Source organism: Esox lucius, chromosome 18 (assembly GCF_011004845.1).
Source record: "Esox lucius isolate fEsoLuc1 chromosome 18, fEsoLuc1.pri, whole genome shotgun sequence".
Taxonomy (NCBI): domain Eukaryota; kingdom Metazoa; phylum Chordata; class Actinopteri; order Esociformes; family Esocidae; genus Esox; species Esox lucius.
In genome coordinates, this window is record NC_047586.1 from 23,211,804 (window position 1) to 23,500,161 (window position 288,358).

The 288,358-nt window shown below is 42.9% G+C and overlaps 7 protein-coding genes across 15 annotated transcripts in view; 5 read left to right on the forward strand and 2 right to left on the reverse strand.

The window, feature by feature from the left end:
* The first annotated feature begins 16,598 nt into the window (after positions 1–16,598).
* On the forward strand, positions 16,599–37,206 carry nr2e1 (nuclear receptor subfamily 2, group E, member 1). Of its 2 annotated transcripts, none has more exons than XM_010882139.3 (9): positions 16,599–17,292; positions 19,907–20,052; positions 20,614–20,701; positions 20,932–21,167; positions 21,502–21,648; positions 22,962–23,058; positions 31,433–31,582; positions 33,559–33,664; positions 36,095–37,206. In XM_010882139.3, exons 1-9 carry the CDS (start codon positions 17,235–17,237, stop codon positions 36,255–36,257), a joined length of 1,191 nt encoding a protein of 396 aa, XP_010880441.1. In that variant the 5' UTR covers positions 16,599–17,234; the 3' UTR covers positions 36,258–37,206. The 2 variants fall into 2 exon arrangements, with proteins under 2 accessions (XP_010880441.1, XP_019911624.1); XM_020056065.2 differs by having other exon boundaries at positions 16,601–17,292; positions 33,556–33,664.
* A 442-nt stretch (positions 37,207–37,648) lies between these two features.
* On the reverse strand, positions 37,649–63,683 carry snx3 (sorting nexin 3). The gene is made up of 4 exons (XM_010882138.5): positions 63,423–63,683; positions 48,875–48,970; positions 43,867–43,991; positions 37,649–39,030 (listed from the first exon to the last, which is right to left on the reverse strand). The coding sequence occupies exons 1-4, from the start codon at positions 63,582–63,584 to the stop codon at positions 38,925–38,927; spliced, it is 489 nt and encodes a 162-aa protein (XP_010880440.1). The 5' UTR covers positions 63,585–63,683; the 3' UTR covers positions 37,649–38,924.
* Positions 63,684–64,082: 399 nt separating this feature from the next.
* On the forward strand, positions 64,083–96,992 carry afg1lb (AFG1 like ATPase b). 4 transcript variants are annotated; one of them, XM_020056400.3, is made up of 13 exons: positions 64,083–64,214; positions 64,977–65,278; positions 69,190–69,241; positions 74,235–74,336; positions 74,604–74,731; positions 78,429–78,528; positions 82,653–82,711; positions 87,296–87,378; positions 88,242–88,312; positions 93,141–93,238; positions 95,197–95,337; positions 95,967–96,074; positions 96,255–96,992. In XM_020056400.3, the coding sequence occupies exons 1-13, from the start codon at positions 64,112–64,114 to the stop codon at positions 96,405–96,407; spliced, it is 1,500 nt and encodes a 499-aa protein (XP_019911959.1). In that variant the 5' UTR covers positions 64,083–64,111; the 3' UTR covers positions 96,408–96,992. The 4 variants fall into 4 exon arrangements, with proteins under 4 accessions (XP_019911959.1, XP_010880436.1, XP_010880438.1 ...); XM_010882134.5 differs by having other exon boundaries at positions 64,084–64,214; positions 93,138–93,238; XM_010882136.4 differs by lacking the exon at positions 64,083–64,214 and having other exon boundaries at positions 65,191–65,278; positions 68,035–69,241; positions 93,138–93,238.
* A 2,910-nt stretch (positions 96,993–99,902) lies between these two features.
* foxo3b (forkhead box O3b) lies at positions 99,903–145,754 on the forward strand. Of its 2 annotated transcripts, none has more exons than XM_020056258.2 (3): positions 99,903–101,486; positions 140,731–142,195; positions 142,671–145,754. In XM_020056258.2, the coding sequence occupies exons 1-2, from the start codon at positions 100,941–100,943 to the stop codon at positions 142,186–142,188; spliced, it is 2,004 nt and encodes a 667-aa protein (XP_019911817.1). In that variant the 5' UTR covers positions 99,903–100,940; the 3' UTR covers positions 142,189–142,195; positions 142,671–145,754. The 2 variants fall into 2 exon arrangements, with proteins under 2 accessions (XP_019911817.1, XP_010880434.1); XM_010882132.4 differs by having other exon boundaries at positions 99,904–101,486; positions 140,731–142,220.
* Positions 145,755–176,040: 30,286 nt separating this feature from the next.
* armc2 (armadillo repeat containing 2) lies at positions 176,041–224,608 on the forward strand. 3 transcript variants are annotated; one of them, XM_010882159.3, is made up of 18 exons: positions 176,049–176,238; positions 176,778–177,061; positions 177,138–177,210; positions 177,410–177,581; positions 179,679–179,841; positions 200,218–200,291; positions 201,024–201,143; positions 202,159–202,343; positions 204,004–204,106; positions 204,608–204,831; positions 205,656–205,801; positions 206,123–206,222; positions 206,833–207,187; positions 214,951–215,073; positions 218,574–218,687; positions 218,942–219,074; positions 222,835–223,010; positions 223,209–224,608. In XM_010882159.3, the coding sequence occupies exons 2-18, from the start codon at positions 176,847–176,849 to the stop codon at positions 223,334–223,336; spliced, it is 2,604 nt and encodes an 867-aa protein (XP_010880461.2). In that variant the 5' UTR covers positions 176,049–176,238; positions 176,778–176,846; the 3' UTR covers positions 223,337–224,608. The 3 variants fall into 3 exon arrangements, 2 of the variants coding, with proteins under 2 accessions (XP_019911935.2, XP_010880461.2); XR_002198180.2 differs by lacking the exons at positions 222,835–223,010; positions 223,209–224,608 and having other exon boundaries at positions 176,041–176,238; positions 214,951–215,083; positions 218,942–219,049; XM_020056376.2 differs by lacking the exons at positions 218,942–219,074; positions 222,835–223,010; positions 223,209–224,608 and having other exon boundaries at positions 176,041–176,238; positions 214,951–215,083; positions 218,574–218,713.
* Positions 224,609–225,964: 1,356 nt separating this feature from the next.
* Positions 225,965–283,525, reverse strand: sesn1 (sestrin 1). Of its 2 annotated transcripts, XM_010882130.4 has the most exons (10): positions 283,471–283,525; positions 282,341–282,652; positions 230,108–230,173; positions 229,777–229,974; positions 229,474–229,656; positions 229,009–229,248; positions 228,628–228,879; positions 228,267–228,457; positions 227,974–228,118; positions 225,965–227,848 (listed from the first exon to the last, which is right to left on the reverse strand). In XM_010882130.4, the coding sequence occupies exons 2-10, from the start codon at positions 282,617–282,619 to the stop codon at positions 227,762–227,764; spliced, it is 1,641 nt and encodes a 546-aa protein (XP_010880432.2). In that variant the 5' UTR covers positions 282,620–282,652; positions 283,471–283,525; the 3' UTR covers positions 225,965–227,761. The 2 variants fall into 2 exon arrangements, with proteins under 2 accessions (XP_010880432.2, XP_010880433.2); XM_010882131.4 differs by lacking the exons at positions 282,341–282,652; positions 283,471–283,525 and adding an exon at positions 231,094–231,412.
* A 2,934-nt stretch (positions 283,526–286,459) lies between these two features.
* The window catches only part of cep57l1 (centrosomal protein 57, like 1), a 6,071-nt gene continuing 4,172 nt past the window's right edge, over positions 286,460–288,358 (forward strand). Inside the window, exons 1-5 of the mRNA XM_010882129.4 lie at positions 286,460–286,660; positions 287,049–287,223; positions 287,347–287,529; positions 287,617–287,738; positions 287,834–287,950. Of these exons, the coding sequence (XP_010880431.2) occupies positions 286,640–286,660; positions 287,049–287,223; positions 287,347–287,529; positions 287,617–287,738; positions 287,834–287,950 (618 nt within the window). The 5' untranslated portion in view covers positions 286,460–286,639. The remainder of the gene's footprint in view (positions 286,661–287,048; positions 287,224–287,346; positions 287,530–287,616; positions 287,739–287,833; positions 287,951–288,358) is intronic.

A 288,358-nucleotide genomic window follows, 5' to 3' on the forward strand; every position in this document is an offset into this window, starting at 1 on the left:
CATGTCCTTAAAAAGAATCTGGCCTAATCAAATACAAAAGTATTGTAAAAATTCAGTAATAACATGGCTGTCTTTCTATGTATATTTTCAAAATATTTTATTTTCTGGCTAGCAAAATAAAACACACAGTCATGTAATTATAGATTTTTTTTTTAAATCACTGCCTTTGCTAGTTTGTGCTGACGTTCCCAGATCATCTTTTGAGTTGTATATGTTTATAAGACAGCAGAAAATGGGTTTAATGTTTAATGGTAATGAAAATGTTTGTTTTGTGGGGATTCCATGAATAGGGCAGGTGTGACAAAAACACACAGCAATACTCAGAGCAAATAAAAGTTCCAACACTCTCCCCCAATTTTGACCAGCCCCCCACCCACCACCCCAAAGAAAATCTAAGCATCAATGCTATAAAGTACTGAACTCCCATTTTACTTGGGAAGGTTGTAACGTTTTTATTACAACTAACCTAATCCTTAGCAGCCTTCAGATTCATCCATATATTCATCCACATTTGAGCTTAAAATGCTACAAAAAACACCTAGCGTATACTTTATCTTAAAAGACAGGTTCTATACATCTGATGTAAGTTTGATCATTTTAAGTACAATGCAGACACTGCATCCATAATATACAGTATATTACATAATATATGTTCCACACACATTAACCCTCCTTGCTAGTGGGTTCCAGACAGATATTCCCAAGTGTGTCACGACACTATAGCTTTTTTGATTAAAATCACGTTGTGTTACAGCCATATTTGATTTCTCTCATGTATTTTCAAATCAGTTGTTTACAAACAATGTTGGGTGACTACTTTTAGGGCCAAACACTGTAATTAATGAGTTTCTTACTTTTGGCTAGTGGAACTTGGTATCCCTTAAAAAGAAAAAGAACTAATGTATACTACCTTGTTAGTAGCTAACTAAAAGTCTTTTTTCCTCTGTGAAGAGCAGTTGTGTGTGAGTGTTTTCTCTGTCCCTGAGAGCTGGTTTTTGTGGGTCGTCAACCCCGCCTTTCAGCGCTCAGTGCGTTACACCAATTAAAGCACGACGTGCTGTAAATGTAATGGCCCGACGAGTGATTGTTTTTGACAAGCAACAAAACACATAGATCCTCCCCTACGATTAGTGTGCAAGCAAAGGGTTGGGGTGAGGGGGTTGACGTCACTCCAACCCCTGCGAGGCAGTGGGAGTCAGTGGCATGAGAGAGTGAGGAGGAGCTATCCTGATCTTAACAAGATGACAGTATGGGTTTTAGTCACAGAAAAGGGTTATTAACTTTGCTCACGTGGTGTTCAGCTCAGTACCATGAGCCAATAAAATCCTTCACATATTGTAAATATTCTCCTCCACTTTAGGTCAGACTAAGCCGGGTGTATACGGTTCATTCACTCCTCCTTAAGGCATGCAAAGTTGTAATGACTCCACTGCTGGATGGGATAAGATGTAATGACTCCACTGCAGCGTGGGATAAGTTGTAATGACTCCACTGCAGCATGGGATACGTTTTAATGATTCCAATGCAGTGTGGGATAAGTTGTAATGACTCCACTGCAGTGTGGGATAAGTTGTAATGACTCCACTGCAGCGTGGGATGAGTTGTAATGACTCCACTGCAGCTTGGGATAAGTAGTAATGACTCCAAGGTGGTGTGGGATAAGTTGTAATGATTTCACTGCAGCGTGGGATAAGTTGTAATGACTCCACTGCAGCATAGGATAAGTTGTAATGACTCCACTGCAGCGTGAGATAAGTTGTAATGACTCCAATGGGGTGTGGGATAAGTTGTAATGACTCCAATGCAGTGTGGGATAAGCAGCTTGCAATCAGAACTGTTAATTATTAAAATGGAGTGTAAATGCTTTATATTCAGGATCAGTGTTTTGATAGATTTTCAAGACATAATAGCATGCTCTTGCACAAAAGCAAAGAGAAAGTGTCAGAATTATTTTTCTCATGTGTCATACAGTCATCAAAAATTGTCAAAACATTTTATTGTGCAAAATCAATACATACTGCTTGTTAATTCAATCATTCTTTGCTCCAGGAGGAATCTTTTTTGGGGGAATATGCTGGACAGTGATTGTTTCTAACCAAGTGATGGTATCATTCAAGAGAATTATAATAAGTTGGAAGCACACAGTCATTAGTTAATTTCTATGAGTATTTGGCTTGCCAGAACCCATGTACCCAGTCAAGTATAGTTAAATCAATGTTATCTGTAAAGTAGGTGCTCCTTTGATATGTTGTGTGTGTATGTGTGTATGGTGGGATGGGTGATAAGAACAGCCTCTCCCAACTCGGTAAAGTAAAAGAACTCGACCCAGATGCAGGCAGCAATGTTAACTTTGAGTGGTCCCTGTGGCTTGAGCGTGTTGTTTGCACCCCCCACCCCCCGCCCTTCACAGACCCCTGCCGCCCCCTTCTCCCTATTCCCAAGCCCCCAGGTTGCCTTTGCATGACATCATCCGTAAAGTATGCCCCCATACCCATGTGAATCTTAGATGTCACAATTGGCAGCTCCCCCATTAGACTGTACAGCAGTGGAAACCCATACGTTTCTTCTTTTTCTACTCCCTTTATTTCTTCTTTTTCTCCCCCTCTCTCTCTCTCTCTCTACTCCAGCCTTACCAATCTCCTCACTTTTTCTTCTTCTTTTTTAACCCCCAGAAAAGGCATTGTTTGAGGAAGGGCTTGATCAAAAAACTGTTGCCCGCCAACCGCGGGGCTTTCTGTAAATTCAATAAGGCCACCTTAAAGATTTTCCTAATTAATGGATGACATCTTTGGCTGGAGGAGAGGCGAGGCATTCTGCTCGGGCTCGCTCTTTGTTCACCTCCTAATTAACTTTCGTAGGTCACTCAGGTCCCGGCAACCTGTGAGTGAAGAGCCCCTATTGAGAAGGGAGTTGTAAACTTACTTTTTTTCCCCCCTCTCGGAACTTAAAAGGGTAAAGCAACTATAGGGAACAGAAAATATCCTATTTAAGTCCTTTGTGAGTGAACTGCCTGCACATGTTCCAATAAAGGAAGTCTTCTAAATAAGCTGCCGTGTTGCTCTCCTCTGCTACCCCTGGCCCTCCCTCCATCCCGCTCTCCATGTTTACTGCACCCCCTTCTCTCAGGCCTCCACATAAAGGTTATGAATGATAGTTCTGGGTTAAGCCAGGGGGGTAAGGGCTAAAGGATAGCATCTGTGTAAGGCTGGTTTGTTTTCATCTGAAACTTTGGTGGGTGAATTAAAGGATGGGAAATACACTGCAATGACTTGGGGGGGGGGGGGGGGTGGTATTATAGAGAAAAACCTAAAAAGAAAAAAACTCTTAGCCTGCATTATTATTTAGGATTTTTTTAAATCCCCAGCCCTCCATCCTTTGAAAAGATATGATATATTTGTAAAACAAATCATCATAGTTCCTAACGTGGAACACACCATAGTCCCAGACCATAGTCCCACATCATAGTCCCAGACCATAGTCCCACATCATAGTCCCATACCATGGTCCCACATCATAGTCCCAGACCATAGTCCCAGACCATAGTCCCAGACCATGTTCCCAATGTCTCAGTTCAATATGGTGGCTGTGTTGCCCTGACAACATGACAGTCAAAGAGAGGACAGCCATGAGTCTCAGCAACACTAACAGAGGTTTTTTCGATTTCACAAACCTTACTATCACACTATACAATCCCAACCTGCCTCCACCCAGTCAGACAAAATTAAGCTTCCATCACATATTAAACTGGGTTGAATCTTCCCATAGGGCACACATCATCAACAACACAGAGCCATGTAGGTATTATTCTAGAACATACCATTTTCATTCAAATGTATGCAGTGTATTATTATCTCGTACCTTACATACATAGTCTTGATTGACGTAACTGAGTGTTGAATGAAGAGATGAGGTTAAAGTGAAAACACAACAGGTGTGTAGTGACCAGCATTTTCCCAACAATGCAGAGTTAAAAAGAGAACAGAGAAAATGTACACATTAAACAACAATACATTGAAATAGCTTGGCTGTACACAGGGACTAGCAGTACTGAGTAAAGTTTCAAGAGTTCATGAATGTTGAGGTTCATGTAATGTACATATACATGGGGTTAAGGTGAGGCACCAAGGTACTTAATTAACAGTAACAGCACCTAATGTGATAAGGGTAAATGTATGTCTGTTCATGCCAGTTAGCATGAATGAGGCTGTGCGTGGATAGAGTCAAGTATGTGTACAAAATCAGTAGTAAAAGGCTTAGTGCAAAAAATGGACAGTGTGGATATTCTTGTTTACCAGTCTTATGTCTTAGGGGTAGAAGCTGAAGATGTTCCCATTAGTTCTAGACCTGATGCAGGTGTGACCGCTGGCGGCAAAGTAGTATAGAGAATAGTCTGTGACTTGGCTTGAGTATTTCACTGTGTTTAGTGCCATCCTCTGACACTGCCTGATGAAGAGGCCCTGGATAACAAGGAGCGCAGTACTGGTGATGAACTTTGCCATTCACACCACTTTTAAAAGCACCTTGCATTCTAATCAAGCGGCGATGGAGCTGGTCAACATGCTCTCAGTGTTGTAGCTATAAAATGTTTTGCAAATCTGAAGGCCAATGACAAAACTTTTAGCCTTCCAAGGAGGAAAACGTACTAACATGGCCTCTAAAAGCTGCACTAGGCAGGATTTTCATTTAAAAAAAAACAATTACAGCAATTTGCAATTGCTCACCGTTCAGAAAGTGGTTCCGCACCAATGCCCGATTGAGAATGAAATTCCAAATAATAATTTGAAAAATATAATTACCTGTTCCAAAAACAGCGCTCAGATTTCGATGTTATTCTTAGCCTTGCTAACGTTAGCTTAGGGTTCTTGGTTGCTAGCTATAGAGAGCTAGTCTTCCTTCGCTTCTTTGCATTTTTTGTAGTGTATGCTACGTTGCCAAGGGAGGAGTTGTCAGTTTGTCGTCCTGGTCTCTAACTGCCATTATAGTTTCTTACAGTAAGCAATCTTGGCTCCCTATGGCGTACTCATGCTATATATTGTCCAGGTAAAATGCACATTCACAAAGTAAGCAAAGGAGGAAGTCCCACCGCACAGAAGGCGATTGGCTGGAAGACCTGCCTCGTGATTGGCTGGAACAGGATTGCTGAAACTGAATTGGCTGGAAAGTAACGGCACGCTCCAAACATTTTAAATTAACATTCCACTGGCACTGAACTGCCTGTGTTGCTAGAGAAATCTTAGGGGCTTCTTTATCTTACATAATATGTTTTTAGGAGATAACATCCGAACTAGTGCAGCTTTAACAGTGTGTGGGTGTGTGTGCATATGTATACCATGTTAATTTCTCTGTGATATGTACACCAAGGACCTTAAAGCTCTGGACTCGCTTCACTATAGCCCCAGTGAATGTAAACAGAGGTGTGATCGTCCCTCCATTCCCTGTAATCCATGATTAGGTCCTTTGTCGTTCTGACGTTGACGGAGATATTGTTATTCTGGCATCACACTGCCTGGTCCCTGATCTCATCCATACAGACTGTCTTGTCACTGTTAGTGATCAGGCCTACCAGCGTCATGTTGTCTCAGACCTGACAATGGTCTTGGATTCCCTTGATCTCATATGCTTATGCTAATTGTATTTGAATGTGTGTCAACTAATTAGATATAGTATATTCTTACCACCAGCAGCAACGTTACACCAGAAACTTCTGGCAGTTTTTCTTCTGAGTACAGGAGGAGACTAAGAACACACTCCCGAGGCACCCCAGTGTTGATGGCTAGCATGACAGGTTCGTTGTCACTATAAGTGCAAATGTGTTTATGTTAAGTATGTAATATAAAAAAATGAATAGACTGGAATGAAACATTTGCAATGGATCATGTTTGTACGTTTTCAAAGATTTTCTTTTTTAGAATCTCTAACATCTCCAGACATCGAGCAACCATCCATCTGTTTCTTAGAGTCTAATAAGACTATGCTTACCACATAAATCACACTAACTAACTTGAACTATTCTGGAGTTTGACAATTTGTTCTCAGTTTGTTGCTGTAGTCTAACCACACATTTGAGCGGCTCAGCTGACAGATAGTTTTCAGCCAAACCAACAGTCTTCCTCTACACACATCTACATACTTTCTCTTTTTACTACACACTTGTCTCTTTCTACTACACACTTGTCTCTTTCTACATACCTGTCTCTATCAATACACCTGTCTTTATCTACACACCTGTCTCTATCAACACATCTGTGTCCATAGACTCTGCTACCTATTATCATTCCATGAAAATAACTAAATACCAAAAAGGATATACAGTGTAGTGTGTAATTATTGGGACAGTAAAGCATTTGATACTTTTTGGGGCACAAGTGTTTGTAGTCAGATCAGTTCTGTCACCTCATTTGTCCAGGCATAAGAGAGCTGTCAATGTTTAGTCTTGATTCTAGGTTTTGTATTTGCAGTTGTTAGTGCTGTCTATCAACATGAGGACCATAGAAGCATTTATGAGAATCTGATAAAGAAACAAGACAAGCAACCAGACAAGCCTAGTTCTGCCGGCCTGCCAAATATGAGGGGGTGAATGTTGTCGCCCATGCTGGATTAGATTTGTGGTTTACTATGTGACAGACCACTACACTGTTTAAACAGCGGATGGGGGTGCACGAGATACCGATGTAGAGATGTGGTGTCTATTTTCTTGCATTGTCAAACCTATTATTCACCTACATTAATTAACCAACAACAAACCAACAACAGGTATAACAGGATCGCTACACTACATTTAACATGTTAAATTAGAAAGAGATTACTGTAGATGGCTAGCTAATAGCTATAAAGTCCCTACAATAAAACAATGACTTGAATCACTCCATGGCTGATTTGCTTCTTTAGAAAACAAATAAACAGTTGAAGAGCTAATCACTATGCCAAGTAAACTACACTATGTAAATTAAAAATGAGAGCAATACAAACAAATCCTAACGTCTAATTTGTTTGGTCCATTGGCGAGGATCGAATCCCGGTTACCAATGTGACAGCCCATGTCTCTAACCACTACGCCATGTTGGGGGTGGCTAGCTAATAGCTATACAGTACCTATAATGAAAATAATGACTCGAATCACTCCATGGCTGGTTCATTTCTTTAGAAAACAAACAGTTTGAATAGCTAACCACTACGCAATTTGAACTACGCTATGTAAATCAAAAACAAGAGCAACATATTCGTCGCCGGTGCAGTTCATCCATCGCTATATAACGCAAAGTTCTAGTCTATCCCGAACAAAATCTAATGCCTGATTTATTTGGGCCATGGCAAGGATTGAACCCCGATCACATGCGTGGGAGGCCAAGTCTCTAACCACTATGCAATTTAACAACAGTCAGTCAGTCATCATTAAAAATAAGAAAATAATTAGTGAATTCAGAAATTAAAAACAGCCTAAGGATTCTCACACTACTGAAGAATTTTTTTTTCATTATCGGGAAATGTGTGTACTCTATAACCCAAAAATGTTTGTGGAAATTAAAGGGGTGTGAATACTTTCTGCACTCGCTGTATATTTGTGTAGATTTGGGTATTCTCTCCCAAATGTTCTCCACCACTAGCAACAGCATCAAACCAATTTAAATCCTAAGTAAATGTATTCTTTACAGTTTTTCTCAGTCGCTTTGGTGCATTTCTTAGATCAAAAGTGTAATTCTTGATAATACTTCTAGTCACTTGTGCACATCATTAAAGCAATTTCTTATTCCTTTGAACAAATTGCAATTGCTTTTGTACATATTGCAATTGATAATGTGCAAATGTCAGCTTTTTTCCACATTTTCAATTGCTCATGTCATGTTGATCAAAATATAGTAGAGGGTTCTCTGTTGAATAGTCTTACCCCTCAAAACAACTAGGCATTAGTTCCTTGCATAAGTCATTACATGCAAAATTGTTGAACTATTTGTCATAAACTGTCAAGCATAGTTTTACACATTTCTATTAGATCTTTTGCTACAGTGCCAGTATGTCCTGGTAAAACATATATCAATGTAACTACTTTACAGCAACATGTTATAGTGATACATAGTACAGTAAGCATAAACTGCACACATTTCCATTGCTGTGGAAGGAACATGCAATAAATGTACATTTTATGTCACTTTTACTTACCAAAACAAATTCAACTGTGTGTTCTGGGATATAGCGTATATTGGAGTTGGAATCAAGTGAACCCTCTCACAACTTTGTATACGTGAATGAGGCTGGCTTCAACCTGATCAAATGCAGAAGGCGGGGTCGGAATATCATCGGTCACAGAGCTACTGTGGATTTGCCAGGCAGGAAGGAAATATCACCATGTGTGCTGCTATTTCGGAGCATGGTGTCCTTACCCCTATTCCCCTTATAGGGCCATACAACACCCAGCATCTACTCAACTTTTTAGAGACTCTCTACAGAGCTCTCATCCCTGATGATGAGAGGGGTCTGTTTAGAGAGGATTTGCCAAAGTATGTGGTCATTTGTGATAATGTGAGTTTCCATCAATCTAACATCATAAGGCAATGGTTTGTGACCCACCCGAGGATGCGTATAGAATTCCTCCCACTTTATTCACCATTCCTTAACCCAATTGGGGAGTTCTTTTCAGCATGGAGGTGGAAGGTGTACGATCGTCAGCCACACACACAGATGACCCTGTTGGCTGCAAGGTATGCAGCATGTGAGGACATCACAGTAGACCCCTGCAGAGGATGGATGAGGCATTCCAAAAGATTCTTTCCACGTTGCATTGCAAGGGAAAATATGAGAATATGTGGGCCGACAGACAGGAACGTCTGGATGTGTAGAGACATCACTAGAAGAGTGCTGCGGGCAAAGTTGTGCCTTAGGGGTGTTTCCTGTGTTTCTTTCAACAAAAAACGAAAAATAATTTGTGCCCCTTTTCTTTTTCTTACTGTAAATTCTTTTGTTTTTTTCTTTCATAAAGTAGCACTAGTAAAAGCTGTGAAAAACAAAATCCTGTCCAGTCTCTTTCAATCAATAACCCACATACAGTAATATGTAAATAATACTGTTGAAATGTATATATGCCATGGAAGTGCAGCCTTGTGCATTTTCAATACAGTAACTGTCATCCAAACTGTAGCCTAAGTTTACATCAGGTAATACCGTCAAAGTACACAGTTACATTGACAACATGCCTAAACATTTTGACAACCTTGTTTGTGAACAATGACTCAATGACTTATCATTCTGATGACACTGACATGATCATTGGCATGAATATTTACTTTTGAGAGATGTACTAAGGATTTTTTAGTGACTGACTAGCTTTAGAAACATATCTATTGTATATTGCAGTTTGTACAAATTGTTCTGAGAAATGTACTTATTATTTATGTAAGGGATGATGTGAAAAACGCACCAAAGTGACTGAGAAAAACTGTAACAGATTATGACATCTGGTTCAACCATTTTGCAATTAATGACTTATGCAATGAGCTAATTCCTAAATGTTTTGAGAGGGAAGACTATTCAACAGAATTTAATATATTTTGATCAACATGACAGAAGCAACTGATAATGTAGAAAAAAGCAGACAATTGTACATTATCGATTGCGTGAATGTACCAAAGCATTGGAATTTATTTTCAAAAGAATGAGAGATTGCATTTATGATGTGCACAAGTAACAAGATGACATGGAGGTTGAACAAGTGGTTTTGAGAATTTCAGTTGTGATCTGAGAAATGTACAAAAGTAACTGAGAAAAACTGTAATCCCAAGTCAAGTGATGGCTGTACCCGAGGATTGTCTGTGAAATGACCATGACCACTGACTTTTGAACTGGTTGATTGAGGACTGGTTTAACTATAATGCCTCTCATTCTACCATGATGACCACAGCTGAACCCAGAGATGAGCGCAACCGTCATTGTGGTCACACCTAATGACAGTCACACATAATGACAGCCGTTGTTTAACTAATCCATCTGACAGCCACGACCAATCATTAACCACAGATAGTTTGACTGACATTTGTGTTCATAGACATGATAGAACAGCAGTGCAGGAATTTAGACTGTGTTTGTGTGTTTTTTTAACGTTGGGTCATTCTTAAGATCTGTACGCATCATTTAGGAACAAATGTACTAAATAGATATTGTATTGATTTGAATATACATAGGTGCGTTTTCCTAAATAAACTATATTCTACACAATCAAATTTAAGATTTATTAAGATCTACCCTGCCAAAGGAGCCATTTACTTCTCCTTGGTCCACATTATGATATCTTAACGGCATTTTATAATATGTACCTTTATGAATACATAGGGCCACCAGTAGGAGTATAAAACGTGGGCCAAACGCTCAAATCTGAAGTGGTCAAACCTGTTAAAAACGTATTTAGTGAAGTTATATCATTAATCATTTCAGTGTTATTGGCCTTTATTTCATGACATATCAGTGTAATCTTTAAATTATGAAAAATTAACTGTGAGATTCATTAATAACCGTACTTAATTTAAACCACTCCAATGAAAACAGTTTGCCATCGAAGATCGTTCTTAAGGTCCTTATACAGTGCTGCTTGAAAGTATGTCAATCCCTCATGAAATTATAATTTTTTTGTGTTTGCCACGTCTTTTTTATCTGATATAACAGATATATAGTTATCAATTCCATGTGTTGGATTAGAGGTGTGTATTAGATAAACAAAATTAAAGAGGAATTGGTTCAGGTGCAAAATTATGTAAATCCCAAGTATTAATTTGTTATATAATTTGTTAAATCAAGTAGGTTTAAAAAGGTGAGTAAATAATTTGGTTCCAAATGAACCAATCAAAGTTGGCATTATTAGTAAAAGGTTTTGCCCGGGCTCTGATGAATAGAAAAGAAACCTGGTCCATTTTATGTTACCCATACAGGTGAATGCAAAATACACCATGTAGACATAAAAGGAGGTTTTAGAGGACATCAGGAAGAGTGAGAATACATCAGTCTGGGGAAGGTTGTACAACCATCTCAAAAAGATGGACAAACCTGAAGGTTTCTGTAAGTCTATTCTTTGTACAGATGAGTCCAAAATTGACCTTTCTGGTCAAAACCGCTATATTTGGCGAAAACACAATACTGTCTACCTTATATCAACAGCATGGTGGTGGGAATGTCCTCTTCTATACCTGGTCAAATGCACATCATTAAGGGAATCATGAATTCTGAGGAGTACAATGAGATTCTTGAACAGAATGTCATGCTATCAGTCAAGGAGCTAAAGCTTGCCAAAAAATGGGTCTTCCAGCAAGACAAGAAACCCAAAGCACTTACGTAAATCTACCCAAGAATGGCTCAGGAGAAAGATTTGCGCATTGAATTGGCCTAGTCAAAGTCCTGACCATAATCAAAGAGATGCTGTGGCAGGACCTGAAGTGGGCAGAACATGCCAGACAACCGTCAAACCCTACTCAAATTGCTGAGACCAGCTACTGGTTATTGAAGGTGTTTACTCCAAGATATCTCTGCAAATAGAGGTGTTACAAGCTATTGAATGAAGGGGTTCACATATTTTTGCACATATAAAATTTGATTATTTGTTAAATAAACCCCTTTTGTTACATAAACAATGACAATATAGCATATGTTTTTTTGTGTCTTTAGACATTTAGAATGTCTTTATTTCTAATTGGGGTTTAGATAAGGATTTTATTTCATTTTAAATATTTTATACAAAAATAATGACCATCCCTGTAGGGATTACATACATTCAAACAGCACTGTACATTTTGCGATCAGTGATTTTAAAACTGCTACACCGATGTGGTAAAACTGAGCAATACACATTATACTTGAAAAAATAAGTATTTTAAGAGTCGTTGTTGCTTTTTAAATCTATAAAAATAGGACAAACATATTTTTGTTCACTGTCTAGATTGATACCTCTACATCACCAAAACATGTCAGTATGCCTTTTCACCGAACCAGTGGGACAAGTCAGTCCATTAGGCCACAGTAGTTTCTACAACACATGCAAATAAATGTTTTCAAGTATAAAATAATTAAATAACAGTATTTGTTGCATTTTAAAACATTTTTTATGGTGCCAATGTCAAGGATTTATCACTGCAATTAAGTAATTTCCCTGTGCATCTGTCTTAAACCTAAAACGCCATGTGAAACACTATTCAATCATACAGAAAGTTCATAGACTTTTGCACAGTTTCATTTTGCTTTTATTACGTGTTGAACTCTAAACATTATATCCATTATACGGAACCAAAATTGAGTGACATAAGGTCCTGACTTAGAGACTGCAAATTGTGGTTGGCCTAATCCTAAACAAACCATTATTTGTGGAGTTCTTGGCAGGCTCTATAACTATTTACAGTAGACAGATGAATCTGTACATAGTAAATGCATTAATGGATGCATGCTGATAGCTCAAGGAAGGATGCAGCCGGCTATGTGATGCCAGCCCCACAGTCCCCACAACTGCAGCATCTCCGCCTGCTCAACTACCTCCTGGGCTCCAACGTGTTGGTCTTTGCAGTGTGAACGGCCTAAGCCTCTCTACTCAGCTGTCATAATTTGTTAACGAGCCTTTTCAGAGAAAAAAAAGAAAATGCGAAGACGGGAAAAAGGAAAGAAAAGAAGGGGCTCTTCACCAGTGACTGAAAGCAGAGGTCTGTCCAGAGGGAACCCGGGGGCGACATCAGACCGATTTCAGAGCGGCCCGTGATGGCATCTCTGTATATATTAATATTAATGGACCGTGGCCCGCAAAGCTGCAGGCTGTAGGCATAAGCCTCTAACTGGTGCATTACCACTCCACTCTGAAGACCCCAGCAGAGAGTGCTTCAGATCAGGGAGGGGCCACAGAAATGTCCCCATACCCAGCCTGGTCTCCCGGATTGACACGTTGAAGGCAGAGAGTGAGAGCAATAGATAATCTGGAATAAGTCAAAGAAGTTAGCAGAGCTAGTCATAAAGTTTTAAGTCACTTTCTCGAGCGTAGCCGAGAGTGGCTAACGCGGCTGGGTCGATATCCCCCCCCCCAACACCCCCCCCCCCCTTGAGAAAGAGATTGACTTTTGTTTGGAGTTTGTGAGAAGTGGGAATCAGGAGGTGCACAATAGGACTCCCCACGGTGAGGGCCCGAGAGGAGCCATCTCAAATCAGTCAGCGAGGGGACGGACTAATCCGCCCATTGTCCCTCCCCAGCCACCGGCCGCACATCAACACATTCAACCCCATTGTCCCCACCCTCATGCAGCGGGATTTGCTCTCCCCAACAGCCAGTTTTGTCCAAAGCAGTTCGAGCGGAAGTTTCTCACTGACAATTTGCCCCAAATAGATTTGTCAGAGCATCCGACCGCACCGTACGGCACTGACTTGCGCTGGGTTCGGGTTCTGGCACGAAGAGCTTTTTAAAGCGTCCTTTTTAGGCGTATTTGTATGAGTGTTACCAGACAGGTGTGCTCTGCAGGTGGAAGGGTGCAGGCAACTCTGGGGCAGTGGAGATGTGCCTGTTAACAAGGGCTTGCGTGTTTAACCAGGGAGTCTCAAGAGGCTGGGTATTTCATGCTCATTGTACCAATCCCAAAAACCCAGACAGAGAGAGGGATGCCCTGGGTTGAACCCCCTGGCGAGGTTGGGTTTGGTGGAGGGAGGTGGGACAGGGATGGTTGGGTGGAGGGAGATGATTGTTGGGGGGGTTGAGTCTGGCCACCCATCATTCAACAGGTCAAAGGGGTGTACCATGCCACTGGCTGTCTGGGAAAAGTTGTGGTCGGGAAAGGGGACGCTGGCACGGGTGTGATAGGAATGAAAGCAGAGCCAGTTGTAAGCCCACACCAAAGCCCTGAGGGCCACTCAAATTTTATGTTGGCACCCATCCAAAGGGCCATGTCAGTGTGTGGTCCAAAATAATAACCTGTGGGCTAAAAATATGAGGCCACAGAATATGAATTGGTGTAAAATATATATATTTTACATCAATTTATATACATATATATAATTAAGTTGTTTACTTGAGGAAGACTTTACTTCAATAAACGGAAATTGTGAACTGAACACAACTCAAGTTATGATGGATTTCCCAGCCATCACCCTAACGTCCAGTCCGTCCTCAACGCCAGATATGTTTTTAGTGTATTGTCGACTCTTCACCGGAGCTGTCCCTGGTGCTGAAACGTGACCTGTGGCTACTGCGTACCCTAGGTTGTCAGCAATCCGTTATTGACTCTAATTTGTTAGGCAGATTATCTTGTGCAAGCCCGCAAGTGCAGACTTTCACATGTATGCTATAAAGTTAGAACCTATTCAGCTGTAATTATATTCAGATGTTCGAAACATTTAGAGATATTTCCTGTTTATGATTTCGTTACTCATTTTTACCTATTAGATCCGTTAAGACGTCAACTGTTCGTCCTCTGCCATGCGCGTTAGGATTAGGATCTGTGAAGCCTGTTTTAAGGGATGATTGGGTCTTTGGTGGGCTTGGCTTCTGCCTATTATGTTTGTCCTCTATAGGGCTTACTGACTTTTCTCCATAGGTTTGCGCAAAGCTTACTATAGTGCAATTTCATTCGATGTATTTAATATGGAATACCACGTTTCCTTTTGATAGCCGTGGTCTAGTTTTCATGGTGGTATCCGCATTCCACAGCATGCAGGGTTGTAATGACTTCTTTCAATAACTGTTGGGACACTTTCGCTTCTCAAAATGTTCAAGACTATTTAGATAGTTGCATACTGACGCCGTCATACCAAAAACAAGATACACAATCTACAAATCCTTTGTTCACGATATTTCATTGACTGTTGGAGAAGACGGCAGTCCCTAATACAAATAGTTAAAGCAAGCAACCCGGGCAACCATGATGTTGGTTATATTTGTGTAAAGGCTATCAGTGAATGACGAGGATTAGGAAGAGTTAAGGAGATTAACTCGCACATTCACCCCCCCCCCCCCACACACACACACACACGCACGCACTTTCTCTAACACACTCACATGATGATGGCTAACAATTCAAAATCAACCCCAGATATAAGTATCAACCTAACACGTAAAATCAAGTAACTGCAATTAAGATCATTGTGCTAAATGTAATTATAATTTTGCGAAAGCCTTTGATTGTTAAACACGTGTTATATACTCTATGGTGTGGTATATACTCAATAGATTTTATGTAAGAAACGTAACAAATTATGTGCATTTCTTTTTGGTGGGAGATCTGAAAAACTGTTGATCAACCTGCATAGTTAGCTCTTTATAGATAAAAACTACAATAAAAATTTGTTACATCCATTCTTTAGCTAATATATTTATAAAATAACCAGTCATTGTGGAGGAATATTTTTTTTTTTTATAAATGCCGATGACCTAAACTGTCAAACCCTATTAGACCCCAAATAAAAACATGTTTTACAATACCACTGCGTGGATATTCAGTTGATAATCAGTCATGGCAACAATTAAAAATGTATGAAGTAGACTGGCTGCATTTCTTCTGGCTTGTCTTTTTCCCTGAAAACAGTGGCAGGCTGTGGGCTTTGTTATTGTTTGAATTAAATATTGTAGCTTTAACACGTTCATTTTATTTATCTCTAACAGACTTATGAGGAGTTGTATTTGTACCAGCTCGAGCATACTCAAAGCTTACTAAGCCAAGTCTGCTGAGGGGATTTTTTAAGAGGGAAAGACATGACAACTACTAATTGCAATTAACTACGCCATTGTACCGCGCCCTTGTCCGTTTAAATCGACACTTTCAATGTCCATATGGCCTCTCGCGTACCGTGGGAATGTTCATAATTAAAAACAAAATTATGGATTTCTGGAGTTACCGGGCGAAAGCGCTGCAAGCTGTCAAGGTCAGGGTGTCAGTGATGGGGGTACGGGTGCGGTGCCCTCGCCCCGGCTCACAGGCACACCCTGCGCCACAGGCGGAGAGGAGAGACTGCATCTTTCTGCCCCGGCGAGCGGGCACGGGGGGGGGGGGGGGCGTTTCCCCGACCCAGAACCCCTACTTTGGTGCAGACTACAAAAGGGCGATGGGAACTGTTGTCTATGTCTGTTAAATATCCTAGCTCTGGAATATGAGGCGGGATCCCAAACTGTCTACCGTTGACAAAATCTATAACCCTCTCTCTCGATGACATTCGTTTAAGGCACATAGTGACTCTCATGCAAATTATTTCCATTCATAGTAAACTGGGACTAAGTTTTGTTAACAAGTCATTTTCAAGTTAATTCAGCATGCGCACATGATCAACAGGTGCACGTACACATTTAATTGAGCTCAAATCAAATAATGCTATGTGGAGTTGCTTAAAAGCAGCTCAATTCAACAAAACCATGAAACGCTTCACACAATATGTTAACTAGCCTTTGAAGAGAAAGCTGCACATATTGAAACATTTGGACTAAAACATCAGATCAAAGACGCAGCAGTCAGACAGAATGGAAAGAGATCGAGAGATTTGTCCATGCACAACATCCCTAATTAATTCACCGAATGCCGCATCTAAACAGACTCCGAGTTACGACCTCTGCGCAAGCCTTTGGGGCTACTTCACTTGCCTCCAAGCAAGCCCCCTGAGCTGGGTGACGTCATTCTGGCACACAGGAGTTGGGAGTAGAAAGCATGGAAAAGCTAAGTGGGTGAAGGAAGTGGAGTTCTCCACTCTCCGCCTTCTCTGACACTTCTCATAAATAGGTATTACTAAGCTTTCATCTAAAGACTCGCAGCAGAAAGTCACCTCGGCTTCGGTGTAGAACAACTATTATTTTACCAGCCGTTGTTTATCACTAATAATATACAGATTTTTCATTGGTTTTGACTTTATATTCCTCTGGTTCAGCTAGGTAGTCGATCTGTTCTAGTGCGTGGATCCGGCAGTTTCCTATCCAACTTTGAGCGCCGTGTTGCGCTCAGAGCAGCGGAGTAGTAGCCACTCGCTCGGTGTTGACGGCTTCTTAAACAGCTTTTGCGTTGCTTTCCACACCGTCAGGACTTTATGTGACTCAACCTCAAAGACATGCAAATACTCCAAAATCCATATTAATACCTGACATTTTGTAATCCTGGGAAAATATCCAGCTGGGCGATTCAGGACACAACAGAAATCGAATTGTTTCAGGGAAGAGAAACGATATATTTCATATTTGTTATTCTTCAGCTGATACTTTTGCGTAGACAGTGGATTTTGATTCTGAAAAGAGAAAATAAACGACAGTGTCCACGATGAGCAAACCGGCAGGTTCAACAAGTGGGTGTCTGGATATTCTAAATGTTAAATCAAGTAAGTAGGCGACAGTCTTTATTTCTGCTTAAGCTTTCATGTGGTATTCATGTATATTCTAATTGCTTAATTCACACATAGGCTTATATTAATCGAAAAGTGAAAGGAGGTTAATGTGAAAAGTCTTGAGACATTTCGAAATGAAGCCTGCGACGATGTGTTTATCTTGAAGCGGCATGCAACATATTGTACCTCGTGTTTTATGTTTTCTTGAATTATTCAATAATGTTTTTTGCTAAATTATTTAGAACGTTCTTAAAAATATCTGTTTTTATTTTCCTATGTATTTTATATGAATGGTAATCAAGGCCCGGTCCCTGCAAATATGACACATACAGTAGCCTACTTAAAAACGTCATGCACTAGGCCTACGACTATACTTTTTATTCAGTTGAATTTGTTATTTGTTGTTAAAAAGTAAAGCATTATTCTCTCAAGGAAAACTGCATCTTTTTGCTTTGGATGTGATGTTTATTTAAAAAAAAAAAGTTATGATATTAAGGAGGTGAGAGAAATGGTATCTAAATATTTAGGCCTAACAACTTAAATATCGAAACTGAAAAATCTGAATAACTGAAAGATAATACAGCTAAAACATATTAGCTTATATTTTCTGGAAATTTCTGTGTGATAAAGACACAAACTATCTAATTTAGTTTATATTTCTTCCTTTTTCTAATTAAAAGTATTGTCCTTCTCTTAGACTAACGTTGAAGTGATGGTTATCGAGATGTTTCTCAATGTTTCAGCAATGCATGATAGCTCAGTCGGCTAATTAATTGATAAACAACTTAGTCTTGATTGTGTTTGGCAGGGAAAGGATGCCTTGAAATTTTTTTAAATGGCATAGCCAAAACAAATGATAAACCTTTTAATTTGTTAAGTTCTACGGTTCTGAAAGTTGCGGAAATCTCATGGTCTGGATTTTAGGAAACTGTAGCCTACTGACATAATTAGTGTGCAAGAATTAATTAACAACCACTATGTTTTTAGTATTCTGTACACATTTAGTAAACTGCATACATATTCAAACAAAATACGCCATACACGGTTACTTTCACCACCTTATAGTTATTATTTTTGCATATTCGCAGAGGCGTTATCTAATCTTAGACAGGTATCTTAATGCAGTAGCCTAAGTATTGCACTTTCACAGGCTATATTTTAAATTAGAATAATTTACATTAACATCAGAATCATGACTTAGACTCATATTGCTTTCCTCCAAGTTCATTGCACATTGTGGGTGGTCACTAAAACATTTTCGTCAGTCAGTAAAACTCCGTCTAACTTCTTTTAGCAGGTTTGGAGGTTGATGGTAATTACGGTAATGGAATATGCCATATATCTTTAAGCAATTACGGCAGACAATGGAGACGACTGGGACCCCCATAGTGAGAAGTTAAAGAAGTGTTCCCCCACACTCCAAAATGAACCTTAATTTATTTGTATTTAATTTTCATTCGAACTGCTTTATATTAATTCTGCCTGTTGTTAGTAGGTAATTGTAATTGTTAATTGAAACAACTTTCTGACAGGCTATTGGATTCATTCGTTACGTTCGGGCCAGGCCTAGGCAACTTTTACGTTTAAGACGCGTAATTAACTCTAAGGTCAGATTATAGGCTTGAGTCACTCTTTTCTAATTAATATTTTTACGTACCTTTGTTAGTGCCTGTTTGTTTTTGTTGTTTCTATGGCATTTACTATTTTCTCCAGAATGTTTTGATGAAGTTTTTTCAATTATTTATGCTGGTAAACCCTTTGATATAGAAAACGAACAGGCTACATAAACACTCAGTGGGTACCTCTGCATAAATAGTGTCTTTATATGCCAACTTCTTGCAGAACATGTCTATTGTTTTTCCTGCTTTGTGGTTACGGTGTCGTATCCGAATTCCCATGCTACCCTTTTTGACGGGTCACTGGTGAATCAATGAGCAGGTGGCAAAACGTCAGTGTAATTACATACCCGGCTTTTACCTCGATAAAAAGACAACCTCATATGCATACAAATATATTTCTTTTAAATAGTTTTGAATACAAATCTTTACAGAAATCACATTTTTTTCATTTACTCCGGGGTCGATTTACATACACTTCATTTGAGTTGGTGAAATGAGTTGGTGCGCATTATTCTCGTTGCAGTGTCACTCCCTAATCCGCGGGGCTATAGACCTGCGGGATAAAGCAGCTGTCGATTTCCATTATGAGGGGGAGTTGGCAGCTTGTCGAGATCGGGGCAGTCAGACGAGGTTCAATAGGGAAAATCATTAAGTTAACACTTTCCCTAATGTCTCCATTGTGTGCCCCCGGGCATTGTCTTTAGAGACCTCAGATATGACGCTTCCCACCGAACTCTCAAGCAACCCACGCGGGTACATTCCCATGGTCGATTGTCACGTTACTGTGTGTTTTGTTTTGTTATTCCTCATTAAAAGGGAGGGCGAAGTTATGGGGAGGTGCAGGAGTTTGGATGCAGAATGTTTTATGACGGGTGCTCTTTCAAAGTTATTTGGTGAAGCTTAAAATTTGAATTATTTTTAGCACTTGATGCACGACGTTCTAACTAACGTTAATTAAAGATGAGCTAATTATTTTGTGTTTTTTAAAGGTCGTATCCTGGATATCCCGTGTAAAGTATGTGGTGACCGGAGCTCTGGGAAACACTACGGTGTGTACGCGTGTGATGGCTGCTCAGGTTTTTTCAAGAGGAGCATCCGCAGAAACAGAACATATGTCTGCAAATCAGGCTCTCAGGTACTACTTGTCTCATGCAATTGTATACATTTTGGTGGCGACTTAATTTATCCACTATGTAGTTATGACGCATACTTTGCGCCTTTACGCATGGGAATATCACTCGTTTCTTTTCTGACCAGCCTTGAGTATGCAGGGTTAAATCTCTTCAGAGATTTGCTGAGAGGGCCCAGCATCCCAGGGCACCGTAAGGCCTAATTGCATCGCCTCCCAGGGCCATTGACTGGCGGCGCTAAGCAAAGTCCTCCTTTAATGTATCAGGTGTAATCCAATCTAATGTAATGACACTAACCCGAGGATTTAGCCAACAGTGGGCGGGATAGTCCTACTTATCCTCTGGAACGAGACCGCTGCTGAGCCGCGGGGGATCAAGTCAATGACAATGATAATAACACATCCTTCACCTGTAGATTGCGGTGCCTGGAAGATAACAGTTTAACAACCGTTTTCTTCCCCCCAAACAACGTGTTCATTTTTGTGGTTTACCCACTATGCCTGCGCAATTGAACTGAACTGCGATTATCTGTCTATTTCTCTCTCAACCTGTTGTTTCCATCATAGGGAGGATGCCCCGTGGACAAAACGCACAGAAACCAATGCCGAGCGTGCCGCTTGAAAAAGTGTCTCGAAGTGAACATGAATAAAGACGGTAACTTGGCGACACTAGGAGTTACATTTTAGTTTTAGGGGGCCTCAATTTTAATGAAAAGTGTATTTAACAGAATCAGTTGATAGCAGGGTAGACAGATAATGTATTCACAAAGTTCCCATAGCTTTTTACTTCACGTAGCTTAAAGCAAAAAATAAATATTTATAAACCAGGCATTCACAGTCGAGTAGTTTACTAAAGCGTCTTGTTCCTGCTTTCCAATTTGATAGCCGTCCAGCATGAGAGGGGTCCAAGGACGTCCACCATCCGCAAGCAGGTTGCCCTATATTTCCGGGGGCACAAAGAGGTGAACGGTTCATCTACCCACTTCCCAGGCTCGAGCCTACCAGGGCCGCCGTTTTTCACTACCGTCACGCAACTGGAGCCACATAACTTGGAGATAAGCACCGTAGCCAGTACGCCGGAGAGACAGGGCATCGTGGGACTTGCCCAGCCCACCCCGAAGGTAACGCGCTTGGCTCACTCATTATGAACAGAGCCAAGGAGTCATTGAGGCCAATCACGTTGCAACGTTTTTTTTTCTTCACTTTTAAGAGGTTTAGAAGTTGACATTCCGGACCCGATTCAGCAGCTTCGAGTCAAACAATCTGTCGTTCATATTTTAACCTAATTCCAACGCAGGCAACATTATCTTATAAATAACACTAAATATGTTATTCTGGTGTTGTTCATAAGTTTTGAGATATACAAATAGCCTAAAACCATTTGTCACCAACGTTGCTGTGTCATACGTTATTGTTTTAATGATACCTACTGTTTATTGACCTCCTGCATTGCAGTACCCTCACGAGGTCAGCGGCACGCCTATGTACCTCTATGAGGTGGCTACTGAGTCCGTGTGTGAGTCAGCCGCGCGCCTGCTGTTCATGAGCATCAAGTGGGCCAAGAGCGTGCCCGCTTTTTCCACGCTCCCCCTACCTGACCAGGTAAGCCAGAATATGCACAATGTATAGCCTTTTATAAGAATTGTTAGCCAATAAATTAAATTATTCAAATATTTATATAAGTAATTTAGCTGACTCTACAGTAATGTGCCCACATTTTTATTATATATGCCATTGGGGTAAAAACATCTATTGTCACACATACTCATTGAGTGCATGCAATTATAGCAAATCCAATGCAAGTCAAAAGAGAGGGTAAATAAAGTAGTTTTACCGTTTTTTCTCACAGATCTTAAACATTCTAGTAATTGTTGGTATTTTGACTGGAAGTGCAAGGCAAACAAAATATAGTTCCCACACTGTATGAAAAAAACTATGCACATTGGACAGTGGCTCATTTTAGAGTGTTTTCTCTTCTCTAAGTGTTAAAATCTTTATAATGGTTCCGACCAGTAAACACCATATCCAAAGAAAATCCACAAGTAGATATTTAGTTTTTCTATCCTTGAAAACCAGAATACCTGTTACCTACTCTCTAAACCAACCATAACTTCAATAACCTAACATTTATGACTAAACGTAACCTAGCCCTAATACCTAACCTTAACCTCTAATCCCGAAACCTAAAAGTTACTTGAATTCTAACAATAACCTAATTGTATATTTTACCCTAACAAAGCTAGAAATATACATTTTCTTAGTGAGACCCGACAAAAAAAAACAGCGGCAGCCAATCCTTGTATTGCTATCGTTTTGTGGACCAGAAAAATTAAACCCTAAACTTACCCTAACCCTAATCCCAAACCTTTACCCAAAACCTTAAAGGCTAATCCTATAAGTAATTCAAATTCTAACACAAATCCTAGTTGTAAGTTTGACCCTAACACCTAAGTCGGAAATAGAGTTGTCCTCGTGGAGACCAGCAATCTGTCCTAATAACGGCCACATTTTTCTTGTTTTACTATTCATGTAAGGATTTATGGTCCTAATTGTTTTACTATTTGTGTAAGGATTTATGTTCCTAATTGGACCGGTGAAACGAAATGCATGCACATGTACACACTCGGCATGTACACATTACAGCACTAGGCAATCCAATGGTGAATATGGCCTGGTACATCTTTCTCCCTCTTTATGACCCTCTCCCACAAGCACACAAGTACACATACCACAGACAATAAACACCTGTGTGTATGTGTGTGGTTCTGTCTGTGGAAGTTGCTATTCCATAGGCCTAAATACAGGAATCAAAAAACATGACCAGTGTGTGGAAAGCACTGATCTATATTTTCTTGAAAGTACAATAGCAATGCTCAATATGGAGCGCAGACTGAGGTTTGTAATCCGTTTTGCAGCTGATCCTGCTAGAGGATGCCTGGAGGGAATTATTTGTTCTGGGCATTGCACAGTGGGCCATTCCAGTGGACTCCAACACCCTACTTGCTGTTTCCGGTAAGTAATACATATGATAAACAGGTTTTGTTAGAATTTGTCAAAATGTAAGTACGAAATTAGAAAATGGGTCCAGCTTTTCTTTTCTTCCTTATCCTTATCCCCTCTGTCTGTCTCTCTCTCCCCCTCACTCTCATATATATGTACAGGTGCTGGGCATAAAATTAGAATATCCTCAAAAAGTTGATTTATTTCAGTAATTCCATCCAAAAAGGGAAACTTGTATAATGTATACATTAATTCCACACAGACTGATATATTTCAAGTGTATATTTCTTTTAATTTTGATGATTATAACTGATAACTAATGAAAACCCCAAATTCAGTATCTCAGAAAATGTAATATTGTGAAAAGGTTCAATACTGAAGACACCTGGTGCCACACTCTAATCAGCTAATTAACTCAAAACATCTGCAAAGGTGTTAAATGGTCTCTCAGTCTAGTTCTGTAGGCTACACAATCATGGGGAAGACTGCTGACTTAACAGCTGTCCAAAAGATGACCATTGACACCTTGCACAAGGAGGGCAAGACACAAAAGGTCATAGCTAAAGAGGCTGGCTGTTCACAGAGCTCTGTGTCCAAGCACATTAATAGAGAAGCGAAGGGAAGGAAAAGATGTGGTAGAAAAAAGTGTACAAGCAATAGGGATAACCGCAACCTGGAGAGGATTGTGAAACAAAACCCATTAAAAAATGTGGGGGAGATTCACAAAGAGTGGACTGCAGCTGGAGTCAGTGCTTCAAGAACCACCACGCACAGACATATGCAAGACATGGGTTTCAGCTGTCGCATTCCTTGTGTCAAGCCACTCTTGAACAAGACACAGCGTCAGAAGCGTCTCGCCTGGGCTAAGGACAAAAAGGACTGGACTACTGCTGAATTATGTTCTCTGATGAAAGTACATTTTGCATTTCCTTTGGAAGAGGAAGATGCGATACGCCAGACCCAACAATGCAGAAGAGCTGAAAGCCACTATCAGAGCAACCTGGGCTCTCATAATACCTGAGCAGTGCCACTGACTGATCGACTCCATTCCACGCCGCATTACTGCAGTAATTCAGGCAAAAGGAGACCCAACTAAGTATTGAGTGCTGTACATGCTCATACTTTTCATGTTCATACTTTTCAGTTGGCCAACATTTATAAAATATTTTTTTTGTATTGGTCTTAAGTAATATTCAAATTTTCTGAGATACTGAATTTGGGATTTTCATTAGTTGTCAGTAATAATCATCACAATTAAAATAAATAAACATTTGAAATATATCAGTCTGTGTGTAATGAATTAATATAATATAAAAGTTTCACTTTTTGAATGGAATTACTGAAATAAATCAACTTTTTGATGATATTCAAATTTTATGACCAGCACCTGTATATGTGTACACAGCTCCAGAAAAATGTATGAGACCACCGCACCTTTTTCTTTCCTTTCCAAAAAAGGTGCAAAGGAAAGTTTTGAGTGAGGAACAGAAGCATTCAATTTGCAGTGGTCTCTTAATTTGAACCCTTCTGTTCCTCACTCAAAACCTTTCCTTTCAACTTTTTTGGAAAGTAAAGGAAAAGGTGTATTGGTCTCTTGTATGTATTGTGTACACCAGTACTGTGTATATGTATGTATATACAATTGTGCTCAAAAGTTTGCATACCCTTGGAGAATTGATAATATATGTACCATTTGTAAAGAATACATGAGTAGGCAAAACGTTTTTTATTTCTTATGGGATTCATATTCTACTGTAGGTCATAACAGAATGGCACAATCACAAAACAAAACATGGCAACAAAGAAAAAAATTAACTGACCCCTGTTCAAAAGTCTGCGTACCCTTTGTTCTTAATCCTGTGTATTGCCCCTTTTAGAATCAAGGACAGGGTGCAGTCTTTTGTAATAGTTGTCTATGAGGCCCTGAATTTTTGCAGGTGGTAGAGCAGCCCATTCGTCTTGGCAAAATGCCTCCAGGTCATGCAAAGTCTTTGGTCGTTTTGCATGAACCGCACGTTTGATATCTCCCCAGAGTAACTCGATGATATTAAGGTCAGAAGACTGTGATGGCCACTCTAGAACATTCACCTTTGTCTGCAGTGAACCACAGGATGGTTAACTTAGCCTTGTGCTTAGGGTCATTGTCGTGCTGGAAAGTCCAAGAACGTCCCATGCACAGCTTTCTTGCAGAAAAATGTGAATTGTCTGCCAGTATTTTTCTGATGACATGCTGCATTCATCTTGCCATCAATTTTCACAAGATTCCCTGTGCCTTTAGAGCTCACACCCCCCCAAAACATCAGTGAGCCACCACCATGCTTCACAGTGGGGATGGTATTCTGTTCACTATAGGCCTTGTTGACCCCTCTCCAAACATAACGCTTATGGTTGTGACCATAAAGCTCTATTTTGGTCTCATCACTCCAAATTACAGTGTGCCAGAAACTGTGAGGCATTTCAAGGTGTTGCCGGGCATGTTGTAACCAGGGTTTTTTGTGGCATTGGCACAGTAAAGTCTTCTTTCTGGCAACTCGACCATGCAGCTGATTTTTGTTCATGTATCGTCGCATTGTGCCTCTTTGAAACAACCACACTGTCTTTTTCCAGAGCAGCCTGTATTTCTCCTCAGGTCATCTATGGGTTTTTCTTTGTATCCCAAACAATTCTTCAGGCAGTTTTGGCTGAAATCTTTGTTGGTCTATCTGACCTTGGCTTGTAAGCAAGAAATCCCAGAATGTTCCACTTCTTAATAAGTGATTGAACAGTACTGACTGGCATTTACAAGGCTTTGGATATATAAGTTCCTTTACCTTGTTACGCAGGTCTTTTGACAGTTCTTTTCTGCTCCCCATGGCTCAGTATCTAGCCACTCAGTGGCTCCACATGAGAGCTAACAAACTCATTGAATATTTATACACAGACACTAATTGCAATTTAAAAAGCCACAGAAAATTCACCTTTAATTGCCATTTTCACCTGTGTGTGTAACCTTGTGTGTCTGTAACAAGGCCAAACATTAAAGGGTATGTAAACTTTTGATCAGGCCCATTTTGGTGATTTCTTTAATCATTATGATTTAAAAAAGAGCCAAACAACAATGTGTTAATAAATGGCTTGATATGATCCCACTATCCTTAAATAAAAGACAGTTCTTTGCATGATCAGTCATATTTTCTAAATCAATGCCAAATTTTAATATGCAAACTTATAAGCACAACTAATATATATACAGTAAGGAAAGAAATGATCAGTCTATAATTTTAATGGTAGTTTTATTTGAACAGTGAGAGATAGAACAACAACAAAAAAATCCAGAAAAACACATGTCAAAAATGTTATAAATTGATTTGCATTTTAATGAGTTAAAGAATTATTTGATTCCCTCTCAATCACAAAGATTTCTGGCTCCCAGGTGTCTTTCATACAGGTAACGAGCTGAGGGAGTGCTCCTAATCTCAGTTTGTTACCTGTATAAAACACACCTGTCCACAGAAGCAGTCAATCAATCAGATTCCAAGCTTTCCACCTTGGCCAAGACCAAAGAACTGTCCAAGGATGTCAGGGACAAGATTATAGACCTACACAAGACTGGAGTGGGCTGCAAGACCACCTCCAAGCAACTTGGTGAGAAGGTGACAACAGTTGGTGCGATTATTCACAAATGGAAGAAACACAAAAGAACTGTCAGTCTCCCTCGGTCTGGGGCTCCATACAAGATCTCAACTCGTGGAGTTGCAGTGATCATGAGAACGGTGAGGAATCAGCCCAGAACTACACGGGAGAATCTTGTCAGTGATCTCAAGGCAGCTGGGACCATAGTCACCAAGAAAACAATTGGTAACACACTACGCCGTGAAGGACTGAAATCCTGTAGCGCCCGTAAGGTCCCCCTGCTCAAGAAAGCACATGTACAGGCCCGTCTGAAGTTTGCCAATGAACATCTGAATGATTCAGAAAAGAACTGTGTGAAAGTGTTGTGGTCAGATGAGACCAAAATCAAGCTTTTTGGCATCAACTCAACTCACCGTGTTTGGAGAAGGAGGAATGCTGCCTATGACCCTAAGAACACCACCCCCACCGTCAAACATGGAGGTGGAAACATTATGCTTTGGGGGTGTTTTTCTGCTAAGGGGTTAGGACAATTTCACTGCATCAAAGGGATGATGGACGGGGCCATGTTCCGTCAAATCTTGGGTGAGAACCTCCTTCCCTCAGCCAGGGCATTGAAAATGGGTTGTGGAGCGGTATTCCAGCATGACAATGACCCAAAACACATGGCCAAGGCAACAAAGGAGTGGCTCAAGAAGAAGCACATTAAGGTCCTGGAGTGGCCTAGCAAGTCTCCAGACCTTAATTCCATAGAAAATCTTTGGAGGGAGCTGAAGGTTCGAGTTGCCAAACGTCAGCCCTGAAACCTTAATAACTTGGAGAAGATCTGCGAAGAGGAGTGGGACAAAATCCCTCCTGAGATGTGTGCAAACCTGGTGGCCAACTACAAAACATTTCTAACCTCTGTGACTGCCAACAAGGGTTTTGCCACCAAATTAAAGTCATGTTTTGCAGAGGGGTTGAATACTTACAGTATCTCACAAAAGTGAGTACACCCCTCACATTTTTGCTAATATTTGATGATATCTTTTCATGTGACAACATTGAGGAAATGACACTTTGCTACAATGTAAAGTAATGAGTGTACATCTTGTATAACAGTGAACATTTGCTGTCCCCTCAAAATAACAACACACAGCCATTAATGTCTAAACCGCTGGCAACAAAAGTAAGTACACCACAAAGTGAAAATGTCCAAATTGGGCCCAATTAGCTATTTTCCCGCCCCCGTGTCTTGTGACTCGTTAGTGTTACAAGGTCTCAAGTGTGAATGGGGAGCAGGGTTGTTAAATTTGGCAACAAAAGTAAGTTTTTGTGAGATACTGTATTTCACTCATTAAAATGTAAATCAATTTATACAATTTTTGACATGCATTTGTCTGGATTTGTTTTTTAAATTCTGACTCTCAACGTACAAAATCAGCAGGGGATCAAATAATCTTTCTCAGAGACCACTGCACCTTTTTCTTTCCTTTCCAAAAAAGTTGAAAAGGAATGTTTTGAATGAGGAACAGAAGCGTTCAATTTGCAGTGGTCTCTTAATTTTAACCCTTCTGTTCCTCACTCAAAATCTTTATTTTTGACTCACAACCTTTCTGGATAAAGTTAAGAGACCACTGCAAAATTATCAGTTTCTCTGATTGTACTATTCATAGGTGTTTAAGTAAAATGAACAGTTTTGTTTTATTCTATTAACTTCTGACAAAATTACTCCCAAATTCCAAATATAAATATGGTCATTTAGAGTATTTATTTGTAGAAAATGTTCAACTGTTCAAAATACCAAAAAAAGATGCATGGTTTTCAGACCTCAAATAATGCAAAGAAAACAAATTCATATTAATCTTTGAACAAAACAAAATGCTAATTTTTAAACTTGAGTATTTGGGGGAATAACCCTGATATTTTATCACAGCTTTCATGTGTCTTGGCATGCTCTCCACCAGTCTGTCACATTGCTGTTGGGTGACTTTATGCCACTCCTGGCACAAAAATTCAAGGAGCTCAGCTTTGTTTGATGGCTTGTTATCAACCATCTTCCTCTTGATAAAATTCCAGAGGTTTTCAATGGGGTTCAGGTTTGGAGATTGGGCTGGGCATGACAGGGTCTTGATCTGGTGGTCCTCCATCCACTCCTTGATTGCCCTGGCTGTGTGGCATGGAGCATTGTCTTGTTCTCAGAGTTGGGAACATTGTCCGAGCAGAAGGAAGCAGGTGTTCTTCCAGGATAACCTTGTACTTCTCTTGATTCGTGCGTCCTTCACAAAGACAAATCTGCCCGATTCCAGCCTTGCTGAAGCCTCCCCAGATCATCACAGTTTTCACAGTGGGTGCGAGACACTGTGGCTTGTAGGCCTTTCCAGGTCTCCGTTTAACCATTAGACGACCAGGTGTTGGGCAAAGCTTAAAATCTGACTCGTCAGAGAAGATGACCTTACTCCATTCCTGTACGGTCCAATCCTTATGGTCTTTTGCAAACTTCAGCCTGACTCTTCTTTGCTTCTGATTGATGAGGGGCTTTTTTTGAGTTTTGCACAACTTCAGTCCTGCCCCTAGGAGCCTGTTTCGAACAGTCCTCGCCATGCCCTTCACTCCCAGCTGCTGTTTGCCATTCTTTTTGTAGGTCACTAGATGTCATCCTACGGTTGTTGAGTGACATTCGAATGAGTTGACGGTCAGTTGACCATCGTTTTCGCCTTCTGCCAGTCTGTAGCTTTGTTGTCCCCAATGTCTGTTGCTTGACCTTGTTCTTATGAACCACCGTCTTTGAAATTTTCAGGATGGAAGCAACTTGATGCTCACTGTATCCCTCTGCCAGTAAAGCCAGAATTGAACCCTTCTTTTCCTCACTCAAAGCATTTCTTTTTAACTCTTTTGTCATGCTGCATAGTTATTTTCTAATCAAATTACCTTTGAGGTACTACTTGCAGTGTTTTTGCCATCCAGCTGGTCCTATTGCAAGAGGACAGTAATGACCACAGCAGTGGTTTTGATACTTTTCCTTGTTAAATTAGATTTGGTTCAGGTAATCACCTAATCAGTACCTCAATAAGTAAAATGAGATGTGTTCCTGTGTTGGAATTTAACAGACAATGGAATGGAATGGCTGCCATACATGTAGAGATGCTGATTTAAGAAAAATTATGACTGGTCTCTTAATTTTTTCCAGAGCTATATATATATACACACACATACATGCATGCACATACACAGTACCGGTCAGATGTTGGGACACACCTATTCATATATTTTTCACTATTTTCCATATTGTAGAATAATAGAGAATTTATCAAACCTATGAAATAACATGTATGGAATCATGTAGTAACCAAAAAGTGTTAAAAATACATTTCATATTGTTGATTCCTTTGCATACTTTTTGCATTCTCTCAATGAGCTTCATGAGGTGTTCACCTGGAATGCATTTCAATTAACAGCTGTGCCTTCTTGAAAGATAATTTATAATAATAATGCAGTTTTGTTTTGACAGGGTAGGGTTGGTATACAGAAGACCATTATGTCCATACTGTAGCAGTATCACCTCTCTTTCTAAAGCAAGAGCAGCTTAAATAAGCAGAGACACAACAGTCCATCATTACATTAAGACATGATGGTCATGAAGGTCAGTCAATCGGAATTTGCACCTTAGATTGCAGCCCAAATGCTTCATAGAGTTCAAGTAACAAATCTCACCACAACAATTCAGAGGAGACTCTGTGAATTAGGCCTTTACGGTCAAATTGCTGCAAAGTAACCACTAATGAAGGAGAAGAAACTTGCTTGGGGCAAGACACATGAGAAATAGACATGAATCTGTCTTTAGCTCTGATGAGTCCAAATTAGATATATTTGCTTCTAATGTTTGTGTCTGTGTGGTTCCCACCATGAAGGAGGAGGTGCGATGGTGTGGGGGTGCTTTACTGGAGAAACTGTCTGGGATTTATTTAGAATGCAAGGCACAATCAACCAGCACGACTACTACAGCATTCTGCAGTGATAAGCCATTCCATCTGTTTTATGCTTTGTGGGATCATTTGTTTTTCAAGAGGACAATGATCCAAAACACACAGTCGCCCAACTTCAACCCAATTGAGATGGTTTGGGATGAGTTGGACCGCAGAGTGAAGGAAAATAAGCCAACAAGTGTTAAGCATATGTGGGAACTCCCTCAAGACTATTGGAAAATCATTCTGATGAGAGAATTGTGTGATTTAAAAAATAAATAAAGCAATACCCTTGAATGTGTAGGTGTGTCCAAACCTTTGACTGGTACAGTGTATTTAAAGTTAGGTCTGGAAATAATTGGACACTGACACAAGTTTCGTTATTTTGACTGTTCACCAAAATATATTCTGGTTACAGTCAAATAATGAATATGGGCTTACAGTTCAGTCACTCAGCTTTAATTTGAAGGTATTCACATCCAAATGGGAGGAAGGGTTTAGGAATTACACCTCTTTAATATGTAGCCCCCTCTTTTTCAAGGGACCAAAAGTAATTGGACAACTGATTAAAAAGCTGTTTCATGGGCAGGTGTGGGCTATTGCTTTGTTATTTCTTCATCAATTAAGCAGGTAAAAGGTCTGGAGTTGATTCCAGATGTGACATTTACATTTGGAAGCAGTTGCTGTTAACCCACAACATGCGGTCAAAGGAGCTCTCAATGCAAGTGAAATTGTGTCAATGTCCAAAAATGTCCAGACCTAACTGTATATACTTCATAATATTTTTGTGTATATTTCATAACATTTCTATTGGTCCCAACCTATATTTGAAGGTATGAACACAGACAACACGGAAGCACAGAGGTTGAATAAGATAATATCAGAAATACAAGCCCTGCAAGAGGTCGTTACCCGCTTCAGACAGCTGCGTCTGGACGCAACCGAGTTTGCCTGTTTGAAGTGCATCGTGACATTCAAAGCTGGTGAGCCAAAGAAGGGGGACTAAATAATAGTATGAAGTCAGAAGAAGGCTGGGTTGTGGTCCATTTCATTTGTAATCCATTAATTTCAGGAAGTAGACCAACAGTACAATGATAATCCAGTTCTCTTCAATGCTTCTCGTTGTTGAAATTCTGGAATTGGAACTTTGTTTACGTTTTTGAATTCACTGGAATTGAAATGATATCGATTCCCACATTTACATAGGAAAATACTTTGCTTTAAAAAATATATATATATACAGTGGATATAAAAACTCTGCACATCCCTGTTAAAATGCCAGGATCTTGAGATGTAAAAGAATGAGACAAAGATAAAACATATCAGAACTTTTTCCACCTTTAATGTGACCTATAACGTGAACAATTCAATTTAAAAACAAACTGAAATCTTTGAGGGGGAAAAATTCAAAACTCAATAACCTGGTGACATAAGTGTGCACACCCTTAAACAAGTACTTTGTTGAAGCACCTTTTGATTTTATTACAGCATTCAGTCTTTTTGGGTAGGAGTCTATTAGCATGGCACATCTTGACATGGCAATATTTGCCCCACTCTTCTTTGCAAAAGCGCTGCAAATCTGTCAGATTGCGAGGACATCTCCTGTGCACAGCCCTCTTCAGATATCCCCACAGATGTTCAATTGGATTCAGGTCTGGGCTCTGGCTGGTCCATTCCAAAACGTTAATCTTCTTCTGGTGAAGCCATGCTTTTGTGGATTTGGGCTTTGGGTCGTTGTCATGCTGAAAGGTGAACTTCCTCTTCATCTTCATCTTTCGGACGCCTGAAGGTTTTGTGCCAAAATTGCCTGGTATTTGGAACTGTTCATAATTCCCTCCTCCCTGACTAAGGCCCTGGTTCCAGCTGAAGAAAAACAGCCCAAAAGCATGATGCTGCCACCACCATGCTTCACTGTGGGTATGGTGTTCTTTGGGTGATGTGTAATGTTGTTTTTGTGCCAAACATACCTATTTGGAATTATGTCCAGAAAGTTCAACCTTGGTTTAATCAGACCATAACACATTTTTCCACGTGCTTTTGGGAGACTTGCTGTTTGTTTTTTTTAGCTTGGATGTTTTTCTTTGTAAGAAAATACTTCCATCTTCCCACCCTACCCCATAGCCCATTCATATGAAGAATACAGATGATTGTTGTCACATGTAGCACACAGCCAGTACTTGGCAGAAATTCCTACAGTTCTGTTAATGTTGTTATAGGCCTCTTGGAAGCCTCCCTGACCGGTTTTCTTCTCGTCTTTTCATACATTTTGGAGGGACGTCCAGTTCTCTGTTGTGGCATATTTTTACTGTTTTCCATGGTATATCTAATGCTTTGGAAATTATTTTGTACCCTTCTCCTGACTGATATCTTTCAACAATGAGATCCCTCTGATGCTTTGGAAGCTCTCTGCGGACCATGGCTTATGCTCTGAGATGCAACTAAGAAAATGTCAGGAAAATCCTACAAGAACAGCTGAACTTTATTTGTGATTAATCAGTCACTTTAAATGATGGCAGGTGTGTAATAACTTCTGTTTACCATGAGTTTGAATGTGATTGGTTAATTCTGAACACAGCCACATACCCTACTTGAAGAGGGTGGGCACTCTTATGCTACCAGGTTATTGTAATTTTTCCCCCTCGAAGATTTCCATGTTTTTCAATTGAATTGTTCACCTTATAGGTCACATTAAAAAAAAATCTGACATGATTTATCTTTGTCTCATTCTTTTTACAATCTGGCATTTTACCAGGGGTGTGTACACTTTTTATATCCACTGTATATTGTAGCCAAGGACATCAAAATCAAATAATATATTTTCTTTTCATCTACACTGGAAATCGGTGAAGTAGCCATTACATATGAACATTCCATTTGAAAGCTATGTATTTGTCAACCGTATCTGAACATAATGTTAGTCAGTAACACCTTACTCTCTGCGCCTTTTTCATTCAAGCAGTGCCAACACATGGAGGATCAGAACTGAGGAGTTTCCGCAACGCCAGTGCTATTGCCGCACTACAGGATGAGGCACAGCTCACCCTTAACAGTTACATACACACCAGGTGAGACATTTAACTGTTTTAATATATGAATTTGTCTTACAAGATAAGCAAAGCTATTAGTTCCATTTATCTAAATACTTGGCAAAAAGATGGCAAGAATGAGCATATTTTTGTACTGGCTGAAAGACACAGAAAGTGAGGTGATCCTGCAAAAAAAAAAAGAGTTTTTAGGACAGGGCTATTCAACTCTGGCCCTGGAGGATCAAAACACTTTTCATCTACTCTTTCTAAATTAGGGATTGATTCAGACCAGGGAAACCAGGTGAGGGCAGTGAACTACTTTGTAAAAGCAGAAATCTTCCAGGACCAGAGTTGAATAGCCCTATATTAGGAGGTCCCCAGAACACCACAAAATCTTACCTAAATCCTCCGACATGAACAGGTTTTGTTTAGTGTCCTGTTAGCACCCACAAGGTTCCCAGGACGTCATGTCACTGCTAATTCATTAGACTAACATAGGGTCTTAATCATGCACTTTACAAAAACTCTTTAGTCCCTACTGCTGACAAGAATATCAATAACATGATGCTGCCACCACAATACCTGAAATTACAAAGGGATCAGTAACATTGCAATCACTCCACATCACTAGAATAGATGAAGCAATAAGGACCTGAGTTAAGAAATCTACTCAACACAATTTGTTGATTGCAACAATGCCATTTAGTAAAACTGCAAGACCACACAGAAAATACGAACTTTTTTGTCAGACTTGTATTTGGTTTACAAAAATCTCAGACACAGTACAAATATCAATGATTCCTATACATATAATAAGGCAATTTTATCAAAGACACATGTACATTCAGTGCCCTCAAGAATTATTGTCCCCCTTGGTAAAGATGAGCAAAAAGTACTGTGGCAAAAAAGTAACCGTTGTCTATTAACTTGGGTTTACACTCAATATGAGAGAAATCTAACCTCATTTTTTGATATAATCAAGAAATGTTATTCTCCACAACTTTTGACAATTATTGCACCCCCTGCATTTTGTTGTTATTTAACTTTCCCCATGCCAGGTTAACAGCACTGGTTATGACCCTTTAATGTTTTATGAGGTGAGAGAACACATAATTGTTTCTGCATTCATCCATGCATTAACTCTCCTGATACTTCTTTGATTATTGCCTGTGCACACCTCTTTAGCATACTCCTCAATTTTTCAATGGGGTTTAGGTTAGGGAACTTGAATGACATAAGTATAATAGTATAATAAGTATTATAATATTATAAATGTGTAATAAGTATTTTTGTAAATAATATTGTGTTCTTGATATGGAATTTAATTTCTTTAAACACTTTTACTGTAATCATATTTTCCTTGTTTGATAAAGCTAATAAAAAATAAAAACTTTTTAAAGCCTTTGTTCCCAAGGGTGCAAATAATTCTGGAGGGCCCTGTATAAAATGTCTCTGATCTGATATGACTGACACAATTGTTAGAGAGAAGGGTGAAATTGCAGAGTGGGACAATACAGCTGTGTCAACGCAGAGGCCGAACATTACATCTGTGTCAATGCAGAGACATAACATTACATCTGTGTCAATGCAGAGACATAACATTACATCTGTGTCAATGCAGAGGCCAAACAGATCACATCTGTGTCAACGCAGAGGCCTAACATTACATCTGTTACAATGCAGAGACATAACATTACACCTGTGACAATGCAGAGACAATACATTACAGCTGTGTCATTGCAGGGACATAACAGTACAGCTGTGTCATTGCAGAGACATAACATTACATCTGTGACGATGCAGAGACATAACATTACAGCTGTGTCATTGCAGGGACATAACAGTACAGCTGTGTCATTGCAGAGCCCTAACAGTACAGCTGTGTCATTGCAGAGACATAACATTACAGCTGTGTCATTGCAGGGACATAACAGTACAGCTGTGTCATTGCAGAGCCCTAACAGTACAGCTGTGTCATTGCAGAGACATAACATTACAGCTGTGTCATTGCAGCCAAGTGTTTGAATCCTGGTCGCAGTATATTGAGAATGCCCAGGAATCATCAAAGGGCAGTCAAAATTGGTTCAGAGCTGCCAGGGGTGGAAGGATGGATGTGTTTACCTCCAGTGTGTGCACTGTGAAAAACATAATTGTTGAGTAAGCAGTGTGATAAGAAACAGTATGGCTTGACGTACATCAGAGGAATTGTTTTTCCCACTGGACATCAAAATATCTTATTATAATGTTATACTCCAACCAAATGGGACTGTCCTTTTACAGTCATGAGACTAAGGTCATGCTTTAAAGTTCCTAGAATGGTCCAAAAACATCAGTGAGTTATTAATGTCTTGCCTAAATATTTAATTCATATAAACAGTTATAGTTTACAATACTTGAGTCACTGTGCTCTTGCCAGTCAAACAAAGTGTAAGGGTGATTAAATACTTGCATCTTTTCTCGCTTTTGCAGATATCCAACTCAGCCCTGCCGCTTTGGGAAGCTGCTCCTACTGCTACCAGCTCTGCGGTCAGTCAGTCCATCCACCATAGAAGAAGTCTTTTTTAAAAAGACAATTGGGAACGTGCCCATCACAAGGCTCCTCTCTGACATGTACAAATCAAGCGATATATGAGTTTATTTCCACCAAAATCAACATGACGCATATAAGCCTCCAGTGTCTGCAAAAGCTCACAGGCACAAACGTTGTAGAGAGCGTGTGGGAAGTTGAACAAGCAGAACATTTAAAAAAGATTCACACCGAAGTAATTTAAAAAATAACTGACATTGAAAACACTGTACAACAGCTTGATTTTATCAGGTAGAAAAATAATCTTTGGGGTAGGCTTATGTTTTATGGATGTCATTTTCCCAATAGAATCTCCTAGCCAATCTAAGTAGGATATGATTTCACAAAAAACTGAAATCTTTGTTTTACATATAAGGAAAATCTGCTGTTGGAAAGAGCCATTTGTGTGAAATAGATTTCTGAGCATCTCTAAGACCAATGAGCTTTACGACCAATGCCCATCGAATCTTTTATTGCATTGTTCAATCCGAGGGAATGGATGAAACCAAAAAAAAAAAAAGAAGAAAGGATGCACAACGTAATCCACAATCAGATTTGATATGGGTTGCTGTCCCCTTGACCCAGTGCTGAAACCAAAAGGCTGTGGAGCATCACAGCTGCCTGCGTGAAGAGGATGGCAGGCTACATCACCTCAGAGTGGGGCAAGCCGAAAGTCCTAAATGAGCTCGTGACAATCCATGCACTCAGAAAGAAATGAAGGGCACGAGCACATTAAAGGACTTGACAAAGGCTCTTGAATTGAGAAATAAAATGACTAATTGAAATGCGCCAGTTTTGGTCTTCAAGAACGAAATGTCGCCTGTTTGCATTTATGTCGGTGTGCAGAGAAGCATTAAAGTTATTACTTTAGACACTAACTTGGGGGGGGGAATTTCAGCACTTGGATTTGTGAATTATGTTGTTGGCTGTAAATACATTCTCTGTTGTAAAAAGTGGGAGATTCTGTGAGAGTTGTACTGAAATATATTAGAAAATTAAATGATATTGAAATTTGGTTGTCCCACATTTTCATTGGCTGACCCTGTTATCACATGTACAGTAGCAGTCATGTTTGACATTTGACTGATACTGTATGTACAAATGATGTACATTTGTTTGACCAAATGCACTCTCAGGTATTGAGTCGTTTCAGAATCCAAAAGAATCCAGAGAATGACATTGGGAACTTAAAGCTAGGCTACAGTTGAGGGACATTAAGCCATTGCTGATATTATTCCAAAGTCATTTTCAAAGGCTTCAAATGTTGTCTGAGCTTTACGTTTATAACGACTGGAAAACAAAGCACAATATAATGCAAATATGATCAGTGGTGACCAATGTAGTTCTGTCTTATTAAAGTGGAGCAACCCAGATTTCAGAGTGTTGGGGTGAACATTTCCCATGTTCAGAGGAGGGGTTTGGATAGCGACAAGACAAGACATCACCTCATGCATGAGTGCGTTTGACCGGTTTTATTGGAAATTTTTCTAAACAAACAAAATGGCACAGCAGTATAGAAATTTCATAAACGCACGGTCGGTTGTAGAAATGTGGCGGGGTCCTCTCTGTTGTGCATTATTTCCAATTAGAAAATCCTTTTCAGGTCCAACTAATGTGGGTAGTGCTGGCTGGTGGCACACATGGTCATGCATCAGTTTGTGGTTGCGATAGAACGTTTACGATGTGCGATTTTCAGAGTCAGAGACCGTCCACAGTGTGAGTTTCAGAGTCGGGGATCGTCCACAAGGTGTACATTTCAGAGTCGGGGATCGTCCACAAGGTGTACATTTCAGAGTCGGGGATTGTCCACAAGGTGTACATTTCAGAGTCGGGGATCGTCCACAAGGTGTACATTTCAGAGTCGGGGATCGTCCACAAGGTGTACATTTCAGAGTCGGGGATCGTCCACAAGGTGTACATTTCAGAGTCGGGGATCGTCCACAAGGTGTACATTTCAGAGTCGGGGATCGTCCACAAGGTGTACATTTCAGAGTTGGGGACTGTCAAGGTGTACATTTCAGAGTCAGGGACTGTCAAGGTGTACATTTCAGAGTCAGGGACTGTCAAGGTGTACATTTCAGAGTCAGGGTGTACATTTCAGAGTAGGGGACTGTCCACAAAGTGTACATTTCAGAGTCGGGGAACGTCCACAAATTGTGCAAAGTCATTGTTATGTTGGTGAGGACAATCATTCCAATTGGACAATGAGTAGAAACAACAGTGCGTAATGTAAGGGGAATAAACATAAGGTTTGCATACAAGGATTTATTTAGCTATGTCTATACATATATATATATATATATATATATAGAGAGAGAGATATATAGATATATAGACACACACACACACACATATATATATTTCTTTAAAATGAAAACATCAAAGACATAGCTCACTGATAAATACAGATGACATACTGTAAAATACCAAAGTTAGTGGCATTTCAAACAAAATAACAATATATTATTTTCAACCATAGTTATTACATGTAGACCATTTCTTAATTTGATCCAATGGAGAGTTGAAAATGAGCACTATGTGAGACTACTAATCAAAAACAGGTAAAAGACAAAGAAAGATGGCAAACCAAAGGAGAACGAATAAGATCATGTAAGTGTTTGTGTTCTTTGACAGCAGAGCTGTTAGCAGTAGAGAGCTTTGGGAAGTGGACCGGGGCTAGTCCGGGCCTGGCTGAGAGGTGCCCATGGCCTGGGCCGTTGGGTGGCTTTACTCTTAAGCTTGCCGTATTTTGGACGGGGTATAGGTCTTGTCAACAGACTCGTCCTGTAGAAACATGTGTAGGCAGCGCTCGTTCTGGGCCAAGGGATGACCAGCCACTCTGAAAGAAGGGGAAACAGGGGTTTGCTGGGTGTAAATACATGTTATTGATACAGTCGTTCAGCCACAGCCACAAAGCAGATGTTAACAAAGAACATTTTGTACAATTCAAAATGTTCTTGATGATATTTACTTAATCCTCTTCTTTCCCATGTGAAACATAAGGCTTCCATGACAGCGAGACAGATTTACAATGCAGTATAAATTGTTACCAAAATGTTCGCCCGACTGTGATGTTATTTGTTGGGCTCAGTGACATCCTCTTTCATGCAAACCTTCTAAAGAGCTTGTTGACATGGACGTCTAACAGTTGATTTTGAGAGTTGATAAGCCCAAGATTCCACTAAACTGTGCAGTTCTAAAACTGTCATCTTTCTTATTAATTCACCTCCCTCACCATCTTCCTCACTGTACGTGGGGGCAATATGTCCTTCTCTTGTCAAATTTGCAATTGTTCCGGTCTCCTGAAATTTTTTGATTATTGCCCTGACTGTGCTTAGTAGTATATTTAACGGTTTATGCATATTTGTATATCTTTTACTCAATCTGTGTGGGTCAACAACCATCTGTCTCCTTTGATTTGAAAGCTCTTCGGATTTACCCATGGACAACAAAGGGATTTTGTGTTTCATTAATTTCCCAGGGAAACAAGAAAAGGTCAAAGGCATAAATAAAGTTCCTGACAACTGAGCAAAACTAAAAAGCATAGCATTTCTCACCAATACTTTTGAAACCTGTTTTGCAGAAAAAATAAGTAAAATAGTGTGTTTGAGAAATGATTGTATTGTAATGAAAGTACATGACTCCCACTTATGTTTGAGTCCAAAACATGAATAATTGTTTGTTGTTTTAGCATAAGGGTGAAAAAAATACTTTGAATTGACTGTATACACTAAATGAACTGAAATGCTAATTAGGGCTGCAGTAATTGATTATGAATAATATAAGAAACACTGAATAATCTAACCAATACAAAATGGGTCAGTCTATGTAGAGTTGCTTAAAATCTTGGTCCCATGCTTCATGAGCTGAAATAAAATATTGCACAAATATTCACGCACTGTGTCTTTCATTCAGTTTTGGGCCACACTATGTAGGCTTGCTGCCGCCTGCAGGCTCAGAAATGTGCATGAAATTGTTTTACTCAGATTAAAATTAAGAGACCACTGCAAATTGAACGCTTCTGTTCCTCACTCAAAACTTTCCTTTGCACCTTTTTTGGAAAGGAAAGAAAAAGGTGCGGTGGTCTCTTAAATCTTTCCAGAGCTGTATGTAGGCCAATAGTATATAAATATAAATAATAGTATATCAATATATAAAATATATAAAGAGACAGAATGACAGTCAAAATGGAAGTCAATGGGTTTAACAAGACAAATAACTTGGCAAAGCTAAATTTACACTTCCACTTGAAAAAGTTGGTGCATGGTCATGACCATGCATTGATTGCGTAAATTTGACATTTTTGGGGAGGGTGGAGTGGGGACTTGAGATTTCGGCAGTCATTATTTTCTAGCTTTCATTCATTTTAATTCAAGTTTGTATACAGTGATCAGAAGTTAACGACCTCTTCCCACTTTTTCCAAAGCAAAAAAGAACAAATGCGCGAGCACACCACTTGGGAGTGTAGCTGTAACATTTGGTCAAATCATCATTGCAGCCCTAATGCAACTGTCAAAAATTTAAATGACAGAACCAAAGGAAAAGCAGAGCTACTTTCGAGCAGCTTTCTCTATTCAACTTTAACAAGTTATAGTTATTACAAGCTACTGAAGGCGGATCAATTTCTAGAGAGAAATTACCACCTACTTTATTCAACGGTTTCCTGTGCTAACCCAATAACTCTATCACAGACTGGGTAAATGTGATTGAACAAAGAAATTGATATTAGTATTAGTGAACTAGCCTATACAGGCTTATTTACCTTTTAATGCAGTCATCTAGATTTTGATTTAAAACATTTTGTTCTATCCTGTAGTTGTTTGTAACAACTGCAAATACTTTGGCCAATTTTTAGTTGTAGTCAAAATTTAGGAGAGCAGACATGCACACTCCTTACGTCATTTCTATTGTTTTAGTTTACCCCAAAGTTTTAATTGACAGTTGGAATCAAAGGTAGACCGATGAAGTGGAGAGAAAGAAGTGAAGGGTGGAGACGGGTATTGAACCCTGGCCTCCTGTGGGGAGCCACAGACACAAATATTCCTCAGAGATTTTGGCCCATATTGACATTATAGCATCTTCAGTTGCTGCAGATTTGTCGGCTGCAGATCCATGATGTGAATCTCCCGTTCCACCACATCCCAAAGGTGCTCTATTGGATTGAGATCTGTTGATGGTGGAGACCATTTGATTACAGCGAACTCACTGTCATGTTCAAGAAACCAGTTTGAGATGTGACATGGCGCATTATCCATTAGCCATTAGAAGATGGGTATACTGTGGTCATAATGGGATGCTGTTTAAACAATGCTCAATTGGTACTATGTGGCCCAAAGTGTGCCAAGAAAATATCCCCCAGACCATTACACCACCTCCACCAGCCTGAACCATTGATACAAGGCAGGATGGATCCATGCTTTCATGTTGTTTATGCCAAATTCTGGCCCTAGCATCTGAATGTCGCAGCAGAAATCGAGACTCATGAGACCAGGCAACGTTTTTCCCAGTCTTCTATTGTCCATTTTGGTGGGCCCGTGCAAATTGTAGCCTCAGTTTCCTGTTCTTAGGTGACAGGATTGGCATCCAGTGTGGTCTTCTGCTGCTGTAGCCCATCTGCTTCAAGGCTCGACATGTTGTGCATTCAGAGATGCTCTTCTGCATACCTTGGTTGTAACGAGTGGTTATATTTGAGTTACTTTTGCCTTTCTATCAGCTCAAACCAATCTGGCCATTCTCCTCTGACCTCTGCCATCAACGAGGTATATTTGGCCAGAGAACCGCCGCTCTCTGGATACGGTCTCTTTTTCGACCCATTCTCTGTAAACCCTAGAGATGACTGTGAGGGAAATTTCTAGCAGATCTGCACTTTCTGAAATACTCTAAACAGCCTGTCTGGCACCAACAACATGCCTCGTTCAAAGTCACTTAAATCAACTTTCTTCCCCATTCTGATGCTTGGTTTGAACTTCAGCAGATCGTCTTGACCATGTCTACACGCCTAAATGCATTGAGTTGCTGCCACCTTATTGGCTGATTAGATAATTGCGTTAACGGGCAGCTGAAGAGGTGTACCTAATGAAGTGGCCGGTGAGTGTCTATACATGGAGCCAGGAGCGATACCACGGCACCACGATTTGAATGATGGCCTAAGATGCTTTCAGGAAGCTGTGTCCAGGTCAGCTACAGCTTAGAACATCACTGACCTATGACCTACGGATGTTGAGAAGGAACAACCTCTTTGCTAAATATTAGATTAAATTGACATATCATAAAATCCCAATGTCACATCTGGAGCAAGAGGCATACCATTTGATTAAGAGCAAAGGACTCAGGGAACCTGCTCATAATTAACATCGAGGTCATGGAGAGGTGAGGGATGATGACAGAGAGCCCATGTACAGCAATAGAAGGAAATAAGGAAGAAGGAAAGAAAGGATGTGTCTGAAAGACAAAATCAACTAGCAAAAAGCGAAAGTTAGTGTGAAATGCACGCCAAAGTGGGTAACACACAGGAAAAAAAACAGGAAAAGAGTAAGAGGGCACCTGAGACCGAGCAAACATCCTTCATCGTAGCTGACCAATTTTCCATGACGGATGCACTCTCAACCTGTGTACGGTCTGTAACATTCATAAATGGGAAATATTTCTGAAGAGCAAGCATGACCCCGAAGGTTCACATACCGGCCAAACAACATGAATGAATTTGAAAAGGGCCCCCCGGACAATCCAGGTTTTAATCAAAACAGACATTTCGATTTTTTCAATTAGACTGTACCTCACCTGGTCCCTGATCGCACCCAACACTGTCCCCACTCCTCCAACCTAACATTGATTGCATTCTCGCCTTTTTCTTTTTAAGGATTATTTTTTTTAGGCCAACTACCTTCTCTCTAAATGTCAGTGTTGTTCTCTTCATTGCAGTGTTGGTTTACCTCCAGGTAAACGGTTCTTCTTTCCACAATATACTCAATCACATTTTGTAACTGATGTATGAAATAGCTCAGCTCTGTCGTGAGACTATTAAGTCTGAACAATGCTTTGATCAACAGAAGCGTTTAATTTGAGTTGGGGGGTATCTTAATTACCAACGCATTCTTAGCTCCCTGTACAAACAAATTCATGGATTTGTTTCCCTCGCTGCAGTTTTTTTTTTGCATACTTAATATTCGAACATGTAGCATTTGCACATGAAACAAAGATAATAGCCAAGTCTGCAATCAAAGCAAATAATTACAGTCCCAATGTAACTTTTATTGTTCTGTACGTGGGTATGAGAACACCTCGGGCTAAAAAATAAGCAAGAGTGCACACACCATCCTTCAAGGGAACGCTCACTGTAATTTGAGATGCAATTATAATAAATTACACATCTAAAATAAAACAAATGCTACAACAGCCGCTATGACTGTTCTTGTTCATTTGCTGGGTAATTATGAAGGACAATTCAGAGATGGTTGTTAACGACACAGAAAAAGAGGAGGAAAGAGAAAATCAAGTTTGTCAACTGATTTGTGGGAAGGGTCTTGAAGGTTCCTATGGTTGCAACTGAGCGGAGATTGGCTGCACTGAAATGTTCGACAAACAACCGCCTGCATGCACACACACTAAAGTAGTTACATCAAAAAACAACATTGTGCTTCTAAGAAGCAAAAGGACTTTGTCAGTTTGGACTCACTTGTTGAGGAACTGCTCCAGTCCAGCTCTCCGCTCCTCAATGAAGGCATCATCAAATATCCCATCGTCTCCACGGAATGGCAGTTGTCTGAACAAAGCCTTCCCTGGAAGAGGGGGGACCACCACCTGAGGGACACAGTAGTTAGCAAATTTCTGGAGTAAATTCTAGAAATTGGATTTGAACAACAAATATATAATTGGGGCCCCGACATCCCACAGCCTGACAGAGAGCCTTAGCTAGTGGTAAATAATATTTAAGACAATAAATGTCAGAATGCTTTCTTTCCTTTTACTCCAGGATTTGAGTGCAGCATTTGTTACTGCTCAATATTTTTCTGGGCTTCCTCATGCCAGTTCGTAATTGGTTTAAGAACCATATTTCTTGTAACCCACTGACCACAATGTAGAGAAAACAGATATAATGTGGGGTCCCACAAGGTGACATCTTGGGTCTGATACTTTTCAGTGTTGCTACCCCTTGACAGCATTATCAGAAAGCATGGCGTTCATTCTCACTGCTAAAGGTAACGAGAAATAACTTCACACTTCTGTGCCACCAGAGGATTTTCTGTTACAGCCAAGGCCCAGACAGAAACTCTGGTAGCACATTTGAATGGACAGAATGCAGAGCATAAGTATTAAACAAGACCAGAGAGTTTTATAGCCTCTGTATTGGTTGCCATTGAGTTTTAGAATTCATAAAAATTTTACTTGAATTTGATTGAACTTTGTCACTTGACTGTTGTGCAACACAATACATAACAGACATGCTTCTATCTCTAGTTTTGAGTAAACCACAACCATGTATGAAATGTGCCACACAGGGCTGGGTTAAAATAATTGATTCTCCGATTAAAATCAATCTTTGTTTGAGTGATCTGATATCGACACCGAAATCGATCTTTTAATATATGCCTTTTCAAGTGGATGTGTGAAGCTTTAACCCCATTAATGAGATCTCGTTAAACACGCTAGTCTAGGCTGAGAATAGCCAACATAGCTAAAGTTGCGCCACTGAAGGCACCGCCAGGATTCATTTCGGATTTAAACTATGAAGACAGGGAAGAACTGGACAAAAGCAAAGCCATATGTAGAGTCCTATAATTTCCAATCGCGGAATTCAGACAAACACGGAACTGAAATAATTATTTTATATAGATGTCATGCGTTTTAAATTTTGATGCTAGATTGTAATGCGCCACCATAAAAAACTAATAATAAATGGAACAAATCTGAGCACAGTTTACATTCACGCAGTTAAATATCACCCGAGCGTCAGGGCAGAGCAACATCCTACACGAGGTTCGGAGTATCAAACTACTGAGTGAGATCAGAGTAACGTAACTGGCTGTGTCTGAGCATGCACACGTCTGTCACATTGATATAAAGAATGTAGCCTACCCAGGATGCACGATATTGGAAATAACTGACATTGCAATATTTTGTTTTTCTGCGATATGAAAAAACAGAGGATGTCTTCAGAAAGAGCTTTGGCCATCAACCAGATAGTCTATGTATTTCATTCTTCCCCAGCCCCATCCTCTAAAATTAAAATGTATGAAACTTATGAAAATTGTTATATTTCAAAACAAGTTGCTAGGTAATAATATGTAACAGTAATAATATAGCAATAGCAACAGTAGTAAAATAGAATGCGCAATTGGGCATAATTTACCAACTGCAAGATGCAGTCTGTGGCCAAAGCACTGCAATTTGGTCCACTTGTTCAGGTGGAGCCTTCACCATGTTCGCAGCATTGTCTGTTGTTATACAGAATAGACGATTCTCATCTAGGCCCCAATCAGCTAAAGTTTCTCTCATCCCTGTTGCGATGTTCTCACTTGTATGATCCTCTGGGGAAAATGTAGTTTGAAAACAGCGACTTTTCAGGTGGAAGTCCCCATTAATAAAGTGTACGGTCAGACTTATGTAGGGCTCCGTTGTCCGGCTGGACCACAATTGTTGCGGTATAATATTCCACTTGTAACAGCTCTGTTTGAACTTGTGTCTTGCATTTCTCGTACAGCTCTGGGATGGCAACATGAGAAAAATTGCTGCGTGATGGCATTATGATCATGTTTATAAAACCCTCTTTGTTAACTGTGTTAATTGGTACCATGTCTTTGGCGACGTGAAATGTTACTGAATCTGTGATTTTTCTCTGCCTTTCTTGTATGGTGTTTTTGATTGGGCGGCATTGAGATGCTTTGCACTGGTTATACGAAGATGTGCGGTGCCGCCTTAAATGATCAATCAAATTTGGTCCTCTCATGCTGTGGTAACAATTCCAAGGCACTCTCGACAAAGTACTTTCCAACATAATCCTATCTGTATTCCATATAATTGACGATGCTTTTCCTTTTGCAACCAAAATCTCAATTTCGGCCTTTTTTGCCTATTCCTCGCAAGCAGAGCCTGCATGTCAACCACGTGCAGCAACGAACTCTGTTTAAAATAATAATTATAATTAACGGTGTATCCAATAATCCATAAATCGGAGCCAATTACGTTATATCAGACAGATATAATGCTAGTTTTCCAATTGAAAAAAATATATATTGTAGACTGATATATGTTTACCTTACTAAATTGCATGTTCTGCGATGTGACTATTGCGGACGCGTACATCGTAATTTCGATGCTAAAACGATATATTGTGCATCCCTAGTATCCATCGTCTGAGCGACAATTAAACAAAGGCAGCTAGCAAACTGTCACAACTCGATAGCTACAATCGGGTACCATTGATTAGCGTCATGCAGGCAACATTAGAGATTTTGCAGCAACAATAAGACCTGCCGGTGTTCGTATTTTGCCTTCAGAATAAAAAAGTCTGTGCTTAAACGTTATACATTCAGCAGCAACAATAGGAATTCAAGTTATCTTATTGTGCCTTTGAAATAAAAGTCTGCGGTGTATACAGTGTGTATTCAGTACATTTTAAAAGGAAAAACTTTGTGTAAAAAATAAACGAAACGAGTGTACTTTTAATTTTACATCAGTTAAAGAAAATACACTCACCTAAAGGATTATTAGGAACACCATACTAATACTGCGTTTGACCCCCTTTCGCCTTCAGAACTGCCATAATTCTATGTGGCATTGATTCAACAAGGTGCTGAAAGCATTCTTTAGAAATGTTGGCCAATATTGATAGGATAGCATCTTGCAGTTGATGGAGATTTGTGGGATGCACATCCAGGGCACGAAGCTCCTGTTCCACCACATCCCAAAGATGCTCTATTGGGTTGAGATCTGGTGACTGTGGGGGCCATTTCAGTACAGTGAACTCATTGTCATGTTCAAGAAACCAATTTGAAATGATTCAAGCTTTGTGACATGGTGCATTATCCTGCTGGAAGTAGCCATCAGAGGATGGGTACATGGTGGTCATAAAGGGATGGACATGGTCAGAAACAATGCTCAGGTAGGCTGTGGCATTTAAACGATGCCCAATTGGCACTAAGGGGCCTAAAGTGTGCCAAGAAAACATCCCCCACACCATTACACCACCACCACCAGCCTAACACCAGTGGTAACAAGGCATGAGGGATCCATGTTCTCATTCTGTTTACGACAAATTCTGACTCTACCATCTGAATATCTCAACAGAAATCGAGACTCATCAGACCAGGCAACATTCTTCCAGTCTTCAACTGTCCAATTTTGGTGAGCTCGTGCAAATTGTAGCCTCTTTTTCCTATTTGTAGTGGAGATGAGTGGTACCCGGTGGGGTCTTCTGCTGTTGTAGCCCATCCGCCTCAAGGTTGTGCGTGTTGTGGCTTCACAAATGCTTTGCTGCATACCTTGGTTGTAATGAGTGGTTATTTCAGTAAAAGTTGCTCTTCTATCAGCTTGAATCAGTCGGCCCATTCTCGTCTGACCTCTAGGATCAACAAGGCATGGACTGCCGCATACTGGATGTTTTTCCCTTTTCACACCATTCTTTGTAAACCCTAGAAATGGTTGTGCGTGAAAATCCCAGTAACTGAGCAGATTGTGAAATACTCAGACCGGCCCGTCTGGCACCAACAACCATGCCATGCTCAAAATTGCTTAAATCACCTTTCTTTCCCATTCTGACATTCAGTTTGGAGTTCAGGAGATTGTCTTGACCAGGACCACACCCCTAAATGCATTGAAGCAACTGCCATGTGATTGGTTGATTAAATAATTGCATTAATGAGAAATTGAACAGGTGATCCTAATATTCCTTTAGGGGAGTGTAAGGTGGAGCACATTGAGAAATGGTCAGTAAGTTAATGTAGAGGACATTACCAATGTAAAATAAATCCTATTTTTATGTTATTACTGTTGTTAATCTGCTTGTGCGCATTACCTTTGGTGAGGGATTGTGTTATTAATTTAACCCCATTATAATGTCTCTCGCCACTGTAATGTAAAAGTGATTATTTTGTAACGGAAAAACTATTCAGTGCCGCAGTGAATAAATTGTACGAAATACTCAGGAAAGTTGGAAAAGTTTGAAAACATGAGCTTGTTCTGCCAGCTCCTCCTCTTAAAATGAAATGTAAATAAAGTTTACTAGTTGCACTGTATTGTACTAGTACCTTTTCTGAAAGCACTTACTAAAATAAACTTCAGAATTACTTTATTTTTTGTTGTGTATAAAAAGGAATCACAGAAAAATTAAATGGAACTGGCCAAAATATTTAATGGATTATATAGGGCCCCACATATGGAAGATAACCAAAATGGGGGTGAAATATTGTGGAAACCACAAATCTCTGAAACCATTTCACAAGAACGCTGTGTGCAAAAATGTCAGATCCGAAGTAATTTGTCAATGACTGTCATGTTAGTCATGTTAAGTAAAAAGTACTTTAATGTAAACATTTTTGGATCAATTCTTATCGTAAACATATTTAAGAGTTGCTTCTTGCTTGTACCATTTACAGCATAGGTTCTCTCATAATCTCTTTTATATCCAGGCAAAATTGGTATTATAACTGAAATATCCCAGTAAAGCAAAGCCCCTGAGGACTCACCTTGCTGTCTCTCTCCAGCTCCCCTCTGAGCCACTCAAAGTCACTGTACCGTCTCCGCACACGCGACTCTTTTAGCTTGAAGATGGGTAGGTTGGTCTGAAAAATACAAGTAATTGTAAATAATACGTAAAAAATACTATAATGAACTCTAGGAATCAATACACGAGAATGAGCTAAAGCATAATATTAGAACAAAAAAAAACAATATCCCCCAGCAGGCCCCACAGCAGACTAAGGTCCTGTCAATCACACAACCAACAGGTTTTAAATATTTGGGGTGACAAGCGACAGCCATTTTGACCTGGGGATCCTGGCCGCACACGAGAGAATTACAACCCTGTTTCCAAAAAAGTTGGGATGCTGCATAAAATGTAAATAAAAACAGAATGCAATGATATGCAAGTATCCCAATATTCAATAGAAAATAGTACAAAGACAACATATCAAATGTTGAAACTGAGACATTTTATTGATTCTTGAAAAATACATGCCCACTTTGACTTTGATGCCAGCAACACGTTTCAAAAAAGTTGGGACAGAGGGAACAAAAGAACGGAAACATTGTGTAATGCTAAAAAAACCTGGTGGAATATCATTCAACTAATTAGGTCAAATGGCAACAGGTCAGTAACATGATTGGGTAGTAAAGGATTCCAGAGAGGATGAGTCTGTCTGAAGTGAGGATGGGGAGGGGTTCACCACTCTGTAGAAGATAGTGTGGGCAAATGGTGCAACAATTGAAGAATAACATTTTTCAATGTAAAATTGCAAAGAGTTTGATGATCATCATCATCATCATCTATGATACATAATATAATTAGATTCAGAGAATCCGGAGAAATCTCTGTATGCAAGGGGACATTGTTTTTTTCTCCCAAAACAAACCAAACATAATATCTCAGTTCCAACATTTGATATGTTGTCTTTACCATTTTCAATTAAATCTAGGAATAGATGATTTGCACATCATTGCATTCTGTTTTTATTTGCATTTTAAGCAGTGTCCCAACTTTTTTGGAAACAGGGTTGTAGTATATGTGCATTGAAAAACTGAGGCTTGCCATTGTGGCATTTGAGGCCTAGCCTTGTGTTAAGCACTTGGTGGCAAATTACTTTGTTAAGAGCCCTACAAATAGAAAATTCAATTAGAAATTGAAATACTGTATTGAGGACTGAAGAATAAAAAGTTCTCTCTTATAATGCTCACCAAGGTCTGATGCACTTTGGATGAGCAGAGAGAGCCAGAGAGGCAGACATTGAGCAAGTCAAAGGCAGAGTCAGAGAGAGGGAGAGGCAGAGAGAGTCAGAGAGAGCGCGAGATGGAGCAATCGAGAGAGCAGTGCGTGAGCTCTCACATGAATGCAAGTTGCTGTTTAATGAGCACTGTGCATTTCATGAAATGGTTTCGACATTGACAGGCAACACTGGAAGCGAAGTGTAGCACATTAGAACACAATGCCAAAGCTCTCCACCGGTCAAAACAGCAACATCAGCGGCCATCCAAGCCACAATGCGCGGCCCAAAGAAAATGAGAAAAACATTTCACCATAGAGAGACCACAATCAGAGAAGGTCGGAAGAGCCACAAGAGCAGAACCACTGAGTAGTTGGCTGGATGGACGCAGGGCGATATGTGTGAACAGTGGCAGACTGATCGATGAGGAGGAGAATGGAAGTGTGTGGGAGTGCATGATAAAAAGATGGATTGATAGCTGGCAGGCTGAGTAAATGGATGAATAAATGGGTGCATGTGGGGGGGGGGGTACAGACTGTAACAGACTAATTGAGAAATGTGAGCAGAAGTGTCCTTTTGGTTCTCATGGTCTTCGCTTTCTCCCTGTCCTTTTTTCTTCCCTCTTCATATATTCCCTGTCTCTCCTATTATAAGTCAGCGTTTCGCCCTTGAGACCCTTCTTGAGTCATTTCACTGGGTAAAACAGAGGCCCTTCTCTTCTGTCCTCCAAGCTTGTTCCTCCGCCTCTACATTCTGCTTTTCCTCCCCTCTCTTCAAAATTATGGATTTTCCTACTCTATGGCAATGAAAGGTAGAGAAAAAAAAGACAGAAAGAACAAGAATGTTCTTTTTGCAGGATTTTCAAAATGCAAGTTCAAGTTATTTGATTTAAAATATTAGAAACTATTCCACAAAAACGACAATGAAGTCAATTGGTATCAGACAATGAATGGAAAGTTAGAAAGAAAAAAACAACACATCACACAAGGCTTCTGGTTCTTTGTCTTCCATTATTAACTATGACGAACAAAGTTGAAGGGAAAATTCTAGAATCTAACCAGGGGTTCTAGAAAAAAAATAAAAAACTGAATGAACCCGCTCCCCCTCCAAATCCTGTTCCTCCCAACTTAGCCCCATTCTCCCTCACCTTCATACATTAATTCTCTTTCTGTAGTGGGCATCCCCAAGCGCTCTTTTAGCCAGTTGTACTCTTCTTTTGCTCTTCATATCACCCCCCACTGCCCTCCCTCTCCAGGTGTGGGTGTCAACGGTTCTCCCTCACCTCCTCCCCTCCTCCCTCTCAGGTCACAGGAGAAGGGGATTAGCCTAGCTTTAGCGCCCCTCAGCTCTTTGCTTTAACAGCTCTCTACCTTCTCGGTGGGCTGTCCTCAGTTTTCTAGTACCTCACAGCACTGAGCGCTGCATGGAACGCTGGGAAGTTAATCCCCACGACAACAGATCATAGTTACAGGTAATCTGCCACCGCCAAGATGCTAATCCCATCAGGCCCAGCCCCAATGCTCTCACACACGCAGGCACACAATGTTTGGTTGAGTCAAACTGAGCTTTTACAAAATGTTCTTTCTTCGGCACGCCGATAACGCGCCCCTGCCTTAATAATACTGAAATATTTTGTTTTTTCCATAGTTTTCCCCATAGTTGTAGTTGTTCAGGTGCCATCAAATTGAAGGGTGGTGTGTGAACCATACTCATCTATGATTGGCTGCTCTTTAACCAGAGAATCAAAGCCAGTGCATTTACAGAATGTAACTTGACCCACATGGATTTTGGCTCTTGGCCGACCCATCAGTATCTGGGACCAATCAGAAAATGTGGTAGTCCTTTCCTCTGGAAGGTGTTCAGATCCAAAAGTGTTGTGGAAATCCGACTTGGGGCATGGTGTAGTGTTCGACTGAGGCGTGAATTTTGCCTTGACGAAAGTGAGAAAAAGAGAGCTTTCAGTAACTACCCCCAACACAACCTATGATTATTGGTTTGGTGTTACTGACAGGAGAAAAGAGAGGGGGGTGGGGGAAACGTCTAGAGGTGCAAAGCACACACACACACCGTGGGAGCGCTATAAGTCAAAGATCACGTTCTTGGACATGGATCAAGTCGGGGCGAAGGAGGCGTGGTGTGACTGACTCCTGTTACGGACGAAGGCATTGACTGGGACACTCAGTGCCTCCTAGAACACATAATGGCCTACCTTCATTTCTTGAGTCATTCAAAAAGCACCCTGGTTCTCTCACCTTCGGAGAAGAGCGGCGGGATGAGGGTGGGGCATGGGAGGAGTCAAAAGCCTTTGATAGGACTATTTTCATGTAAAAGGACCTTTCGTAGAAACACAACATTTGGTGTTAAATGAAATCTAAGACTCTTTGGTTCAGAAATTCAGGCATTTTACTTTTTCAACCATGGAACACCCTGAAACTATGAGAAAGCAAAGGGTAATACAATAGTAGATTCCAGTCTAAAATGGCAGGTGCATTGTTACGTCATGCATATTTTCAAGATATGTCAATTGCATTTCACCAATACATCAGGTAGTATAAACTTAAAGTTTCTTACAAAACAAGAATGTGAAGGTGAAAATGTTATTTAAATGTCAGCCCTCTGCTGGTGATTTGCAGGATTCCCAAAGCCACCAGTTAATGTGTAAAATGTGCCATAGAGTGAATATAGCAGATATCCAACTCTGGAACAGTAAATAGCTTTCAACAAAATATGGAATAATGTTCCATAAACTATGTTTTTTTTAAATATTAATAATTGAATGTAAAATTTCCTAATGAAAGAAAAAAAAAACAGATTTAAAAAAAAGTACTACGTTTTAATTTTAAGTAATGTGTTAACTGAAAATAACAGCTGCACTATAACCAGTAGTACTCCTAAAAAGTGTCTGCCCATCTCCCTTCACCAAGATAGATGTGGATATTATCTAGACTGACTGTGTCAGTGTGCACATATCTGTAAACTAATGTGTAGTATACATTCTCAGCACTCCTAGTTCTTCACTCCACATGCAGACAACATAGCATACTGCACAGAAATATTAACTCAAGTAGATTTAGTAGTCTGTCCCTATTGTGTATGTCTTCTACCACCAGAGGCAACTTCTGACCAGGTAACATTTGGCATTCGCTGTAATGTTTTTATAATTTCTTTACTCCAAACGGTTTTTATAACTGGTTTTGGTAAAAGAATCACAACTGAAGCTAAACATTAATTAATCAATTGTGAAAAACAGTGTGGACGACAACTTCACGTCAGTACATGTTGTAACAGTGCTGTAAAGATTGGTAGAGTGCTTTGGGAAAGTATTTCCAGCCTTTTGCTTTCAGTGTCTTGGCTGTGTGTTTGTCCACCCCAGACAGAGGTCCTGTGTGCTCTGGATCAGGTTTTCTTCAAGGAACTGTATTTGTCACTGTTCATCCGTCCCTCAATCCTGGCAAGTCTCCCGGTCCCTGCTGATGAGAAGCACCCTACAGCATGATGCTTCCACCATCACGGGTCACCATAGGGATGTGTTAGCCAGGTGATGAGCAGTAACTTGTTTTCTCCAGACGTAGCTCTTGACTTTCAGGTCTAATAGATATATTTAGGGCTCATCAGAACAGAGAATATTTTTCCTCATGTTCTCAGTCCTTCAGTTGGAACATTATATGCCTTTTAGTCAGGAGTGTCTTCCGTCCAGCCACTAGCATGAAGGCCTGAGAGAGTTCCTCTGACTTAACGGTTTGGTTTTTGACTTGTCATGCACTGTGAAGTGTGGCACCATATATAGACACTTTCCCTTCTAAACCACGTCAGTTGAATTGGTCATGTGGACTCTGATCATCCTCCATGTCTATAGAACTTGAAGACAGGATGCATCAGAGCTCAATTTGGGGTGTCATGGCAAAGGGTCTAGATACTTATTTAAATGAGCTTTCAGGATAAAAAAAATAAAAATGTAATGACATTTCTAGAAACGTGTGTTTTACGCTTTGTTATTATGGTGTTTGTGTGTAGATTGATGGCAAAAACAAATAAAATAAACAATTATAAATTAAGTCTATAACACAGCACAAGGTCTGAATACTTTCTGAAGGGACCATATGTTCATACAGTTCTAAAGAGATTGTTCTAGAATTGTGTTGGTACTGTACAGGACAACGTACTGTTCCCTAAGGTACTGTCCAAACATGTGAAACAGACATCTATGATTTATCATCAGGATAGCAACCAATGAGTATGAAACAAACCAAACATGCAAAGGAGGACAATACATTTTCTATGTATTCCAATTCACAATCAATACATCACATTCATCGTTATGCATCTCTGTAAAGTACAAACCAGGGGGCCATAATGAAATCATGTTACCATCATTCCATTAACCATGCAATGTTAGTTCACTTTAATAACTGTAGTTGCATAACCAAAATAGACTTCAGACAATCAACGTGTCAAATCATAGCGGACAGTATTTTTTCTGCAGACGTCTTTGAATCTTAATTCCAGGTGGATAATTACAAGCGATTTTGAAAAACATTCACCCCAAAGCCTGTGGGAGGTTATACTGCCATTGTTATAGAAATGTCCCATCTGCACTGTTCTAAACAGGCTTTTGAAAATGATCAGTCCAAATAGTTCTTACGAATATCACTAACCTGTGGCATTTCACGGTAACCACTGAAACTAACTCTGCATTGTCACAAAATCTATTCACAATGAATATGCTTTCAGAAACAATCCCCAGGCTGTACTGAGCCGTTAGACAATAACCATATACAACAAATATAATGTAAAAACAACTTTAGAATTTGTCATGTAGCACTAGCCTTATACATGATGCAGAACTCAACGCTCCATCGAGTAACATGAGCACTATGGATCTAACGCCGACTTACTGCTAGAACAAAAGTCTCTCCAAGTCCCCCCTCCACCCAGCTACGCAGGAAAATTTATTTATTTTAAAATACTTCCATTTAATACCTAGGTTACTATATTACACAATCTGATACAAATACACATTAATCATGGGAATTTCCTAAACCTAAATGGTTTAAACTCGATCGCTGGTGATTGTATTTTGAACCAGAAACTAATACTCTTAATTTTCTTTAAGAAATATTGTGAGAGGCAAAAAGTTCCTTAGGTTAGGCCAAACATAGAAAGCGACTAAGCGAAATAAGGGACTAAGAAATCAGGCAAGAGAAACGTAAGCCTGAGCAAGCAAGAGCACAGGGCCCATTTGCTAAACAACCCAGAAATATCCAACTTCCAACTACACTTCAGCCGAGCCACTGGCCTACTAAAAGCTTTCACATGGCCGTTACAGAACCCATGAGTAACCCGCCGCTGCATTAGAAATGCACGTGAAGCATTGTGTGGAGGAAAAGAGACAATACCATAGCTCATTAAAACTGGGGGTGAGAAAAGAAACCAAAGCCCTCAAGAGAAAGGTCACCCCTCTCCTATGAGAATGGTTCGAGCCCGCCTATGCATTAGCTTTTAGCAGGATGGATTAAGTCAAGTTCGAGAGTGCCGCATCCCAACCCCCCCCACCACCACCTTCTTACCCCTCCCCAAGCTCACCCTTTCAAAAACGAAAAGTATGAAAAATGGCAGTACAACACCATCTCATCGCATCATATTCCAAAAGGGAAAGAGAGGAAGAGAACAATGGCTTTGGGGCTGTGGCTCCATCTCTCTGTCGTTGTCTCTGTGCACTCTCCCTTTCTCTCGCTCGCCCCTGCAGCCGTCCCTCTCTCGCCGGCTCGCCTAGCTGCCAGAAAGCTGCTTTGTTGCCATAGTATCAACTCCCACTTTTGATACTGTCATTTCAAGTAGGATATGGTAGCCTTGATACAATATGTTCCCCATTTCCATTAAAATAGTTGTCAGAGAGGATGCTGTAGAGTTTGGATTACACTTGACTGTGCCTGACAAGCCCCCCCCTCACCATTTTATTAATGACCAAAAAGGTTTTCTCCCCCGAATGAAAGAGAGAAAGAAAGAGGGAGGCTATGGGAGTGGAGAGGTGGAGGAGGAGGGGTGGATGAGGGAGAGGGGGAGCGCTTATAAGAGGCCTATTTTTAAATGCTCCTGTCTGTCCATAAACAAAGTGCGATCCCAAAGTCCACTCTGCTGTGTGCTCTCTGAAGGGGGAGAAGGCAAAGTCTAATGCTGGGGTGGAATCTACCAGAAATAATTAATAAATGCTGTTGCTCTCAATAGCCACTGGCTGTTTTAACAGCTTATTAGCCAGTAATAGGCTTACTAGTATATACTTACTTCATAAGAATTAAGCAATGTCTAGCGGGACTGAAGATGAGCTATTCCATGCCAGAAACAATCAGAATATAACCGTATACAGTTTCAGTAAAGGCATACTATAATGTAACTAAGCCAACAGATGTGTTTGTCTATCCTGACCCAAAACGCATGCACAGATGCATACTTCGAAAATCCACCAGAAACAGTCGCAATATAACCGTACACTTATATTTCAGGCTTACTATAATATCGATACTAACGGTTTTAGCCAGCTAAGTTTTTGTCTATACGGAATAATTCATAATGTGTACTTCGCTTCGACTGCGAGGAGATAAGAACTCGGGACCTTTAGTTCACAAGTCTGCTTCTCTAACCACTACGCTATTTACAAGGGGTAGTCAGTCAGTCAGTCAGAGACATTCGCTCTTCTTGGCTGGCTCCGCTTATGCGGTCCGGCAAAAACAATACAACTAAGCTTATGGATAAACTACAGATTTGTGATCTAACCTGTTGAGGAACAAATGGTAAAGGGATAAGCATTTGTCTATTCTCGCAGGGCTTATTTTAAGTGGATTTTAAGGCAGAGGGCTCACTTTATTCTTATTTTTTATTTAACCAGGCAAGTCATTAAGAACAAATTCTTAATTACAGTGGCATGGCTAGTGGCAAATGTCTCTGGAGGGAAAAAGGGAAAGAGTCAGTAAAATGAAAACAGCAATGATATTAGAAAGGCATAAGGAGGCAACATGCAGACAAACAGGCTAAGTATCTAGAGACAGTCACAGGGAGGACAAATACACAGGAGAGAATCACAGCGAACAAAAAATTATGGCTGAAGAGAGTTTGTGAGTATGAGTGGGTTGGAAAACAATTGCGTTAGAGAAAATGTGCATTATGGAATTCTTGAAACCCGAATGACAGTGGCCGGTTTCTTAGATTTTTGCAATACATTCCAGTCATTGGCTGAAGCAGATTTAAATAGAGAGAGTTCAAAGGATATTACACATTTAGGGACTTAACTGAATGTGGAGGGAAGAGTGAATATTGCAGGTAGGAGACAGTACCGTGCACAGACCTGACCGAGGGGCATATGCTGAATCTGAAGAAGTGGGTGGAGTTTTTGACTCACATGGTGAACGATGCGTTTGAGCGAGTGCGGAAAAAGACGGAAGACGCATGCCCATTGGTATGAGCGACGCACGTCACCAAAACAGACGGGCACATGTCAACTAGAAAGGGCACTAGATGGCAGAGGGCCATGCGCTCTGCGCCGGTTGGGCCTTACCTGTGCCCGTGCCTGGTAGATGTTTAGTGTAACAACTGACATAGGTAGGAGGGACAGACCAAGTGTACAAGTTTGTCCAAAATTGAACTGCCATTTATTCTGGATACAGTTACAGATAGTCAAAGCAGCCCTGAAGCTGCAGAAGTGGTTATGCTTTTTCATCAGAGCAGTTTGTTAAAAAGGCATAGACAAAAAAAAAAAAAAAAATAAAAAAAAAAATATATATATATATATATAAAATTTAAATTTCAAAGGGGAAGCACATCCATTTTTACATGTCCTTATTGTTAACCCTCCAAACCAAAAATGTCACTTCCACTATAATGATTTTATTTTAGTTGACTTAAAAACAATTCCACTTTTAGTTTGTATTTTACTTTTAATCCTGAATTGTGGCTTGGGATTAACTGCAGGATTTCATTGACACACACAGACACACAGAGACAGGCGCACACAGAGACAGTAGCATGTTAGACCTGACTTTCCACTTTGTTTGGGTAACATTTCTGAGATTTGTCGGTCTTTGTATCCAGGTGCACGAGCCATATACTCCAGTCAGCGAACCCAGCAAGATAAATCCTTCAAAAGTACACATTTCATGTCTGCTTTGCCCTTATATCATACTAATGTCTTAATCTGCACAATACAAGTCTCTCGCGTAGCCACATCCCCTATCTGTATATTCAGTCTATTCAGATTGGTTAGAAGGAAAAATGTTCACCATGCATTCAGTTCATTGATCAGAAAAAGCTATGGCCTGCCAATCAGAGTCCTGATAGCAAACGTAGTAAAGGGTACCACTACAGATTGTGATTTACAAATTCAAATTGTACTTTTTACATTTTAGTGCCAAATTTGTGCACGCAGATTTTACATTGGCAAGTGTAATTAATGAGTTGCATGATTCCAAATATCAAGTTAATTACAAGTATGCAAAACCTTTCTACAACTATAAAATTAATTACAGGTTTCAAAAAAATAAATAATGTACCACTAAAAAAAAACTTGTTTGCAATTCTTTTTCACAATTTTGCTAATATTCTTTAGGCCTACAAAACTTGTCATTGGTTTACCTTCATATATATGGTGTGCCAAGAAATGTATACATACATACCTTTCTGCCAAGAAAGGTATGAAAAAGACTATCACTAGATAACGCTAGCAAAACTGGATGTGAGATTTGCCAAACAAGGAAGTACACGTGAAGAATGATAAAATACTGAATACACGTGTAGCTTGGTATTTTACAGCACTGGACGTGGGGCTCCCTGCTGCTTCTTGTAGTGCCTTACCAGGGGGCCGAATGGGGGTGGGGGACCTCAGGACGAATCTAAGGGCCCGTGACTGACGGCCCTAAAGAATTATTAGAACAGTAGGTTAAATGAAAATTCAAGTATTAAAACATTAAATTATTAATTAAAACATTGATTAACCTATCCACCTATCCTATTTTCTTGTTTTAGGCAAAAAGTAAACACCCAGAGAGCCTCTTTATTGTGCATTGCACCCCCCCACCCCCACCAACGTTAACGGTATTCTACTTTTACACCCCTAACGTCAGTTACTTAATATCTTCAAAGAACATTCTGAGTGTTAATATTTAATTCCTCTTTTAGCCAACATTTAATCAATGCAGGCAAACTTAAAAAAAAAAGCTACTGATACTAAGTCAGTTGTTCCTACCCCTACCTGGTGTCAGACCCAACAGACGCAGCTTCAGGCTCAGCAGCCCTTTCTGCCCGTCCCCATAAGACTGAACCAGCCCTACTCCCCGTCCCCATAAGACTGAACCAGCCCTACTCCCCGTCTGACCGTCCCCATAAGACTGAACCAGCCCTACTCCCCGTCTGACCGTCCCCATAAGACTGAACCAGCCCTACTCCCCGTCTGACCGTCCCCATAAGACTGAACCAGCCCTACTCCCCGTCTGCTCGTCCCCATAAGACTGAACCAGCCCTATTCCCTGTCTGACCGTCCCCATAATACTGAACCAGCCCTACTCCCCGTCTGCTCGTCCCCATAATACTGAACCAGCCCTACTCCCCGTCTGCTCATCCCCATAAGACTGAACCAGCCCTACTCCCTGTCTGCCCTTCCCCATAATACTGAACCAGCTCAACTCCCCATTTGACCGTCCCCATAAGCCTGAACCAGTCCTAATCCCAGTCTGCCCATCCCCATAGCCCGGGAACCAGCCCCACAACTGAAAGAGATGAGCAGCATTGTGTTGAATGACATGTTGGTTGGCATAATTGCAGGGGGTCCATGGGATTTAAAAAATATATATTATGAAAAGAAAATGATTAAATACTTGTCAATAAGAATTCAAACATTCTATATAATTCTATAGATGATAATGTTAATTTAATTGAAGAGGTTAATGTATATTTAAGTTATATATTTTTTAAGCAATTCGTTAATGTTTACATTTCTCCAGTCAGGACTTACAAACCATTACAAACATTAAGACTGTAAAAGATGGCCTTTAGCACATTCCTTACGGAGGGTATCAGTCTTCTACCAAATAATGAATTCCACTTATAAGAGCTCTTCGTCTTTGGTGGTAGCTTGCGAACAACAGCTCCTTGACTCATGTGCCTTGCTAAAATAAAGAAAAGACTTCCACAGGACTCCACATAGTTACGAATAGTAAAATATATGGTGTTTATTCCATGTGCTCAGTTCATCGAGAATGTTAAAGAAATCTTAAACAAATTAAAGTAATTCCTACATATAATTCATGCAACTACAGTATGTACATCAATCAGTCTCCTACCATTGTAGGAAAATGTCAGAAATGACAATAAAAATTATTGGACAACAATTTATACCCAGAATTTAGTATATACGGTAGTGATACTATTCCCTCACACCCAATATTAAACAATCACACACCTCTAAAGGTGCTTTGGCCCCCACACCACTGTATGCATTGTACCCGCACCCCCCCCTTTACAGAGGCAGAGAAACATTCACACTGTGGCACACATTTTCTGATATTCAAATTAATAGGCACCACGCAGCTCTTGTAAGCATGCCTGCTAAACCATTTAAATGTATTACTGATCCATTCAAATGGTTTACCACAAAAACAACACATGACTAAGCCCAGAATGAAGAATGACCATGACTTTTGCCACATGACCATAATGACTTTCACCACGAAGTTGATTGCATCATTGAGCAATAAAAAAAAAAACATATCAGCAAATATTAAATAGATACCACAAGACCAAGACAATGTAACAATGATTCTTGCTACTACATGTCCAAAATAGTTAAGCCACAAATAGTGATGTCAATGCAGAGACCTTGAAAAAGTAGTAGTACCCAGGAAACAGGAACTGAGATTTGGCATCCTAGCCCATAGGGGGCATCGCAGTAAGGAGGTGACTACTGAGACCCTGACCCTGCTGCACATGTTTTTACTGGTTAAGGTCAGGTCCCATGAGACTCAACTTCTTAAAGTCACTTAGAGTCTATGTGACCATTCTCTTAACTAGTCTGCCACTGCACACAGCTGGGCAGGCGAAGGACGTTGAAGGATGAATGTAATAAGGGCTGAAGAGTGAGCGTGTGTGTTTGTGGCCTCTCCGGGGGGGTGAGAGTAGGTGGAGTGGATGAAGTCTTCCCCTCCCCATCCACCAGCCTGGTTCATTCTTCTCCCCTCTCAATGAAGGGATTAAGAAGACTCTCAGTGTAGCTGTATGGGCTCTTACTACCGTGGGAGGGGGGATTGATTTGGGATGGATCACGGGGGTTAGATCTATAATTTCATAGCATTAAAGGACAAAATCTAAACCAAATATTATAGCTAATAATACTATAAGGGGCAAGAAAATCTGTGAACACTGAAAAACTCTAGCTATGTATTCCAGGCTGGCCAAGGTGCCTGGGCAGGTCTTTTGCTGTAGCTGAAATGCCTTTGGAAACAGGACTAAAAACACTTCTAAAGAAAGTGAGAAGAAAGGAAAGAGTAGAGAAGCAAAGCAAAGTTGACACCATGTTTGTGGAGAAGTGAGGGATGCTCCTCTTCCTGGCTCGTATGCAAAGCAGGGTCACGGAGGGCTACGTGCCGCACAATAATGCTGATTACACGCATATGCTAATTATTACACGCTAATCAAGTACAGTAGCCATATATTCAGTTCTAATGCCTGCAGACAGGCTTCTCTCACTCTGGCTTCTTTAGGTAGTGGGAAGCAATAAATACTATAGGAGATCTATGCGCTGAACCACCACGCACTGGTAACCCCAGGGGACTTCAGTTAAGGCTTCAGACAGGCTTGTTGAGGCAAACAACAACAGAAAGGCAGCCCAGACAATCAGAAAGGGTTGGTGGCAGTGTGGTGATAACATGCTTAGCTCTTGATGTATGGCTTCAAATGCAATAAATAGGCTCATTTCAAACATTTTCTATTCTGCGTGTCGGCTGAAAACAAAACATGACAGCAGAGGGCAAAAAACAGAACTTGTTCTAAAAAAAATCTTCAATTGTACTAATTTGGTTATTTTATGGTTCCCGTTTGTAGTATCCTTACAAGCATTCAAGGGCAACTTTAGCTGATTTTAGTTTCAATACAGTTTATGAAACACTGATGAAACCACAGTTTAATCTAGAAAACCAACAACATTGTCTTCAACCCACAAGAAAGTAGCAACAAGGAGAGCATTGGAGGAGCCCAGGCTTTGTGAGGACATGCGTTTGTCCTGTTCAGCCCCACCCATCAGTGCCTTCCTCTCCTTAGCAGAGCAGGAAGGAAATGCATGGGGTGAGTAGTCTGTGGGGCTTGCTGACCCTGAGCCTTCTCTACATCCTGTATGCCTTTCAGAGATGCTGACCTGTACAGTTTCAAAACACAAACATCCTAGAATTTTACACAAGACCCTTCACTGTAATATAACTAACACTTACAGTCAGGGAGAGAAAAACCAAAGAAAGGATCTGTATTGCTCAATATCTGAGTAGGGGCATAAAGTGAAGATGGTTTTTCAAACTTTAGTTCTGTTAAAGAGAAGACATTTGAATGAAAGGCCAATTTTCTAATTTTAAAAGATGCCCTTGTTGAATTATTTGCTTGAGTGAAACAGAAATACCATTATCATTACTATAATCTTTACACCAGATGACGGGTGTGGCTGGAACACAAGCATTTTGTTAACGGTTTGTAGGTCAGTTTCTTCGGCAAATACAAGCTAATAGGTAGAGAATTCAAACTAGCTAACTACATGGATCCCACACATAAAGAAATCAGCTATTGTAAACAATCCACAAACCATGTCCCGCACTGTCAACAACATACTTTTACGCTCACTCGCAATTAGCTTCACATTCCTTAAGTCAGATAATGTATAACTATATAGCTAGCCAATAATCAGCAACCAACTTGTCCATCCAATAACTGGAGGCCCATGCAATGATACAAAGCCTCAATGATTTGATAAAATCGACAGGTTTGGGATCATGCACAGTAGAGTAGTTAAAAGGCCAGTATAACATTTGTTTACTTCAACGACGACCAATTTCTTAGATATTATGCCAGTGACAGCTAGTGACTCCACTAAAAGTGGGCTAAGCTATTTTAGCTTTGTAGTTTGACAGCGTTTGAATATACTCAACATCTGACTGGTACACACCGTGTGAGCCCTAACTAAACTCAATCCCCGCCGAGAAGATTACCAGGTTCAATGCCCTGAAGAACAAGTTAATTGATTGGCTATGCTAGCTAGCTAATAGCTAGGTAGCTCGCTAAATGGAATGCTCACCTTCAGTCTGATTTCATACGTGGTGAACCTATTCCTGCCGACACCGACCGTCTCAGGGTTGCTCACGTCAATCTCTAAAAAGTTACTTGGGGGTCCATATGCATCGTTCAAGTTCTGAGGCTTGGAGAAAAGCCTCCTTGTATCAGCTATGGTATCAGCCATTTCTCCCCCACTAGCTAGCTAGGTTTTAGCCTCAAACGCCGTGTGGTTTGGGGTTGCGCGCTCCACGGATCAGCTGAGGTGCAGCTGACGCTTGGCGACTTCCGTGTGTTTTGTTTACAACCGATGTGTCAGCGCATTTCAACATGATTGGTTGATGATTAGCTTTCTAAAACAGTGACTAATCACAGTTAAATTCGCTGTGTAAACGGTTGCATTTAATTCCACACAAATTCAACAAAATAGCAGCATAACAAGAAACTATAAACTTACATCTGACATTATATAAATGAAATTTAAGCCGTTTTGAATGAGGTGAGAACTCCCGCTTTGCATAATTTATAACATAAAAAAGGAAAGTGTAATAAATATATGAATTACTGCCAGATGCCTACATACTTTGTAAATACACATTTTGTTTTAATGATTTTGAGACTCTTAGCAAAAAAACGCGTTATATAAATAAACATATATAACTGTACAGGTGACCATAGCTGTTTATGAATAAAGTTTGACACTATTGAATCAAGATGGCGACGCCTTTAGCAGCAAGATGTAATGTTGTATTTACATATTTACTGAAAGTCACGTTTCAAAACAAAATTTGGCATCCCACGAGAAGCACTGCTAAAGGTTAGTTCTTCGACATTTGGTGAAAACTTTCCTTTCGATATCATTCAGACAAATGACATGGTTTTGTAAGCAAGCTTACCTGTTAGATAACATGCATAGCCATTAGCACACCTCAATCTGTCCTTTACACTGTACTTGTAAATAGCCTTTTATCAGATGGGCACACATTACAATTACCAAATTATTAAAAAAATAATGTATTCCAATAATAATTTTTTTAGCAAAGTATTGTCTTCGATAAATATACAGGAATTGTGTATTTGTAACTTGTAAATTCGTCTGAGTGATGTTGTCCGTGTAAAATGTTTTCAATATATATTTGACTAGTTTAAATACTTCAAAGACATTTAAACTTCTCCTTTGCGTGTGACTGAACGGATAGCTTCTTGTTTAAACCTGTTTTGACGTGTAGCGTTTGACCGCAGCAAGAGTTGGACTAGCTGGGCAATGCAAAAAGTCCACTCAATTGTCATTTAGCGGAGGGACAATAGCAATCGGGTTTACTGTCCTGCTCAAAGACAGAGTGATGTTTACCTTGCAGGCTAGGTTTCTTTCCAGCAACTTTGAGTTACTGATCAGATGGTGTTTGCTCTACGCTATTTTCTGGTAATGACTATGATAATACTAAGATACTTATATAGTAATAACCTAGCAAGCCAGTAACCTAAGCACACAGTACTAATGTTATATATTTTTTTCTATGTACACTATATTTATTGATTGCCTTGTACACTGTATTATGTTAACATCTTTCTATTTCAGGATACGCGACCAGCACAGGTAGTCCATCCACGTTGTCAACACCCTTGAACCCAGACGTTCCAGTCTGTACCAGAACTATTGAGCAGCACTATGACAGCCTCATACAATGCGGCTCTCTAAAGGAGGATCCTCAGCAAAGACATGCCATTCGTCAATTGGGGCAACTGCAGAAAACCTTACAAAGTTATACCAACAGCATCTACTTGGCCCCACCCAAGCCAAAAGTGAAGGAGGGAAAAGACAGTAACTCAAATAATCTGAAACTGAGCCAACCAGAGGAAGATGGTTCTCCCACAGAAGAGGTAGGGATCATTTGAGGCATTCCCAAATCTCTTCTCAGCCCCTATGACTTTTTTAAACATTTACTTTAACCCTTAACTGGTGCAACAGAATCATCCACTGAAAGATTTTGGTGATTAATTGACTAACTGAATCAGGTGTGGCAGTTTAGGGTTAAAGCTGTAGATGTCAAATTTCGGGGGGAGCTTATGGCAAGGAAAATTTACCTTAGAATCTTGCACTCCAGTCACATGATCACCCCATTGAAATTGCTAAGCTCCTCCAAAAATACTGTTCTAATAAGGTGATCTCACATTGTCTCAGACATATCACCACCAATCACAATCCCATTCTCACTTTTATTTTGTCTCCTAAACCAATGATTGGTTTGCAAGGTGGGATGTTGCAGCTAGAAAGAGGTTGTAGATAGAGGATCATGTGACCAGAGTGGCTCTAAGGAATTTAGCAGGGGCTCTTTGTCAGAGCAACTCATAGTAGTGAGTGCATACGCACGGACCCCTCTGCGAACCCACAACCCTGGCATTGCAAGCGCCATACTCTACCAAATGAGCTACACTGAGCACTAGATGTGCTAATGCAACAAATTGATGCAAGCTTTTTGAGCTGTAAAGACGCTTGGGGAAGGTGTTTGTGATGTGAGGTCCCGAGTGGCACTTGCTAAAGCAGCAGTGCAGCATCCCCCTTTATATAGGTGCCGTGACCCGTGTCCACTACTGTGCTCAGGTTTGAAGGTCAATCCTGGGCTTCCTGTTAAGTCAATATAAGTGCGGAGATGCAACACATGGATGATTCAACCTTAAATGTCCACACCCGTGCCAGGGAATTGTTTTCCTTTTTTGAGGAGCACCATTGGTGCTGATGCTTCAGGGAGGACACTGGTTTGTGAAATAGAGGTCCTAATTTTGAGCCAGGTGTGTGCCAAACCGGGGTGGGGGGTTGGAATATAGCAATGTGACGTTCTTTAAACATGCTGAAAGGTTTTTCCACTGGGTAGCAACCATGGCCAGTAAATGTTTGATGGAAGTTCCTTCCTCCATTACTTTAAATATAATGGCCGATGCTGAGTTGTCAGTGAGTAACTCGTCGTCACTCCACTCATTTCTATCACTAGCCTAAGTCGAGTATTCTCCAGTGCTGGCAAGAGCCTTGTTTTCTCCCCCTACTGTGTCCTAGTTAGCAAACAGAAGCAATTAGTCACTTGATTATAATGTTCCTGACATTTGGCTCGCTGTCAGAACATAATGGCTCTATGTGAATCGGTGAGAATGTTGATGAAACACTTTCAAGACCCAATTCAGTGTGAAGGGATTGACTGCTGTACAACTGAACGATAGTCAGTATGTACAAAACAAGCAAGCAATATGCTCTGTGTACAAATCCCTTTTGCCAGTCATAAGGCAGTGGTTGAAATCAACACGTCTGTTGACAGAGACAAACTCCCAACAGACATTTTTTTTTTTTTTTAAACCCATTGTTCCATTATTTTAAAGTAGTCTAGCTGATCCATAACGCCTTCAGCTGAACCCACAACATTAAAGTCTATTACTAGACCCAGTCATATCTAGTTGAAGGTCACCATTGTGCGTTCATTCAATAACTTGATTGTGCTGGGCAATGTTTATTAAGTGAATATTGCCTGGACTCTTAGCCAATAGAGAGATGTTCAGTGGACATTATAATGGAACAGTGCACTAACATTATGTGTGATATGCCTGCTTCAGTCTCTCTCTGTACACCAATTATCCTAATGCTGAGAGCTGGTACGATAAACCCAAAATCAACACTGATCATAATGACCACTTATTGCAAGAATTTCGCTGTCATAAGATAAGTAGCATTTTCCACGGAAATGTTTTAAATATGTTTGATGATCTGAGTAATTGTTAATTGGGCAATTGATGGGCCTAATTGTTAATAAAAGTCTAATAGCCTGCGTAAAGGGAAAAAACATTTTTTATTATTTTGTCGTGTAAGTCCTGGCAGTTTTTGAAATGTGGAATTTGGACCACATGTCTCAGCTTTGCTGTGTGTTAGTTTTGTAGGTCAGGTATACTATGGGATAGGATTGTGAGGGTCTGGCTGGCACACAGACAGAAGGGGGTAGGAGTTGTTTTGGATGGCAGGATGGAGAGACCTCCTGCTGGGGTGGCCCTGGTTCCCTCTCCATCTCTCATCGTCCCTGAGCAGTAATGAGGGGGTCCCTATTGTTTTGTACAACCCCCCCTGCTTTTTGCTTTTGATTCTGCACTGAAAATACTAGGGTGCTATTCCCCCAATACCCTGTCTCCTTTTCATCCTTGTTCCTCAGTCTGACACACACACTATGACTAGAGTTATGCAATTACATTGGTTTTAACCAGGTCATGCTGGTGTCTGCTCTTTCTGTCTGCATTCATTGCCCATTGTCCTCTGACTGGCTATGAAGAGCCTACACTTGACTTAAAATTGACCCGATTTGGCGTGTTTTTGTAGTGGCTAACAATAGCGTAGTGTTTAGAAATGAGCCACCCCCTTTCAAGTCAGACTGGGTCTCATGAATTGATCATCCCATGTACTAGGACTGGTTGATTGTACATGATGTTCTTAAGATATCTGACCGTCACAACAAATCCTCATTGAGCCCATCTCTTTTCTAATGATTGTAACGGGCGCTGGAATAATAGAATGTAAAAACAGAGTTGGTACCAAAGATTCATGACCTCTGACACTGACGTGTTGACATGTGAACCTTTTGGCCGCGGGGTTTTCTCTGCTCCAGGGCTGGCGCAGGATGAGAACAGGCCTGGTGAAAATGGGCAACTGAGCTCCGAGCGGAGGGCCATGAAGATGGTGCCAACAGACCACGGAAAGGCCTTCCTTGTACTTCTCCACTCTGCCGTAGCATCACAACATGGTCGCTGGCCACCGCCGACAATTATGTCCTGCCCGCGGTGCCAGAGAGCAGCTTGGGAAGTCAGCTAGAAGTCACACACAGTCTTTCAGCATTTCACCCCAGTGGAGGACAGGGAGGGAGAGAAGGAGGGAGGGAGAGCTAGAGGAGAGGACAAGATGAGGAGAGGAGGAACGGGACAGCGGGATGGGAGGAAAGGGAGGGGGGGGTGTTTTTATTTTCCCCTGCTAGTGAATCAGCCATTGTCCTGTGATATGAGAGTCTGGCTCTTCATGAAGGGCAGTGGACACTGACTAATGTTGCTGCTAAACTGCAGACAAACTGAAATCGTCTCCAAAAATCATTCACGGCTCATGAACAACTTTATTTATCCGAAGTAGTCTGAGAAGAACACTTCTCATTTTCCATAACAACCTAGTCAACAAGTAGCAAACTGGGACACTGTGAAGAATCAGGTTGACCTATGACTGTGAGTTTTAAATGAAATCAGGGCAATTCAGTAACGACTAAACGCCCCCGCCACACTAATGCCTCAGTGTCAGAATTAGCCAGTCCAGCCCGATGAGTTTGTAGACCTCCGCAAGACCTTAGGTGAACCTCTGCAGTTCTCCCTGTTTTTTTTCCGGACAAATCCCCCCATTGTTCAGTTGACGATGTGTTTCTTCGTGGGAACCCTGTTGTCTCGTGTTGATTAGAAGTCCTTTGTTTTGCTGTTAGGCAGTAGGCTTGCTGTCCAAGCCTTACTGTACTAGTCAGTGGCTTGGCTAACCCTGGCTGTTATTATGGATTCAAACAATAATATTGTAATGAATAGCTCAGTTAATTTATGTTACATAGGCATATACTTACAGTACAATTAGATTCTTTAAGTCATTCACTTAGTGATTTCCTGCCCTTTTTTAGATATGACCCTTCTCATAAAAATGCTCGTAGCTGTATTGTCAAGATCGTAACAAGAATACATGGAATATTTGAAATATGTTTATTGCTGACCGTTGACTGATTTTTATTTTTAATTCGTAGGAGGAGCCCCTGCTGCCCGCACCCAGAGGCTTCTATATCCATGGGGATGTAGGTAAAGATCTGTTGTTACACAAACCTCAACACATTATCTGCAGGTTCTAACACATAATCACTAACGTATAACACATCTGCAAGTTAAAACAAATATCTTAAAGTTGGAACACTGCAACTTAATACATTATCCATGTTTAAACACATATGTAGGTTAAAACACATTACCCCCATGTTTAAGATGATTAGGATTCAGTTGCGCAGTTTGACAATAAATTATGGGGTTTGGTGAAGTATTGGTGAAGTAAAATGACTTGATTTTATGCCATTGGACAGTGGGCAAGTGGACATTGTCAAAATCAAAACCTGACCCTTATATCCTGATCACAAGTCCCCCAAAACTCTGTTTTAGATGAGTCCTACCTCATGATGATTATTATACTATGTGACTCTGACTCACATTGATGCCATTTTGAAATGGATTAGTTGATTCTTTGGGCCATCGCTGTAAAACACATCCGCACATTACCTGCCAGTTAAAACACATTCACAAGTTAGAACACATCTGCCAGTTAATCAGATGTTTAGTTTGTTAGGATCCCCATTCAATATTGGACATGCAACAGTTTGTCTTCCTGGAATCCTTATAAAACACCAAACATATGACAGTTATAGACATGACAGTATACTATTGATTATATTCTATTCAATTTAAATACATAAAAAAATATAGAAATACAAGTCTGTTATTGCAAGATATGATGAAACAACTAAAATGTATTTACACACTATCCATATACAATCATATTATTACAGTTAAAATAAGTAATGCGTTATGTAGGGGTTAGGCACTGTGATACAATGTGTTTTTGCCGGACCGCGTAAGCGGAGCCAGCTAAGAAGAGCGAATGTCTCTTACTGAGTGACTGACTGACTGACTGACCTTGTAAAATAGCATAGTGGTTAGAGAAGCGGACTTGTGAACTATAGGTTCGTATCTCCTCGCAGGCGAAGCGAAGTATGCGTTATGTATTATTCCCTATAGACGAAAACTTTGCTGGCTAAAACCGTTAGTATCTATATTATAGTAAGCCTGAAATTTAACAGTGTATGGTTATATTTCTGTTTCTGGTGGATTTTCGAAGTATGCATCCTTGCATGTGTTTTGGGTCAGGATAGACAAACACATTTGCTGGCTTAACAACATAGTTACGATATCTTAAGCCTTAACTGAAACTGTATACGGTTATATTGCAACTATTTCTGGCATGGAATAGTTCATCTTCAGTCTCGCTAGTCATTGCTCAATTCTTATGATTATTCCTATGAAGTTAGTAGATACTAGTAAGCCTATTTAACACAATCCTCAATGGAGTCTGGCGACTGCTGGAACCTGTAATGGCGTGGCGTAGTGGTTAACAACAGTGTCTCTCATATGGAAGACCTACATTCAAATCTATTGAGAGCAACAACATATATTATTTCTGGTAGATTCCACGATTCTTTTGTTTTTTCACTTGATGAAAAAGTTAATCATCGCCTTTATTGATAGTTATTCTATAAATGTAATTCACGAATGAAAGAAAAAAGTATGTTGTTTTGCCATGAACAAAAAAAATACGTTCCTATGCCATGAAATTGCTTTGTCAGACTTGCTAGCAATTGCTCAATTCTTATGAATATTCCAGTAAGTTAGTAGATACTGGTAAAGGTTATTACTGGCTAATGCACTGTTAAAATGGCCAGTGGTGCTGTGTGATGGAACTACACATTTTAGAGTGGCCTTTTATTGTGGCCAGCCTAAGGCACACCTGTGCAATAATCATGCAGTCTAATCAGCATCTGTGAGGTGGATGGATTATCTCGACAAAGGAGAAGTGCTCACTAACACAGATTTACACAAATTTGTGAATAATATTGGAGAGGATTAGGCCTTTTGTGTACATAGATAGAGTCTTAGATCTTTGAGTTCAGCTCATGATAAATAGGGACAAAAACAAAAGTGTTGAGTTTATAAATTTGTTCAGTGTACATACAGCACCCGACACACCATACATTGTCACTGTACTCAGACCATTAACATTGAATATGATAGTCAGTATGATAGTCATGATAGTAGTAGTCAGTTATGCATAATGTCAGAGGAATGATCTGCCATGAGAGATTACTCAGGCAGAAAGTAAGTTTGACTGAACTAATTTAAACAATATACCAAGAAACAATAGAAAAATGATGCCCTCTCGAGATTCGAACCCAGGTCACACATCTGAAAGACTGTGTCATTAACCATTACACCACAGAGCTGTCGTTTTGTCTAATGTCAGTATAGCCTCTTGTCTCTATCCTGAAAATCCTCTTTTGCCACTGGCTGTTTTAATAGTTAATTGGGCATTCATGAATGAAATTGATACATTTAAACTGACTAACATTTCTTACTTGTACGCAGTTCTGTCAGATTTGCTTCCAGACTATGGAACCATTGGCGAACATGTCTGTATGTCAGAGACTGAACATTGTGGAGACATTGTCTGTCTCAGAGAACACGTACCGCTGTAGGAGGGGCTGTCTCCGGGAACGCGTACCGCTGTAGGAGGGTCTGTCTCTGGGAACGCGTACCGCTGTAGGAGGGTCTGTCTCCGGGAACGCGTACCGCTGTAGGAGGGTCTGTCTCCGGGAACGCGTACCGCTGTAGGAGGGTCTGTCTCAGAGAACACGTAACGCTGTAGGAGGGTCTGTCTCCGGGAACGCGTACCGCTGTAGGAGGGTCTGTCTCCGGGAACGCGTACCGCTGTAGGAGGGTCTGTCTCTGGGAACGGGTACCACTGTAGGAGGGTCTGTCTCCGGGAACGCGTACCGCTGTAGGAGGGTCTGTCTCTGGGAACGCGTACCGCTGTAGGAGGGTCTGTCTCTGGGAACGCGTACCGCTGTAGGAGGGTCTGTCTCCGGGAACGCGTACCACTGTAAGATGGTCGGCTTTCACCCAAATACAGCTTTTTTTCTATGTTGGTCGTTGCTCCACCTGACCTTGTTACTAGACCGTAATCATGACGGGACCAGAACATAAAACACTAGTACAGTTGCTCTTTGCATTAAAAACAAAGAACATCTTCTATAACAGACATACCTCCCTCCATGTTCATAGCTTTGTCAATATGACAAAATATACATTTTACCCTGTAGGAGGTCATATTTTTCAAGTTGCTCACAAACTTTATGCAGAACTCCAGTTTATGATAAGTTCTTAGGCCATATTTTGAACCAAATACAATATTTCCATTTTAGATGTGCCCAGGACCGGTTTATGGTTAATAGCCCATTATGTCACTGAGCGTAACTCCTTGTTGAGTCTCAGATAATTCCTTGGTAGCTGACATGTATAATGTGGAACCATCAGCATAAATGGTCATCTTAGCTTCATGCAAGACCCCATTTCCAAAAACGTTGGAACACTGCGTAAAATGTAAATAGAAACATAATGCAATGATGTGCAAATCATTTATACCCTATGTCCAATAGAAAATTGTACAAAGATAACATATCAAATTTAAATTTGATGCCAGCAACACGTTTCAAAAAGATGCTAAACCTGGTGGAATATCACACAACTAATTAGGTCAATTGGCAACATGTCAGTAACATGATTGGGTATTAAAAGATCATTCCAGAGAGGATGAGTCGTTCAGAAGAGAGGATGGGGTGGGGTTCGCCACTCTTTGAAAGACAGTGTGGGCTAATGGTGCAACAATTTAAGAATGACATGTAAAATTGCAAAGAATTTCAGGATCTTATCATCTACGTTACATAATAGCATTAAAATACAAATTTGGAGAAGTCTCTGTATGCAAGGCACAAGGTTAAAAACCAATATTGGATGGCTGCAATTTTCAGGAAATCACTCAGGGCTCAGGAACACTTCCAAAAACCATTGCCTTTAAACACAGTACGTCATTGCATCCACAAATGCAAGTTAAATCTCTACCATGCAAGGAAGAAACCATATAATAAGAAGATCCAGAAACATTGACATCCTCTCTGGGCCTGAGCTCATTTAAGATGGACTGAGGCAAATTGGAAAATCGTCTTGTGGTCTGACAAATCAAAATGTGAAATTATTTTTGGAAATCATGGACACCGCATCCTCTGGACTAAAGAAGAGTGGGATTATCCTACTTGTTATCAGCGCACAGTTCAAAAGCCAGCATCCGTGATGGTATGGGGGTGCATTAGAGCACATGGCATGGGTCACATTTGCGAAGGCACCATTAATGCTGAACAATATATACAGATTTAGGAGCAACATATGCTGCCATCTAGACAACGTCTTTTTCAGGGAAGGCCTTGCTTATGTCAGCAAGATGATGCCAAACTACATTCTCCATGTAATACAACAGCATGTCTCCATAGTAAGAATCTGGGTGATAAACTGGCCTGCCTGCAGTCCAGACCTGTCACCCATTGAAAACATTTGGTGCATTATGAAATACAAATATGACAAAGGAGACCCTGAACTGTTGAGCAGCTAAAATCCTATATCAAGCAAAAATGAGAATACATTTCACTTTCAAAACTACAGCAATTGGTCTCACCAGTTCCCATAAACTTACAGAATATTGTTAAAAGAGGTGATGCAACACAGTGGTAAACATGCCCCTGTCCCAACTTTTACAAAAACAATAAAATGTCTCTGTTACAACATTTGAAATGTTGTCTTTTGTACAATTTTCTAGTAAATACAGGAATAAATGATTTGCACATCATTGCATTCTGTTTTTATTTCCATTTTATGCCGTGTCACAACTTTTTTGGTAATGAAGTTGTAAGTGACCAGTGGCAAATTATTTGTGAAAACAGAAGGCTACAGATAATTACGCATTACATTTAGGTCAGTTGGTTCATACAGTATGTGAAAGCTAACACTTGGCAGCATTCACTTTAATGCTGAGTTGGCGAGCTAACTGCACGTTATCGCCATGTGTTTCAGGGCCTTTATCTAACAGTGGTAGCTACTTTATATGATCTATGTATCTCTTTCTTATCTTTTTGGGGACTTCCAGGCACAGGGAAGACCATGCTTATGGATATGTTCTTCTCTAATGTGGATAACATTCGCAAGAAAAGGGTCCATTTCAACAGCTTCACGTTGGATGTCCATCAAAGTTAGTATTGTCCTGCATGCGTTTTCAGATAATAAAATTTCCCTACGCAGCTGTTAGAAGTTTGTTTGTTTGACTTTGAGCTAGTCTTAACACCTCCCTACATTCTCTATGCTATCTTTACCTCAGTGTCTACTTGTCCTGATGCCATTCTGTAATTGTTTACCATTGTGCACATATGAAATTACTGCTGCCACTACCAAAAATACAGGTGTGCTTTTAGATGTTTGTGGGTAATGTTTGTGTAATGTGTTTTTTTTTTATATACAGGGATTCACCAGAGGAAACAAAGCACGCCTCAACGGAGGCTAGGGAAAATGTTCACCTATGACCCTATCTTGCTGGTTGCCATGGAGATCAGCAATGAAACCTGCCTCTTGTGTTTCGACGAGTTTCAGGTGTGTGTATGTGTGTGGAGGAGGAGGAGGAGGACTTGAGGTGACTCAAGCAGATGTTTTTGGACACAGAATGTACTGACAAACAGCACAACAAAAGGCGCAATACAACGAGCGGCGCTCTCTTCAACCATTGACTGCACAGACGAATAAAACCGACGGGCAAATTAGTCATCAGGGTTTTCTGTGCCTAAGAAGCATTGGGAATTCTTTCAAAAACATGAACATTGCTCTTCTAGTAATCTCTTCTAGGAGGCTACATCACCCTCAGAATGGCTCTGAGGCACATTCGTTTTCCCGTTCCTTTTTGGACTTACGGTCATGAGGGATTGACTCTCTTAAACAGGTCTGGAGCCACCTAGTGGTTTGTTTAAATGTAGCAGCACTGTACAGCCATACTTGGGCACAATCAGGCACCGAAACAGAGTTACAGTATACCATTCCACCTGGCTCTGTGTCTTCAGAACATGGTGGAACCTTCATCTCCACACATTTTCCTGGATCATATGCGCCTCCTATTATTAGCATCCAACGATTGTAAAATACTTTTATTTCCCAAACATACTAACAGTTGTGATGTTCCCTGGACGCGAATTAGACCACCACCTGCCAAAATGCAAAAACCTTGGAGTGTGAAACTTAACCGTTAACAAACTCAGCATACTGACATAATCAACCAACCAGTTGTCTCCCACATCAGTTTAGCTTCTAATGTTTCCCCTCAGGTGTTTTCCATACTTCTACATCAGGAGCCCTGCCTTGTGGTCAAATGACTAATACTTCAGTAAGACCTCAGTAATGTCTCCTAAATAGAATGCCTGGTTCACTACACTGAATCCGGCTTGAAATCGACAATGTCCCAAGATTATAAGCACTCACATTGGGTCTCTGTCGTGCAACCTAGGTGTAATTTACACTGAGAAGCGTACAACCTTGGTTCTGGGTTAGCAACAATAAGACGTGGAGATATGATTATAATTTGTCGGTACGGGGGGTCAAAGGTCACAGCAGGCAGCGGTGTCTACCACGGTTCGCTCCCAGGGTTCATCTGGCTGGGAGAAGAGCGGCTCGTTTCATCCTGCCTTTTCAGAATGTGAACTCTCTTCTCCCGCAGACCCATTGATTTGTTTTGTTTACGGTCGCCTGGCTTTGCTCGTCGACTGTTGCTACCGGCGAACTGAGACAACACACGTGTGTCGTTGTTTGTAATGCATAAACAACAGGACGGCGGGGAGGGAGGGAAGGAGCATAGAATGGAGGTGGTGGGGGGGGTTTAAGGGTCCATACCAATCAGCATCCTCCTCCACTCAGCCATGCAAATGAGGCTATGTGGGTATCAGTCGCACTCTCCTGCTTCCTTAAGTGAGTGGCGCTGGAAAGCGACTGGCGGCGGCAGCGGGTCAGATGGATCTTATCCTCTTAAATGCTAATGACATTTCTCCATTCTCTTCATTAGCACCGCGCCATTATCAGTAATTTGTAGCCCCCCCCCCCCTTTTGTCCCCCCTCCGAGTCTTTCTCTAATGAATACCCGGCATTGAGAAGGAAGCCCGAGGGCAAGCAAGGGATGGAGAGACGGGGAGGGAAAGACAGAGAGTGAGGAGAGGTGAGAGAGCGGGGAGAAAGCGCTCAAGGCTCCCATTGTCTCAGACCGTCTGTCAGTGGGATGGCCTATCTGTGAAATCCCTGGTAGGTTGAGTTGTGCTGCACTTAAAGAGGTGTAAGATCAAAAGAGGCTTAATTTGGCACTGAGTGCAACGCGGCGATAAAATGACTCCCCGCTGGAGTAATTGGATGCTCATTTGAATATCGACGGCGATTGCCCCGTTTTTTTTTTGTGTCACACAAGTGCCGTGTATTAGCCCTCTCCTTTCCTTCTCCCCTGGGAAACCTTCCTCTCTCTAGCACTCTCTCTCAGCAATCAATATCGTCCCTTGGAGTGTGCGGCGTGTTTAGGGCCCATGAATAAACAAGTACAGGTTGGATAGAAGGTCATAATTAAATGATTCTTTTGTAATGAAAATAAAAAAACAGAGGCTAGCGGAAATGAGGCCTATTCAGTGAGACGGCGAGACGGAGGCTCCTTGGCTTCATGAGGATGTGACAAACACACGCACACACACACACACTCTCACGCAAGCACGAGTGCCTTCTCTTCGCTGTGAGTAGAGTGCCTCTTGCTGCCTTGTGGCTAAACGTAGGCTTTAGCTCGGATGCTAATGGAGCTTCGGCGGAGGGCAAGAAGGGTTGATGCGCTAACGCTGAAGACCCTCCAGGCTAATAAAGCCGCCATACGTTCCGGGTCTGGCAGTCGTATGCCTTCCCCCTATCTTTGACGAGGTCCACAGCCTGACATGGCGTCGCGGAGTGGGGGACGGAAATGTGCCAACGTTTCACTGCAACGCCAAGCTAGTCAGTCAGTTGCTCGCAACGTTTGTCGACGTCCTCGTAGCGCAATCGTCGGGCGTGTTTACTGTACTGCCATGCGGTTGTCAGTTTCAGAGCTGGAAAAGGCAGCTGTTCGTCGGGCGTGTTTACTGTACTGCCATGCGGTTGTCAGTTTCAGAGCTGGAAAAGGCAGCTGTTCGTCGGGCGTGTTTACTGTACTGCCATGCGATTGTCAGTTTCAGAGCTGGAAAAGGCAGCTGTTCGTCGGGCGTGTTTACTGTACTGCCATGCGGTTGTCAGTTTCAGAGCTGGAAAAGGCAGCTGTTCGTCGGGCGTGTTTACTGTACTGCCATGCGGTTGTCAGTTTCAGAGCTGGAAAAGGCAGCTGTTCGTCGGGCGTGTTTACTGTACTGCCATGCGGTTGTCAGTTTCAGAGCTGGAAAAGGCAGCTGTTCGTCGGGCGTGTTTACTGTACTGCCATGCGGTTGTCAGTTTCAGAGCTGGAAAAGGCAGCTGTTCGTCGGGCGTGTTTACTGTACTGCCATGCGGTTGTCAGTGTCGGAGCCGGAAAAGGCAGCTGTTCCATTGTGCTTTTGGATAATGACAGTTGAGGCCTTGTGTGGGCCAGTGGACTCTCAGGGACAGTAGCCCTCTTCACAAAGTAATCTCTGTCTCTGTCTTTCACACACACACACACACAGACACACACGAATGCACGCACTTCATACACCTGTGTGCGGCCATCTGTGGAGTCGCTTTGTCTGCCATTGTGGCTCCCGTTCATATTCATTTTTTTTTTTTGTTATTCTTTCTCATTCTCTCGCTCTTGTCGGAGTTGATTAGCTCGTTGGCTTGGCTACTTGTCCTCGACAGAAAGCCGCTCTGACCATTCAAAACCAGGTGTAGGGGCGTGCATGCTTGGCCACGACCAGGGCCACAGAATTGTCATTAGCAGTTGTTAATCCTTTTTATTCCCCCTTTGTTTACGTATTCCTTGTGTTAGGATCTTTTTCTGATGTCCTTTTATCCTCTGATCTCTCTCAGTTTTTAACTTGGCGGCGTGAAGACGATTTCACATTTAGCTAATGCCTTTTGTTTATGAAGCATCATGAATAAAATTATTCGATTTGGATAAGAAATTGTGACGTGGACGAAGCCAATCTGCGCGGGAGATTATTTGCTCATTCTCAACTGACATGTGGTTACCTAAACGCACGCGCCAACGCACAATATGCTTGTTGGACACAACAAGGCACATTATATGTTTGCCTATTAAAGCAAAGTTTTTCTGGTTTTTTGTCTCTCCCCTCAGGTAACAGACGTGGCCGACGCGATGATACTGAAGCAGCTGTTCGAGACGTTGTTCAGGACCGGAGTGGTGGTGGTGGCTACGTCCAACAGGCCACCTGACGGTAAGGTCAATGTTCATCCACAGCCTGGGTCCTTGGAGACACTACAGATGCTGTGCGACTGGGGTTTCCGCTGCACCTTTTCGAGTTACATAATTCAGTCTTTACTTTTGGACAACGGTAGCGTCTCTACTTGTTTCCAGAGTTTACCTGCATTTTGGATGGCTGTCACTCGCAGACACACAATCCCACTCACACATTGTCGTCAGCTTGTGCGGCAACACAGCTCAATACACTAGGTGCCATTTTTTTATTAAGAAAAGGTCAAACCTACAGTAATTAACTCTGCATCATTGGAGACCTCCCTCTCTGATTCACGTCCTGTCCAACCTGTTTGCTTTGCGCAAAGCTCAACTTTCCTGCTGCGCCCACTCCATTGTGACGTTCGGTCACATTGTGAGGCTCTCAGTGTTCCTCTCGCATTCAGTTTCTACAAGTAAGCAGATGTGTCCAATATCAGGTGGATGGATATCATCCTCCCCACGCGGACACATTTTACAGCCTTTTAATGCAATTAAAGTCAATTGTCATGGACTGATACTGAAGAGCTGTATGGCTTTATGGTAGCCAGAGAAGGTCAAGGAGACTGTCAAAACCCGGGGTTTGTTCAGTGGTGGATCGTAGCAAAAAGGTGTGCAACTGAAATTTAAATGGCTGGGTTCCTGTGGAGGATGTTTCACCATGTTTCATTCTGTTGCAAATAGTTCTCTTCGTATTGGACGCAATTCTAATGAGGAAACTGTTGGAGATGCTTGCTCAGTGTCAATGGAGACCAGTGATCACCACACAGGGGTTTTGGGTTCCATTCCCACAGACAGACAATATCAAAATGTATCACTGGACGAGCATAGGAGCGTCTGCTAACGAAAATGTAGCTAAATGTAAATCCTCCCTTGAACTACAATATCTCTGTTACGAACTAGTCTGCTATATGCCCCTGATCAAAGAATAATGATCTGATACACTTGGCGTGAAACAAGCCATGTAAACTCTTTAATCCCTCCAGTCTTTTTGTCGGGGTTGTGATGTTCCATTTAGTGTTAAGTGAGCAAGGTGGTCTGAGAGAGCGAGAGAGCAAGAGTGGAGGGAAAGATAAAGACATGACATTGGCTCTCTTTCTCCTCGGCATCATCGATGTCTTTGCACTTGAGTGGGTTTTTGAGTTGAATGCAACCCGGGTATATCTCTCTCGCTCTCTCTAATAAACAAAGACAAGCTTGTCTGACATTTACCAGCCATTAAGAACAAAGCGTCACACCACACGCGCTTGATCGAGACGCTTGTTTTGTTTTTTAATTAGATGGCTAATGGAGCACTAAGCCTTCAGAGACAACATGAAAGAAAATCTGGATTCCTCCTGTATTGATCTTCACATAAGACGGCACTAGCTAGGCTATCATACGGAACTAAATAAGGTTATGTGTTCAATAGATGGCATATACAGCTGAAGTTTAACATCATCATACCAGATGTACTACCACACAAACTCTCCCAGCTAAGAGTGTCTATTCCCGTGTTTTATTAACATGTGAAGATTAGCACATTTTGAGACTTTCCATCATCACCAATGACTGTACCTCCCACAATGCATCTGTCAGACTATGGTTGGTCTCATCACTGACAGTGATGAATCACAATAACTTGAAAGTTAATATGATTAAAACTGTTAAAGTGGTTGTTCTTTGAGAAAATCACGTGTCCCAATCACAGAGTTTCGGTGTGACTGAAGGGACCTGCTCTGATGATACACTCCCCAGCTCTCCATCTGCTTTTTGTTTGTAATTGTGTAGCTACGAGTCCTGTTTAGGCAGAGATGGGCTGAATACATCACTCCAAGATTGAGGCACTAGATTGTGCCAGAGTCACCATGCCCACCCATTCTAGTTCAGGGAATACATTCAAACGGGATTGAATGTCTCACTCACCCAGGATCAGTGTATACAGGCTGTATGATTTCACTCACTTGTTTCAGATATTCATGTTGAACCCATAACGCCAACGGGAAATCATGCAGAAAGTTTTTTAAATGTAAACAAACAACCGAAAGTTAAAAGGGAACAGACATTGGTGACAAAGAATATAAAAAAATTAATGAAAACAGGAAAGAACCATCCCGTCAGTGATTTGCTGACACGAGACCATTTCTTTGGTCAGTCTGCCCAGAGCTTCCAAAACACCTAGAATAATCCGCAGTGTGTATCAGAAGTTCATGGAATATGTCATGGACGAAGTGGTGTGTCACAGCTGATGTCCCGGAACAGCTGGCAGCACTGAAGTAATCAAATGAGCTGAAGCTTGTTGATAAAAGAGGATACACGGGGAAGGTGCCCTAGCTCCCGCCTCTGTGTCACTGTCTCAAAATCCATTGTAGGGGGAAAATGTTACTCTATTTCAAATGATGTTGGACATTCTGTCAGCATTCCACAACTTAACCCCTCCCTGTTCTTGAAATGGTCAGAACAGCAGCATTTATTTCTTTACACATTATGCAAGGAAAGAAAAAACGGCTGAATGTTGCTCTGATTAAATGAGTTCAGTCAAAAATCGTTCAGTATGAAGATAAGCAAAACTTAGACAGATCCAGGAGAGAATGAGCCATTGATGGCTAATATGGTGAGGCGTGTGCAAAAAGCATTTGCCGTGTCTGGATATACAAAGAAAAAGGGCATGGTACTTGAGTGGGATGTCTCCATTCCTGGACTGTGTCTGGTTATATTGTCCTTTGAACATTAATTAAAAACTTCAGCAGACTTCCATTAGCTCAAAAATCTTAGTACTGGGGGCAGGTGAGCATTTGAAAATATAGTTATTGATTAGTGGCAACATTTCAACTAATCTGGGAGCAGGTCTTGCAGTGACCCAGCTAACTGTGGCCCTCATTCATGAGTCGTGCATACGATCAAATTTGATGACAAAAGCTGGTATTCATCAATATTATCATTATCCTTACGATCAAACTCACGTATGGTCGGAGACCATGTAAACCAACTTCAAAATATAAGATAATGCGTGATTGGCAATAAGACCATCATTATTACAAAAAACAACAATCGTAACCGCCTTAGTAACAACCATAATTATAATAATAGGTAAGCCTAATATAAAATAGGATGACGATAAGTGTAACACATACAATATTTAATATTGTGGTAAGTTTTTATCACTACCGTAGGCTATTATTGTATTATTTATTTCACTTTATTCTGCATTTTCTCTCTTATTTCTGTTGTTAATGCATTTGGAAGCTTTGAAAATGCCTTTGTGTGTGTAATGCGCTAGAAAAACTTGCTTTGCCTTGCTTTTCCTAATTCACTCAGGCCGTATCGACATACTTGTAGATCATAAATGTTTGTTATAATTTAAGAGCTCCAATGATGGCTAAATGAAGCTATAGTTTGTAATGGAAATTTAAAGAACAATAAACCCTAATTTATTTGTGAGGACCCAACTAACATCAAGTTAAAATTCCCTTTTCATCGTGTTGCAATTTTTTTACCATGACTTTCTACTTTAGGATTCCTTAAACATGTTTGTTTCAAATATTACTCCGCTGACAAGCCTCCCTGACAATACACAGTGTCATGCCTAGCATCGAACCAAGTCGTGTTCACTGCTAAAAACACACCTTGGCAACCTTTAAACAGGGCTAACCTCACTGTCACCTTTTAACTACTGTATTGAACCCAAACATTAACAGCAATACCTCCTTATTTTGCATCTGTGGCTCAAAATAGCTTAAGTGTGGGTGTGGTGTGCGTGTGGGTGTTTATGTCTGTGATTTTATTGGTCTATCAGTGATGCTACTTCAGATGTAATTTGTTCCAGCAGAGCTAATTGGAAAGTCTATTCACAAGAGTCTATGGACATTGTCCGAGCTGAAAAAGCGCGAGTCTTTTCTCTCGCCACCATTGTTTGGGAATGTAATGAATTTTATGCTGCTGCCGCTAGGTCCTGCTGCTGCTAGAGAAATCCATTTTTCTTCCACTGCCCCTGTCCCTTTTGTCCTGTCTCCCCACCCATCCTTCAGTTCATCAATAGCCACTTTATGTGCCAATCTGTGGCGGGAGAATGACATTATTAGGGGGGCTAAACAGCAGCGCTAACAGAGCACCTCCCTCCTCTTTCAGATCTGTACAAAAACGGACTTCAGAGGGACGCCTTCCTGCCTTTCATCGACGTGTTGAAGGTAAAGACAGTTTTCCCCTCTTCCATCGGTTTTAATTTATTCATTCGTTTATACCTCTCGCTACACCTAACATCACTCTCTCTCACACACATGCACACACACCTTTGTTGATGTGTCTGTCTTGTTCCAATTTTCTCTTTTTTTGATGTGTTTTTACCTGAGAACCACACACGGTGTCACAAAGCTGTCTTTGATCATACCTGGAGATGCTAAAAAACTCAAACAAACAAACACAGGGAGAGAGAGAGAGAGAGAGAAAGAGAGAGCGTGGGGGATCAGGGCGGGTAAGAAGGAGAGAGGGAGAGATCGTGGGGGATCAGGGCGGGTAGGGGAGAGAGACAGACAGACAGGACGAATGCGACGATGTGAATGGGAAGCGGGCAGCCGAGTGTGGAGGGAATGAACCAGCCTGCTTGCATTTCAAAGTGAGGAGAGAAAGGGTTGAGGGAGCGGGTGAGGAGGGGAACGGGGGTGGGGGCAGGACTGTGGATGGAAGCTAGCAATGCTCTGAAACTGCTTTGCAATTTAATAGCATTATTGTAAGCAGGTAGAGCCATTATCACAGCAGCACCGTGGATAATTACAAGGTGTTTGTAGGGACTATGACCATAAATAATTGCCGAATAATTTTATCATGAATTTTGCAGGAGAGGAAAACAGGAAGACATTCTTCCACTTTTCATAGGTATTCTAAACCTAAATAGTGGAAATGAAAGTGGGGACATTGACTCTCTTAATGGAAGTGTTGAGTGGCGACCGGGAACACACACACACACACACAGGCTGATGCCCAGAAACTGCTTGGGACATTTTAATGAAGACTTTGGGGTTCAGCTGAGCTCCAGTGTTTAACCTCCCCCCCAGACACACACACCTTTTGCACTTTGGATTTTCACCAGGGCCTTAAAGTCACCCTACTCCAAAAAATGAACCGCTTCCCATCTCTCGCCCTCCTAATCCAGCCCACCTCCCTAGAATGCTACTGGGCCCATTCTCTCCTCTCGCTCCCTTTCAGGCACCCATGTACCCCTTTGTAAGGCCATCTGGTTGTGGGGTGGGGGGGGCTCACTTCCACACAGTCCTGGACATCCTGCCATGTTAGCCGGGGGTGGTGGGATTGTGACGGGGCAGGCGGAAGGCTCCACCCCCCGAGCAACCCTTAATAGAGTGAATTAAAGCTGGAAGGGACCAATGATTCCATCTCTCTGGCTCTTTGCACCTACAGTCAGCATGTGTGTGGGGAGGGGGATGAGGTTAGAGGTCAGCGAGTGAGTCAGGGTGTGAAAACAGCCTCTGACCTCTCCACTCTCCTGACCTGAAGTATTGGGGGTTAATCCCTCCCTCTCCGGCGTTGATGAGTAAAAGCACCCCCCACCCCCTCAAACCGCAGTGCCAAACCCTCTGCTGCCTGTCCACTCACCTCCCACTCACCTCCTAGTCCTAGCGCTCACGCGGCTCTAGCACATCACTATGGTGCGCTAATGACAAAGACTGAGAGATACCATCCTCTCTCTTCTGTCCTTGGCCAAGCCACTGCACTCTCCTTTTACCCAGCTCCACGTTCCCCCCGCAGCTCAAAGGTCAGGACTCTGCACGTAACTACTTTTTCCTCTGTCTTCTTTTGATGCCGGCGAAATATACAGTACATTTTTTTCCCTTTTACTTATCTTTCCCCTCATCCATCTTTTGTGGTGGCTAATTGCCCCATGTATGGCAGCCCATACCTTTGGGGGGGAGTAAATAAAAAAGGAACAATTTAATATGAAAGTGCAGAGTTGCGGTGTGCTGAAAGGACGGTGTTCTTCTCTAGTGAAGGCCTTTCGTCTGTTAAGGACCCACGTAGAGGGGTTTTGAAGAGTCGCCCACTAACGAGTTCCTAGTGAATGGAAAATGGATGATTGATGACTGCTATTGTCCTTTTGGCATTTAGTATACCTCTTATGAATCATCGTTCCATAACAATGGGGGTTCAAATCATCTATTTTCCAGTGCGATCCAACAGAATGGATATAGCCTTGCATTACTTGGTTTCCCTGTAATGCAGTTTGATTTTGAGGTTTTTCTGTGGCCTTTCATTAATTCAGACCGATGTTCTTTCATAGTTTTTTTTTGTCCCCAGAATATTAGTTGGATGTCCGCTTGGTTGGGTGTGGCAGACCACCTTGGAAAGCCTCTGACCGAAGGTCCGATCCAGTTAATAGATGATGCAGAGCCAGAATCACTGAAAACCCTGGAGTTTGACCCTCGCCTCTGTTTCTCTTACTTTGTCTCTCTTTTCATTTCCCCCTGTTTCTTTATCTCTCTAAATACGAGTACCTCTGTGAGTTTCTGATCCTCTCTGGAGGTTAATTGGAGCCCCTAGTGGCCAGGTGTAGATGGGACTCAGTCTAACTGTCCAGGATGTTGTGTCTGTGTGCGTCTGTGGGAGGGTAACGGCCTGCTCCGGCTCAGAGTTGCGGTGAGGTCCAGAGCAGTGAAGCTGGTGGGGGGGCGGGGGTTCCCAGATCACCAAAAGCCGGGCCCCTACTCTCAAAAGATGTTTCCCCAAGAGGAGCAGGCGAGGCACAGGGAGGTTGTGAGAACGACCTCGTGGAACAAACCATCCAGGACCCAGTGCAGTCACACTTTAGGGGAGCAGATCATTAGGTGTAATAAGGGTTCTCACATTATCCCCCCCCCCCCCAGCCTAGTCTGGACTGAATATATTCACCACACACAAACTCAGTCGTTACCCAGTTAGTGAAAACACTTTGAAGTCAGAAGAGTCGTCCAGGACGGACCAGCATAAAGGCGCTGTTTTTAAGCTTTCTCTTTCCTGGCTCTCCTTTCTCCATCCCTCCCTCCCTTTACTCCCTCCCTCCACACAGGCTGTAAGACACACACGGATGAATGGGCGACGACGACCCCCCCCCCCCCCCCCCCCCGTTCCATCTCTTTTTCAGCCTGCCCACCCCGTGTTCTTTGAGGCCTGGTCAATTCTCTGGCCCAAACAAAAAAAAAGCATCAAATGTTTTCTGGTGTTGGTAATGAGGGAGTGGACCTCATCAGGCAGCAGTAGTCAGCTATCCTTGGCTTTTGTTGCTGCTCAATGGCACCGCACTCTTTGAAAAACTCAAAAGCAACTTTTTCTGAGGTGCGACAGGCAGAGAAAGGGGGGGGGGGGGGCACGCCACCCCGTTTTTATGCTAAACAGCTGTCCAGAGGGAGAGAGAGTGGAGGACAGCTAGGACAATGACGGTATTGTAGCTACATGTGTTAAGGTGACTTTCTCCAAAGAGGCTCTGATTCTCATGTCTGTCAAGGCGGCTCTTTGACAGGAGAACGACGGCTACTGCTCCCCGGTAGCAGGCCGTCCCGCCAGTGACTACACCACTACCTGCTTGCTGGAAAGGACCGTTCAAAATGCCGTGCAGGAGGTTGTCGGAGAAGTTGCAGTGTGGAGAAGAACATCCTAAGGCGAGGGGGGGGGGAGGGGGGGGGGGGGGGGGGGGGGGGGGGGGGGCGGAGCGGAGTACATAGGTGGGCGAAATCTGTGAGGGAGGAGTGAGGAGTTACCGAACTCCTTGAGTCGGTAATCATGTAATGACCTGGAAGGCCTCATGCTCATCTGATTATAAATAACTGACGACGCCATCATCATCATCTTCGCTGATTGTGTTGCTGTCACAGCGCTCTCACTCCCTTTCTCATATTTGTTCATCTCTACTCCCTTCAAGACCAGCTCTGAGTGACCCATCAGGCATCTATAGGTAAAGACAAATCAAAGAGACAAAAAGGAGGGGGGGGGGGGCATTAGCCGCACGATGCGACACTGAGATGGCGGAGGGACTATTTACCCGTCGGCCATGGCGCTGCTCGGTGAGGTCGCGGCTCGGGTTGATGAAATGACACGTCCCTTTTGTGCGAGGGGATGGAGAGTTTGTCAGGTTGTTATTAAGCCTGATTCAACCAACTGGCTCAGAGTGGGAACTCTGTTCGTGTGAGCGGGCGCAGAGATAAGAAGTTGACAGCGGATTGAGAAGAATGGGGGTATTTCGGTCTCCTTGCTTTGTGGTGATTGCTAATTATCCCTCAGCTCAAGGAGGCCGGTGGCACAAATTCACTGATTTCATAATTTGCTCTGAGCTGTCATGGAATACTGATTTGCCTGGCACGGCCATCGTTTGATGATATACATTTCTTTTCTTGTCCTTTTTTCGGGGGAATGGGAGAAATTATGATTATAGTTTGTGTCGCACTCGCTGACATTTATCCTGTTGACGTTTTATACTGCCAGGGAAAGTTTGAACTCGGCAGCAGAAGTTTCTACTCCGCTGTACCTCTTCAATGGAAACAGGGGGGCAGATAGCTAGATAAATAAAACATGACAGAATGCCTTTTCTACAAGTTAGGACAGACTTTAAAACGCATGCCATACCTCCATCTGCAGTGGTTTCCTGTGTCTCCCTCCAGTGGCAATGATCATACGCATACACAACCTCGGCTCTACTTCACTGAAAGACACACACACATACATTAGCTTCTGTGCCATGGTGGTTATGGCCCCATTTCTAAATGAATGTTTTTTTGTTTTTCTGTGTATAGGAATATTGCCAGCCCATGGCTATAGAGTCTGGGGTTGACTACAGAAGATTAGACCTACCTTTAGCAGGGAAACTCTACTACCTGTAAGTGTGTGTTTGGCCTGTGTGTGTTTGGCCTGTGTGTGTTTGGCCTGTGTGACTGTGCCTACTTTCTAAGGAATGCTCAGATGTGTTTTTTCACCATTGTGAAGAATAAGTTTTAGCCACACTTAAACACTTGAGCTATAAGCCCATTTGTCTTATTGCTGGGGCCCAATACACAAACGATGACATGAGATGAATCCATTGCTCTGTGTGGGTCAGTATGGGTCCTGCTCTCTCCCCCAGGCCACTAAAAGGTTTGTGCTGTCTATGATTTCTATGATTAGACACAGTCACACATTTGTGCCCTAAAATGTTTGCTTGATGCTAACAGAACACACACACACACAAACTATTTTGCCAGTTTGCAATATGAGATGACCGAAGTGTGTGTGTATCAGGACATTAAGCTACAGTGAGGAATAATGATGGCGACAAAGGCCGAGAGAAAGAGACAGCTAGAGGAGCAGAAGAATACGGAACCATTGAGTTTGAAAAGGCACGGTTTTATTCTTCTCATTGCCTGTACACAAACACATAGGGCATGCATATCGTTGCTCATTGGCGAGCCAGCCATTTCAAGTGCCTCCTTCTTTCTCTGTATGCAAATGAAACACATCGTACCCCTCTTTACCTGAACGAGAGTTAAAGCACACACGCAGTCTCGTTGTGTCACGCATTCACAGGCTAATGTGTGTGTTTAAAGTCCTGTGTCCCGGTCTTTGGAGATATAGTGAAAAGCTAAGTATCCCCCTCCTTTCTCCCCACATCCGTTGTTTGATGTGGCCACTTCAGCCTTATTCATTTCATATTCTATTATCCCTCTTTCTCTCTCGTTCTTGGTGCATGTATGCGTGCGCGCGCAGTACCAGAGAGACTGATGCAGAGGCCTGCATGGATACGCTATTTGACGATCTGGCCCGGAGACAAAATCACGGTAAGGGGGTTCATCATTTACACGTGTGTAAAATGGCTAATATGGATAGAGGAAACATTTTTGGTTTTCACCCCCCACGAACCTGTCACACCTGTTCACCCCCTTACCACAGTTGCATAAAAATCTGGGATTTGAAATTGAATTAGGATTTTTTCAAAAAACTAAAAAGTGGAGTATGTTGAAACTTATCCAGAATTGGTTTCTTGTTCCACAAGTTGTCTGTAACCCACACTACCACTTATCTGTGTTATGCCCTGCTAATACTCAACATAGTCTCTAGGCTTGCTTTTAAGGGACTGATCTTTATTTATGACATAGGGTATCTGGAAGATAAAGCCCCCAGTCAACATGAAAATGATTGACCCTCCCCCAAACAAAATATATTTTCACATCACCCTCCCAGAGCCTTCGGGGGGAAAAAACATGACCCTCCTTATTCAAAATGCAGATTACAAAGCAGATCCAGCGCATTGGTTTCAAAGACAAACTCTCCTGTTCAACAACGTACCTGCAAAGGTAGCCCTTGTAGGCCCACAGTCCAAAAAACGGACACAATGAAAGTGGATATTTTAAAATGTATATAGCCTAGATTAGCTTTATTTAAAACGCAAAACGTATTCTAACTTAAAGATTTCATCGTACCAGAAAATTCCTATAAAACTCCAATATTATAGGGTTGTTTTTACTGTTCCAAACGTCTATAAAAATATGAATATAGTAACAACTATGGCACCAGCTGATACACATGGAGATAAAACAGAGACATACGTTTTTATTTGTAAAAAAGGTCAGACACTTGCAAACTTATGATTACTTTTGTAGTGCGCAAAATTGTAACTAACTTGATATTTGAAATCATGCAAGTCATTAATAGCACTTGCCAGTGTAAAATACGGACTGCTAGAACTGTGACAAAATTATTTTTATTTGTAAATCTCAGTCTGCAGTAGTACGTTTCACAGCGTTTGCAAGCGGAGATACCCATGAGGACTCTGACTGTCAGACCAAGTGTGCATTTTTTTTTACAAATACAAAAAACTTACCTTCCTACACAAAGCCCAATATGCACAACACTGCACTAACTGCGTGCCCTCCTTGCTGCTAACAAAGAGAGCAGTAGTTTCTATTATTCTATTATCATTGTCCCAAGCGTAGCCCGACAACAGTATCAGAATTTAAGTCCCCGTCCGGTCGTGATCTGGTTCGCACGGAGAATGGATTCCCTACCTGAGGGTCACAATGTCTTCAGCTGTAGTTTCACTGTCCTCCATATGCTTTCCTCCAGGTCACTCAACCCCTTTTAGCACGGGTAGGATTAAGGCCTAGCTCGCTGAACCAGTTCCGAGTCTGATTTGCTTGCAGAGAGAGGCTGTGGCGACCTTCCTACAGTAGGCTACTCATTTACAAACAATTCAATGACGCCATGTACAAGTTACTGCAAGGAGTGGTGACACTTGTGTTCCCTTGTCCGGTTCTTTCTCATCCCTTTTCACTATACGAAACTCATAAATTCTTGAGAACTTAGTTAACGATTGCATATGTTCTGTAATTCTGTGACGCCATAACGTTTGTCTTTTAAAGCTTTTTCCTATATTGTGATATCCACAATCTGGTTACGCCAAGCACAAAGATTGAATAGCCAATAGAAAGGTGATACAGAAACAAGAAACCAGGCAAGCCTAGTTCAGCTGGACCGCAATAGAAAGTATTGCCCTCTTGAGATTCAAACCCGGGTCGCCCACATGAAAGGCTGTGTCGCTAAACACTACAACACAGAGCTCTACGTTCAGTATAGCCTCTTGTGTCTATGAACAAATCCTCTTTTGCCACTGGCCGTTTTAACAGCTAATTGGCCATTCGTGAATTATATTGATACAGTAAAACTGACTAACGTTTCTTACTAAGTTTACCTCCACTACAAATAGCGTGTATGAACAGCTTATTAGTCAGTAATAAGCTTTACCAGTATCTACTAACTTACTGGAATAGTCATAGGAATTGAGCAATTGCTAGCGTGTCTGCCAAAGCTATTTCATTTCATGGCAGAACGTATTTTTTTCTTTCATGGCATAACAACATACTTTTTTCTTTCATTCGTGAATGACATTGATACAATTACTATCAAGAAAGGTGACGATAACTAACTTTTTCATCAAGTGAAATAAAATTAAATGTAATTGTTCACAATAGATTTGAACTTGAGCCTTCCACGTGAGTCACTGTTTTTGAGTCACGGTATTATGCATTTCACCAGTCGCTAAACACTATTGAGCATTGTGTTAAACTGACTAACATTTCTTATTAAGTTCCACCAGAAATAGCATCTATGAGCTGTTAACTTTTGCCACTGGCTGTTTGAACAGCTTATTAGCCAGTAATAGGCTTACTGGTATCTACAAACTTCTTAGGAATAATCATAAGAATTTAGCAATTGCTAGTGATACTGAAGATGAACATTTCCATGCCAGAAACAGTTGCAGTATAACCGTATACAATTTCAGGATTCGTTTTAGCCAGCAAAGTTTTCGTCAATACGGAATAATTCACAATGTGTACTTCGCTTCACCTGCAAGAAGATGTGAACCCGGGACCTGTATTTCACAAGTCCGCTTCTCTAACCAATACGCTATTTAACTAGGGTCGGTCCGTCGGTCAAATGTAATCGATTATGAAATTTGCTTGGACTGTCTCATTCTCTGTCTCTGTCTCATCTTCAAAAATTCTGATCTCTCCCTAAAAAGCTTCTTAATATATTAGTGTACTTTACCAAACTGCAGTTTTATGAAAAGTGATTTTAATAGAACAACAAGTGCCTACAGTAACATGCACTTTCAATCCTAAGAATATTGAAAGCAGGGAGTTTACAGTCTCAGGCAACATCCATGAGGAATTTTTATTTAGGACATAACTTTCAATCTTATTTGATGTATCAGGTAGTGTGAATTTGACTGTAAATTTTGACAAGCACAAACCCAAACTGCATTTGTTACCTAGAGAGTTTTGTGGACCAATTGGTTGCTATTGTTAAATGTAACTCTAAAAGTACCATGTAGCTGAGACATGGTTAAATAAAAAAACGCAGACATGGTTAAATAACCAGTGTTGCACCCGTGTTCCGCCAAAAGCTAGCTGACTGGCTACTGTTGCTGATTTAGTAACTATACTCAAGAAAAGGTTCCTGGCAGGGGGTTTTTAGCTGTTCTTCAAATAAAACATGTGGGGTTATCTGATGAACTCTTTGAAAGGTTTAATCAAAGAACTCTTTAATGGTTCCTCAAATTTTTTGAAGGACCCTTTGGGGTTGACTGTTAAGGGGGATTCTTCATCAAAAGGTTTTTAAAAGAACCTTCAAAAGGAATTATTTGAAATAATAGTTTGTAATTATCACTTGAAGAACTTTTAGGGGTTCCTCCACAGGTTCAGTGAACAATCCTGAAAGGATCCTCAAACCAAAAAAATTTTAGAGTATCATTCCAGTGATACGTAGCAAAAGTGTCCCACATTACACAGAAACGTGGCGGTTAGGAAGTTATTTTCACCAGTTTAAATTCTAATAAAAAGTATAGTCGACACATCCTGCGAAAAGTATTTTAATCTCAACAAAACTATTGTAGTTTGAATCGGCCCACTGGGTTTGTCTCTAAAAGTTTTGCACACCTGGACTGTGCTATATTTACCTTTCCAAAATTCAAGTTATGCCAAACATTCAAAAAAAAATGAGTCAAAATTGTGCCACTGAGGAACATCCCTGTATTCCGATAAGCAACCCCAGTTGATATGGACTTTTGTTGATCCTCAAAGATTAATTCCTCTTCCAGTCTGGTAAAAAGCAGATAGAAGCAGGTTTTCCTCCACAATTTTGCATGTGCTTCTTATGTCTGAAAATCTCCCCTGCCTTTGCCAATGTTTAAGCATACTCATACCATTCTGAAGCCACCACTACGCTTGAAAATAAGGACAACACATTATTTTATAATGTGTTGTTTTGGATTTATCACAATTTTAAGGATTTGCTAATTTTAAGGAAGATAGTATTGTTGCATGTAGGATGCATGTTTTGGAAACATTTTATTCTCTACGTGTGTTCTTCCTTCACACACATTTAGCTAATTATTGTGGAGACACTATCATGTGGTTGATCTGTTCTCATAGCGGCAGGAAGTAGGGGTGCTGCTGCCCCCGCTAACTCAAACCAAAGGGGTTTATTTATGCAACGACTATATTGTAGTTATATATTTTGTTTTAAGTTGTAAAAACATGTTGAATTCTATTTTCACTTGGACATTTTAGAATATTCTGAGTGTAGCAAAGCACAATGAAATTCTGTTCAATACCTATATGTACTGAATGATATTTTAAACCGTAAAACAATGTCAAAATGCACTCCACTTTACTGTAGTGGAATGACCATGGTAGGAATTGAAGTAAAACACTTTGGATATTAGGGGAAATGATCAGGTCAAAGGTGAGAACAGAAGAGTTTACAAGAAGGAAGTGAAACATTACAATTGTGTTGGTAACTGTTTTTTAATATCTGCTAGGCATCTCAAGGGTTTGTTGTATAATGCCAAAAGTGTTAGTTTGTCATGCATTGGCCATATCACACCCCTGATAAGTAAAAAGGAACGATAGAGGATGGATATTAAAAAAAAACTATGGAAGGAATATTGAACAAATGTTGAGGTCTGCTAAAAAAAAAAAAACTATTTAGCACTTGCTTTCGTATGAAGCAGTAATATTGCTTTTTCTGTGTATTATCAGCTTCAATACAGTTGTTGGGTTCTACAGTCAATACATTAGTGTCTATGTGTCTGTGTCTCCATAGTAGTGGGTCCCAGGGTCCTAAAGGTGAAGGGCAGACAGTTGAGACTGGAAAAGACCTGTGGTACCATCGCCGACTGTACCTTTAAAGAACTATGTGACAGAGTAAGTTACTCACAAAACAACTGTACCTTTAAAGAACTACACTGAACAAAATTATAGATGCAACACTTTTTTATATTTGCCCCCATTTATCATGAGCTGAAGACTTTCTCTATGTACAGAAAAGTCCTATTTCTCTCAAATATTGTTCACAAATCTTTCTAAATCTGTGTTAGTGAGCACTTCTCCTTGTCGCAAGTTTTGAGGGAGCGTGCAATTGGCATGCTGACTGCAGGAATGTCCACCAGAGCTGTTGCCTGTGAATTTAATGTTCATTTATCTACCATAAGCAGTCTCCAAAGGCTTTCAGAGAATTTGTCTGTACATACAACCGGCCTCACAACTGCAGACCATGTATAACCACACCAGCCCAGGACCTCCACATCCAGCATCTTCACCTCCAAGATCATCTGAGACCAGCCACTCAGACAGCTGCACCAACAATCGGTTTGCATAACCAAAGTATTTCTGCACAAACTGTCAGAAACCGTCTCAGGGAAGCTCATCTGCATGCTCGTCGTCCTCATCGGGGTCTTGACCTGACTGTAGTTCGTCGTCATAACCGACTTGAGTGGGCAAATGCTCACATTTGATGGCGTCTGGCACTTTGGAGAGGTGTTCTCTTCACGGATGAATCCCGGTTTTCACTGTACAGGGCAGATGGCATCGTGTGGGTGAGCGGTTTGCTGATGTCAACGTTGTGGATCGAGTGGCCCATGGTGGCCGTGGGGTTATGGTATGGGCAGGCGTGTGTTATGGAAAACGAACACAGGTGCATTTTATTGATGGCATTTTGAATGCACAGAGATACCGTGAAGAGATCCTGAGGCCCATTGTTGTGCCATTCATCCATGACCATCACCTCATGTTGCAGCATGGTAATGCACGGCCCCATGTTGCACGGCCCCATGCTGAAAACATCCCAGTTCTTGCATGGCCAGCATACTCACCGGACATGTCACCCATTGAGCATGTTTGGGATGCTCTGGATCGGCATATATGACAGCGTGTTCCAGGTCCTGCCAATATCCAGCAACTTCGCACAGCCATTGAAGAGGAGTAGACCAACATTCTACAGGCCACAATCAACAACCTGATCAACTATATGCGAAGTAGATGTGTTGCACTGCGTGAGGCAAATGGTGGTCACACCAGATACTGACTGATTTTTGGACCGCCCCAATACAGTGAAACTGCACATTTTAGAGTGGCCTTTTATTGTGGCCAGCCTAAGGCACACTTATAGACAGCAATAATCATGCTGTCTAATCAGCATCTTGATATGCCACACCTGTGAGGTGGATGGATTATCTCGACAAAGGAGAGGTGCTCACAAACACAGATGTAGACAGATTTGTGAACAATATTTGGGAGAAATACACCTTTTGTCTACATAGAGAAAGTCTTCGATCTTTGAGTTCAGCTCATGATAAAGGGGGGCAAAAACAAGTATTGCGTTTATAATTTTGTTCAGTTTCTGTGACAGAGTAAGTTACTCACAAAATAATATTTGTTCACCCAACCCTCCACTCCTTCCTCCATCCTGTTTTTTTCTTTGGTCTGTGTTGATTACTACATACATTTCCCTCTATCACCCCAGATCTCTTGATTTGACCTTATTCTTTGTCTCCCTTTTTCTTCTTTCTGTATTGTTAACTAATCCACTCACTGGACTCCTTAATTCATTGCCCTTACCTTTTGTTCGTACTTCTTTTTTAATGCACTTTAGTTCCCCCAGGTCTCATCCAAACTCCCTTCTCCCGTCCACTTCTGACAAACTCTATAATAATTTCTCAGTGCTCTGTTCAATGTCAAAGACTACAGGTTATTGTTGTGCGCGTGCATTTGTGTGTGTGCATGACAGAAAAACACAAGCCTGTTGTAGCAAAGTATTTGGTAAGGACCGTTCCAGGGCCAACCTTTCCTCTCTTCTACGCCCTCATTCCCACTCGGTGTTCCAGCCAGTGGGGGCTAGTGACTACCTGGAGATGGTTCAAGTGTTCGACACTGTGTTTATCCGTCACATTCCCGTGTTCACCCTCAGCCTGAAGGACCAGGCACGGCGCTTCATCACCCTCATAGACAACTTTTATGACAACAAGGTCAGTGCATTACAGTGAACTAACCCTCTGATGGACAAGGGCACGTTGGCTTAGTAAGTCAGATACAGAATGTATACAATATGTACCACAATCAACTGGGATTCACAAAGATTTGTATTGTCACTGGGAATAAATATTTGTTTCAGGGTCAGCGTCAAACTGGCTGTTTGCTTCCCAAGTGGTACCTACTCCAATGCATTGTAAATTTTTAAACGGGGGCCAAACCACAAGAAAAGTAATCAAGTACAGATGCAGTGATACATCTTCCCAATAATCCACACTGAATTTTTTCTATGCTTATTCTAGTCATAATCGGTGATGTCATCACTATTAAAAAATGACATACCTTTGACTCTTAACATACTCAAAGTACAATAATTTCAATTTAGAAAAAAACTATCAGTGTTAAATAAAAATATTGTGGCTTCATTTTAATTGCTTGGAGGCTTGTTTTTTTTTTTTTTTTTAATGTATTGATTCATTCTGACGTCCCTAGTTTTGACATACCTTTGTTTATCCAAAGCTACTGACCTGGAGTGATCCTTCAGGATGAGCATCTGTCCACCCTCTCTCAGGCAGATGTCACTGATAGTGTTCAGACCATTCATTCCACTGCCCATGTGTTCTAGGTAAGAGTGGTGCTGTTAGCAGATGCTCCTCTGGACAAGTTGTTCGTCCACTCTGGGGGGGAGGAATACTGTGACCGAATGCTACTGGATGACCTGGGCCTGAGTGGGGTGAGTCCATGGTCCATCCTCAACAAGAATGACCACAGATACATTCCTTGAGATCTGTGGTTGTGGTAATCCCGCTGGTTGTGTTAAACCCTCTGGTTTTGGTTGTGTTAAACCCTTTGGTTGTGGTTGTGTTTAACCCGCTGGTTGTGGTTTTGTCTAACCCTGTGGTCCTGTTTTTAGGATGCCATCAACCGCCTGTCTTTGTTCACAGCAGAGGAAGAGATCTTTGCATTTCAGAGAACCGTGTCCAGACTGACAGAGATGCAGACGGAGATGTACTGGACCGAGGGGGACCGCAGTAAAACGTCCCACACAAAGAGAGGGTCAGGATAAAGTCTGCATAACCAATTAAAGGGAACCGGTAAACCACTGAAACTTCTTTCAAGCTTTCAAGTAAAATACAACCAGCTAACTCACAAAACACACAGTTTCAGCAGGGGGGATGAATCAGTTCTACTGCTCTAGATTATTATGTGACAAGCCAAAACACTTTGCAACATGGTCTAGGAGTGACACATGCCCCCTCACAAACCTAACAGGATCAGAGAGGGGAACAATAGAAACTTGTCTGTGGTCTAATTTAGACATTTTAAAACATACATGAAGAACACGGGGTATACTTCGCTAGATAAAGAATGGTGCAGACAGCTAAAGGGATGGAAAAATACCGTTAACTGTGTCTCTGTTGGTAGACAGCTAACACCCCCTTGTGGCTGATATTGAACATTGCCACAGAAGATAATATACATGTAATCATAAAATGTATGCATTTAGTGGTTATTGCTTTGCATATACTTGACTAATAGGATCAGGCATGTATAGTGTGTGTATTAATACTATGTAACCAGACATTTGCCTTGTAAAAAGCTCCATGTAATATTTGCTTCTGCTGCTTAATAAACTCTACAGTAGAAACTAAACATGAAAAGGGGTCTTGTGCATTTCTTGAGCTCAAACTGCGAAGGCAAAACATACCTAGTGTATTAGAATTTCTCTCGCAAATGTTAAATGTGTTGGATGCCTCAAGGTTAATTCCAACTGTCAAGCAGGCACGCATGGATGAAGAAAGAAACCCACAGAAAGGCTTGTCTGAGGTTGTGTGATTCTGCCACAAGATGGCAGCAGCGGGTAAGGGACCAAGAGACTGGTTGTTATTGCTTCAGATGATGTCATTGTTGCCAATGTGCTTCAACATCTTATTGGTTTGCTCTTTGGGATTTCAAGTTGTGTATCAATGAAAGCAATTTGTGACAACTGCTGATATAAAAATGGCTTTAGTAAACACATTTTATTGATTCATAGTGCACCATAGCCTGTCTAGCACAATCCAAGCCATCTTGTCTTAGTGACGCAGTATCAAAGTGCCCACCACACTGACCATGCCTCATAGGATGATGTTCATGCCCAATGAACACCTCCCAGGAGTAGCAGGAAAAATCACACATTAGACAAACATTCTTTCCTCATCCCTCTGGTGTTCGGCGTAGCGTAGGTTAAGGTTAGGTTTTTAGTGTTAGGAAAATAAGAATGTTGTCGTGTTTGTTAGTGGTAAGGCCTTGTCTATTCCACCATTACTCTCAATTAAGGGAAATCAATCACAGTCTATTCCGAGGGCACTAATCCAATCAGAGCATTACACTGTTTGGGTAAACATCAGAAACAAACAGAAATGGCCTCCCTCATTTGTGTAGGTCTTAATTGGATGATTCACGCTAACACAGAGGGGTGGCTATAGTCCTGGAGCCAGGATCACGGCTATTACAGTTAGAACTGAAAGGTTTTTTGCCCCTGAACCCCTTTTCTATTGGAAGCCCACTGGTACTGTACACAAACACAACGTCAGATGTCATCATCTGCCTTTAAGGGGTAATGAAGTGTTAGGAACAACGTGTATTGGGGGGGGGGGGGGGGGGGGGGGTCACTAATATGGTTGTTTGAAGTGTGCAGGCCCCTGCTGTAAACCAGTGTAATGGTGTGCACAACCTGTTTACGGAACAATGCGCTGAGTCAGGGATCTCTGTGCCTGCCCATGTCAAAACACTTGTACCAGGAGAGCAATGTGTTGCAGCTTTTTCATACATGTCTTTTGGTATTTCTTATGGGTTATTGTTTCATGTTTGGTGGGGGTTTTGTGGACCCCAGGAAGAGGATTTGCTGCTTTTGTCTGCAGCTCATGGAGACCATATTGGGGATTCAGTGAACATGGTAAATCCAATGTGCACACTCATCTTGGTTACGCTACTCATTTTACACTGTTATTGTGAGAACTACATTCATTATAAGAGCCACTTCAATGCAACTTCAATGCATTTTTATGACACCACTGAATACTACGATTTACCACATGCTACAATCAATTTACCATACGTTTTTTTAAATGTAAGAACATTGTTTAAAGCACAGCTTAGTTATATTGAACTGTAATGGCTGTATTGCATTTCACCATTCTAATCCTCCCTCTTAGTGCAGATTGTGGGATCAAAACTTTCCTGCTCTCTACATTTCAGATATGAAAACATAATGGATTAAAGAATAGTTTGGATTACCAATGCCTATCAAAAACCCATGTCTAATATTTATTCCTGCCCAATTTGGGTAATACAATCAGATATTTGAAAAACGGTCACAGGGAATTGGATGAGCCCTTAGGACCTACAGTTGACATGTATATTCCCAGAGCCTCCCTATAGTTAACCCTCCACTGCAGCAGTTAACCACATGCATCAAACTGCTGTGTCAGCCATTCCTCTTTACATAGCTGGAACTGGAGGAACAAAGAAGAGCTGTGTGCGTGCGCGCGTGTCTGAGTCCATGCGCGTTCCTTTGCATATGCACGTGATATCGATTTACTTTTTTCTTTAATGTTAGGGATTTTTCCATGTACAATTAAAAAAACAATTAAACAGCGTTGTCTCTGAAATATATATCTGATTGTTATACAGTCCTTATCAGCACCCCCGTTCCAAGAATGAATAGATCAAGACTGCGCACCACAGGTGCAACGCGCATTCCTGTAAAGAAATCGAGGGCACGTGTCCCAAGCCAGATGTACGTGCACCTCGCACAACATCTTTTAAGAACAAAGACCCTGTCTATATGGCTGGTGTTTTACACAGTCAGTAAGAAGAGAGGTGTTGGGAAGTGGCGGTCACTCCGAAGCATCACATAAAGGACGGAGAACCTATGTCTTCCTTAGCGATCTCTTTAGATATTGAATGACGTCATGTGTTTGAGACGGGTAGATCAGACTTGAAGGGGTTTTGTTCTTAGCTCGCTGTAAAGATTGATTGGTTGTGAATAAAGGGACAAGCGATCAAAATCTTTAAACAGATTTTTTAAATAAAATGACATAACGTGCCATTATAATTTACCCATCACAAAGAGCCACCTGTTAGCATTATGCCTTTGTTTTTGCACATGTGTATACCAGTTATTACATTGTGACAGTATAACCTATCATGGTGTAATTGAGAACCATTACATAATGTAATGAACATTGATAAATGCTTTAAATAGACAAACATGTGTCATTAGCCTAAGAAATATGAAATTATGAATAGTATTTTTATATATATATATATATATACATGTCTTCTGTCCATCTTCGTGTTCGTCTTGATGTACAATAGCCTATCAATTTGATTATCGTTGTGTCTGTTTTCTATATCCCTCAACATGTCGAGACGTATGTCTCCTCCGACCCATGCTTGCCTTGACATGCCTGTGCGCACAAACTCTAGCCTACTTTGGAGCAGTGTCTCTTTAAGTTGTTTGGTCCACAGTATTCAGGGGGCTGGCCTTTTTTCGCGGGGGTGGCAACATTAGTCGATCTGCCACTATTGCTGCTGTTGCTGGATAACTTTCAGCTTGTTGAGGGCTGTCACAAGACGGAATGTGCTAAGTAGGCTATGTAGATTTGTGTGCATATGTTCTGCAAGAGATAAGCTACTGTACCTGAGAGTGTGAGGTTTCGTTTTCTATTCCAACTGAGCTGCGGACTTCAGTAAAGGCTTTAGAGAGACGAAATTATAATTTTGTTATTCTGTTCTTTTTCGTTTATCTATCGACACTGACAAGCACAGCATTCTTGTATCCAGTCATAGTTAAAGGACGTGTGAGTGAAATGGAATTTGGCAAGATGCAAGGAATAGGAAAACGACTATGCGATAATTAACAGTAGGCTAGTTGCTGCGGCCATCTAGTTCCCCATAGCACGAAGTGACTGCACGCCTTTATCCGTGGCAGTCCTGAAAACAGTGGAGGACCGCACTGTGCGTTAGCCTACTCCTGGCTGTCTCCGGTATTATGACGTCTGGCTACTTTCACTGTGTCCATTGACGAGGAGCTGCAAGTAGGTTTATTCAATAGGCTACAGTTACCTTGAATTAGTGGGGGATTCGATCTTGAACGCGCAAAGTAGGAACGCGTACCTAATCCGCTCATTGATGAACGAACCCGTGGTAGCCTACACTGTAGATTAGCCTGCGCGTGAACGAACTGTACTCACTGTAGTTATCAACATTGCATCAGGCAAGAGAAGAATACGACGAACTGTTGCGATTGTCCAATGTGGAGTAGCTCTGGCTTGCTTTTGGAATCAGGTAGAACGGCCATCATTTGTGGTGCTAATACAATTATTCTAGGCAACGTTTTACACCCATCCAGATCAGCATATCGGTGCTTTTTTGCTACAGAGGATTTCATTTTTTAATTAACACCGAGTTATAGTGACCCTTGGGGACAGCTGCGTCTAGAATTGCAACACAGGACGGGAACGCGCATTCATGGAATGCGACTTTGACAGCTCTCTACTTACCTACTGACTTTATTAGCGGGCAGCGGGGACGACTGATTCACTGAAAAGAGATGGCCCAGGTTCCAACCCCAAGCCCTCTGCTGGACGTAGCCATAGACCCAGACTTTGAGCCACAAATAAGGCCAAGATCGTGCACCTGGCCTTTGCCCAAGCCCGAGTCTAATGCGGGGAAACCAGAGAGCAACGACACTGACATTATACCAGAGGAAGAGGATGACGAAGAGGAGCAACATGCCACTTCCATGGCCATCAACGTCAATGGCACGAGCCTGGGAGCAGACGACCAGAACAGCAACAGCCCTACGGCCGAAGGACAACTGTCTGGACAGGAGAACGGAAGTTCCCCGCTTTCGTCCCACTCTCCCACCACCACTTCGGGGGCACTCAGCACCAGCGGCCCAGGGACGCAGACACCGCGGAAGTCATCTTCGCGCAGGAACGCGTGGGGGAATCTCTCGTATGCTGACCTGATAACCAAAGCAATAGAGAGCACACCAGACAAAAGATTGACTCTGTCCCAGATTTATGACTGGATGGTGAGGTGTGTGCCGTACTTCAAAGACAAAGGCGACAGCAACAGCTCCGCAGGGTGGAAGGTAAGAAATAAAACGTTATCTTCGTCTGCTCATTCACCCCTTCATCAAAACAACAATAACAAGCAACACGTCTCCAGAGTTTGTAAGGCTGTTCCCTGTGTTTGTTTATAAACACGCGCTGGCTGTCTCTCGGAATTGTGAGTGACGCAACATCGAAGGAACCATCCCAAGCACTGAAATTTAAAAAAACGATTTGTAAAGTTTCTAGTAGCCAGACAGTCTGGACCATGTGTGTACTCTATGCTATTTTAAGTCACTTAATCCAGTTAGACGCCTAGAGATTGATTGGCTACAATTACAGAAGTAATTAGAGTGCAGCGCTACAATTTATACAGATTTCAGAGTAAAGAACAAAACATTGGTGTAAGGTAACCAGTTACCTGCTCTGGGCCATCGAGCTGGGAATGACACCTATCAGGGAAATCGTATCGAAATGTGAATCCTATAAGCATTAGCCTATATTCTGGGTCGGGTAGGCTGTCGGTCTACAGCCAAGGTAGTTAACACTGCTGTTGGGGAATTACATAACGACGTGGAAGACCACTATCTCGGGGGAACAGCAGCGGTTGGACTACCTACTGTGTGTCGCCAGGGCCTACCCGTGGAACTTAAGGAAACGATCGCTGGTGAGAGGCGCTTAAGCGCTTAGGTCACGGGTCAAAGCTTACTGCAGTGTCCTGTGAACTGGTCTTATTGGCCACAAAAATGTAATATGCTGTTATCGAGAGGGACAAGGTATCTGTGATTCAGAGGCAGACCCTCCCCAAGTAAACTATGCGCCGCAGGCGAGTGACCAGACCAAGGCCATGTTCATTGTCACCCCGCGGTGCTGACCCTTATAGAATTTCCGGCATGTTGGGGGAGGGGCTGGCGGTTCGGGTGTTCATCTTTCAGTGGCCATAAAAAACGTGAACAGGCAGAACGCGGGAACATAGATGTCGTTACCACTTGATCCCCGTGGCTATGACTTTTATAGTTCTGTCATTAGGCTTTTCGATCACACAAACTCCAGCTGTTGCTGCTTTTTAAAAGTGTACATGTGTCTGTTGGCTTTAAAACGGGATCTGTGTTTATCCGACCTGCTCGATTCAGAATAGCTTGTAGCTCACAGAAAGCGCAACCACTGCTAGACCCATTTTATAGCAAACACTGCGTGTGTTTCAAATACCGCCAAAAAAGTCACCAAGGCGCGTTCCCGAGTACGTGGAAGCAGAGCTTTATCCATCATCATGACAATCAGGCCAGAGTAGTTTAATATGTTTCAACTAAGGTCACTAGCTTTAAGGTATCAACATGGCTTGGCTACTGGCGTTAGGAGGGGAAAAATACAATGAAACTAGAGAGGACGTTTTGTGGCAGGTGTTCAGACGGCCCTAGAGCAACCCTGGTGTTTTCACAGTCCTGCTTTCAGTTTGTGATTTCACTCACATAAACTATTGGGTTTCAGGACTGAGAGGTTAGTATGTAGGTTTAGGTTTCACACAGGTGATCTGGGAGAGCTGGCTTTGTTGAGGAGATTTGCTGAGCAAATCCCAGTAATCCCTGTGGGTTCCTTGCTCACTGAATGACGTCACCCAGGAGACAGCGCTGGGTCGTGTCTTATAATGAAGGATATCTATGATCAGCGTAGCCCATTCTGTGCTCTCAACTCCAGCATCGGCCTATAGCGTTCCAAATCATAATGCAAACAAATCAATCACATTTATTGGAAGCACATAACGCCATATCTTAGCAATATTCCATTCAACACAGTTGCTAGTGAAATATAAGAAGTCTGTCTAGTCCATCTTGGTTTAATTCCAGGAGAGACTCTCTCCCTCCAGTTGCTCCACAGGGAATGTAACAGCTTGACTGCTGTCCGGAGGTAAAATACTATTTGAGCTGTTGTCAAAATGTGCTAACAGTTGCTGTTGTATGGCAGTGCAAAGAGAGGCGCATTTAAACATACCCAGAGCACTGTTGAAGTTCATGTCAGGAACTTTTGCTAAAACTTTTTTAACTCCCATTTGTGCTGGATGTGCATAGGTGGGGAAAAATCTGAATATAAAAGAAATTCTACTAAGATAGCCTTGCAGAAAATTTGGTAATGAGTGAATGCGTTATTGCGTCGGCACTTTTTAAATGTTCTAGTCCGCAAGCCAGCACCTTGCTTAACCAGGTGTCCTCCACCTCCAGACTGTTTGGGGAAAAGACACCTTCCTATTTTCTGACATTCAATTCACCATTGAAAAGAAGGCCTATTTCATTCCACCTCAGCGACAAGTCAAAGGCCACTATGATGATAAAGCATTTGAATGCTTTTTCAAGTGAAAGGCATCTTAAAGTAACTAGATAAATCAAATGACGCTAAATCAGATGAGTTTGATTAATCCAAAAATTGCGTTATTGATTATAATGCTGGACCAACCCTGTGTGTGTGTGTGTGTGTGTGTGTGTGTGTGTGTGTGTGTGTGTGTGTGTATCTGTGTCATTGTTCCTCACGATGATGAACTTTGAGCCCCTGTGCGTTACTTAACTCTCCCAACAGGCAGCTCAGCTCAGAGTCCAGCCCTCCTTAACAGCTGCAGAGCAGAGATCCAGTCTCAGGGTCAGTTCTATCTCTGACACAACCCAGGGATATAAATACACAAAACACATGAACGGCTGTGAAATGAACACACTCATAAAATCTCACAGACATGCCCGTGCGTGTGTGTCCTTCGAGATAACAAACATGTGTCTGGGCATGTTGGAATGTAGTGTCCAGATCGTGTATGAGAACTGGAACATTGGTTGGATTTCCAATATTGCAGCTGTCACAGGCTCATTGTTCGCTTTGTGGTGTGTTTATACTGTATTCAACTTGGAGGAATATGTTTTATATTTATATTATATATTAAGTTATTGTTCATTTAATCACCAAAACGTTTCGTGTCACTGCGTTATTGCAGTATACACTGAATGGGTTTAGTCAAATACCAGGGCTGCCAGAAGCAGTCGAACCATTGTATCTGTTTACAGTGGCTTTAGATTTATCCCAGTCTGCCGGCAGCATCCATGACCCACACACACGGTGGAAAACATCACCAGTCGACATTTACCTCCTCCTGTTAAACCCCATGGTACAGAACTGAATTGAAACATGCGATTCTAAAATTACTTCTGATACCTTGTGTGTCCCATCTCCAACCTTCATTTTGTCCGGGGGCGTATATTAAATATCCCTATAAACCGGCAGAGCTGGATGATGATTATCATTTTAATGGCCTTCCCTCCCTTTAGCGTGCTGGAGGTGTTGATCCACCAGCCCCGCAATGATTAGTTGCCCTATCGAGAAAGGGAGGTGTATAACACTGGGGGGATGGCGGGACGAACAAAGGCCATTAGGCCTTCGTTGGATATCTCTCGGTGATGACGGGCCGGTAGCGCAGAGGTTGTTAGGGTGCTGTAGTCAGTGTATGTGCGTGTACACAATATTTTTCAGTCCGGAGTCAGTGAGACGGGCATTAACAATACATGTTGGTTCTAAGAGAAAGGCATTTTAATGCAACGCCACGGTGTGGATTTGTCTACGTGGCGGGCCGGGCCGATTGCACCTTACCGCCGCAGCTTCTGAGACCAACTGCGAAGAGACGCCGAAAGCATACGGGAGGCTTGTGCAGGCATAACGTCGTGGGGAAAATGTAGTGGAGTTCCGGCTCTATATGCTAGGGATTTGATTGCTACTCTGAGAAAGGGGGGTATGGTGTGTGCGTGCTGCTCGCACCCTGGCTGTAGGAGCACAATCCAGGAGAATCCTTAAAGATTTGTCATCGTGCCAACCCTGAGTAATCGAAGCCAAAGCAATAAAATAAAAAAGTGTGTGTGTGTGTGGGGGGGGGTTAACAAGAGTGGGACTGTGGGTGTTTGAGGGGCGAGGGAGGCGGCAGGGGAGCCAGGTTACGGGAACCTTTTGCCCCAGGGCTTCCTTCCCCGAATAGCGTCAACAATCGTTGGACACCGAAGCTGCTGCCCTATTCCCCCGGGGTTCACTATCCCAGGTCGCATTCCAATCGAAAGGGAAAGCTACGCACTGCGTCATCGTTTTAAGGTAGACCAATGATGTCACCATGTTGGGATTTCACCAACGACCACCAGTGAGGGCTTGACACACCCACACACACCCCTACCCACGGGTCATAAGGGGACATTAATTGAAAAAAAAACTCCATGACCAGTTTGAACAGTATTCCCCATCCTTTCTATTTTAACCCATGTCTCAGCTCTGCACTGGTCAAAGCTTCTTTTCATTTATTCAATGCTCTCTGGATTATTTCAGATTACTATTCATTCTTGAGAGCGTTCTCCCTGCTGGATGGGGAGCTAACCCTCTTTCTGTTCCCCCCAGCCCTCTTTCTTTCAGAACTGTGTGCTTATCTGTCTCTTTTATTCTCTCTTCTCATTTCATCTGTCAAAATCACTCTGGCTACTTCTCTCACTCACTCACTCACTCACTCACTCACTCACTCACTCACTCACTCACACACACACACACACACACACACACACACACACACACACACACACACACACACACAGACACACAAACACGCAGTCCTTGAAGTGTACCCTCTTTAGTCTCTAATTAATTAATATACATCTTCTTAGCTTCCTGTCTGCACCCACAATGTTCAATTTTTCCTATATTCAATTCTCCATTCCATGCTTTTTTGTTTGTTGTTGCTATCAATCAAATCTGTGTGAGAGAATGTGAGCGATCGCGTGTGGGCTTCCACCTCACTTTAACCGAGGTTCCGAAAAGGCTTGGTGTGTGTTCCCTCAGTATGCTCTGGGGAGTCTGATAGCATCTCACTAACATTCACTCCCATGTCTCAGACAGATCAGACTGAAAATAGGGATGTGGTTAGACCAGCACGCTCAGGTGCAATGTGTGTGTGTGTGTGTGCGTGTGGTTTGCGTCCATGCACCAGCCAGGTTTGCCAGATATATGTGGTCACGGATGGCACACAATGCAAGGCAAGCAGTCTTAAAGAAACGTCAACTAGACTGCATATTGAGACATACAAATAGTGTCAACAAGTTCATCTGATTTGATTCTGGGGAGGAAGGTAACAGGTCTTATTCACAAAATCCTGAAGTATCTTTATATGAATGTTATATTGCATTGAATCCTAAAAATAGTTTTATTTATGATAAATTGCCAATATAGCACGGCTATATAGCACGGCTACTCTGCGATGCCTTGTGCATAAGAACAGCTCTGAGCCATGGTAGATTGTCCAAATAACTCACCCCCCTCATGATTTAATGCTTAAATATAAGATTGGTAGCTTCTGTATTCCAAAGCTCAATTATCAGCGGTAAGCCACACTGGCTTCCCCACTGTCCAGGCCTCTGGTTGACACACAAACATGAACACACAAGAGTGTACCAGGCGAGGAGCGAAGCAGAAGCGTCCTCAGTGTTGCGTGATTCGTGCGGAGTGTTCCATCACCCCAGATTAGAGAGGGGGAGGACGAGGTTTGTAAATGACACATTATTCAGACCATCACCATGGCGCCAAAGACACTGACTCACAGTCCACAGAGGGAGAGAGAGAAACAGAAAGAATCTTAGCTAGAGCAAGCATGCAAGCCCACACTGATACATACACACACACTCCGTCACTCTGACAGGCCCGGAGGGGAAAGTAGTCATTTGAGGGACATTAGAAGAGCCTGGCGTCTGGCAAAGGCTCCTTCCCAGTAACACTTCCTGGTCAGCACAACCCCTTTCCTGTTTCATATAAACAAAGCAGCCAGAAATGGGAGGGGTATAATGTATAGTGTCCAAGAAGTGAGCCAAATAGGGACACATTTTGCAGCCACAACTGTTTGAGATTCACCATGATGACGACAATAAGGCCGGGCTACTGCAGCAGTGCACACAGTAAAAAAAACAGCTAGGCATGTTAAACCCTGCTTGCTATTATAAACTAGTTAGCGCCCCAAGTTGAACAGTAAAAATCAATGTGATGTCATACCCATGGTATATGGTCTCATATACCACAGCTTTCAACCAATCAGGATTGAGAATTCGAATCACCTCATTTAAAATATACACTGTTGAAGACACACCACGTTTTCATGACTTATGAGTACAATGCAAACTGATAGACGGACTGGCAAGAAATTTTAAATACGGAATATCAGTCACTGATGAATTTTATAGAGAAATATTTGAAACATTAAATGAAAACATTAATTTCAGATGTCTACTGGTCTTTTTTGTTTGTTTCATATCACTCTCCGACCAGCCCCATCGCTCATAATATGTTCCTCCCAGACACAAGTGTGTCCAGATTGATTGGACCAGATTAGCATGAGATTATGCTAGATTAACTATTTGAAGCTATCCCTCCCACTTGCTGCACGAGGAGCCTTCTTGTGGCTAGCCACACAGCAAATGTGTGGCTGGTGCTCTTAAACCAATTGTAAAGACACTCCACCACACTATACCCATTAGTCCTCCGACAAGGGGTGGCCTGCAATAAATAAATAAAAATGAATTCTACTATTCTAACTCTCTAAAAAATGTATAAGTCAACTGAGTAAAAAAATGCATGTACCAGATCCCAGGGGCCATGGGTTGCTCTTCGCTATTCTTAATAGACCATAAACTATCAAAGAAAGTTGACTGCAGTAGAAACACTCCCAGATTTACTATGAAAAGATGGGACTGACGTCAACAACCAGCTTGTCACAACCTCTGAGTCACATCCAAAAAAGTGTGACATTGTCTATATTAGAGGCCTTTGCTAGTTAGATGATATCTGTCATTAAAACGGTAGAATGTCTTTCATTCTCTTGCTTCTCAGAGACCTACAACGTGTTGTAGTGCCCTGGTTTTCCTCACATCCGCAGAGAGTTTCTCTGATTGGTTGGGGGTCAGGAGATCAGGGTCATGGTTAACTACAAACTGACTGGGCCTCCATCCGCAGCCATTGTCAAACAGCTGACCCAGGGTCAGTTTTATAGCAGGCTCTGGCCTGTCTTCATTAAGACACAACCGTGTTCCCGGACATTGTGTCGGGGGGGGGGGGGGTTAGGTGGTGTTGGAGGGGCTCAAGGGATGAATGAGGGCTATTGTGAGACTGTGCACAGTTACTGAGCACTAAAACAGAGAACGAAGGCTTATGGTAATGGATTATGGTCTATCAAGTGTGTGTGTGAGTGCATAAGACGAAAGTAATGGGGATGAAAGGGAAAGACTTTTCTGTTTTCATGGGTAATTTGCAAGAATTGAACACGTGCTCTACTTTGAGTAGTACTAAGGGTGTCTGATGTTACCCGCTCCAGTGCGTTCCGTGTGGGTCGTTGTTGCCACAAACAAATTGAGATCCCAGACAAAAGCTGAAAGAATGTCAAGTACCAACTCCCCTTACAACTTTGTTTTTAACATCTTAGCTCATGGTACTATCAACTGACCGAATCTCTTAGCTCACAGCTCTATGAACCAACTGAATCTTTTTTAGCTCACAGCACTATCAACCGACAGAATCTCTTAGCTTGCAGCACTATCAACCGGCAGAATCTTTCTTAGCTCACAGCACTGTGTACCGACCAAATCTTTCTTAGCTCACAGCACTATCAATCAACAAAAATGTCCCTCTTTGTAATATTACTGTAGCTGTGAATTCCCGCTTTTCATGATGTGACCCAAAAAAATAGGTCGGCCCTAGGCACAGGGGATGAGGTCATGCTCCTGTGCCGCTGAGCTGAGGACGAACAGCGTTGTCCTTCTTAATCATTTGGTCCCGTCGTATCGCTCGCTTATCGGTCCATGTTTATGAGCCTTTGGCACACATCTGCAGGAGGGTCGAATAGGGGTCAGCGTGATAGGACGTGTGGAGACAGGACAGGAGAGATAGGGCCCGTAATATAATGAGCCCAGTGAGGCTGGTTGCCTGACTCTAATTGCTGATATTATACAATCCCTGGGAAATATTTTGGTTGTCCTTGTGACCTGGTAACTCAGGGATTGGTTGTGGTTGTTTGTTCCCCCCCATATAGGTATCTAATGAAAATAATAGGTTTGATAATGTTTCCTTGTTACGGTTGGGAACACATTCTCATTTACAGCAATGATCCGGGGGATCGTTACAGTGGGAGGAGAGGGATCTATCGTCCAATAGGATTGGATTGGGGTTCAGGGACGGCATAGTTTGTTTGAGCAACACACCTCTTCCCACTATCCTTGAATCTGAAATTCCGCTCGGGTGTGTTGCATTGAAGACGGCCGTCAGATACATGGATGGATGAATGGATGGCATTAATTAATCTGTTGATTTACAGAGTGGTTAAATGTGCTGTAGAAGGAAGGGTTTGACATTGAACAGTACTGCAGGTTTTCTAGCATGTTCTAGGACGGGGACCATGAATATACTGAATAGGATAAAACCTTTTTTTTTCTTCTCCCAAGTCTTTCTTTCTTTACATCTTTTCATCTCTCTCTCCTGCTATGCTGTTTTTCATCCGACACAGGCGGCTGGATAGGAAAAAAGAGCTGTGTAGTGTGTAGCGTGTGTGTGTCTCAATGCTTATGGGGGCATGAAATCGCTCCAGAGCCCCAAGGCACATTGGGTGCTGTTCTAGCCAGACACTGAGCCTTCCACTCTGTCTGTTTTACACACACACACACACACACACACACACACACACCCCGGCAATATCTCTCTTTCTCTTTTCTATACTGTCACTGCTATTCTATGGGTCCTTGTCCTACTGGGTGAGTCATCAACATTCATCCATTCCACTCCTAGCCCTAAAGGCATGCCATCTGTTAATCAATTGGGTGCTGCTAGAGGGGGTAACTGATACAGGCCGTGGCTGTGACCTCACCCCCTGTAGACCCTGTTGGCCCGCTCGCCAGGATTCTGTGTTTGATTCCCATGGGCGACCGGTAAGAAGAGAAATATGAAAACTTATGCAGTGCGGTCTGCTAAATGACAAATGGTAATGACACACACACACACACACAGACAGTAAATTCAGGGCAAAGGGGCAAGGTAACTCATCAGCATTGAGTTGCAAAATACACCTCTCGGTTTCATCAGCTGAGCTCACACATGCAACACAGACAAATGTACTAACACACCCATATAAGGTCCCTTGGAAACAACACACACACATACACACAGATGCCAATATTAGACTCTGAGCTCTTTCCCAGCACCTATCCTCTTTCGTCCTTACACCCGTACATATGCACACACACACACACACACACACTTCTGGGTCTGGGCTCTTGGTTTCCACGCTCCACTCTGGGGGTCCTCTGACTTTCAGGGGCTCCAATAGCCCCGGCTTTGTGTTCTTTGTTAATCTACATCTATCAGCAGTGTGTGTGTGTGTGTGTGTGTGGAACCTAGGGGAAAGCCTTCGTCTCAGCTGTTGTTATTGTACATTTTCACTCAAATATCCTCACTCTCTCAGCTTTTTTTCTCCTTTTTTCCTTCTTCCTTTTTGTGTGTGAAGGCCCAGTTCCTGGTGACATGTGGGCCCCTCGCTTAGTTTTTCTCCCTTTCTGTTTTTCACTCTCTCTCTCTGTCTTTGCCCCCCCCCCCCCCCCCCCATAAGGTATCTCAAATTCATTTTAGAATTGTTTCAACTTAATCCAGAATCGTTTTTAGAAGGGAGTTCAATGTGAATGTGGGCTGTGGCGATGTTACCTTGACTTTGTGCGGAAACAAAAACCTGGCAATATCTTTAAAATCTTTACCTGGGCTACGTTCAACTTCGATCATTGTAATACAGTTAGGTTCAATGGTTAAATGAAGGAATTATGTTTTGGGGGAGGCTAAACAAGAAGAGGTTTTTGTGTTGGATTGAACAACGAGCCCCAAAAAATCCCATGCCTACTTGGCTGTAGTGGTGCTCACATTTGTCCCTAGTGGCCGGTTTAAAAGTCAAATATTGACAATTTGGGGATTTGGACGAATGTCTAAGTTTGCAGTTGATCCATATTGATTCTTTCTCGCCCCCCCCCATCTCTCTTCTGTATTTCTTCTTTCTTTTGTTTTTCACTCTCATTTTCCAACGCGTGGTAGTTCACTCCGTTCCAGCCGTTACTATAATAATGACATCCAACACGTGGTAGTTCACTCCGTTCCAGCCGTTACTATAATAATGACATCCAACGCGTGGTAGTTCACTCCGTTCCAGCCGTTACTATAATAATGACATCCAACGCGTGGTAGTTCACTCCGTTCCAGCCGTTACTATAATAATGACATCCAACACGTGGTAGTTCACTCCGTTCCAGCCGTTACTATAATAATGACATCCAACGCGTGGTAGTTCACTCCGTTCCAGCCGTTACTATAATAATGACATCCAACGCGTGGTAGTTCACTCCGTTCCAGCCGTTACTATAATAATGACATCCAACGCGTGGTAGTTCACTCCGTTCCAGCCGTTACTATAATAATGACATCCAACGCGTGGTAGTTCACTCCGTTCCAGCCGTTTCTATAAGCCGTCGTCCCCTCACCGTCCTCCCGGGGGGTTTCTTTTTCACCATGGTACAGAAGCTGAAAAGGTGACACTCCTGCAGTAATAGTGCAGTTTTTGCCCAGGATTTCCCTCTCCCTTTGTTTGGCTGGCAACCCTGATGAAGAGCACTCACCGCGACGGTTGGTGTAGTTGAGAGTTTGCCGCACTGCTCCGTAGGGTGGCAGGACGCAGACGAGCGGTGCGAAGTGGGCTCTCCTGGCCGTGACGGCATTGCGTGAATTTCTGCCGTCGGCCGTGGTGTCTGAGCCTTCTCGGGCCTCCGCCTCAGAGGGGTTATGCAACAGTAAGGTTCTGACAGGGCAACGAGGGGCTCTGTAAATGGACTCTTTGTCATAACAAAAGTGACTGGTGTCCACAAGCGGCCCGGGAGGGATCTTAGCGCATCTGTGCGCCCCCCCCCACCCTCTCCCCCCAAGTAGATGGGTCAATATTGGTCAGGAATCCATTTTCATATGAGCACTTCAGTTAAACTCTGCATAATTTATGGAGCCCCATCAATAGGTTTAGTCGTCTACTGATACGCCCATACAAGAAGAGAAGGGAGAGACAGAGTGAGAGACTGAGAGAGGGAAGTACATGAAGGAGATGTGGGGAGGAGAAAACTGAGAGGAAGGAGAGAACTGAGAGCAATGAGAGAGAGAGAGAGAGAGAGAGAGAGGGTGTGGAGGAGAAAAAGGAGAGAAACGAGAGAGGGAAGGAGAAAGGGAGAGAGAAGGGTAGGACTGAGAGGAGGGTGGAGGAGAGAAAGGAGGAAAAAGAAGGGAGGAGGAAGAGGCTTCAGGTGTCCTGAGGGAGTAGGCTGTTGATTATCACAGTCCGATGACATCACTGCACTGCTGAAAGGCTTTTAGTCTGATTCATTTAGTGTGTGCGCGCATGCGCACTCCATCCTGATCTTCACGTGTGGACCACTCCGTCTGTCCATGTGCATGACGTGTGTATTCCTCTCTGAAACCATCTCTCAACTGCAGAGCATTTTGACTCCCCTCTCCTACCCACAATCCATCCCATGCAGTGACACCATAACCGCGTGACCCCTGGCTGGTGAAATATGGTTCCTGTCTCGTTCCCCTCCTATCCATCCCTGCGTTTGGGTTTGTTCTTCTTTTCCTATTCTTCTCTGACTTTAGTGCTTTTTTCTGCTTCCCTTTTCCCCCCATTTTTTGCAGCCGCAGCAGAAAGATGCCAGGTTTTCTTCAGTAAATAGAAAGGGGAAGTGGGTAGAGAGCAATAAGGAGTCCTGTGCACTGTCTGGCCAGGTGAAACCTTGCCCAATCCACTAGTAGCTCCGTGTCTGTCCTTTTCCATTAATGATTTCTCTTAATTTGGTTCTCTTTAGAAGAATGGAACACAACTTTTTCATTTGTGTTGTAATTAATATATTTTTTTCATTATTATTGTGGAACCACTGGATAGGCTCAGAAACAGACACTAAGTTAAGGGGGCAGAAATGTATAGGGCTCATGGAGGGGGTCTTGGTCTGGAAAGGGGCTCTGGGTCACTTATCTAGTCTCATTTCAGCTTCCATTACAGGATGCTTCTGCTTGGTTGCTTTTGCTGTCGGTTTGGTGTTTGTTGAAGGTCGTCAGGGAATCTTTGTTGAAGGTCGTCAGGGAATCTTTGTTGAAGGTCATCAGGGAATCTTTTTTTTTTTTCTGTGTACAAGAGCAGAATGCAGAAGGAGAGCGTGTCAACGGCATTGCCGACAGAGACGCAAAATGAAGTTGGTGTTATTGGGTGATAGTGTCACCACCACCACCTCTAAAGGACCGCGGTAACCTTTCAGTCCCTTTTCATACCCGACATCTGTGTTGGTTTCACAGAACGTGCTAGATTGAGCCATGTTGCACCAGCCAGAGTGAAGCCATCCTACTGTTTGATGAGACTGGTCTGTGCCTCCCCTGTGGCATGTAGATGCACGGTTAAGGTTTTTTACCTCTTTCCATTAAGATATCTCTCACCTTTTCACTTCCTGTCACACTTTCTGTTGCTCTCTGTCGCGTGCATGCTCTCTTTATTGAGGTGAGTCTGAAGTTTCTGTTGTTGGTAAGTCTCCACTCAGTGAACACAAAACACAGACGGACATGACACATATCAGGCTGAGTACATAGTCTGCATGCTACACACCCTAACCAGTTTACTGTACCCATGGATACTGACATGTAAACTGACAAACAAAAAGTGTTCAGAAAATGTTTCCCAATCACTAGGCCCTGGACCGATTTTGGGACGTGGACAAATGCTACTGGGGCTTTCAACAAACTAAATCCCCTACCATGTAGGATGGTTAATGTTTTGAGTCTGCGCAGCCAGTAGTGCATATTTGACTCCCTGAATAATTTTTGTGATGAAGTCACACCCACAACCCATGCTGATTGGATTGCCTGAATTCCAATCTCGTCTCTGACATTTTAACCGCATCCCTAGCACTGGAAGTGTGAGGAAATTAGAGATTAAGGTCAAATAACTTAGCAAACAACAAAAGCCCCATTTCCTTAGCCAGCTAGCATCAGGAATAGCTCCTAGGGGCCCAAAAATTGTGGAATCAATTGGATTTAGTATTTACTCACATGACGTGCTTACTGTAAAGCTAGGAATTCATTTTCTGGACAGATGAAAAGTGACCATTGTGGTCTGTCAAATCAAAAGAAATACCAGTAGATGCTCTATTTTTGCCAGACTGCGTAAGCGGAGCCGGCCTAGAAGAGAGAATGTCTCTTACTGACTGACTGAGTGCCTGGTGGATATTAGGATTTCTTCAGGATAGACTAACATTTTGCTGGCTACACGATTGTCTTGTCTTTTCAGTTGATGAAAAAGTCAGTTATTGTTAATGTTAATGCGTGACAAAATTATATAATGTCAAGAGGCTATACTGACACCTAGTAAATGTATAGCTTGGTGGCGTAGTGGTTAAAGACACAGCCTTTCCCATGGGTGACCAAGGTTTGAATCTTGGGAAGGCAACAACGTTCAACACTTTTTATTGCAGGCTTGCCTGGTTTCTTGTTCATGTCTCTTGTGCCGGTTGCTGTAAAAATGTTTGTTCTCCAGTCTGCAGTGGAAGAAATGTTTGAAAGGCCTTCGTCTAGATGCCAGAAATAAATGGGGAGTTACACTTGATTAGTATGTTCCAGACTCAATGTAAACTTTCCTAAGGTCAATGAACCCATTTAGGCTAACTTGTTTTCATGAGAGCCCAGAATACTCTTAGCTTTCTTTCTATTGATAGTTTGTATTTTTGGTGGTTCCTAAGAATCTTAAATGCCCACGTGAATGCTCAAGTAACCAGGAAACACATGGCACAGACTGTGCTAGGCTAAAAAAGGCTAGCCTTAGTCTGGCCTGTATGGCAAGGAATAAAACAGGGACAGATATAGGGTGCTAATCTGCTCTTTAGCATTAGTTAGCATTAGCCCTCCTGCCTTGTCTGCAGACAGTGGTACCAGGAGATAGCAAAATATCAGGAAGGAGGGAATGAATGAGGGATACTGTCTGGGCCACGTTATGCTTCCCAGATCTTTTTCTGTCTTTTTTCCCTCCCCTTTTCATCCTGCCTCTCTTTCTTTCCTCTGCTTGCTTTCTCCCAATGTGTGTAATTACTGAGAACTGTACAGGCTATGGAGACAGTGTGAGAGCGCAGTGGTGGGCAGCACACCCCATTGGCTGGCTTGCACTCCACCCCCCACGCATGATTGGCCGGAGGCCTTAAAGTAAGACTCAATCAGCTGGGGGGAAACGTATGTAGGTCAGTGTGTAGCTATGTGGGCTGCGCTTCTCTTTCGCTCTCTCTCTCTCTCTCCCTCTCCCCCTCCTCCACTCAACTGAACTACCCGGTTGTGTTAATTGGCTGCGTTCCAGCTTTGCCATTGTGAAGCGAGAGAAGACTGAAGCAATAGGAAAGGGTAAATAAGAAGATGGAGGAGGAGGAGGAGGAGGTGCGGGAAGTAGGAGATGATGGGGGGAAAGCAGTGGCTCCAAGCTCTGTGCCCTGTTACATCGCTGGGTAGTTCAGGGTGCCGGCCACACTCAGCCAGCTGAAAGTGGCTGGAGGAAACCCAACACTGTTTACCACTGGACAAACTGCACTGGATGTTCTGTCTCTGACAGGGGGAGAGAAGGGGGTGGGGGGGGGGGGGGGGGGAGGAGGGGAGCCCTCAAAAGAGTTGGGGGCGGGGCTGAGATTTACCTGAGAAAGCTGAGAGGGCAGCGGGAGTGGGAAAGCAGCTTGCTATTTTTCCTTGAAAACCCTGCATCCGTTCTCCCACGTCCCGCACAAGGGGATGTGTTTTAACCGCACCCGAATGGCAACACGTACGCTGGCGGCCCTCGTGGAGTCTCTGCCCTCCCCACTCCCCCGCCCCACCATAAAGGGCCTGAGGAGGAGCTGCTAGACTTGACTGTTTAAGGCTGCTGTTCAGCCTAGCTCTGGGACCTGAATAATTCACACTAACCCAAATTCTCATTACAATCTCTTCTCCCTTCTACCCCTGGCGTGCACGCATACACACACAGAGGCGTGCACGCATACACACACAGAGGCGTGCACACTTTTCACCCCCCGTCCTCAGTCCTGAGGCAGTGCCATAACCCAGACAGGGAAAGGCAGACAAAATATAGTCTAGTAGTTTTAACTTTACTGCTCCCTCAGCAGCATTGCTGTCTGTCTGCGTACTTCACATTAAAAGCCCCCCCCCCCTCCTCTCCTCTCCCTGTCTGCAAATGTTTACACTCCTCTAACTATTTGAAATTAAAAGCCTAGTGCTGTTCATTACACTCACATCATCGTTAAACGTCTAAATGTACACAGAGAGACCCTGACATACACAGGACCCATGCCAGTGCTGGTGGTCTAGCTGTGATGGCCGTGTGACCTGCGACATCCCATGGTTCAAAGAGAGACGGACTGCTCCCCTGGTTGGCTTGGCCGGCATTGAATTATTCAATAGGCTGTCAGGCGCACACACACACACTTAACGGCGGAGTGACTTTGCCCTGACTTTACCCACTTAATGTGTTAGCCAGAAGGTGAATCAGTCTACTGTACAAAAAGAGAGACGGGCCAGACGACAGCTTTTTACTCTGTCTGCCTCTCTCTGACTGACTTCCTGTCCCGGACTGAATGACTGACTGACTTGCTGGCTGACTGTCTCTGACTGACTTGCTGGCTGACTGTCTCTGACTGACTTGCTGACTGACTGTCTCTGACTGACTTGCTGACTGACTGTCTCTGGCTGACTGTCTCTGGCTGACTTGCTGGCTGACTGTCTCTGACTGACTTGCTGACTGACTGTCTCTGGCTGACTGTCTCTGACTGGCTTGCTGGCTGACTGTCTCTCTCTGACTGACTGACTGACTGAATAGAACAAAGAGATACTTTGGAAAAGCTTTTTTTTCTGACAACTCCTCTAGATCAGCAACAGAGCTGCTGAGGAGAAGTGTTGGCTGATGTTAGTCCGGTTACGAACGTGCTGTAACAGCCCTTCCAACACTGTCTCTGACGCCCATGTGACACCACGTGATTCAAAGCTACATCAGGTCGTTCAGGAGCTTGTGAGCCAAGTCGCCAGTGACCAAATGCCCAGCCTTTTTGTCGATAAATGGGTTTCCCCTTTTTTGTGACTAATTCTATTACTGGCCGTGTGATTCAGCTGGTTACTGACTGTAGGAGTTGTGTTCTGTCCTGGCTGGCTGTACGAGGCTGTTTGTTACTGACTGTGGGAGCTGAGTCCTGGCTGGCTGTATGAGGCTGTTTGTTACTGACTGTAGGAGCTGTGTCCTGGCTGGCTGGCTGTATGGGGCTGTTTGTTACTGACTGTAGGAGCTGTTTCCTGGCTGGGCCTTGATGATCTGCCTGATGGGGGAAAATGTGTACATACGGTCAACCAGTCAGCTGTCGAGGGATGTGAAACCACAAACTCACTTCTGCTATTTAGATGTTCCCATTTTAATCTATGGTCGTACAGTGTGTGTCAACATACATTAATGCTCTCTCTCTCCCTCTGTCTTTCCTTCTCTCTCGGTCAAGTACCTTCAAAAGTCAGTGGAATTGAATAGGAACTTCCCACTAAGAGACCTGTGGGTGTGTTTTTGTGTCTCAGTGGGGGGTTAGGGTGACTTGCAGCTCTGGTTTTTCTGGTCAACTGGGAGCTGCCGTGTTCACTGGAATAAAAAGAGGCCCTCTCAGCTAAAAGCTTGTCAGCGCTCCGATCTCTGCCTCTCCCCCCACCTCCAGTTTATGAGGACTTGGCACACACTCCGAAGGATTACCAGGCACACCTTTTTGAGACGCTCTGAGCCTCAAAAGCTTTTCAGTCACCTGGGTGTGTGTGTGTGTGTGTGTGTGTGTGTGTGTGTGTGTGTGTGGGTGGGGGGGGGGCTATAGAGAGGACAGAGAAAACGAGGCGAGCCGTTTGAGTTATTGTTCTCCACTGAGAAAAGAGCAGAGAACTTGGCCTTGTGCCAGCCAGTACCAGAACACTGCTTCTGTTATGGGATCCCACTCAGAAACAACCTTTTCACAAAGAGGGGGAGGGAGGAGTGAGAGAGTGAGAGTCAGCGTCAGCCCATTAACACCACTAATCAGTCCACAGCAAAGTCACAGCCTGCTTGAACAGAGCAATACGCAACCATAAAGCAACATATTCCAACACACTGCATGATGTTAGGAAACCCTATAGATAGAAGGACGATGGTGTAGAAATCTGCCATGGAACAATTAGCCAAAAGCAGATTCCATCTTTACTACACATCTTCCTGAATGAATTATTTCAAATAGAAAACTATACTTTTTTTTAAGCTGTCAGCCATCATACCAAAAAATCCTAGCAGAAAAACAACAGAAGTACAACAATGAGAAATTGTTTGATTTAAGAATGTGAAAACATCTATCCAGAATGTTTGGCCACTGGTTGTGAAAGTGGCGCTGTTGAGCCAAAACAGTTCCCTGGCAATGACAATGTTATTTATTATTAGACCTTTATTACAACAGCACATACTGAGAGGTTAGGGTGGTCCTTATTTGTGATAGACCTGTATGTGTCTGATCACAATGGGACACCCTGTACCTTTGTTCTTACTTATGACATTATGACAACATTTAGGGTTCCTACATGAGAATATAAGCCTATGGGACTTATGCAGTAACACATTAAACTGTAACTAAACATTTTCATGTACACCAGGACCTGTGTGTGATTGTGTGTTTGAGATAAAAGGCTTAAATACCACAAGAAAATGTTGTTGAACTTGTGCATAAAAAAACTATTTCTGTACTTTCTGCCTTTCTGATATACATTATGTCTAATAGCAATCTCAAAAACTAATTGAATCTCCATAAACCTTTTAATATTACTTTTATACCAAAATCTATCAAATGCAAGGGTGCCTTATTTCAAATATGAAGTAATATATTTTACATGCCGATAAGGATAGGCCCAATGGCAAAGGTTTGTATTGTATATTGGGGGGGGTCAGGGTCAGTTAATCCAAAGATATTCATTATTTTCCAGCGGGGTCACATTGACCTGTCTTTAATATTGTGCGGGGTCATTAACCCCCTACCCCCCCTTAATTCTACACCCCTGGACCGGCCTAACCAAGGTGTCTTACAGCTGGGCCCTGCGTATACGTGTTTACACATACAGGTCTATTTTACAGCTGGGCCCTGCGTATACGTGTTTACACATACAGGTCTATTTTACAGCTGGGCCCTGCTTATACGTGTTCACACATACAGGTCTATTTTACAGCTGGGCCCTGCGTATACGTGTTTACACATACAGGTCTATTTTACAGCTGGGCCCTGTTTATACGTGTTCACACATACAGGTCTATTTTACAGCTGGGCCCTGCTTATACGTGTTCACACATACAGGTCTATTTTACAGCTGGGCCCTGCGTATACGTGTTTACACATACAGGTCTATTTTACAGCTGGGCCCTGCGTATACGTGTTTACACATACAGGTCTATTTTACAGCTGGGCCCTGTGTATACGTGTTTACACATACAGGTGTATTTTACAGCTGGGCCCTGCGTATACGTGTTTACACATACAGGTCTATTTTACAGCTGGCCCTGCGTATACGTGTTTACACATACAGGTCTATTTTACAGCTGGGCCCTGCTTATATGTGTTTACACATACAGGTCTATTTTACAGCTGGGCCCTGCGTATACGTGTTTACACATACAGGTCTCTTTTACAGCTGGGCCCTGCGTATACGTGTTTACACATACAGGTCTATTTTACAGCTGGGCCCTGCGTATACGTGTTTACACATACAGGTCTATTTTACAGCTGGGCCCTGCGTATACATGTTTACACATACAGGTCTATTTTACAGCTGGGCCCTGCGTATACGTGTTTACACATACAGGTCTATTTTACAGCTGGGCCCTGCATATACGTGTTTACACATACAGGTCTATTTTACAGCTGGGCCATGCCTATACGTGTTTACACATATAGGTCTATTTTACAGCTGGGCCCTGCGTATACGTGTTTAGACATACAGGTCTATTTTACAGCTGGGCCCTGCTTATACGTGTTTACACATACAGGTCTATTTTACAGCTGGGCCCTGCATATACGTGTTTACACATACAGGTCTATTTTACAGCTGGGCCCTGCGTATACGTGTTTACACATATATGTCTATTTTTCAGCTGAGCCCTGCGTATACGTGTTTACACATACAGGTCTATTTTACAGCTGGGCCCTGCTTATACGTGTTTACACATACAGGTCTATTTTACAGCTGGGCCCTGCGTATACGTGTTTACACATACAGGTCTATTTTACAGCTGGGCCCTGCGTATACGTGTTTACACATACAGGTCTATTTTACAGCTGGGCCCTGCGTATACGTGTTTACACATACAGGTCTATTTTACAGCTGGGCCCTGTGTATACGTGTTTACACATACAGGTGTATTTTACAGCTGGGCCCTGCGTATACGTGTTTACACATACAGGTCTATTTTACAGCTGGGCCCTGCGTATACGTGTTTACACATACAGGTCTATTTTACAGCTGGGCCCTGCGTATACGTGTTTACACATACAGGTCTATTTTACAGCTGGGCCCTGCGTATACATGTTTACACATACAGGTCTATTTTACAGCTGGGCCCTGCGTATACGTGTTTACACATACAGGTCTATTTTACAGCTGGGCCCTGCATATACGTGTTTACACATACAGGTCTATTTTACAGCTGGGCCATGCCTATACGTGTTTACACATATAGGTCTATTTTACAGCTGGGCCCTGCGTATACGTGTTTAGACATACAGGTCTATTTTACAGCTGGGCCCTGCTTATACGTGTTTACACATACAGGTCTATTTTACAGCTGGGCCCTGCATATACGTGTTTACACATACAGGTCTATTTTGCAGCTGGGCCCTGCGTATACGTGTTTACACATATAGGTCTATTTTTCAGCTGAGCCCTGCGTATACGTGTTTACACATACAGGTCTATTTTACAGCTGGGCCCTGCTTATACGTGTTTACACATACAGGTCTATTTTACAGCTGGGCCCTGCGTATACGTGTTTACACATACAGGTCTATTTTACAGCTGGGCCCTGCGTATACGTGTTTACACATACAGGTCTATTTTACAGCTGGGCCCTGCGTATACGTGTTTACACATACAGGGTTTCGTGGATATTGGGCATGGCAAAGACTGTGGGATCTCATACGTAGGTGTAACCCATGGACAGGGTCTTTGCTGAAATCAACATTGATATTACAGCCAAAAATAGGACCTGATTTTCTAAACAAATGCAATGCAGTGGACACAGTACATGGAGCATACATATCTCTCCCAAATACAAATAGCACCTCTGAAAATACAAGGTGTCTAATATATGCATACATGCGCCCTTATGTCATCAAAACCACCCACTCACCCCTTTCAAATGTCATGGCTATCTGACGTATGTCTGTTATGTCTGTTGTCCCAGTTATAGATCATGCACATAGAGTATAAACAACGAATTACACATCTGGGAGGGGGAGCGGGGCACGGAGCACAGACTTTACATAAACAAAGTGAGGTATATTTAAACAAATGCAAACAATATACTGCATGCTCTCCCTCCCACACACACACGCACGCACACACACACACACGAGGCAGTGTGCACCATACAGTTTATTAATAGAGGTGTAATATCAATACAAAGGACTGCATGTAGGGAAAACAGCTCTACTGGAGGGCTAGAGGGAGGGGACAGCAGGCGAATCAATGGAAGCCACTGTTCACCTGGCCACGTGTGTGTATATATGTGTTTGTGTGTTTTGTCACGTATGTGTCACCAAGCTACGAGTGCATAAGAAAGCAGGGACAAAGAGAGGGATGGAGGAAGGGAAGAGAGGGCCTCCTGTATCCCTGATTAACCCCCTCCGTCCCAGGGAGGAGAGAGATCCAATGCCCCCTGAACTGACTCTGCCGCAGGGTCATTAAGTCCACATGGCAAAAGCACGGAAAAGCAGTACAGTGCCTTGGGTTAGTGTAACTCCACTCAACCCCAGTGTTTCCAGTTTCCAGAACTGTCTGTGGCTCAGTATCGGTATGCCATTGGCCGGAATCTTAATGGGTGCATCTTGGATTTTCTCCTGATGACATTTAGCCGCACGTTAACGTTCGTTCCTCTTTTTGGTTTATTTCTGTCTGTCCTAGAACACGTTTTATTGGCTTGAGAAAGGTATGATGCCACAATCCTCTCAATCACTCAACAAGCTATAATTGGTTTGGTTCTCTGACAGAGACACCGAGTGACAGAGGGAGGGAGAGAGCGAAAGAGAGGATAGTGAAAGAGTTGAATACAGCCAGAACCGCCAATAAAAGCGAAAAGGGCAACCGATGAAGCGAGGTATAAATAAAATCAGGTGTGCGTGTCTCCATTTGTGCAACGCGTGGCTCAGAACGTCCCACACGTAACATCCGTGTGCATTTCTACCTGTTTAGAGAGCGCCTGTCCACACACACCCTCCCTTTCAAACAAATACACTCCAAGTTCAAGTGTGTTTGTCGTACCCACATGATGTAAATGGAGGTCACCTCTTGCTTGCTGGTTCACTGCTTCAGGAACTAAGTGATTTACAGTAAATACAAAAAAAGCTTAATGAGGAAAGAAAATCATAAGAAACCTTGAAATGAATATTAATTTCTGGTTGAGTTTATTGTATTATCCATATAGATAATACAATACAGCCCTGAACAGCAACAAGTAAGATATTTATGTATCGAGTGATTGTGCAATTTATTGACACTGCAGTATTAATAGCGTCCAGTAAGAAGCGTCTTTGTGGGCCGGAGAGGAGGAGATCTAGACCGAGGGAGGAAGTGAGGGAGGTGCAGATACAAGCTGACTGAGCAGAGCGGCAGTGCCACAACAGGGACGTATCACACGTTTTGTCGTCACTGTGGCACTGATTAGTAGTAAGCTTAGCGTAGCGATGACTCACATGCGCACAGATTAAAAAAAGGCTTGGACCCCTTGAAACACACATTCACTGTACATAGTACTGAAGGGGGTTGTGGAGCAACGGCTTTGCTTCTAAGACCAGGCCACAGGGAGAGCACCTTATCTCTCTGCTACTGCAGAACTACGAGCGAGAGAGGCGGACGAGAAGGGGTGCAGAGGGAGACCAAAGCAGCCGGAAAACCAGACCTGCTCGCTCGCAGTAACACCAGGAAGTCCTGTGACCTCTCCCTGAAGGGAGTAGTCTAGAAACCAAGGAAAAGGCCCTGTTGCTGGGGCCGCGCACACCGCTCTTCATTTAGCAGGGCCGTTCTCTCCTGCTTGCACACAAAACAAGACCAAGGCTGCTGTCTGTGCGTGTTGCTGATAAAGGCCCGCTGTTGCAATGTTTCCTCCTCTGCAGCTGCTCAGCTGGTATCAGAGGGAAAGGACCTGACAGGCCTGGAAGTGCTGAGCTCAGCACTCGCTGAGCTTATGCAGACACACGCGCACACTAAAACAGAGAAGAGAGGTCTTGTGAAATGCGAGTCAGGGTCAAGGAGATGCTTGTGATGAACCCAGGAAGATACTAACTCTTCACGTAGCACATGGTGGTGGGTAGAAAGTATTTCTCAGCCTTTTCTGCACAAGAGGAAGATCACTTGTGTTTGGGAAGCGAAGTCCCAGGTTCGGACCACCAGTAAGCCAAATCGGGGGGGAAAGTGGTACTCGTGAGCAAGCAGCGTGACGTTCTTTACATGCGCAGCTTTGACACTTCACGTGCACAGAGAATGCCTCAGACGGTCAGACAAGGCCTCCCTCAGGTCAAAGGAAAGTTGAATCCCTCTCGCGGATCAGTTACAAAGAGAATTAGTCTATGAGCTATCGATCGGGTGTGGTCCACAAATGACTACAACTACCAAACAACAATGACTTTTATAGTTAGAAGTATAAACAATCACCTCTCAATCCTGTAAAGACTTTGCAGTGTTTCTGACTGTGCGCGTACGTTGTTGCAGTTAGTCGAAGGTCAGGCTCTTTTTAGCTCGAACCAGGCCCCAATTTCAGTAGAGCAGATCCTCAGGAGGATGGCTTGCAAGGGGCCCCGGGACTTATCGCTTCCAGATGGTCTGGTCATCCAGACTTGTCTCAGCCCCAGAGGAACATACCTCATCCCCTAAACATACTCTGAACCCCACCCACTCAGTAACATTCACTACTGGGGCCGTGTCTTCATTCGATCTTCCTGCTGTTGCGGGAATCTCTCGCCAATGTTTGAAGTGCCAACATTTCTTTTGGTGTTTGAGGCTTAAAAAAAAAGTACCATAGAGTTTTGTCATTTTCACTACAGTAATGTAAACATGTATAAACCACTACAATAAACCCCCTACAACAAGTGTCTGGTCATTTCTCACAAAGAACTATGTCAAACTGGTCAAGTGAAGACCCTCGTCACATCAAAGACTGTGTCCTTCTATTGCAGTGAGTACACTTCCCAAATACCTAGAGGTTTGGTCATGTGAAATATTCAGAGATGACTAAACCAGAGTCCAGACCCACTGCCCTGCATTAGATAGCTGGAAGGTTCTAGGTCATTGAGGTGAAACGAAGCAAACATCAACAGACCTGACGCTAACTGTTGCTACCCTGCCATGTGGCCTGCTTAAAGAAAACAGTGGAAGGGCGTGGGTGAGTGCAGCGTGTTATGGAAACACAGGATCAAAAAGTCGAAACACTTCAATGTCACACGCGCACGCACACACTGGGAGCGCTGAATGAAGGAGGGTTGCATAACGACCCGGATTAGAAAAACGTGCTGAAATGCACGGAGGAAAGCATGCGCCCATGCGTGTGTGAGAGTGAGTGCGCGTATCTGAGGCAGTATGTGTTAACTGTGTGTGTTTCAGTCTGTGTGCGGGTGCATGTGGGGAAAATTGCATTCTCCAGGCTTAATATCCGGGAAGGGCTGAAGGGCAGAGGCTCTAGTTGTTTTCGGGAATCGTCTGGGAAATCCGAAGACATACCGGGAGCAAAGGGAATGAAGGGGGATTGATATTTCTGGGATGAGGCTTGTGCCCAGACACACGCCCACACAATTGCGTGCAAAGACAAACGCGTACGGGCACAGCCAATGAATGCCAGTGTTTACAGTGATATTAAACCCCAGCCGCAAACTTTAGAAGAACACCCTCCCTCTGCCCTCTCACCCATACACTCCTCTCACCCATACACTCCACTCACCCATACGCTCCTCTCACCCATACGCTCCTCTCACCCATACGCTCCTCTCACCCATACACTCCTCTCACCCATACACTCCTCTCACCCATACGCTCTTCTCAAATTCCTGTCTACATTTCGTTTCCATCTCTCCACCCACCGGAACCTCGCCCCCTTTCTCTCCTAATATGGGTTAACGGTGCTCCCCCTTCCCCCCTGTCTACGCCTGTCTCCCAGGGTTGTGGGGGCGCGTGTGTGCCTGTCTGTATCTTCTATGTCGGTCCACTGTCCATATGAAAAGGTCCCATTTCAGAGACCTCCTATGTGTGTGGGTGTTAGCAGGAAAGGCCAGAGACACTGGACCTCTGTTAACTTTCCTTTCTTTTTTTGTAGTTTGCATGTGTTCATTCACTTTGTTAGCATAAGGCTCTCTCCAGAGCTGTTCTTTCTCCGGGCCCGGACAGCGTTTGTTCGTAGTTCACTCCTCGGCCATCATGTGACGATCTGGACGAGCTCTTTTTTTAGACGTGGAAATGCAGAAATAGCCGCTGTGAGGTGATTTGTTTCGAAAGGACAGGCTGTGTTCTTGCGCCACCAGGTCACAGTGCTCGTTCGGCAGATGACACACACACTAATTTAGCAGACTTCCTCAGAGAGGCGCAGTTTTGGATGAGCTTAATGAGACACAAGAGAGCATCAGTTGTTGTTGTTCTTCTTCTGAGTTTTAGACTGGTTGTCTGTGTAAAGCACTTTGTGACAACTGTTGATGTAGAAAGGGCTTAATAAAGTCAATTGGATTTGGATAGAGACACATACTTTTCCAGGGATAGAATAAATATATCCTTGTTCCACTTTTTCTCTGTCTGAAGCAAGCCATCTGTTCATTTGGGTGCGCTTGTCTGTCCCCATCCCCCTCTCCCTATCTCTTCCCCTCTGTCTTCCTCTCCTTTCTCTCTCCTGTTCCGCCGTTGCCGCCGAGGCTCGGTGTTTGCCTAGGTCTGCCTTTCCGAGTGTGCTTGTGTTCTTTCTTGGCAGACCTGGTGGGGCTGTGGTCGTGGGACATTCTGTACTGGAACGCCAGTGATAAAGCACAGCGCGCCGCCCTGTATGCTCCACAGAGGCGCGCCGACAACCGCCAGGGGACGTTCTGTTTCTTACCGTCACGAGGAGCTTGTGCACGTCTTGGGTAGATTTCAAGGCACAGTGTTAAGGGAGGGGGGGAGGGGCTACAATAACAGCTCCGTGTGTATCTTTAGGGCTTGTGTATGTTGGGAACACATTCCCACGCTCTAGATTGGTATACGGACCAGTGTGCATGCGTGTTTTGCAGAAGCCAAACGTGTTGTCTGCAGCAAGGTGACGGAACCTTGGTGGATACACTAACCCAGTGCAGCGCCATCCGGACGAGGTGACCAACGGTGCCTGAATATCGAAGGCTCTCATTGGTCTGAATGGGTGGGCTCGGTCAGCCGACGCCCCTCCTCAGGGCAGTCCTGATTGGAGAATATGCAGGACAAACAGGAGGTCATTCAGCATGTGGCATTACGCAACAGGCCTCCAAACCACGGGACGTATGGATAGTGTGAGTGTGTGTGTGTGTTTATAAGGCTAACCTCTTAGCGGCAAGAGAAGGCGTGTCTTCGTAAAGGATCATGTCCTGCAGACTGAGAAAACAGAAAGAGGTCCAACAACCTGAGAGGGATCTAGGAGTAGTTTCCTGTGCATGTCAACTATTTACTGTCGGCTTAGCGGGTAGGTCGGTTCTAAATCTGAGATGTTTTCTCTGGGTACAGAGAGACTGAGATTAAGACGCTAGGATAAAGGATCGTGGCCATTTTCATAATCTTGACCTTCTGGTCCCCATGCAGTTTATACACACACACACAAACGGAGAGACGCCCTGGCCGGAAAGAGCACTTTTGGTTGAAGAGAATGGAATGTTCTCTTCGCTCTCCAGAACTCCGGGCATCTGGAATTGGGAGTGGTGTGTGTGTGTGTGTGTGTAGGTCACAGAATAAATAACTCCCCTTTCCATTGGTCTGGGGTTTATTTATATGTGTTGAAGACATTCAGTTAGACCTCTCACTCTTTACACCTTCTCACCATCTCTCTCCTTTCTCAGAAAACATCTTCCTCTATCCCTCTTTTACCTGTTTGCACAACACTTGTGTGCTTCTTTTTGCTTCTGTGTTCTTGGACAGGTCTACCTGTTGTTGGTTGCTGTTTAATGTCCAGAGCTGTTGTGAGCCTGTACAAGTAAAATGTGCCACGTTGCTGCCTCCTTGTACAGGCATTTCCATGGTTTTATTATGTTCTTTTATGACACATAGGCAGGCTTGGAATTTCGGTTTTGGTGGATTTGGTGCTTACAGATAAAAATTTGATAAACTGGAATTGCTGATAAGAAAAAAAACATGCATGACATAAAACCATACATTATTCACTTTTTTAATATACTTTGAATAATAACTTATTATAACTGATATGTTTTTTCCACATAAGTTAACTTATCATGTTTTAATCCTTGAAATTCTATCTACTCCTCCATCAAAATGTTTATAGATTCTGGAATCTGTTTCATTTCAGGAGTTTTGGTTGAGAGCATTCACATGACAACAAACAGGCTACGGTATTGACAGTTATGTAACCTAACGTTACTTCTCGGAGCTCTCAAAAAGCAGTCAGGTGTATTCTGTAGTATTCTCCCACTCTGAGGTCGGAACTTTCCCACCTCCCAGATGCTCATGAACACACCTTCCAAGACAGAGATCTGACTAAGTAAGCACTAAATAAGTTTGATGTCTATTGATAACCAGTTAGCTTGCTTACTTGCATGTAGTTCGTTCTCGTGATTGTTCCCAGTTGCAAACTACAAACAAACTTACGCGCAACTGCAACATTGACCGCAATATTTTGACATTAGCAGGGGCACAAAGGCCATGGTTGCCATAGGGCATAAAACATTTTTCGGGTCATCACAGCCAGAGCGAAGGTCAATGACCACCATCGTGAAATTCAAACACTGCATATAGGAGTATTTTACTAATTTGTTGTTCCTCACACTGGAAGTAGCTCATGGACTAGGAGAAATTGTAATTCATTGTTCAGCCATTACTAAAGCCATTTCTAATCCTGAACCGCCAGGTAAATGCCCAGAAGTTGGTCTAAATCACCTTACATTTGCTATTTAAGTATTGATTCATACAGTAAACATGCTGTGTAAGTAAAATGTTACAGTTTCTCTTTCGGGGTGAGAGACATTCTGACACTCCTGTTTTAACATTGTGAATTAGTCCTTTCAGGATGGGTGTTTACCTCAGTGGTGGTGGTACTTTATTTTTTACTTAATCTTAGTTTACATTATGGGAGATACAGTGTGGAACTCACACTCAGAAACACACTCCTCAAATGACATAGAGGGGGTGAAGTACACCTAGAGGTGTGAGGCTCAGGTCATCCAACCCAACCAATCAGAGCTGTCGTAGCAGGTCTAGAGGTGGTATAGTGTAAGAGGAGCTACGAACAACCTGAGTGCCTTCTGACCTTTGACCCCGCTCTGCATCCCAGATCAAATTTACCTTGTTACCTAAATGTTTCCTGCCATACAGGGTTTAATGTCCCCTCAGCGTGCGTGTATGTGTGTGTTGCACAAACATAAAGAAAGAGATATCATTGCATCAGGCATGGCATCTGGGTCAGGTTTGGGCAGGCATCTGGGTCAGGTTTGACTTGACGCAAACTAGTGGGTTTTGTGGGTGCAGGACAGCCGTGTAACAGAACACAACGCTCACCATTTTCCCTCCCGGACACACAAGGCCAGAATGATCCTGCCCATCCCATTAGAACACAGTGTGTTAAGGAGCAGCTGAGCAATGGCTCTGAAACAAATACACACAATACAGGGGTGTAGAACTGGGGGGGGGGGCAGAAGGTCATGACCCCCCAATATTAAAGACCGGCCCGTGTGACCCCCCTGGAAAAGTGTGAAAATCCTGGGATCCAGTGACCCTGACCCCTCCCAATAACCAATACAAACCTACGCCGTTGGCTCAATATCTTCTGTATTCCCTCTGCGTTGGTTGGTCAGTGTGGTATAAGTTGTTTGTGTTTAATTCAAATTAAACGACTGGCTCTCATCTTATACAACTGCATACATATTAAAAATCCCACCTACACAACAAATAAAAACTGAGATCTCCTGTGTGTTTGTGTGTGGATTCCTAGCGTGGCAATTGACAGTGATGGATTGTTCCCACATGTTGCTGACGGACAAAACGTTCTCTGTGCTCCAGAGCTTTGGCTGCAGCTGGTGTGTCCCTTCTCTGTCCACGCGCACACACACTCACAGAGATGGTGTGTTCTTTAGAGGCAGTGAGGTAAAAGGGCGTAGGGAGGGCTCTCTTTCAAATGAGTGAGGTGGAGAGGGCACTGCAGGATAGGAGGAGAAGAAAAAAATGAGTGCTAGAATCTGTCAGTTAAATATAAGCTAGAAGGCAGGCAGGGAAGTAGAAGACTGACAGTGATGCTATCCCTGGGTAGAGGTGACGACTGAGATGCTGTTATGGAGTGCTCGGGCAAACTGTTGTATTTATAGTTTGTTTAGGTGTGTGTTTTTCAGTATGTGGTGTTTTTGAGCTGCTGAGATAGACGGAGAGAAAGAGACTCAGAGGAAAGAGTGACAGAGTAAAAAGAACATTGAATATGAGCTTCTGCCTGGAATGTCAGCTACACTGCATGCCATCACGTTGTGTTGTAATCAGCACTGTAAATGTGATGTTCTTCTCGCTACACTAGAAAGTATTGAAAAGCTGGTTCTCATATTATTTCAGTTCATGAAATAGATTAAAAGTGTTCCAGCCACCCAGAATTCAAACTCTGCAATTCTTCAGCTTGGACAATGCCTTTGGACAGAGCGCCAATATTATAACAGCTTTTACTGATTTCAAAGTGAGCTGTCCCTCAATGGCTGATGCCATTGGCTACTGTGTAGGAGGGCCAGTATACGCCCCCCTCCCCATTACAGGCTTAACACGGCGGCGCTAGGGTGCTACTTAGATCTAGCTTGGGACTGCTTTGCCGCCACACAGTCGGTTACTAGGCATGACTGCAGTCAAAACCATCCCGTCCAAAACGACACGAATGAATCTGGTCGATGGCCCTCAAGTTGTGTAATGGCCCTACTTTAAAATTGTCCCTCGTCAGTCCAACATCAGTGCAAATGCAATCAAAGATCGGATCAAACAGTTGATTAAAAGGGAATTGTTTTGCTATTTTACTACGCAGAGGAACAGATAAGTTAGACAATCTCTGGATGGGGAGGGGACAAAGATGGAAAGCACACACTGATCACGTTGGAGGGGGTTAATTAATTTAAACAAAAGGAAGATAAGTTCCGATTTTCCAAACTTTAAGCAAATCAGCAAATCAACATCAATCACTGGAGACTGATCCATCACAGGATTTTGTGTAGGCGGTTGTAGAATGTCTTCTGTTCAGTTAAACAAACAGACTTTTACTTCCATCAATTAATGTTCCATTGTAATGCTTTTGTGACAACTTTACAAACAAATGTGAAAAAAGGCAAGAAACTAATTGTAGCAGTGATGGGATTCCCCGAGCGATATGATGCAGCTGGGTGGCAGGTGGCAGAGATAGTTGGTGCTGCTGGCAGGTTTCACTTGTTTTAAATATAATGTCAATATTAGCTAGCTCCATTAACTGGCTAGTGGCAAACTAGTTTTAGCTAGCTAGTTTGCGAAGACAATTTGGACCATTGTAAATAAGCCAACATTAATTCATACAGACTTGTTGCTCAAACCTTGTTGCACAACTAAACTTGCCTTTATCATGACCGGCATGCCCACAAAGCGAGCAACTCTGGGCGATTCTAGCATGTCTATTCAAATGTTCATGATTAGTGTGTAGGGGCGGAGAGGGGTGTGTAGCTAGCTAGGGTAATTCAAGCTATATAACAAAAGCTTCTTCCACTCGACCAATCCATACAAATTACTTATTAAGTAAAGTTAGCAACCTAACTTTTACTTTTAACTGTCATTTTAATGTCGTCTTCATTTGATCTCCTTGCTTGCCACACCTGGGGGCTTGACTGTAACCTAGCATTGGTTTGGTCAATTGTTATGGACAGAAGCAGCAACAACTGCAGCACATGGAAAGCAAAAGCAATTTTCAATCTCTCCACAGACAGACTGGATGCTTGTTTCTGTGGCTTTTTGTAAATCATTACAGTGTGTAATTGGCTTTGCAATGTTTGAATTTACGGTACAGAATATTCTAAACTCTTGTAGGCTATTACAGCACATTTTTCAGAAGAACCAAACAAATTAAATGTACAGGAAGTTTAAAATAATTATTTTTTGTATAACTTTGTGTTTGCACTCAGCAGAGTACCTAACTTGCAAATGATAATGAATGGGAAATTACAGTGGTATTGCTGTCATTTGCATAACGATTACTAGTCAACACAAACATGGCTGCCATTCGCTCTAGTAGTAAGCATTCTGCACACACGTATCACACCCTCTTTAAGCAGTTGTTTCGCTGTCCATGTGTCAGGTCCATACAGGGCCCATTGGACTCATTCATGCCCTATCACTCTCCGTGCTCAAATCTCACCTGACAGTTGGAGGATATGCGCGGTGGCACGGAAAACAGAGTAGGTGGAATAACGAAAGCATTAAAGAGTCCCTTTGCTGGCAGAGGGAGTGAGGAGTGAGAAAGCGAGGGAGAGGAGGGAGAATTTATGAAGTGTCAGGTGCTGGCAGGAGATATGTTGACAAGGGATGAAACCTCACAAAACCTCACAGATTCCATTGACTCTGTTCCCTCTCTTTTCTTCCTCGTTTTCCCATCGGAACACAGGTCTCTCTGTCTCTCTTTCTCTGCCACTTTTCTTTCTTCTGTATCTAGTTTTCTTTTCTAATTCCACTAAGCAGTCCTCCTTGTATACCTTGTCCTTCTTTCCCATACCAGATGGTAACCCTTAGTCTGTGTATGTGTGCGTGTGTCCGCGGGCATGCATGTGTGTGTGCGTGTGTGTGTTCCTGGTACTGGTTGTCTTTTGCTGCTTTAATAAAGATGCCTTAGGGTTCCTTTTGTCTCGGTTAAGTCTGGGGTGATGGCTGGCAATAAACACAGATATCCTTGGTACCGCTCACCATCTTTGTATGTACAGAGTCCAGGTTCCAAATGTAGTTTGCCTAGAACTACACACTTTCTCCACTAGCCTTTTCTTTTAGTAATTGCTATTTAGAAAGCAAAAAATAGGACTGAGAAAGCAAGAAAAGTCGACCTCTGTAATCTAAAATCGTCATGTAAGGCTCAATCAATTATCTTCCCTACCATTTATTCATGTTTGCAGAGTGCAACCCTTTTTGGATTAGGCATACTTGGGTTGTCAGGCATACGTGGGTGTAAAAATAATATTTCTGTATTTCCTCTCTCCGAACAGCATGCAAAAATACGATTTCTACAAAATGAAATCAGCATGACGTCCTGCCTTTTTAAGCATATTACATCTTTGAAATATCACATAGTACACAATTTCAGATTTGCACATACCCAAAAACCCTACTGTTTAGAATGCAAGTACGAGTACCTGGACACAGCCACACTAATTTTAAATGACTCACTTTTCACATGTTCCCAACCTATTTACTTAATCATGTATCAGTACGCAAACACCCATTTGCATGTAAATACACGCACACAAGCACAAATGCAGGAAAGCACAAACACACACCCACAAGGTCACAGGTTCAGTGTAGCCCCAAAAGGCAGATCCATCAGCCAATACCACTACTGGCCTTACACACAACTCTCTCAGGCTACATTACTCCCTCCTGTTTCACTGGCCTGTTTGGTCTTCAAAACAGAATAACAATCCTATCCACATTGTCAGAATATGCCTTCTGTAACTTAAGAATGGAAAGAGGAGATTGGTTTGGAAAAAGCAATATTTGGATTCCCACAAAAACCCAGAATGACTTTGGCTCTCTCCTTCTGGTTCAAACCCAATAATGTGTTTAGTTTTGGAGCGGAGGAAAAACAACATCATCTTAAAATATATGAAACATTAGTGTAGGTTTTGGGCCGTGGTTGTGTTTATATCAGTGGACATATCAGAACTCCGGTTTCCTTAAGGGCCCATAGAGAACCATATGTTTGGAAAGCAACCAGAACACTGATGGTTGGACCCAACAAACGGAACATTCTGAACATCCATTGCAGTTCCTAAATGTGTTATGTTTCGTAGAGTTGCCACGCTTTTTCTAATCTGTAAAAACACCTTGATGTCTCCGTTGAGACATGGTCCGTGTAAAGATATTCTGTTTACATAGAAGCTACGCACAAGCATCTCTCTTTATGCAGGCCACACCATTAAATAGTACATTCATCCTGTGCACAGTCGTTCTAACACAGTCTTCCCTTGTCCTTTTACGTGAGGAAAAAAATCTATATAATGTGTGAATGCTTTTTTTTTTCCTTGTACTCTCAGCGATAACATGTGAGGCGAGAGAGGGAGAGTCGTGTTGTGTGTTTATTACTCTATCATAAACGGGCAGTGGTATATGAAAGCATGTCAGTGGTAGCTTCCAGATGGCTGAGGGCAGATGACTTACATGCATGTCCAGATGGACGGTTGTGACAGTGAGTGGTTGTGCTATTTTTAGTATGGTGTCTTTAATTGTTCCGAGGGCATTATTTTATAACTGGAAAATCCTGACCTGATTTCTTCTATAGGAGTCAACAAGCCTTTAAAGTAATTTCTAGTGACAGGAGGCGTACCTTTGCAATCTTTGCAAGTTTCACACAGCAGGAAAAGACTCATGTAGCACAAGGACATTTTCATTTGTTATACAGTAAGGATCTTTATCGCAACATGAACTGAATTAATGTGGGGGTTTATACATTTTATGTAGTCATTACAAAACATTTTAAACCTGGAATATATAAGTTTGTGTTTTCTTGCTTTGGATGGAAAAGGCCTGTAATAAACAAAGGCGAACCAATTGAGATAAGAGAGCTGTATGATTTTAATAAGAGAGTGGGAAATGAACCCACAGCCCTGGCCTTGATAGAACACATTTCTTACTATCTGGGCCACTAAGGACCACTGAGCTAACGTCAGACAAAATCAAAGGCTGAAAAGCCAATCAGATTTTAAAAATATATTTTCAAGATTTCCAAAGATTGTTAGATTAATTTATATACTCTCACTAGCCACTTTATTAGGTACATCTGCTTGTTAACCCAAATAGCCAAAAGGTGATTCATGTTACTACTACTCAATATACAGTTGTGCTCAAAAGTTTGCATACCCTTGGAGAATTGGTAATAAATGTACCATTTCCAAAGAACATGAGTGAGCAGGCAAAACACATGTATTTTCTTTCTTATGGGATTCACATTCAACTGTAGGTCATAACAGAATGGCACAATCATAAAACAAAACAACAAAGAGAAACAAAGAAACAACAAAGAAAAAAATGAACTGACCCCTTTTCAAAAGTCTGCATACCCTTAGTTTTTAATACTGTGTATTGCCCCCTTTAGCATCAATGACAGCATGCAGTCTTTTGAAATAGTTGTCTATGAGGCTCCGAATTCTTTCAGGTGTCCATTCATCTTGGCAAAATGCCTCCAGGTCATGCAAAGTCTTTGGTCGTCTTGCATGAACTGTATGTTTGAGATCTCCCCAGAGGGGTTCGATGATATTAAGGTCAGGAGACTGTGATGGCCACTCTAGAATCTTCACCTTTTTCTGCTGTAACCACTGGAGGGTCAACTTGGCTTTGTGCTTAGGGCCATTGTCGTGCTGGAAAGTCCAAGTGCTTCCCATGCAGAAATTAGCTTTTGTGCAGAAATGTGTCTGCCAGTATTTTCAGATAACTTGCTGCATTCATCTTGCCATTAAATTTCACAAGATTCCCTGTGCCTTTAGGGCTCACACACCCCCAAAACATCAGTGAGCCACCACCATGCTTCACAGTGGGGATGGTATTCTGTTCACTATAGGCCTTGGTGACCCCTCTTCAAACATAACGCTTATGGTTGTGAACATAAAGCTCTATTTTGGTCTCGTCACTCCAAATTACAGTGTGCCAGAAGCTTTGAGGCATGTGAAGGTGTTGTTGGGCATATTGTAACCAGGCTTTGTAACCCCCTTGTCGCTTCCTGAAGTCCACAATCGTCTCCTTAGTCTTGCAGACATTGAGAGAGAGGTTGTTGTCCTAGTACCATGTAGCCAGATTCTTTACCTCCTCTCAGTAAACTGTCTCATTGTTGGCAATTAGACCCTGGATGGTTGTGTCATTTGCGAATTTAAGAATGGTATTGAAGCTGTGTGTGGCCATGTAGTCATGTGTGAACAGAGAGTACAGGAGGGGACACAGTACACAGCCCTGTGGGGCTCCGGTGCTCAGGGTCAGTGTAGAGGAGGTGAGGTTGCCCATTCTCACCACCTGGGGTCCGCCCACCAGGAAGTCCAGGATCCAATTGCAAAGGGAGGTGTTAAGTCCCAGGGTCCTGAGCTTAGGAACAAACGTAGTGGCGTGATTGTGTTGAATGCTGAGCTGTAGTCCTCACGTATGTGTTGCCTTTTTCCAGGTGGAGTGGGCAGTGTGTGTTGTCAGTGCTACAGGGCGGTAGTTGTCAGGCAGGTGATGGAAGGTTTCTTCGGTACAGGGATGATGGTGGTCTGTTTGAAGCAGGAGGGGACCACAGCCAGAGACAGACAAAGCTTGAATATTAAGGTGAAAACCTCAGCTAGCTGGTCAGCACACCCCTGAGGACACGGCCTGGAATGCCATCTGGACCTGGGGACTTCCGAGGGTTCACTTTTTTAAAAGCTCTTTTCAGGTCAGCTGTGGTTAGGGACAGAGTGAAGTTGTGCTGGACCTCAGCAAGCCTTCCAAAAGGAATGATGTTGGTCACCTCAAACCGTGCATAGAAGGAGTTGAGCTTGTCGGGGAGAGAGGCTGCAGGCTGGGCATCATTGCTGTTTCTCACTTTATAGTCTGTGATGTGATGCAATCCACACCACATGCGTCTTGAGTCAGAACTGTGGCAGTTAGACTCCAACTTATCCCTGTGGTCTCTTTTGGCATCGCTGATGGCGTTCCGTAGGTCATATCTGGACCTCATCAGGGCCTCCAGGTCCCCGGAAATATAGGCAGAGGACCGCACTCAGTCTTTTGGTTGGGAAAAGCCCTGAGATTGACCCTTGGTACGACATCATCAATGCACTTGGAGATATATGCTGAGACAGAGTCTGTGTATTCATCAATGTCTCCATTGGTTGGATCACTGATCATCTGCAAATCTATTGTCTCAAAGCAGTCCTGTAGAGCATTAATGGATCCCTCATTCCATTGTTGAACAGCCCAAAAAACCGGTTTATCCTGTTTTAGGCGTTGTCTATAGGGTTTGGGAGGAGCAAAATCAATGTGTGATCAAGTCCATTTATTACTCCATTGGGGTCCTTCAGTGTGCACATTTTATCTGCCTGCAGGGGTATGTAGACTGCTGTAATTATAGTGGAGCTGAATTCCTGCGGAATTTAGAAGGGCCGTACCTTTACAGTCAGTAGCTCCAGGTCTGGTGAAGTGTGTTGAAAGTACTGCAACAACCGAGCCCCAGCAAGAGTTAACCATAATGCAGACTCCTCCGCTCTTACGTTTAACTGACTTCAAAGTTCTGTCCTGCCGGTAGATAGAAAAACCAGCAGGGGTGATGGCTGAGTCAGGGTCCATAAGTGTTAGTGGGATTTAGGAGTTCCTCAAAGTGTTCCTTCCATCGCCCAATTACCTCCTCAGTTGAGGTCAACAGTGTCCCATCCTTACTGTACACAGCTTGGATGGTTCCCCGTTTTCCCCTCCTGAGGTGGCGGACGGTTTTCCAGAAACACCTTGGTGCCGACCGAAAGTCCTTCTCCATGGCTTCCCCAAACTCCTCCCACACCCGCTGTTTTGCCTCTTTCACAGCAGAGATCGCAGCCCTTCGGGTCTGTCGGTACACTGCAACCGTCTCCGGAGTCCTCCGGGATAACATATCCTGGAAGGCCTCCTTCTTCAGTCGGACGGCTTCCCTGACCACCGGTGTCCACCAGGGTGTTACAGGGTTACCGCCCCTTGAGGCACCTAAGACCTTTAGACCATAGCTCCCCGCCGCAGCTTCGGCAATGGAGGCTTTGAACATCGACCAGTCAGGTTCAATGCCCCCAACCTCCACAGGGATGCCAGAAAAGCTCCGCCGGAGGTGTGAGTTGAAGATCTTTCGGACGTGGGCCTCCTCCAGACGTTCCCAGATCACCCACACTACCTGTTTGTGTTTTCCCGGTCTGTCCAGAGTCTTCCCCCAACCCCTGACCCAACTAACCACTAGATGGTGATCGGTTGACAGCTCCACCCCTCTATTTATCCGAGTGTCCAAAACATGCAGTCTCAGATCCGATGACACGATCACAAAATCAATCATCGACCTTCGGCCTAGGGTGCTCGGGTACCACGTACACTTATGAGCATCCTCCAGACGGGGGCCCCGGGCTTCCTCCGGGCAGGGTAACTGTATTTTTTAACCATTCTTAGTCTGGCTCCTCCCCTGAGACCACTTTGCCATGGGAAACCCTACCAGGAGCACTAAGGCCCGGACAACACAGCCCTCAGGTTCATAGGAACACACAAACCTCTCCACCACGATAAGGTCATGGCTCCCGGAGAGGGTAATTTGGAGTGAGGAGACCAAAATAGAGCTTCATGGTCACAACCATAAGCACTATGTTTGGAGAGGGGTCAACAAGACCTATTTTGAACAGAATACCATCCCCACTGTGAAGCATGGTGGTGGCTCACTGATGTTTTAGGGGTGTGTGAGCCCTAAAGGCACGGGGAATCTTGTGACAATTTGCATTCTTCTGTACGAAAGCTGTGCATGGGACACTGGACTTTCCAGCATGACAATCACCCTAAGCAGAAGGCCAAATTGACCCTCCATTGGTTACAGCAGAAAAGGTGAAGGTTCTGTAGTGGCCATCACGGTCTCCTGATGTTTATATCATTTAGCCACACTGAGGAGATCTCAAATGTGCGGTTCATGCAAGACGACCAAAGACTTTGCATTTGAGTTCCGGGCCTCATAGACAACTTTTACAAAATAATGCATGCTGTCTTTGATGCTAAAGGGGGCAATATACAGTATTAAGGACTGCCAGAAGAATTGTTCCAGATACAAAGAAAAACTAATTGTAGCAAGTCTACAGTCCATCTTGCATGTTTTTCAACATAGTCTTTCATTGATTTCACTGTCCAATTCCAAAGTCCCATAAAACAGTCCTGGGTTCTCTAATTCTTTGGTTTCTTTTCCCCTTACTGCCATCTCAAAACTTGAACTTGATAGTCAATTCACTTTAACAATCATATTCCAGTCCAATCAGTCTTGTCTTAGGTCTGGCTAACAGCTTTGCTAATAGTTAACTTAGCTTTACAAAGTTACATAATCTCTTTGCAAAGTACTCGTGAAATGTGTAGCCACATAGCCATGCATTCTTCCAATTCAGTTACAAGTATATTTTTCCATGTGAAGAGCGTATTGCTTTCCTCTGTCTTCTGTAATTAGTTACAGCTTTTTTGATCCAATTGTACTGTATATTCTGTCCAGTCTCTATTTTTAGCCCTATGGTAACGCCATGATGACACTGACTAATTACATTGCTTGCTCTTTGGTGCCATCTAGGCAATACCGAATATAGAGAAATACATTCAAGAACCCGGTTGTTTATTTGATCGCACCATTGTGGTCCATTACCACTGTGCTATAAACATAATGTCATGAAATCCCTACTATCTCGTTGCAGCCCTCCCCCGTAGTCAAGGAAATGCAATCGCTCAGACCTGCCTCCCACACAGTAGCAGGCAACTGAAAAGCTTGTTTTTAACAAAATATATTTTAAAACTGTAACCTGTAAACAATTACATCCGAATGGGCAGACCACCACTAAATGAAAGAGAGGGAAATAACTGTGTGCCTTTTAAAAAAATGTGCGCTACTCTGTGCAATCTGATATTTATAAAGTCTACATCATCCTTTTGCATTCGATTCATATTCTAACAGGGATTTCCAAGTGTCCAGAAGAGAAAAAAGCGAAAAAACATCTGGCTCCTAGTTTGCTCTGAGCCATCATTATAGTTTCCTCATCTAAAATATCCAAATGTGATACAACGGGATGGTTTTGCGGACAATAACGAAACTGTTTTAGTTTAGCCTACCAACAGTGTAGCCCCTCTCCTTCTGCTCGTTTAGTGAACAAGCTAATTATTACATACATAATAAAGCATACTGTACTCTCTGGCCCTGCGCAGTCTCTTGTGGAGACTATTTGAGTGTTGGTTGATGAATTGGCGCTACGTGCTGTATGTGTGTGTGTTCCTGTGACAATTGCTCCTTTGCAATGTCTCCCAGCTCTGCTCGGACTATGAAGGAGCTGATCTAAGATCCCCCCCCCCATGTTATGCAACTTTGTGACGGGCCCCTTTTTGTGTGTGTGTGTGTGTGTGCGCGTGCGTGATTAATGACAGGGAGCCCTGTCACACACACTACAATGAGAACAAAAGGAACATTGGTGCTAATTGCTGCTGTGTGTCATTAACGTGTTTCTATACAGGGCCTTCCTTTTGAAAGGGGGTCCACTATTGTTCCTTTCGCCAGTGAACGCAGAGTCAACGCAATGGGTTTGGCGCTTTATTCTTCTGGCAGCACTAGCAAATTTCCAAAGAACATGTATTTATAGCTTCACTTGAGTACCGTCTCAATGGGTGGTTTATGAATCAATGTTCTTGAAGTTAATGAACACGATTCGTACAATCATTGATTGGAGAATTAAAAAGATTCAATGCTGATGACGTGCATAATTGCTTCTCTGTGATTTTGAGCACTCTGATGAACTCCTTAACACTCAAACTCTCTCTTTCTCTCCATCCACTTCCTCTGTTTAACAGAACTCAATCCGGCACAACCTCTCCCTCCACAGTCGCTTCATCCGTGTCCAGAATGAGGGAACAGGAAAGAGTTCCTGGTGGATGATTAATCCGGAGGGAGGAAAGGGCGGGAAGGCCCCCAGGCGTCGTGCTGTCTCCATGGACAACAGCAACAAGTACACCAAGTCTGCCCGTGGCCGTGCAGCCAAAAAGAAGGCGGCCCTCCAGGCAGCTGCTGGCGAGGGGGGCGGAGACAGCCCCTCCGGGCTCTCCAGGTGGCCGGGCAGCCCGACGTCACGGAGCAGCGAGGATCTGGATGCCTGGACAGATTTCCGCTCACGTACCAACTCCAATGCCAGCACGCTGAGTGGGCGTCTCTCACCTATCATGGCTAACTCCGAGCTGGACGAGGTGCCGGACGACGAGCCGCCATTGTCGCCCATGCTGTACTCCAGCCCTGGCAGGACGCTGTCGCCTGGGAACCCGCCCACGCCCAATGGGAAACCGCCGCCTGCCGAGCTGCCTCGCTTGGCAGATCTGACGGGCACCATGAACCTGAACGATGGGCTAACAGATGACCTAATGGATGAGTTGCTGGATAACTTCACCCTGCCCCCGACCCCAGCTGTACCGGCCACCCAGAGAGGACCCACTGGGATCACCTTCGGCTCCAAGCCTGCCAGTCTGGGCACCCCATCCTTGGCTGCCCCCACCACCGCTGCGCCCCCCTCAAACAGTGCAGGCAACGGTGCTTACAGTAACTCCATTTTCGGGCCTCTTCCGACGACCTCCTCCCTGCGTCCTTCGCCCATGCAGACCATCCAAGAGAACAAGCAGACGTCCTTCTCCTCTATCTCTCGCTTCGGTGGTCAGACCCTGCAGGACCTTCTGAACTCTGAAGACCACAGCCACAGTGACGTCATGATGACCCAGTCAGACCCGCTGATGTCCCAGGCTAGCGCCGCTGCGGTCATCTCCCAGAACTCCCGGCGTAGCCTCATGCTTCGCAATGACCCCATGATGACCTTCGGGACCACTGCGAGCGGCCAGGTAGGGCCAGGGGGGCTCTTGCACTATCACAACCAAAACCAGAGCTCCCTGAGGACCTTGACCAATGGGGGATTGAGCAACGATGCCCACAGCCTGGCTAATGTAAAGCAGCAGCTCCTGCAATCTCCCCTGGGGCTTGGATCCAACGGCTCCTCCATGATGCAGATTGACTCGTCCCTCTTCCTGAACGGGAGTGTCGGCGGTGGAGGTGGGATCTGCTCACCGGCTCCTGACCGCTTCCCCAGTGACCTGGACGTGGACATGTTTAATGGGAGCCTGGAGTGTGACATGGACTCCATCATCAGGAACGAACTGATGGATGCAGAAGGTCTGGACTTTAACTTTGACTCTCTGGCCAACCTGAATGGAGCCAACCTGGGCAGCTATACCAGTACCAAGCAGAACTCCCAGAGCTGGGTCCCTGGCTGAGAAGGAGGTACGCTCTGGAGGGGGCAGAGCAGGTCGGTGTCCATTGTCATTGTCTGTGTACATCAGGGACTTCCATTACTGCCAATCTCTGCTGTCTATTTCCAGCAGAGATTATAGGGAAAGCTTTTAGATGGATTTATCAAGTGTCTAGGCAGTCCTGTGTGAAAGAGTGGGTACTTGTTTTGGACTCTGTGAAAGACATTGTGTGCATCCCAGATTGTGTTAACCTTTGACAGCCCGCTAATCCACATTTTTTGAAATGTAATAAATTAATTCAAAAGTTATTTCTTTGGATTTGCCATATCAGATGTGAATAAATCCATAGAATAAACATGCAAATCATTGACTTTATTGGGGACAGGCAAAATCTGGGGACAGGCAAAATCTGTGTAGATATATTTTGAATATTCACTTGGGAGTACTTGGGGAAACACTGTTCTGTGTTCATCCTGTGATGTTTTCCTGTTTTTCCCTCCCTCTAGGTCCAAACTGAAGATCAGACACAACATGTCCTTTTTGCCAAACCTGCACAACGCGGAATAAAAACGCTCTGTTTACACAAAATGTCCTTTATAGAAATGTACCTTTGCTCCAGCTCGGACCGACTATGAACAATATCAAAGACAGACTCAAAGGACGCTACCCACCATTTGCTCAAAGCCACCTACAAAAACCAACAAAGAAACAATGCGAAATCATCACAGCAAGGTCATTTCAGAATTATGCAATCGTCCTTTGAGAAAACACCAGTCGGACACAATTGTTGAGGTTATGAAAAGAGCAAAAGAGACTGTGCTTTGTTAATTTGAAGGGTTCTTGGGAAACACAAAATGTGTCATACAGGGTTGTAGTATACAGTGAAGCAGTTTCTTCTTGAAAGGTGATGTGGTGTAAAATCAATTAGTGGTTTCTGGGGTGTGTTACATTGAAAATCTTCTCTCTGTTATCACTCATTTGTTTTTAGTTCCTGTTTTATCATCATCGCCACTTTTTCTGCACACATTGGTTGGTGTATAAAAACAATATTGATGAAATCACAGCGTAGAAGGAGACTATCTGCACACAAAGTAGCACACATTTAAAAAATGACACGACTTCGTAGCTCCTTAGGAGCAATGTTGTGATAAACAGAACGCCATGCACTTAAAAACAATTTTCATTTGACGCTTGATTTGATCAGTCCCAGTTTTTAAATTACATAATAATAATATACAATTATCCTTATCTGAATAGTACACAGAGACTTTCGTCTGTGTGTATCTAACCTACATGGCTACATAGACCTACATGGCTACAGTACAAGGGAATGGAGACTTCCAATTAAAGGAGGAGCTGAGGAGCGGGAATTTAGATGTTCATTCTTAGCAAATGGGAGGGGTGCACAGAGAATGGATACAGCAGCATATGTAGCCAAAATAAATATGTCCTAACGTTGTGTACATTTCCTCGCCATAATGGGTGCTATAATATAAACTGTGTTTAAGTCCAGGCCCTAGCGAGCCGTACATTTTACCTTAGTGGCCCACAGAGCCCATGGAGCCGTAACCATTGCTGCAGCAGTGGTGGTGCTGAGAGGGCAGGAGCTTGTACAGTCAGCCTCCCCCCAGCAGCCATTTAGTTTTTCGTAAGCAAAACAATAAGCTATCTGTGTATATTGCCAAATTACTTGAAACATACCTGTACGTGTAGTAGGAGATGCTGGCAGCCAGAACCACAACACACACGTGCGACACAAACTCAGGCCAGTTTATACTTTGTCCAAACATGCGTCCTTTGCCCAGATCCTGTCCGGATTTTGTCCGTTAAAACACTTACAGGTGCTGATCAAAATATGAACACAAATGGATCTTTTAAACATCTCCACCCGTCTCAAAATGTGGGAACAATCAAAATGTGGACAAGATATAGAGAAAGGATGCATATTAGAACCAGGTATAAAAGGGCTATACAGACACAGAGGAAAATATAACCAGGGATAAGTGTATTCGGTCTGCTTGTTGTTTCTCTGTGGGCTTGAGGGGAGTGTTATTACATGCATACTTATGCCATCTCAGGGGGGAGAGGGAGCTAGCCCATTCCTAACATTGCACCAGGTCCCATCTCCATGGAAGAACTCACAACAACGTCTTTTGTTGGCAAAAATTTAAAGTTGCTCTTGTGTTTTGAACTTGTGACCTGTGAACTATGACCTTTCAAGAGCGAGAGGAAAATAAGGAGGAAAAATAAATCAGGAAAAGGATCCGATTTTCACTCGGTCCTGTCATTTTATTTTTTGCTGTTGTTGTTTTCTGTCTCCTCACATGGGACTGACGACGCGTGCATGTACACCTCTAATGGACACCCGGTGCTCCTGCAGGTATCCCCTATGTGTGTTCGTGTGACTGGGGTTTTAGGTCGTTTATTGATTTTGTCTCACAAAGACTTGTTGTCCTTTCCCTATCCTCCACGGCATATATAACATCCCTCCTGTATTCATGTACTGTATGTATTTATGCATCATGAATTGTGTGAAATGCATATAGTATATAGTCACTGTATGTCCCTTGTGTAAAACCAATGGTTTTCTTTGACACCTCATGAAGGTAGAGTTGAAGGAAAAATGTTATATCACTTGCCCAGGTAGGAGGGAGGACGGTACGCTAACGTTAGTGATGCTACTGTTGTTCAACCAGATGGAAAACCGGGAAAGCTGTCTTGCAGTCGCATCCAGGCCTCTGGTTCCCCTTCAGTGTTGGGGTGTTTACCCAGAAGGTTGCCCTGTTCTGTCCTGTAAAATAATGTACAGACAAACAAGAAAACTAACATGTTGTGTACATCCATCACCCAGAGCCTGAGCTGCGTTTGTGCATGGCTGGGTAAATTTATCTAATGTAGCAGTGCTACCTAATGTTTAGTGCATGACACCTAACCCCTTGACCCCCTCTTTACAACCCCTGAACTTTCATTCAAGTTCTTAAGCAGTGTCAGTGCCCTCAAAATAGAGAGTGCCCTCAGGAGAATAGGTTGTCTAAACTTTGACATCTTCTAACTCAACCCTTTTCTGGCCCCATAGACACGACCCTGTGTTTGACCTTTCTGTTAGGTTGAGGGAAATCCGAAGTCATCCCGTCTGCATCGCTGCATTTTAGCATGTCTTTAGTGACAGATAAGCAATAGGGAGAAAGAATTCAGCCGCCCTAGAACCGATGTTCCGCAGATGCTTTCATTGCTACTGCATTTAGGGGGACATGGAAGTGTCCTTTGGCCCCATAATGGTGGTGGCACATGCCAGTCACAGGCGCAGTACCACCCCCATGTCCAGAATTAAGATTTATGACGACGCAAGCCTCCCCCCGCTCAACAAAGCTCATGTTCATCCTTAAACCTTCCACCCCCTGTCAACCATGCCCCTTGCCACCCTCCAGTCTGTCCTCTGCTCTTTGACCCCCGTATTAACCTAGCTTCTTCTCGACGATGTTGATGTTAGTGGGTATTTTTCTTGTGTATTAAATTTTGAATTGTATCTAGTTTGTATAAGAAATGGCGGGCATGTAAATAAAGCGTGATGAAGCTTGATACTCTCATGATTCCAGATGTTCTCATTTTCTTTCTGTTTTTGTGTTTATCGAAAATGCTCAAAGGGTTATAGAGGGTACATAAAGTTAAGAAAATGTAAGTAACATGCAATACTTATTTGGACAATACTCTACCTTTGAAAATATACTCTAAAGGACCAGTTAGGTTTGCTGCTGGAGTATTAGGGTTAAAATGAATGGAGACTACAATGAAGTACTGTATAAAAATAACACTGCCTTGTATAAAGTTATTAAAAAAATAGATTGTATGCAATGTATAAACCTCCAAAGATGTTGGTGAACACCGAAAAAGTATAATTATCTCAGCACCCATTTAATAAAAGATCAGATGAAGTAACTAGACAACATACAGGCCTGATATCCTGACGAGAATCGACCTGGGTGCCGTTTATATTTATTTCTGTCAATAAAGCATGTAAATATTACATTATATCAATAGGTACGTTTCAAGAATAGTAACTTATCAATTAAAATGCAAACAATTAAAAAATAATTCACACAGTAATAACTGTATATAACCACACCGTATGCCCCCAGTTGTGTGAATATATGTAATGGTGTGAAAGACACTGTAGTACAGTGATGACAGTACATCTTACCGCACACAAAAGCTAATTCTACACGCTCTCCAACTGAAATCTTTGCATGCTATTTCTTGCATGTCCTGGTTTCAGGTGGCTCATGCCATACATGGTGGAACTTTTTATTCTGAATCCAGGTAAAAAACAGACCTGTTCATTAGAACACAGCCTTGTAGAGAAATATACTACATGTTATGTAAGCAATAGTGTTGCTTCTAAGCTTGAATCTCTTCACCAACATAAATGCATAAACAACAATAGTTCATTATAATAATAAGAACATTTTGAAATAAATATGTCTGCTTAAGTATTCAACCTTTGTGCTGTGTAAGCTCCAAGTTAACACAGACAAGGAAAAAAGAAACAAGGAAAAGGGTACAAAATAATATCCAAGTGTTTGGATATCCCAGTGAGAACAGTTGGAACAATAATCAGTGGAAGTGGAAGCTGCACAGCCCTCAAACAAGAAGGAAATATAAGAGAACCCACAGAGGCCAAGAATTACTTTGAAGGAGGTACAGAGTTCAGTACCCGGGAGTGGAGTAATGGGGCACCAAACAATCATATCTAAGTCTCTTTATAAAACAGGTCTGTATTGGAGGGTAGCAAAAAAGATGCAGTTACTGAAAAAGTACCAACTGCAGGCAAGAGAATGACGTTGCAGCGATGTGGGGAAAAATGTTTTGGGTCAGAAGAGACAGGATGAAAAGAAAAAGTATTAAGAGAAAAAAAAAGTATTAAGTATATGTTACAAATGGGATGTATAGATGTGCAATGAAGGCAAATGCAAGTACAAATGGCAATTCTAAATGTACAATGAAAGCAAATTGAGGGTAACATGTCCAACTGAAATGCAGGGATAGCAGCAATGAGGTTCCCGAGGTAAACATGTACAGGTACCAACTGAAAACATTTGCAGTGACAGACAGTACTCCCCTTGTACTATTGCAGTGACAGACCAATAGTACAAGGGGAGTAGTGCAACAAGGTCAGCTCTTTGTGCAGCGGTAAAAGTTCAAAAGGATCTTGGAAGAAAGATGGGCCTTCTTCAGCCTCCTCAAAAAGTTCAGGCGCTGCTGTGCCTTTTTGACCAGGGTTGAGGAGTTGAGGGTTCAGGAAAGGTCCTTGGAGATGTAGACATTCAGGAAATTGAGGCTGGGCACACGCTCCTCCTCAGTGCCACTGATGAGAACTGGGGCGTTACTTCAGCCTTTAGACTCCCTGTAATCCACAATGAGCTCCTTGGTTTTCTTTGCATTGAGGGCCAGGTTGTTGTCCTCCCTGTAGACTGACTCGTCATTGTCACTGATCAGACCTACCACTGTGGTGTCGTCTGCAAACTTGATTATGGTGTTGTAACTGTGTACAGGAACGCAGTCGTGGGTGAAGAGGGAGTACAGGAGGGGGCTCAGCACACAGCCTTGTGGAACACCAGTGTTCAGGATCAGGGTGGAGGAGGTGAAGTTGTTTAACCTGACAGACAGGGGTCTGTAAGTTAGGACGTCCAAAGTCCAGTTTCAGAGTGAGGGGCTGATCCCTAGTTCATGGAGTTTTTTACCCAGCCTAGATAGGATGACTGTGTTGAATGCTGAGTTTAAGTCTATGAACAGCATTCTCACATAGATGTTGGTTTTGTCCAGGTCAATCGGTAGGCAAACTGGTAGGGATCCAGTGTTGTGGGGAGGCAGGACTTAAGGTGGGCCAGAACTAGTCTTTTCGAAGCACTTCATGATCGTGGGGGTGAGTGCGAAATGTTGGAAATCATTCAGGCTAGACTCAGTCGACTTCTTCAGCACTGATACAATGGTTGCAGTCTTGAAGCATGTGGGGACAACCGCCTGGGCCAGTGAAAGGTTGAAAACATCAATGACCTCAGCCCAGACCTCAGCCCAAACCTCAGCCCAGACCTCAGCCCAGCACATGCTCTGAGCACACGCCCAGGGACACCATCAGGACAGCAGCCTTGTGTGCACTCATCCTGCTCAGTGCAGACAACAGGTCTGCGATGAATAGTCTGAGGGGGAAGTTGTCTGGGGGGAGCTCAGCTTTAATAGCTGGACCTTTGTTGTTCCTGTCGAAACGAGCGTAAAACCTGTTTAACTCATCGGTGATGGACACATTGCTGGCTGTGTAGTCTTTGGCCGGTAGTCTGTGATGGCTTGAATGCCTTGCCAAGTGTCAGGGTTCAGAAGTTTTGTTGAAGTGCTCCTCAATAAGCAGTATGTTGTCATTTTTAGCCATCTTGATGCCCCTTTTCAGGCAGGCTCTGGATGAGCTGTACCCCTCCGCATAACTGGATCTGAAAGCAGTATCACGTGCCTTTAGCAGCTGTCGGACCTCTGTCCATCCAATGCTTCTGGTTGGGGAAGGTTTTTATTCGATTATGGGTGGTGACATTGTTGATGCAGATGTTGATGTAATCCAGAACAAAATAATCAATGTCCGTATGGTAGTCAAGGGTGGGTTGAGTGGCAAACAATCTCCAGTCTGTGTGTTGAAACTAGTGCTGTAGTAGTGAGTCTGCCCCCTATGGCCACATTTTGACCTCACTGATGGTTTCACACATTTAATGAGGGGTAAATACTTGGGAAGTAGGAACAATGAGAGGTGATCAGACTGTCCCAGGTGGGGGAGGGGAATGGCTTTGTAGGCCTCTGCAATGTTTGTATACACGTGGGTAAGCAGTGACTCCCGGTTATGTTAGTGTCTGTACACCAGAGTAGGAATTTCACGACGGCCAAGACCATCGTTGCCCTTTGCTCTGGCCGAGATCACAATCACAACACTGTAATCCATAATCCTTTTTCGAGATGATTCTTAAATCGCATCTCATCCATTTAGTTTGCCTGCGACCATACATTAGCGAGGGAAATGCTAGGTAGTGAATGGGGGTTAGCTTAGTGAATGGGCATTAGATGGGGTTAGCTTAAGCCTAGCCCAGAGGCCTCCTCGCTGTTGTTTACAATCTCGAAGCCTCCTGCGGGAACCTCCTGTCTGCAATTTAAATTGTGTCTCCCGGGGCATCTTTGCGATCTCCAGTGGAAGTTGGAAGTTGTCAAAAACTCTGTGTATTGTGCTCCAATATCCAGGAGTTCTAGTTGGCTATACAGAGTGTATGTCAGGTTATACTGGGTGAATAAACTAAGAACTATTAAGTAAATTACTTCTAATTTGCAAAAACTGGGTAGATGCTGAGCCTCGCGTGGTACACATACCGCCATCATGGTCAATTCCTGTGAACACAGTTCGTCGCTGCATTCACAAATATGTGCAGAATGTGGCAGAATGTAGTTTGTCAATGTCCTTCTGAAATAGCAAGGCCTTCCCTGAAAAAGACGTTGTCTGGATGGCAGCATATGTTGACCCAAAACCTGTATATATTGTTCAGCAATAATGGTGCCTTCACAGAAGTGCAAGTCACCCATGCCATGTGCACTAATGCACCCCCATACCATCACGGATGCTGGCTTTTGAACTGTGCACTGATAACAAGTCGGATAGTCTGGATGACCCACCAAGAATTAAAAATTTTGATTTGTCAGACCACAGGACAGTTTATCACTTTGCCTCAGTCCATCTTAAATGAGCTTGGGCCCAGAGAAGGAGGCTTTGGTTCTGGATCTTTTTTATATATGGTTTCTTCTTTGCACAGTAGAGATTTAACTTGCATTTGTGGATGCAGCAAGATACTGTATTCACCGACAATAGTTTTTGGAAGTGTTCCTGAGGCCATGCTGTTATTTCCACTACAGAATGTACATTCTATTTCTGTTTTTGGTAGCCTACATTTTTTGTGCATCTAGCAGTTAACCGCTTACCTTTGTATCATTTCAGGTCCACTAGACTTGTTTGGGAAAGATTGTACTGGATAAGGGTGGAGGGAAATAATAATACAAGCAATTCTGGATTGTTATTGTCTCAAAATAAATAGCATACATGTTTCTGAAGGTTTTTTTTCATAACTGTTGATCCTGAACACATTGCTAAACTATATTACAATATACTATATATTTGTGTACTTAAATTAATAGTTACATTAATGTTGAACATTACTGGTAACATATACAGTATATGTATGTGAATTTGCTACCTATTGTCTTTTTCACAATATATAGATACAAGGAAGGGAGAACTAACATTTACCTGTACTGATTTTACTCTGTTGTTGTGACAGTCTGAACACTATTTTGCCACCTCTGCCAATAATGTTCCAGAACAAATGTAACGTGATCTGCCTTTTGAAAGGCCCACTAGATTGACAGCTTGTGTGAGTCTTAACCTATGACAGACGTCAGTAAAACCAATCTGTTCCAGTACTGGGAGTTCCTAGAAGCCTTCTTAAACAGTGTTTGTTTTGTTATGGGTACTTTTCCATGGTTGTTGCGACACAGGGACGAGGACATACAGTGCATGCTTGGTGTCGAGTGTTGCTCGACGCCAATACTTAGTCAGTGAGGGATCAAAACTCCCTCAGGCAGCCCCTCTGACCACCCCTCACACAGTGCTACCCCCCTCCTCCCCAAGCACACACAAGCTGAACTTGGTCAGGAATCCGGTTTATGGCATTATGCAACAGGCTTGACCTTTTGGAAGCGAGAGGAGCATTGTGTGTGAAAGAGAGAGAGAGACAGAGAAGGGCTGGCCTCATTCTTCGGGGCTACACTCGATCCTGTGTGTGTCGAGGGTGTAAGTAACAAATGCTTGCAGACAGAGAGAGGCTTGTGGGATAGGAATAAACAAGATGGCCATAAATCCTGGTTTTGCTAATTAGTCAGTCTATCGGCTGAACTTTTCAAGGATACTCAAGCATACACATGCATGCACACACAAGACACACAGCCACACAGAAAGCATCAACAGGTACAAATTTGTTTGCATCTCTGAGTACACACAGACTACAGGCCGACAACACAAATCATCCAGTAATGGCAACACCCCACATCTATATAGACAAGCAAATTGTCTCAGAACATTCCATAAACAACATGACGAAGTCAGCTAAACTGTATTGCTTAGGGCTTGGATAACATTCCCCAGATGTGTCCTGTGTGGGGCTTACAATACCAAGGCTGTGGTTTCGATTGGGAGAAAAAAATATGAAAATGTATATACTCACTACTGTTAATTGCATCTGGATATGCCTGCTGTATTTAAAGACAATGTTGATCAGCCTTTTTCAGCTTTTTCCATTGAATCTGAGGTAGGGAATAATTGACTGGTGTTGGGAAAGGCAAATTGGATGGTTAGTTTGAAGGGGAGTGAGGAATTGTAGCTTGATTGTGTGCATGTGATCCTGGTTTTACAGAGGTTTTACTATAGATATGTCCAGAAGTTGTCATAAACAAACAAAAAGACAGCTTAGGGGTTAGGCAAAAACCTCCAATTGGGGTTAGTGTTAGAATTTGGGTTAGTTTTTGGGTTATGCATTTGAGGTTAGGTTAAATCTATGCAAACATTTTAGGTTAAGGTATGGGTTTGAGTACAGGGCAAATATGGTGTATTTCTTCTGGTCCACACAATAATGTGTGTGTGTGTTTCTTTGTTTGAAATCCTGGCTAGAACACATGTACATTCAGTTCCACTTTCAGTCCCAGAGCTTTGTTAGTAGACACGCATTATAACTGTAAGCCAACAGAAGGAGCAGCGTTCAGCATTGTTATGTAACATTGTCGTACAATGCTGACATTGGAAGCACACCAGAACAGGAGATCTTACCACAAATAGCTCTTAGTGTAAGAAGGCCAGAGGTTAGGTTTGGGTTAGAGTGACACTTTAATCTTTGTTTTATCAATGTCCTGGCTGGCAAAATCAAAGTGGACAGGGTTTTAGCATTGAAATCGCAGCTGGGAGAGTTTATTTCAACTGAGAAGAAGCAATCAGCTGGCTGACTGACTGTCTCATTTTCTGACTGAGCCAGTTAGACCAGTCTGCAGCTCACTCAAGGTCATGGGGTTTGACTACTACTGAAAAGATCAACTTCTTTCTAGATTTAAAATGTATTAGCTCTGTGTGTGTTTTTCTTAATGACTAATAGTGTCAGGAACTGCTTTTTTCCCGATCGTCTTCATCTATCTCTATTTCTGGCATCTATTCTTCATTACCTCAAACCCCATACAACAGTGTGTTTCACTTCTGTGTATTCACTGTGGTTGCGTGCAGAAAGACAGATACACTACCTAACCTATCATTATGAGTAATGGGGCTAAAACACAGAGGCCACAGTGTCGGTTCAACCCCCTGCCTGGCGCAGCCACGTGATGAGGTAACTTCCACTGTAATGTGGTGTGCACTGATGATGAAGAAGGGAGAAATTACGTGAATTGGAGAAGGGGAAGGATAAAAGACTGTGGATGGCTTTAATGGGTAAGTCGAGAGCAAATACATGCATACACTCCCACACCATCCAAGGATGTTACAATGGAGTATAGTATTCCACAGCCAACTAGATAATGCTATGCTAATTCTAATGTAAGCACTACACCACTGAAGTGTGTAGATACTGATGTGTGTTTTATAAACTGGCAATAAGGCATCTTGGTGGTTTATGGTTTACTGCCAACATACCATGGTCGAGTGCTGTTTTCAGGAACTCGCAGCACTTCATGCTTAAGAACAGCCCTTAACTGTTGTATATTGGCCATATACCACACCGTCTTGTTCCTTATTGCTTAATTATAAACTTGGATGTTCGAATCCTGAGTACTTGTTGTGTGAAACCAATGCTATATGAGAATGTATGCAGCATAGATGTTTTTTTAACATGGGGGTGTCAGTGAGCACATTTTGGTAGGGGCTCTGGGGATCTTTCCCCCTATACAGTTTTTATCAGTGAACACATCTCTTGCATTGTTAAAGATCCATTGCAGCAGTTTTAACAGTCTTACAGGTAGTGGGGAACTGTCAGGGCCCTCTACACCCTCAGAGAGAGCCTAAAGATAGATAGAAATCTATATATGTTTATATATAATAATCTGCAATTTTGTTTTCATAGATGTCTTAATTGTAATGCTCTTACCATTACATTTCTTCAGTTTGTATTGGAAAAATAAGGGTTAATAACCAAGTGATAACCAAAATGATCTTGAATTTTTCTTTGGTAATATCTTGGTAGAAATTATCTAGCTGTGCTCAACACTCATTGGCTAGACCCTCAGGCTTTGAGTAGAAGGCACCAGCCAACATTGACTTTAATTAGAGCACCATTTTGGAACCAACCAACCAATCATAAATTGTCTTGTAATAGGTGGGACAATTGATCGTTTTCATGTGATGTCACAGCATATGGGAATGCCCACCTGGCAGGCAAATGATCACAAGAACGGTGAGCAAAAATCCCAGAACCACACGGGGGGACCTAGTGAATGACCTGCAGAGAGCGGGGACCAAAGTAACAAAGGCTACCATCACACTACGCCGCCAGGGACTGAAATCCTGCAGTGCCAGACGTGTCCCCCTGCTTAAGCCAGTACATGTCCAGGCCCGTCTGATGTTTGCTAGAGAGCATTTGGATGGTCCAGAAGAGGATTGGGAGAATGTCATATGGTCAGATGAAACCAAAATAGAACTTTCTGGTAAAAAAAAACAAAACTTGTCGTGTTTGGAGGAGAAAGAATGCTGAGTTGCATCCAAAGAACACCATACCTACTGTGAAGCATGGGGGTGGAAACATCATGCTTTGGGGCTGTTTTTATGCAAAGGGACCAGGACGACTGATCTGTTTAAAGGAAAGAATGAAAGGGGCCATATATTGTGAGATTTTGAGTGAAAATCTTCCATCAGCAAGATTAAACGTGGCTGGGTCTTTCAGCATGACAATGATCCCAAACACACTGCCCGGGCAACGAAGGAGTGGCTTCGTAAGAAGCATTTCAAGGTCCTGGAGTGGCCTAGCCAGTCACCAGATCTCAACCCCATAGAAAACCTTTGGGAGGGAGTTGAAAGTCCGTGTTGCCCAGCGACAGCCCCAAAACATCACTGCTCTAGAGGAGATCTGCATGGAGGAATGGACCAAAATACCAGCAACAGTGTGTGAGAACCTTGTGAAGACTTGCAGAAAACGTTTGACCTCTGTCATTGCCAATAAAGGGTATATAACAAAGTATTGAGATTCACTTTTGTTATTCACCAAATACTTATTTTCCACCATAATTTACCAATAAATTCATTAAAAATCCTACAATGTGATTTTCGGGATTTTTTTTCCTCATTTTTTTTCTCATGGCTGAAGTGTACCTATGATGATTACAGGCCTCTCTCATCTTTTTAAGTGGGAGAACTTGCACAATTGGTGGCTGACTAAATACTTTTTAGCCCCACTGTAAATGGGGGCAAAAACAAAAGTGTTGCGTTTATAATTTTGTTCAGTGTAGAAACTTCATTCCAAGTTCCAAATATTCTCCAGTAGGCTGGACAATTTTTACAACCTTTAATTTGATGGAAATAGTACACTTAGAATTTAATACTTTGGAAAACACATTTTTATCGAAATAACCTTTTAAAATATGATCATAGATACATCATTCCAAGTAGAAAATATTCTAGAGTAAGCTGCACAACTTTTAAAACCTTTAATTTGATGAAAATAGTACACTTAAATGTATACACATTTTCAAAAATACAGTTTAATCGCAATTACTTTTTCACAAAGTATCATATGAACATCATTCCGAGTCGAACATATTCTACAGTTGGCTACACAACTTTCACAACCTTTAAATTGATCAAAATAGTATGCTTCAATTTAATACACATATTGAAAATGACCATTGTATTGCAATAACCTTTTAAAACTTAATCATAGAAACTTCATTCCAAGATAAAAACATTCTACCCTAGGGTGGACAACTTTTACAACATTTGATTTGATCTAGAAATCACAACTCTATTTAATACCCATATTCAAACTTAAAAAATTACCATTATATCGCAATAACTTTTGCACAAACTGTGGATATAAAAAGTCTACACACTCCTGTGAAAATGCCAGGTTTTTGTGATGTAAAAGAATGAGACAAAAATAATGTCAGAACGTTTTCCACTTTTAATGTGACCTATAATATGAACAATTCAATTGAAAAACAAACTGAAATCTTCAAGGGGGAAAAATGAAAAATAAAAACCTTACAATAACCTGGTTGCATAAGTGTGCACACCCTCTTATAACTGATGATGTTTTAAAATAAAATATATGTGCATCATTTTGATCAAATCTAGTTGTCACGGCTGGGTGTAGTGGAGTGTGTCAAGAACTTGGAGCCAAACGCAGGGAGGCGATAAACAAAACTGTATTCTCAAAAATATAATAATACAACAAAGGCACGCTATACACGGCGATAAAACGCTCAAACGAACGTGCCTCTCTCCACAATATAAAGACATAGAACAATACCACACAAAGACACCCAGAAACACAGGAACTAATATAGGCAACCTAATGAGGGAATGGACACCAGGTGTGTGCAATAACAAGACAGGACAGTGCCGTGGGAGGAGGAGCGGCGTGGCTAGAGGACCGGCGACGACGCGCGCCGAATACCACGTCGGGGGGGATGGCGCGCGTCCTCCACGCGCGTCCTCGTTACAGTACCCCCCCCTCGACGCGCGGCTCCCGCAGCGCGCCCCCGCCGGCCCCGAGGCCGACCCGGAGGACGCCGCGCAGGACGATCAGGGCGCCGACGATGGAAGTCAGTGAGGAGCTCAGGATCAAGAATGTCCACCGCCGGCACCCAGCAACGCTCCTCCGGGCCGTACCCCTCCCACTCCACCAGGTACTGAAGGCCCCTCCCCCGGCGCCTCGAGTCGATGATGGAACGGACAGAGTACGCCGGGCCCCCCTCGATGTCCAGAGGGGGCGGAGGGACCTCCCGCACCTCAGACTGCTGGAGGGGACCAGCCACCACCGGCCTGAGGAGAGACACATGGAACGAGGCATTAATCCTGTAATCAGGGGGAAGTTGTAATTTATAAGTTACCTCGTTCACTCTCCCCAGGACTTTGAACGGCCCTACAAACCGCGGGCCCAGCTTCCGGCAGGGCAGGCGGAGAGGGAGGTTCCGGGTCGAGAGCCAGACCCGGTCGCCCACAGCGTAGACCGGGGTGTCGTTACGCCGGCGGTCAGCAGCGGACTTCTGGCGAACCCCGGCGCGCCGGATGTGTCGATGGGCCACGGACCAGGTGTCCTCGGCGCGCCGGAACCAGTCGTCCACCGCCGGAACCCCAGACTCGGGCTGGCTCTGCCAGGGTACCAAGACCGGCTGGTACCCCAGGACACACTGAAAGGGAGTCAAGGACGTGGAGGAGTGGCGGAGTGAATTCTGAGCATACTCTGCCCAGGGCAGGAACTCCGCCCACTCCCCCGGCCGGTCCTGGCAATAGGACCGCAGGAACCTCCCCAGGTCTTGGTTCACACGCTCCACCTGCCCATTGGCTTCGGGGTGGAACCCGGAGGTGAGGCTGACCGAGACCCCCAACCGGCCCATAAAGGCCTTCCAGACCCGGGACGTGAACTGAGGGCCCCGGTCAGAAACAATGTCCTCCAGCACCCCGTAGTGCCGGAAGACATGGGTGAATAGAGCCTCTGCGGTCTGCAGAGCCGTAGGGAGACCAGGGAGGGGAAGGAACCGGCAGGCCTTTGAAAACCGATCCACAACAACCAGGACCGTGGTATTGCCTAGTGAGGGGGGAAGATCGGTCAGAAAATCAATGGACAAGTGAGACCATGGTCGTTGTGGAACGGGCAAAGGATGTAACTTACCCGCCGGAAGGTGTCTAGGTGCCTTACACTGAGCGCACACCGAACAGGAGGACACGTACGCCCTCACATCCTTAGCCAGACCGGGCCACCAGTACTTATCGGTAAGGCAGCGCACAGTACGGTCTATGCCTGGGTGACCCGTGGAAGGGGACGTGTGGGCCCAGTAAATGAGACGGTCACGGACGTCCAGCGGGACGTACTGACGACCCGCAGGACACCCAGGAGGCCCAGGATCGCCACGCAACGCTCGCTGAATGTCCGCGTCCACGTCCCACACAACCGGCGCCACAATGCACGAGGCGGGCAGAATCGGTGTATCATCTACCCGCCTTTCACCCGCGTCGCACAACCGAGACAGCGCGTCTGCCTTGGCGTTTTTTGTACCCGGAACGTATGAAAGAGTGAAATCGAACCGGGCAAAAAACAACGCCCACCTGGCCTGGCGAGGGTTCAGTCTCCTCGCCGCCCGGATGTACTCCAGGTTACGGTGGTCGGTCCAGACTACAAACGGGTGTCTCGCTCCCTCGAGCCAATGTCTCCAAACAGTCAAGGCGTTAAACACAGCCAACAGCTCCCTGTCACCGACGCCATAGTTGCGCTCTGCCTCACTGAGCTTTCGCGAGTAAAAAGCACAGGGGCGACGCTTAGGAGGGGTACCTGAAAGTTGGGACAACACAGCACCTATCCCAACCTCAGAGGCATCCACCTCCACTATGAACGGCAGTGACGGATCGGGGTGAGCCAGAACCGGGGCAGAGGTGAACATTCTCTTAAGGGTGCGAAATGCGACGTCTGCCTCGGTCGTCCAGGTGATCCGGCTCGGCCCACCCTTCAACAAGGAAGTAATAGGAGCTGCCACCTTGCCGAAGCCCCGTATAAACCTACGGTAGAAATTGGCAAACCCAATAAATCGCTGCACCGCCTTAACCGTGGTGGGAACGGGCCAATTACGCACGGCTGACACGCGATCGACCTCCATTTCCACCCCACCGGCGGAAATCCGAAACCCGAGGAAGGAGACGGCTCGCTGGAAAAACGCGCACTTCTCTGCTTTAGCGTACAGGCCATGCTCCAACAGCCGCTTCAGCACCCTGCGAACGAGAGACACATGCTCAGCACGCGTAGTGGAATACACGAGGATGTCGTCAATGTAAACCACAACTCCGCGCCCCAGCATGTCCCTAAACACGTCGTTCACAAAGGACTGAAACACTGCCGGGGCATTCATCAACCCATACGGCATCACCAGGTATTCGTAGTGACCCGTGGTGGTGCTGAAGGCGGTTTTCCACTCGTCTCCCTCTCGGATTCTCACCAAATTGTACGCACTCCGGAGGTCCAGTTTCGTGAAGAAGCGCGCCCCATGCATTGACTCAATATATTGGGAAATCAGGGGGATAGGATATGAGTACCGGATCGTCAGTTTGTTTAACGCCCTGTAGTCAATGCACGGACGCAAACCCCCATCCTTCTTCCTCACAAAAAAGAAACTCGAGGAGGCGGGCGAGGTGGAACGGCGGATCTGCCCCTGCCGCAGGGATTCGGCCACATAGGTCTCCATCGCTGCGGTTTCTGCCTGCGACAGGGGATACACATGACAATAAGGCGGCACAGCATCTCCCTTTAGGTCTATAGCACAATCCCCGGACCGATGTGGTGGCAAACGACTAGCCATGGTCTTCGAAAAGTCCAGCGCTAAATCGGCATATTCCGGGGGAATGTGCACTGCGAAGACACTGTCTGGACTTTCCACCGAGGTCGCACCAACGGAAACACCTAGACACCTCTCCTGACACCCCTGAGACCACCCTGTCAACACTCTCTGCGACCAGGAAATAGTTGGGTTGTGTCCCGACAACCATGGAAGACCCAGCACCACAGGGAAAGCAGGAGAGTGAATAACATGAAACTCAATCTGTTCGGTATGGGCGTGCTGTACGGTCATCGTGATAGGGACTGTGACGTGCTCAACGAGACCAGTGCCTAGTGGTTTGCTGTCTAAGCCCGTAATGGACCTAGGTTGAGACAATGGCACCAGCGGAATGCGCAGTTTCCGTGCGTAACCGCTGTCCATAAAATTCCCAGCTGCGCCTGAGTCTACGAGCGCCTTACACTGAGAGTTAGTAGGGAAATCAGGGAAGGCCACCAAAAGTGTCATGTGCTTCGCAGAGAGCCCTGACAGTGTGTGTGGTCTACTCACCTGACTCGGTGTAGTGGTGTCAGGCTTCCTCCGCTCGACCCTCTCTCGCTGGAAACAGTGGGAGGCAGAGTGTCCCTTCCTCCCACAAAAGGAACACTCCCTAGACCGCACCGTCTCCCTTCGTGCGGCGCCTCCCACTTCCATGGGTTCAGGTCCGGCGACGGGGTGTACCGGAGGGGGCTGATCATTCCCGGTGCGTACGCGGGTGGCTAGCAGATTGTCCAGCCGGATCGCCATGTCGACGAGCTGGTCGAAGGTCAACATGGCGTCCCGGCAAGCCAGCTCCCTACGGACGTCGGACCGTAAGTGGCACCGGAAATGATCAATAAGTGCCCTGTCGTTCCAGCCCGACCCCGCCGCCAGGGTCCTGAACTCCAGGGCGAAGGCCTGTACGCTCCTTGTCCCCTGCCTCAGGTGCACGAGACGCTCGCCGACCTCCCTGCCGTCGGGCGGGTGATCGAACACGGCCCGGAAGAGGCCGACGAACGCCCCGTAATGGGCCAACTCCGGCCCGTTAGTGGACCAAACGGAGTTGGCCCAGTCTAACGCCTTGCCCCTCAGGCAGGAGACAAGGGCCGAGACCTTCTCCCTATCCCCCGGGTGAGGGCTGAGGGAGGCGAAATATAGCTCCAACTGGAGCAAAAACCCAGAGCACTGGGCTGCGTCTCCGCTGAATCCCTGAGGAAGGCTCAGCTGAATGGTCCTTCTCTGCGACGGTGGAGACGATGGCAGGGGCACTTCGGCCGGGTTGAGTGTTGGTGGTGGTTGCTGCTCAGGTGGCAGCCTCGCCTCCAACCGCCGCATAGCCTGGACCATCTCGGTCATGGCCTCCCCCAGGGACGCAATCATGCTGCCATGGTGGTGGAGCAGGTCACTCCCCGCTGACTCCATGGTGGTGTGGTATTCTGTCACGGCTGGGTGTAGTGGAGTGTGTCAAGAACTTGGAGCCAAACGCAGGGAGGCGATAAACAAAACTGTATTCTCAAAAATATAATAATACAACAAAGGCACGCTATACACGGCGATAAAACGCTCAAACGAACGTGCCTCTCTCCACAATATAAAGACATAGAACAATACCACACAAAGACACCCAGAAACACAGGAACTAATATAGGCAACCTAATGAGGGAATGGACACCAGGTATGTGCAATAACAAGACAGGACAGTGCCGTGGGAGGAGGAGCGGCGTGGCTAGAGGACCGGCGACGACGCGCGCCGAATACCACGTCGGGGGGGATGGCGCGCGTCCTCCACGCGCGTCCTCGTTACACTAGTTGTGATTCTTGGATCAAATCAAAGGTTGTAAAAGTTGTCCACCCTAGGGTAGAATATTTTGAACTTGGAAAGTTGTTTCTATGATAATGTTCCAATTAAACTGTATTTTTCAAAGTTTGTAAAAGTGTATTATGTTTAGGTGTACTATTTTGATCAATTTAAAGGTTGTAAAAGTTGTCCAGCTTACTGGAGAATATATTGAACTTGGAATGAAGTTTCTAAGATATGTTTTGAAAAAAGTATTGCAATATAATGGTAATTATCAAAGTTTTAAAATGTGTATTAAATTTAGGTGTACTACTTCGATCATTTTAAAGGTTGTAAAACACAGGTTCCGTGGAGGGCCGGGTGTCTGCAGGTTTTGACTCTTACCTTGTAATTGATTGATTAATTAGGTCACTAATTGGTTAGTTTCTACCCTCACCTGGTTGTTTAGGTCTGAACTGGGAACCAATTTATAGAAAAAACAAAAGCCTGCAGACACTCGGCCCTCCGTGGAACCGGTTTGACACCACTGTTGTAAAAGATTAGTTGTGAGTAAACGAAAATGTTAGTCACGTTGCCTGAGAAACTAAACTGCAAGTATTAAAAGCATATACTCCAGTGATTCTGTTGCGTTAACCAGTTGCTTGTTTGCATGGCTGCGTTAGTTAGCCAAGTACTCAGTTAAATGTAGTTATATTTAGATGTAGCTATCAATATTGCTGCCACAATTTTATCTTTAGAAACAGATGTTCTGTATAAAGCAAGTTTGGCTAGCTAACAATAATAGTGCTATTTTGCCATGCTTTAGGTAAAGCAGGTTTGGCTAGCTAACACTAGTACTATTTTGCTATAATTTAGTTATGTATAGCAACTTTGGCTTGCTAACTAGTTATTCATCCGACATTAAATGCTAAGTAAATGTGTCAACGTGATTTTTCTTCAGATGAGTGAAAGGTGAAACAGGTGAAAACAGGGACAAGTGTCAGGCAAATTTAAAGTTGAATTAAAATATGTATTTACTTGAAACTGAATAACCTTATTGGGAGAAAATTATTATTTGTGTAGGGACAAGAGTCTTGATAGTGAGGGACAGAATGGTATAGAGAGTCAACAGGGGACATGGAAGAGGAGAGAGTAAACCATAGTAGAACAGAGGATAAGAGACAGCTGAGAGAAGAGATGGAGATAATGATTAAATAAAGATTACTTATATACAACGGCAGTGATATTGTGGCATACGTTTAAGGTTACTTGAAAGCAGGCATATGCCTATTTATTTTCAGTAGTCATGTACTTCAAGCTTATGTTATGCCCCCTTTCGCCCTTCAGCTTGAGTAGCCCTGTTGAATAGTAACATGTGGTGTCAATGCAGATGGAGTACACCAGCAGCTCATCAATCCTACAGTCATCTGAAACTGACTTGGACTCAAATGTAACTTCACCTGCTGCATCAGCTGACCCAGAGGCTGAGAACAGACATCCATTAGAACCTGCCATGTCTAATTACCAAAGACCTGTCCACCAAAAACAACCTAGGAGTCCCTCCAGGTACATCCTGCCGCGACTCCTCTTCATCCTCCTCGAGAGCACCAAAGACAATTAGGAAGAACAATGACACTACAGCTCGACTTAACCATCTGGATCAGTGCAGAAAAGAGGGACGAGAGACATGCCATGCGTTTGATGATGATATTGCAAGATTTTGTCACACCATAGGTGAACTGATAAAGGGACTAGCCAAGTTCAAAATCCATCCGTTTTTATTTGAAAAGAGGAAAGAAAGTGCTGAAGACACTGAATACACACCCCGATGTGGCTAAAGTAATCTTTTTCAAAGTGACTAAATAACTTTTGTTTGTGATTTGAGTCAAATTTTGCATATTTCATGGATGTTGACTTGAGTTATTTGATTCAATATTGTTTAATTTTATTTATTCTTTGATTTAAAATGCAGAGTGCAAGTTTGAACAAAATACTAGAGTGCACTTTCTCTGCATTTTAAATAAGATCTATGTAGTCTGCTCTCTTCCCTGTTGGCAATACTTTGTTACAATTGTACATACAAATATTTAACAAAATAGAGGTTTACTTTAAATGTGTATGTCCATAATTCACTGAGAGTTCAGTAGGCTAGCCCTCAGCACCGTATCCTGCCATGGCACATGAAAAACCTCATCAGGTCATTGCGGACTCCAGCAGCAGCCCGAGAGGCTCTCCCTGCATCAGCCAATGTGCCTCCCTCTGTGACTTGTCTTCTCCACTCCCTGGCTGTGCCTCGCCATTGTTCAAAAGAGTCTTTGAAACTAGGTGGTATACACTTTGTTGCAGGTGTGTTGGCAGCATCTGTATAGGCCAGAGAGTTGTGCAGTGCAGCACAGGCCGTCACAACATGTGTACATTTGTCTGGTAGGAATTCCGACTGTCTGCCTAGAATTCTCCACCTTGTGACCGTCATACCAAATGAGTTCTCAATCACACGTCGGGCCCGTGAATGTTGATAGTTGTAGATCCTCTTGCTTTTGTTCAGATTGGCACCTGGTAAAGCAGAATATACACTGAAATGTAAAATAACAAAAAACCCACTGACTAACTGCATTTTGTTGTACTGTACTTGTACTGTTCAATTACAATGTTGAATCTACTGTCAGTGAACAACTACAGTACAAAAAAAATGCAGTTTGCGTCTAACCAGAAGTGCAAATAGAGGACAAACTATTTACAAGTATTAAGTATATGTATGTACAAATAGTATGTACAGATGTGCAATTAATGCAAATGCACTACATATGGCAATTCTAAATGTGCAATTGAAGCAAATAGAAGGCAGAACATTTACGAGTATTAAGTATATAACCCTATTATTAATCTAATATCTGCTTGTGATTTAACCGTCCAAATATTTTCAGAATATCAATTAACAATTGCTTACTTTGAAAGGACTTCATCAGATTTACATGCAATGGAAAAGCGGAATCTCCAACGAAGACATGGGGATGGTGACTCCTATCCCAGGAAGGTTTGCAGGTGAAGGGATAGCAACTGTCCCCTGAAGAAGGATTGCGTTAAGTGGGTGGCTTGATGTATAATAAAGGGTATCAAGCGATGCAGAAGATTGTTGGAATGATTAGCTGACATGCTAAAATATTCGTCCATATTACGCATCTGCTGAACATGCACACTGTATTCTAGCTAGACAGCTATTATATTGTTTACCAACTATACAGTTACTTCTTCTGTGACGCCTTCCTTCTCTACAAGCGAACAAGCCAAGAATTTGCGAGACATCGCCACCTAGTGCAAAGAAATGTAATGGCTATCTACGCAACAAGGACGCACAACTATAAATGCTGAGCACGTCTGCTTACTGACGCACATGACATTAACAACGCAGACACACAGAAGTACAAATCAGGCTTTAGTTGAATGCGTTTTGTCCATACACGACACAACAACGAAAATGGTATTATAAGTTGTAAGTATTGAAATTATGACACCATGCTACTTAGCAATTTAAATGAAACATTATGTAGGTTTTTCATGTGTTTTTGTTGTTGCTGGGAAGAATTTCGTTTCCATCCATCAGCTAGATTGGACCTCGTGCTCTCCCAGTTAAAAACTTGATTTTGTATCGGTAGCTATTTGTTTGTTAGAATGCAACATCGTTTGCATCCATCAGCTAACTTTTTAGTAATGTTTTTTCTGGCCAGCAGTACAACATTCAAAAAGGGAATGGGAGTTTTATCCCACCCTTTTAGTCACAATCAATGTCCTGCATGCACCCTTTAGTCCAACAACAGGTGTGCAACAACTGTCCTAGCGTCATTACATACATAGCAATGAATCACTGTGACACATGTATTATGACAGATGAAAAACAATGTACACGTAAAGAATGAAGTTCATATTCAAGTGCAGATTTTTCTATGTGTTAAATGGCGTTATTTAACATGTTCCTTTTAAGACACTGCGTTCCATACGACTGGATGTTAGCTCGGAACTGCCCAGGCCTGTATATAGGACCGCATTGGACCTGCGTGAAGTTGGCTCCCTACCCAATGCAAAACTTCGACCAAATAGGCTCAGTCATTTGTGCTTCATTGGTGCTGGTTTGTGGCATAAAATTTTTTTTTTGTGCTGCTATCATGTTTTTAGATATTAAAGAATATTTTATAGATCATTAAGGTCACACAAGCACCCCAACGTGCTCCAGATTCACCCAAAATAAGCTTAATCATCTGTTCTCTGTTTGACCCGCTTTGTGCTGTTTAGAGTTTAATTTGTGCTGCTGCAGTGTTTTATATATTAAATATTAAATTTAGGGTGGTGATGTCACCAGACCCCAAACCTGCTCCGAATTTACTCAAAATAGCCTCAATAGTTTGTGCTCCGTTTGTTTTTGTAAACATTCTTGTTTACACACACCCACTTGCATGCTGTCATATGTAATTTAAGTGGCATTCAAACCCAGTTTAACATTTTCCGAATTGCAGATGGCATCGACATTGAGGAAAATGATTATGACAAACAAATATCAAATAAGATACACCAAAACACACTGGCTTTAACTCTCTTTGGTATGTTTGACTGAATATTTAGTACCATAAAAAAAATCCTTTACTGCCAGCCCTGTCGCTAACAGCAACAAAACCCTAACTTTAACCTCCAACCAAACCTACAGTAAATGTAAGACTGGTCAGCTGTTAAACCCTGAACTGCTCGAATGACCTCACATAGTGTGATGGTGCTTTCAGTTATCAGAGATATATCTACCAGTGTGTTGATCCTCGATTGGTAATGCTTTGCTAATGTGTAATTGAGGCAAGCTATCTGGCCAGTTTAGTTCTATCATGACCTCTGCATAACAAACTCACCGACATAAACGTGCCTCCACTCAACACTAATTGAAGTGGGTCTTGTGAGGATAGATCAGTGACAGAGAGACCCGCTAACTGAGCTGCTGTAAATGATACGTGTGTGTGTGAGACTGCTGTGGCTAGGTGATGTCATGGCTGTAATAGCACACAGGCAGAATGGTATAGTGTTCCTGTAGCACAGCTATTCATTGCTTTTGATTAAACTCATTACGGCAAATGACAGCACAGACCCACTCACTAGTAGCACATTAGCGTTTGCACGCCACATACATCCATTCAGAGCTTAATGTGTGTTTATAGTCTATTTTCTCCATGTGCTTCCTATGTCTATCGGTCTACTCAAAATGCGTTATTGGCTTGAAGTAACAATATAGATATTCACAAATTGTACATCGGAAATAATGATTCATTTGAAACATAACATTATTAATGCAGAGTGTCAACAAGACAATTAGTAGAATAATCAAGAGAAGGATAAATAAACAATGTTTGTCAGACACTGTCCATTATGCAGGCAGCACTCCTCTCTGCATTCTCCACCAAAGGGATGGGCAGCCTACTGACATCAGAGAGGTCTTTCAAACCTTAAAGTTTGGTCTCTTATTCAGAGAAATTACACTATTTGTATTTTTGAGATTTAGTCAGGAAATGCTGCTTAACCTCAGGTCCCTTTGTACTAGTCTATATCTGCTGCAAAGCTGTATTTCAACACCTGACTCACCAGTGATGATAAGTATGTGAAGAAGAGACAGAAATTGTATGTTGCAATGCACCCCCACCTACAGAATAAGCGTCACACAAGAGCCCCTACAGAACACCTCCCTGCTATTGGGACCTTGTCAGGGGAGAGCTTGAGGCCGAAGCTGAATACCAAGAAGCCAGAGGAGATGAGACGCGCAATACTGCCCAATTCTAGGGGTGCCAATAATTGTGGCACATGTTTTGGAGAAAAATATTTATAACATTTTTTACACTTTTTTTCAATTATTTTACTTCAAATAAAGGTTCAATTTTGGTGAGTATTTTTAAAGACAAAGAGAATAATCAATAGACACTCAGAAAGTACCACCTGAAAGCAGATCTGGAGTTTTTCTGAAAGCATCAGAACAATACAGCTGCGATGGGGGAAAAGGTTTGTTTTGGGACAAAACTTGAATCGCTGTGTGTGGCGCAAAACTTAACCTCAAACACAACTTCCCTACAGTTAAGTATGCTGGTGACAACATTAGGTTGTGGGGATTCTTATCAGCAGGGACTAGGCTTCTTGTTAAAATTGACAATGGATAGGGAATACTATTACAAACATATTAAAAGAGAACATGCTTCAGTCCACAAAAAACAAAGAACTGAACCTTTGGAAGAGCTGGACAGTGTCCCATCTGCATGTATCACAAATTCAGATTGATCAGAATAAGCAACATTTTCCTTTTCCTGAGGAGAGTGTCCTAAGTGAAGCACCACAACAAGAACAGCAGCAGACACACAAACACAGGGACCTGAGTTGCTTTGGCAGGTTGTTTATCACCTTTGCCCCTTTTCCTTTACAGCTGTTATTTTTGTTCCAAATTGCGATAATATGCTTTGCACTGCTTGAATGGCCAAATGTTTCTCTGTTCCTTGCCCTCTCTCCTTTCATTTCTATCAGATGAAAAAATAACTAAAGGTGACATTTTTCCTGTTTCTCTCTGTAGACATCTTTGTCAGGGAACACAAGGTGTTTAAAACAAAACAGGAAATGTGTGAATGAGGGATTGTTTAGGCAGAGAAAACCAACACACAGAAGAGGAGATGCTGGTTATCATTCTGCATTTTGGGCAAGCTGCAATCTGATCTTGTACGTGGAAACTGGAATGATCAAGACAAAGTACGCATAAGAGAATCAGGTGTATACAGGGTTCCTGTCATTCTCACAACCATCCTCAATGTCTGTTTCTCACCTCTCTCTGTCATTCTCACCACTCTTCTCCATCTCCCTTGGTTTCTCACCTCTCTCTCTTTCATTCTCCCTCTTCAACCTAACTAGTGTGATCACATAGACAGAGAGGCTGATGTTGCTTGAGAGAGAGGTGTTATAATCGCACTGGAAATAGAGATGGTGTCTTTCCAGCAGCCTCTCCCATCACCTTCTGTATTATCATGCCATCAGAACTACCAATATCCGCCTTTCTCACATTCTCATGTACAAACACACACTCACACACACAGACACACACACACACCTCCATTGCACTCTCAACAATCTATATAATGTATACCCAAGTCTGGTTGCAGCGTTTATGTGTATATAGCAGACACTTGCATTTAGTGTGTTTATACAGTGCCCTCTATAACTACTGGGACAGTTAAGTCAAAATTGCTATTTTTGCTGCACACTCAAGGCATATGTAAATAAGATTACTGTCCCAATACTTACGGAGGACAGTGCAAACATGCCAGTCAGACCTAGGGATTGCATGTTAGCCTGTATTATCTGCACTCAGTTTCTACGAGCGTGTATTAAAAGTAACCCGTCCTACTCTGTCCTTCCCAGTCCAACTGTGTGTGGAGGTTAGGAGGATTCAAGAGGCAGATCCAGGAGGTGGAGGGAGCGAGGGGGGATAGAGGAAGGGGGAGGGACCCAGAGAGGAGAGGGAAGGAAACGGAGCAGTAACGACACACATATAGGGGATAGGGGAAACAGAAAGAGGAGAAACTGTGAGAGAAAGAATGATAAAGATTGGAAGGAGGGGGGGGGGCCAAGCAAGGAAGGTGGAAGGATTGAGAGGGGTGAGGATGACACACCGCTCTGCTGCAGGAGACGATGTCTCGCACGCAGACACACCGTGAATGTCAAGGTTGTAGCACTCCGCACATCCTTCTCTCCATCGGTGGCCCCAGTATGGGTCAGCACATCAACAAAGGCAGTAAAACATTGCTCGGTTGGGGCCTGTGTGTGTGTGTGTGTGTGTAAGTGAATTATGACCTTCACTCACCATTAAAGCCACCAGGGAAAGCTCTTGCATATCTTCATTATGCTCTCTCTTCTTCTTTCACTCACTTCTCTGTGTGAGCAAATGCTGTCAGCTGTGTGATGAGATGGAGTCAAAGTAATCTTGTGTGAAGAATCTTCCTGTAGAGGTTTATGCGTGTGACATCTGAGAGGTGATATCAAGGAGGTTATGGGCTGAAGAATTATCTTACATGTCTCAAACGTGTGTGTTGCATCTCATTGCCCTCTTCAAACCCCCCCTTCTCACCATCTGCCTGCCAACTGTGTCCAGGGCTCCACCTGAGGCAATCTGCTTATATTCCCCTGATCTGGTCCTTAATGCACCAGTTACCTTGTTGTGGAGAGAAATCAAGGAATCACACACACACACTCATTGTCCATCAGTATGAAATACTGCCTCCAGGCTTCAGGAGTCTGTGTGGTGTGTGTGTGTGTGTTTGAAGGGATAGTAAAGTACATCAACATTAATCACCCTGAGATCATGACAGGATTAGAAAGATGAAGAGAGAGAGAAGAAAAGAGACAGAGAAAGAGAGAGAGAGACAAAGAAAAAAAGAGAACCTCTATCATTTAGGGGTAAGCAACAGAAGGCCCAGATGTGGCCAGCAGTGTGTCAATGATCATTGGATGGTGGACAATGAATCATGAGACCTGATGGGGAAAGAGTTTGAGAAGGAAACCGGAGGACCATCACGTTACCTCTAATCCAAGGGTGACACGAAGTGTGAGATATCAGCATGGAACGTGGAAACGTGGTGTTATTTTTAATTTCACTGCACCTCCCCTGTGTTAACGGGAATATTTAATATATACATGCACACACACACACACACTCACACTATCTGTTATACATACACTGAACAAAATTATAAACACAACACTTGTTTTTGCCCCCATTTATCATGAGCTGAACTCAAAGATCTAAGACTTTCTCTATGTACACAGAAGGCCTATTTCTCTCAAATATTGTTCACAAATCTGTGTTAGTGAGCACTTCTCCTATGCTGAGATAATCCATCCACCTCACAGGTGTAGCATATCAAGATTAAACAGCATGATTATTGCACAGGTGAGCCTTAGGCTGGCCACAATAAAAGGCCACTCTAAAATGTGCAGTTTCATCACATAGCAAGTTTTGAAGGAGCGTGCAATTGGCAAGCTGACTGCAGGAATGTCCACCACAGCTGTTGCCCGTGAATTGAATGTTCATTTCTCTACCATTAATGTGACCTATAACGTGAACAATTCAATTGAAAAACAAACTGAAATCTTTGAGGGGGAACAATACAATCATCTTTCTAACTTGAAGGTTTTGTGGCAAAATTGCCTGGTATTTGGAACTGTTCATAATTCCCTCCACCCTGACTAAGGCCCCGGTTCCAGCTGAAGAAAAACAACCCCAAAGCATGATGCTGCCACCACCATGCTTCACTGTGGATATGGTGTTCTTTGGGTGATGTTGTTCTTTGGGGCAGTGTTGTTTTTGCGCCAAACATACCTTTTGGAATTATGGCCAAAAAGTTCAACCTTGGTTTCATCAGACCATAACACATACTCCCACAAGCTTTTGGGGGACTTGATATTTGTTTTTGCAAACTTCAGCCGGGCTTGGATGTTGTTCTTTGTAAGAAAAGGCTTCCGTCTTGCTACCCTACCCCATAGCCCATGCATATGAAGAATACGGGAGATTGTTGTCACATGTAGCACACAGCCAGTACTTGCCAGAAATTCCTGCAGTTCCTTTAATGTCCTCTCTGCAGACCATGGCTTTTGCTTGGTTTGCGCTTGGACGTTCGACCAATTAGCACCTCTCTCGCGATTAGCGGTCATCGCATTCACACTGGCCTTTCTCATCAGCGAACCCTATGTCGAAGATGAGTTTCATGCACGAAAACATTTAAATAAAAATAGTAAAATAGTCAATATTGTGCACCAACAATATAAACTTATTGGGCTAGTTTTGAGCAGTTGAAGAAAAGTGTTTTTAAATTAAATGTCCCTAAAATCTTCTCCAAACATTTGCCCAACATCAATAATAACCAACAAAGAACATTTGAAAATAACTTTCTCCTGAGGTTTCCATGTAATATAACAATGTACCAGAAATGTTTTCAAAACATACTGCAACTAGAAAACTTTCAATCAGCACGACTGGAAGTTGTTATTGTTTTGCGCAAACACACCGTACATTTTTGGGGGGGTTTGCTGGGATATCCATGTACATTTCAACCTGTTGCTTTGTTTAATTTAGTGTGATCCAATGCTTGCCACTCTCTCTACCCTAAGGAGATGCTTGGCAAGAAGAACAAACTTCTCAGTATAAATTTCACCTTAATGCCTATCTTTCTTACATGAAGGAAAAAGAAGCTTAATGTGTCATAACACCATATCTGCGTTTGAACTGACACAAAGTCTTTGTATTTGCACAAATGGGGGGAGCTAGTATCTGAAGCCACACAGAGTGTTCTATTTAATATTTTATTGCTGACAATGGAAAACAACGGCATGAGGATGGCGGAGAGAATGAACAGTAGACTCGATTGTGAATTTAATGGAATCACCTTGGGTTGCACAACAGCTAAGTGAAGTGGAAAAACCAATGAAGACAAGGGCGGAGAGGTAAGTCACTCAAACATCTACATGCCGGCATGGATATATAGTAATGAGGCAGATGAACAAACATACACCCAACAATTCACACTGAAATGCAGTGTCCTACTATATCATTAGCACAGAAATGAAAGTAAATTACATTTTGTGTGTGTATCCGGTCGGCCAAATCTATTTTGAGGCCATCAAGCTGGCATCAGGACAGGCCAGGACATTCAACAGATCATAGTTTTGTCATTTCAAAACTGTGTGTGTGTGCATTACAATTCTCTGTTGAAATACCAGCCTTTGTTTGAAATTATGAACAGCCTTAGGATTTAAACAGCCACATTTCTGTATATTTCTCAGTATTCTCCACGACATGTAAAACATGGATTCAAAATTCCATTCCAACTAGTGTGTGTGCGTCAGAGCGTGTTATTTTCAAAGTGACTATTTCTGTGCATGTCTAATTACCTATTCATTCAGGTCAGGTTAGGAGTGCATTCGAGCTTCATTGTGGGAGTCTGAGTCAGACAGGGTAGGACCGCGTACAGACTGAAACCTAGTTCATATACCTTACTTTAAAAAAAATCCTAATCTTTCCCATATTTTAAAACAGGTGTAGATGGTTAAAAGATGCACTGGAATTTGATTGTGATAAAGATAGATGTAAATAAAGATCAGGTCATGCCCAGTGTATAGGAAGCAGGATAGGCTGCGTTCAGACAATCAGACCTATTCCAGTTGTTCTTCTGTCAAAGATTTTCATCCCTTTAGATACGAAGAAGATCTGATGTTTAATCCCCTAGGGACTAAGCTATTGTTTTTCACTACTTTTACATTTGGCCTTATAAACAATATGTAATGTTTATGGATTATCATGTATTTGGATCGTCATGTATTAAGATCTAAAAAATATCTGAATTTGGCTGCCTGTGGAAAGGCTGTCACTCCTTTACATTCCATTACATGTGACTTATACACTTTGTTGGAGTGTGTAGGTGACAGGAGTCAAATTGATATAACACAGCGTCATGCTTCTCCATAATGTGTGTGCATAAAAAAAAGCTACCGTGTATAACATGACTGTGTGTCAGGCAGTTATTTTCCATGCAGACAGACAGAGACAAATGATAAGATGTGGTCTGTCTGTAAAGTGTCTGCTTCATTTGAATACATGTGGACCATGTCAGTGACCACCTGCAATTGACTCCTACAGATGTGCTGCAGAAAGAAGAAAGAAGGCGACTAACAACATATTGTTTTAACCATGTTTGGAAATGTACAGGTTTAATGTATAAGTAACAAAGAAAGGCAGTAAAACAATGTTTATTTTGTACATCAAAGAGGGGTCATGGCTGGGCCAACCAAAGAAATTCAAAAAGAAATAATTTTGGCATCCACAACTCAAGCATTACACTTGGTTTCTCTGTCCCATTGTTCTTCTGTATCTATCTGTTTCTGTCTCCCACCAAAATGTTCAGACAGCCAAGGTTGACAAGGTAGAAAATGTGCTTCTGCTGTCAAAAACAGTCTGAAGTAAGCAAAGTTGGCTTCTTTTTTATCACCAGAAAAGTGCAGCGCACACTGTTCTGTTCTCCCTCTATGAGGCAACAATCTCCTAAAGACACATTTGAACTTGAAAGCTCTCAGATAAATACGCAAAGTCATGGATTTTCTACATCATTTTGATAGGCAAACCTGTAGCCTTTCTAGACAATGGATTGGATGTCAATGTGTCAAAGGGAGCTTGTGCTGTACAGGAGTTGAGGCCTAGACACATCCGTCATTAGCCAGCAGTGGTTTTCCGCCTTAAAGGGGAACAATAACACATTTAGAGTTTGCTGTACTACATGCATTTTAAGTAGTACTACTACGAGTAAGGACGGTGACATATCACAAGGTGTTGCTGTGCCACACTCTCAGTAAGTGAGATAGGTGCACACATTGACAGAGTCCAACACCAAGTCAAGTCTGTTTAAGCTACAAAGATCCATTTTCAATATTGACTTACCCTTTAATTGAAAATTGCCTTCACCGCAAATCTTTGTCACATGACAACAAGTAGTCTCATCACAGTGATATCTTGGTCAGACTGCTGCAGTGGGAAATGGATGCATTAAATAAGAGCTCAATGGACATTTAGAGATGCACCAATAATATAATAATATATTATATATAATAATAGCATCATTATATTATTATGCAATAATATAATAATGATAATAATGTTCAGATTCAGAAAGGAATGAACACCCAAATAAACATCATATTTACGGCAACAAAATGTGTGTACGGGTGTTATCTTGGAGGGCAATGAGAACATTCCCAAACAAAATGGCGCAGTGTACTTTCCATACACTTTTCCATAACAATTCCTTTGTTTGGGTTGAGTTCCAATCACCTCTTTACTGCATGTATATGTCGAAAGGTCCCAATAATTTGTATTGTCAAGATATCAGCAGGTTTCTACTGTACTCATCACAGCATGCCTGTAGGTTGCACTATTTGGGCAATTCTTTAAAATGAGTTTTATAGATAGAGAGAAGGAAAGACATCGGGATGGGGGGATGAAACGTGGGGGAAAAAAGTGAGGAAGACCCAGATGTGACCAGGGAATAATGACTGTAATGGCAGATGAGAGGTATAGAATGCATGAGAGACAGAAAAAGACAGAATGTGTAAGATGGCAATGAACAATAATTTGCTATAGAGAGAGACTGTACATTGGTCTTCTGGACGGAACAGTGAGAGAACCTTCATTTGTTTTCAGGAGTGAACAAAGTTTTAGGAAAGAGAGAGACCCTTCACTGGTGTTCAGGACTGAACAGTGATTGAGCAGCGAGAGAGACAGAGAAGCTTCTCTCCTTTAACCTCCATGTCAGCTGTGTGTTTCCTCCATCATACTGTGCTCTTGGCCGAAAGAAGAAGTAGCCGGTTGTCAAGGAGACCCACCAACTTTAAGGAGGACAAGAGCTCTCACGAATTAACCCATTTATTCCTCACTGTGACGACCAGTGATACTGGTGGCGTGTATCTTAGGTCCAAGCTGTTATATCTCAATGAATTCTGAATATGTGCTAGTGCTCGCAAACCATATCAATGATGTACAGTTTGACTCTCACAACCTTCCTTGCTCACAATAATGCCAACTGTCCTGGCAGTATGTTTCCCCCACCCTTAGTGACAATGAAACCACAGAGACCATCCTTCTCCCCCCATTGGCTGGGAAGCACCATGGTGATGCCCTCTGATTGGGTATGCCCAGCACACACTCTCAGCCAATCAGGCTCACTGTATCCATGAGACTGAAGCATGTAGGTCTATTTAAATCTAGCAAGAGAGACACAAATTTGCTCAGATGTACGTTTTTATTTTGAAAAAAAGGAAAAAGGAAGAAAAATGCAGGGAGAAAAGGTTTTGCAAGTGGATGAATGTTGGAAACCGAGACAAACCTGACCACTGCATAGTCGACCCATCTTCAGGGTTTATCTGACCCAGGGCAAAGCGTGAGTGGAATGAATGAAACCAGTGTACCAATGCATGCTGTACTCTTCTGTCCCAACACCCTGTGTTTGTTTATAAATATTGATAGATCTCCATCCCTCACTTGCTTCCCCCTAAATGAAGCTGTGGCAGTGAGTAAAGACCAAACAGTGAAATCGGATGGACAGGATGAACTAATGCCGGGAGTCTCTTTTCTCCTGTACAACAGTGTCGGGCGGTGGGGGTTGGGGGCACTGGGTATTGGTTGTTCATGCCACAGGAGTGTGGTATGAAAAATACGTATCGCAGAAGAGCAGGATTCAGAAGGAAAGACCCGGATGGAAAACCAATGTAAGTCCACGGCCATTTTGTGTTTGCATTTTTATTTTAACAACGTCATATTTTCGACGGTCCACAAAATGGTGGAAAAATGTTCAGCCACCAGGTTGGCGTAACGGTTGTTCAAGATTTCTTATCACTGAAATTAATCCAACAATATCCCTTAATGGTGACCAACATATACTGACTTTTGGAAGTATTGTTTATCATTATATCATTATATTTTCTACATTTCTATTGACTTAAATTAGAATACATACATGTATGACATTAAAATACCTGAAAGTCTCAACTGTGTCAACATTTTCAACAATAAAAAACTTTTACTCATCATTTGGTATGTCTACGTTGTTGCCATTTACATCATATAAAAACATTGGATTTCATGGTGTTAAATGAACAATAAATGCATAGTATTAAAATTGTACAGACCTAGAACAACTCTGTGTACCTTTAAGTGAGAGGAAACAAAGGCTGAAGTACTACATAGAGACCACCAATGCCAGGTAACCCTAAACATAACAACAATTAACAGAACAACAAAAACCGACTATTACAGCCATAGCAATGCAAGGTTCTTCTCTATAGTAAAACTTAACTGGCAATAAAAGGTGTAATAAAAAGGGTTAAGAAAAACATACAAATGACAATGCATATTTGACTTCTGACCATGTCTGTGGCAGACTGAGATTAAGTCTTTACATTCTTTATCTCTATTCCAATTCAAGCTGTACTAGTTCTCACTACTTAATGAGCTTAACTGTCAGCAGTGATTTTATGTGCCAGTGAGAAAGAGGAGATGAGTGATTCATTGGGACCAATACATTAATGCAGATTTTTTTTTATGTAGCCAGCGGGTGTAAAACATGGATCAGGGCACTTTAAACTCAGCTGAAAAGGACAGCTTTTACTATCTTAACAACAATTCCACGGATGATTCAATTTATAAATCAATTTTTATTCTGAGAAGGCTACTTTAATAACCAAAATATACTGTCCATTAAAGATCATTTTAAAATGAAGCACCTTGTGATTTACAAAAGAAAATAATGCCCAAAATCACCCCTGGAGTCCTTGGTAACAGTTTAGTGCAATGCAAAAATGAGAAACCTCTTTTTTGTCTGCAACTACTACAGTATTTGTTTCTTCGTTTGTCGTTTTATTCTGAGAAAAACCCTTTGACAGCAGTGATGGACTCACCTGGGCGAACTTCTTGACAAACTGACAGTGGGGCTCGTGCCCGAGACTCGACGACGTCATACATTCGTTTGTAGCTAGTTGGCTACCTCAGCAAACACTTTTGCATCATACTTGAAAAGCAATCCGTCTTCCTGTTTTTCAATAGGAATTATTGTCTCAAAATCGGGTAGTCATTTTACGGTGATCACCATTTGAAGGTACGTTTATTTTAGGACTTTTAATTCCTTCTTTCCAATGTCTGTTAGTATTTTTTTCCTAGCCAATTACGTTATTCAAAGCTTGCAATTGAATTAGGTTGTTTCCTGGCTAGCATGTATAGCATACATGGTTTTTGATACCTCGGTGTTTCGTTTTATATTCCAGTTCATGGTGAATATTCCCGGTAGAGCTTGTTAAAAAAATATTCAAAGTAATTCAAACATAAACATTTATGTTTCCGTGTATGTACACAGTTTTTGTTCTTTTTTGCTACTGCGGTTTGTTGTCACCAGTCAAGCGCTTACTAACTCCGCTGGTTTAGGTTACCATGGTGATTCGTCGAGGGCGCGCAGGCTGTGTTATTCACTACATGCCCCAGTTGCATGTCAGTTCACTGAAAGTTTTAAGTGCTTGCTTCCTTTACTCATACATTTGTGCTGTCTATTCAGATGTAAAAAAGACCCATATATATATTACCCATATAAAACCCATTTCGTTCGTGAATAATGAGTATATTTCCTCAATTCTTCCTTTCCAGTGAAATAATTCAGATAAAGTAGTTGTCCTGTGATCATCCCTGGTCTTGCTAGCAGCAACCCCTCACAAAATGTCCTCGATGGAGAGGAAACATCAGAAGAACACTCTTTTCTTTCTGAACCCCGACACCCGGAGGAAGACCAGTGCTGAGATAGTCACAGAAGCAAGGCGCTCGCTGAGAACCCTGCACACCCAGCGACCTTTCACCCCTAGAGACAACCACAGATATCTTTTTGGGGAGACCTCCTCTCGAACCCATGATGGTCGACCTCCCTCAACGTTCAGGTTAGGGATCTAGGTACAACCACGTCTGTGTTACATCTATTGTCTACTGAATAAATAAGTTATTTTCCTCTTTCAGCCTCTATGCTCGGAACTTTGAAACCCCAGACTCCAGACCGGGTTCTGGGACCCGCCTTTCCCCTCTGGAACATGTGAGTACTCTTAACTTAATATACTTGTGAAATCCTCACCCTTATAATGAGACGCATCAGTAAGTATTTTTTTGAACTTAAGAATATATTAATGGTTTCGGGAAAGCCTAAATGGATTATTCGGATGAAAACAACCCATACTACATGAGTTCATAGTTGTTTTTATGATGAAGTCGTTTTCGTTTTTGTGACCTACCAGAAGCCCCTGTTGGCAGTAGCTCAGGATGTGGACCCAGACCCTGTCAGCCCCAAGCCTCTCCCCAAACCCCCTTCTGATCCCCTAGAGCCAAAGACAGGGGTGGCCGGGGCCAGGGCTCGCCTTCTTAGAGTGGGCTCTTTGACAACACTCCCACCTGTGGCACGGCCAGAGGGTAAGGCGAGAGGAAGGGAAGAGATGGAGAAGAGAATGAAGAGGAGAGCAAGAAGAGAAAAAAATGGAGAGACAATGGGAACTGAAAGGGAGGGAGATAGCATAAGGTGGCTAAGAGACGGGAAAGAATAATTGCAAAGGAAAGAGATTATGTATAAAGAGAGAGGTAGATGTAAGGTTTATATGGGTGAGGGGGACAAAGAGGGATGGGAGAGGGATGGTCGATGGTTGCAAAAGTCAAAAGGACATATCTCACTCTGTGTCCTGCCAGTCTATTTTGTTATTAAATCATACACCGATCAGCCATAACATTATGACTAACTGCCTAATATTGTGTAGGTCCCCCTTTTGCCGCCAACACGGCCCTGACCCGTCGAGGCATGGACTCCACTAGACCTCTGAAGGTGGGCGGTGGTATCTGGCACCAAGATGTTAGCAGCAGATCCTTTAAGTCCTGTAAGTTGCGTGGTGGGGCCTCTATGGTTTCGGACTTGTTTGGCCAGCATATCCCACAGATTCACAATTAGATTGAGATCTGGGGAATTTCGAGGCCAAGTCAACCTTGAACTCGTTGTTGTGTTCCTCAAATCATTTCTGTGATTTGTGGCAGGGCGCATTATCCTGCTGAAAGAGGCCAATGCCATAAGGGAATACCGTTGCCGTGAAAGGGTGCACATGGTCTGCAACAATGCTTAGGTAGGCTGGTGCATGTCAAAGTAACATCCACATGAATGGCAGGACCCGAGGTTTCCCAGCAGAACATTGCCCAAACCATCACACTGCCTCTGCCGGCTTGCCCCCTTCCCTTAGTGCCTCCTGGTGCCAAGGAAACACGATTCATCAGACCAGGCCACCTTCTTACATTGCTCCTTGGTCCAGTTCTGATGCTCACGTGCCCATTGTTGGCGGTTTTGGCAGTGGACAGGGGTCAGCATGGGCACCCTGAATGGTCTGTGGCTACAAAGCCCCATAAGCAACAAACTGCGATGCACAGTGTGTTCTGACACCTTTCTATCAGTACCAGCATTACCTTTTTGAGCAGTTTGAGCTACATTAGCTCGTCTGTTGTATCGGACCACACAGACCAGCCTTCGCTCCCTTCGTGCATCAATGAGCATTGGCCGCACATGAACTTGTCGCCGGTTCACCAATTTCCTTCCTTGGACCACATTTGATAGGTACTGACCACTGCAGACCAGGAACACCCCACACAGGCTGCAGTTTTGGAGATGCTCTGACCCAATCATCTAGCCATCACAATTTGTCCCTTGTCAAAGTCCCTCAGATCCTTACACTTACCTATTTTTTCTGCTTCTACACATGAACTTTGAGGACTGAATGTTCAGTTGCTGCATAATATATCCCACCCGCTGACAGTTGCCATGATAACGAGATTATCAGTGTTATTCACTTCACCTGTTAGTGGTTACAATGTTATGGCTGATTGGTGTATGTGCGGGCTAAGGGCTGGAGCAGCTCTTCTCCAGAAGCGATCTAAATGGAGAACATTCACAGAAGAACATTGTACCTGATTTTCATTACCACTGTAGTGATTGACATGGAAAGCACCATTCACTGTACCTGGTTTTCATGTGGATTAGTCATTTTTTTCTTTCTTTTTTTACACCTTTGCTTTTTGTCATTCCTTACTGATTGTATAATCATGCTTTTGGGAAAGGCTAAAATAGCTGTTGAATTGGGTTATTTGTGTTTTTCTTAGACATACATTTCCAAATATTTTAGAGAAAGTTTAGGAGAGGTAAGAAATTGCAATTGTAGTAACCTAAAGTTTAGGAGATTTCTGAAGTTGAACTGCAGTAACCAAATGTTTAGGGGAGTTCAGAAATGTGACAAGCAGTAACAGAAAATATAAGGGATTTCTGAAATCCGACAGTTACCAAATGTTTCGGGGAGTTTAGAAAATGGACTAGCAATAACCTTATGAAGCATTTAAAGGAAATGCTTAAACGTCTCAAAAAAAAAAATAGGTTGAAGAAACTGTAATATTGGATCTGTATGTTTCCGGTTTCTCCCGACCCCATTGAGGGGTTTATGCTGTACTTATTTTTAATTTCATTGTACCGTCTTGTGTTTTTAGTGATGGAATGTGTGAGTTCAGACTCCAGCCTGGAACAGAGAAAGCTGTCGGTCAAGGAGAGAGGCAGGACAGTGCCCTACACTGAGCCAACCAAAGACAAGAAGAGGTACAAGGATCGAGGAGGCCACTCAAAACATGCCCCATGCAAGATCAACAGTGAAAGGTAAAAATGTAATCAATATCAAAATGTAGTGTAGACTGTGAAGTGCAGGTAGAAGTAAATGCAAATGTACTTTAACTGTACAGATAATTGTAAAACATCAGTTCCTTTGGAAAGTATTCAGACCCCTAAACATTCTCCAACTTTTGTTTTGCTGTAAACTTCATTTATTTGATTGATTCACTTCAAATGTTTCCAATAATCTACACACAATACATAACAAAAATACATTAATGTATAACCATTTACATAACCAATTTTCTTTTGGGATATTCTACTGTATCGAGAGCTTAGGCAAATCAATAAAAAATTGCAGCTTTGTTGTGTTGAGGGCCGTGGTGACAACATATGAGTTACAGACTTGAGCAGAACGCAAACAAGACTGCATAACAGAAAGTAAACGTCAAGAAAGCTAGTCAATTGTTTGTTTACAAGATTATCCAGCACCCTTGAAACTGAAAGATAGAACTAGGCTTATAGCAGTTATGATAATTTAATAATAGGAGATATTTAAATGCAATCTGCATATGTAAGAAACAAAATGAGTGAAAAACTCAGATAACGTGGGGGGGAGTCAAGGAACTTGAACCGGACACATTGAAGGCACAACAAAGAGTACTCAAAGCCAAGTACCAGGGAACTGAATCTTTAGAATAGGAGTGTCACGGTCGCGATAGGACACAGGCGCAGAGACTGAATAGTAGACGTAATCCATGTTTAATCAAAAAGAAAGACAAAAGCCGCAACCAGTGACATAGAGTATCCAGAAAAAACACAAAACCAAAATGAACCACACCGGGTGTGGCCACACAGAGAACATAAATAGGGTCCCCAATTGGAGGCAGCGATCTACACCTGCCTCCAATTGGGGAGACCAAAAGGATCAGAAGTGGCTAGAGGCACCACCTTCCGTCCTGTCCTGACTATGGCCCTAGCCCAGTGCAGAGATGGCTAGTGGCATAGCTAGGATGTGACAAGGAGTCCTTTCTGTGCCAAATCTACAAATTCCTTTATGTCACCTTGGCCAACCAGAGGGAAAATGAAGGAGGAAAGGCGAGAGAGAGTGAGGGAGAAAGAGGGGGGTGAGGAGGAGAAAGTAACAAAAATAGGCAACTCTAACTCTCCTACTTATCTCTCTGAATTGGTGCGACACTGAATTGTGGGATGCCAGCACGTTCGCACAACTCCCCTCCCCTCCCCCAATAGTTTGCATGGTTCTGCCGGGGTTCTTGGTGGCTCATCTGGCACTACCGGGGCACTCAGAGGCTCGTCTGTACCCTTTGTAGAAGCACCTCTTCTCGGGTGTGTCTACCGGCTTTGTCCACTTGAATTTGGGCAGTTTTTCACATTCTTCGTTGCCGATACTCTCCAGCTTTGTCAGATTGGATGGCAAGTGTCTGTAAACTGTGATCTTCAGTGGGGTTCGGTTCCCAGCTTTGGCCGGGCCACCTAAGGACATTTACATACTTGTCTGAAAGCAACTCCAGCATTGTCTTGGCTGTGTGCTTTGGGTCGCTGTTGTGCTTCAAAATGAATCCTCTACCCATTTTGAGGTTCTGTGCTATTGGATAAAGTTTTCTTCAAGGACCTCTGTATTTTGCTCTGTTCATCCCTCCTTCAGTCCTGACCAGTCTGCCAGTCCCTGCCGCTGAGAAGCATCCCCATAGTATGATCCTCCACTATCATGCTTCACCGTACGGATGGTGTTAGCCAAGTGATTTGTTGTTGCCAGGCGTAGTTCTTGGTATTCAGGCCTAATAATTTATGTTCTTGTCCGCTCAGTTAATCTTTTTTCTCATGCTCTGAGTCCTTCTGGCATGTTATTTACTCCTTTACTCAGGAGTGGCTTCCATCTAGCTACTCTACCATAAATACTTGATTAATGGAGTGCTTCAGAGATTGAACTCTGTTGAACTTTTGTCAGGTTCTCCCATCTCTGCAGAGAAACTCTGACACTCTTTTACTGTGGCCATTGGGTTCTTGGTCTCCTCCCTGACCAAAGACCTTCTTGCCAGGTTAATTAGTTTAGCTGGACATCCAGCTGTAGGATAAGCCTGGGTGGTTCCAAACTTCTTTCATTTCACAATGATAGACCCCACTCTGCTCCTGGGAAGTTTCAATAGTTGAGCAATTTTTTGTAACCTTGCCCAGATCTGTCCCTCGACATAATACTATCTTGGATGTTTAAAAGAGTTCTGTGAACTTTATGACCTTGTTTTTGCACTGACATACCTGTGTAGTGGGTTAAGGGACTTGTGTTGACGGGTGTGTGCCTTTAAAAATCATGTCCAATTGATTGAGTTTACCACATATGGACTCAGATCAAGTTCTACAGATATCTCAAGGACAATCAAAGTATTTGTTTTGTTTTACTATTTTCCACATTGTAAAATAATAGTGAAGACATCAAAACTTTGAAATAACACATGGAATCATGTAGCAACCCAAAAAGTGTTAAACAGATCAAAGTAATTTCATATTGTGTATTATTCAAAGTAGCCACCATTTGGCATGATGTCAGCTTTGCACCCTATTTGCATTCTCTCAACCAGCTTCATGAGGTAGTCACCTGGAATGCATTTCTTAGGTTAGATTAGATTCAAATGTATTGTCATTGAACACATTGAAGTCATTGAAGTCCAGTACAAGCAGTAAACACACAACCACGAAGGGACTCGAACCTGCACTCTTCATATTCAAAGTCAGATGCCTAATGCATTCTATTAACAGATGTGCCTAAACATTTTTTAATTTGTGTATATTCTTTCCTTCTTAATGCGTTTCAGTCAACCAGTGTTGTGTTAAGGTATGGTTGGCATACAGAAGGCTATCCATATGTCTGTACTGTAGTATTTCATAACAAGGCAAGAACGGTTCAAATAAGCAAAAAGAAACAACAGTCCATCATTACCTTTTAAAATGAAGGTTAGTCATCCGGACAGTTTCAAGAACTTTTAGAGTTTCTCCAAGAACAGCTGCAAAAACCATCAACCTATGAGATGAAACTGGCTGTCATGAGGACCACATTAGGAAAGAAAGACCCAGAGATACCTCTGCTGTGGAGGATAAGTTCATTAGAAAAAACAGCCATTAATTGCATATTACATTGCAGCCCACATAAATGCTTCACAAAGTTCAAGTAAAGACTCATCTTAACATCAACTGTTCAGAGGAGACTGCGTGAATCAGGCTTTCATAGTTGAATAGGTGCGAAATAAACACTACCAAATGGGAACAAAATGGCACACAAATGGGAAGACACTTGCTTGGGCCAACAAACGAGCAATTGAGATTAGACCAGTGGAAATCTTTCCTATGGTCTGATAAATCCAAAGTTGAGATTTTTGGTTCCAATCCCTGTTTCTTTGTGAGATGCAGAGTGGGTGAAGGGATGATTTCTGCATCTGGTTCCCAACGTGAAGCATGGAGGAAGAGGTGGCATGGTGTGCGATACGCTATCCTATCTGGTTTGTGCTTAGTGGGATCAGTTTTCTCAACAGGACAATGAACCAAAACATATCTTCAGCCTGTGTAAGGGCAAACTTATATTTAATTCACAATAGAATGTAGATAACATATCGAATATTGAAAGTGAGACATTTTGTAATGTCATGCCAAATATTGGCTCATTTTTGGATTTCATGATTTAATTAAAAAAAAGTTGGGACAGGTAGCAATAAGTTAAATGTACATATAAGAAACAGCTGGAGGATCAATTTGCAACTTATTATGTCAATTGGCAACATGATTGGGTATAAAAAGAGCCTCTCAGAGTGGCAGTGTCTCTCAGAAGTCAAGATGGGCTGAGGATCACCAATTCCCCCAATGCTGCGGCGAAAAATAGTGGAGCAATATCAGAAAAGAGTTTCTCAGAGAAAAATTGCAAAGAGTTTGAAGTTATCATCATCTACAGTGCATAATATCATCCAAAGATTCAGAGAATCTGGAACAATCTCTGTGCGTAAGGGTCAAGGCCGGAAAACCAAACTGGATGCCCGTGATCTTCGGGCCCTCAGACGGCATTGCATCACCTACAGGAATGATACTGTAATGGAAATCACAACATGGGCTCAGGAATACTTCCAGAAAACATTGTCGGTGAACACAATCTTAATCTCTATAGGTCAAAAAAGAAGCCGTATCTGAACAGGATCCAGAAGCGCATGTGTTTTCTCTGGGCCAAAGATCATTTAAAATGGACTGTGGCAAAGTGGAAAAGTATTCTGTGGTCAGACTAATAAAAATGTAAAGTTCATTTTGGAAAACTGGGACGCCATGTCATCCGAACTAAAGAGGACAAGGACAACCCAAGTTGTTATCAGCGCTCAGTTCAGAAGCCTGCATCTCTGATGGTATGGGGTTGCATGAGTGCGTTTGGCATGGGCAGCCTCCACATCTGGAAAGGCACCATCAATGCTGACAGTTATATCCAAGTTCTAGAACAACATGTGCTCCCATCCATTTTCCAACATGACAATGCCAAACCACATACTGCATCAATTACAATGTCATGGCTGCATAGAAGAAGGATCCGGGTACTGAAATGGCCAGCCTGCAGTCCAGATCTTTCACCCATAGAAAACATTTGGCGCATCATAAAGAGGAAGGTGCGACAAAGAAGATCTAAGACAGTTGAGCAACTAGAAGCCTGAATTAGACAAGAATGGGACAACATTCCTATTCATAAACTTGAGCAACTTGTCTCCTCAGTCCCCAGATGTTTGCAGTCCGTTATAAAAAGAAGAGGGGATGCCACACAGTGGTTAACATGGCCTTGTCCCAACTTTATTGAGATGTGTTGATGCCATGAAATTTAAAATCAACTTATTTTTCCCTTAAAGTGATACATTTTCTCAGTTTAAACATTTGATATGTCCTCTATGTTGTATTCTGAATAAAATATTGAAATTTGAAACTTCCACATCATTGCATTCTGTTTTCATTCACAATTGTACAGTGTCCCAACTTTTTTGGAATCAGGTTTGTAGTTGATGATGAAAAAATATGGAGGATAGAGGTTTAAAGTACTTTTGACAGGGTTGGTGGATGAACGTTTTTTCTGTTCAAAACAGAAAACACAGTCAGAGTTTGAATGTAATGACAAGACATTCAAAAGAGCACAGTTCAGGCAGGGACCAAGAGGATCTTTTTTGTTTAGCTTGGTGTATGAGGGCTAAATCACTGCCGCAGCCTGTGCTGCAGGCTTTTTCCATGTAATGTTAATGTACTTTAACCAGATGGGCAGTCTTTAGGGAAGAACCCAGGCTTATGGTAGACTTTTTTTTTTTTCCAGCAGATGTCTACTTTGTCTACTATGTGGGATTTATTACTGAAAGACCGGACATTAAGTAGTTCCATGCTGATAGGCAAGGAAGTTGTAGATGGATTAGGATCTGTATCAGGACTCTTTACAGGTCTCAGAGCAGGTCTCAAAGTGTATTTAAATGAACCTTTCCTTGAAATGAATACAATTCTAGTAAGTACAGTTAGGTCCGGAAATATTTGGACACTGACACAATTTCCATACTTCTGGTTCTTTACACGACCACAGTGGATATGAAATGTAACAACCGAGATGCAATTGAAGTGCAGACTTTCAGCTTTAATTCAAGGGGTTGAAAAAAAATATTGTATGAAACGTTTAGGAATTGCAGCCATTTCATACACAGTCCCCTTATTTCAGGGGCTCAAATGTATTTGGACAAATTAACAGATGAATTATTAACACACATTTTTATTACCTTGTCAAGAATCCTTTGCAGGCAATGACACCTTGATGTCCGGAACGCATGGACAACACCAAACGCTGAGTTTCCCCCTTTGTGATGCTTTGCCAGGCATTTACTGCAGCTGTCTTCAGTTTTTGTTTGTTCGTGGGTCTTTCTGCCTTAACCCTATACATTTCAGAATTCATCCGGCTGCTTCTGTCACATCATCAATAAACACTAGCGACCCAGTACCACTGCCTCCACCGTGTATTACAGATGATGTGGTATGCTCTGTTCCAAGCCTTCTCCATACTTTTTTCTTCCCATCATTCTGGTACAGTTTGATCTTAGTTTGATCTATCCAAAGAATGCTGTGAAGTCTTCTCTTTATGGTAGACTTGGATAATGGTATGCCTACCTACTGTGAGTGTTCTTCATTTGGCTGGATGTTGTGAAAGGATTTTTCTTTACTATGGAAAGGATCCTACGATCATCCACCACTGTTGTCTTTCGTGGACTTTGTGTGTTGCAGAGCTCACCAGTGTGTTCTTTTTTTTCTCTGAATGTACCAAACTGTTGATTTGGCCACTCCAAATTTTCCTGTTATCTCTCTCATGGATCTTTCTTTTTTTTGCAGATTATGTATGGACTGTTTCACTTGCATTGAGAGCTCATTTGACCACATGTTGTGTGTTCACAGCAACAGCTTCCAAATGTAAATGCCACACCTGGAATCAACTCCAGACCTTTTAACTGCTTAACTGATGAAGAAATAATGAAGGAATAGCCCACAGCTGTCCATGATATTGCTTTTGAATCAATTGTCCAATTACTTTTGGTCCCTTGAAAAAGAGGGGTCTGCATATTAATAGAGCTGTAATTACTAAACCCTTCCTCCAATTTGGATGTGAACCTGGGCTCAAAACTTTTCTCTATCTAACTCAACAACGAAGTTTAGGCAGTACAACACACTCTAATTTATTGCTTCATATCCTGCTGTCCTCTCCACAAATTTGCTGAATGCACCACAACAAAACTTCTTAGTATCCAGCAAACTTTTTCTGGCCCTAATCTTGTTTTAAACAACTAAAACTTTGATTCAGCAGAAATACTTTCTGTACTATCTTACCTTTCTCATCCATTGTGACCTTTTCACCACAATGTTGTGTTTCTGACATTTTGGTCTTCATGGTGTTTTGCTGATATTTTTGGTCTTCTTGGTGTGTTGCTGACATTTTTGGTCTTCATGGTGTTTTGCTGCCTGGTTTTGTTGCCACCATGTAGTAAGGGTTTGTTTGATGGAGTGTTGCAGTGTTTGTGTGTTGTTCTGAATGTGTGGATGCGGTGTGTCTTTCTGTTTTGTTTGGCTTATCTTATTCATCTACATTTTTACATGTAATCTTATCTGATGCTCAAAATCCATGTGTAAATATGGTCTTCCTAATTTTTCCATCAAAAATACCTTCTCAGCTTAACTTCCTTATAAAGTTGGCCTAATCAACATAACCAAAAAGATGGGTCAGTTTTATACACTGTTTCTTTCTGACAACCTCATCAGGAGGTTGTTAGTTATGGAGGCATTTTCTTTAGAATACAAAACATTAAGTAGTGAAATATAATTTTCTGTTATGAAATTCAGTGGTTTTTAATTGGTCTCCTGTATCTGTAATGATGCCTTAAACAGGTTAGTGTTTCTCTGGGCTATAAATATGCACATACAGCTCTGGAAAAATTAAGAGACCACTCCTATTTTGTCTTAAATCAGCGTCTGTACATGTATGGCAGTCACTCTATTCCAGTGTCTGTGAAATTCCAACACAGGCACACCTCATTTTACTTAATGGTTACCTGAACCAAATCTAATTTAATGAGGAAAAGTATCAAAACCACTGCTGTGGTCATCGCTATCCTCTTGGAATAGGACCAGCTGGATGGCAAAACAGTGCAAGTAGTACCTCAAAGGTGATTTGAATAAAAAACAACTATTCAGCATGACAAAAGAGTTGAAAAGAAAAGCTAAGAACAAGGTCAAGCAACAGACATTGGGGACAAATGTCTCCAATGTCTGTTGGAGACTACAGATTGGCAGAGGGCGAAAACGACCGAGATGACTGTCAACTCATTCGAATGTCACTCAACAACCATAGCATGACATCGAGTGACCTACAAAAAGAATGGCATACATCAGCTGGGAGTGAAGTGCACGACGAGGACGGTTCAAAACAGGCTCCTAGGGGCAGGGCTGAAGTCGTGCAAAGACTTCAGCCCTGCCCCAATCAATGAGAAGCAAAGAAAAGCTAGGCTGAAGTTTGCAAAAGACCATAAGGATTGGACTGTAGAGGAATGGAGTGAGGTCATCTTCTCTGACGAGTCAAATTTTAAGCTTTGCCCAGCACCTGGTCGTCTAATGGTTAGACAGAGACCTGGAGAGGCATACAAGCCACAGTGTCTCACACCCACTGTGAAATTTGGTGGAGGATCGGTGATGATCTGGGGATGCTTCAGCAAGGCTGGAATTGGGCAGATTGGTCTTTGTGAAGGATGCATGAATCAAGCCAAGTACAAGGTTATCCTGGAAGAACACCTGCTTCCTTCTCCTCTGACAATGTTCTGCAACTCTGAGAATTGTTTTTTCCAGCAGGACAATGCTCCATGCCACACAGGTAGGTCAATCAAGGTGTGGATGGAGGACCACCAGATCAAGACCCTGTCATGGCCAGCCCAATCTCCAGACCTGAACCCCATTGAAAACCTCTTGAATTTGATCAAGAGGAAGATGAATGGTCACAAGCTATCAAACTTGAATATTTGTGCCAGGAGTGGCATAAAGTCACCCAACAGCAATGTGACAGACTGGTGGAGAGCATGCCAAGACACATGAAAGCTGTGATAAAATAGTAAAACCAGAGAAACTGATAATTTTGCAGTGGTCTCTTAATTTTTTGCAGAGCTGTATGTTTTTGTCACCCATCATCATGGGTAAAACCATTGAGGTGTCAGCTGAAAGGAGACAGGTGGTTGTTGACCTACACATCAGATAAAGGTATAGTTGTGAATTTGCCTAGAAGAGATGTGTATTGCCTCCATGGGAGGTGAGGAAGTTGTTGAGAGAGGCAAAGAACAATCTATGGATTACAGTTTCAAAACTGCACAGCCTAGTGGAATCTTGGGGTTATCAAGTCTCAAAATGAACTCTGTGGAAGGAGCTTTTAACAAGACAATGACCCCAAACATATATCAAAATCTACACAGAAATGGTTGCAAGACCACAAAATTACTGTTTTACAGTGGCTATCTCAGTCTTCAGACTTCAGTCCAATTGAAAACCTGTGGTCTAAATTGAAGAGGGCAGTTCACAAATCCTAAAACTGTCAAGGATTTTGAAATGTGCCGCATGGAGGAGTGGTCCGAGAGTCCTTCAAAAGTGTAAGCCAACCCAATCAGACTTTACTTTTCAGTAACTTTTTTGTATTCACAAATGCTCAATTTCATGTAGAGTGCCAATAATTCTTGAGTTGACTGTATACACTCACCTAAAGGATTATTAGGAACACCTGTTCAATTTTTCATGAATGCAATTATCTAATCAACCAATCACATGGCAGTTGCTTCAATGCATTTAGGGGTGTGGTCCTGGTCAAGACAATCTCCTGAACTCCAAACTGAATGTCAGAATGGGAAAGAAAGGTGATTTAAGCAATTTTGAGCGTGGCATGGTTGTTGGTGACAGACGGGCCGGTCTGAGTATTTCACAATCTGCTCAGTTACTGGGATTTTCACACACAACCATTTCTAGGGTTTACAAAGAATGGTGTGAAAAACATTCAGTATGCGGCAGTCCTGTGGGCGAAAAGGCCTTGTTGATGCTAGAATGAGAACATGGATCCATCATGCCTTGTTACCACTGTGCAGGCTGGTGGTGGTGGTGTAATGGTGTGGGGGATGTTTTCTTGGCACACTTTAGGCCCCTTAGTGCCAATTGGGCATTGTTTAAATGCCACAGCCTACCTGAGCATTGTTTCTGACCATGTCCATCCCTTTATGACCACCATGTACCCATCCTCTGATGGCTACTTCCAGCAGGATAATGCACAATGTCACAAAGCTTGAATCATTTCAAATTGGTTTCTTGAACATGACAATGAGTTCACTGTACTGAAATGGCCCCCACAGTCACCAGATCTCAACCCAATAGAGCATCTTTGGGATGTGGTGGAACGGGAGCTTCGTGCCCTGGATGTGCATCCCACAAATCTCCATCAACTGCAAGATGCTATCCTATCAATATGGGCCAACATTTCTGAAGAAGGCTTTCAGCACCTTGTTGAATCAATGCCACGTTGAATTAAGGCAGTTCTGAAGGGGGTCAAACACAGTATTAGTATGGTGTTCCTAATAATCCTTTAGGTGAGTGTATGTCTACTGTGAACAAAAAATCCAAGGAAGTTCCCAATCCTAAACTCACAAATTTTTGTTAATAAAAAATAACTTTGCTGAATATGTGCCAGGAAAACATTCCCCACAGCCTTAGACCACTGCCACCAGCTTGTACTGAATGCACAACCACACTTAACACTATATGTGTATTTGTTTCACAAAAACACAGCCTGTCAGTATGCCTGTAACTTTACTTACTGTTACTTACTGTCTATCAGTCACATTTTATATGCATTAAGAGGAACCAGTGTTTCTTACTGAAATATTTGAGGGCTTATTTGTTTATATGGCCCACCTCAATTCTTAATTTCTACAGGATTAATATTAAGGTCTTCCATAACCCTGTCTTCTTTTTAGCCATTTTATTTTAGATTTTCTAGTGTTTTCATAGAAATAATTGTTTGGTTACAAAATTCACTTATTTTAGCTTTGCTTTTTGACAGTATTATTTGCTGCAGTGTCAAATTCATGGTTGACCCCAAAAGATATGGCCATGGCACCAGGCATTGTGGTCGGTATGGGGTTTTACTGTAGAAAATATGTTTTATTTTTGCCAAACATGACATCAGGCATATTTTCTCATTTGTCTGGACCACATTGTTCCTGCAGCCTTGTTCTTCACCCAGTTGTTGTCTGTTAAACCTCAATTGTGCATTTATATTTTTTGACACATAGTCCATGTTTGGGCAGGTTCCATCTGATAGTTGACCTTTACACTTTAAGATTTGATTTTGGCAACAGATGGTTTTACCCTGGGATTCTTAGAGACTTAGCCTGCACTCCCAATGCAAAGTCGACAGCCCCTCTGCCATATACCCGAGTATATGCGAGTGCATTTTCCCAAGCAAGGGAGGTGGCTAACTTTCTTCTGTTTTTGCTTACTAGTTAAGCACCTCATGAAGAGTCATTCCAATGAGGTTAGAATCTGACGCAACAAATGTAGTCAATTTAATTAAATTTGACACTTTGCATCTTTTAGCATTAAACATGTGATTACAGTTTGCATTGTGAATTAGACCAGCACTTAATAGAGCAATCAAACTGCATCCAATTTCGATGGACATTTTCTTGATGGAAAAAAACTTGGTGATTGTACCGTAGCATAAATTTTTCTCAGTTTGCAGATTATCTGTCGGCCAGTGGAATTACTTGAAGTTACTTGGAAATATTTATTACTTGTCTCAGCGTCATGGATTCAGCAGTCTGTGTTTTGAGGGCCTCATAGAGCTCTTTTGAACTTATTGTATCATACCTTAATGATTAAGACCAAAGCAATTTGTCTTGACCTTCCAAGTCACTCTCTACAATTTCTTAAAATCATTAACACCTGTTTTAGAGCACATGACTCTAATTTCAGTCATTGAAAGGATATTGAAATGGACGGGTCTACTAACAATTTCTGCACATAGACATTGTTACGTCCCGTTCTCTCTACGCTCACACCTTTCATACAGAACTTAAGAAAACAAACCGTAACTAAGTGATGGAACAATCCACATGATCTAGTTTGACCATTACATAACCAAAAATTAAGTAACCCCCAAATCAACACTTTAACAGGGAGTGTCACACCAAACAGAATGGACACTACTCACCCCACCTTGGTCAGCTCTGTTTTGGGCCGCGGCTTTCTGTCGGCTGCTGCCGATTATCCGGTAAGGATGTCGACAAGTTTAATAAGGGTTAATATATGCATGTATGGTGAAAACAAAACAAAATCGTCTTTGACAAAGTGGAGGTTGTGTCCCAAAAAGTGTATACAAAATCAGGGTGTCTAAAGATGGCTACAGCTTATCCAACAGAACTGTAGGTAGCTGAAAATACCAAATTCACTACCAAGCACAACTGCTTCGAATTTAGTAGTGAACAATCAAACCCCAGTCTGTCACAAACACTCTCACTCCCTCTTCCTTACACTCCCGTTCCCCTTTTAAAATAATAGGACCGCCCTTTATGGTTCTACCCCAATCAAGTGCCGAAGGAGGGATTTGTAGGAGTAGCATCCCATTTACGAAATCGTGTGGTCCCCAAACCTGACACCTTCCGGCCCCTGGCTTTGCCTAAAAATTCTGTCCATAAAAATTACCAACAGAACCGGCGACAAAGGGCAGCCCTGCCGGAGTCCAACATGCACTGGGAACAAGTCTGACTTACTGCCGGCAATGCGAACCAAGCTCCTGCTTCGGTCGTACAGGGACCTGACAGCCCTTAGCAAAGAACCCAGGACCCCATACTCCCGAAGCACCCTCCACAGGATGCCGCGAGGGACACAATCGAATGCCTTCTCCAAATCCACAAAACACATGTGGATTGGTTGGGCAAACTCCCATGAACCCTCCATCACCTTGTAGAGGGTATAGAGCTGGTCCAGTGTTCCACGGCCCGGACGAAAACCACACTGTTCCTCCTGAATCCGAGGTTCTACTATCGGCCGTATTCTCCTCTCCAGTAACATGGCATAGACTTTCCCGGGGGGGCTGAGAAGTGTGATCCCCCTGTAGTTGGAACACACCCTCTGGTCCTCCTTCTTAAAAAGAGGGACCATCACCCCGGTCTGCCATCCCAGAGGCACTGTCCCTGACTGCCACGCGATGCTGCAGAGGTGTGTCAACCAAGACAGCCCCACAACATCCAGAGACTTGAGGTACTCAGGGTGGATCTCATCCACCCCCGCTGCCTTGCCACCGAGGAGTTTCTTGACCACCTCAGTGACTTCAGCCCGGGTGATGGACGAGTCCACCTCTGAGCCCTCAGCCTCTGCTTTCTCAATGGAAGACGTGACGCTGGGATTGAGGAGATCCTTGAAGTACTCCTTCCACCGCCCGACGACATCCCCAGTTGAGGTCAACAGCTGCCCACCTCCACTGTAAACAGCGTTGGTAGGGCACTGTTTCCCTCTCCTGAGGCGCCTGACGGTTTGCCAGAATCTCTTCGAGGCCAACCGATAGTCCTTCTCCATGGCCTCACCGAACTCCTCCCAGGCCCGAGTTTTTGCATCCACAACCACCCGGGCTGCAGTCCACTTGGCCTGCCGGTACCCGTCAGCTGCCTCAGGAGTCCCACAAGCCAACCAGGCCTGATAGGACTCCTTCTTCAGCTTGACGGCATCCCATACTTCCGGTGTCCACCACCGGGTTCGGGGATTGCCGCCTCGACAGGCACCGGAAACCTTACGGCCACAGCTCCGAGCGGCCTCTTCAACAATGGTGGTGGAGAACATGGTCCACTCAGACTCAATATCTCCAGCCTCCCTCGGGATCCAGTCGAAGCTCTGCCGGAGGTGGGAGTTAAAGATCTCTCTGACAGGAGACTCGGCCAGACGTTCCCAGCAGACCCTTACAGTACGCTTGGGTCTGCCGAGTCTATCCAGCTTCCTCCCCCGCCATCGGATCCAACTCAGTTGACAGCTCCGGGTACTCTGCACTGTCGTTCGGCCTGTAGGCACAAACAACAGTGAGAGACCTATCCCCGACCCGTAGGCGCAGGGAAACGACCCTCTCGTTCACCGGGGTAAACTCCAACACATGGCGGCAGAGCTGGGGGGCTATAAGCAAACCCACACCAGCCCGCCGCCTCTCACCATGGGCAACTCCAGAGTGGTGAAGAGTCCATCCTCTCTCAAGGAGTGTGGTTCCAGAGCCCAAGCCATGTGTAGAGGTGGTCTCGACTATCTCTAGTCGGAACCTTTCAACCTCACGCACAATCTCAGGCTCCTTCCCCGCCAGCGAGGTGACGTTCCACGTCCCTAGAACTCGTTTCCGTGTCCAGGGATCGGGTTGTCGAGGCCCCCGCCCTCGACTGCCGCCCAATCCTCTATGCAGGTGGTGAGCCCACGGGAAGGCGGCCCCACATCGCTCCTTTGGGCTGAGCCCGGCCAAATCCCGTGGGGAAAGGCCCGGCCACCAGGTGCTCGCATACGAGCCCCAACCCCGGGCCTGGCTCCAGGGTGGGGCCCCGCCTGCGCCATACCGGGCGACGTCACGGTCCTCAAAATGTTTTCCATCATTAAAGGGATTTTTGAACCGCTCTTAGTTTGACCGTCGCCCAGGACCTATTTGCCTTGGGAGACCCTACCAGGGGCATATAGCCCCAGACAACATAGCTTCAAGGGTCACTCCGGTACTCAAACCCCTCCACCACGTTAAGGTGACAGTTTATTTATAAATAAACAGTCAAATTAAGAAATATTACTGTGTCTAATTACAGTTTGAAACGTTTTTCTAACCAGGAAAATTACTCTTTTACATAGGTGTCCTGGCCAAGATGGGTATCAACAAACAAAACAAATTAAAAAGACACAACACAATTGATTGGGAAATCTAAATATAGCAACCATACCATCCAGTGCAAATAAACAAGCAAATAAATACTGCTTCAAATAAGAAAAGCTTCAAATAAGATGCACAATTTTAAAAGCAATCAAAACTAGATAGGTTCTCCTCCAATATTTTCTATTTAGCTTTAAACACACCCAGGGGTACAAGCTCCTGCATTTCTAAGTCAGATTAAAGACCATTTCATGCAGTAGGAAAAAAACCTAAAAGCATTTCTGGCCATCTCTGTGTGGACTGTGGGAACTGACAGTAGATAAAGATCCTGTGATCGTAAGCAGTAGCTTTTAGAACTTTTTTTGTGGATATGTTCACAAAGGTAGGATGGTGTCAAACCAAGAATAGCTTTGTAAATTAAGAAGAACAAATGGAGAGCCAATGTGTCAACAGCGAGGGCCAGCCCACTCTGTTGTTCAGAACACATGATGATGAGTGAGCACTCTACAAACGGTTAGTGAACCTTAAAGCACCATGGTAAACATTGTCCAGAGAATGTAAGGAATGATAAGAAGCATGCTTGTGAAGGAAAACAGGCATAACATTTATAAGTACAGGATGTTTTAGTATAGAATAGAGTTGTATTAATAAGTTTGAATACCCAGAAACTGTAGAATTTAGGCATTGATTTTGAAAATGTGACTGATCATGCAAAAAAACTGTCCTTTATTTAAAGATAGTGATCATATGAAGCCAATTATTATCACAGTTTTTTGGCTCCTTTTTAAATCATAATTATAATAGAAATCACCCAAATGTCCCTGATAAAAAAGAGCACAGTACAACAATACTTGAACCAAATTTAACTGTGTGGTCGATTGCCAGAAAGAAGCCTTTACTGCGCCAATGCCATAAAAAAGCCCTTACAGCTTCTGGCACACTGTAATTTGGAGTGACGAGACCAAAATAGAGCTTTATGGTCGCAACCATAAGCGCTATGTTTGGAGAGGGGTCAACAAGGCCTATAGTGAACAGAATACCATCCCCACTGTGAAGCATGGTGGTGGCTCACTGATGTTTTGGGGGTGTGGGAGCTATAAAGGCACAGGGAATCTTGTGAAAATTGATGGCAAGGTGAATGCAGCATGTTTTCAGAAAATACTGGCAGACAATTTGCATTCTTCTGTACGAAAGCTGCGCATGCGACGCTCTTGGACCAGCATGACAAGGACCCTAAGCACAAGGCCATGTTTCCTCCAGTGGTTACAGCAGACAAAGGTGAAGGTTCTGGAGTGGCCATCACAGTCTACTGACCTTAATATCATCGAGCAATTCTGGGGAGATCTCAAACATGCGGTTCATGCAAGATGACCAAAGAATTTGCATGACCTGGAGGTGTTTTGCCAAGATGAATGGGCAGCTAAAACTGCCTGCAAGAATTCGGGGTTTCATAGACTATTAGAAAAGACTGCATGCGGTCATTGATGCTAAAGGGGACAAAACACAATATTAAGAACTAAGGGTATGCAGACTTTTGAACAGGGGTCAGTAAATGTTTTTCTTTGTTACCATGTTTTGTTTTATGATTGTGCCATTCTGTTATGACCTACAGTTGAATGTGAATCCCATAAGAAATAAAATACATGTTTTGCCTGCTCACTCATGTTTTCTTTACAAATGATACATACAGCTCTGGAAAAAATTAAGAGACCACTGCAAAATTATCAGTTTCTCTGGTTTTACTATTCATAGGTATGTGTTTGAGTAAAATGAACAGTTTTGTTTTATTATTTATTATTTATTATAAACTACTGACAACATTAGTCCCAAATTCTGAATTAAAAGTATTGTAATTCAGAGTATTTATATGTAGAAAACAACAACAGGTCAAAATAACCCAAAAAACATGCATTGTTTTCAGACCTCAAATAATGCAAAGAAAACAAATTCATATTCATTTTTCAACAACAAAATACTAATGTTTTAACTTCGGAACAGTTCAGAAATCAATATTTGGTGGAATAACCCACATTTTTTATCACAGCTTTCATGTGTCTTGGCATGCTCTCCACCAGTCTGTCACATTGCGGTTGGGTGACTTTATGCCACTCCTGGCACACAAATTCAAGTAGCTCGGCTTTGTTTGATGGCTTGTGAACATCCATCTTCCTTTTGATCAAATTCCAGACGTTTTCAATGGGGTTCAGGTCTGGAGATTGGACTGGCCATGACAGGGTCTTGATCTGGTGGTCCTCCATCCACACCTTGATTGACCTGGCTGTGCGGCATGGAGCATTGTCCTGCTGGAATTCTCAGAATTTGGGAACATTGTCAGAGCAGAAGGAATCAGGTGTTCATCCAGGATAACCTTGTACTTGGTTTGATTCTTTTTTCTATCTTTACACAACTTCAGCCCTGCCCCTAGGAGCCTGTTTTGAACCGTCGTCGTAGTGCATTTCACCCCAGCTGCTGTTTGCCATTCTTTTTGTAGGTCAAGTTCAAGTTCATTTATTTATATAGCACATTTAAACTGCCGCTAGACAGACCAAAGTGCTTTACAGAACAAGCATATAAAAATAAAAGCAGCAGAACAACCCATAAACACATGGACATCTAAGCTAAGATTAACTTTAAAACAAAGACACAAATGTAAAATAGTAAAAACAGCCCAAGAAAAGTAATCAATATGCTAACGAGAACAGGTATGTTTTCCAAAGACTTAAAAGCAGAGAGGTTGGGAGCCGTTCTGATCTCTAGAGGCAGGGTGTTCCACAGACGAGGCCCTGCCACCGCAAAAGCATGCTCCCCTCTACGCTTTAGTCTGACATGAGGGACTACCAGCAACGCCTGGTCATGGGATCTGAGACTTCGAAATTTTCAGGATGGAATCAACCTGACGCTCACTGTATCCCTCTGCCAGAAAAGCCAGAATTGAACCCTTCTTTTCCTCACTCAAAGCTTTTCTTATCAACTATTTTGTCATGCTGCAAATTACCTTTGAGGTACTACTTGCTCTGTTTTTGCCATCCACACAGTGTGGCATCCCCTCTTCTTTTTATAACGGACTGCAAACGTCTGGGGACTGAGGAGACAAGTTGCTCAAGTTTATGAATAGGAAGTTGTCCCATTCTTGTCTAATACAGGCTTCTAGTTGCTCAACTGTCTTAGGTCTTCTTTATCACACCTTCCTCTTTATGATGCGCCATTGTCGTGTTGGAAAATGCAAGGTCTTCCCTGAAAGAGAAAATGTCTGGATGGGAGCATATGTTGTTCTAGAACTTGGATATAACTGTCAGCATTGATGGTGCCTTTCCAGATGTGTAGGCTGCCCATGCCACACTCACTCATGCAACCCCATACCATCAGAGATGCAGGCTTTAGTCCGGACGACATTGCGTCCCAGATTTCCAAAATGAACTTAAAATTTTGATTTGTCTGACCACAGAACACTTTTCCACTTTGCCACAGTCCATTTTAAATGATCCTTGGCCCAGAAAAAACGCCTGCACTTCTGGATCCTGTTCAGATACGGCTTCTTTTTTGACCTATAGAGATTAAGCCGGCAACGGCGAATGGCACAGTGGATTGTGTTCACCGACAATGTTTTCTGGAAGTATTCCTGAGCCCATGTTGTGATTTCCATTACAGTATCATTCATGTATGTGATACAGTGCCGTCTGAGGGCCGGAAGATCACGGGCATCCAGTATGGTTTTCCGGCCTTGACCCTTACGCACAGAGATTGTTCCAGATTCTCTGAATCTTTGGATGATATTATGCACTGTAGATGATGATAACTTTAAACTCTTTGCAATTTTTCTCTGAGAAACTCCTTTCTGATATTGCTCCACTATTTTTCGGCGCAGCATTGGGGGATGTCTTAAAGGAGAGTGTCATCAATTTGAATCTCAAGATATTTGTATACACATTTATATTAGGATGCACTATAGTAAGTAATGGAAGATCTATTGATTTTTGTCTTTGAGTTTGAAAACATTTATTTTGTTTTATCAGCATTTTGAACTTATGAAATCTTTGTTGAATAATATTGAAAGCAAGCTGTAACTGAGAAAGGGCCTGAATTTGAGAGGGTGCCAAACATCAAGAGTGTTGTCTGCATTCAAATGAAAGGTAGCTTGGGGTACATCTATGCCTATGTTTTGTATGTAGATTGTAAAGAGTAGTGGTCCCTGAACTGATCCCTGAGGCACACCCTTTAACACATAAGACCCTGTACACATTGTGATCTATTTGATAAACAGTTTTCAAACCACTATAGACAGTTTCTACTGATAAGTCTCTATTCAAGAGTCTATGCTTCATCATTTCATGATCCGCCTTATCAAAAGCCTTTGGTAGGTAGGCTAGATGAAGTGGCCTGCACAGTGGTGCCCCTTGTCTAGAGACAATACAGTCATTTATTTTCTTATCTGCTTGTGTGTTTTTTCACAAATATGCATGTGAAATATTCTTTCAGTTGCTTAGTCACAAGTAATTGTAAGATTTTCACTAAAACAGAGTTTGGAAATAGGTCTATAATTATTTAACAATGTGGGATCTCCTTTTAATAACAGGTGAAGCACAAAGGCAGATTTCCAAATTAATGGAATTTCTTAATGAAAGATTTTAAAGATAAGATAAAGTTGGTGCAATAAAATCTGCTTTAAAAAGAATGGATCAAAATGATCAGGACAGGCTGATTTATTTGTATAGAAAGATTTGAGTTAGTTAATGTACCTCTGAGTTAGTGATCTGTTTAAAACTAAGAGGAGGGAGGGAGTAGGAGAGGGAGGGAGGGAGAAGAAGAGGGGGGGAGGGAGGGGGAGGGAAAGCGAAGTAAGAGAGACTGACACAGAGAGACACTGAGCAACTAAATAAAAAAATGATATCTGCAGTCAGAGAGATTTTTGCATTGGTCTACAGACTCAATAATTGGACAAAGAGAATGAGAGATAAAGGGAGGGATTAGGCATTGGCTGCTTCTTTACTTTGGCTTCATAGCTCGAAATGGCTGTCTATTAGATTTGGGTGCCCGTGTGGGCAAGTCTGGCAGCTGAGTAACACTGTTTCTGTTGGGGTTGAATGACTGCTTGCTGTCCACTGGCCAGGCCCTGCCCAGACCCAAGACAAAGATGAGATCATGTCTCGGAGAACGTACTATATCACAAACAGAGGCCCTATTATCAGGCCTTAATCCTATCACACAGACCCATAGCCCACTTACTATGTCTCTCTCACTCTTTCTCTCGACCTTGGCTTGTGTTCTTGGCTCTAGTCTAAATCCCACATAACAGTTTCAGTAATGCTAATAAGTCATCCAATATACAGTACACGTTAGCCCTCTAGAGCTTAGTAAGTCCCAGGCAGAATATTGTCTGTGTACTTATCTATTCTTTTTATGGTCTTTACACTGTCTTGTGGTAGGACCATTAGAGCGCTGCCAGTCAATTTGAACTGCGCAACAACCAACCAACTGTGAACCAAGCAGTGTAGAGCATGGGCCGTGTCTTGCTGCCCGTCCGCTAACTGAAACTTACTGGCAAGTCACAGTGACAAAGCACGAATAGCTTTAATCAGGGGTTTACCCGCAAAGCCGTTTTCTCAGTTCCTGTCTGTTGCAGGTCACCACAAGCTCCGGCACACACATGCACTTAAATGCGTGCACACATGTGAGCACACAGGCACACACATGGGCTGACAACACGGGCAGGCTCTTTACTATACGGGGTAGCATCAGGAAAAAGTGGCCTCCTTTTCTGCAGCCTTTGTTGCAATGGGGACACCCAGTGGTAGGCATGGGAATAGGTCACAAGAATATTGCGTGGAAACCTTCTTGGTGCTTTTTTGCACTTAAAGCGGCCCAGCTTCAAAAATACCTCCTCTGCCACATCCTAGTAGCTTTTCAACCACCATTTTGGCCAAAAGTATTTCAAATATAGCGTTTTGTGTTTGTGTATCACATTGCAGCGGACCTGGGCGTCCTGATGTGGTTGATTCATTCATCAAACCAGACGAAGGAACAGGACCACTGGCCAGAACAGGTTAGTCCTGATTCTTTAACTGAATTCTATCCTGAATAGTCCTCTGAAACATACAGATCACACTGTACATTCGGATCCACTTTGTTCAGCCGCGACCAACTAAACAGCCTTAGGAGGTAAACTACACCAGAAACATTTAATAAACTTACAACTCAAAGATGGGCTGGACACATTTCTTTGAATATAGGTAGGCCTTTTTGTTAAATTTTATTTGAGTTTAAAAGTCAAGACTTTGTCTGGTGTCTGCAGACTAACCGGGGGTGGGTCCCGTTGCTTACTGAATAGAAAATCTGCAATGTACAGTTCATCTCATCTTCAGCACAAATACCTTTCCTTTTTCATGCTAGTGAGAGTTCAGCAGTACCACACTGTCAGGCATGGTGTTGTTGCTAAGGGCCTTACTCCCACCATCTGTAAGCAGCAGCCAATGGCAGGCAGAGTCATCTGTATGTACTCACCACTTCCTGCACTTTCAGTGCACCAGGCAACTAGGCATGCAGATATGCAAAGTAACATTAAAGATGTGTCGGTGTGGGAGAGAACATACACACACGCACACATCAAAGGAAGTGTTCATGTGATCTGCGACCTTTAATTGCTCGCATGAAACTTCCACCAAAGATTTATTTTCAGGCGTTGAACTTGTGAACCATCTTGCTCCGAGTCAGGTTTGAGGCGGAAATTGTCTAAGTGTTTTTTTTTTCCCTCCCATTTTTGTCTCCCTGTTGTCAGAGTTAGGAACAGGGTTTCATTTAGGCAACGGAGGCAGGCCGACCAGCCAGGAGGATGAGTCCACGGTGTGGAATGTTAAGATTGTCCCTCTGTTGAAAGATTTGGAGTCTGTCGCTGCAGGTTGGTTCAGTAAGACCACAAACAAAAGTGCAAACAGATGTCACAGACTTCCTCTTAATATTGGACAGTAATAACTGGATGGTACAAAAAACAACCCTCTTCTAAAATGCACAGAAAGTATTACATTTCAGGAACTAGGGAAATATAGCAAAACAGAATTACATTTAACCTTGTGACTTTAATATAAGAATGTTTATCGTGTGCTATTCAACTAATTTATTTTTATGTTTTATGGGGCATTTTAGGCTTTATTTCATAGAGACCGTGATGAGAGATGAATCAGAGTTTTTACTGAAAGAGAATTGGGATGGATTCAAACCCATGCCAACAGTATTGGTGCATTGAGAAAGCCGGTTAGAAAGGTGGACCACCCAACGGCACATTAAAAAGATCTGCATACGTACAGTTAGAAATGTATTTAGCATTGTTAAAAAAAACACAGTGCCAGTTTAACTGTCAAAGAAAACAAAACAAGGTAGTGTTGTGTTTGGCATCCCTTAAGAATCCTGACATTACAATCTGACCCCCCCCCCCCACACACACACACACACACACACACACCACCACCCCGACATTAAATCTAAAGCTATAAATATTTTAACACTTTTGGATGGAATGGAAATTCATTTGAATGATAAATATTACATATTTATTTTACCAAGTACCTCCTAGCTCATGCATAAAACACTTCTCAGTTTGGCTGGGTAATTGGGGAATATCGAGGCAAGTGGCCAGCCTTTCTCGAATGAGGCTGCCTTTTTTTTGACCGAAGAAAAAACATTTATTTAACTTGGAAAACACAAGGAAAAGCACCGCACCCTCTCTTCCTCTCAGAAAAGTACAGGATGTTAATCATGCATATTAACTGAGGCCCAAACCCTAACATAAGATACGCATGCATAACTCAGAAATTCGTAGAAACGCATAAATAATGCATTCCTGTGGTATATTTCCACAAACACTTCTAGTATGTTTAAGAAATACATATTTCTCTGAATCACTTGACACTCTTTAGGTGAATCAGTTAACGTTGTGGACCTTCTGTGTGACGCGTGTGACCGCCTCCATGGCGCCCTGGCAGAGCAAGGCATGCTGGGCCGTCGTTGCAGTAGGAGAAGTGTGCTTCTCAGGACACTGTTCCGGCTCATCGACCTCGACTCAGCCCAGCTGAACCTGCACCTGGCCAAACTCACCCTGGCTGTGGGTACAATCTATATCATCTCTACCCTATCCTCTTAGCCAACAGCCGCTTTCTCCTAACCCTAACCCTTATTTAGGTTTGTTGGGAGAGGTCCCTAATGCAAAGCGACAGCATGTATTCCCTGCCGTGTTTGTACAAACCCGATTCCAAAAAAGTTGGGACACTACACATTGTGAGTAAAAAAGGAATGGAAAAATTTACAAATCTCAAACTTATATTTAATTCACAATAGAATATAGATAACATATCGAATGTTGAAAGTGAGACATTTTGTAATGTCATGCCAAATATTGGCTCATTTTGGATTTCATGAGAGCTACACATTCCAATAAAGTTGGTACAGGTAGCAATAAGAGGCCGGAAAAGTTAAATGTACAGATAGCTGGAGGACCAATTTGCAACTTATTATGTCAATTGGCAACATTATTGGGTGTAAAAAGAGCCTCTCAGAGTGGCAGTGTTCCTCTGAGAAAAATTTGAGTTTGAAGTTATCATCATCTACAGTGCATAAGTTCATCCAAAGATTCAGAGAATCTGGAACAATCTCTGTGCGTAAGGGTCAAGGCCGGAAAGCCATACTGGATGCCTGTGATCTTCGGGCCCTCAGAAGGCACTGCATCACATACAGGAATGATACTGTAATGGAAATCACAACATGGGCTCAGGAATACTTCCAGAAAACACTGTCGGTGAACACAATTCACTGTGCCATTCGCCGTTGCCGGCTAAAACTCTATAGGTCAAAAAAGAAGCCTTACCTAAACAGGATCCAGAAGCGCAGGCGTTTTCTCTGGGCCAAGGATAATTTAAAATGGACTGTGGCAAAGTGGAAAGTGTTCTGTGGGCAGACAAATCTAAATTTGAAGTTCATTTTGGAAAACTGGGACGCCATGTCATCCGAACCAAAGCGGACAAGGACAACCCAAGTTGTTATCAGCGCTCAGTTCAGAAGCCTCCATCTCTGATGGTATGGGGTTGCATGAGTGCGTGTGGCATGGGCAGCCTACACATCTGGAAAGGCACCATCAATGCTGACAGTTATATCCAAGTTCTAGAACAACATATGCTCCCATCCAGACGTCGTCTCTTTCAGGGAAGACCTTGCATTTTCCAACATGACAATGCCAAACCACATACTGCATCAATTACAATGTCATGGCTGCATAGAAGAAGGATCCGGGTACTGAAATGGCCAGCCTGCAGTCCAGATCTTTCACCCATAGAAAACATTTGGCGCATCATAAAGAGGAAGGTGCGACAAAGAAGACCTAAGACAGTTGAGCAACTAGAAGCCTGTATTAGACAAGAATGGAACATTCCTATTCATAAACTTGAGCAACTTGTCTCCTCAGTCCCCAGACGTTTGCAGTATGTTATAAAAAGAAGAGGGGATGCCACACAATGGTAAACATGGCCTTGTCCCAACTTTTTTGAGATGTGTTGATGTCATGAAATTTAAAATCAACTTATTTTTCCCTTAAAGTGATACATTTTCTCAGTTTAAACATTTGATATGTCATCTATGTTGTATTCTGAATAAAATATTGACATTTGAAACTTCCACATCATTGCATTCTGTTTTTATTCACAATTGTACAGTGTCCCAAATTTTTTGGAATCGAGTTTGTATATTGACTCAACGTTTTTTGTGTTGTTCAGCTGAGCGTCAGTGGAAACAACTTACTGAACATCTGCAAACTCATCTTTAAGATCAGCCGCAGCGAGAGCAACGATATCCTCTTCCAGAACAACTCTATAATAGGTAACCAATGAATACACGGTACGGTAATGCCAACACTGTGTAATGTTAATATCTATATATAGTATAATACCTATATAATAGTTGGGTATTGCCAGCAACCTCAGAATACAGTATTATAATGCTGATTAGGTGCCTGTAAGATATGTTTTTGCGTATCTGTAGATATTGAGATTTGATGTTCAAAACATATTGTACCCTACTATATATCTGCAGCAGAAAGACATGAGAGCCTTGTTTTGACCAATCTTGCAAATAGGTGCTAAAAGCAACATTCAGCTCCAGCAGTACCACCCTGCATCGTATTATACTGCAAAAACAATATGATTTTGTTATATAGTTTAAAACAAATTGTGTATAACACTCCCCACTTCCCCCGATCCCTATCAATGGTTTATAGGAAGTATGTTTGACTTTCTGGAATTTCTGGGTTTACCTCTGTAAGGACATGCATAGGAAATCAATATGTGTTTTAATGTTTATGTTCCTTTGTATGACATCTAGATTCCCTGTTGAACGTGCTTCGCTTGGAGGATGTGTTTTTGTCTGGCGAGGCTGTGTTGTACTGTGTGGGCACTCTCAAGTTCCTATCGGGGAACATTGCCCTCCTCAGGCTGCTATTGGCCAAGGACTTTGTGGCTGTAGCCACTGTACTCCTGCAGAAGCTACACCCTTTGGCACAACCTGATCAGTCCCAGTTCACCATTGCAGGACACATTCTTATGCAGGTGAGATGTTAATTTGAGGTACAATTTATCCAGATATATGATTTATTTTTATAGCAGTCCTCAAACATCAGTTAACATTCTTGTTTTAGTTTAGGTTTTACTTCAACTTTTTTTACTTGAGGACATTCTGCTAAGGTCCTTGTCAGTTGAAGAAGTTCACTTCTCAGTTGAAGTAAACTAAACTGTTTCCACTAATAGGAACAAAATGTGAAATCCTCAGTTTGAGGGAACTTTAATCAGCCCTTTCCGGCTTCTTGGAATTCTGTTTGTGTTTCTGTCTGCTGCTCTGTAATGATGCGGTGTGTTCCGGGCACAACACACACCCCAGCTACACAATACACTGCACTGTTTCATTCAAAAAAAAATCACTGCTGTACTTAACTGTTGATTACTTCTGTCTGATTAACTGATTAAGATAACATCCTGTTTTAGAGGTTAGAGGTTGGTTTGATATGAATTTATCTGCGACGGCCCGGCTTGCTGCTTGTAATGGTGTCGGCAGTCTGAGGAGAAATGAGTGATAGAAATGTCCAGCGTTCTTCTGATTTCAGTGCCTGTACTTGCTGTAGTGTTGGAATTCAGGACAGACTGATTTATAGGGTCTCAAATATTCTCCTGCTCTATCATGTTCCTTAACCATAAAGAAACATGTGTTCTACTACTGGTGATATTGGTACAACAATTCCAACTGCCAATTACATCATCAGTATCAATCTCTGTTAATTCTGCTTTCTTTACATTGACATAGTTTCACTTGCTTGTGTTTTTTCTCTCTCCCTCACCTCCTCTCCCTCCCTCCCTTTTCCAACCTCCGACTGCCACAGTTGACGGCGACCCTGAGGAACCTGGCCGACCTCTCAGAGTCCCGCCCCCTCTTCGTCTCCCACGGCACCCTGACAGAACTGTGCCAGGTGCTGCGCTGTTACCAAGGCGACCAGGACGTCTGCACCAACGTCGCCAGGGTGTTCAGGTAAAAGACACACTTCAGGCTGAGACTAGGCACTCACCGACCATCAGACCCTCACCAACCCACGTGACTTGCTAACCTATCAAAATAACAACAAATGCAATGACTAGAAACAGCTAAAAGACTCCCAACTTTATCAGCCAAAAGTTTCCCGCACAAGCACATTTTAAAGTTCCAGTCCTCTAATATCCTGTCACCAAATTTACACCAAAGACATGTGGTCGAGTCCGTTTCTGCAACGAATGCCATTAAAACAACTCGTTAATCCGGTCCAGCGAGAATCTGTGAGATCTGGTGAAATGTGCCATCTCTGTGTCCCTCCAGTAAACTGTCATCCTATACTGACTGTTGCCTGGCTTTGGCCCAGATCCCCGGCTGCTGCTCACTATTTATAGAAATGTTAAGCAAACACCAGCGGAAACAGGTGAGCCCCCCCTGTTCATGCACGCCTGTGTGTGTGTGTGCGTGTGTGAGGATGTGTGTGTGTGTGTGTGTGTGTGTTGTAGGAAACAGATTAGCCCATTCATTCTAGCGTTTATTCTGTCCATCAACAAAGTGTACCTAAAGCGAGTTGTTTATGTACTCCGAGTCTCGGTAGATTTACAGCAGAGTGTTTGTCTGAGTGTGTGTGTTTTGACTTTTTAATCAGCGTCCCAGTAGACACTGAGGAAGTCATCCTGCCCGTCCTCAGGGAGGCTGACTGACTGGAGAGGGAATATACGTACACACACCTGAATGGGCCGAGTAGCTCTTTGACAGGACAGCCTGTAACTCTGTTGGTCTGGTTCTTCCCAGACACATTGGCCGGTCACACCATTCAGGCCCAGGTGTGATTCTAGCACAGTGGAAAGGATGTGTTTTTGTTAGTTCGTGACACGCTTTATGTGAGAGACTGGGGGTGTGACTACGAAACAGATATTTTTTTGGGACTTTCAGTATCGTTGTGGTTAGGCAGAAATGGTCAATGCCACGTCATATCTGATAGGAGAAATTACTGGCTTTCTGTAACCTCATAATATTTGTCCGCTACACAGGACCTGGTATTGCGTCTCCTCTTCACTCTGGGTAACCTAACGTCTCAGAGCGATGAGACCCGAGAGCTCCTCTTCGCAGCCAGAGGCTGTATGTCCATCCTTCTGGGGCTGTACCGGTTGTACGGCAGGAGGCGGGAGCCGCGGGAGCCGCGGGAGCCGCCTGCCCCACACACACCTCCAGTTAGGGAGCCCAGTGACCCCAGTGACCCTGACCCCCTTCCTATGGGCTTGCAGGAGACCGAGGATGTGCTGGTGAAGCTGGTCAGGGTGGTGGCAAACATGTCCATCCACCCAACAGTGGGACCTGCCTTGGCAGCTAACACCCAGCTCGTAGACTACCTGCTGGACACACTGGGTGAGTTCCAGTGCTTTGGTGGGAATGTATAAAGGCTTATTAATGTGCCAATAACCACTCTAATGTTCCCATATCATCATCCTATCCTTTTGTTTAACAGAAAGCGTTCTATTCACCAGGGGTATTTTATAAGTTAGTTATCTAGTTAGTTAAGTAACACACACATCCTTAACAGTTACCTAACTAACTAGCTACCTCCAGACAGTACTTTATTTGTATAGCTCTGAGACGTGGTCACCAGATTAATCACGCTGTACAAATCCATTGCTGTAAAACTCTGTACAGTCAGTCATGGTTTGGTAGCCACCGCGTCCGGTGTGCTGGGAACAAGTGACAAACATTTAACATCTATCGGTTCTTCCGTTTCTCGCTTTCTTCCTTTGTATTTTTTTGTGCACATCCTTTTTTCAGTTTGCGGTCTGAAAAAGCCAGAGAGACTCAGGATGTTCTTTGCATTTTGGAGCCTGCTTGGTGTTCTTGTGAAAGCCCTGGGTGGTTAAAATGGGTATTTCAGTATCAATTGACTTGTGTGGGGGTGAAATTCTCGGTTTCTCACCTTCTCCATGTTTTCGTCTTCTGCATACATGCCACACTGTACTTTTCGGTGGAGAAGGACAAAGAGAGAATAATAGAGAGGAATAATGTCCCCAGATGGTAAGAAAGTCAAAGATACAGTATTGGAGAAATAGCAAAATGGAGAATAGATTAACAGGCAAACAGACTGATCGGGGGACAATAGACTGACTGACAGGCAAAAGACAGACAGGGAGACAGACAGACTGGCAGACAGACACACCGAAGACAGACAAAAAGGCAGACAGACAGACAAAAGACAGACAGGCAGACAGACTGGCAGACAGACAGTCCAAAGACAGACAAGCAGTGACGTAGGTTTTCCTCCACAATCTGCAGCAGCTGTGGACCCAAATCAGGCAGTTCAATAATATCCTGTTTTGATCAGTGTTTACGACGGGCCACGTATGCTGCTTTACATTAAAGAGAGAAACAGAAAGAGAGGCCCAAGAGAAATTCTCCACCACAACAAAGGGGCCTTTCCAGTCAGAACCAGAAACGAAACACACATTGACGTAGGCTCAGGGTGACAGTGAGACCACAATATCTGTGATATACATTACCACCAGGAGCACCAACACATTTCTACTGCTTGAAGTAGTTTTCTTCTGCATACATTTGTTGGAAGCAGTATTTTGTACTTTTTCCTGCAGGTAACTCCTACAGTATCATAAAGTGTACGTAATAGATAAACACCAATGCTTTGTACCTTTAATGGACAACTTACCATTCCTACTGAGTTCATTTTCTTAAGGTAATGAACAAAATGGAGATGTTTATCACACGTATATCACAGTATACAAGCAAGGTAAGGACATCTTCATTATCCCAGAGGTGCATTTTTTTCATCACAATCAACACCACAAACAACCCACAACAATTCACAAACAAAAAAACTATATTTTGTTATTCAGAAGGCCAGAAAGCAATCAAGGAGTTTTTTTTCATTGCCACTGATCAACATAAAAAAGTCTGCCTAAGCATTCACCCTCTTTTCTGTGACACACCTGAATTAGCTGTAGTCCCTCCCTTTTGTGTTTGGATGTCACATAGTTAGTAATTGTGCAATCAAAGTGTTTCACATGATTTCAGGTTAAATACACTGGTCTCTGAGTGGTGCCACAGTTGGTTAGTACAATTCCTAACAAAACATAAAGACGACAGAACATTCAAAGCCAATCTGGAATAAGGTTATTTAAAACACAAATCAGGGGTAGGATATAAGAAATTTTTTTGAAGGCATTGAATATCTCCTGGAACACAGTCAAATCCATTATTAACAAATGGAAAGAGTGTGCATAACTGTGAATATGTTTGGAACAGGCCGTCCTCAAATACTGAGTATCCAGACAAGAAGGGCACTACTGTAGTCAGGCACTAGTCTTCCTAAGTTTTGGTCCCATTCAGGGAGTTTTTCCCAGCCACTGTGCTTAGACACTGTGGTTGCTTGCTCCTTGGGGTTTCAGGGTGTGTGTTTTGTAAAAGCACTTTGTGACAACTGTTGATGTAAAAAGGGCTTTATAAATACATTTTATTGATTGATAGTCAGGGAGGCTACCAAGATGCCTTTGGTAACTCTAAAGGAGTTAACATTTTCCACTGAGCTAGAAGACACTGTATACTGCAATATTAGTCTGGGTGCTTCACAAAAGTGGCCTTTATGAGAGAGTGGCAAAAAGACAGTAATTGTTTAAAAAAAACAAACGCTATGTTTGGCACAAGCCTAAGAACACCCACCTCCTTAATAATGTTTGTGGCAGCATCATCGTCCAGCAACTTTTCATTTGGTCTGCGTCTCACAAATGTTCTTCTTTGTGATCCGAACACTTAACATTTTCTCTGTCCAGTGTCTGTGTTCTTTTGCACATCTGAATAATTTATTTTTATTGGCCAGCCTGAGATATAGCTTTTCCTTTGCGACTCTACCTGGAATGCTAGCATCCCAGAGTCGTCTCTTTACTGTTGACATTGAGACTGGTGTTGTGTGGGTACTATTTAATAGAGCTGCCAGTTGAGGACCTGTGAGTCATCGGATTCTCAAACTAGACACTAATGTATTGTAATACTAATGTGTTTGTCCTCTTGCTCAATTGTTAACCAGTGTCTCCAACTTCTCTTAATATTATGGTTAGAGCAAGTTTGCTCTGTTCTGTGAAGGGAGAAGTACACAGCATTGCACAATCTTCAATTTCTTGGCAGTTTCTCACATGGAATAGCCTTCATTTCTCATAAAAAGAGTAGACTGGACAATTTCAGAAGAAAGAAAGCAATTTTGTGCCTGTAATCAAACCCAAAATTGCTGATGCATCAGCTACTCAACAGTTTTGCATAAGGGTTTTCTAATGATCAATTAACCTTTTTAAAATGATAAACATGGATTAGCAAACACAACGTGCCTTCCCACACAGAAAACTCATGCAAAACATATATGCATATATACAGTGAGCAACATAATTCATTGGACAGTTTTTGTTATTTTGGTTCTATACTCTAGCACTTTGTGTTTGAAAGGATACAGTGACAATGAGATTGAAGTGTCAGCTTTAATTTGAGGGTATTTTCATAAATACCGGATGAACCATTTAGAAATGACAGCACCTTTTGTACATGGTCCCCCCATTTTAAGGTACTACAAATATTTGTTGAATTGGCTTCACAGATCTGTGTAGTAAGGCAGGTGTATTCATTTGTATCGTTAGTGAATGCAGGAGAGCTGTTGATGAATAGTCTTGATACTAGGACTTTACTATTGCCTTTGGAGGTTGTTTTAGGGGTGTGACAAAATGAGGAAGACAGCAGTGTCGATACAAATGAAACTGGCCGTCAGAAAGGTTCAGAAATGAAAATCAATCAATCAGGAACATTGCCAAAACCCTGGGCATGACCACGTCAACAGTTTGTTTCATCATTAACAAGAAAAAAACACCCATTGAAGTTATGTCAAATGATCCGGTAGACCGAGGAAGACCACTGTAGTGGATGACCGGAGAATACTGTCTATGGTGAAGAATACCCCCCTGACAATAGCCCCACGGATCAAAAACATTCTCCTGGATGCAGGTGTAGATGTGTCAAAGTCTACCATACATAGAAGACTACACTAGCAGGACTACAGAGGTGTAGATGTGTCAAAGTCTACCGTACGTAGAAGACTACACTAGCAGGACTACAGAGGTGTAGATGTGTCAAAGTCTACCATATGTAGAAGACTACACCAGCAGGACTACAGAGGTGTAGATGTGTCGAAGACTACACTAGCAGGACTACAGAGGTGTAGATGTGTCAAAGTCTACCGTACGTAGAAGACTACACTAGCAGGACTACAGAGGTGTAGATGTGTCAAAGTTTACCGTACGTAGAAGACTACACCAGCAAGACTACAGAGGTGTAGATGTGTCAAAGTCTACCATACGTAGAAGCCTACACCAGCAGGACTACAGCGGGTACACCACAATATGCAAATCACTGATAAGCCTGAAGTTCGCTAAAAAGCACCTAAAAGAGGCCCAAGAGTTCTGACCTCAAATAATGCAAAGAAAACAAATTCATATTTATTTTTCATCTACAAAATACTAATGTTTTAACTTAGGAAGAGTTCAGAAATCAATATTTGGTGGAATAACCCAGATTTTTAATAACAGCTTTCATGCGTTTTGGCATGTTCTCCACCAGTCTGTCACATTGCTGTTGGGTGACTTTATGCCACTCCTGGCACAATAATTCAAGTAGCTTGGAGTTGTTTGATGGCATGTGACCATCCATTTTCCTCTTGATCAAATTCCGGAGGTTTTCAATGGGTTTCAGGTCTGAAGATTGGGCTGGCCATGACAGGGTCTTGATCTGGTGGTCCTCCATTCACACCTTGATTGATCTGGCTGTGTGGCATGGAGCATTGTCTTGCTGGAAAAAAAAATTGTCAGAGTTGGGAACATTGTCAGAGCAGAAGGAAGCAGGTATTCTTCCAGGATAACCTTGTACTTGGCTTGATTCATGCGTCCTTCACAAAGACAAATCAGCCCGATTCCAGCCTTGCTGAAGCATCCCCAGATCATCACCGATCCTCCACCAAATTTGACAGTGGGTGTGAGACAATGTGGCTTGTAGGCCTCTCCAGGTCTCTGTCTAACCATTAGATGACCAGGTGTTGGGCAAAGCTGAACATTTGACTTGTCAGAGAAGATGACCTTTCTCCATTCCTCTACGGTCCAATCCTTATGGTCTTTTGCAAACCTGAGCCTGGCTCTTCTTTTCTTTCTCATTGTTGAATGGCTTTTTTCTAGCTTTGCACGACTTCAGCCCTGCCCCTAGAAGCCTGTTTCGAACGGTCCTCGCCATCCACTTCACCCTAGCTGCTGTTTTCCATTCTTTTTGTAGGTCACTTGATGTCATCCTACGGTTGTTGAGTGACATTCGAATGAGTTGACAGTCATCTCGGTCAGTGGACAGTTGTTTTCACCCTCTGCCAGTCTGTAGCTTTGTTGTCCCCAATGTCTGTTGCTTGACCTTGTTCTTATGAACCGCCGTCTTAGAAATGTTCAGGATGGAAGCAACTTGATGCTCACTGTATCCCTCTGCCAGTAAAGCCAGAATTGAGCCCATCTTTTCCTCACTCAAAGCTTTTCTTTTCAACTCTTGCCATGCTGCATAGTTGTTTTTTTATTCAAATTACCTTTAAGGTACTACTTGCACTGTTTTTGCCATTCAGCAAAAGTTCTATTACAAGAGGATATTGATGACCACAGCATTTTTTTACACTTTTTTTTCTACACTTTTTTTATTTTACACTTTTACTCATTAAATTAGATATGATTCAGGTAATCATTTAGTCAGTACCTCATTAAGTAAAATGAGGTGTGCCTGTGTTGGAATTTAACAGACACTGGAATGGAGTGGCTGCAATACATGTAGAAACTGGTCTCTTAATTTTTTCCAGAGCTGTATCTTTACATACATGCCCTGAATATGTTATATATAATATATATCATTTGCGCTTCTCACAATGTCATAGTACAATGCGTGTCATATATTTTAACGTTGAATATTATGTGTTGAAACAATTAAATATATGAATATGCAGAACTTTAAGCATTTCTCATCCACACATCATGGAATTAACCTTCAAGACATTATATTAAGTTTAACTAATTATTGTTGGCAAAATGGGGAGCAAACCAACATAATAACCAGTCTAGGCCTTTTTGAATAACTTATATTTTACAAATGAGTCGATTTGTAAATTGTACAGAATGTTTTTCTTTTAAATTGTAAATGCAAGTAAAGAAACAACTGGTTATTTACAATATCATCCAACTGCCATTGTGTCACAATATAATCAGAAATGTTTAGTAAATACCCCAAAGTTTTGACTTTAGTCACTGTCAAGCAGCATATAGCACCTTTTTCAGTTTCAATATAAAGAACCACTTTGTACTCCAAGTTTACATTTAAAAAGACTCATTATGAAAACAATATGCATACATTTTAACACAGTATCATGAATGCCGTTCCTCTCTGTAAAAGTACTTCAAAGAAACGACTAAATACATAATAAATAAATGACAGGAAACAAAACAAATATGGAAATACATCATTTAGATGTAAATACTAAATGCATATTACCAACTATAATTTAGTCATGTATTTATGACATATTAAAACATATTTCAAAACGTCTAAAATCCATCCATCCATCCATCCATCATCTTCCGCTTATCCGGGGCCGGGTCGCGGGGGCAGCAGTCTAAGCAGGGATGCCCAGACTTCCCTCTCCCCAGACACTTCCTCCAGCTCTTCCGGGGGGACACCGAGGCGTTCCCAGGCCAGCCGGGAGACATAGTCCTTCCAGCGTGTCCTAGGTCTTCCCCGGGGTCTCCTCCCGGTGGGACGGGACCGGAACACCTTCCCAGGAAGGCGTTCCGGAGGCATCCAAAACAGATGCCCAAGCCACCTCAGCTGACCCCTCTCGATGTGGAGGAGCAGCGGCTCTACTCTGAGCTCCTCCCGGGTGACCGAGCTTCTCACCCTATCTCTAAGGGATCGCCCGGCCACCCTGCGGAGAAAGCTCATTTCGGCCGCCTGTATCCGGGATCTTGTCCTTTCGGTCATGACCCAAAGCTCATGACCATCGGTGAGAGTAGGAACGTAGATTGACTGGTAAATCGAGAGCTTCGCCTTGCGGCTCAGCTCTTTCTTCACCACGACAGACCGATACATCGACTGCATTACTGCAGAAGCTGCACCGATCCGTCTGTCAATCTCCCGTTCCATCCTTCCCTCACTCGTGAACAAGACCCCTAGATACTTGAACTCCTCCACTTGAGGCAGGCACTCTCCACCAACCTGAAGTGGGCAAGCCACCCTTTTCCGACTGAGGACCATGGTCTAAAATTGAATATGTAAATATATGAATGAAATATATGGCCATACATTAGTAATACATATAATACATACATACTGGAAAGAATTAGAAGACCACTGCACCTTTTTCTTTTATTTCCAAAAAAGTTGAAAAGGAAGGTTTTGAGTGAGGATACTGAATACTCAGTTGCCAGTTTATTTTGTATAGCCATCGTGTATGTAATTGGACCGCTCTTTGTCTCCTCAACAAATTCAATACTAATTGAATACAAGGTGTTTGAAAATTTCCAAAGGGTTGTTTGTCCATGCTCATGTTATGAAATTTCAAACTGCACAGTGTAGAGTGGTATATTCTTGCTAGGAACTGCCCGTTCCATCTCATCCCAAAAATACTCTATTTGGTGGTGGTCTAGGGACCTTGCACACTTCCCAATTGAACTTAACCAGGATGGACCAGGCAATCAGACACTGGGCAAGCAGCTTGTTGGTTTTAGCTGAAAGTAGAACCAGTTGTCCGCTCCGAAAGTCCATCCCAGACAAGGACGTACGAGTTGTGTGTGCTGAGTTCTGCAACCCACGGTTGTTCTGCTCAGTTTTTTGCCTATTAGTGGCTGTTTCTGTGTTACCAGAGCCAGTTTATTTGTCCCGATGATCATATTGCACCCAAAGCTGCTTAGGTCACTCATTATGCCTATCTGCTTGGTTTATGTAGCAGGCCGAGGCTATGTGACTCTCTGTGGGAGCGATTAATTTTCATGATAAGGGGTACCTAATAAACTGGCCACTGTGTGTGTGTGTGTGTGTGTGTGTGCGGGCGTGCGTGCGTGCGCCAGAGTTCAGGTCCATTCAGGAGAGTGAGGAGCTGCTGGTGAATGTAGCTGCCACCATCAACAACCTGTCCTTTTACCAGGAAGATGGCTCAGTGGTCAGGGAGAGGGGGCTCACTGTTGCCAAGCGTAAGAGAGAGTGTGTGCACATTCATGTACTGTATATATACAGACGGGGGACAAATTAAAGGAAAAACCTATGTTCCACTATAATATCCATCTCTGTGTTCTACTATAATATCCCTCTCTGTGTTGTTCTACTATAATATCCCTCTCTGTGTTGTGCCACTATAATATCCCTCTCTGTGTAGTTCTACTATAATATCCCTCTCTGTGTTGTTCCACTATAATATCCCTCTCTGTGTTGTTCCACTATAATATCCCTCTCTGTGTAGTTCTACTATAATATCCCTCTTTGTGTAGTTCTACTATAATATCCCTCTCTGTGTAGTTCTACTATAATATCCCTCTTTGTGTAGTTCTACTATAATATCCCTCTTTGTGTAGTTCTACTATAATATCCCTCTCTGTGTTGTTCCACTATAATATCCCTCTCTGTGTAGTTCTACTATAATATCCCTCTCTGTGTAGTTCTACTATAATATCCCTCTCTGTGTTGTTCCACTATAATATCCCTCTCTGTGTTGTTCCACTATAATATCCCTCTCTGTGTTGTTCCACTATAATATCCCTCTCTGTGTTGTTCCACTATAATATCACTCTCTGTGTTGTTCTACTATAATATCCCTCTCTGTGTTGTTCCACTATAATATCCCTCTCTGTGTTGTTCCACTATAATATCCCTCTCTGTGTTGTTCTACTATAATATCCCTCTCTGTGTTGTTCCACTATAATATCCCTCTCTGTGTTGTTCCACTATAATATCACTCTCTGTGTTGTTCCACTATAATATCACTCTCTGTGTTGTTCCACTATAATATCACTCTCTGTGTTGTTCCACTATAATATCCCTCTCTGTGTAGTTCCACTATAATATCCCTCTCTGTGTTGTTCCACTATAATATCCCTCTCTGTGTTGTTCCACTATAATATCCCTCTCTGTGTAGTTCTACTATAATATCCCTCTCTGTGTTGTTCCACTATAATATCACTCTCTGTGTTGTTCTACTATAATATCCCTCTCTGTGTTGTTCCACTATAATATCACTCTCTGTGTTGTTCCACTATAATATCCCTCTCTGTGTTGTTCCACTATAATATCACTCTCTGTGTTGTTCCACTATAATATCACTCTCTGTGTTGTTCTACTATAATATCCCTCTCTGTGTTGTTCCACTATAATATCCCTCTCTGTGTTGTTCCACTATAATATCCCTCTCTGTGTTGTTCTACTATAATATCCCTCTCTGTGTTGTTCCACTATAATATCCCTCTCTGTGTTGTTCCACTATAATATCACTCTCTGTGTTGTTCCACTATAATATCACTCTCTGTGTTGTTCCACTATAATATCACTCTCTGTGTTGTTCCACTATAATATCCCTCTCTGTGTAGTTCCACTATAATATCCCTCTCTGTGTAGTTCCACTATAATATCCCTCTCTGTGTTGTTCCACTATAATATCCCTCTCTGTGTAGTTCCACTATAATATCCCTCTCTGTGTAGTTCTACTATAATATCCCTCTCTGTGTTGTTCCACTATAATATCACTCTCTGTGTTGTTCTACTATAATATCCCTCTCTGTGTAGTTCCACTATAATATCCCTCTCTGTGTTGTTCCACTATAATATCCCTCTCTGTGTTGTTCCACTATAATATCCCTCTCTGTGTTGTTCCACTATAATATCCCTCTCTGTGTAGTTCCACTATAATATCCCTCTCTGTGTAGTTCTACTATAATATCCCTCTCTGTGTAGTTCTACTATAATATCACTCTCTGTGTTGTTCCACTATAATATCCCTCTCTGTGTTGTTCTACTATAATATCCCTCTCTGTGTAGTTCCACTATAATATCCCTCTCTGTGTTGTTCCACTATAATATCCCTCTCTGTGTTGTTCCACTATAATATCCCTCTCTGTGTTGTTCCACTATAATATCCCTCTCTGTGTAGTTCCACTATAATATCCCTCTCTGTGTAGTTCCACTATAATATCACTCTCTGTGTTGTTCTACTATAATATCCCTCTCTGTGTTGTTCCACTATAATATCCCTCTCTGTGTTGTTCCACTATAATATCCCTCTCTGTGTAGTTCCACTATAATATCCCTCTCTGTGTTGTTCCACTATAATATCCCTCTCTGTGTTGTTCCACTATAATATCCCTCTCTGTGTTGTTCCACTATAATATCCCTCTCTGTGTAGTTCCACTATAATATCCCTCTCTGTGTAGTTCTACTATAATATCCCTCTCTGTGTAGTTCTACTATAATATCACTCTCTGTGTTGTTCCACTATAATATCCCTCTCTGTGTTGTTCTACTATAATATCCCTCTCTGTGTAGTTCCACTATAATATCCCTCTCTGTGTTGTTCCACTATAATATCCCTCTCTGTGTTGTTCCACTATAATATCCCTCTCTGTGTTGTTCCACTATAATATCCCTCTCTGTGTAGTTCCACTATAATATCCCTCTCTGTGTAGTTCCACTATAATATCACTCTCTGTGTTGTTCTACTATAATATCCCTCTCTGTGTTGTTCCACTATAATATCCCTCTCTGTGTTGTTCCACTATAATATCCCTCTCTGTGTTGTTCCACTATAATATCCCTCTCTGTGTTGTTCCACTATAATATCCCTCTCTGTGTTGTTCCACTATAATATCCCTCTCTGTGTAGTTCCACTATAATATCCCTCTCTGTGTAGTTCTACTATAATATCACTCTCTGTGTTGTTCCACTATAATATCACTCTCTGTGTTGTTCCACTATAATATCACTCTCTGTGTTGTTCCACTATAATATCACTCTCTGTGTTGTTCCACTATAATATCACTCTCTGTGTTGTTCCACTATAATATCCCTCTCTGTGTTGTTCCACTATAATATCACTCTCTGTGTTGTTCCACTATAATATCACTCTCTGTGTTGTTCCACTATAATATCACTCTCTGTGTTGTTCCACTATAATATCACTCTCTGTGTTGTTCCACTATAATATCCCTCTCTGTGTAGTTCCACTATAATATCCCTCTCTGTGTAGTTCTACTATAATATCCCTCTCTGTGTTGTTCCACTATAATATCACTCTCTGTGTTGTTCCACTATAATATCACTCTCTGTGTTGTTCCACTATAATATCCCTCTCTGTGTTGTTCTTGAGATACTGAATTTGGGGTTTTCATTAGTTGTCAGTTATTATCATCAAAATTAAAATAAATAATCACTTGAAATATATCAGTCTGTGTGGAATGAATGTATAAATTATACAAGTTTCACTTTTTGAATGGAATTACTGAAATAAATCAACTTCTTGATGATATTCTAATTTTATGACCAGCACCTGTATGTACGTCCACCCATTTATTCAGGTTTTCCTTTAATTGTCACCCATCTGTATCTCTGTTAGACCTCTTTTGTATAATACGCATGTCTTTGGCTATAGCTGGCTTTCCTACTCGCTGTCTCACCCTCTTGAAGTGTCTCTTTCCCTCCCTCCCCCTAGTTGTGTTAAAGCTTCTCCTCAGCTCCAGTACTGATGCAATTCTGGAGGCCACGCGTGTGTTTGGAAACCTGTCCCAGTCCAGCGAGGTCCGTCAATTCATCCTATGCAACAAAGGTCTGTGTGTGTGCGTACTATATACACAAACATGCAGTGAGGTGAGCCACACCCCTTGGGATAACGGAGGTTTGAGCTGTTTTATTCCGTTGGTATCCAGGGTGTCCATACAGGGCATCCACGCACGCTCAGCGTCAGCTAATGGGAATCCTAATGGAAGCAGAACAAGACATCCTTTACAGTCGCAACCCCTCACAGACCTGCCTCACTCCCGTTTTGGACCCTAAACGTTTTCTTTCCTCGTCTCCCCCCAGTTCACCGGTTTGTGGTGACTCTGCTGGACTCTAAGAGCCCAGAGGTTTGTTTCTCAGCCTGCGGGGTTCTCACTAACCTGGCCCTGGACCCCTCCAGCAGAACCACCCTGACCCAGGAAGGGACACACACCAAGTAAGGATATTAGAGGAATGTGGTCATGTCACTGGATTGAGTGAGATCAGTGTCTTTTTAAGTTTCAGTTAAGTTTTGTGATGAATTCTAGTTTCTATTTCTATTTAGTTTTTCACTTTCATTTTTGAATTTTATTTTTCAACCCTGTTTCCAAAAAAGGTGGGAAGCTTCATTAAATGCAAATGAAAACAATACAATGCTGGGCAAATCATTTAATCTCTATATCAAATGTTAAAAATTAGAAATGTTGTTTTCAGAAACTCATTTTGAATTTGGTTTTGGTTTCAAAAAAGTTGGGACAGGGGCATGTTTACCATTGTGTTGCATCAACTCTTCTTTCAACAACACTCTGTAAGCATTTGGGAACTGAGACGACAAATTATTGTAGTTTTGAAAGTGAAATGTTTTCCTATTCATGTTTGATATAGGATTTCAGGTGCTCAACCTTTCAGGAACTCCTTGGTCATATTTTTCATTTCATAAACCGCCCAATGTTTTTGTAATGCGTGCAGATGGCAGCATATTGTCTGGATGGCAGCATATTGTCTGGAAGACAGCATATGTTGCTCCAAAACCTGTATATATTGTTCAGCATTAATGGTGTCTTCACATGTGCAATCATTTCCCCCATACCATCACTGTCCGCTGATAACAAGCCGATAGGGTCCTCTCCTCTTTTGCCCGGAGGACATGACATTCCCAAAAATAATTTCACATTTTGATTTGTCAAACTACAGGACAGTTTTTCACCTCACCTCAGACCACTTAGAATGAGCTTGGGCCCAGAGAAGGTATCAACGTTTCTGGATGTTGTGTATGTATGGGTTCACTTGTATTTGTTTTCACTTGTATTTGTGGATGCTGTGTTCACAGACAGTTGTTTTCAGAAGTGTTCTTGAACCCATACAGTTATGTCTTCCCCTAGAATCATGTCTGTTTTTAGTGCAGTGCCGCCCGAGGGCCCTAAGATCACATCCATCCAATATTAGTTTTTTGGCCGTACAGAGATTCCTCTGGATTCTCTGAATCTTTTAATGATTTTGTGTATCGTAGATGATGAGATTTCCAAACTCTCTACAATTTTACATTGTGATACGTTATTCTTCAATTGTGGCACTATTTGCCCACGCAGTCTTTCACAGAGTGGTGAACCCCTCCCCATCCTCACTTCTGACAGATCAATCCTCTTTGGGATGCTCCTTTTACACCCAATCATGTAGCTGACCTGTTGCCAATTAACCTAATTAGTTGTGACGTTTCACCAGTTTTATTTTTAGTATTACAAAACTTTTACAGTCTTTTATTGCCACTGTCACAGCTTTTTTGAAACGTGTTGCTGGCATCAAATGCAAAGTTGGCATATCTTTTTTTCTCAGTTTCAATATTTGAACTTTTGTCTTTGTACTATTTTCTTTTGGATATGATTTGGTTTAAATGATTTGTACATCTTTGCATTCTGTTTTAATTTCCATTTTACAAAGTGTCCAAACTTTTTTGGAAACGGGGTTAAACAGTTGTTCTCAAAGGTTTGCATACCCTTGTAGAATTGGTAATATATGTACCATTTGTAAAGAAAATTAGTGAGCAGGCAAAACACGTCTTTCATTTCTTATGGGATTCACATCAACTGTAGGTCATAACAGAATGGCAGAATCATAAAACAGAACATGGCAACAAAGAATTTTTTTTACTGACCTCTGTTCAAAAGTCTGCATACTAGTATTCTTAATACTGTGTATTTCCCCCTTTAGCATCAATTACAGCGTGCAGTCTTTTGTAATAGTTGTGTATGAGGCCCCAAATTATTGCAGGTGGTATAGCTGCCTATTCGTCTTGGCAAAATGCCTCCAGGTCACGCAAAGTCATGCATGTTTGAGATTGCCCCAGAGTGGCTCGATGATATTAAGGTCAGGAGACTGTGATGGCCACTCCAGAACCTTCACCTTTTTCTGCTGTGTGCCAGAAGCTGTGAGGCGTGTCAAGGGGTTGTCGGGCATATTGTAACCAGGCTTTTTTTGTGGAGGCTTCTTTCTGGCATCTCAACGATACAGCTCATTTTTGTTCAAGTATTGTCGTATTGTGCTCCTTGAAACAACCACACCGTCTTTTTCCAGAGCAGCCTATATTTCTCCTGTTTTTACCTGTGGATTTTTCTTTGTATCCCGAACAATTCTTCTTGCAGTTTTGGCTGAAATCTTTCTTGGTCTACCTGACCTTGACTTGGTATCATGAGATCACTGAATTTTCCACTTCTTAATAAGTGATTGAACAGTACTGACTGGCATTTGCAAGCCTTTGGATATCTTTTTATATCCTTTATGAAGTTCCATTACCTTGTGACAGTTATTTTCTGCTCCCCATGGCTCAGTATCTAGCCTGCTCAGTGCATCCATGTGAGGGCTAACAAACTCATTGGCTATTTATACACCGACACTAATTGCAAATTAAATAGCCACAGGTGTGGGAAATTCACCTTTAATTCACATTTTCACCTGTGTGTGTCAACTTGTGTCTCTGTAACAAGGCCAAACATTCAAGGGTATGTAAACTTTTGATCAGGGCCATTTGGATGATTTCTGTTATCATTATGATTTAAAAAGGAGCCAAACAACTATGTGATAATAAATGGCTTCATATGATAACAATCCTTAAATAAAAAAAAACAGTTGTTTAGCATGATCTGTCATATTTTCAAAATCAATGCCATAATTTCACTATTTCCGCCAGGGTATGCAAACTTATGAGCACAACTGTATGTATTTGGGGAACAAATAGCTAATTCTGTGTAATGTCTCTTGTTGATCTATGTATGGTGAATAGGACAGGTAACAGAAGTATTTTTTGATTTGCATAATAAGAAATTAATTTAAAAAATTTGAAACCTCATACCTTTCAGGAATAGCATTGCAAAACTATCCTTAGCATGAGTGAAGAAACTATTTATGCAAAATGATGCCCTGTCTGAATAAACATGTCTTCCAGGGCATCCTCACGTTTGTGATATGCAGGATAGCTAATAGCACAGTTTTCAAATCCATTTGAAACAGCAATTTAAAAGTTTGCTATTCAACCAGCCTCTTTCATGGTCACTGATGCATGGTCACATTTCAGAGATGCGTGGTCTGATGTTGCATGCCTTTTTGCTGTCCTTGAGGTTTGTTGGGTTTTCCCCTTTCATCGGTAGGCCACAAACTTGAGTTATTTCGTTGATAAGACACTTAGGCCTAGTCCACATGTACATGGGTATTTTTTTAAACGGTTCTTTTTCTTATTCGTAAAAAAAAAATGTCCTATCCATACAACCACTGTTTTAAAGAAATTACGGTCCCCATGAAAACGCACAAACACGCTGTCAAAGAGCATGCCAAATCAACAGGCGATGATATAACCCTAACCTTAAATTTTGGCTAATCAGAAGCCTGACAAAAAGTTATTACCGGTTCCAGTACGGTAAAAAATAGTGATGGGCATTCTGAATCACTGAAGTGAACTGAATCATCTAGTACAATTCTTTGAAAAGGTTTGGATCATTTGAATCACTCACTATTTAATGATTATTTTTTGTCCTTAATTCCATGTCTATATCATGGTGGGAGCTTGTTGTTTACTATAATAGCACTCTGTTTAGTGACTCACATAAATAGTAATGTTAACAAATTCACCTTGTTTATTTTTTTCAACAATTCAGGTTAATGTTAAGGTTAGGTTCAGTTTTTGTGTCCCCAAAAGGTTAGTAATAATGGACTGTGTGTGCACGTAGGCTAGCAGACTGTCTGAGGGACTTTGGGCCAGTAGACTGGCAGCTAGCAGGATTGGTGTGTCGGACCCTGTGGAACATCACTGAAGACAGCGGTACCAAGACCAAGACAGAACCCCCATGCATGCTGGACCACCAGGAGAAAGAGGCACTGCAAGAGGTCTTAACACTGTATCTAGGTACCGATACCAAATTATGTGTTGACTACTAACCATCTAAAGTTCTTCTATGCTTCGGTCTATTGCTTATTTATATTTAATTATAGGCATGTTTCATTATGACCACACTGTTGGAGAAGTTTTGGGAAATCAAGCATTTCATTGCCAATAATGCTGCTGTTAATAAGTAACGACAAACTTGAATTTTTTTTTTCTTAGACAAGGAAGAGGCTCTGCAATGGACTGCTGGTGATGCTATGAGTGACTTCCACCGGGCATGCTGGGAGATGGAGTTTCTGCCTGTGGCTCAGCGGCTGAGGAGTAGGATCAAATCGCAGGTTGACTGACTCTGTCAAACCGCAGGCTTGCAGGGGTGCCCAACCCTGTTCCAGTGTAGCTTATGTCCTGTAGGTTTTCTCTCCAACCCTAATCTAGCACACCTGATTCTAATAATTATCTGAGTGAAAAAATGAATCAGGTTAGTTACAACCGAGGTTGGATGTTAAACAGAATGGTAGACATCTCGGAACAGGGCTGCTTGGCTGAAATGTCAGTCATCCACCTATGTACTCTGGAATCCCAAATGGCACCCTACTGCCTATATAGTGCACTACTTGGTTGCACTCTGTCTCTCCCTTATAGTGTCCTGTAACACTGACAACGCTTTTTACTCTAGGAGACCATAGAGAATGAGAGGCCTCTATGGCAGTCAACCGGGTAGGACTAAACTACGGGTTAAGGATTACGTAATCCCATGCAGGTCATCAACAAGATCAGAAAATAAATGATACTAGTGAACAAACAATTGCACACGGCTAAAAATGTCCTCTCCTGGATGCATACCTTTTAAAACAACATGCACCAGGTGTGTGTATCTTTCACTTTGTTTACCAACTCATAGAAGAACATTTACTAATGGAGCCCACACTATCAATGATGTGGTAATGGGGTTGGTAGAATCATTCTATGTCATGCACAGTTTAAGGAGGCCTGCAAGAAATACTCTGTTTCATCCTGTGCTAGGGACTCCTTGTGTTGGATTAGGCACCTGAAAGTTGAGGTCAATGGTTAAAGGAAATGTTTTCTGACTTTCTTGCTAAACAAGAATTGTTTAAAAGCAGCTTGGCTTGTCGGGGCATGTCTTGGAGGAAGCATTTCCCAATCTTAGATTCTCACGAGCCGTTGGGATCTAAAATATCCTTGCACTTTAAATAACAGAAAATGTTATTTCATTTAGGTTGTACTATATGTTTACTACTGTGAATGTCTGACAGTATAGTTCTGCATTTTGTCAATTAAGCCGTTTATCTTTATTCCCAAAAGTCAGATGTGAACTTGTTGATATCATTTTATGCATCGGAGTCCAATAGCAGGAGATTATAGGTATAAAATGCAAACTATCTTACCACAAAAAACTGATAGGTCAATGGGAACATTCTGTTCCTATATATTTCTAGTCTTTGAGAAACACTAGACAGCAAATTCCTTTGAACTACAAACAAAATTGTATCCACATGTTAGTCTGACTTTAGGGAACTACGGTATATAGGTATATTTGGGCATCATTGACAACATCCCTTGAATTATATTTGTTTAACAATAAATTACTGTTAATCTGACTGCAATTGTATTTTGCCTCAGAATGGCGATAAAATTTTTTTTCTCTTTAATCTGTGATCCACTGTACACAACGAAAGCAGAACAGAATGTGCCATGAACCTTCTTAAAGCCTTTATTTTTAGAGTCAAAGGACAGCGTTTTCAAATCACATTGTTAATATACTCACATCAAACAAGAAAATAAATGCACTTCTGTAAAACAAACATACTTCCACATCTTACTCTACACCTAGTGACCTAAATTCCATAACCCCAACTCATCAGCCGTACTCAATTACAAACCTTGTTCTGCACATGATTAATACCAGTCTATTTGGGGTTCATATACATCAGCTACCTGGTTGATCCCAGAAGTATTAAGACCTTCATTTGATTATCATTCATCCTGTTCAGAGTGTCATAGGGAAATGTGATTCCACCTGACATAGGGGCTTCAGTAAAGACAAGCTGCTGGTGATTGAATGACTAAGTCCCTCTCTTACCCTAATGGATAAGTCCCAGAACATTGAAATAATTGTCTATTTTTAGCCAACGGGACGCCAGGGAGTTTTCCAAATGATGAAAGGAGAGATCGGTAGAATGATAAGCAGAACACTGAAGAAATGACACTTTGCTACAATGTAAAGTAGTGAGTGTACAGCTTGTATAACTGTACATTTGCTGTCCCCTCAAAATAACTCAACACACAGCCATCAATGTCCAAACCGCTGGCAACAAAAGTGAGTACACCCCTAAGTGAAAAAGTCCAAATTGGGCCCAATTAGCCATTTTCCCTCCCTGGTGTCATGGTCTTGGCCACCGTGCTGCTGCTCAGTTTCAGGGTCTTGGCAATCTTCTTACAACCTAGGCCATCTTTATGTAGAGCAACAATTCTTATTTTCAGATCCTCAGAGAGTTCTTTGCCATGAGGTGCCATGTTGAACTTCCAGTGACCAGTATGAGGGAGTGTGAGAGCAATAATACCAAATTTAACACACCTGCTCCCAATTCACACCTGAGACCTTGTAACACTAATGAGTCACATGACACTGGGGAGGGAAAATGGCTAATTGGGCTGAATTTGGACATTTTCACTTAGGGGTGTACTCACTTTTGTTGCCAGCGGTTTAGACATTAATGGCTGTATGTGGAGTTATTTTGAGGGGACAGCAAATTTACACTGTTATACAAGCTGTACACTCACTACTTTACATTGTAGCAAAGTGTCATTTCTTCAGTTTTGTCACATGAAAAGATATAATCAAATATTAGCATAAATGTGAGGGGTGTACTCACTTTTGTGAGATACTGTATGTTGATATGGTCATACCCCAATTTGGGTGCGAAAACAACAGTTTTAAGGAGAAAACTACTAAATGATGTTTCAATAACATACTTTATTTTAGTCTTAGATTTTTTTTATATAAAAAAAAGTGTCAGTAACTGACGTCAGAAGTTTGATAAAACCTCTACACTTTCTCTCACAAACACCTTCAAATAATGTACCATTCCATAACCATCCTCCTTCCTCAACATCAAACAATCATTCAACTGTCCAACTCAATCCACCCTCAGAAGAATGCTGTACTTAACATTTTTCAGCTAACAGAAATTTAACTAAAGGACAACCCTTGTTTAAAAATAAAACAGAAAAGTTGATTTCACACTGGTTAGGCTTCCACAAAGGGAATAAGCACAGCTTTGACCAACTGTGGTCTGACCATTTGGACCGTATCAACCAGTCGGTCGGGTGATGACCAACCAGGCCCCCTATGAATGGAAGTCAAGCAACACAGACATAAGATTAATTCCGCTCAGTAAAGAGCACTTCTTATTATGATAGTAGAGAAAACAGAAGAGGTATGTATTTACTGGTAAAATTCACAATCCAAAGCTTTGAAAGTGTAAGAAGGTCCAGGCCAGGGTCTAAGGTCAGCGGAAGACAGACCGGTGAGGTTATCATTACAACAACCAGAAGCAATTCCTCAATCCCCTGGAATACCTGGTTTCTAAAAAACAGTTTTTTGTTTTAGCTTTAGTTTTTTTTCCTTACAGGACAAAGCTTCATACCAGAAACAGAGATTCAACAGTCACCACACATTAAGCTACAGCAGAAGCATGAGGTCTCATCCTTCAAAGTGCCTCGCATTCTTTTTTTAAGTTTGAAATGTCAACATTTTTTTTTCGTTCTTTTTTTTTTATATAAAACACACAGTCACAAAACACTTTTTGACATGATCTTTGTCAAACATTCACCTCTCATACAGATTGGGTTCATCATACATACAGTCAAACTTAATAGGGCTCAGACAGTGTTCTTTTTACATTTTCCCAACGCCTTTTCGTTTTCACAAACTTCCTCGGATTAGCTTAAACATTTTAAGGGGTGATTGTGTTGGGGGGAGGGGGGTAATGCTGTGGGTTTAGGATGGATAGGGGTAAGGGGAGGGGGGGGCTGAGCGGGGTCAATATGACCCCCTGCTTACACAAGCTTTCACAAAGCAGCAGTATCAGGCAGCACCTCTACACACTGTGCTGTATAATCAGGCACAATTGAATACACAGCCAGAATAATGCTTCCAATCACCTCCAGTTACCGCAATAACAATGACATCAACCACACAATGATAGCTTCTCCTAATACAAAAAAAATGAAAGGAAACACACACAAAAAACAAACAAAAAAACAGTGACTACATTATCGAGTGCTGACTGCTGCACCGCTTTACTTTCTGGAGAACTCCTGTGGGTTTTCACACTTAGATTTTAGTGACATCATTCACTGAGATGTATTGGAATACTGGAAGTTTGGCCTGTGCCTTCTTTTTCTGCCCTCTAGCCTGGCACACACTCCCCCAGCAAAGAGAGAGCTCCATGCTGCACCCTCATGGTGAGTTTTGGCACTGCGGGCAAAGAGGACATACAGCTTATCTTATTCACAAATGGGTTAAGAGGATTTCTTTATGCAGTTCTTGCTTTTTCTTCTCACTTTCATTTGTTCTGTTCATCTTCCTTTTCCCATTTCGTCCATCACAAGGACGGGGCTCCTTTCTGTCGATCTTTTTTTGTTTTCTGTTTTTCCCTCTTGGTTTTTTTCATTTTTTTCCATTTTGAAGTAATTCACGAGAGGAACAATGACAACAGTAAAAGACAACGTTAAAAGCCAAAAGCACTTCATGTCATGTAGCGGGTGATCGCTCTCAGAGCGTAGAGCAGTTCTGCCTGCATGCGCGCTTCCATAAGAAGCAGGTTAACATGGACCTGAAGAGAGAAACCCAATGTTACAACACTGCTGTACAACAAACCCATTCAACTCTCCCCATCAAAACGTACTATAAACAAGGACCAAAACATTGCAGGGAAACAAAGAAAAGATGTCCGCCCACCTTCTCGGAGTGTTGGAACTGCCTCCAGAAGCTCTCATACATTCGTTTGGTAGTCTTCTCCGGGCTGCATACCATGGTCTTAATGTAGACCTTAAAGCTGCGGTCCAACAGCTGGTTAATCTCCCCGTAGTCGTAGTCGTCATACCTGAGACACGCAGAGACATCTGGTAAGGTCTCTGATAGCACGTCGCTTGATGGCACAAACTAAACATTAAATGTGAGAACAATACTGACTTTTTGGGGTTAAGTTCTTGGGATATTGGATGTGTGCGTTTGTACAGGGAGGCCCGTACCTGATGCCGAACATGCAGTGGATGTAGTTCCAGATTGCCCGGCGCAGCATGGAGGTGTCCACGTCTTTGTGCGTGGCCATGGTGTTGTACGTCAGGTTGTAGGCCATCTGGAACTTGTCGTCCAGCAGCTGACCGACGTCGGGGTACAGGCGGTTCACCAGGGAGTAACCGTGGTCCTCCCAACTGTAGTCCTGACAAAGAGAGCGGAAGGCACAGGGTTAACTATGAAGGTCTGCGGTCAACAGACAACTCTGATAGAAGCAGACAATGTTTCAACACTGTCTGAAAGTAAAGCTTGAATCTACTTAGACCAAAAAAAAATGTTGTCCTTTCAAATGGCTGAATTTTTTTTGTGCCTTACCTGAACTCTGAAGGTGGGCACATGTTCTCCTCTCCTGGAGAAGTCCTTGTACCCATAGGGGTCTTCAAAGTGCCTGGACACGTCTCGCGAGGGGACACACTCGTCATCCTCCGCTGTGGCCACCAGCATGCTCTCAGTCTTCTCCCTCTCGAAGCGCGTGGCCATTTCCTCCTGGCTGGCTTCCTCCTCGTCGCGGCACTCCTGCAGCTGCTTCATCCTCTCCATCAGCACCTCAACCTCACCTGACACCTCCTACACCAACACGCAAGCTCTGGGTTAGGGAGTGGGTCACACACTGGATGTCATTCGAAGTGATGAACAAACCCTCAGTTTTGCACGTGCACACACAGACACACACCTCCCTGTCCCCAGTTCACTTACCTGGTGGTTGCCGAGTTTCTCCTCCGGGTGGTTGCCGTGCCCGTTGCCATTGGCAATGTCACAGACGCAGTACTGGCTGAGCGAGGGGGGTCGGAAGGTGTGGCCTCCATCGCTGTGGATCTCGGGGGTGATGCCGCAGCCGAAAGTGAAAGAGGCCAGGGAGTGGTAGTGTGTGAGCAGCACCACGGCGTGGATCAGCTCAGCCAGGGACCAGCTGTGTTCTTCAGCCTTCAGCAGGTTCTGGGAAGGGGTGGGGAGAGTTCAGTCAGCCGCATTGGCTCCCCTTTGAGGGGAATGTTCACCTGTCTCTGGATTTCTACACATGCCTATCTGCCCCTCCCTCCCTCGTTTGTTCATGTCACATGACTAACCCTGCCAAGTTAACAGCTGCCAACCTCACCCATGTCTCAGCCTATTGTTACATAACCCTGATGTTTGCAAAAAATTTCCAGCCTGGCTGTGTACCTCAATGTGTGCCTTGGTGAGAAGCCAGGGCCTGTGGGCCAGGATCTTGTTGAGCTCCCCGAGAGCCTGCAGCTTCTTTGGGGCTCCCTCCAAGCCATTCAGCCACTTGGGGTCCCCCCCAACCTGAACGAAGTCGTTGACGTGAAGGTTGACCAGATAGGAGCATTGGTGTCTGGCCGCAGCCTGGGGAGTGCAGAGAAGTAGAGAAGTTAAAAGACCATCCAGGATATCAAATGCACCTTGTGTCTGCAGGGGTTACACTGAGGGAGTCCGGCGGTTGGAGGAACAGACAATGGGCCTCACCATGATGCCTATGTAGTGGCGGTAGTGCAGGGATAAGGGCCCGTCCATCTGCAAGAGGTAGTGCTGGGTCTTAAGGAAGTTCTCCAGGTACTGGGGGTGGAAGCCCATGACCAAGGAGATGTTGTCAAGCCGACCCAGTGCGGCGAAAGCGTCCTCGAATATCGACTGTGTCCTTGGATCTACTTTGCTGACTTGAATCTGGTGCCACATAGCCGGGGAATTAATTGTTTGACTCGTAGTCACATCTTGTAATAATATGGCACTTTGGTATATGAAACATTAAAAGCTAAAGAACTCCAATGTGATAAATAAAAGGTGTTGTTCTCTGTACCTCTTTTTCAGGAATAAATCGGCTTGGTCCATTTCCCAGTGGTCTTGGGATCCGAATTCCTAAGTCCTGCAAGACAAAAGAGTACAGAAACAGATTATAGTTCTGCAAGAGCCAAATGTGACAGCTTGCCAAAAGGGGGGCAGGGGGAAAACCCCAATTGCAGGTTTTAGTACCATTTTGGCTGCTAGCCCTGACCATGTAATATTGTACTGTATGTACATCCTTTTGCGGGATATCATTTCTCACCCCCTCTCCATTAACCCACACTAGCTCTACAGTCAGAATGAAGCATTACAACTGCAGCCTGTGCAAAAGAGAAATCCAAGTTGCTTTGTTCACAATTTCCCTGCACCAAGCTGCCATAACTAAAGTCCCTAGAAATGTGACAGAAGAGTCAAAACAAAAATTACATCTAAAATTTGATAGGCTGTATAACACACAATATCTAAGGCCAAACTATTTGTATTTTGGAATTGTATAACTTTGACACACTGTATTACGATAATGCCCTAACTGAGCGTTGACAGCGTTATTTAGAAATACGTTTACTTAAGAATGTAGAACGTATCCAGTCAAGAAATTATTCACATACTTTTCAACATTAAAACCGCGACATGTCCCCTACCTCGAGCGCACCGTTTTTGACCCTTGAATGAATGAACTCGAACTGCGGATGGAAAAATCTCGAAAGCTGTACTACTATATATTCTTGCATTTAAAGTCTTAAAAAGGAAAATATAAGAGCTGACAGTAGAGTGAAAATAACTGCCTACGAAGAAAAACTAGAAAAACATCGAAAACTTAAAAACGGGTAAACAAGATTGGACACAAAAGAAAAGACTGCACTGCAGTTCCTTCGCTCGCAGCCACAGAAAAAGTGGCTAATGGGGAAATGAAGGTATATAAAAATATCGACGAAATCGCGGAGTGTCAAAAAGATGCATTTAATGTTTAAAGTATTTGTTCTTTGTTTTCCTTTATCTTACCTTTTTGCTTAGCCGTTCACAGCTAGTGCATATTTTTAAGTCAGTCACTATAATTGAATTATTTCCCATGGTTTCTGTTGCTGCAGTTGCGTGCCTCATAATGGGTCCTCAGTGCGATATTGTGTTCTTAGGTATAAAAATATAAAGATATTTTGAAATGGCTGTTTCCTTCTTCGATTTGTTCCTTGAGGCACTGGGTAAAGTGCTCAGTTGTCAGCTGTTGCAGCCCTAGAGCAGAATACCGTTCACTCTCAGCGAATACACTCAGTAAATAAGCTGAGCCCCAATTGATTGACGTACGCAACAGGCAATCGAAAGGCGAAAACAACCTCTGTTCATCGAATGAGATTTAAGGGGATGGAAAAAGGAGGAGTGAACCGTGGTGAGAGACTGTCTAAACGTGAGCGACGAGCGAGCCCCCAAGAAAACATCATAAATCGCGTTTCTCCTTTTGTTCCCTGCTTCTGCAATTTATAAGTGGATATCAGTCTACACGTTTGTGCAAACATAAAAAAAATGTATAGCGTTATTACACTGACATATAAGCAATGTATCAAGTCTATCATGACAAACATTTCGGTTTGCACGTTTTTGTGCAGGTTTATATTTTACCCCTTAACCCCCGACAATGACCCGTTACACTGGAGTTTGCATGCACCTAACTACTCGTCTCAATCTGTCATATAGTCTAGACTAACACGACATTATTCAGCAGCCAGCAATATTGTTTTCTCCATGAAACCCAAATAAGTCCTTGTCTGCAATGATATTTAAAACGGTAAACAAGTTGGCAAATATTATTATGGTAACGTTTACCTGGCCCCTAATGAAAGTAAAGAGCTGATCTACAAACAACAAAAATCAATTCCTACTTTCCGCTTCAATTATTAGAGCTCAGATAAAGCAGCCCTAGCCTAAACCAATCAGAACTCAGACAAACTTACCAGTAGATAAGACAGCCAACTGAGCTCTCTGGCTGTCAATATAGACACAGCTTGAAGAGAATGATGTCACCAGTCACCTGTGTTGGTGTTTTGACCTGAATGTTCCCTGAATATTAAAGCCATTTATAGTCATACCTACAGCTCATTGGATGGTTGAAGCCTGAAAAGCAGCTTGGGTTGGGATATGAATACTCAAGGTTTTGCAGTCCCTAAATATCTGACTATCATCTTAAAAATCTGCGGCAGAGAATAGCGGATTAATTATTGGGATAATTGCTTGCTGCTGCTGCCCCGAGAAAGTTAAAGGGTGTTCAGTGGCTGAGATGCTAACAACAACAACCTATTCACCATCCTGTTGCACAATCCCACAACTAGAAGGCTGATCATATTAACTCTAATAATAAATTCAAGGCGGGGGTGGCAGTGAAATTGGGGAATGGGGCGGGCTAGTGGGCTGAGTGGGAGAACCAAATGAAAAGCTGACAAACAAGTTGTATTAGGTAACTAAGGTGGCGTGAGGGAGCACAGATCACGGCCGGTTATTGCCAAACCAGGGCCGGTCCGTAGAGCGCGCCAATCTAACCCTTTTTTTTTTGAAGAGCCTGGTTGATTTGGCAGCATCCCGGCTGCAAGTCGGTCCTCCCGGCTGATAGATAGCGCACCATTCAGCAGGTTCTTTGTGTGACCGTGCCCCTCTCTCCCAACCCCACCTCCCCCACCTCCACCGTAACACCCCGGGTGGTGCTGGTGGGGGGGTCGTGGTAAACATGCCCTGGGGGCTGTAGTCAGCACTCTACCATTTCCCGGTAGACGTATCAGCATACAGCACAGTGAGAACAGTGCATGCGTGTGCGTGAGCCCATGGCTCAGCAAAGTTGGAAAGCAGAAGAGGCCTGGTCAGCGTTCAGCTCAGGCACCACCTTTTCACATAAAAGCGCCAGACCAGGGCCCCAGCAACCCCCACCCCACACACACACACTTTCGGAAAAGGGGACAGGGCCAAACACGATTGTCAGGGGCCGTATGATAACATGGTGATGACTTGTTTCAGTGCGGGGGGGGGGGGGGCCCTCAAGATGGTTCTCACAATGCAAATCAGTGCAGGGGGAGAGGCTCTGAGGGAAACGGATGGAGGGATTTAGAAGGTGTAGCTGGAGTTTGGAACCAACCCCCTTCATTTAGACACTTTTGTCGGAGGGCTTTTGGACTATCGGAATTTAGTAGATGACCCATCCCATTAGTCTTTCGGTATAAGGAATGGGGCCCTTGGTAAAATACTTTGGTCTCCAGAGAATCTTGATCCTCTCAGAGCCTGAATAAGCGGTCTCACTGGGGATGCACTGCACATGCACCTGGGTAGATAAGGGACTTGTTGCCACATATGAGATAATATCTGACTGTTGTTAACTGATTAAGAATACATTCAGCAGATAACACTGAAACAATGGTAGGAATGAACCACATATGTAACAGCTGATCAGGCTGAAATTACACTTGGGATGGATGGCTGAGGTTTGGAGAGGACCTTGTAAGTTTAATAGCTTACTAGCAGATCTCTTATTACATCTATAAAAATGAATTTGTCTCTGTTGAAAATGTTTATGGCAAGGATAAAAGCAACTGACATTCAAGCAAGCCCTGAATAAATAAAGAACAAGAGCAAACATCAGACCAGCACACTAGTTCAAGCTCCACTTTGAATACGGAATGTTGATCCCTAACTTGAATATCAACTTACATGTAAAGATATCACCAAAAGAGAATAATTAAGTGTGTCACTTCCTTCCAAAAAATATAATTAACATGTATAATTTATGTAAATAATACATAGGTATTTTGGATAAATTAAACTGTACTTATATAATTATTTTCATTTGAAGATATGTTGTAAAACAGAATACTTATCAAATGATTAGCATTTAAACATGCAGGGATTTTAGTTTAGAGGTTTAAAAGAAACAAAGTAGGCCATTTTTAAAAATACAACGACTGAGAGAATTGTAAACATTTCAGCTGCTTTACCCAGTAAACTGGAGAATAAAACAAATTAAAAAGATGAGACAGAAAGAGCAATGCACATTTTTGCCCCAGAAGTGGCCCACAGTGTTTTTCACATTAGATAAAAAGAGAAGAGAGCGAGAGAGAAAGACCACAAAACTATGGGGATGTTCAACAAGTGGTAGAAGTCCTAACCAGTTCAAACCTGACCTATCGCTTCGCAGAGAGAGGAAGCAAAAAAACTCCCTCTCACACAATGACATAAGCCTAGCAACAGGCTTTCACCAATCACAGCCTAGAACAACAGTTACAGGGTCCAATCTTTTCTCTCGCTCTCCCCCTCTTGTCCCTCTGAGAAAAAAAAAGAAAAGAAAAAAACTTTTGCTAGAGCATGAAGTTGTTTTCACAAGCATATCTGGTCTTTATAAGAGAGTGTTTGAATAACTTTTCACTTCTCACGAATTCTCCCAGAAAGTTTTTAAAAAGTAGTTTCAAGTGTGCATGCTTGTGGTGCAAAGTAACAAGTTCTCATTCTGACCATGAAGGCATATGCCTCAGGTTGACCCAGAGTTGTTTCACAAAATAGACCTCTATCCATAATCGATGGTATGCATCTTGCATATTTCTTGTGTTTTTCTCTGCTCGGGATGTCATTTAGCATTTAGGCTCACTAGAAACTTCTGTTTAAACTTACATGGAAGAGAGATGGATCGACACAGTATATACAATGTATTTACAGTGCACAGGGAAAACTGCAGACTAAGTGGTTATTCTGCATCTTTACCCCTCTCACGCTATTCAAACTAGGCTTTTGGTCCCAGCCAGTCTATTTGATCACCAAGCCGACTTAGTCATAACAATGAACAGTTAACCCTCACCCCCCCCCCCCCAAAAAAATAAAATCAATAAGCAGAAGGTGGGTAACATGGTTGCCAATTGCATTTACGGGCCAGAGTTGAAATCCTCTCTCCATCTCTCTTTCTCTTCCTTTCTTTACCCTCCCTTTTTGCCCTCTCGACTGTACGTATGTGTTTTTTGGCATGTTATCAGAGCGCAGGCGGCCTCGCCAAACGTCAGCTTTCCTGAGCAGAGAGGCGCGGTCAAGCCCAGCAGGGCCCAGGTCTGGGACAAACGCACACGGACACCAAGAGGAAACAGCTTTCCCTGGATCCCAGGAAACAAAAAGTGGACCACCAGGAAGACAAGAATGACAAAAAGGCATGACTGCAGAGGAGGGAGGAATCTGAAATAAAAGAAAATAAGGGGCAAAAACCGGGTGGAACTTCGTACGGTTTGACTTCAGACAATATGTAGAATGTCTTCAACTCGCATACAGAAAAAACATGCCAGGCACACACACGCACGCACACAGATACACACACACACGCACGCACACAGATACACACACAAGAGAGTCCGACAGCAAGCAATGCTCGATTGGAAAGGCGTCGTCCTGCAACCTTGTGTGCATGTGAGGAAGTTCCCAGGGATGTTGTTTTACCAGGGAGAGACAGCATCTGTCACAATACAACGGGGCTCAAACAAAGAAAAAACAGAGAAAACAACACAAAATACAAACCCAGGCTCAGCTATCTTTAGTCTAACATAAAACCCACTGGCAATAAATTAACAAAAAGATCACCCCCTCCAAAACTCCTTCCTCCTCTGTGATTTGTGCGCAACCCCTCCCCCTCCACCATCAACATCTCCTCCTTCCAGAGTTCGTGTGCCTCTGGGAACGATGGAAGATACCACTGTGTTTGGCTACGGAAGGGGCGCAGGCAAAAGTTTGAAAGGGTAAAGTTCAAGGACCAGAGAGGTTTGAAAATGGGAAAGGTATACGGTAAAGACAAACATACACACAGATTTGGGCTGAGCTAACAGTTTAAAAACTGAAACCTCCAACGTTGGGAAATGCATTTAAACCGGACCGTAAAAGTAGTACATTCAAACTGTCCAGCCCCTATTGCTCCAGGATTCATGGCAGTCAGCTCCAGCTGCTTCATTTGGTTGACTGGTCAGAAAGTCTGCTACCAGTATACAGTCCCAGAGTTTATTAACCCTTCTCTATCTGTAACAACCTTCATAAATACATCCGATCCCTCACCTGAGAGACTATAACTTACTCCCCTAACTCTGTCCGCATTCACAAACAACAACAAAAGCCACAGTACAGTAAAAACAAAGAAGAAAACAATGTTCCAATAAAGTGTCCCACTTAATGACAGGTAATAAAACCTCACAGCCTCATAAAACCCTGTGAACCGGGACCTTTCCACCCTGCCAGCCGGTATACTACAAAAGTCAGGGCGTGATCCATCTCATCTGATTGCTCACACAGTAAAAGGAAAACAACACTGTCAATGAACTCTTTGTTTGAGAGACAGGGAGTGGGGCGTGAGGGGTCAACCTCAAGGTTGGGAGCATGGGGGGGTGAAAAGGCGCAGGTATTTGAGCGACATCCACATCTAACGTCTGCTGATCTGGAGTCACGTCAGCGAACAGACTGACACAACACATTGCAGACACAATGGCAACTGCTTGAGGTGTGGCAAGTGCTTTTCCAATCTCTTCATGACTGTGTGTTATCGTTGCCTCGACCAAGCTGGTAATGAAGACCTCTCCTCTCACCTCCCTCCCTACCTCCCTCCCTCCCGCATGCAGGTGAGATTATTGACACGACAACCCGGCTCCACTTTAAAGCAGTCAGGCTGTAATATGGCCCAATCTGTGTGGCGCTAGTTTCCCCCCGGGTCCCGTTACTTCATGAATAGGCAATGAGCTCCGGTACCGGCTGGTCGAAAAACACCGGCAGAGCCTCATTTCAACTGAATGCTGCGGCCCGAACGGGCCCGGTTAATATTTAATTGTTTGTGAAAAGCTTGCTTGGTCGAGCAGAAACTCAACCTAGTTCTGCACTGCCCCTCTTACTCCCACTCTCTCAAACATTTCCACACATGAAATATGGACGGAGGGAAATGTACTGGCTGTAACAAGGCCTTCCTCTAACCAGGCCACTTGAGCCTTTTCTCTTTTCATTCATAGCCTCGCCTCTTAAGCTTCCTTCTTCTCTCTCCATTTACGTCGGTCTTTAATGTCCTATCATTGTTGATTTTATAAATAGAACTGCTGAGTTCAGTATTCACACTGAAATGTCTGACTCACTCAGTTCAGGGGAATATCACAATTTCTCAAAAGTACCAGAAACCACCCAAACAAACTCTGCATGTGCACACATGCCATCTTCCACATGCTGTGAATTCTTCCTCAAACTCAAAAACAAGATCACATACTGCTCAACACAAAGCATTCACCGTTAGCCGAAAACACACTAAAAAGCACATGTACCAATTAGGCCTGGATAAACATTAGCCAAAAATGGTGGCCCGGAAGGCACGTCTAGGTGTTGTTACTTGGACACAAACAACACGACTTCTCCAGACGAACCTGTTGAACCATGTTCATTATAATGGCGTGGGGTTCAGTGGATAACAGGGTCTTTGAGCCTTTCAGGCCATGCTCCTCAGTGGGAACACCTAGAGTCTCAGAATAAGAGGCTGAAACATCTCAGTCTCTCTGGACTAGCAGCATGTGGGTCTGTTGTCAGATGAGCTGTTGTCTGATAGCGTTGGCTGTGGTGGATATGTTTTCCCTGTGATTAATCATTAACAAGCCCATCAATACATCAGAGGAAAATAACCAACTGACTAGGGGAAATCTTCCATATGGCTCAGTGGACAATATCAAGGATGCAGGGAGAGGAGGAGGACTATTCTCCCCCCTCCAAGGTGATATGATTGACATAAAAGAGAGGAGAGGGGGACAAGACAGGGTGACAATGCGAAGAGAGGTGGTCAAATGGGTAGAAGGGAGGAAGGGAGAACTCATCTTTAAGCAAACACTACTGTCCGTTCTGGGGTGACATCACAGTCCAACATAATCAATTATTGGACACTTCCTATTTACTCTTTCAAAAACAATGACTGTGATCTCCAGATTACTTCAAATACAATGACTGTGATCTCCAGATTACTTCAAATACAATGACTGTGAACTCCAGATAACTTCAAATACAATGACTGTGATCTCCAGATTACTTCAAATACAAACTTGAAGGTGGAGCTGGGACAATCAACCGAAAATTACTGACACCAACCTTACTCCCCACTAATCAAATACTTTATCCCGCTGTATATTCTTTCCTCTCTTTCCACTGCTGCCTACAGCTACTTTTCTGGGGCCCTTTTATCCCCCCCGACAGGGCCTGAATGACAGCATGTGACCCGTTAAGCGGTGGAAGCCAAGCTGCGTTCAAATGGCCTATTTTGCAGCCCTGGGCAAGATGGTTCTCCTTGGGGCATTTTTATTCTTTCGTTATAAAACGATTTGGCTAATAGAGCAGTGGGCCAGATGCTCTCGCCTTCGGTGCAGTGGAAACAGCGGCTTAGACCACGGGACCACGCAAATTATGCTTTGATTAAACTGTGTGGCCAATAGCAAGTAGGCTCATGTAATAAAACAATTTAAGTTTTAAAAAATAATAATAATAAGAAACTGCTCATTTAACAAGGAAGTGTTGCCGATACATGTGTTGGATGAGAGCCAATAACAGTTCTTCCATCCTGGCCCAAATTCTAACCATCAGTTCTTCTCTTTCATTACAAGTAATAATTGTATTGGCTGAATAAATGTAATAATCGTATTGGCTGAATAAATGTAATAATCGTATTGGCTGAATGCTTTCAAATGGCCAATTATTTCAAACAGCTTCTGCTAGTATAATATACTCCTAGAATAATACTTTTTAATATTCTCCGTTGCAGTTTTGTTGACAAATTGAAATATTTTACTTACCCAGGCATTGTTTAATTATAGAAAGAGTATGCATATTTATTATCTTAAAATTTATGCTTTTTACAATGTCCTTATTTTGATATTGTAAAATATTGGCAATCGGCATCAGCCAAAACGTTTGTTATTGGTGCATCCCTAAATATGGTCGTTCACTGTTCAATATTGTAATTTAACATCCACGTTCTTTCACTTTATCTGTTCAAAATCTATTGAAATTATTGGCAATATCTGAAAGATTTAATGATACATGAAACTGAATTAAAACAGTCTTGGTTTTGCAATATTTTGATTCTGTTTAGTTTAGTCTCTTAAAAGATGCATACCTAGGATTTCTGTCCATTGGTTGAGAAAATTGTTTAACACTTTTTTGGTTGCTACATGATTCCATTTGTTATTTCACAGTTTTGTTCGCATCGCATCGCATCATCTTCCGCTTATCCGGGGCCGGGTCGCGGGGGCAGCTGTCTAAGCAGGGATGCCCAGACTTCCCTCTCCCCAGACACTTCCTCCAGCTCTTCCGGGGGGACACCGAGGCGTTCCCAGGCCAGCCGGGAGACATAGTCCCTCCAGCGTGTCCTAGGTCTTCCCCGGGGTCTCCTCCCGGTGGGATGGGACCGGAACACCTTCCCAGGAAGGCGTTGCGGAGGCATCCGAAACAGATGCCCAAGCCACCTCAGCTGACCCCTCTCGATGTGGAGGAGCAGCGGCTCTACTCTGAGCTCCTCCCGGGTGACCGAGCTTCTCACCCTATCTCTAAGGGATCGCCCAGCCACCCTGCGGAGAAAGCTCATTTCGGCCGCCTGTATCCAGGATCTTGTCCTTTCGGTCATGACCCAAAGCTCATGACCATCGGTGAGAGTAGGAACGTAGATTGACTGGTAAATCGAGAGCTTCGCCTTGCGGCTCAGCTCTTTCTTCACCACGACAGACGATACATCGACCGCATTACTGCAGAAGCTGCACCGATCCGTCTGTCAATCTCCCGTTCCATCCTTCCCTCACTCGTGAACAGGACCCCTAGATACTTAAACTCCTCCACTTGAGGCAGGCACTCTCCACCAACCTGAAGTGGGCAAGCCAACCTTTTCCGACTGAGGACCATGGCCTCGGATTTGGAGGTACTGACTTTCATCCCCACCGCTTCACACTCGGCTGCAAACCGTCCAAGTGCATGCTGAAGGTCCTGGCTTGAAGGGGCCAACACAACAACATCATCCGCAAAGGGCAGAGACGAAATCGTGTGGTCCCCAAACCTGACACCCTCCGGCCCCTGGCTGCACCTAGAAATTCTGTCCATAAAAATTACAAACAGAACCGGTGACAAAGGGCAGCCCTGCTGGAGTCCAACATGCACAGGGAACAAGTCTGACTTACTGCCGGCAATGCGGACCAAGCTCCTGCTTCGGTCGTACAGGGACCTGACAGCCCTTAGCAAAGGACCCAGGACCCCATATTCCCGAAGCACTCTCCACAGGATGCTGCGAGGGACACAGTCGAATGCCTTCTCCAAATCCACAAAACACATGTGGACTGGTTGGGCAAACTCCCATGAACCCTCCATCACCCTGTAGGGGGTATAGAGCTGGTCCAGTGTTCCACGGCCTGGACGAAAACCACACTGTTCCTCCTGAATCCGAGGTTCTACTATCGGCCGTATTCTCCTCTCCAGAACCCTGGCATAGACTTTCCCGGGGAGGCTGAGAAGTGTGATCCCCCTATAGTTGGAACACACCCTCCGGTCCCCCTTCTTATAAAGAGGGACCACCACCCCGGTCTGCCATCCCAGAGGCACTGTCCCCGACTGCCACGCGATGTTGCACAGGCGTGTCAACCAAGACAGCCCCACAACATCCAGAGACTTGAGGTACTCAGGGCGGATCTCATCCACCCCCGGTGCCTTGCCACCGAGGAGTTTCTTAACCACCTCGGTGACTTCAGCCCGGGTGATGGACGAGTCCACCTCTGAGCCCTCATCCTCTGCTTCCTCAATGGAAGACGTGACGGCGGAATTGAGGAGATCCTCGAAGTACTCCTTCCACCGCCCGACGACATCCCCAGTTGAGGTCAACAGCTGCCCACCTCTACTGTAAACAGCGTTGGTAGGGCACTGTTTCCCTCTCCTGAGGCGCCGGATGGTTTGCCAGAATCTCTTCGAGGCCAGCCGATAGTCCTTCTCCATGGCCTCACCGAACTCCTCCCAGGCCCGAGTTTTTGCCTCCACAACCACCCGGGCTGCAGTCCGCTTGGCCTGTCGGTACCCATCAGCTGCCTCTGGAGTCCCACAAGCCAACCAGGCCTGATAGGACTCCTTCTTCAGCTTGACAGCATCCCTTACTTCCGGTGTCCACCACCGGGTTCGGGGATTGCCGCCTCGACAGGCACCGGAGACCTTACGGCCACAGCTCCGAGCGGCCGCTTCGACAATGGCGGTGGAGAACATGGTCCACTCGGACTCAATATCTCCAGCCTCCCTCGGGATCCAGTCAAAGCTCTGCCGGAGGTGGGAGTTAAAGATCTCTCTGACAGGAGACTCGGCCAGACGTTCCCAGCAGACCCTTACAGTACGCTTGGGCCTGCCGAGTCTGTCCAGCTTCCTCCCCCGCCATCGGATCCAACTCACAACCAGGTGGTGATCAGTTGACAGCTCCGCCCCTCTCTTCACCCGAGTGTCCAAGACATGTGGCCGCAGGTCAGATGAAACGACAACAAAGTCGATCATCGACCTGCGGCCTAGGGTGTCCTGGTGCCACGTGCACTGATGGACACCCTTATGCTTGAACATGGTGTTCGTTATGGACAAACTGTGACTAGCACAGAAGTCCAATAACTGAACACCACTCGGGTTCAGATCAGGGGGGCCGTTCCTCCCAATCACGCCCCTCCAGGTGTCACTGTCGTTGCCCACGTGGGCGTTGAAGTCCCCCAGTAGAACGATAGAGTCCCCAGTCGGAGCACTTTCCAGCACCCCTCCCAGAGACTCCAAGAAGGTCGGGTACTCTGCACTGCCGTTCGGCCCGTAGGCACAAACAACAGTGAGAGACCTATCCCCGACCCGTAGGCGCAGGGAAACGACCCTCTCGTTCACCGGGGTAAACTCCAACACATGGCGGCAGAGCTGGGGAGCTATAAGCAAACCCACACCAGCCCGCCGCCTCTCACCATGGGCAACTCCAGAGTGGTGAAGAGTCCATCCTCTCTCAAGGAGTGTGGTTCCAGAGCCCAAGCCGTGCGTAGAGGTGATCCCGACTACCTCTAGTCGGAACCTCTCAACCTCACGCACCATCTCAGGCTCCTTCCCCGCCAGCGAGGTGACATTCCACGTCCCTAGAGCTAGTTTCCGTGTCCGGGGATCGGGTTGTCTAGGCCCCCGCCTTCGACTGCCGCCCGATCCTCTCTGCACCGGCCCCTTATGGTCCCTCCTGTGGGTGGTGAGCCCATGGGAGGGCGGCCCCATGTCGCTCGTTCGGGCTGGGCCCGGCCGGGCCCCATGGGGAAAGGCCCGGCCACCAGGCGCTCGCGAACGAGCCCCAACCCCGGGCCTGGCTCCAGGGTGGGGCCCCGGCTGCGCCATGCCGGGCGACGTCACAGAACACATGATTTTTTTCTTCATTAAGGGGTTTTTGAACAAAAAAAAAACAGTTTTGATGTCTTCACTATTATTCTACAATGTGGGAAATAGTATAAGGAAAGAAATGCTCTTGAAGGAGTAGGTGTCCAGTCTTGACTGGTACTGCACTGTAGATATTTTTTAGATTATCACTATCATCATATTGGAAGAAAATCTGAAATGTATCATGGTAGTATATCACCCACAGCGACTTTCAGTACAGTTCAAACTTTTTCATAACATAATACCTTCTGCAGTATGAGGCATCCTGTTAGAGGATAGGTTCAAGTCAGTGTTACTGTTAAAGCATGCAGGACTCAAGCAGATCTCTTCTTAGGTTTCAACTTTCCCCACAAACCGCAATCTCCCCACCTCCTTCCTCTATCTACCCAAGCAGTAAATCTTAGCCTTTTTCCTCACCTCTCGCACATGCACCAGCTCTCTCTATCCCCATTATGTTATATTGTGGTACTGCATGTAGAAACCAGATGTAAAACTGTCATCCCATGTCACGTCTGAGAGATGAGCTACAGGTAACGGAAGAGAACAGAAACATGCACAGTTGCACACACAGACGCACAGCCAATCAGAAGTACAACATATTTGCCATGCAAGCAATTTTACTTTGAGAGGCACTCAATATCGCTGTGGAGCAATGGCTGTGCTCCTTCACCAGACATGCAGTTTGTGACTCTCATTACCTGTCCTTGAGTGAAAATGTCAATGCTCTAGGTTACGCATACTGTAAAGGCAAATCTACATTCGTCAAGCTTACAAGCTTAACATTTCTTCCTACACTACAAATGACACATTTCAGACCTTATACCTCTGAGACCAATACAAGCCATAGACATTTCAGAGATAGCAGGAGTCTGACAACACAACAACATAAGAAGCGGAGCCCCGGGGCTACAGTATTGGAATTGAACCACCCACGCGTCCACCTTCTGACTGAGCACTAGAAAAGGGGAGGGTGAAAGAGACAGAGAGACAGCAAAACAGACAGACAGAGAAACAGGTTGCAACAACATTAATTCAAAAACATGTTACACAACAGGGGGGGAGACTGTCAAGAGAAAAACTAAATGGTGTGATGTCACCCACGTAGACACACTCACAGTGGGTAGTAGATGTGTGACAGAAATACCGGGGGTTGGAGATGGTTTAAAAATGTCCTGCTGTTATCTGTTTTTATGTAGAGTAGATATTAATGTTGAATACTGCTGTGTGGGCCGGAACGACATTCTCCATTCTCCCCCAACCCAACTGAGCTGATATTTGTCTGTCCTCACCCACCGTCTGTCTGTCCTCACCCACTGAGGTGCCTGTCTCACTGTCTGTCTGTCCACTCCTACTGATGTTTCTGATAGTCTTCACCTACTGATGTGTCTGTCTCACTGTCTGGGTGTCTGACTTATACCGATGTGTCTGTCTCACTGTCTGGGTGTCTGACTTATACCGATGTGTCTGTCTCACTGTCTGGGTGTCTGACTTATACCGATGTGTCTGTCTCACTGTCTGGGTGTCTGACTTATACCGATGTGTCTGTCTCACTGTCTGGGTGTCTGACTTATACCGATGTGTCTGTCTCACTGTCTGGGTGTCTGACTTATACCGATGTGTCTGTCTCACTGTCTGGGTGTCTGACTTATACCGATGTGTCTGTCTCACTGTCTGGGTGTCTGACTTATACCGATGTGTCTGTCTCACTGTCTGGGTGTCTGACTTATACCGATGTGTCTGTCTCACTGTCAGGGTGTCTGACTTTTACCGATGTGTCTGTCTCACTGTGTGGGTGTGTCTGTCTGTCCTCTCCTACTGAGGTGTCTCACTATCTGTTGGTCTACACCTGCTGTTAGGTATCTGTCTGTAGAGACAGCATATGGAACACAGACACCAGTAATGTCTACAGGACTATATGTATGTCCCAACTGAGCTGATATTTGTCTGTCCTCACCCACCGTCTGTCTGTCCTCACCCACTGAGGTGCCTGTCTCACTGTCTGTCTGTCCACTCCTACTGATGTTTCTGATAGTCTTCACCTACTGATGTGTCTGTCTCACTGTCTGGGTGTCTGACTTATACCGATGTGTCTGTCTCACTGTCTGGGTGTCTGACTTATACCGATGTGTCTGTCTCACTGTCTGGGTGTCTGACTTATACCGATGTGTCTGTCTCACTGTCTGGGTGTCTGACTTATACCGATGTGTCTGTCTCACTGTCTGGGTGTCTGACTTATACCGATGTGTCTGTCTCACTGTCTGGGTGTCTGACTTATACCGATGTGTCTGTCTCACTGTCTGGGTGTCTGACTTATACCGATGTGTCTGTCTCACTGTCTGGGTGTCTGACTTATACCGATGTGTCTGTCTCACTGTCTGGGTGTCTGACTTATACCGATGTGTCTGTCTCACTGTCTGGGTGTCTGACTTATACCGATGTGTCTGTCTCACTGTCAGGGTGTCTGACTTTTACCGATGTGTCTGTCTCACTGTGTGGGTGTGTCTGTCTGTCCTCTCCTACTGAGGTGTCTCACTATCTGTTGGTCTACACCTGCTGTTAGGTATCTGTCTGTAGAGACAGCATATGGAACACAGACACCAGTAATGTCTACAGGACTATATGTATGTCTCTTTGGTTTTTGCAGGCCTGTTAGTATCTCAAAACTTGACAATTTATATTTTGTTGTTTTTGGCCTGTCTAACTAGACTTAACAGAACCAATGAAATGTATCAGCTGACAGCAACTCCAAACCCAAGCCCTGACTCAGGGGCAAGTAGTTTGATTTGAACATGCAATGATCCATGTTAACGTCAGTGTTTGTGTTTGTCTGTTCCTGTGTTCGTCCGTCCATCCGTACGTATGTGTGTCTGTGCGTGTTTACAAGAAGAGGGGGGAGAAGAAACATTAATTTGATGCACTAGAGAGGTAACCCCAGGTTAACCTCTTCTGAAAGCTGGACTGAACAGCTCCATGGCTCAGTCTAAACCCTCCAGCACTGTGCATGGGTGCGTCTCTAAGGAGGTTCCCAACGGAAACACTGGCACAATACAAACAGGACCCTCCTCAAGCACAAACATATTTTGTCTCCCTTTCTCCTTCCCTCACAGACATGTGTGCAGGGTCACACGCACACACAGCGCGAATGACAGACAATGGTCAGTGGAACCGTGCCTAAAGGTAGGCTGTTGTCCAGTCACTGGGCAACTGGGACAGCAGATGGTCCTCTTTCCTTCTGGTAATATCACACCAGCTAGCCTAGCCGGGACGTGGGGGGTGTGGGGGGGGGGGGGGGGGTGACCAGAGTCACACCTATCGGATCACGTCAATAAGGTTTGCAAGGGGGCATCTCGCTGGATTTGGGGAATTTATTACAGGTGTCTGGCACTGTGGTTTTATAAAAGAAAAGAAAAATGTAAATATTCTCCTGAGACCCATGGAGAAAAATGGCGCTCAAAACGTTTTTTATTTTATTTCATATTCTGATTGTTTGGAGTTATAATAACTTGAAAATGGGACTTCCAGTTTTGGAAATATTCATTTGGTTTATATAATATGTCCTCTGTAGAGGATGTCAGGACCCAGAACTTCAAAAATGTTGTCTAATATACATGGATTGCATTACACAATCCATGTATAGTAGATACAGTTAGGTCCGTAAATATTCACACACTGACACAATATTCATCATTTTGGCTCTGTACACCACCACAATGGATTTTAAATGAAACAACTGAGACGCAATTGAAATGCAGACTTTCAGCTTTAATTCAAGAGGTTAAACAAAAATATTATATAAAATGTTTAGGAATTGTAACCATTTTCATACACAGTCCCCTTATTTCAGGGGCTCAAATGTAATCGGAGAAACATAATCATAAATAAAATGTTTTTAATACATGCATGGACATCACCAAACGCTGGGTTTCCTCCTTTGTGATGCTTTGCCTTTACTGCAGCTGTCTACAGTTGTTGTTTGTTTGTGGATCTTTCTGCCTCAAGTTGTCTTAAGCAAGTGAAATGCATGCTCGATCAGGTTGAGATCAGGTGATTGACTCGGCCATTGCAGAATATTCCACTTCTTTGCCTAAAAAACTTGCTTTTACAGCATGGTTTGTGTCATTGTCCATCTGTAAAGTGAAGTGCCGTCCAATCAACTTCGCTGAATTTGACTGAATCTGAGCAGACAATATATCCCTATACACCCCAGACCTTTTACCTGCTTAATTGAGTGGCCCACAAGGAGTGTTCCACACCTGTCCATGAAACAGCTTTTGAGTTAATTGTCCAATTACTTTTAGTCCCTTGAAAAAGAGGGGGCTACATATTAAAGAGCTGTAATTCCTAAACACTTCCTCCAATTTGGATGTGAATACCCTCGAATTAAAGCTGAGAGACTGCACATTAAGCCCATATTCATTACTTAACTGTATCTTGAAAATATTTTGGTAAACAGCCAAAATCCAATTATATCCAATTATATCCGGACCTAACTGTAGTGTATATTTTGTTTAAGCAGAGCAACATGTCACATTTGACACATCTGCTGTTTGTTTTCCCTGTACATCATTTTCTTGTCCATGTTCTGGCAGAATCAACAATCTCTGGCAGACGCTATACATCTTGATACTGCCTCAACCTCTGCTTCTGGAAATCCCTCATCTGATAAGGATTTTAATTAAATCGATGAGGGTGACTCCGAACAGACCTTTCTGCAACTGTCAGCTATGTGCTACAGAAGAAAAATATAGTAAATAAGTCCTGATGTCCTCTACAGAGTAATGACATTAATATACACTAATTGAATGTTTAAAAAAGTCCAAAAAGTGTTTAACAACAGGATAGCATGAAATTACATACTTTTGAAAAATGTACATAAAATATTTGAAGACACTTCTCCCTCACCCATGAAACGTCCCAACTGCAATGGAAGACATTTTGTAGATCAAGGAAGGAAAAGTTAACAAGTCCCACCCCCAAACATGTCAGGAGGAACAGCAGGAATTACTATGGTATCATGAATAGTTTTGAAGATATCATAAAGTCAAAATGTCCTCTACAGAGGACAAAAAGTAATGGCCGGATCTCAGGAGGATATATATTTGTTTTCAATGTCTGGCTTTCAAGCTGCCTCCATTGTCTATAGATGTTCTGTTAAGTAAAAAAAAAACAAGAAAACAGAAGACCTGCATCTCTGAGTCACCAGTAGCTCTGCAACGCAACTATAACCCATTCCTTTAAAACAAGATTCTCCACATGAAATGGATAGAAAACCTGCTGCTACAGTGTACATCAAGGCTGTGTGCAGTTCCAAAGCAGCAGATGAAACAGAGGAGCCCATTAACCGGCTAGGGAATGGCTGAGGGGGTGGGCAGCACAGAGACAGCCCTGATTACAGTAAGAAAGTGGAACTGAACTTAGAGAAGTAGGGGAAAGGTAATGTAGAGAAAACAGGACGGAAGGGTTTCACATCCTGTTGACTAGATATCCCGTGCACGATCGGACTACACTGGCATACCGTATATGAGTGCCTTATGTAAACGTGTTGGAGACAGATCGTGAGTGTGTGTTTACCAGACCTGGAGTCATATTGTCCCTCTCACTGCTCCTCAGACAGTCTAGTCACGGGAGCAGTCTGCCGACAATTTATTTTTACCTGACAAAAGGCCTGTTTGGGCCAGGCTAATGGCTAATGGCTAATGGCTCTGGTGCACTTGGGCTGTTGCAGCACAGATTCGAGTCCATCCTTTCAGCACTTACAATTTGACCCTACTCTTTCTTTTAAGGCCCACATTAGACATGTCTAAAACAGCATTTTGGCACCTTAAGAACATCTCTCGCTATAGACATTCACCTTTTCTGATGCAGAACAGCATATCCATTCATTCGTTTTCGCCAGAATTGATTGTGGGACTATAGTACTAGGGGGACTGCCAGCAAAATCAATTCATAATATACAGCTCATCTAAAACAGTGCTGCAGGGATCCTGAGACAATCAAATAAATCTGCCCACATCACACCTCTCTTCATTTGCTTCCTGTCCCTCAAAGAACTGACTGTAAAATGATCCTTCCAGTCTATAAAGCTATCAGTGGCACCTCTGGAACTCCATTCCTGACAGCCTCAGGGCTGCACAGACAGTAATGTTTTTTACAGCAGGCATTAAAACACACCTCTATTGGTTGGCCTACCCTTCCCTTTAATCAAATTACACAGTACATTATGATATAATATGTATTATAATTTTAGTTTACTGTATTATCATTATAGTTAAATTTATATAATTCTGTATATATATATATATTTCATTATTTTTATCAGATCTTATTTTTAACATTATTTTCTTATTTCTTATTTTTCTTGCATTTTGAGATTATTCCTCTATAAAGAAAAGCGCTTTACAAATGCAATAGATTATTATTATTAATTATTTTATGTCTTATCCAATAAAATGCATCTTTACAAAAACGTAAAAGTTTGGGGTGGCTTAGTCGTAGAAGAGCCATCTTCCAAAAATAAAGGGTCTCTTGGCGGTGGCAGGCAAACAGATAGGGGGTAAGAAATGTGAGCTATACTGTGCCTGTGTCAAAGAGAGACACAGACAAACAAGACCACAGCAAATGAATAGGGTCTGTGTGTGTGTGTGTGCGCGTGTGCGCGTTCCAGTGAATGCCTTCTCTTCAAGAAAAGTATTCACCCCCAAGGCCTTTTCCACATCCAATTTAAGAGAGCCTGAGCTATTTGGCCAAGAAGAAACGGTAGACAGTTTGGTAGCCTGAATCAGATGTCTAATGCTGGTAGACTTACAGACTGTTATCACTGCCAGAGGTTCTACAAACAGGGATGAACAAATCCGAACCAGCAAAATGGAAGATCTAATTACCATTTGATTCAAATTAAAAATATATTTTACACCAAATTGCTGTTTGTGGTCCTAATCAACAGGAGAAAATCCCAATGGAATCCATTTTAGGAACAGAATATACCAAAGTCAGTTGGGGATGAATATTTATCCAATCCACTGTAAATCAATGTTGTGATATGGAACAGGCGAGCAGAATGAACGTGCAAAAAAATATCTGGTCACAGAGAGATAATCAGAGAAAAAAATGTGAAGAAAGAAAAGAAAGTGTGATGACAGAGAAAGAGTGGGAGAAAGGGGGGATATTCCTGTAACTGTATATAGGTCACAGGAAAGGCAAATAGGTTGGGTGTGGGTTTGGGAAGAGACTGGCCCAGGGAGGTTTCAATCTGAAACATTCTGTTCCTCCAGTACCTGGAAAGATTAACCTCAAGACACACTCAAGTTGTTTTCTATCTCATCTGTCAATCAATTTCTATCATCTTCCTCTCAATCTCCCGCCCCTTTCTCTTCATCCTTTTTGCCCATTTCCCTTCTCCTTGTTGATCCTTTCCGTCTTTGCCTCAGAGCAATCTCTCTGATCATTGTTTTTTTGTCAAGACAGCTGGTGGAAGGCGGGTTCTAAGGCTCGGGGTCAACTCATTAATCAGCTTAGGTCAAAGGTAACCAAGTAGGCATTTTGTGACCTTTACATAACTCATCCTGTTACTCGTCAGAAGCTTGCATAAAATAGAGGAAACAAACAAAAATAAAACACAGAGCTTTTTCATCTAAAATCCCAGTGCATGTTGGGAAATACTAACCATTCATTTTAAGTGGAATAATGTGTGTGTCAATAGGACCCCTCCCAATCTTCCAGTCTTTCTAAGAAAAACAGATTCCCTGAAAAACATAATGACCTATATTACAATAAGGACCCTTGTCCTTGAAATGGGAAATAACAACACAGTTGCCAGCTTATCTGCTTGTGCAACAAAATACCAGACCCATTCAAGTATGACAGAATGTATAGCTAGCGCAACGGAGCTAGCTGTACATTCAGGTGTCCCACCTCTTCTCGCGCTCCCAACTCCCTCGTTCTGCTTCAGGGCTCAGTACGAGTTGGGTCGCACAAACAGGGCTTTGAAAAACATGTCCTCAGACTCGCAGGGCGAGAGAGAGAGCTGGAGGGGGAAGAGGGAGAATGAAGGGGGGTTAACCTATATAGCATGTTGTTTTCCCCCCTCCCTGCAGACTTTACTTCAGTTTGATAAATGGCAGGCCTCCTCAAAGCACCAGATGCCTAGTCTCAAGCTCCGGCGAATTCATCAAGTCTATGAAAAAACGTAATAAAAAAAGCTCTTCACGGCTGTTCCACAAGCAATCGTGGAACAAAACACGGGACCGGACCACTAACATCCAAACCAGAGCCACCAAACCCTGCTATCTAACGGTAACTTCAAAACGGCACAAGCCCGAGTAGGCCACAGTCCCCAGACTGCCTGAGAGGCTAGGCCCCATATGGAGACTCATACCCCAGTCAGACAAGGTCAAGACCTACCCCTGTCCAAAGACGAATAAAAATGATTTGGAAGTCTGAGGCTTTTCTAGTTCTCTCTTTTGCTTAACATTTAAACTTTGCCATTGAATAGCTTTCTGAAGACATAAACCCAATTGTCTGACGTCAAGCTCTACCCACACAGTAAATTGTACAGTTTCGGGGGAGGGAAATGTCGAAAAGAATATGTATTCACAATGAAAACACTTCTTGGAAAGCAGTTTATATTCTGGCCACCAGGAATTATATTTACAGCGAGGGGCCTTATTTAGGGTTGTTTAGTGTTTTATGGTTTGTATTGGAGAATGTTTGCTCTGAGGTAGTGTTGTGCAAGTTGTGTTTGAGTAAAGAAAATAGGATTCGGTTTGTGGGCTGAGTAGGAGGGTGTTTGACGACAAACACAGTTTGGAGGTTTTGTCAGAGAAAATGTTTGTTTAGGATAGTGTCGGCGAAACCCGCAAAAAGACTACATCTCCCCCTCGATCTCCCTACCCCATTGCTGTCCCCTCCCTTTAGCCAGAGAGAAGCCCAGTGTCTGCTTTAAGCAGTCCAGAGGGTTGACTGCCAAGGGCATGGAATTAGCTATATGTAACCACACAAACGGCTAGGGTGTCCCCTCTGTCAGGTCCAGAATGCATGCGCATACGTATGAACGTCCGTGACCTGTATTAGTGTCTTTTTGACGTTTGCATCGCGGCATGTTGATGGTGAACCACAAGGGGGGAAATGTATTCCATCCCTTAGGAGAAAGTGAGGAGCTATACAATTAAACAAGGACAGATCAAAATGGGTCCTCAGCTTTTCACAAAAACCCTTTAAATACACTGAACAATATTATAAACGCAACACTTTTGTTTTTGCCCCCCTTTATCATGAGCTGAACTCAAAGACCTAAGAATTCGGGGGGAGCCCGAAAACCAGTCAGTATCCCGCAGTGCAACACATCCCCTTCGCATAGAGTTGATCAGGTTGTTGATTGTGGCCTGTGGAATGTTGGTCCACTCCTCTTCAATGGCTGTGCGAAGTTGCTGGATATTGGCAGGACCTGGAACACGCTGTCGTATACGCCGATCCAGGGCATCCCAAACATGCTCAATGGGTGACATGTCCGGTGAGTATGCTGGCTATGCAAGAACTGGGATGTTTTCAGCTTCCAGGAATTGTGTACAGATCCTCGCAACATGGGGCTGTGCATTATCATGCTGCAACATGAGGTGATGGTCGTGGATGAATGGCACAACAATGGGCCTCAAGATCTTGTCTGCATCTCTGTGCATTCAAAATTCCATCAATAAAATGCACCTGTGTTCGTTGCCCATAACACACGCCTGCCCATACCATAACCCCACGGCCACCATGGGCCACTCGATCCACAACACTGACATCAGCAAACCGCTCACCCACACATCGCCATACACGCTGTCTGCCATCTGCCCTGTACAGTGAAAACCGGGATCCATCCGTGAAGAGAACACCTCTCCAAAGTGCCAGACGCCATCAAAGGTGAGCATTTGCCCACTTAGGTCGGTTACAACAACGAACTGCAGTCAGTTCCCAATGAGGACAACGAGCATGCAGATGAGCTTCCCTGAGATGGTTTCTGACAGTTTGTGCAGAAATTCTTTGGTTATGCAAACCGATTGTTGCTGCAGCTGTCTGGGTGGCTGGTCTCAGATGATCTTGGAGGTGAGGATGCTGATGTGGAGGTCCTGGGCTGGTGTGGTTATACGTGGTCTGCGGTTGTGAGGCCGGTTGGATGTACTGCCAAATTCTCTGAATCGCATTTGGAGACGGCTTATGGTAGAGAAATGAACATTAAATTCCCAGGCAACAGCTCAAATGTACAAACCCGATTCCAAAAAAGCTGGGACAAATTGTGAATAAAAGAGAAATGGAATAATTTACAAATCTCAAATCATTTCAAATTGACAATGAGTTCACTGTACTGAAATGGCCCCCACAGTCACCAGATCTCAACCCAATAGAGCATCTTTGGGATGTGGTGGAACGGGAGCTTCATGCCCTGGATGTGCATCCCACAAATCTCCATCAACTGCAAGATGCTATCCTATCAATATTGGGCCAACATTTCTAAAGAATGCTTTCAGCACCTTGTTGAATCAATGCCATGTAGAATTAAGGCAGTTCTGAAGGCGAAAGGGAGTCAAACAGTATTAGTATGGTGTTCCTAATAATCCTTTAGGTGAGTGCAGATAACATATTGAATGTTGAGACATTTTGTAATGTCATGCCAAATATTGGCTCATTTTGGATTTCATGAGAGCTACACATTCTAAAAAAGTTGGGACAGGTAGCAATAAGAGGCTTGTAAAAGTTAAATGTACAGATAAGGAACAGCTGGAGGACCAATTTGCAACTTATTATGTCAATTGGCAAAATAATTGGGTATAAAAAGAGCCTCTCAGAGTGGCAGTGTCTCTCAGAAGTCAAGATGGGCAGAGGATCACCAATTCCCCCAATGCTGCGGCGAAAAATAGTGGAGCAATATCAGAAAGGAGTTTCTCAGAGAAAAATTGCAAAGAGTTTGAAGTTATCATCATCTACAGTGCATAATATCATCCAAAGATTCAGAGAATCTGGAACAATCTCTGTGCGTAAGGGTCAAGGCCGGAAAACCATACTGGATGCCCGTGATCTTCGGGCCCTCAGACGGCACTGCATCACATACAGGAATGATACTGTAATGGAAATCACAACATGGGCTCAGGAATACTTCCAGGAAACATTGTCGGTGAACACAATCCACCGTGCCATTCGCCTTTGCCGGCTAAATCTCTTCAAAAAATAAGCTGTATCTAAACAGGATCCAGAAGCGCAGGCATTTTCTCTGGGCCAAGGATAATTTAAAATGGACTGTGGCAAAGTGGAAAAGTGTTCTGTGGTCAGACAAATCAAAATTTGAAGTTAATTTTGGAAAACTGGGATGCCATGTTATCCAGGCTAAAGAGGACAAGGACAACCCAAGTTGTTATCAGCGCTCAGGTCAGAAGCCTGCATCTCTGATGGTATGGGGTTGCATGAGTGAGTGTGGCATGGGCAGCCTACACATCTGGAAAGGCACCATCAATGCTGACAGTTATATCCAAGATCTAGAACAACATATGCTCCCATCCAGACGTCGTCTCTTTCAGGGAAGACTTTGCATTTTCCAACATGAAAATGCCAGACCACATACTGCATCAATTACAATGTCATGGCTGCACAGAAGAAGGATCCGGGTACTGAAATGGCCAGCCTGCAGTCCAGATCTTTCACCCATAGAAAACATTTGGCGCATCATAAAGAGGAAGGTGCGACAAAGAAGACCTAAGACAGTTGAGCAACTAGAAGCCTGTATTAGACAAGAATGGGACAACATTCCTATTCATAAACCTGAGCAACTTGCCTCCTCAGTCCCCAGACGTTTGCAGTCTGTTATAAAAAGAAGAGGGGATGCCACACAGTGGTAAACATGGCCTTGTCCCAACTTTTTTGAGATGTGTTGATGCCATGAAATTTAAAATCAACTTATTTTTCCCTTAAAGTGATACATTTTCTCAGTTTAAACATTTGATATGTCATCTATGTTGTATTCTGAATAAAATATAGAAATTTGAAAGTTCCACATCATTGCATTCTGTTATTCACAATTGTACAGTGTCCCAACTTTTTTGGAATCCGGTTTGTACATTCCTGCTGCAGTCAGCATGTCAATTGCACACTACCTCAAAACTTGCGACATCTGTGGCATTGTGCTGTGTGATAGAACTGCACATTTTAGAGTGGCCTTTTATTGTGGCCAGTCTAAGGCACACCTGTGCAATAGTCATGCTGCCTAATAAGCATCTTGATATGCCACACCTGTGAGTTGGATGGATTATCTTGGCAAAGGAGAAGTGCTCACTAACACAGATTTAGACAGATTTGTGAACAATAATTGAGAGAAATAGGCCTTGTGTGTACATACAGTGGGGCAAAAAAGTATTTAGTCAGCCACCAACTGTGCAAACTTTCATCATAGGTACACTTCAACTATGAGACAAAATGAGAGAAAAAAAATCCAGAAAATCACAATGTAGGATTTTTAATGAATTTATTGGTAAATTATGGTGGAAAATAAGTACTTGGTCACCTACAAACAAGCATGATTTCTGGCTCTCACAGACCTGTAACAACTTCTTTAAGATGCTCCTCTGTCCTCCACTCGTTACCTGTATTAATGGCACCTGTTTGAACTTATCAGTATAAAAGACACCTGTCCACAACCTCAAACAGTCACACTCCAAACTCCACTATGGCCAAGACCAACGAGCTATCAAAGGACACCAGAAACAAAATTGTACACCTGCACCAGGCTGGGAAGACTGAATCTGCAATAGGTAAGCAGCTTGGTGTGAAGAAATCAACTGTAGGAGCAATTATAAGAAAATGGAAGACATACAAGACCATTGATAACCTCCCTCGATCCGGGGCTCCATGCAAGATCTCACCCCGTGAGGATTTTTGTCAATACCCGCCTCCACTTATCCCTCTGATTCAAACTGTCCATAAAAGCCTTGTAAAGAATCTATAATATCAAATTATAATTCAAAAATGATCAGTCATATCTTCAAAATCAATGCCAAAATTTCACAATTTCTGCCAAGGTATGCAAACTTATGAGCACATCTGTACATCTGAAGAGGGATTCCTATTTTTCTACTATGTAACTATGAATAACAGCATACAACACACCAGAATAAAAAAACCTCTTCACTTCTCCACAAAGATAGTAAACCTGACTATTTGCACCCCACAAGGTTTTCAGTTAGTCCCCAAATGTAAAAGGGCTATTCCCAGTTTAGTGGTTAGGTTTAAGACTAGGCTTAAGCAATACATTTAGTTAAGGTTTGGGCATAAAGGTTACGTTTTTGAGATTATGGCTGAGGTAATTTTAAGGAGATAGGTTAGGTTAAGGTTAGGTTTAAGGGATAGGGAAAAGAGAGTGTCATCTTTCTGGTACACAAAAAATAGGAAAAACTTGTGTGAGTGTGCATGCATTTTTGTTATCCAGATGTTATCTTTCAGGTCTGGAAAAAAACAATGAGTAATAGACAGGTCCTGTCAAAGACACCCCAGGTTGTCATGGTGCCAACAGCACAACACAGACACACAGTCCCCACAGCTTTGACGGACTGCCATGGCCAAAGTCAGAGAAGGTACCAGAAGGCCTAGATAAGAGACAAGCCAGCGGTCCCACGACCCCCAGATGACCGCCAAACACCCTACCGTTCCCAAATAATCTCACACTGAGCCCTCCTTCCCTTTTTTAGTCACACCTCTCCTCCCATCTCTTTCCTATGTGCATTCGTTATAGTTCCCCCAGGGAAGCAGGTCAATTTGCACATTTTAAGTTATTTCTGAAAGTGATATTTTTGTTTAGTTGCTTGCCATTTAAAACCATGACAATTCCTCTCAGGGTCTGGGCCCCAGGTTCATATCTCCTGTTGTGTTGACCTGTAACCTCCAGCCAGGTATCACCTCCGGCCAGAGTGCGTCACCATGTTAACAGACCAGAGGCCTTGAAACACCTAAGTGGGTCGTGGCAACAGCTGTGTGATGTCACAAGGACAGACAGCATCTGGCCTGTGACAATGGTTTCACATGGACTGTGACATCAGCGCTCTCTTTACCTTTCAGCTGGCCTGTGACGACGGCTTCACATGGACTGTGACATCAGCGCTCTCTTTACCTTTCAGCTGGCCTGTCTACAGAAGACCTGAGTCACTGAAGTTGCTTTCTAGAAGTACGTCTGCTGCGAAACACAACTGCAAATGTGCAAATGCTGGGCAAGCTACAGGAAGGCTCACCGGGATTCTGACAGTGATCAGGAAGGAAGAGGAACACACCCCTGGATTCCCAACAGGAAGAGGCAAGGAAAAGAGGCCTCACAGAACACCAGCAAATGGCCCTCGTGACATCACTCCAATGCCATGGCTTGCATGGCCGGTCAATGGAACGTCTGTTGGTTCTGCAAATAACCCCTGCTGGAATGAAAGACCTCATGACCTTTCTCTTCCCCATTCACTTCACCTGCTAGATTGTCTGGTTGTGACGATGCTGAGCTAGGTGAACATCAAAGAGTACGCTATGTCATAGTTTCCAAGGCCTATGGGTTAGCATTCGTGCTAATGCCCGTTTCACTACTTCAGCACTTTTCTTTGAACTTCTAACAGCAGCACACCTATGGCCACTGGGCTAGGAGTGTCCCATGGGCATCTGAAAAGGGACAATACATGATAAAGGACACACACACACACACACACAAGTTGTGGACAGGAGGGGGGCCAAGGAACAGTTGTTTTTCATGGACCTGATACACATCACCATGACAACATTGAGGACTCCCAGCGTTACTCTGTGCTGTCCTGAGAAGGCCGCGTCAGCAGCACGACGTGTGCCCTGGGGTGACGGGGAGGGGTTTGCCATCTCACGGAGACCTTCACTGCTCCACGTTCACCACAGACACATGCGCAAACACCATTTCACATGGCCGTTCACATATCCCATGTTGTCTGACCTTCTGATCATGGCATCATCAGTTAGAGCTGGGTTCCTTAGAGCACACAGTCCCACCCTTTACCAAGACAGAGGCTACAGTGTCTGTATGGAGGCAGTGTGTGTGTGTGTGTGTGTATAAAAGTCTGAGGAAGAGACCTAGACAAACCCAGTCAAGTCCAGTACAAATCCAAGCACACACACGGCTAAAGGGGAAAGACTAGAACGCAACAATTACACAAAAAAACCCAGGAACCCAGACAGTGATGAGTGTGTGTGCGTGCGCACGCCCTGTTCCCTTTCCTGCCCCGTGTTGTGTAGGGGCCTTGTATGGAGCAGCTGTGCAGGCTGCATGCCAACAGAACCACGCCTGCTAACTCTCACTGTCCCCATCTGTTTTCCTATCCGTCCCATTCAATAGCTATACCTTTATGCAGACTGTCCCTCATTGTACCCCTCAATCTCCCCCTCTCTTGCCTTAAAAAAGGCAGTCCATGATCAAGAAACAAAACTGTAATGGTTACTGTTGGATTAAGAAGTACTTGCAATATGGTAAAAACCTTGGTCAATTCTCCTAGTTATCTTCTCCCAATGACAATGATATGAGATCATACAAAACCTCTAGAGTGAAAAACACACACACAAACACACATGTATTTGGCATAGTCACCAGTTGTTCTGAGAATTAGACACGGGGAACAGATGACCATTGTTATGTTTCTGGGCATTCCCTTTCTACATATCACTTGACAGATCCCTGCGTGTGTGTTTTTGTGTGTGTGTGTGTGTGTGTGCACGCGTGTGTGTGTGTGTTTGTGAGAGGGAGACTTAGTGAGAGACAATGTGAGGGTAAGAGTGTGAGTTTGAGAGAGTGTGAGTTTGAGAGAGTGAGTTATGCCGCGTTTCCACTGGTGCCAAAGTCCCAAAACAATCCTGTTTCACTTGCCACAGACCGGCGCTAGTCTGCCATGGCCGCGCAGCCCGCCTCTCACCCGGTGCCATGCCCTGGACCACTGGGGTTTTGGGATGGGTTTGGGGCTTGACGCAGGACGGAAGACGACCAATGTCGTCGTGTTTCTAGGAGGAACAAACCAAAAGAACAAACTCACAAGCTCAATATTAGGGAAAGAAATCCAGTAGCAACAAATGTGTTACTGTAAGATATTATCAGGACACAGGCCAATATTGCCAAACTGCACAGAAAGATGAATTGGTAAATGTGGTTGATAATATTTAGTTTTGAATTTCAAGTATGCAGTGTTGTGCTGTTTATATACTGATACTGTAGCTATGACATTAGCTTGCTTAACTTTACCACACAAGATGTGATCATTTTCCCGAGTTATACAAATGGATTTCCTGGATTAGAATGGAAAACAGCATTATATATGGCTCTTTGATTGTTGTGCTTAAAACTAAATTGTATTGCGTGTTTTTACATACAGTAGCTTGCTACTAACTACAGCAACTGGTTTAGGATTGGTAGTTAACATTAGCTAATTACCATGATACGAAGACAAATTTGTATTCGCTGGTACTTTGTAGCTACTGTACTCTGGATAAGAGTTTCTGCCAAATGGCTATTGTAAAGCTGTAACATATTTGTTATTAGCACTCCAACATTTTGTGGCTAAACAAGATCAGCAAAAACCTCATGCCTCCAATCAGCAAAACCTCATGTAAGGTACGATCTTTACATAGTGAATAACCAATATTTAGATTTAATTTTGTGGACATGTTTAGCTAGTAAGCCTCTGTCATTGGTTTAGAGTACACAATTTAAAATATGTCCAAAAGAAGCAATATCATGAGAGCAAGCTAGCAAAGGCACTAAAATGTATATCTGGTTCTAACACTTTTTGTATCCATTTTTAAAGGAGAGTCAAACCGATAACTATGTACTACTGGGAAGTAGGTTGGAGGCCCAGCTGACTTCCACAAACAATACTGGCTGGGCTCCAATAGCAAAGTAGACAGCCCCTAACCACTTTCCCTAGGAAATAAACGGTTGCAGTTTTGATGGCCATCTGAAGTGCAGAAGTTGCTCACTTCTTAGTTTTTTCTATATTATCAGCAGCCACCCACCATATTATAATGTTCAAGAATCAATGTCTATCATACATTTCGAGATGAACAAATATAACTGCAGATCATTAAAGCGGAAACAAACATTATTGGGAGTTAAACATATTGAACTGAAAGAAATAAGGGTCTTTCAAATAGTCTTGTTTCAGGACAAACCATTCTACTTCTCCAAAAACAGACGTTTGCGCTGGCATTTCTGTTTTTAAGTCTGCAATATCTGTACACTGGTTCGGGCTTGAAGGATATATCATGGTAATCTAGAAAGACGATTCATTGGATAAACCCAGAGCTAGCTGTACATCTGATAAACTTTGCAAACACAATGTTATAGCTACCATAGCTAGTCGCCTGTAGGTAGGGCATGAAAAAAAGTTCTGTCTTTTGTTTTGTGGCACAGCTTAATGATATTTGCATAAAACACTGGTGTCCCACTGGTACCAGGGTAAACCACCAGTGGAAATCTGGCATTAGTGTGAGTGATTTAGAGAATAGTGAGTTAGTAACAGTGAGCGTGAACAAAAGAGAGTGGGTGACAGAAAAGAACAGTGTGATTGAATGAGTGCTAGAAAGAGATAGTGAGTTTGTGAAAGAGTGCAAGTGAGGGATAGTGTGAGACAGAAACCAGAGGGGGGTATCAGTGGCCAGGCCAGAATGTCACACAGGCTTGTCAGAGATCACAAATAACCCCTGTGGCATTCACCGCTGGTAACCCAGGGTAAAAAACTGTCATCAGAAAGCCATGAGGTCCAGAGTCACCACTCGCAGCAGTCGTCAGAGCCTCAACAGGTCACGTGACCTTTAAGACCCATGCCTGACTTCATGATTAGAAGACCCTCTCCATCTTTGCAAGATGTGCCATTCGAAGACTCTGCCTGTATTGGTTGACTAGTTTGTGTACTTGTTGGGGTTGTTGCGCAAAGCTCTTTTAAGATTCTGTGAAAATAATACATAGGTAGTGCAGTAAAAGAGCATTTTTATTTGCGCAATACCACCAGCCATCGTGTGATGTTACATTTTCTGCCCTCTTCTCTATGCACTTCTGTTTAGATGCATTTCGTTGTACTGTACTTGTACTTGTTCAATGACAAAGTTGAATCTAACCGAATCTAATCCACTGTTACACAGTGGGGTAAAACATGTTTACAGGTCAGAATAAACACGGTCTGTAATGCTGGGACATAAGGCGGATGGGGGCAAAAGGCCAGGACTGTGTGCCTGCGTGTATCCTCTGTACCGGGAAGGAGGAAGAACCAGTTTGCCCTCACCCATCTCCCATGCCCCTGGTTTCCTGCCCTCACCTCGGCCCAGTACAAGTCCCGTCCTCTGCTATCTCACTCCCAGGCCTGGCGGTCGCCCCTCCCAGCCAGCCTCTCCCTCTCTTTGCCACCTCAGCGTTTGGGTCTGTTTAGACAGGGAAGCTCACCGCCAGCTGCCTATAATAACAGCCAGACCTCGTTCATAGCGACAGAGAGACGGAAGAGAGACTAACACGGTCGTGTATTACTTTCCATTTGCCTCATTCTTGGTTTGATATACTGTACTCATTCTTGGTTTGATATACTGTACTCATTCTTGGTTTGATATACTGTACTCATTCTTGGTTTGACCCCCCCCACCCCCGGGCTGTGACGACCTTCATCTCCATCCTGTCAGGGTGACACGGTGTGCAGACAGCTTCCTCTGGAGCCGACCGACACGCATCCTCTTCTCCCACGCCGCAGCAGGCTCCCTCCCTTCGTTCGACGTCTTCAAAAAGCTCAGCTCTACCGTTTGGCGCGGCCCGTCTTCTCTCTCTCCCACGCCATCTCTCCGTCTACGTGCATTGGCGTCCACAGAAAACATGTTTCAGTTAGAAACACTGGCTTGGTAGCTGTCCCTCTGGTGTGAATGTTGCTGTGCTGTCTAGGAGTTATAGGTTAGACTGGTAATACGTCATCCAGAGTAGGCTTTCATCTCCATGCCCTGTGGAGGGGGAAAACAAACCTGCATCCCACGTAGACTACAACAGCATAAACAAGACAAACCGGCCTGCTTAAATTAATAACGCTTGTTATGCCAAAGGGTTGCTGTGTAGTTGGTTGGTTGTCTCTCTTGCCATTCCGTTTTGCACCTATTACTTTTGTTGTCATGCTGTACTGCTATCAATGTCACCTACTAACATATTAGCTGCAGACTGACCGGTGTTAAACACCAGCAAGGCAAACATAGCTGGTTACAAAACAAAAATACAACTTTTAAGGATCTAGGGGCCTTTCGGTTCCATTAAAATCCCCCAAAATCCTACAGATGATAGCCCAGGCAATATGATGGGAAAGCACAGTAGCTAGGAAAAACTAACAGGGTGTGGATTAAAGTGCATAGCCTTTCTATATCATTAATCAAGATAGGAGTTGTCAAGCCAGATGGTCCTGAGGCATGGTCATAGTGTTCTGCAGTGAGTGAGTTAGACCGTATTTATTTCCTTATCCGGGTAGCCAGAGAGAACAACAATCAGTAGTCTGATCTTGAAGTAACGAGCGTGGACGTTTTTTTTGGCCAACAACCTAAAGTCCATAGAACACGTCGAGGCACCCTAGACAGACATCCACCAGCCATTCATGGGAGACTACGAGACAATTCTTCTAACGAACCTCTAGGCACTGTTGGTATGCCGAAACCGAAATTCAAACACCAGGCAATGGCTCATCACTGGTAGTTCCATGCATAGTCACTAGTGTTTAACCAGGAGGAAACGTCCCATTAAGGTTGGCGAGCAAGGCATGACCATGGGCAACATACTGTGGTCTTCCTTGAACACGCGAGTTCCTCCTGCAGGTTTGTGCTCTAGAACATTCTGAGAGTACAACCTCACCTCACCCAGGAAGTGGCGCAGATACTAGTCCAGATTTGTGATCGTACGTCTGGAATACTGCAACTCACCGTGGGTAGGGTGTCCTCTGGTTATCCAACTGAACCCCGGCTACTAATCGGGAACCCTGGAACCCATCAGGAGTTCAACTGTCCCAAGTTCTACTATTTTAACACAATGCCTAAGCAGCCAGGAGAACTGCCCCACTGTGCAGCTAGGGGACCTGCCTCTCCCTATCTTAAGACAACGCTCAAATCCTACATACTGTGAAAGGACTAGTATTATACTGACTATTTTGCTGGAGCTTTTGCTTCCTTTGTGTTACTCATCACCGGTGATTAGTATGTGCCCCTATCAGACCTCTCTACTGTTTTATAATGGACAAGGAGATCGGTGGTTACCCCAACAGTTGTTGCTAGTTACAACCGATTTCTCTTTACTCATTTGCCGGACAAGGCTCCTGGGTGGTCCCCCCCTATGGGAGAGCAGCTCCTGGTCAGCCCAGTCGAAACACTTCTCTGTCCTTGCGCCCCAATGGTGGAACCAGTTTCCGGTTCTAGCAAATGAATATGTCCAGAAACCTTTGTGAACCCTGCCTTTTTTAAAGACTATAGCTATAGACTATGGAAAATAAGTTAATGGAGGAGGTAAATGACTGTGATTGCCTTGGAAGCAAAGGATCTAAAATTAAGTAAACCCTTTTTGTCAAGTGGTTCAACTCGCTCTTGCATGGCAATGTTTGCAAACAGCAAAAACAACTCTATGCCCCCAGTGTTTTTCCCTACAGGCGTGGTTCACTCCACATCGTATTTGTCATTCTAGAGGACTTCTGTTTCAACTTAAACTGTGTGCCTGTATGTATTAACTGTATTCAGTGTATACCTACATAGGCTACCTGTTTTTCCTTGCATCTTTGTCAGGACAGGGTGTCCGCCGCTCATTAGGTAAACTTGCTGTTTGGTACATTCCTAGAGGTAAATGGGGCCTGGCGGGAGGAGGTCCTGCTGCCATAGAAATGAATAGAAACATCTTTAAAAGGTTTAGTTCTGATCTCCTGACTTTTTGGAGTGTTGGAGTGTTTCACAACAGAGAAAACGGTTTGATACTTTATCTCAGAATTTAAGGTAAATTAAATCAGTCTTTGATTCAGTACAGGGGGAAATAACTCAAGACAGCACACATTTTTATTCCAAAATAAAAAGACTGAACAGAATGCATAAAAATCCAAACAGTAGAATAACTCCAAATACTCTATTGCAATACTGTACCGCTATTGAGACTTTTGACAGAGTGCTGTCTAGATCTTTGTGTGTGGAGGACTAATCCACGAACAGAGCCAAATGTACTGCATTAACCCAGGAACTAAAAACAAACAATCCTATAAATCATAACGAGTTGAACGAAGACACTCAAGATAATTTGCTGAGATCTGGTCCATGACTTGCTGAGATCTGGTCCATGACTTGCTGAGATCTGGTCCATGACTTGCTGAGATCTGGTCCATGACTTGCTGAGATCTGGTCCATGACTTGCTGAGATCTGGTCCATGACTTGCTTAGGTATGCTTTCAGAGCTAAATTAGGGCTCCTGCTTGGTGGGTGAAAGGGAGACAACCATCTCCACAGGTGCCTGTTGTAATGTCTGATTGTCCTGTACTCACGCGTCTGTCTGGGCTGCTGCTGGATCCTAGGTTCTGTGGAACTGTCACAAACCACCCACAAATATGCAGAGAACACAACTAATTGTCCCTTCTGTGTGTTGGGACCGTATTAATGGTGCTCAAAGGTGATTCTACTCACCTAATGTATGAAGAATTGAATACCGTTCAAAGATGAAAGATGTGATTTCTGGTTCACGGTGTAGGTGTAGTGAAAGATGTACAATTGGGCGTAGTGTTAGTATTGGTTTACCTTCAGGTTTAGGCATTAGCGTTGAGGGTTAGGTGTTATGGCTAGGTTAAGTTTATGTATAAACATTAGGTTATTGAGATTAGGGTTTAGTTTAAGCATAGGGAACATGGAGTTCTCGGTTAGGTCCCAGGTCCCCAGAAAGATAGAAAAACTTGTGTGTGGGTGGCACAGGGGCTGCCATGATGTGTGTTCATTGGCCGGGACACCCCCCCCATCTCACTGCTGGTTTAAACCAGTTACTCTGCCATTGTGGGCTGTAGCACAGAGGCCCGGCTACACAAAGCAGGTTGTAAAAACAGGCTTGCCCTCCGCCCCGGACAGGGATGAGACCGGGGGATGGGGCATGCCTCCAGGACAGGGATGAGACCGGACGCGGGGTATGGGGATGGAGACCGGGTACAGGGTGTGGGGAGTATACATCAAACCGGCACATCTGCAAACTTTGGCTCGCAACACGTTCCCGCCCCTTTTTGGGTGACAACAAACAACAATCGCCATAGACATTCATTCAAATAGCATTCCAAAACAACATTATTGGGAGACACCAGAATTAAATTATTTTATATATTACCCAAAATATATTATACACCGATCAGCCATAACATTATGACCACTGACAGGTGAAGTGAATAACACTGATACACCCATCAGCCATAACATTATGACCACTGACAGGTGAAGTGAATAACTGTGGCACCTGTCATAGGGTGGGATATTTTAGGCAGCAAGTAAACATTCTGTCCTCAAAGTTGAAAAATGGGCAAGCGTAAGGATCTGAGCGACTTTGACAAGGGACAAATTGTGATGGCTAGATGATTGGGTCAGAGCATCTCCCAAACTGCAGCCCTTGTGATGGCATTGGCCACGCGCGTGTACACGCGCAATAAGCTTGTAATTAGCACACATTCTCTGGGTTTTACCCAAGGTTCAACCTAATAAGCATGTGTTTGTCGTTCATTTAAATGTCTGCGTCTCTTCCTTATTACCACCATTAGACACATCTAATACAGTCCAGGTACACCTTTACCTCAAAGGGACACATGTTCTACATATTGGAACGACGCCAAAAAACCTCTGCCTCCTTCAGATTTCAAAATAAGTCTTGCTCTCCTTTCACACCTAAATTGAACAAACCCAGGCCTCACTATGACTCTTGCATGTTTATGTACGCCTAAAAAATTAAGACCTGCAATTGAAAAACATAGGCTGTACTGGCTCTGTCGTCAGGCCCAGCTCAAATGAACCACCGGACCGACCCTGAAAACAACCACCAGACTCACCTGAAAACAACCACCAGACCAACCAAACCTGCTAGGCTCCTGTTCCATCAGTGGAAAACAGCTTATAGGGACACTTTGCTGGTCTCAAATAACACAAGTGACAACTATGACAAACATGAAAACCACAAAGACGGTTACGCGGCAGATATGCTGATTATTAGCTGATGGCTGAATGACACTTGAATAACACTTGATGACACATGTCTGGTTTGTAACAGAGACTTATCCAACCACAAAACCAGTCAGTCAATAACAGTGCTTTTGCAGGTATGAAGATATGGAGTTTTCTTATCTAAACTAAATAAAGATGGGTTGGGTAAATCAGCCACGGTCGGTCTCACTTGGGTTTAAAAACAAAATGTGGAAGGTCTTTTGTATGTTCTTGGTATTGGTAAATGGGTGACAGCATTACAGCAATTGTACCTTTTGTTAATGCTATCAATGTATTTACTTTTTTCCATTTACATTTTTCACCACAGGATTTTTTCCCACTATGAAAAACATTGTCAGTAGGCTTAAGTGACAAGGTATTGCTCACATGCGTATAGCCTTTAATCACAGTATTGGAAAACCGTAGATTCAGTTACGACACTCCAGCTGATACCAACAGGACACATTTGGGGTCTGGTTCCTGGGCTGTGTTGAGTTGTGGTGTTATTAAAGTCCCAGTTGTAGACAACCTTCTTTAAAATGAAGTTGAAAACCACACACCCCCAGTAAAGAGGCCCATAAATACTACTGACTATATTAAGTGAACACACACAGAGACACACACCTTCCCTAGAAGCTTTAGACAGCCTCCAATGGATGTTTTCCAGAATCGCATATGAAATCTTCCCCCCTCCCTCTAAGCGTTCACTCAACATTCCCCCCCTCCCATGCCTTTCCTGTTAAACCCCCCACCTCACAGTAGGCTGTGAGCTATGCTCTCTTCTTGCAGCATACAAACAGATTCTAGAGGTGTGTCTGCATCTGGCCAATCGCAGCGCAGTCAGACTGTGGGGCCCGGCCAATGGGAGCGGCCGGGGAGGGGAGGAGCCAGTCTTCTGTTGGACATTGCTTGTTTTTCTGCTCTCTCTGTGTTCTCTCGCTGTTTTCCACAAGTCTTCAAGATGATAGATGGGACAAATAAAGGAGAGGTCAGGACCTGCTAGCATTAATAGGAGATGGCTGCACGCCCGCAGTAGGGGGGAGGCGGAGACCGTGCACACACACAGAGACAAACAGGCCCAGTTAGTGTCTAGAGTTTCCTAAGTAAGCGCATCGCAGGGGGCGGAGGTTGCTCTGCAACCCAGCTGAAACACCGCCAGCTGGACAAAAGGACAACAACATCCCTAGATGACAGTGCACATCACACATCCTTACCACCTGGACCGCGGGGGTATCTACACAGCACACGCACCTAGATAAGAGAACACACAAACGAGAAGAAAGCGTTCTAAACAGCTTTCTCCAAGCAGTTTACTTCAGAGTCAGTCTTCCCTCCTTCCTACAGCCTATTTTCTCTTACCAACCTCCTTTCCCTTCTCGCTCCCTCTTTCCCTCCCTCCTCCACAGTTGATGTGTGTCATATTCTTTAAACCAAACATGCATTTTTTTCCTAGAAAGAGTCTAAAAACAAGTCTAGTCTTGAGCGGGTCGACCAATCAATCCACAGTGATTGTTACATGACAACATAAATGATTTGTTATGACAACCTTTTTGCTACAGGCAAAACCCAAACACGTGTTTAAATTTGCAGCGTTTATGATGTGCCAGGGAAGAAGACAGCATGTTTGAATGAGCGCCTCGGTCCTGCCTTCAAAAACCTGTGCAAGTGAATCAAATCCTGATCTTATTTAACTATCAGGTTATATTCCATCACTACAGCCTGCCCCATCGCAAAGAAATCCAACAGACATTCAAAACTGTATTGTGTCAAACTAATTTAGGGATTTCAAATAGATCCTTTAAATAATTCAGAGGAATTTATTGCTGAACGTTATCATTTTTACACAGTAATTTTTAGTGCCTCTCAAGTATGAACTTTTCCACATTTTATTGTGTTACAACATGAAATCAAAATGTATTTAATTATGAGTTTTGCCTCAGATCTACACATTTGGAAGTCTTTATCCTGCAAAACTGGATAGAGCAATTTTTTGAGCAAATAGGTCAAGATCTGTTGTATGGGGACCTTTGGTATGCAATCTTTCCACATATTTTAAATGCGATTCATGTTCAGGCTGTGACTGAGCCACTCCAGGACATTAACATTTTTGATTTTAAGCCAGTGTGGCTTCGGATATATGATTGGCGCTAATGTCCTGCTAGAAGATACATCTCCCAAGTCTAGGGTCTCTTGCAGACTTCAGCAGGTAATGTTCCAGGATTTCTCTGTACTACGCTGCATCCATTTTGCCCTCTATCTTTTTTACTCACTAACTTCACAAGCCCTAACGCAGAGATGCATCCCCATAGCATGACGCTGCCACCACCACGCTTCACGGTAGGGATGGTGTTCTCAGGATGATGTGCTGTGTTAGGCTTTCGCCAAACATAGTGTTTAGCTTTGAGGCCAAATAGCTCCATTTTGTTTTCATCAGACCATGAAATCGTCTTCCTCTTGGTCTCAGACTCCCACGTAACTTCTGGCAAACTCCAGCAAAGATTGAATGTGATTTTTTTTTCAATAATAATTTTCTCTCTGGATGCCTCTGGAATATGGGGTCCTGGGTCCTTTGCTAAGGGCTGTCGGGTCCCTGTACGACCGAAGCAGGAGCTTGGTCCACATTGCCGGCAGTATGTCAGACTTGTTCCCAGTGCATGTTGGACTCCGGCAGGGCTGCCCTTTGTCGCCGGTTCTGTTCGTAATCTTTATGGACAGAATTTCTAGGCGCAGCCAGGGGCCGGAGGGAGTCAGGTTTGTGGACCACACGATGTCGTCTCTGCTCTTTGCGGATTATGTTGTCGTGTTGGCCCCTTCAAGCCAGGACCTTCAGCATGCACTGGGACGGTTTGCAGACGAGTGTGAAGCAGTGGGGATGAAAATCAGTACCTCCAAATCCAAGGCCATGGTCCTCAGTTGGAAAAGGGTGGCTTGCCCACTTCAGGTTGGTGGAGAGTGCCTGCCTCAAGTGGAGGAGTTTAAGTATCTAGGGGTCTTGTTCACGAGTGAGGGAAGGATGGAACGGGTGATTGACAGACGGATCGGTGCAGCCGCTGCAGTAATGCGGTCGATGTATCGTCTGTCGTGGTGAAGAAAGAGCTGAGTCGCAAGGCGAAGCTCTCGATTTACCGGTCAATCTACGTTCCTACTCTCACCTATGGTCTTGAGCTTTTGGTCATGACCGAAAGGACAAGATCCCGGATACAGGCGGCCGAAATGAGCTTTCTCCGCAGGGTGGCTGGGCGATCCCTTAGAGATAGGGTGAGAAGCTCGGTCACCCGGGAGGAGCTCAGAGTAGAGCCGCTGCTCCTCCACATCGAGAGGGGTCAGCTGAGGTGGCTTGGGCATCTGTTTTGGATGCCTCCGGAACGCCTTCCTGGGAAGGTGTTGCGGGCCCGTCCCACCGGGAGGAGACCCCGGGGAAGACCTAGGACACGCTGGAGGGACTATGTCTCCCGGCTGGCCTGGGAATGCCTCGGTGTCCCCCCGGAAGTGCTGGAGGAAGTGTCTAGTGAGAGGGAAGTCTGGGCATCTCTGCTTAGACTGCTGCCCCCGCGACCCGGCCCCGAATAAGCGGAAGAAAATGATGAATTTTCTCTCTTTCACTCTCCCATAAAATCTCGTTTTGTCAACCACCTGGGCTGTTGTTGCAGTATGCACACCGCTCCCAGCTCAGTCACGGAATACTAACTGTTAAAAGCTGCCATAGTTGCCTTTTGTTTGCCCCCCTGACCAGCGCCCTTCTCGCCCAGAAACTCAGTTTTTGAGGATGATCCATTCTATAAAACAGATTCACAGTTGTGCTATACTGCGTTCTCTCCATTTCATATCAAGGGACTTTACGGTGCTCCAGCGGACTCCTTGGAAAGTTCCTATATCCTTCCCCATTGGTGTTTTTGAATCACCTTATTCCTTATTTGCTTTGAATGTTCCTTCACATTGTAGTTATTGTTAGGAAATGTACTAAACTGTGAAACCTCCCAGAGACAGGTGTATTTAACCTGAAATCATGTGAAACATTTTAATTAAACAAAGATGGACTCCATTCAACTAATTACATTACTTTTTTTTTGCACCATAGCTCATTCAGGTGTAATAGCAAAGGGGGTGAATACTTATTCAATGAGTATTTACTGTTTTATATTTAGTAATTTAGAACAATTGAGATTTATTTTTTTTACTTTCACATGATGGCCTTCTTTGCATTAACCAGTGGAAAAAACATTTGATTTCATGTTGTAAAACAATAATATATAAGTCCAAGGGAGAGTATACTGAATACTGTGGTTGAGTAAGCTGAGCAGATAATGCCCAACATAACCCAATACAATTTCGCTATTACTATACAAACTCTGCCTAATCCTTTACTACTTTTACTACTATTTAATTAGTTTAGCAGTGTGTATAATACAGGAACATTGGAAAATCATGTCTGAACAGCGATTGCACCATATAATTCATCTGGTCCTATAAAATGGCCCCATATTCCTAGGTCGTAATACAACCTTGGACCCAATTACACTGGACCCAATGACTCCCACGAGACGGCTGCCCATACCCATAACAATTCCAGCTTTGTGGATCTCACAACATACAACTTTTGTTGAGACTGGGTGACAGAGATGCTGATTCACTTCTGTGGTAATGTTCAAGGTTGTGCTTTTGGGGCATTGAGCAACTATCCTGTTAAGCGTCCGTCTCTCAACACACTGAATCATTCTTCAGTTTCTGTGACCAATGCACCTGCATTTTGGGCATCGTCTGTTTGGTGTATTTGTAACTCTGTTAGTTGCCCCATTTGCTTTAAAAACTCTACTAGTCAGACAACTTTTACAGGTGCCTAACATGACCTTAGCACCTGCGTTCATTATTGTGATTTAGTTACTTCAAAGTAACAGTCCTTTTTCATGTGGTGTGTATGTTATTTTGTCCATCTCTTATAGGAACAGTTTTTAAAATGTGGAAATTGTAGTTGTAACCCACAGCGGCAAAAAGTTCCTGTCAGAAGATAAACTAAATATTAGGGCTGCACGATATATAGTTTCAGCATTGACATTGCGATGTACGCATTCGCAATAGTCACATCGCAGAACGTGCGATTTAGTAAGGTAAACGTATATCAGTCTACAATATATATTTTTTTCAAATGGAAAACCAGCATTTTGATATAAAGGGAATTTACTCTGATTTATGGGTTATTGGATACACAGTTTATTATTATTATTATTTTAAACACGGTTCGTTGCTGCACTTGACATGCAGACTCTGCTTGCACATGATGAAATGATGAACGAGTAACAGGCAAAAAATACAGAAATTGAGAATTTAGTTGCAAAAATAAATGCATCGTCAATGACATGGAAATATGTCGGCTACAAACAGGATGATGTTGACCAAAAACAGGTTCTTTGTCGAGAGTGCAATGGTTGCAACAACACAACCAATTTGTTCAATAAATTGAGGCGGCAACACAAATCTTCATGACGAGTGCAAAGCATCTCAATGCTGCCCAAAGCAAAAATCTATTTCGGATGCATTTGCCAGTATTACACCATACGAGAAAGGTTCCAAACGGCAGAGAGAAATCACAGATTCAATAACATTTCACGTCGCCAAAGACATGGTACCAATTAACACGGTTACCAAAGAGGGTTTTAAAAACATGATCCGGTCGCTTGATAAGCGGTATGTAATGCCATCACACAACTATTTTTCTCATGTTGCCATCCCAGAGCTGTACGAGAAATGCAAGACACAAGTTGAAAAAGAGCTGTTACAAGTGGAATATTATACAGCAAAATCAGACTTGTGGTCCAGCCAGACAACGGAGCCCTACATAAGTCTGACTGTACACTTTATTAATGGGGACTTCCACCTGAAAAGTCTCTGTTTGAAAACTACATTTTCCCCAGAGGATCATACAAGTGAGAACATCGCAACAGGGATGAGAGAAGCTTTAGCTGATTGGGGCCTAGATGAGAGTCGTCTATTCTGTATAACAACAGACAATGCTGCGAACATGGTGAAGGCTCCACCTGAACAAGTGGACCAGATTGCAGTGCTTTGGCCACAGACTGCATCTTGCAGTTGGTAAATTATGACCAATTGTGCATTCTATTTTACTACTGTTGCTATTGCTATACTATTACTGTTACATATTATTACCTAGCAACCTGTTCTGAAATATAATTTTCATGAGTTTCATAAATTGTAGAGGATGGGGCTGGGGAAGAATGAAGGATACATACTGTCAGGTTGATAGCCAAAGCTATTTCTGAAGACAGCCTGTATTTTTTCATATCGCAATATATATCGCAGCAAAACAAAATATTGCAATGTCAGTTATTTCCAATATCGTGTAACCGTACAAAATATAACACTACATCATAATTGTAGGCAGTAACAATAATTTCTTGTTCCAAATGACTGTACTTAATCTTTTGACTCCATGATGTCTATCACATTTATTGTCATGGCCTTGAGGACTGTTGTAAATGTTGCATGCATGTGCAAGTTGTCAGACCAACTAATCTGCTCTTCATTTAACCGGATTTCAAGCAGAAGCAGCCATTTAGGAACCAGAAATTCGGGGGACCCGTGCGGACGGGTGTTGAGGATTTTGGCTGTGAGTATGTGGTTGTGATGTCTCCATGGTGTATGGGTCAAAGGTACAACCCACTTTCCCCCAATCGCTAGCCTAAGGGCAGTATTCATTTCCCTCATTACCCTCGGCAGCCCCGGAGTACGGCAATCTGATCCTAGATCTATATGTTTGGACAATACTTTTCAGCCTTTTCCCTGGAGTTAGTGAAAGAGGATGGGGCTACTTGAAAGAATAGCAATGGCCTCTCTCGGGTGTGGATTTGAATGCCTGCCAAAAAGGCCTGTTTCACAGGGTATGTTCACTGCAACACGACTGGATGACTAGAGACCTATGGAAGGAGCTCAGAGGAACACAGACAAGCTGTGGCCCACTGCCAAAAAGGATAGAATAGAGCAGTAAAAGTTGTTTTTCTCCTTTTTTTAATCCCATCTGCCTACAGCCCTCAAGCTATCCTGACCTCTGGTTTTTGGCGTTTTTATTTTTTCATCTTCTGATTCGGGTGCCTCTCCAAATCTTTCTGCCTAATCGAGTTGCTTTTGCTCTTTCATTTCCATTTGCTCTGAACTTCTCTTTCCCAGCCCTCTCTTCATTTCATTTCTCTATCCATTAAGTCTGCTGTATCTCACACTCTCCAAACACCCTTGTCCTCCTCCTTCGTCCATCATTACACAACAATCGGCATTGTTTCCACTAATGTAAACTTTGTCCTCTGAGATGGAACATTTTGAACCCGGGCTAGTTCTAATTCTCTGTTGTTAAGGACAAGACCATAAGCCAGCAGTAAGCCTCCCCACCCAGTAAGTCCCCATAACCCAATTCTGCGCTGTACTGTACACAGCCTCAGCAACAGAACCGGTGAAACCTTACAAACCCAAAACCCATCAGACGCGGTTTAGTCGTAGTTGTTCTCTGGACTTTTATGCTGAAATTAACGGGTGCCTGTTCGAGTGCCGGGCCATACATGTTTGTGAAAGGGAAAAATCACAACTGTTGCTCTGTGACTCTGCTCATGTGATCAATCTCCACTACCAGCTAAACAGTCACCCTGTGGGTCAAATGGACACTTTTCCATCCAATAAAGTATACTTTTACTACAGTTTTTAAAAGATGCATCAATCTTTAAAGGCTTTGAAACCACTAGTTATTGACATAATGAAAAAAAAAAAAAACTCAGGTCACACAAACATGACAAATCCTAGATCACTAGGACAAGACATGCATTTGGGTGACAGTGCATTTCCAGCAGGTAGCTAACAGCATGTCGTCCATCATGCAGATGGCTGTGTGAGGTGAGCATTCTGTGAGTAGATGGTTGGTGGAACTATAATCATATATATGGACAAATATTTATGGAAAAAAAGAAAAATGATTGCAACCTCATTGCAGTTCTCTACGAATCTGATAACCACTATCATACTGCTGGGACATTTAGTACAAGTGTCCGATTCAAAATGGTAATAGAGATAAACAAGTTGCATGAGAGGATGTGAAAGAACAGCCCGTTCAGGCAGCCACTCATAAATGCGACACACACACACACACACACACACACACACACACACACACACACACACACACACACACACACACACACACACACACACACACACACACACACACACACACACACACACACACACACACACACACACACACACACACACACACACCTCTTAGTACAGTCATGGTTTCCAATCTCAACACCCCACGCCACTGTCTTCAACTCTAACTTTATTCTTAACTAACAACTTTATAAAAGAGGAACACTAAAATGTCCTCCTCAGCAAGGCACAAGCATCGTCTGTCAATAAGCTCATGTGTCAGAAATATTCCACCAATCATGTGCCACGGCCCTGCCTGCAAAAATAAATTCTGACCCTCTTATTCTTAGAAGCTTCCAGTCATGGGTGCAGACATTTTCATACTGAGTTTGCTACCCCCTCAAAGAGACAGATAAACACAAAATGTCTAGCGCAGTTATAAGTATTTTGTTACAGCACACATCCCACACAACTAAAATCACCCCCAAAAGACTACAGTAAAAAAAAAGAAAGAGAAGTTCTTAGTGATTATTTCTTAGTGATTGTTTAGTGTAATTTCCCTTCAATTTTGGTAATGGAAAGGAACATGCAGGTCTAGTCATGCTTCTGTGCCAAATGCCGATGCTAATTTTATGGCTACACTTATAAAAATAAATAATACATACAAATTATACACCAACTGAAGATATACATCTGCCAGGTAAACCTACTTTGCAGACTGAGGATATTTGGGTTAAGTTAAAAGCGGTTATAATCAAATAACATTAGACCACAGTTGTACATTTAAAGACCTACAGAAAGTTAAAATCATGACCCTGTGAAGAATACAATCTTTTCTTTTCATTGGCCAGTCTGAGATACCAATTTTTCTTTGCAACTTTGTTTAGAAGTCCAGCATCCCAGAGTCGCCTCATAACCATTGACAGTGAGTTTGGTGTTGTGCGGGTACTATTTATTGGAGCTGCCAGTTGTGGACTTGTGAGGCATTGGTTTCTCAAACTAGACACTCTTAATATATTTCTCTTGCTCAGTTCTGCACCAGGGCCTCACGCTCATCTTTCTATTCTGGTTAGAGACAGTTTGCGCTGTTCTGTGAAGGGCTCTGTACGAGATCTTCCGTTTTTTGGCCATTTTTCACATGGAATAACTTCAGAAGAAAGTTCTTTGTTTCTGAACACACCAAAAACTCAAGTTGTCTAAAGAAGGCCAGATTTATTACTTCTTTAATTAACACAACAGTTTTCCTCTGTGCCAACATAATTGCAAAAGGGTTTTGTAATGATCAATTAGCCTTTTAAAATGATAAATGTGGATTAGCAAACACAACATGCCATTGGAACACAGGACTGATGGTTGCTGTTAATGGGCCTCTGTACACCTATGTAGATATTCCATTAAAAACCAGCCATTTCCAGCTACCAGTCATTAACAATGTCTACACTGTATTTCTGAATTTGTTATTATTGCTATTCTTTCTAAAACAAGGACATTTCTAAGTGACCCCAAACTAATGAACGGTAGGGTACATTTAGAGAGAATTCAATTAATGCTGAGCCAGAACAAAAAAAAAATTGGCAGGTGTAGTGACAAAGAAAATAATTGTTAGGGAATGTTTGTTCCTTTCTTTATATTTTATTTGCGAATAAATGAAAACAATTTATTTTGGGCGTAGCAGTTCTTTACTGTTCTGTCTGTCTGCATGTTCCTATCTAATATACTAAACTTAAAGAGACTTAACTTTGTGTTTGAGTGAGTGAGTGGTATTCCACACACACACACACACACACACACACACACACACACACACACACGTTTCTGTGACTTTACAGGAATAACATTTTTTTTTCATTCAACAACCCATTTTCCACAAACCCCTAACCGTATTCTTTGCCTAAACCTGACCCATAAGCCTACAAAAGCCTTTGACCTTTCAACACACGTTTCATATAACGTCAGGACATTTGTCATGAAAAGGTTGGAAAACAAACACACAGGTCTCGGATCACGGAGCGTGTTTGTTCAGTGGGAATTCTGGCAGTATATTTAACATACAGTAATCTACACATCAACAGCCCTTACCACAGAAGGGCCTGGCAATGCAGGGCAGTGGTGCTCAGAGACCATGGGTCAGAGGTCATCCGCTCTGGGATCACAGGGGATCTGGAGGTCAGGTTTTCACCATCATGACCAACTAGTCCCTCCAACATCCACACTACTCACAAACAGGTCAGAGACAATAACCCAAACAGAGACCACAACACCTCGTAACAACGCCACGCTGATCCTGTAACAATAGTAACACACACACACACACACTCTCTCTCTCTTACGCAACTGTAATGCATAGGGCTTAACACAAAAGCATAAGAGAGAGCGCTGTCTAAAACAGCACTCATCTTTTCCTCCACCCTGTAGATCTCCCGGGTCAGACTGATCGGGTCGAACATACCCAAGTGTCTCAGATGGAATGCATTGGCCTTGGAAGTCGGTTAGTTTCCACTAAACACAACCCCATAATGCCGTCAGAACCAGAATAACTGTGTGTACATTTGAGCTAGACCAGCAGCAGGGTCAACGAGACACCTGAATAAGAGCTGGGCCCGGCCCGTCTCATAAACCAGGCCCCAGATTTACCGTCAACCCGTTCTATGTGGGGGCATATCATCAACAAAAACGTTTCCACACCACAGCCCGGCAGGTCTGACCCGGGACAGCAGAGCGTTAACCGGTTGGAGGAGACGATGGCCCGGGGGCAACCCGACAGCCATTTGTCGCTTGTTGGCCTTTGTGCTTTGCTACCTGATCCTGCGAGAGAGAGAGAGACACGGATGTGTTGTGACTTGGCCAGGGAAAACAGAATGAAAAACCCTGTGCACAGGCATTGAATGCGTTCAGTTCATGACATGGAAAATTCTGCTCCTGAAAGCAAGACGCCAAAACAAGGGGGTGAAGAGTGGATCTCTGGCGCCCCCCGGTGCAAGAATGCATTAACAACAGAGTTGTGCGACCTGCAGGTTACAGGATGAGACGGTGGTGGTGCAAACCTAAAGATCATACCGGATAAACTGAATGAAGTATAAACCGTGGGTTTGGAAATCCAGTGATGGTCCAATAATCCATTGTGCATTAGCATCTCAAAGACCCTACAATTGTTCGCTCAATAACATTAATCGTCAACAGATGGGCTTGCAATCTGATCGCCGGCACGCAGTTTGGGACTAAAACCCATTGCAGAGGCAAGAGTGCATGGCAATGTGGGTATTTCTAATGGCCTCTCTACCCATGTCACGCTTTCTCTCTCTCTGTATATTTTTCCCGTCGTTCCCCTTCCCATCGCTGCCTCTCTCCCTCCCTCTCGGGATGTGGGTGAGGGAAGCAGTGTGAACTGCACTGCAGTCGAGGGGTGCTGGTAGTTTTCCACTGGAGGTGGTTGACGGAATACAGAGAGGCGTCACATTTGCCGACGTTAACCCACTCTCATGCCTCTCGCCCTCCCTTGTTCCTCAACGGAAAGGCTCCGTCTCGATTTCTCAAGGTTCCGTGTCAAACGGTCCCTCATATATTATTCGGTCCTTTGTAACCCCCACCGCCACCCTCCCAAACGCTCTCAGTTGTTGTTGAATAGCTGTGCTAGAAATAAGCCCCGGCCAGCCCCTCGTCGGTGGTGCCAACTGGCCATGCCGACGTGCCCCTCATGCCATCGGTACCATGGAGACTGCCCTTCTCCCTGCAACACCCCGTTCACCCACCTCTGCTTCCCCTCCACCCAGTGTGAAAAGCACTTTGGCTCGCCTGAGCATTGGGAGTCGACAGAGAACGCAGAACAACTTCTATTAGGACAATAAGGCGTGAATGTATGCGTAGGTATTTAGTGCATAAGGGTGTGTGTCGTTTCTACAGAGCCCCGACCTCCCTTCTCTCTCTGCCTGGCCCAGGCGAAGGTGGGGTTGTGTCTTTGGGTGGTGTGACATGTACGGTGGTGGTTCTTCAATGAGAATGCCATTGTTCAGAATATTAGGTCGAGGCACAGGAGAAGAGAGAGAGTTAACATGGAAGGGCAACAAGAAACGACCGCACATTGGATTCCGGCAAACTGCTTTTCTCCCATGGTGGGGTATGCCAACATGATCAGATCACGTCTCCCACACAACCAGCCCACTTAGTTTTGGTGGTATCCTGGTGAACATCCCCATTCCCCAAATGCCAGGTCAGGCAGCCCCAACCCCTCATTCCTGCTAGCAGGCAGCCAGATGTAAATCCAAAAGCTTTATATCTCCATCTCCACATCGCGCCACAGGGAGAGCATCTCTCTGGGGCTACTGTGCCAAAGGTCGCTGCTGCCGTTCGCTTTCTCTCCCCCCCGCCATGTAATTTGTCTGACCTCGTTTGAGTGATCGCCAGCAGCGATCACCCGTAATCCAGGAGATCCGCCCAGAGTCGCAGACTGCAGGCTTCTGTTTCCTCCCACCATTGATACAGTAAGCAAAACAGGGAGAGAAAAAGGTTCAGGGCGACCCAAAAAAACTGAAAGGACAGGGAGAACATAAACAACAGAAACAAAAAAACACAAATAGAAAAACACAAAAGCTCTCGGCAAACATGAATGGTGTGTCAAACACATTTTGTGAATGAAACATAACTGCTTCTCAGAACGATGCTTCTCAGAACGTGTAGTGCACGTCCACAGAGCTCAATGCAAGTCCCCTTGTACAGCCGGATTCTCAAAGCATCCAAAACCAAGACCAAATGTGTCAGCCCGGAAAACATGTGAAAACAGCAGAGGGGCAGACATGTTGTCGTCATCTCCCTGGAGGGCCTCCTAGGCCTTTCATGTTAATGACGAGCAGTCCCGCCCGACCTTCCTTTGCTGGGTGGAAGGAGTTTGGACAGAGCAGAGCAGGCCCTTCCTTAATTAATCACACGTTAGTGTTTATTACCACATCTACTGAGCCATGATAAAAAGAGAACAAATATTTGTAAGATCAAACTAAAACCACTACAGAACCTGTTCTCCCTTTTCTAGCACAACCTGCACCGTCTGAAAGTCTTTGTTGGAACAGTGGCGAGGCATTCTGCAATAATGACGACAGTAGGATGGATTAAGGTGTCATTTCTTACAGCATTATGCCAATGGGTCTGGCTTCTTCTGATCAAATCCAAAGTGGGTCTCGTCTGTCTGTTAAGAAGCTGACACCAGGAACCAAAGAACCCAGTAAAGCAGATCAAAGTTATTTCTTCTTCAGGTTCTGGATTGGTAAATGCTTCAAATCATACGAATCAGAGCCTTCTTGGTCTCTGCTTTGTCTAACTGGTCCGACAATTACCGCCTTTCATCAGCTGCTTAACACTGACCACACAGAGCACATTCGGTCTGACCAGCACATTTCATAGACTTGCAACTAATACTTTGTATTGTTTAACTCTGGATGTGTGTATGAGTGCAACCAACCTGAACTCCTATATGCATCCACTCAAAACCCTTTGACCCCTGCTCCTTATGTAAACCATGTCTACTCAACAGTCTGGGTAAGCGGTTGTGACCTCGGAATGTTGACCTCTTTGACCCCCTCCCCATGTACAGCGACAAATTGTGAGAACTCTTACCCCCCACCCCCCCCCCCACCGCGGCATATTTTGGGCCATTCGGGCTCCCCTCTGTGTCCAATACTGAAGGAACACAACACCAGAAAAAACACCAGCCCTTTCGCTTCCCTTGCAACTGTCAACACCCCTGTCCTACATTCACAAGGCACCTCCTCGGAAAAACACGGCACACGACAGCTGCTTCTTTAATGTTGAAGGCGGTCACTTACAGTATTTAAGGGTCCATATAAACAAGAGGCTATTTCTGTGTGAACGCATAGCCGAGATTTACTCTCCTCTGTATGTTATTCCAGTTGATTCTCAAAACAGAAACACGTTATTCAACGACACTCCACATAGCAATCTGCCATAGCGCATCCAATTATGAGCATATAGTTAGCTATACATCATTGATACCGTCCCTGGGTTATAAATACATGGATATTTAAAGGGCTCAACAATAACAATTTCCCGATGGCCACGGGCCAGTAAAAAGTCAAGTTGAACTAATACAACTTGCAAGCCACTGTCCGGATTGGGCTAGTGCAAAAATATTATTAAGATTGAGAAAAAATTAAACGCATTATACACTTGACATCCTCCAGTTGTTTCATAATCAGGCACTACCGTGCAGCTATTTGCGTGTGCTGTTGGCCAGTCAAGAGTTGGGCAGGGATGTGACGCTTGGCTGTCTGGTATTGTTTTTCAATTAAAAAACTTAAAAACTCACGCAAGTCACTCAACTGAAGAATGCAGTGAAAGATAACTACGAGCTCAAACAAAAGCAAAACATTTTACCTCAGTGCAAAAAATGATTTACCTGTTTCGACATCATTGGAACTCAGATGCATCGTGTCGTCTGTTGTAAGTTCCCGGCTAGAGCAGACTAATGTGGGTCTTTTTACAAAGGCACTGACAACTTTACAAATAATCACTGACCAGCCACTGACCAGCCATGACAATAGCAAAGAGCACCTGGTCAGCATGACAGCCAAGCAGGAGGCTGACAATCCGTCTTCAGGGCCATTGGTCGTACTGATCAGGAATTTAAATGCTGATGCCCAGTGGGTGATCGGGCACAACATATAACAACGACATACCTAGTAACTAAGATGGACAAGCCAGTCGCCCTGTGCCCCAGGGGATGAATGAATTTGTGTTTTGTTCAAAAGTCAAATGTTTGTTGACTTATCTTTTTATTCATTTTTATAATTATTTTATATATCCAGAATACATTTCATAAAAGATTAATCATGTTAAGTAATGAAAATATTTGGTTATATTTTGTAATAATGATAAATTACAACTATTGGAAGGAGGAACAGTAAAAAATGTTTTGGGGCCAGTAAGTTTCAAACCCAGTGGCACATTTTCTTAATGTACAACTCGGCAGAAGCATTATTCTTGCAGCTCAGGATCTATTTTTGAATGGATGGTTCCTCTGTGATTAGAGTACCAGCCTGCCTGCTCGTCCTGTGCTCTCCAAGCTTTTCTTTTAAAAATCAGCAGAACCGCCAGAATCAGAGAAGGTCCTTCTCTCAAAAACTCAGACTCCACCACCACCTGCCTCATTTAACCGTAGCGGGGCGGAGAAGAGGTATGTAAGGCTCGGGGCTCAAAAGCAACCTTTGGCAAGAAATCAACAATTGCAGCTTAACACAATTTGAAAATACCGGACAGTGGAGTGCACTCTCGACTCCATGGTACACTGTTAAACCACAAAGCTGCTTTGTCTTTGCTTTGAACCTTACTCTGATACACTTATAGACACAAACATGAACTACTCCTGGAACTTAACATGCTTTGATCCATAATGAATTACATACAGTGCCACATCTTCATGAGCTGTTCTGATTGATATATATGAACAATTATGCTTTTAGCTGGGGAGAATATAAGCCCTGTAAGTTAAAATACATTAACCAGGGCATATTCTACACAGTACCGTGTTTAGCCCACTCCACCATTCATAAAATATCACATTTCTATAGTCAAACACTGCTAAACACTTGGAGAAAAAAAGGTTAAAATGGGTCCCTCGGCTGTCCCCATAAGAGAACCATTTCCAGTCCCCATGTAGAACCTTCTGTGTGTAGGATTCTACACGGAACCAAACAGGGCTCATCAAAGGGTTATTGGATCTATTGAAGATTTGACAGGATCAATGCATAAAAAGTAACAACAACTTTGCCTACAGGATGTTTTGATTTCCCAAAGGACTTTAGGGAAACAGGCAAAGTCATTAAACAACACACAAGCTGCATTCATGGCCGCTGCTGCCGGCAACCTAGCGAGCGCCCAATTCTCAAAGAACGCTGCTCCGCAATTCGGAGTGTTCATGCGTGTCTCTCACAATTGCCTCTCCTGGTTCAATGGAAGTCAATGAACTGAGCAGACTGGAACCAACAATTGGTTTCAATAGAATAACGCATTTTGTAAACTAACGTACGCTAGAGATGTATGCGCACACGGTGACCATTGCCCTCCACAGCACACACAAGCTAAGAGGGGAGCACAATCCCCAGCCAACAATTGAGTTTGCAGGCCCTCGACCTACAACAAGGAGTCGCTAAAACAGGACGTGACAGGGCAGCCCAGTCCGACCTCACAGCCATCCACACCAGTCACCGCTGAGCCAATGTGAGCCACTCTCTGCGGAACGCCCGGGCATTTCATCTTGATTAAACAGTGGCACTACAAGGCAGTGAACAGTGCGCCAACCTGGGGCCATGGTTCCCGCAGTACACAATGGAATCTGATAGCTTCCTAACTACTGCGTCTTCAATAGTATTTGGATGGTCCGCCAGAAGATACCTGGCAATAATTGAAACAATGGCATGTTTGAAAGGACTGGAGAACCACCAAATATTGGAAGCTGCAATATCACAATACTGGAGGTCTCTCCTACCTGGACATTTCGCAGCAGCCAAATGCATCGCTCTCTGACGTCGTCGAAGGGGCATCGCTTGGACAACATGAGCAGACGTGCTAGGATGTCGTTCAGGTCGCTGGCGGGGGGACATGCAGCAGCTGGAGGGGAGGGGACGGCAGCTGGTATCGGCACAATGCCCTCCACTCTCCGCATCACCTCCTGGCTGATGTGCTCCATTGCCGCCTCCCTGGAGCTCGGGTCACGGCTGCCCAGCTCCTCCCATCTGGCTGTGGCATCCTGATCGTGGATGTCCATCGTTTTCAGATTGTCTTGATTTCTTGTGGCAGGCTATTAATATAAAGTGCATGAAATACTGTCAAATACTCAAACTGTAGATGCTGTATACTTCCTCCAGCCTACCCACCTCCAAAATCAGTCATGTACTCAATAGTCAGTGGCTCAAATGACAGCTAGCCGGCATATAGCCCACAGGTATGTCAGTTAAAATGTGGCTGTTTTCAGGCAATACGTCTGTAGGGTTGGCATTTATAATCAAAATGTTTTTTTTTTTACTTTGAATAGATAAAAGGACAATTTTATTGCATTGCAAAGATGTTTTTCTCTGAGTGACTAGAAAGAATAAAAAAACAAGCTGGTTTATCAATTGACAATGCAGGAAGAAAATATGAATTTTAAACCCGTACGAAGAACTGTGAGAAAGCCAGACGTTCGTAAACGCATACTTTTATAGCCAACAAAGGATTGCTGTTTACTGTACAGTAATACTGCTGCTGAAAACAGCAAGCTAGGTGGCTGAAGCTACAACACTAGCTTGCTGTTTTGCAGTCCAGCAGCAGTTTAAAATGTGTTTTCAACACGCAAAAAAATCATGTCTCGCACTTGGTCAACCTACATCAATAACCACTGCACTTTGTTTTAACCGTCTAAGTCGCTAATTATAAAAGTGTGATATCTGAATTACAAGGATGGTTTGGTTAGATAATGCAAATGGTCCATTCAATCTTTTCTCGCTCAATGTCTGTCTCAAGCCGTTAGCTGGTTATAAAACTACGATATGTGGCACAAATACAAAACAAACCAGAAGCTATGTAAATTAATACAGCAGTACGTCTTGCAAACAAAAGGTGTCATTAACAAATACTTACTTTATTCACATTCTTTTACACCAAGATACCACACGGCCATGGGACGTCTTGAGACTGCACTGGAAGAGCGAGCAAATTTTCATTATACAGAGCAGCAACTTGGGATGACATCTGATCGACAGGAATGTATGTCCAATGGTATGTTGCATAACAAAATCTAGGCAGATCTATGCAGATTTAAACCAATACGCATCGTGTAAGGCGGGCCTAATCTTCTGTCAGCGGAAACTTGGGAGTTTGATTCTTTTAGGAATCAGACACATGTTCAAAACTGCAATCAAGAGGAATTAGAAACTACACCTCCCAGGAAAGACAGAGTCTGTCGGCGAGAAGAGCCCCCCCCCTTCCCCTTGTTTATCAGAAATGTACAACGACCGCGCGCACGTGCACGCACACACGCACACACACACACACGAACACACACACGCACACACACGCACGTGCTTGAATACTGTACTTGTGAGGACCTTTGCCGACCAAAATCTATTCCCAATAAAAATCCTATTTTCCCTAACCCCTAACCTGAAAACTCTTACCCTAACACTTACCTCAGTTTCCAAAATAACCCCTCTTCTGTAACATTTGCCGTGGGTTACTATACTTGCGAGGACTTGAGGTTGTGACATCTGGTATTTGATACATAAGAATTTTAAATACTTTATGCAACAGTGCTAAGCATTAGAACTACTCAAATATATACATTTACATTTTCTATTTGAAAAAATATTGCCCTTGGAGCAAACGGCATTTTCTGAGCTTGTTCATTATCTGGGCAAATCATTGTGAAGACATCTGTAGTAGCTGATCGGGAGATTACCGCAGCAGGACATGTGCAGACTGTCCCATTCAAGACTGTCACCATATGGCTAGTGTTAGACACATGTTGTTTGTTCATTCATACACACACAGCTCACAAAATTCAAACCTGTGTACACATCCAGAAACCTCATCACCAGAATAATCTCGATCATCATTATCATGTTCATCACAAACCTCTGCAAGCAGGCTGAAAGCATCACAGCTTCACAGCTTTCTGTTCACCATGGCCCTTGCATTTATCTAAATTTGCCATTCAATCAACAAAATTATGAGAGGCCAAAGGTGAAAAGACAAAGGTGTTTTTCATTCTTGTTAGATTGTTAAATTAATACATTTTAGACATGCCTCTGAGCAATGAGTTAAGCAATAATGCATGAAGGTGTGGTACATGGCCAATAACACGGCTCAGTACTGGTCTTAGCATGAAACATTGAAGAGTAGCAGGATACCACAAATTGGCTTAATGTTATTATAAAGCAATTAGAACAATATAAACAATAAAATGGAGATTTCATAAATGTGGTATATGGTATTTTATAAACCAGATGGTTTGAATCCTGAATGCTGATTGGCTAATAGCCGTAGTATATGAGACCATATACCACAGGTATGACATCACATCCCTTTTACTGCACCAAGGCACAACACATTGTGAATAATATCCTCAGAGATGCCTTATTGCTCTTATAAACAGGTTATAAACACACTCAATGCGGTAATGCAGCATTTAGGATTCAAACCATCTGGTTTATTAGGAATCAATAAGGCACAAGGGGGTATAAGAGCTGTTATTAAGCCCAGTGCACTTTATATGTGCCTGCACACAGCATTTAGCCGTGGTATATTAGCAATATATCATAAACCCTTGAGATGACTTATTGTTCTTATAAAAAGTGATGTGATGTCCGGTGGGGATTTCTTTAAGACTGCAAGGGAAAATCGGCTTCCCCTATAATGTCAAAAAAATAATGGTCAAATATGTACTATTGTGTAAACATTTTATTGACTAAAAATGCGTTAAAACACGTTCATCTCTAAAACTAGTTAGTTCAGAATCAGCTACAGGTCGGCTGACTCGATTTTCTTCTCATAAAATCCCGCAGCGTCACATTGCATTTCCCTGTTGAAGCCGAGCGTCCATTGACTTCATGGGGCTGCTTCAATGGGATAAATGTTGCGATTATGTCCCGCCCACGGACGCTCAGCGTCCCTGGGGGTGAATGAGGAATGGGCTGGCCCGGACTCCGGGCTTCCGCGTGATGATTGGAGGATCTGACGATCTGTCAAACTGCATCTCCTTTTGACTGACAGCGGTCTGTACTATAAGAAGTCACTGAAGCTATTTCGCGCTGAGTCCCATCGCGGATTTCTCGAGTGTATTCGAAAGACAAACTGCTGCAATATTTCTTGATATTTGTTTGGCGAAATTGCTAGCCGATTTGCATCATACATTTCAAACAATTATACCACAATCCTCGTTTCAGTTTTACAAAGTTTAATATATTTTTTTAGATAGTTCATTCATTCATATACAGTAGTAGGCTAGGCTAGCGTCGTACGCGGGTGAAACTGCGCACGATGTCAGACTGCTAATATTGTCGACCTGATTTTAGCGAAGCCATTAATAAACAGAGTAAAATTATATTTGTAAAAAAGAAAAATATTGTTCTGTTACAAAATTAAATGTTATTGTCTGGGTTCCAAAATACCCCGAGTGTCACTACAAATGAAGACCATCAGAGGGTTATAATGTAGGCCGAAAATGAGCTTCCCCTCTTTGAAAGACCAGCAGCCGCCACTGGTGATGTCATACCCATGGTTTATGGTCACATACACCAAAGTTATCAGGCTTCATTCAAGATTTAAACCAGACGGTTAAAAATTAAGGAATAAGGAAGGAAGGCGTCTTATATATGATCAAAATACCCTGGCTTAAAGCTGTTCCTAGTCATAACGCATTGCACAGTGCCTGGACACTGCGCTTAGCCATGCATTGGCAATTTTCAACAACTCCCCAACAGGCATTATTGCTATAAAATGGTTACCAACGCAATTCATTCATTCATATACCATTGGTTTCAGCCAACCATCGTTCAGAGTTCGAACTCGGTTCGAACCATCGGGTATATAATGTTATTCACAGAGTGCTTAGAAATAACTATGCGCAGGGCACCTCCTGCGCAGGCGGAAGCAGATATAGCAAAATAAAGGGTTCAGGAGGGAAATGTGTTAACTGCCTGGCGCTTGTCAGCGATTTGGAAGTTTTGCAAATTAAAGCGGACAAATGAAACCAGATAATAAATTTTACATCTTATGATTAATTTCTAGGATAATTTAGATAGGATTACATATGGACGCGTATCAAGATCAGGTGAGACAACTTTATATAGCAAAAGTCATGAACGCCAAGTAACGGTAGATATGCTTTGTTTAGTAAATAACTACATGGTAGCATGCGTTGTTCTGGTTGCTATATTGCGAACAAGTAGTTCAATTAGCAAATTACTGTAGTTTCTTTGTTTGGGACTGTCATAGAAATTTCAACTGTGAATACTGGCACGATTGTCATCACGTTAGTTACTGTAACTAGCCAGCTAACTAAGTGAACAATTCCAGTGGAACGCCGGATTTGTTTCCAGGAGCGTTTGCTTGTTTGAGAAACAGTTGACTGTTGTCACCTTGCGTAAAAGCCCTCTTAACTGGTGTTGATGATACTTACGCTATTGCTAAGAAAATCATCACTATCATTTCCTGTGTAGTTGCTGGACTCCCCTTCCAAAAACAGTTACATTGGGAGCTACTACCAGCCTCCAGATAGGCTTAGATCTCCCTCACATATGAAGGAAGCTCCTGCCCCCATTATCCAGACCAACATGAATGTGCAGAACAACACCCCTCAAGTGTATCGAACTACACCAGATGCTGGAAGCAAAGGTAGGAAGTACTGACTATGAAATACCTTTGCTTATAAAGCCATCTACTGTTATTGGTTCATTATCTGGATTTTATTTGTGGCTTGGGTTCTAATGATAACTTGCTGTTTTTTTTACCCGGTAGCGGTAATTGCTGCTCTAAAGACCCTTCAGGAAAAGATCTGTCGCCTTGAGCTAGAGAGGAAGCAGGCTCAGAGGAACGTCAAGCAGTTTTCCCAGGAAGCCCATGGATACGAATGTTCTATCAATCAGCAGGGGCACCGGCCTCCGTTCAGCACTGCTGAAACCGATGGCTCCAAGAAGAAAGGTACCAGGTTATGACACTATATATATTCACAATGCATTGTGTGTGGCTCCTGTTACTGCATTGTCCAACGTTTTTGTGCATGTGTAGAGCTGTCCACTTCCCTTCAGTCTGCGGAGGCTCGATGTCAGCTTCTTGAGAAGCAACTGGAATACATGAGGAAGATGGTGGAGAATGCAGAAAAGGACAAGAACATTCTGACTGAGAAACAGGTACTGTTGACATCTGTATGCCTGTTTCTCATCCACTCGGCAGACATGTTGCATATAATGTTCAAACTCATATCTTTGTTCCTCCGTTGTGTCAGATGTCTCTTCAGAAGCAGAGGTTCCAGAATAGCTCTGATGCCCACACTCAGCTGGAGAAACTGGAGAAACTGGAGAGGGACTGTCTGAAGCTGACCAGGACCCAGTCTGTGGCTGAGGTAACTTAGCCACAGACTGATAACATATTATAGTATCAGAATCACCTTTATTTGTTTAGTGTGTGTGTGTATATACACTCACCTAAAGGATTATTAGGAACACCTGTTCAATTTCTCATTAATGCAATTATCTAATCAACCAATCACATGGCAGTTGCTTCAATGCATTTAGGGGTGTGGTCCTGGTCAAGACAATCTCCTGAACTCCAAACTGAATGTCAGAATGGGAAAGAAAGGTGATTTAAGCAATTTTGAGCGTGGCATGGTTTTTGGTGTCAGATGGGCCGGTCTGAGCATTTCACAATCTGCTCAGTTACTGGGATTTTCACGCACAACCATTTCTAGGGTTTACAAAGAATGGTGTGAAAAGGGAAAAACATCCAGTATGCGGCAGTCCTGTGGGTGAAA

Coding starts and splice junctions, on each gene's coding strand:
- nr2e1 (XM_020056065.2), top strand. CDS start 17,235: ATGAGCAAACCGGCAGGTTCAACAAGTGGGTGTCTGGATATTCTAAAT. Junction 17,293..19,906: donor TATTCTAAATGTTAAATCAA/GTAAGTAGGCGA, acceptor TGTTTTTTAAAG/GTCGTATCCTGGATATCCCG. Junction 20,053..20,613: donor TCTGCAAATCAGGCTCTCAG/GTACTACTTGTC, acceptor TTTCCATCATAG/GGAGGATGCCCCGTGGACAA.
- snx3 (XM_010882138.5), bottom strand. CDS start 63,584: ATGGCTGATACCATAGCTGATACAAGGAGGCTTTTCTCCAAGCCTCAG. Junction 48,971..63,422: donor CGTATGAAATCAGACTGAAG/GTGAGCATTCCA, acceptor TGTATTTTTCAG/ACCAACCTACCCATCTTCAA. Junction 39,031..43,866: donor CTGGAGCAGTTCCTCAACAA/GTGAGTCCAAAC, acceptor CCCTTCTTTCAG/AGTGGCTGGTCATCCCTTGG.
- afg1lb (XM_010882134.5), top strand. CDS start 64,112: ATGGCGACGCCTTTAGCAGCAAGATGTAATGTTGTATTTACATATTTA. Junction 64,215..64,976: donor CACGAGAAGCACTGCTAAAG/GTTAGTTCTTCG, acceptor TTTCTATTTCAG/GATACGCGACCAGCACAGGT. Junction 96,075..96,254: donor ATGACCTGGGCCTGAGTGGG/GTGAGTCCATGG, acceptor TCCTGTTTTTAG/GATGCCATCAACCGCCTGTC.
- foxo3b (XM_020056258.2), top strand. CDS start 100,941: ATGGCCCAGGTTCCAACCCCAAGCCCTCTGCTGGACGTAGCCATAGAC. Junction 101,487..140,730: donor ACAGCTCCGCAGGGTGGAAG/GTAAGAAATAAA, acceptor TCTGTTTAACAG/AACTCAATCCGGCACAACCT.
- armc2 (XM_010882159.3), top strand. CDS start 176,847: ATGTCCTCGATGGAGAGGAAACATCAGAAGAACACTCTTTTCTTTCTG. Junction 201,144..202,158: donor TTTGGAGTCTGTCGCTGCAG/GTTGGTTCAGTA, acceptor GACACTCTTTAG/GTGAATCAGTTAACGTTGTG. Junction 204,107..204,607: donor CCAGAACAACTCTATAATAG/GTAACCAATGAA, acceptor TATGACATCTAG/ATTCCCTGTTGAACGTGCTT.
- sesn1 (XM_010882130.4), bottom strand. CDS start 282,619: ATGGACATCCACGATCAGGATGCCACAGCCAGATGGGAGGAGCTGGGC. Junction 230,174..282,340: donor GGCTGCTGCGAAATGTCCAG/GTAGGAGAGACC, acceptor TTTGTCTTGCAG/GACTTAGGAATTCGGATCCC. Junction 229,657..229,776: donor GCCACTACATAGGCATCATG/GTGAGGCCCATT, acceptor TGCACTCCCCAG/GCTGCGGCCAGACACCAATG.